The sequence below is a fragment of the Rana temporaria genome, chromosome 4 (genome assembly GCF_905171775.1).
Source record: "Rana temporaria chromosome 4, aRanTem1.1, whole genome shotgun sequence".
In the NCBI taxonomy this organism is placed as follows: Eukaryota; Metazoa; Chordata; class Amphibia; order Anura; family Ranidae; genus Rana; species Rana temporaria.
Window position 1 is genome coordinate 406,696,598 of NC_053492.1, and position 288,358 is coordinate 406,984,955.

The window sequence follows — 288,358 nt, forward strand, 5'->3', positions numbered from 1 at the left end:
ACATCCATCCAAATATACATATACCCCTGTATTTATATATATCATTTCTATGTAGCTATGTATGGGGGTCCCTATAAGGAATATTACACAGCAGACGATTAATCCATTATTGATGTATTATTTATTGGATTGGCAGAGTGCTGAGTCGGCGTTGCCCGGGTTAACCCTTCGCTGTGCGGCGCTCTGCTGACCTCTAGCTGACTCGTGAACCGGACCAGGCGCCTTTTGTTTCCTGCGGCAGAATCCGGTAAACAATCCCCCCAGCACTGAGTCCAGGCCAGCCACAGTCCATGAGGACTCCTAATTCCCCTTCTCCCAGTCTGCCGCTGATCTGTCGCAGTGTCTCTACAGACACAAAACACACAACAACAAAAAAAAGTCAACTTCCTCCTGGTGTACAATGGAGCCCCTGAGTGTCCTCCCAGCTCTCCTTATCACACACATTCCTACTTTATCTGTCAATTACACTCCACGTATCTGCTTTTATTTTCACTATCTTCTTTTTTCTTTTCTTCCCCTTTCCACTTACCTTCCTTTTTTCTTGTACTTTCCCATAGAGGATATTTAGATAAGTACTTCCCAACTCACTAATGGCAGTTGAAGTCATATTCAGGATCGCTGATAAACTGTGGGCACGGTGGTGTTTATAGAGTTTTATAGGGACACTATATACGTCTGATAGAAGGAAGTTGTAACAATTTGCTGTTTTTTTTTTTACATCATTTATTATTCTTATATATATTTTTATTTATCTTAACTGACTGTGCCTTATACTTAATGAAGTAGAACAGAAAAGAAAATGAAATTGCATGCAAGGTTTAAGAACTTTTCAAAGTTTTTTATTTTAATTTTGTGTAGTTTGTGGTTTTCTTTGCTTGTCACGCTCAGCAGATGATGAATGGCTGCCTAGTTAGCTTCTTTTATGGTCCATATATTAGAGCTGAGTGTCAGGACTGCGAGGCTAGCTAAGCCTGAGACTAAACTGTTTGCCAGTTGTAAAACTCTTTATCCCACATTAGCTTTGGACAAATAGCGATCGCTACTGTTCTGCCCATCGCTGACCGGTCTGAGGCCCATCCCATGAAGTCTCTGGATAGTTTGGTCTTCCTACAAATCCTACAAGTGCCCCGCCATGTAGAGCAGGCTGCCTACAGCTCAGAAATGTCATGACCTCTTAAGTCCCATTGTTAGAAATATACACTGATTGTGCCCTGAATGGGCCGCCTGTTGATGTTTGCATCAGCCAGATGCCATAGAGGGGGAGATTTACTAAAACTGGAGAGTGCAAACTCTGGTGCATAGAAACCAATCAGCTTCCAGGTATTATTGTCAAAACTTTATTGAACAAGCTGAAGTTAGAAGCTGATTGGCTACCATGCACTGCTGCACTAGATTTTGCACCCTCTAGTATTAGCAAATCAACCCCCCCTAGGCAGGACCTGACCACTTCTGGCATTTGCCTTTGGCATGGTCATAGGGACTGACCCATTGGGGCTCCTGGATTAGAATTCTCTATTGTGATCTACTACCTACTCCATATTTTAAGAGGAATTCGCAGCTTTCGCTACCTGGTCATCTAAGACTATTAGGGTTCTGCTTATTCACCCAAGATTCACTTATTTTTCACATAACATTTCATTATAAATAGACCCCTTAAAGCATATCTAAAACGTTGTATGGAGTAGAAAGGGTTAACCCCTATGTCATTTATAGTCATGTGACCATTTAAATCACCCCTACATCCATACACACATCCTATTATTTCCTATTATCACTATATATTACTATATACTATCTTCCTATTATCACTATATATTACTATATACTATATTCCCATTATTACTATATGCTATCTTCCTATTATCACTATATATTACTATATACTATCTTCCTATTATTACTATATACTATTATCATGATAATAGTATATAGTAATAATAGGAAGATAGTATATAGTAATATATAGTGCACTATATATTACTATATACTATCTTCCTATTGTTACTATATACTATTATTACTATATACTATCTTCCTATTATTACTATATACTATCTTCCTATTATTACTATATACTATCTTCCTATTATTACTATATATTACTACATACTATCTTCCTATTATCACTATATATTACTATATACTATCTTCCTATTATTACTATATACTATCTTCCTATTATTACTTTATACTATCTTCCTATTAATACTATATATTACTATATACTATCTACCTATTATCACTATATATTACTATATACTATCTTCCTATTATTACTATATACTATTATCACTATATATTACTATATACTATCTTCCCATTATTACTATATGCTATCTTCCTATTATCACTATATATTACTATATACTATCTTCCTATTATTACTATATGCTATCTTCCTATTATCACTATATATTACTATATACTATCTTCCTATTATTACTATATGCTATCTTCCTATTATTACTATATATTACTATATACTATCTTCCTATTATCACTATATATTACTATATACTATCTTCCTATTAATACTATATATTACTATATACTATCTTCCTATTAATACTATATATTACTATATACTATCTTCCTATCATTACTATATACTATTATCACTATATATTACTATATGCTATCTTCCTATTATTACTATATACTATTTTCCTATTATCACTATATATTACTATATACTATCTTCCTATTATTACTATATACTATCTTCCTATTATTACTATTGACAACTGGGGAGATTTCCTCTCAATCCCTGTTTACATAAAATAAATCAATATTTAGAGAAAATCTCCCCAGTTTTCAATAGAATAAGTGACACCATATGAAGATTTCTCCCTATCCCTGTTCTAGTGACAACAATTTTGGAGACAGTAATTAAAGCCTAACTGCCTACTACTGAGAGCAAACCGTATTGTGTTCTACTTGGTGACCTAAGACCATGGCTTCTATTTATTCATTCAAGATTCACACATCTTTCATGCCTGATTTACACACGTTTCAGCTTAGATACAAAATGTTTGAATTTTGAAAACATTTAATAGTGGATCTTTTAATGTATATATATAAAACAAGTAGAAAGGGTTAAAAAAAAAGTCATTTCTGTGCCCTGTGTCCTATTGGGGACAAATACCATTCACATCACTCAACAGGGATATGTCTCCAAAGGGAAATGCCCTCCAGCTGTCAATGATACAAGTGACCCCATTGGAAGCTTCCCCCCCTTGTTCCTGTTCTAGTGACAACTTCTTTTGAGACAGAGCATTACAAATATGACTGCCTACTTCATACATCTTGGGTGGAAACATTTATTAACAGGCCCCTTTAAAATATATTTAAAGCCCAAACTTTTTGTTAGAGGGTTACAAACGATGTCATTTTTTTTTTGCCTCTTTAGGACAATTGTCACTTTTACACTCATAGGGATGGATTTACTAAAGGAAAACATACTGTAGTTGCAAAACTTTCAACATTTCCCCTTTAAATATATCTAAAGCCAAAACTTTTTTTTTTTTTTTAAGTAGGGAAGGGTTAAAACCTATGCTGTTTGCCCTGTGACCTCTTCAGGACAATTGCCACTTCTATACCCACAGAGGTGGATTTACTAAAGGCAAACAGGCTGTTTACTAGTTGCACAACTTTCACATTTTAATTTGAAAATGTGTGAATCTTGGGTGAAAACATTTCTTTACAGACCCCCTTTGAAATATTTCTAAAGTCAAAACTTTATTGTATAGAGTAGGCAAGGGTTAAAAGCTACTTTTTGCCCTGTGTCCTCTTCGGGGCCATTGTCACTTCTACACCAATAGAGGTGGATTTACTAAAGGCAAGTTCACTTTGCAGTGGGATTTTCCCTTACCTTGAGGCATGTGGTGAAATGTCACTTTGCAAAGAACATTCACTGAGCAAATCAAAGAAACAAAAACAGCAGGGTGGATTTACTAATGACAAGGTCTGTTCACTTTTGCAAAACAAGTTGCACTTTGCAAGGGAATTTTCCCAGCTTAGGGAATATGGTAACATTTCACTTTGTAAAGAGAACCTAACTACACACAAGGGGGGGGGGGGGGACAACTGCAGCAGTCAGCAGAGCTTCAACTCAGCTCTGGGGAAAATTCTCTTGAAAGGAAGATCTTCCCTTGCAAAGTGAACAGCCTATTTGTCTTTAGTAAATCAACCCCAGTATTTTTGCCATCACATGATTGGGTGATGGAAGTCAGTAGAATTCACTTAATTTACTAATCCAAGGGAAATGTTTCTTGCAAGCTAGTGACACCCAATTTGCCCTTAGTGAACCAGCCCCATAGACACAACAGGGAGTGCCCTTGGTGAATCAACCCCACACTTTGCACAAGAAGTTGCACTTTGCAAGGGAATTTCCCCAGAGCTTAGTGAATATGGTAAAATTTCACTTTGTGAAGAGAACCTAATTACACACAAGAAGGAAAAACAGCTGTAGACAGCAAAGCTTCAAACCAGCTTCTAAGCTCTGGGAAAATGCTCTTGAAAAGAGGATCTTCCCTGGCAAAGTGACCAGCCTATTTGCCCTTAGTGAATCAACATCACACTTTGCAAGGGAAGTTGCACTTTGCAAGGGAACTTCCCCAGAGCTCAGTGAATATGGTAAAATGTCCACTTTGTAAAGGGAACCTAAATACACAGAAGAAGAAAAAAAACAACTGCAGCAGTCAGTAGAGTTTCAGCTCAGTTATTAAGCTCTGGGGAACATTCTCTTGAAAAAAGGATCTTCCCTTGCAAAGTGAACAGCCTATTTGCCTTTAGTAAATCAACCCCAGTATTGCCACCCCATGATTGGATGATGGAAGTCAGCAGAAGTCACCTCATTTATTAACACAAGGGAAATGTCCATTGCAAAGTGACCAGCATTGTTTCCCGCACTTGTATAGAGAAGTTGCACTTTGCAAGGGAATTTTACCAGAGCTCAGTGAATATGGTAAAATTTCCACTTTGTAAAGGGAACCTAAATACACAGAAGAAGGAAAACAAAACAACTGCAGCTGTCAGCAGAGTTTCAACTCAGTTACTAAGATCTAGCAAAAATTCTCTTGAAAAGAGGATCATCGCCTTGCAAAGTAAACAGCCTATTTGCCTTTAGTAAATCCACCCCAGTATTTTTGCCATCACATGATTAGATAATGGAAGTCACCTTATTTACTAATCCAATGGAAATTTCTCTTGCAAAGTGACCAGCCTATTTTCCCCTTAGTGAATTAACCCCACACTTTGCAAGAGAAGTTGCACTTTGCAAGGGAACTTCCCCAGAGCTCAGAGAATATTGTATAATTTCACTTGGTAAAGGGAACCTAATTACACAGAAGAAGTAAAACAAAACAACTGCAGCTGTCAGCAGAGTTTCTGGGAAAATTCTCTTAAAAAGAGGACCTTCCCTTGCAAAGTAAACAGCCTATTTGCCTTTAGTAAATCCACCCCAGTATTTTTGCCATCACATGATTAGATAATGGAAGTCACCTAATTTACTAATCCAATGGAAATGTCCCTTGCAAAGTGGCCAGACTATTAGCCTTTAGTAAACTCTGTCCAGTATTTTTGCCATCACATGATTGGATAATGGAAGTCACCTAATTTACTAATCCAAGGGAAATTTCCCTTGCAAAGTGGCCAGACTATTTGCCTTTAGTAAATCTTCTCAAGTATTTTTGAGACCACATGATTGGATAATGGAAGTCTCCTCATTTACTAATTCAAGTGAAATTTCCCTTGCAAAGTGGCCAGAATGTTTGCCTTTAGTAATTCTTCTCCAGTATTTTTGCCATCATATGATTGGATGATGGAAGTCAGCAGCAGTCACCTAATCCAAGGGAAATGTCCCTTGCAAAGTGAGCAGCCTTAGTGAATTAATCCCACAGACACAACAGGGAGCGAAAGGAAGTCTCTCCAGTTGTCAGAGGGACGAGTGACCCCCATTGGAAGATTTATCTCTCGTTCCTGTTTTGGTGACAACAATTTCAGAGACAGTAATATATATATAAAATCTAACAGGGCATGTAACTCATCTCTACACCATCCAAAACTTAAAAAAAAATCTAGAAAACAGAAAAGTGTCTCCCATAGGTTTTCCTCGCCTCCCTGCTGGAAGGGCTCGTTGCTTCCTCCGGCAGGGAGCAGCCTGGATGTGACACGTCGGTATGTCCCACCTCGATGACAGCTCCTTCCTCTATGGGAGTGCCCCCCCCCCCCCTATGAGAAGGACCGGGCACCCCTGATTGGTGGAGGGGACCCCTGATTGGAAGAGGGGGAACCCCTGATTGGTGGAAGGGGACCCCCTGATTGCTGTGATTCCAGCCTGGGCTCTGCAGAGGGGACGGTGACCCTTCTCCTCGCTGTACCGGCGATGCTGAGAGGAAGAAGAAGAAAACTCTCTCTTCTCCTCCGCTGAAGTCTCGCCAACTCCCCGCAGAGCCCCCCGCGCGCCCCGCTCATCGATTATTTGATAATTGATTCTCCCTCCGACCAATGCGAGGCCGCCTCCGCCACGCCGGCCTCTGATTGGTCGGGAGCTTTTCTATCGCTGCCTACTGAGATTTGGGCCAGCTCACTGTGCGCCAGGCGGAGGGGGGTTCTCTTGTGCAGCAGCTGAATGAACTTCTTCCTCGTCAGAAATGAATGGAGTAGTGTCAGTCCATGAGGAGTGGGTGTCCATGGGCTGCATACATTGATGACATTGTATCAAGTGGTAATAAAGTAAAGGTGAAGGGATTTAAAGTGGCATGGATGGGGTGTGCAGCCAGGGAGAAGCCATAGCCGGCTGCAGGCTGGGGAGAGTTGCTCTTTTCTGTGTGTGTGTGTGAGATGGAGTAATGTAGTACTTCTTCTATCTGGGATGTCCTCCTCCACCTCCCCCCCCCCCTCCCTCTCCACATGAGCCAGTCGATGCAGCCCATTGCATTGTGTAAGACGCGACCTGTTATGGCCACCACTACTTCCGGGTTCCAGCATTCTGGTCCAAACCCAGCTCTCCGCCTGTGCAGCACACACAGCAGACGCGCGGCGGGGCTGGGAGCGAGCGGCATCGATCGGGGCTTCTTTAAGGCGAACTCAGACGTTTCCTCTCTCTCCCCCTCTCTCCATCTCCACATCTACACAGAGGGAGAGAGAGAAGAGCAAAGAAGAGAGGAGAGGAGGAGAGGAGGCTGATCCTACAACAAGAAGGAGAAGGGAGCTGCTGCTGCTGAGCCTCCTGCATCTGGACACTATTTCCAGGGCTGGTGACCGGTGCACATCGCCCGCTGGATCATCATCATTCATTCAGCACCTTTGACAAGCTTCGCCCATGATTGACAGCTGAAGTGGCACACAGCCATGAGACTTTCCATAGCTGCCTTCCAGGGCTACTTTTAAAAACTTATTTTGAAAAAAAAAAGGAAGAGGGGGGTAAAAAAATAAAAGGAACATTTCTTCCTTTTCTCTACCACCCTGGGTCTTTGCAAAGAGTTCCATGCTGAATTATTTGGCTCTTTCAAGGAGCTCCAAGAAGCTGAAGATTTGGTTGAAATTCTCAAGACACTGGAAACTTTAAAGAGGGATTTATTTTCGAGTTTTTCCTTTTTTTTTCTTTCTTTTTTTTTTTTTTTTTACTTTTTTTTATTATTATTATTTTTTTTCTCTGGAGTGGCGTCATTGATTCTCATCCACACTGGCCTTAAATAGGATATATTTCAAATTGAAGTAGGAAGGAGTTAGGAAGGCCGATGGCTCAAAGGGTAGGTGCTGTGCCTGAAACATTTTCTACAACTTTTCATCTGTGTGATTGAAACGTGGCTTGAGGGGGTAGAGGCTGAACAACATAGCCATTTAGGCTCTTTTCACTTTTTTTTTATTTTCAGGAGTGTATGGGCCATTGTATACACACACATATACACTCACATATACACATACATATTTTAAACTTTAAACTGAAAATAAATCACTTGTGTGCCTGTACATACTTAAACAACACAGCTGATATATATATATATATATATATATATATATATATATATATATATATATATATATATATATGTATATATATATGTATATATATATATGTTTATATATTTATAATTAGCCAAGTATATACAAACTTAAAGGGTGATTGTCTTCAGTTGAAAATAGCTCTTAGTGTGTAAATATATATATATATATATATATATATATATATATATATATATATATATATATATATATATATATATATATACATATTTACACACTAAGCTATTTTAAACTAAACACAATCACCATTTATGTTTGTGTATACTTGACGAATAAAGCTGATTGTGCTAAATATACACACATATATGGGGGTTGTTTATTTTTTTTATTTTTTATTTTTTTTACAAAATTTATTTATTTTTGAAGTTGAGGGCAAACATACAACATAACAACTAGATATGGATACAGTAGGCTGCTATATGTCTTTGGGTAACAGAAGGGCTTAAGGGTCATATGGCAATTCATGTTTAATGCATGGGGGTATGGAACCAGGGCAGAGTAGTTGTATTCTATATATATATATATATATATATATATATATATATATATATATACATACACACACATAGAGTCATTTTAAACTAAAGATAAGATACATTTTGTGTACATACTTGGCCAAAAAAAGTTTAGTAATATATATATATATATATATATATATATATATATATATATATATATATATATATATATATATATGCAGGATCCATCATTTATTGCATGCATACAGAGTCATTATATATGCATGCAATATATGATATGTATAGAAATATATATTGCAGGGTTTATCATACACTACATGCATACACAGCCCCCCTATATACTGTATATACTGCATGATTTATCATACATTGTATGCATTGACAACCCCCTTTATACTGTATATATATATATATATATATATATATATATATATATATATATATATATATATATTGCAGGATGTATCATACATTGCATGCATACACAGCTCCCTATATACTGTATATATATTGCAGGATCTATCACACATTGTATGCATACACAGTCCTCCTATATACTATATATATATATATATATATATCAGGATCTATCACACATTGCATGCACACACAGTCTTCCTATATACACTTCCTAGACATCAAGAACTTTTTTTTCCCAGTTGACAAGTTGGGAGACACATTTCTAGTGCTGGCTTATCCCTGAAAGCCCAGGGCTCTCCATACACACACATTGAAATGTATGTGTTGTTCAAACAGCATTGTTAAAGTGTTTACTGTTGACAACGAGCAGCCAGCAAACAATCCGACTTGTCTGTGTGTTTGTGGATCCAGCCTGTGTGTTAATGGGAAGTCAGATCTAATCTCTCTCCGATCTGTCATTTCAAAGAAGCTCTATTCCACCTAGACAAGTAATCTTAATTACTGCCATTATTGTTAATATGTGCATATTATCAGCAGCGTTCCATTGATTAAAAGCCATTAAACTTTGCATAATATGGGAGCTCAACCACTGAGCTGTCTGGAATAGAAAGCTGAGGTCTCGCTGACACTTCACTTCCAACCAGGTGTCACCTCCATACATTACTATTTACTAATATCCTCATCCACTGATCGTTCATTTCATTTGTACTTATCACCACTAATGTATATGGGTGATCACAAGTAATGACAACTGTAGTGTACACAGGTTGTGTCAGGGTGCCCATATTATAATTTTAATAAAAATATATTTATTTAATACACTTAAAGTGGCAGTGCTGTATAATGATTGAGCTAATAGCAGGAACGTTTTAAAAGTTTAGGCTGTCATGTACACACACACACACACACACACACACACACACGTGTACAAATAGTATATATATATATATATATATATATATATATATATATATATATATATATATATATATATATATATATATATATATATATATAGTGTGTTTGAGAGAGAGAGACATATATTTTTTTATAACACAACAAACACTTATATACAAGTATGTTCACTTATTCAATTCACTCTCAAATATTTATTTATGTATATACACAAATATAATGTAGGCATGTGTTGTCCATCATTACAACTTTTTTTTTCTTCAATGTATACCCCTATACACGTGTAATGTATGTGTGTGTGTATAAGTTATGTGTGTGTGTGTAGTATATGTATATATATAATTAGATAGAGAGAAACACATGCAATACACATTTGTACACAGATATAGGTATTTATGTGTATGGGATGCATGCAATATATACACAACTATCTCTATAGGGTACATATGCATATAAACAATTTTTAATCACATGTGCCAAGTTCTGCAGTTTGTGTAATTCCATGCTCATACACATATAGGTATAATTGTATGGTTTATATGCAGTATATAGAAAGCCTATAGGGTGCACATGCATACTATTTTTTCAAAAAATTTGCTGGAGTTTGTATAATTTATTTATACACACACACACACACACACACACACACACACAAATGTTGGTATATATATATATATTTATTATATGGGGTACATGAGATGTATACAAACCTCTCTCTATGGGGTATATATGCATACTAACATTTTTTAATCACATTTCCTAAGTTTTGTAGTTTGCATAGTTTAGTTACACACACATATATAAATGTATACAATTGTATGGAGTCCATGGGATGTGTACAAACCTCTCCCTATGGGGTACATATGCATACTAAAAAAACTGTATCACATTTGGTAAGTTTAGTAGTTTGCATAGTTTAGTTACACACACATATAAATAAATGTATAAAATTGTATCGAGTCCATGGGATGTGTACAAACCTATGGGTACCCAGACATGTTGCAGTGTGCCCACTTTCTCCCCAGGCTCACACACATCCTGGTCACTCCAATCCTACACTTGGCACAGTTGGCCTAATGTGAACATTTTGGCATAGGGGTGTTGAATGGAGCAAGCCCCTTGTAAGCCTCATTTTCTGCTTGCTTTGCCAACTGTTACCTCTCAGATAGTGTCAGTTGTTGTGATTTTCATTGGTCTTCCCTGTGAAACAGTCTAGGGGGATCTCTAATGAAATCAAATGCTAATCCTCCAGAATGGGGCCGGAGAAAGTGAAAAGATCCTGAGAGCCACCATAATGGAAGGCGCTCCTTGGAGGGGATGAAGTCAGCTGGAGGCCTCGCCATTTGCCCTGCCTTGCTCCTTCCCCAGTTGTCTCCTGGCTTGCTGATCGTGTTTTTTCTGTCTACCATACAGTACGACGACTTACCCCATTACGGGGGGATGGATGGAGTAGGGATACCTAGTGCCATGTATGGGGATCCCCATGCTGCTAGGTCCATGCAGCCCGTTCACCATCTGAACCACGGTCCACCTCTGCACTCCCACCAATACCCGCACACGGCCCACACCAACGCTATGCCCCCCAGCATGGGCTCTTCAGTCAATGACGCTCTGAAGAGAGATAAAGATTCCATTTATGGGTAGGTACAGCTGGCATCACTTTCTACAACCAGGGCACACCACCCTAACAATGCTGCACCTCTGTCTACTTACTGTACTGTCTATAAACTTTACCAAACTTCTACTTTCTGTACTGCCAAGCATCACAGCTACATCTCAATGTCATTGCTCTGATGAGAAATTATTATTATTATTTTTTAATGAGTTTAATGTAAGTGCAAATTAAATATAATAAACTTACTGCATGCCTGCGTATTTTAGTAGATGTCTCTAAAATGATTGTGTTTTTTTATTTCTAATCTTAGTAGTAACTGAACGTTAAGTAAATATAAAAATAATAATGATAATTATTATTTTTAACAACAGTAGATATAATGATGGGGGTAGTCAACAGTTTGGCAGTACTGTATATGGGCTATATTGGCAAGAAAAGTGTATTTATGGATGGGTTCTACATGATAGGCGTGTGTGTGTGTGTGCACGTGTGTATTTATGTATTATTATATATAAAGAAGGAGAAATAGATCGATAGATAGACAGAAACAAAGGAAAAGAAAATATATATATATATATATAGTCAGAAAAAAATACACACCTACATATAACATACTATACACAAATTAAAATAATACAAATAATAATAATAATATATATATATATATATATATATATATATATATATATATATATATATATATATATATATATATATATATATATATATATATATATATTACATAATGGAAAAATATATATATATAGATAAATTTGTATGCACATATTATACATAAATTATAAATAAAAAATGAATATGTTACATAAATGAATAAAAATATATATACACACACACACATATATATATATATATATATATATATATATATGTGTGTGTGTGTGTGTGTAGATATATGTGTATGCACATATTATACATAAATTAAAATAATAATAATAATAATAATAAATATACATATATATATATATATATATATATATATATATATATATATATATATATATATATATATATATTTATAGATATATCTATCTATCTATCTATCTATCTATCTATATATATATATATATATATATTATACATAAATAAAAATAATAAAAATGTATATATTGCATACATGAATATAGATAGATAGATATATAGATAGATAGATAGATAGATAGATATGTATGCACATAGTATACATAAATGAATATATATATATATATATATATATATATATATATATTTATTTACACATATGTTATACATAAATGAAAATAATTAAAATATGTATATTACACACACACACACACATACATATATATTTATGTATATATATATATATTTATGTATATATATATATATATATATATATATATATATATATATATATATATATATATATATTAACCATTATTTAAAATGATAAAAATGACATCAGCACACAGCTTGCCTAGTGTGTGTTTGAACAGCCTATATATATTCACATGCGTGTCTGCCTATGACAAGGGCTTTGCTCATCTAATTTTTTTGTATTTTTTAAATCGTTCTTGTCTCTTAAATAGACACGGCATTGTTGTGCTAGAGTAGCTCTATTTTTTTTGCTATAGATGTCTTGAAAGGGCTTAAATAAATTAAAACAACACGCTCTGGTTAATGTGAAAACACGTGTAATCTCCCTAATTTGTCGCTTACGACTCCTAATCTTTTGTAGCCATGGAGTTTATTTAAACGCATAGTTTGCAGGGCAATGCTAGCCCATCTCAGTCCCCCCACTTGCCCAAAAGCTCTCTTGCTCTCCCACCCTTTAGCTCCATAGAGGCAGCCTGCAGTTTACGCAGGAAATGGAATAAATTACTTTAAACACTTTTAATTGAGTTAGAAGGTTAATGGAATTCCCTGTCCTCCTTCTCAAAGTACCTGATTTAGCCGCATTAAAATATTAAAAGACTTAGCCCCGTTTTCATAGAAAAAGGCATTATGGCGTGTGCTAAATGAGGTGACATAAAATTCAGTAGTTTGACTTTTTTTTTATATATATATATATATATAAAAAAACGTAATATTGCAATCCAAATTCATGTCTGCCCTTTAGGTAAAGATTTATTAACTGATTGCCTACCTACTGATTACTGGAAGGATTCTAAAATCATTAGGCTGCTCCTCTCTCTCTATATATTTAAGGAGTAGATTTAGCTGCTTTATCGTACCATTTAAAATACCCATCCGTGCATTTGAGACAGGGATCTCCCAGTCTTTTTTTTCTATTATGGTTTATTTATGCCTTGAATAGTGAAAGAGAGCGAAGGCTAATTGCATTGGAGTGCTAGGCTGGTCTGTGTCTTGTGTGTGCTGATTGTCTTTGCCCAGGGCCTCTGGTGTTTTGCCCTGGTGAGAGCAGCATTGAGCTGGGAGGGGCAGGGGGCATCTGTCCTCTTGATCATGTGGCTTTTTTTTTACTTCTTTTATTTATTTTTTTCACTGACAGCCCTTTAGCTTGTTGTAGTTCTTGCTTTATGTTTTTTTGTTGTTGTTTGTTTTTTAATGTTTATTATTTTTGTTGATTGCTGTGTTTCTTTTGCAGACACCCCCTGTTCCCTCTATTAGCACTGATTTTTGAAAAATGTGAACTAGCTACTTGTACCCCCCGAGAACCTGGAGTAGCAGGCGGTGATGTGTGCTCCTCTGAGTCTTTCAATGAAGACATTGCAGTGTTCGCCAAACAGGTCAGCCAAACAATGCAAGATGCAAGCAACACTACCACCAAGCATTATAATAAAGATCACACACACACATAAACTTTGTCCTGACCCGTCAGAACCCAGGATGCTATTATTGATCCCCTACACTGTTATTGAACAACGCTTTGTAGATGATCTGGGATTATTATTAATGACCTACCTAATCGGAGGGGAAAATAGACACCCTGACAGATGGAATGTTAGTCTATTAGATACACTAGTATTACACATTTTTCATAGACTATGCTGGTTATTTCTGCTGCTGCTTTGTTCAATGGGACTTAAACTCTTTTTTTTTTACCCCCCCCCCCCCTTTTTCCATTTATGTGGCTGCAGATTCGTGCAGAAAAACCCCTGTTTTCCTCAAATCCGGAATTGGACAATTTGGTAAGAAGTGACTAAATCCTTTATTTTCCCTCTCTTCTATGTCGTGTTACTTGCTTGTTTAGTTGGCAAAGAGCTCTTAATTACAAGTAATACAGTGTAACAATTTGGTCTAAGTAAATTACACAGTGATCAGAAGGGAGCTCTGCGCTTCTTAGTAAATGAGATGGCCTTTTTTTTATGACACCCACTAAGTGACTGCAGTAATCAGCTTCTTGGTTTATTTAGGGTTGTCAAATCCTTTAGTGTTTCTCTCTCTCTGCTATCACCCCCCCCCCCCCAAGAGTTGTAGACAAACAGATTGAAAACACATCAAAAGCCCCCCACTATTTGGGGATTTCAATGGAAAGGCATAAAAAAGATAGCCAGAAATCCAACACCATTTGCTGCACTGGATTTATATTTGAACTCGATATTCAAAGAGTCTGGTTTGTGTTCTGCTTATTTTGTATCAGTCACATTATCAGAGCCAAATACATTGTTAGGGAAAGTTGTGCAGAAAAGTTTTTCTTTCTTTCTTTCCTTCTTCTGTTGTTTGTACCTTTATTAGTACTTAATTTATGTTTCCCCCTAGATGAGCTAAACTCGTTCTATCTTTCTTCTGTTGTTTGTACCTTTATTAGTACTTTATTTATGCCCCCCCCCCCCCCCAGATGATCCAAGCTTTTTCTTTCTTTCTTTCTTTCTTTCTTTCTTTCTTTCTTTCTTTCTTTCTTTCTTTCTTTCCTTCCTTCTTCTGTTGTTTGTACCTTTATTAGTACTTTATTTATGTTTCACCCTAGATGATCCAAGCTCTTTCTTTCTTTCTTTCTTTCCTTCTTATGTTGTTTGTACCTTTTTTTAGTATTTTATTTATGTTTCCCCCTAGATGATCTAACTCGTTCTATCTTTCTTCTGTTGTTTGTAGCTTTATTAGTAGTTTATTTATGTCCCCCCCCCCCCCCCCTAGATGATCCAAGCTCTTTCTTCTTTCTTTCCTTCTCCTGTTGTTTGTACCTTTATTAGTACTTTATTTATGTTTCCCCCTAGATGATCCAAGCTCTTTCTTTCTTTCTATATTTCCTTCTTCTGTTGTTTGTACCTTTATTAGTACTTTATTTATGTCCCCCCCCCCCCAGATGATCCAAGCTCTTTTTCTCTTTTACTTTCATGCTTCTGTTGTTTGTGCCTTTTATTCGTACTTTATTTTGCCCCCCCCCCCCCCCCCCAAGATGATCCCAGCTTTTCTTTCTTTTTCTCTTTCTCCCTTTTTTTCGGGGCATTTCTACTGCAATGTACCTTGTTTTATTGTCTGCACCTTTATTAGTATTTTATTTTTGCTTTTTTATATTTCTCCCCTCCTAGATGATCCAAGCTATCCAAGTATTACGGTTTCATCTGCTGGAGTTAGAAAAGGTAATGCAAGCTGTATAGAGTAACAAGCTCCAGCTAATAGTGAATTTGCATAAATGTCTTTATTTCTGGTTCTGTGTAATTAGTGTCAAGACCAATCACGGAATCCATTGCTCTTCTCAGTTTAATTGCGATTGCAGCTACTAGAACCAGGATCACAAACAGCCCAGGCCTCGTGTTCCTTTTTAATACCTTCCTTTGGCTTTTTGCGCATTCTGTGCAGTCTCCAGCCATTTATTCGCATTTTAAGGCATCCAAACATCTCGGAGCGCTAGATGGGGTTTTAGAGATATAAAAAAATAAAATAAAGCTTAAAAAGTGGAGGGGTGAGATTCAGGATGTTGCTGCGAGTTTTTTTTTTTTTTTTTCAGAGACAAAGCAAAGCTGGTTTTATCAGCTTCTCCACTCTGGGACTATTCCTGAATGCTGAAGGGAGAAGGATGATAATGTGATTTTACTAGCTGTTTTGCATTTGAGCAATAAAGGGTATTGCAGTTTGATGCCAGCCATAAAAGTTGCATGCGAGGCTTGGAGACTTTTTTTTTTTTCGTTTTATTTATTCAGTTTCTGTTAGGGTTTAAATATTAAAGTGCTGTAAAGCTCCTGAATCCAGTGCTTTAGTTTTCTTTTTTTTCAAAGCTTCTCTTTTGCTTGTTTACTTCTGCTGTTAGGTTTAGGATGCATCCTTGTAGTATCATTTTAGGGCTTAAAGAGCCCATTCCTGTCAGCATTGCCGAGTATGTGCCAATGTGCTTTTTTTTTTTACATATTTATTTAGGCTGCATTCTAGTATTATTTTTAGTCTTCCATCTTAAAGAGCCCATCACTGTCAACATAGTTGAGTATTTGGAAATGTGCTATATATATATATATATATATATATATATATATATATATATATATATATATATATATATATATATATATATATATATATATATATATAGTATCCTTGCAGAATCATTTAGGCTTTTCTCTTAAAGAGCCAATCACTGTTAGCATAGCCAAGCACAGTCATTAATGTGTGTGTTTTAATATATATGTGTATATATATATATATATATATATATATATATATATATATATATATATATATTACTGCACATCCTAGCAGAAACATCTTAAGGCTTCCTTTTTGAAGAGCTCATCCCTGTTAGCATAGCCAAGCATTTGGAAATGTGTGTGTATATATATATATATATATATATATATATATATATCATCCTTGTATAATTATAATTGTATCTATATTTAGGATGCATAGCCTAGCATTTGCCAATGTGAATGTGTGTGTGTATATATATATATATATATATATATATATACACTCTGCAGAATCATTTAAGGCTTCTGCCTTAAAGAGCCAATTACTGTTACTATAGCCAAGCTTTTCTCAATATATATATATATATATATATATATATATATATATATATATATATATATATATATATATATATTAAAATTTTATGGCTTCCCTTTTAATGAACTCATTATTGTGGGTTAAGATAGATAGCCAAACCAATATGTATCTATATATATCTATATGTATATATATATATATATATATATATATATATATATATATATATATATATATATATATATATATAAAATATATGTTGAGTAAAGCTTGGCTATATAAACAGTATATATCGATCTATCTATCTATCTATCTATCTATCTATCTATCTATCTATCTATCTATCTATCTATTTATCTATCTATCTATCTATCTATCTATCTATATGTATATACATATATATCTATATAAATTATTATTATTATTAATCAGGCTTTATATAGTGGCAACACTTTACACAGCAATATAAAGGGTGACAGTACAATTACAATACACAGGCAACAGGAGGGCCCTGGGCATGGAGCATACAATCTATAGGGATGATATGTATATATATATATATATACACACATAAGTATAATTATTTTTTTATTATATATTATACATGTAGGATGCACCCTAATAGTAAGGCTTCTCTCTAAAGAGCCCATCACTGTAAGCTAACCTTACATATCTAATGTTGTTTGCCAATGTATTTAGTATATCTATCTATCTATCTATCTATCTATCTATCTATCTATCTATCTATCTATCTATCTATCTATCTATCTATCTATCTATCTATCTATAGATATATTATCCTTGTACAATTTGAAGGCTTCAGGTGATAAGTTTGACCTCTGATTATTAAATGTAGGGTGCACCCCGAACCCCTTCTAGTATAATTTTAAGTCTTGGATCTTAAAGAGCCAGTCACTGTCATCTTAGCCAAGTATTTTCCAATATGTTTTCTTTTTCTCTGCCCCCCCCCCCTCCCCCTCCATTGCCTTGAGCTGCCCTTGCTCGGCCCTGTGATGATATAACTAGATGAAATTAAATAGTTTACATTAAATGTCACCCATACAGGTCACGTCTCTGTGGTCCCAGCCCCGGGAGCAGATGAATATAAGAGGGTGTTGTATTAGTTGTAGATGCGAATCATGTTGTCAGTGTCAATTTCCCCGGATATCTCTATCTTGGTGGAGGGGGAGGGGGGGTCCTGGGGATGGTCGCCGGGCCCCGGACACCCCCAATCACCGCTCCCCCCTTCTCTTGATCTCTCTATACTCTCATCTCTCCGATATTGCTATTTATTTATTTTCTCTCTTTTTTTGTCCCGTCTCTGCCGGCTGGAACAGGTACACGAACTCTGCGACAATTTCTGCCATCGGTATATTAGCTGCTTGAAAGGGAAGATGCCCATAGACCTGGTGATAGAGGACCGGGACGGGGGGTCCAAGTCGGACAGCGAAGACGTGACCAGATCGGCCACCCTCACAGACCAGGTAAGCCGACCGGAAGATCTTTATCGATTTATGAATTGATTGGATGAGTTATTGGCAAATTGCGGCTTCCTATAGGCCGGCTCAGGGACTTGAACTTTAAATAAAGTGACGCTGATTGGTTTTGGGTGTCCGCGGAGTTTGCCTGATTTGTCATTAGAGTAGAGGTGGGCCCGGCAGCCAATCAGAGGCGGTGTGTATGTGCGCGCGGTGTGCTGTGCGGAGCGGGCTCGTTGCTCAGGCTGTGTGAACGGAGCCGCCATAGGCTGTGTGTAAGGAGCTCGGAGAAGAGCCGCCACGGAGTCCGGGCTTTGTGTACGGAGCCGCCATAGAACTTAGGCTGTTAGTAAGGAGCAGGAGCTCGGAGAAGAGCCGCCATGGAGCCCGGGCTGTGCTCTAGCTGTCTATACGCTTCATTAGGCCGCCTTATCAGTCTCCCTTGGCTGGGCGCATTCACAGCTCACAGCACATTGTGCACAAAGCGCGCCCCCTCCCCTCCCCTCCCGTACAGGGGACGAGGGGGAGTCGAGTGCGCGCCGCCGCTGGAGGTTCTGTGTGAGGAGAGGGGCGGCCCCAGAGGACAATATGGCGGGAGAAGTGCCCCTCAGGGGAGGGTAGGGAGCGGGATCTCACACACACCTTCCTATCCTGCTCTCTGGGTGTTTGTGGCTCTTCATTTACATTACATTGTATCCAATCCCAACAACTTGCCCTAATGGGGGCGACTTACCCTTCACTTCTGAAGAGAATTTTCCCTTTGGGACTCATTCACAGCACGTTTTAGCTGCAATAACACTAAGGGGTTAAAACATTAAAGGCAAAGCCACTGTGTACTTTACAAGTGCAGTTGCTCCAGAGCTCAGTAAATGAGGGGAAGCTTCACTTTGCAAAGAATAACCAATCATGCAAGGGGAAAATCAAACAAAAAAAACAGCGTTTTTGTTTGCACATGATTGGATGATGGAAGTCAGCAGAGCTTCCCCTCATTTACTAAGTTCTCGATTATTCGAGAATTATTTGAACAGGCTTCCTTCTGTTCCAAAAACGCACCAAAGAAGTTCCCTTTGTCGCAATTTTAGCGCGTTTTATAACTCGACAATCACACCCTGTTTGAGGCGCCGTTAAAAAATAATGGCATCACAAAACGCATCCCATGTTTTGCTACAATTCAGAAATTGGGGGCAGAATCACACGATTCCAGTACGCTCAGGTGGGAATGGAGCCTAAGGGGTTAATTTACTAAAGGCAAATAGGGTGTAACACTTTGCTGGGGGGAAGTTGCTCCAGAGCTCAGTTAGGCTACTTTCACACTGAAAGAGCCCGGCGTTGGCGGTAAAGCGCTGTTAGTTTTAGCGGCACTTTACCGTAGTTTTAGCGGCAATTTTCAGCTGCTAGCGGGGTGATTTTTAACCCCCGCTAGCGGCTGAAGAAAGGGTTAAAATCGCCCGCGTTGAGGCGCTGGCAAATCACTTTGCAGGCGCTTCCGAAGCACTGCCCATTCATTTCAATGGACAAGGGTGGTGGAGGAGCGCTGTATACACCACTCCCAAAACGCCACAAAGATGCTGCTTGCAGGACATTTTTTCCCATCCTGCAAGCGCATCCTCCCAGCGTGAAAGCACTCAGACTTTTACACTGGGGAGGCTTGAGAAGAGATTTACAGGCGCTAAAAAGTGTGAAAGGGAGCTCTGCTGACTTCCATCATCCAATCATGTGCAAGCAAAAATGTTTTCATTTGTTTATTTTCCTTGCATGTGATTGGGTATTGTTTTCAAAGTGAAGATTTACCTTATTTACTAAGCTCTGGCGCAATTGCACTTGCAAAGTACACAGTCTATCGATTGACAATCAGGGCAAAATCGCACCACGTTTGGGGTGCCTTTAAGAAACAATGGCATCATAAACGTGTCCCGTGTTTTGCCAAGATTCTGCAAACGTGGGCAGGATTGCGTGATTCCAGTACGTGAATGGAGCCTAGGGGGTTAATATACTAAAGGAAAATAGACTGTACATTTTGCCAGTGCAGTTGCTCCGGAGTTCAGTAAACAAGTGGGAGTTCTGCTGACTTCCATCAGCCAATCATGTGCAAGCAAATGTGTTGTTTTTATTTTCCTTGCATGTGATTGGGTATTGTTTGTAAAGTGAAGCTTCACCTACTAAGCTCAGGAGCAATTGCACTTACAAATTCACAGTCTGTTTGCCTTTAGTAAATCAATCCCAAAGAAAATAGTTTTCTGTGTCGTGTTCGCCCCAGATTGCAGGTTTTCTCTGCGATCCAGAGCTGTGCGATATTAGGGTTGTTTCACCCCACGTGTAGTTCAGTGCCTTTTCCTCTAAATGTATTGTTGTGGATGGGAGGAGTGTTGCGGTGCAGTGCGTTTTGAGACGTTTGCACACGTTTCTTTGTATTGCAAATATGTTGCATAAAATTGATCAGCTATGGAACGCAGAGAAACAATATTTTCAGGTGAACATGAAACCTTTTACCTTTATCAGACTTCTACGTTGTTTATTCTGGTGTAGCCGTGCATTGTAGCCAACCAGCTTCTAACGTCAGCTTGTTCAATTAAGTTTTGACAAAAAAAATGGAAGCTGATTGGTTTCTTTGCAGAGTTGCATCAGATTTTGCACTCTCCAGTTTTAGTAGATCTGTATCTTATTCCTAAAAAGTATCTTTTGTTACACTGGAAATTGTTTTAGTTCCCCAGACTAATGAATGCCTGTTGATTCCAAGCAACCAATCAGGTTAAGGGAATATTTGAAAATGTTGGATTTCCCACGCACTTGATTGGCTGTTTGAAATAAGCACACGTTTGGTGGTCTGGTAACTGTCTGGTAAGTGAACCAGTAAATTGTATAGTGGTTCTCCAAACAAGGAGAAGATGCTTGGTGATGATGTTGTGCATACCATGGCTGATTTACTAAGAAGTGAAACAATCATGTGAATATTCCATTTAATTATCCAGTCATATGAAAAACTTCTGAACTTGATTGGGTATATACAGTCATACGAAATTAGTTTTTTTTTTTACATAATTGGATAAATCAAGTTAATACTTACATTTTTTTTCCAATGAGGATTCTCAACTTTTTTAGTGAATCAGCCTGATTGTGTTATCTTTTGGCTTTACTGTTTGATAATTTACAGCAGGGGTAGGTGACCTCGGCTTTCCAGCTGTTGTCAAACTACAAGTCCCCTGAGGAGCTGCAGGACTGACAAACACAGGCATGGCTCCTAGAGGCAGATGCATGATGGGATTTGTAGTTTCACCACAACAGAAGTGCTGAAGTTAGCTACCCCTGCTTTAAAACATTCTAGATAAAAGATTCCGTAGGCTTTATTTTAGTGTCTGCTTTAAATAATAATACACATGCTGAGTTTCTTGGTTACCGTTTGCTGTGATAATGGAGAGTATGATAAAGATGGAAAACATGTTAAATGTCTGGAGCCTTTTGAAGAAATATGAGTTAATACGGTGGGGTTTACTTACTAAATCTGGAGAGTGCAAAATCTGGCGCAGCTTTGCATAGAAACCAATCAGCTTCCAGTTTTTTTGTCAAAGCTTAATTGAACAAGCTGAAGTTAGAAGCTGATTGGCTACCATCCACAGCTTCACTAGAGTTTGCACTGTCTACTTTTAGTAAATTAACCCCATTGTGTTACTGAGTCATTATTATTATTATTCAGAATTTATATAGCGCCAAAAGTTTGTGCAGTGCTTTTTGGCAGTTGATTTCATAATGCTGTTGTCATAAATCAGCTTGTATTGAAGGATAACGTATTTGCCCAGATTTAGGTAAAGTTCTGTCCTGCATTGATATCAGTTGTGTGACATTTGTTGATTTCAAGCGTTATAGTACTGGCAATGTAATCGGCCATAAAAACACTGAAGTGGTCTCTTTATTAAAGAAGCCTAACCTGATTTGAAAGGGTAAAATGTGTATCTTTTATTGATAACTGGTGATCATAAATAGCTTTGCTTGCATTGTTTTGAACTTTTAAGAATACATTTCTCATGAATTGTTTCTACCTGAACTTTTTTATATGTATGTTGGTCAGTTACTGACTTTTGCTGAAACAATTGTTACAAAGTTATTGCAGATTTGCCACAAATGTTCAGAGATGTTACTCCTTTAGATTTACAAAATCTGGTGCCATGTCAGTCATAGTTTAAAAATAGGCATGATTAATGTGTTGCAGATAGCATTTAGGGTGTAATCAGAAAAGCTCCTGGGAATTCCATGTTGGCTACACAATGCACAGCCAGACACAACGCTTTACACCGTCTTCATCCCTTTTAGGCAAATTGTGCTGAAGCAACTTAAATCCCAGGACTCCAGGCTAGCCTAGGTAGTATAGGGTTAACTGGTTTATGTAGACTTTGATTTGTGGTGTGATCAGATGCTTTTCACAGATCACAAGGTTGTTTTATCAAGACACAGATTCACAGCCATGCTATGGAAATACTTTAAAAACTTTTGAAGACGTATGTCTTGTAAAAAATAGAAAAGCAAGTAAGCCCTTTCATTATGTTTTGTATGCCCATCACAAAAATTACATAAATATGAATAAATAATATTGATCAGAGACGTATGTTTTCAATTATAGTTCCTTAGATAAGTTCAGGTCTTGTTTGTCCCCGGCATATGTAAAGAGGTGATGCGTAGCATTGATCAGGCCTTGTTCACGTCACACTCACACACACAGCTTTGTATCCTAGGGAACCCATAGTGAAACACAGGTCATGGCTGCCGAGTTCAAAATTGCAATCCAACAAGTCTAGCTAGAAATTGAGTTTCTTAAAGCTCTGGAGTGCTGGGCACATAAAGCTATTTGAGCAAATTACAAGAATAGCTCAGGGGCACAAATGAAATCAACGCTTTAATTGCCTCCAAAATGAAGATTTATACCCCATTTCCCCAAGAAATCATTATTTTCTTTGAGAAAGCGACCCACCAAGCATGAGCATAACATATTTTAAAGATCAATTAGAAAATCTATCTGATTTAGAAAATGTGCAGTTTAAATAATTTGCTATATTTAAAAAAAAAAAAACTTTTGGCCTAAGAATATTTGACTTTAAGTACATAGGTTAGTTAGCTTTACCCTTTACTATCTCATGGCTTTAGCTTATCAACATTGCATTAAATGTGTTTGTTGCATGCATTTGCTGCCTTACTATACGGCTTTGTAATGGGCCAGCCAGCCTAATGCTTAAATGTGCATCACTGTAATCTAATACATTGCATTATGTAAAGCAGATTGTAACAATGTAGCTTTAAATGAATTGTTCCATTAGTAATAATCCCACTGCTATATGCTTACATTCTAGTGTTTATGTTATGGAGGTTTCTGAGAATTTATTACGTTTAGTCATTAAGGCAAAAAGTATTAGCGACATACAAATTGCAGTAACCCAAAGCAACCAATCAGAATGAATTTTTGATATAAGTGCAGTAAATAGAAACAGATTGGGTATTATGGTTTACTGTATCTTACAAATACCTTTTTCACCACCCTTTCTGAATACTCTAGTTGTTGGCTTATTTAAGCAACCTCTTCTGAACAAGCCAGTTAGTGGCTTATTTAATAAGGCAGTGGAAGGAGCAGTGATGGGCCTTTACCTGTACTAACAAAGCTAATTTTAAGACTTTTATTTGTTGAGAGTAGTCAGAAAAATGCGAGATGAGAGTTTATTGGTTGCCACAGATTGATGCATTTTGCCTATAGGTATTCTTGTATTAAAGTTATTCTGATTTATTTTAATTTCACAATTCTACAAAGGTCATCACTGACTCTAGCTTTTTTTTTTGTAGTTTGGAGAACTCAGGAAGTTTATTGTTTCATTATCCTACAATTCTTTGAAAATATATAGTGTACAGAAACAGGGACATGTTGAAGTGAATAGAAACAAGATAACCACAGTAATAGCCCTACCCATGAAAAAGTTGCTGTAGACTTAAGAGCAAAAAAAATTAAAGTCAGAATTTTCTTGTGAATGTTGCAGATCCAGTTCTAACTTTTCTGTTGTCTGCTTGCTGAAAAACACAGATACCCTTTAGGTGTTTTGTGACCTGGAGTGGTTAGTTGCCTGTTTAACTTGTTATGTTGCAAAGCATGGTGAGGAGGTGAAGGGCTTTTACCAGAGTCTGTTCTTCATCGCAATAATCTAGTGTTTCCTGTCCAGCAGCTGACCTCACAGTTCAGATCCCTTACCTCAGGAGGAGCTCTAGCACTATGTTTTATAATTATTTTGCATAGGTTTTGTTTTGTTCGGTATGTTGTAATATGTTGCAGCTAAGTTAGTTGACATTTCGTCAATATTTGTAGGCAAATTAGTGGTCAGTAGACATTTGCCAGCCAAAGAGAAAACTGCCATTTTGTTTACTGACTCAACAATTTTAAGAATATTGCTTATTGATGCACATACAAGTGGGTCTAAGCATATGATGAAAAGTTGGCTGAGTAGCAAAAGCGCATTACAAATGTTTCTGAATACAGAAGGTTACTAGGAATCTGTTGGATGGACACTATTGAGTGTCTTCATTTGGAGGGGCAAACTCCAGGTCTGTGAACGGATCCTTCCTTTTATGACTTTGTGAGTCAGTGACCCAGAATGAGCATGGTAACAGTATGTGACTTAACACATGGTGTGCACATGCTTGTTCTAGGTCTATGACTCACCAAGTAGGGAAGCCAGCTTCGGGGTGATAGCTTTGGAGCATGTACCTTCAAAAAACAAGTCATCAATGGCAGCTCCATATTTCTGTCCTGACAGACAGACTTTTTTTTTTTGATGGGAACCTTTGAGTTGTGCAATCTCTGGGCTGCTCTGTTTGTAGTTTAAAAAATGAAGCAAGTTTTGAGCACAAGAGTGTCACGTTGTCACAGTTAAAGCAGAAAGTTTGGACTTTATTTGCATTCAATTGAAAAGCCAGGCGTTTTTTATCCTCATTTTTTTGCTTTAACCTCCCTGGCGGTATGATTCTTTCAGAAAAAACATGCTAAAAGCGGTACCATTATTTGCAAGGAAATTTGGCGTTTTATATTGTAGGTCTGTAATTTTTAGAAATAACTCACTTAAATCTGACCAAACAAGATTCTAATAGGCATCCCGTGTATTACATTTTTTTAAAAACAAAATTATAAATTATAATATAATAAATAATTATAAATAATTATAACAAATAATAATATAATTATAATAAAAATTATTCAATAATGTAATCAAATCAAAATCACTGAAATTTGCTCAGTTGCAGAATTGTCGCTGTCATTACTTTTATTTTTTTATGACGAATTTCCCCACAAATCGCTATCGCACAATTCTGCAAGTGATTATAATTTATTATCGCTGTTTTTTAGCTGATCTAAAACTATTTTTGACATAAAGGGACACTTTTGGTTGCTATGGACAATCTACAGTTTGCAGGGAGAAAAAAAGGTTTTTATTATATAAAATGACATGCAGGACACTGGGCAGACCACTAGGGACAGGGGGGGTGTGTTTTTTTTACATACAGTACTGTAATCTATAAGATTACAGTATACTGTGTGTATAGTGTTTGTTTACGTTTTTGAATTTGGCGCCGTTCTCCGTCCCCGTGCGTCGTAACGTCGCAGGGAACGGAGATCGGCGTCACACGGAGGCACTATGTGAATCGAGCGAGGTCCCGCTCGCTCACACAGCGCGGTGGCATCGCTGGATCCAGGGACAAGGTAAGTAAAAAGTGCCTGTGGATTCAGCGAGGCAAGCCCGTGACTGACACGGGGTTACCGATAGTAGCAAGAAAATCTAACCCCGTGTCAGTCTCGGGAAGACCGCCAGGGAGGTTAACTGATAAATGATCTTACTTAAATGCTACAGCAAGGGTATAAAAAAAGGAAAACTTAAAGTGAGCAGTGAATTCACCCACAACCTTTTTGCCTTTTTTTTCTCATTGCCTGTTTTTGTGTGTTGACTGTCTTTCAAAGGAACATCTCATTTATGGTAATAGATTTTTATAGATGAGGGCTTTGGCAACCAGCTGTCTATTCCAAAGAAGTCCAGACTTTGCAGGAGTGTAGCTGGATTATTAGAAACACTAAGGAATCAGAGTAACAAATAGTACCACATTTCAGACCCTTTTAAGCATTATTTTACTTGAAGCTGATTTACAGGATTTAACAAAAAAGCAGTGGGGCCCTCTGCACTGCAAGGGTTAACTGCTTGTTAAATCTAGGGCTAGAAGAATAAGATGTAATGCCATTTTCCTCCCTCTGGCAAGCTTCCTTCTCTCCATCACTCTGGGCTGTGAGCAAACCCATGACATCCCCATGTACAATGCAGGAAAACTGGTCCTGCATCGTATGTGATGACATCAGCATACCTTCTGAAGCAGCAAAGAGAAGGGTTTTGGGGGACCAGTCATACTGTGTGGTGGAAGCCTTCTGGATTGAAGGATAAGAAAATTATTCTCCACCTAGACCTAAAAAGCATTGAACTTTTTCAGTGCAGCACACCCCACTGAAAGTTTTTATTCATAAATCCCAGAATTTAGCTTTAAATTAGGGCCCTTTCACACATGCGGACAGTATGTCCATATTTCATCCATCCGTTTTTGGATGAAATACGGACATACTTATATCCCTATGGGATAACGGGTGTCAGTGGATGAACAACCGCTGACACCCGATCTCATCGGTCCCCGCTATGGTCCGATTCTGCAGACGGAGGAAAATCCTATTTTTCCATCCATCTGCGAGATCCCCCTGATCTCCCCATAGAGGAAATCTGACAGGGTTGTCCCTGCAAAGTGTGTGGGGACTGCCCTGTCATCTGCCGGCTCAGCAGGGATCAACGGAGCGATCCCCGCTGAGCAAGCGGATATTTAAGGAACGGATTCCTCACGGGATCTGTAAGTGTGAAAGGGCCCTTACACTCTGTTTTGCATTTCCATCTTTCATAGATATATTGGGGTCCATTTACTAAAACTGAAAGTGCAAAATCTGGTGCAGCTGTGCATGGTAGCCAATCAGCTTCTAACGTCAGCTTGTTCAGTTAAGCTTTGACAAATTGTCAAATGTAAACTGGATTGGTTTCTATTCAGAGCTGCACCAGATTTTGCTCTCTTCAGGTTTAGTAAATCAACCCCATAGTCTTACATTTAGAATCTGCTTCATCATTGATTTTATTAGCCCTAATAATATGACTAATGTATGTATTAATTAGTATAACTAGATCTGTAAAACCTAAATAGCTGTTAGCACTATATGATATGTATCAGCTTGTGGTGTTATAGCATTGATTTAAGTCAAATCTGTCACACTGGAAGCAAGATTGCAGTGCTGACTTCTGAAATGACTTCTCCTTTCTGAATTCATGTTGTTATTGCTGAGCAATCAGCAGTGAACAATCAGCACTGTGAGGTTTATTTACTAAAACTGGAGAGTGCAAAATCTGGTGTAGCCGTGCATGGTAGCCAATCAGCTTCTAACTTCGGCTTATTCAATTAGGATTTGACAATAAAATCTGGAAACTGATTGGTTATTTTGCAGATTTGCATCAGATTTAGGACTCTTAAGTTTTAGTAAATCAACCCCTGTGTCTTTAGTGCATTTCGTATTACATGCTACTTTAAAATAACACTAAAAAACCTAGACAAAACAGTTGCTTTATCTAATTAGTAATCTACTGCTTGTTAATTGGTGGTAGATTTTCTTTATTTGTGGCAATTTATGTATTTGTAGAGGTTTTCACATCAGAGTGAAGTATGTATTTGTTTTTTTGCTCTAATTTATTAAATGTTACATAGTTGACTTTTATGAATTTATAAAATATTACGCCTGCTTGTTCTAAAATTGTGGATTGACCCCATTGCTGTGTTGCTGTGTGACAGAATACAAACAGACTAGGAACAGCGGGAAAAATACACGCAGTGAATTTTTTTGAAGAGGCCGTGTGTCAAATATGCAGTAAATAATTTACTGCTAAGGCCCACACAATGAAGTTCAAAGCAAAAAAGTTTGCTACACCATCACACTTTTACTCATGTATCCCGATCATTAAGTGATAATGAAAAATAAAACCATAGATCTCTGCTCTATAGGGCAGTTTGATTAGTTTTCCCACTTTCAAGCTTTTTCATATGTTTCTGTGCAAATTCCAAAACAGATCAAGTTTCTTTAGCCCTCCGGCTACAGAGGAGTTAATTTGCCCTATTCTTGGGTTACAGATCTATTTGCACATTTAAAATACTAAAGATACACCACAGTAACATAAATATTCTGGCAAAGTATGGCAGTGATAGGTAGGATAGTGTTAATTTGGCTGAATTTATAAAAAAAAAAAAAAAAAATTGGGGAAACTTTTGTGATTTTATCATTTTTGGAGCTGCAGGGAAAAAATACATATCAGCAAAATAAATAAATAAACAAAATACAAGTGCATGTCTTCCATACTTTTGTGGTAGCATATTTTGCCTAGAGAACAATAATTCTCTATTGTGTCCCATTCTGCTCTGCAGCTCTCTCTCATTTCTTAGCCCTTTCAGTGTACTCAGCACTTTATAAAATTAATATACAAACTCAGGAAAAAGCATAACTACACAAATGTAAAATGGTTGAGGAAGATGAGGACAGCCGCACTCCAAAAATGTAGATGTCATTACATACATTAGGAATTCTAATCTCAAGTATCATTTTTTTTCAATAATTTTTTTATGTTTACAAACTTTTATTGAGTAGAAAAGTGGAACAGGTAGAAATTCCAGCATACAGCAAATATATCCAAAACATTTGGTTAAAGAAACAACCAGACTTTGATCCTATCACTGTTCAGTCTACTTACACCTTTAAAGATTTAATAAATCTATTGTACTTTACCTTTTATATATTGGAAGCTTTGTATAGAATGTGCCTTTGTTAACTTTAATGAACACCGATCGTTTAATATTTACAATATTAAAAGTCCATGTAATTATGATTAAGAAAATAATAAATATTACACAAAAGATTTATTTTAATGTATTTTATAAAATTAGATTTCTTTTAGCTTCAAGACTATAAAGAAACTGTAACTGTTTCAGTCCTTATCATCAATATACCCTATTCTTTTAGAGCCATAGGTTCCCACAGTGAAAGAGCAGTAAAGTTAGTTACAGTTTATAGATGACAGTGAAAGATAGAAGATGAGAGATACTGTGTAAACACAGCAACTGCAGCAAATACATAAAACTCAAAAATAAACTTTCAGTTGCATAAAGAAGCATGTTTTCTGAACATAAAATTTGATATTACTATAGAATTCTGTAATTTATAGTTTGTATAGTCAAGGAAGTAGTAGGTAAATAGAGCAATTCCCTAATACATTATTAACAGCTTCGTACTGGTGTTTTGTAGGAACAAGGAGGTCATTTAAAGGGAATCTGTCACATGTGTCTGTACAGTGTTATCCAACAGATTAAAATATTGCAGGGTTTGATTTGTTTTTAAAGCCATGCCCCCATTGCTAAGTAATCAACTTTCAAAAATCAGCAGTTTTGCCATTTTCTGTTTACTTCTCTAATGCTAAGTGCAATAGAGAAGCAAAGTAACGAAACTGCTCTGTGCTTGGACACTGCAGGTAATTATTCAAAATGTCTGCCTCCAGAATGACAGGCTCCCTTTGATTAAATAGATTGCTTTTACACTCTTAGCAATTTGCACCTTAGATTTGTTGATGGAAAATTGTACAGCCTTTAGTAAATGATTTCTTAACTTGTGAATAATCAATTTTACAGTTCAATATTTCTAAACACCTAAATATTAAAAATAACCTTGTCTGACAAATGTGAATATTCACAAAGTCTGCGCAAATCATCATATAATTATCAGACCTGCGCCAAGGCTAAATACGGAAGCATTTCTAGAGAAAAAAATAAATAAAGCAGGCAGCCAGCCAAATTCCTAAAGGAAAATGCTTAAAATGAACAAGCGATTACGATTTCCATAAAAATAAATGATTATTAACATTATTTGACTCGAGTGTCGGGGAAACGGATGATAGACAGAAAACTGATCATAGATTTTAGTAACGTCGACTGTGTATTTATAAGTACTTCCTAGCAGCTTTCTTGACTCTGAAAGCCATAAATGACAGTACTGAAACTATTATAGAGAATCATAATCATTTCAGAGTAGGTTTAAGTGCTGACAGTAAGTAATATTGTTGTTTTTTTAAATAAAGAATATGCCATAGTTTACAGGTCTCGAGGTATTACACAGGTATGTGTTTTTGGAAGGCGTGCGTTTTAACACAGGCATTTTTCCAGTCCATTTTCATGTATATCCTGTGCATTTTAAATGCGGTTTCTTTGCGTTTGTCACATAAGAAAACACCCTTTGGCAGCAAGCTTAATTTTCCACAGTGCATTCGTCACCTATTTCCACAGACTTCTTTTAAGCATATCTCCCACCTACACTGACTCAGGCCTAGTCCCTTGGGAAAGATATTCACAGCAAACCAATATATATTTAAAATGTGCATTTTCATGTGTGCTCTATCACATAAAACAACATTGGACTTTTTTTAGTAGCACTACTGTACAGTCACATACATAAAAAGACACTGGTACTCTAGCATTATGTATGCATCCTTCATCTGTCTAGTTTGAAAACTACATTTCATAACTTCTTAAAGTGAAAAGCAGATCTTCAACAGGGAAAAAAAAAAAAAAAACGAATGAAAACATATGCTGTGAACAGCTATCACCGGATTGCAAAATATGTCCAGAATGTAGACCGAGGGAGTCTAGCTAACTTTGGTCTTATCTTTTTAAATTGGGTATGTTACCTCCTTTTGTTTTCTTAAGATAAAGATAATCAGATTCCCTGTTTAATTTCCCAATAATATGAAGAAGAAATCCCCTTGGTGACTATGAGCAGCTGCTATTCTTTTCTCTAGATTTCATCGCCCCATTTTTAAAATATTAGCCGCTATGATCTCTACAAAATAAGGCAGAGATTTGAGTGTTATTTGCAGTAATTGGACAGTACATGGGCTACTATCACAAGAAAAAAAAAAGGAAATATCATTTGGGCTGGTGACATAGATTGCAACATGCTGGCAAATCTCTGATGTATTTACATCAGATTGTTGTAAAAAGTAGTACAGTACTTGAAAAAAAAAAGGCTTGCTCAAGAAAAAAGTAGAGCTTTTTGGCAATAAGGTTGGCCATACGCGCTACACTTTTAGATGGATAATAATGGATGGATGGATTTGATGGATAATTTTGATGGATGGACTGGGTCATTTAGGTAGGCTCTGGGCTGCTGATAGAAATCATGGGGCCCCTTACAGCCTACCTGACGTGGCCCCTCCTCCAAAAATAGCAAATTATATTTTTGCTAAAATACAACGCACGTGATGCTATGCTTTGCAGCCATGACAGAAATATGAAGAAGACCCATCCAAGTGAACAGCGGCACAGAGACATTGTTATTATCTGGCAGATGGGTAAAGGGGTCGCAGATACTATAACCTATCCCCCTGCATTGCAGCCAGAGGAAGAAAAGAAAAGTAGAAACCGGCAGCACTGCACAAGTGTCAGCAATAAAGTAGTACTGCTGGCCCTCCTGCTCAGCATGTCTCCGGACCCCCCTTTTGAATTGACGAGGCCTTGGCCCAGTACAGGGGGGCCAGCTGTACTGCCTTATCAGCGGCCCTGTAAAAGGTTATTGGTAAATTTGGGCCATTTTGCATAGATTGCACAGTTTGAAATTTTTATGACCAAGTAATTTTCCATTTTTTAAGAGTGGACATATATGGCATGTTCCCACCACTGTACTTGAAAAACAAAAACAAATGCAACTTTAATAGCCATGTAACCCTAACCCTAACCCATCCACAGATTTAAATACTAATTCAGAAGGGGGAAAAAGGTACCTCTTGTAATGTGTGGTAAATGCTCAGCTGAGTCCTCTTTATAGAAGAATTCATACATTTTTCACCCTGCTAAGTAATACAGTCAGCGATGCACTTCCAGTGCTAGAACTATGAAAGCTGTAGCCCTCATACAGTGAAGTGATTCTGCTATTTACCCTCTTTTTCCTATCCTCTTGTTAATTCCCAGAATGCATATACATAAAGTTCTATGAATGGACAAGAGAAGAGGAATACCAAATTAATGACAGGATACTTTCACTGTATGGGAGCTGCAGCTCTTGTTCATTCACCTTAGCAAATGTATTTGGTCCATGTAGTCTATGAACCCAATGTAAGGTGTTCTGTGAATGGACAAGGGCAGAGGAAAGGGAAGGCAAATGACAGGATTGCTTCACTGTGCAAGGTCCACTGCTCTCATAGCTCTCATAGTTGCAACCATGGAAATACAGCGCTGGTCCTATTTGGTGGGTCCAAATCAATGAATTCCAAAGTAAACAAGACAGAGCTGACTATTTAACACACCTCACAATAGGTACATTTCTTCTCTTTATGAATTTATATAAATGCCTGTGGCTGTAGTTGTGCAGTGGCTACTTTATTTAATTCATTACAGTGTTATCATCACATTTTACATGCATTTTATGCATGTGATTGCCAGAGGGAAGGGTATTTTTATTGGGGCTACATGCACATGTGTAGTGCATTTACATGAGTTCTACAGACAGGACAATATAGGGTGCCACCTTACCTAGGACAAATTACTGGCGACATTATCTTTTTTCTTATTAAGTTCCTATCTTCAAGGGGGCAACCCTAGGTGCCATCCTTCCCTATGTGCCAAAGATGCAGCAAATAATATTAAAGCGGAGTTCCATCCAAAAGTGGAACTTCTGCTTAAACCACTCCTTGCCCATGCTCATTTGGCATGTCATTTTTTGGGGGGGGAGTGGGGGCTTCAGTAGGAGTGAGACTTCCAGTCCCACTTCCTCCTTCCGCCCAGGGACCGCTTAGGCAATACGTCATATCGCCTACGGCGGCCCCTCCCTGTAGGCGATCATGACAGGTCCCAGGCGATCGCCTGACCACTCATAGAGCGCAGCGCCGCTCGCGCATGTGCAGTGAGTGCCGGGCCGTGAAGCCGAAAGCTGTCATGGCCGGGTGCCCACACTAGGAATGGAGGTGCCGGCCGTAGAGGGGGGAGAGGACCGGAGCTCTGGGCATCTCGTCGCTGGAATGTGGAGCAGGTCAGTGTCTGTTTATTAAAAGCCAGCAGCTACACATTTGGTAGCTGTTGACTTTTAATAAACATAAAAAAAGCCTGGAACTCCGCTTTAAGAAAGATGCACTACATGCAAACATTGAGACGAGCCAATATTAGTAAGTGCATCAAACTCTGCCTAAAGTGCTGAGAAGTGGAGGGGCCTCTTTTATTTTTTCAATATAAACAATGTAAACTCTTTAGAACGGTCCATGCTATTTATGTAACTAGTAAAATATGTTGCATGTGAATTATTAAGGTTCTCCAGGCCAGCAAGCTGGTGTTTGCTACAAACACTCTGCAAGACTTGGAGGAAATTAAAGAAAACAGAATATTCTCCTCAATCTGTATTGGGTTTTGAAGTGAACACATGTTTGTTTTAGTTGTTGGAAGCCATAATTATAGGAAATTCTATAAGTAACAGAAGGTTGTTGCTAAACCTGCTTGTGAAGCCTTACACAGAGCATTCACAACTGCAAAAATGTGGCTGGGCCACAGTCATTTGACCCTGGGGTATGAATCAGGGTCAGCATTTCAGAGGCAGTGACATTACCACTGAGCTACTCCTGTAGCTCTTCAGGGCAATAACATCAGTGTTTCTTGTGCTCAGTGAATGATCACTGGCATTAAAGCTGTGAATATTACACAACCTGTAGAAAGAAGTGTGTTACCTTACTAAACATAATGAAAAATGTCATTACAGATTACGCATAACTTGTTTCATAGAAAGGAAATGAACATAAAAAGATGCTTGTGTGTTTTATTTTTTTAAGGAATTCAAGTGGGAAAAATTCTTGGTGACGTGTAGATGAATTCTGATAAATTCCCCACCATGGTGTCTATGAAAAAGGAATTTCTAATGCATGATCTAATTCCTGAATGTCAATAGGTGTTGTTTTTCCAGAAAGTGCCCCATAAGAAATAGAGGCAACCATCATAAATGGCAGTTAACCTACCCTTACACAGACTCAATTATTGTCCAAAACTGGCGACTTTGTTGTAACCTTGCAAATTGCTGACACTGTGTATAGTAAATATATTTGCATGATTTGAGCTTCAGATCTCTAACTGAGAAGGTAGGAAAATTTTGGACAGTTACTTATTGTCTATTGTTTTCTAATAATAGTATGGGCATAACACGTTGCAGTTTACAGGATGTTGGAGTATTCCCAATGTGACCTGAATAATGCACAAGTATTTCAGGTGTCCAGAAATCTTTTGAAGGTATAATTGCATAGTGTTCCTTGGCACTAGGTTTTGGCATTCTTTTGTTCTCTGTGCCAGGATTCCTGACTAAAGCCCTGTACACACCAGTAGTTTTTTTTCGTTCAACCCAGCAGGGCTGAACGAAAAAAACCTGACAGCTCAGTTGGAGCCGCTGTACTAACTATCCAACATTAGTACATTGATCTATCCTGCTGTTCTATAGTGTTCTGACAGGGGGATGGCCCCCCCGCCAGAACACTCCAGTCAGCACTCACATCCATTGGCTGAGAGTGCTAACCGGGAACCAGTCAGCAGACCTTTTTCCGCCATGCCCCTTCGACAGAAGCCGGCCTGCTGGAGTAGGACCGACTCCAGTACACAAGGGCCAAATGTCGACTGGTTTCTATTGAAACTGCTGATGCCGCCTGACATTTGGCCCATGTATACTAGACTTTAAAGCAGAACTATACTGCATGTGAGCACTACAAACCCAAAATGCAATTAAACTATCCCATCCACCCATGTCTCCATGCTTTATTTTGTTGAGAAATCACTTTGAAAAACACCTCCCTAGCATTTGTGGCCTTGGCCAACTTGAATAAGGACAGATGATTCCTGTAGCATATAATTCCTGGAATTCACCTGCCCTAAGTTAAGGCATACAGGCAGGGGGGGTGCTTAGCTGAGAAAATTCCTCCTACCCTCCTGATGACTTCTGGGATGTATAACATCATTTGTCTAGGCCTGGAAGCCAGTAAGAAACCGGAAATAAAAAAAAAAAGCAAATATAATATACCTTTCTATCTATTTACTAATGCTAGCAGCATAAGGATTATAAACAGTCAATGTTGTTTGACTGTTATATAAAATCATTTTCCTAACACTTAACCCTCCCCTAACCTAACAGTTAAAATGTAATCCTCCTGATCTGAGAATGACAGAACGATTGGATCTACACCTATTTGTTTAGACTGCTTTTTACTGACTGAGCACTGGAGATGGCCATAGACATGGAGTTATTTCACCAGATCCAGTTTATTGTGGAATTAGGCAGTGCCAGCAGGTTGTACTAGATAAATACTTTACAGTACCTTGAAAAGGTATTCACACCCCTTGAAATTTTCCACATTTTGTCATGTTACAACCAAAAATGTAAATGTATTTTATTGGGAATTTATGTGATAGACCAATACAAAGTGGCACATAACTGTGAAGTGGAAGGAAAATTAAATGTTTTTTTTTTTTTTTTTTTTACAAATAAATATATGAAAAGTGTGGCATGCATATGTATTCAACCCCTTTACTCTGATATCCCAAACTAAAATCTAGTGGAACCAATTGCCTTCATAAGTCACCTAGTTAGTAAATAGAGTCCACTTGTGTGTAATTTAATCTCAGTAAAAATACAGCTGTTCTTTGAAGCCCTCATAGGATTTTTAGAGAACCTTAGTGAACAAATAGCATCATGAAAGAGATGTTTGAAGCAGGGTTAGGTATAAAAAATATCCCAAGCTTTGAACACCTCGGCGAGCCAAGTTTCCCCGTTGACTAATAAGGGAAATGTTCTCTATTTGGCCCGATGAGATCCTCGTCGGTTTCCTCGGCCGAAAGTGTACACACAGCCGGGTTTCTCGGCAGAATACGGCTCCGATCGAGTTTCTGGCTGAATTCTGCCGAGAAACTCGGTCGTGTGTACAGGGCCTTAGAGTTTGCAAAAGACTTAAGACTGTGGCGGAGGTTTGCCTTCCAGCAGGGCAGCGACTCTGAACATACAGCCAAAGCTTCATTGGAATGGTTTAGATCAAAGCATATTCATGTGTTAGAATGGCCCAGTCAAAGTCCAGACCTAAATCCAATTAAGAATCTGTGGCAAGACTTGAAAATTGCTGTTCACAGATGCTATCCATTCAATCTGAAAGAGCTTGACTTATTTTTCAAAGAAGAATGGGCAAAAATGTCACTCTCTAGATGTGCAAAACTGGTAGAGATATCCCCAAAAAGACTTGCAGCTGTAATTGGAGCAAAAGGTTGTTCTACAAAGTATTGACTCAGGGGGGTTGAATACAAATGCACACCACACTTTTCACATATTTATTTGTAAAAAATGTTGAAAGCCATTTATCATTTTCCTTCCACTTCATAATAATGTGCCACTTTGTGTTGGTCTATCATATAAAATCCCAATAAAATACATTTACGTTTTTGGCTGTAACGTGAGAAAATGTGGAAAATGTCAAGGTGTATGAATACTTTTTCAAGGCACTGTAGGTGGTTACATCATGGATCATGTCAGTGTAACTAGCTGCCCTCTAGTATGTCAGTCTATTGAGTGTTAAAGGTGTTGTGATACCAGTTTTCTTGCATTGGGAATGCAAGTGGAAGGTCAGTAACTGGTTTTCAAAGTGTTCATAGAGATACTTCTGTCAATTTCTGGATCCAAAAAGTGGAGCAGAGTGGTACGGGTACTGCATTTACATAAAATGTGATTAGAGCCTGCAGTCTCGATAGGTATTGAAGGTTACACATCACACGCTCATCCTCTATATTTTTAATCATTTGTCCATACTAACAAAGTAAGTTGTAAAATATTTAAGTCCTGTACATACAGTCTTGAAAATGGTGTACCCAGCGTGTTCCTGGTATTGATGCTCGCACTTTCAAACTCAGTAATGCCCTTCTGAGTATGTCTCCATTGGTAAAATTGATGTACCATGAACCAGTGAGGTACAGTTAAACACCTCCACTTACAAGCGCGTAAAAGAATATTGATTAGTATCCCAGAATTAGACCCTATCACTTTGCTTCCTGCGCCTATGGGCACAGAAAACTGAACCGAAAGATTTTTTTGATAAATGACTTGTGATTGTGTGTAGTGCCTAGTGCCATCTATATTCTTATAAAGGATGAACAATTCTCTCATATTAATATTTCCCAGTGTAGGTTTGAATAATTTTGGTCATTGTGAGGCAACACAGACAGTTCACATCAAGGCATGTTAGAGCTCAGGGTTTGTTGTAGAACACACTAATTATATTAACCATTCTTTTTTTTTCCTGTCCTCTCCTTCATTCACATAGTCATAATGGAATTTTGTTCGGAACAAATGCAAACCTTGTTATGATACAGCTGGATGTTTTTAGCAAAGTGCCATGTTCTCATCCACAATGCCCATCAGTTGGTGAGATACAACAGCTGGCCATAGACAAAAAGATGTCTCACTGAGGATGAAGGATGCTGAGGCACTTCTCTGTCATTGATTACCTTACTGCATTGATGGAAAAGCTGCTGTGATCTCACCAGCTCAGTCTACATATGGATGTAGTGCATGCACAGTGTATATTTTTCTTTTTTTACATAGAGAAAAGATATGTAACCCCTAACTTTGATGTATACAATAAAAAACAAATGCTCAGAAAGTCTAGGGAATTGCTACATTTCCTTATTTTCTGGCCAAACTGGACCTAATGCTTGCAAAGATGGGAGAAGGTATGGCTACTGTATTGTGTTTTACATAACGTACATCTTACAGTCTTTATAATAATACAGACTCGACCTAGTTTTATTTTCCATCAGCTATTGAGAAAATCTAACTGCTCTTCAAGTGGGGCTTATTAGCATATTGGTTTCTAAACATTCACTTTTAAAGAAACATTGGGCTGGTTTGTTTTTATACCCATGATGACTTGGCTCAATTACTGTATAATGTCTGACACCATCACTGCTATATTTAAATAATTTGTTTACTTGTTAAATAATGCATAGCCCTGTATAAAGGCAATTGACAAAGAAAAAGTGAACAAAAACATTCAATAAATAAGGGGCGGGCTAGCTACATGGCATTTAAGAACTAGCTGGTTGTTAAAGAGCCGACACCTGCCGGCTCCTTACCAACTATCAACTCTGAGTTGAACTATGACACTTAGCAGTGATTGGAATACCAATGCTAAATGTTTCAGTTCCTGCTGCAGCCCATCTGCGGTAAAATAATATGCAAAAAACACACGTTAAATACAGCAAAAAAATTAATAAAAACTCATGCAGTATTTACTGTGTTTTTATGGGAATTGCACGTCCAAAAGTAAAATAAAGCATGAGTTATTTTAAATCAAATAATCATGAGATATTTAACTCTCAAGCCTCATACACACAACCGTGTTTCTCAGCAAAAACCAGCAAGAAAACTTCTTCTTGCCGAGATTCACATTCGTGTGTACGAGGCATTCAGGTTTCTCATCTGGAAATCTGGCCAGAATCTCAACGAGAAAAAAAGAGAACCTGGTCTCTTTTTTCTCGTCGAGATTCTTGTCGGCCTGTTTCCCGACGAGATACCCGAGAGTGTGTATACTTACCTGTCGCCATGGAAACCTGCGCATGCTCGAAATTACTTTGACGCATGCGCGGTAGCTTCCACGGCATAGGTAGGGTGAAGCAAGATGGCGGCGACAGCATCGAATGTGACGAGTGCATGCTCGTCGTACGCGATGACATCACCGCGTTCTTTCCTTTCAAGAGAACCGCGGTTCTTTTGAAGCGAAAGTCTGTACACTCCGGCGGCAAGAGTTTCTTGCCAAGAATCTCGTCAGGGAAACCGAGTTTTTCCTGACGAGATTCTCGGTCGTGTGTACGAGGCCTCAGTGGATTGACCTGATAATGTGATACAACAAAATTGTAATACTTTTGCACTTTTAGAAAAAGCTGGTATGAAGTAGTTATCTATATGGGAGCTGCTATTTAATTGTTCTATATGTTTCATGTTGCTATATGTGTGTTGACAAGAATTTTCACAAATTAGTGACTCTTTCTTAGCTGCATTTCACATGTGAACGTGGCTAGAAACTAAGATCCAATTTGTTGTTGGTATTGTCATTATTATTTTTTTAAAGCATATATTTATTTTGCTTGTATCTAGACTTTTCTTTAGACACACATTAAAACATTGCAGAAGGCCTGTAATTTGATTGCTTTGATTGAGGTTAGTACAAAAATCAAAATTCAGAACAGGGCTTGGGAAGGAAAGCTGTTTTACTGTTTTCAGTCATCATAACTCATATCTCCCTCAGACTCCTTCTACAATGGAGCTTTTCATCTTAAAATACAGAGCAACTGGAGACGGCACTAAAAATATTTATCCCATTATCCAACTTGCTTAGATATGGTAACTAGAATGGCACGTTATCATTCTCTTGTTGCTGTGCTTTATTGGTGCTTTAAACTGCAGTTACTGAAAGGCATATGTCAAAAAATGGGCTAGGGGCCCCTCATGCATAGCAAGCAAACACTGATTACTGCCCAAATATCCAATCCCACTAGACTAATTCATCCTAAAGGAAATTCTTGACTGAATTTAACATATTTTTTAAAACATCCAGCTAGCTGCTTGATAGTCTGAGTAATACACTGGAGCTGTGATTTGCTGATCGGTCAAGCTGTGAAAATTGTTTATAAATTTTACAGTTGATTGCTTCCTTACTGTTTATGCTTCAAAATCTTGGATGAGAAGGAGTTTGCCAAAACCTTTATATCACATAGACACCGTTGCCCAGGAACTGAGCAAACCTCTTTGGATACAAAGTTGGCAGAAGAACCATTGGTTGGCTTTTACATTTTTATCCAGTTTCCTATTTTTTCCCACAGATAAGTCCCGTGCACTATTGGATGGGTCATTGACACTGTCATGTGATGTTTGGTGGCTATTCGCAAATTTTACACAAATAAAACATAAGAGCTCAATTTACTGATTTCTAATACCCTAGAGCAGTGTTTCTCAATTCCAGTCCTCAGGCCCCCCCAACAGGTCAGGTTTTCAGGATTTCCATTATTTTGCACAGGTGATTTGATCAGTTTCACTGCCTTAGTAATCACCACAGCCTTTTCATCTGAGGGAAATCCTGAAAACCTGACCTGTTGGGGGGGCCTGAGGACTGGAATTGAGAAACACTGCCCTAGAGTAATCAAAATATTAAATGTTGCTTATAATTATTTACATTAAAATGTGCGGATAGCTCCTATTCACATACAGTATGTATATCTGTCAGCCTGTTGAGAAAAGCCTTTGTTTACAGGCTTAATAGCTCAAACTGTACTTTACTCACAGAAGTGAATGACTCGTTTCAGTCTGAGTTGTATGGCTCAGTCAGAAATTTTGAACAAAGGGAGCCACAATTCAAGCAGCCCCTGATATGATGTGTCTTTGGTAGACTCATAGGAGTTGATTTACTAAAACTGGAGAGTTCAAAATTTGGTGCAACGTTATTATTATTTTTTTTTTTATAGGCTCCATGAACACTAGCATTTTTTATAAGCTAAAAAAAAAAACACTAGAAAAACATGCTAGATGAAAAATGCTGACAATAAGGGTATTTGTGTCGGCTTGTAGCAGCATCTTAGTAGCTTGTATTAGTGTTTTTATAGTACATGTAGCATTTAGGAGCATTTAGCATTTTTTTTTCTGCCGGTAAAATGCTCTCAAAAACTTTACAAAAACATTTTTTTCTGCTCCTAACCTGAACAAATAAAGCTTGAAAAATGCATCTAGCATAACATAGTGTGCATGGACACATAGGATAACACTATAAGCTTCTAGGAGCAGAAACAAAAAAAATCATAAAAGCTTAATTGAACAATGTGTCAAGTGAAATACTTGCGCTGTAAAATATGTGGGGGACAAATAATGAAATAGGGTAGAGTACTACACAGTGACTAGTGAAGATAATACTGTGTAACATAAAAATAACAATGAATCACAAAACAACGGTTCTCAATAAAAGTCCAGTGCTCTGAAAAAAGTCCAAATCCGGCACAGTTCTGCCGTGTATGGGTGTGTTTCATCAAAAGTCAGTCTCCAACAGTGCAAGTGTTGTATAAATAATAATACACAAAATACACACTTTTAAGGAAAAACACACGGAAGGTAGTTCTAGAGAAAGTATATATAAGACCCTTGAATCCGGAGTGTGAGTGGGATAGAGTAGTTGAGCCAACACCAAGATTACATATATACACCTCTGGTGTGCCCAGCTGCTCACCTCAAGTTGATCGCAATATCTCCAGATCAACCTGGTCTGGATGTTTATGGTCCACAAGTAGAGAAATCTCCGTCCAATGTGTCATATGAAAAAGCAAAAATAAAAAGACAACAAAAAGCTGATGGTGAAATAACGTCACAACGGGGGCTGTTAATTGGGGTCTTGACGGGTGGGAGTGCACTCACATGTAGGTGAGAGATCTCAGGCTCATCTCCACGAGTACCGAACTCGTAGGTCCCTCTATATTCCCTCTATTTTCTCCCCCACTAGGTCTTGGAGGTCGTGGGCTAACTGTTTGGTCTCTCCAAGGGTTCAGCGTGTGTGGAGATGTCTCAGCTGTTATGGGCTAAAGGTGACTCCTATTCCTTTTTCAATGCCTAAGATGCAGCGCTCGCATGGCATGATGATGGAGAAGAGGTGAAAAAGAAATATCCATAGTGTAACCCAGTCAGCGGTACAAACAGTTTTATTAAAAACAGATTAAAAACTCACATAAAAAGTTCAGGAACTCAGCAACAATCCCACGAGTGGCGAACTCGTATGCCTGTTCGTCGGATGCTGGGGTGTATCCTGCCTGCCAATCCCGACGCGTATCGTCACGGTCACGTGACTTCATCAGGGGATGAAGTCACGTGACCGTGACGATACGCGTCGGGATTGGCAGGCAGGATACACCCCAGCATCCGACGAACAGGCATACGAGTTCGCCACTCGTGGGATTGTTGCTGAGTTCCTGAACTTTTTATGTGAGTTTTTAATCTGTTTTTAATAAAACTGTTTGTACCGCTGACTGGGTTACACTATGGATATTTCTTTTTCACCTCTTCTCCATCATCATGCCATGCGAGCGCTGCATCTTAGGCATTGAAAAAGGAATAGGAGTCACCTTTAGCCCATAACAGCTGAGACATCTCCACACACGCTGAACCCTTGGAGAGACCAAACAGTTAGCCCACGACCTCCAAGACCTAGTGGGGGAGAAAATAGAGGGAATATAGAGGGACCTACGAGTTCGGTACTCGTGGAGATGAGCCTGAGATCTCTCACCTACATGTGAGTGCACTCCCACCCGTCAAGACCCCAATTAACAGCCCCCGTTGTGACGTTATTTCACCATCAGCTTTTTGTTGTCTTTTTATTTTTGCTTTTTCATATGACACATTGGACGGAGATTTCTCTACTTGTGGACCATAAACATCCAGACCAGGTTGATCTGGAGATATTGCGATCAACTTGAGGTGAGCAGCTGGGCACACCAGAGGTGTATATATGTAATCTTGGTGTTGGCTCAACTACTCTATCCCACTCACACTCCGGATTCAAGGGTCTTATATATACTTTCTCTAGAACTACCTTCCGTGTGTTTTTCCTTAAAAGTGTGTATTTTGTGTATTATTATTTATACAACACTTGCACTGTTGGAGACTGACTTTTGATGAAACACACCCATACACGGCAGAACTGTGCCGGATTTGGACTTTTTTCAGAGCACTGGACTTTTATTGAGAACCGTTGTTTTGTGATTCATTGTTATTTTTATGTTACACAGTATTATCTTCACTAGTCACTGTGTAGTACTCTACCCTATTTCATTATTTGTCCCCCACATATTTTACAGCGCAAGTATTTCACTTGACACATTTACTTCACTTTAGTCTATTGAGGTAGACTTTTATATATTTGCAGCAGTATTTTTTAGTTTCCAGTTCGCCCCTCCCCCTCCCCCACCTTTCAGACAGCGCAGGAGTTCACGCTTAACTTAATTGAACAAGATGAAGTTAGAAGCTGATTGGTTACCACGCAGAGCTCCACCAGATTTTGCACTCTCCAGTCCTAGTAAATCAACTCCTGTGTGCTCTGGGCACACATTGTCATGTATTGTGTAAGTGTATACACACATTATCTATCTACTATCTATCTATCTATCTATCTATCTATCTATCTATCTATCTATCTATCTATCTACAGTATGTATGTATAAATGTTTATTAACCTCCCTGGCAGTATTCCTGAGTCTGGCTCGGGGTGAAATTTCAGTACTAATAGGGGTAACACCGAGCCAGACTCGCGATTGCATCGCAGAATCCAGGCAGAGTTACTTACCTTGTCCCCTGGATCCTGCGATGTCTCCCCGCTGTGTGAGCGGGCTGACTCCTCGCTCGATTCACACAGTGCCCGAGGGCTGCCGAGCTCCGTTGTGACGTTACGATGCACAGGGGGCGGAGACTGGTGACAAATTCAAAAAAGCAAAAAACACAGTACACATACAGTATACTGTAATATTAAAGATTACAGTACTGTATGTATAAAATAATTACACATCCCCTTTGTCCCTAGTGGTCTGTCCAGTGTCCTGCATGGACTTTTATATTATAAATACAGTTTATTCTGCCTGGAAACTGTAGATTGTCCATAGCAACCAAAAGGTGTCCCTTTATGTCAAAGTGGTTTTAGACCAGCTAGAAAACAGCGATAATAAATTAAAATCACTTGAAGAATAGTGATTTGTGGGGAAATTCGTCATCAAACACTGAAAGTAATGACAGAGACAATTCTTCAACTGAGCAAATTTCATTGTTTTTGATTTGATTACATTATTGAATAATTTTTATTATTATTATATTATTATTTGTTATAATTATTTATAGTTATTTATTATATTATGATTTTGTGTTTCAAACTTTATCATACCCGGGATGTCTACTAGACTCTTGTTTGGACAGATTTGAATGAGTTATTCCTAAGAATTGCAGGCCTACAATATAAAAGCCATGCAAAAGAATTGTACCGCTTTCAGCACCAAAAAATCTGAAAGAATCATACCGCCAGGGAGGTTAAACAGTTTAAAACCGTATATTAAAGAATTGTACCGCTTTCAGCACCAAAAAATCTGAAAGAATCATACCGCCAGGGAGGTTAAACAGTTTAAAACCGTATATTAAAAAGGCAACTAAAAAAATTCCTAAACTCATTATAGTTTCCCTTTAAGCATACCAGCATACCATATACCGGTATCTTTTTTTTTGTGATTCATATATTTGTCAGCTCAGGTCTACTAAGCAGATCATGTTCATTGCAGTATGGTTATGGGAGAAGCAAGGAGCCAGAGAAAGGACTTAATGGGCAAAGAATAACAGTTGGGAAAGATGCTGTATACTAATTTGTTTGATCTTCCATTCTTCCCAACAATGGCCAGAGGAGACCCACAGATGCAAAATCATTGCATGATCTAGCAACTGCCATCCTTCATGTAGAGCAGGGATATGCAATTAACGGACCTCCAGATGTTGCAAAACTACAAGTCCCATCATGCCTCTGCCTTTGGGTGTCATGCTTGTGGCTGTCAGAGTCTTGCTATGCCTCATGGGACTTATAGTTCTTCAACAGCTGGAGGTTCGCTAATTGCATATATCTGTGTAAAGGTACATTCATACCACCCACAGATAAGGCGATACTGATGATTTTGGGGTAAATATTTGTTAATCCAAGAAAGACTGCCAATCCTAAATATCTTTCTTAGATGAATGTTACCAGAATCTCAATCTATAGGATTGAATTTTTCTGGTACACACATCCAGTGGATTGTTGGATAAGAAGGCTACCATAACTCTTTTTAGATGCAAACACATGCTTTGTGTTGGGGGGTAGAACAAGATCCCAGTTGTGGTTTATAAAACTTCTTATGTGTATTTTATAGATTGATGTACACCTTAAAGGTTGGTACACACATACCAAATATCAGCCAGTATCGGCTAGTTTATCAGAAACCGTCCGAAATTCGGCCAGTGTCTACAGCTGCCTGTCCAACAGAAACTGGCCTAATGTCTAGCTTGAACGGACATGCTGAAAAGCCAGCAGCCAATCGGCATCCGATCAGCACTTGCAGCCAATGACTGCGAGTGGTGACCAGTGTATTCTGGCGGGGGGCGTCCCCCTGTCAGCAATACACAATAACTCAGCGGGAGATTGCGGTACCAACATTGTAAAGTTAGTACAGCAAGCTTTAACTTTAACTTCCCATGTGTATCAGGTATTACAGTGTAGTATTAATCTGATTTATTTTACCTAGTGCTTGTCGAATGTGGATTTTATCTGAGATCTTCGTAGCAGGCAAATCATGATAGTAAGAGATATGTGTGAAACTTGTGGGTTCCATTACCCATCATCTACCTATAATTTTTGTGGAGCACAGAAGGGATATGTCAAATTAAAATGGACCTCTCCTCTTCCGGCTGCTGCCTGTCTCTGACGGCATGCTAAGCAACATAGGCTAAGCTTGTCAGTTTTTCCCATGGAGAATGCTGCAAGGGATGTCTGAAAATGCTACCAGGCATGCAGTGTAAGCAAGGCTGCAGCAGAAGGCTAAAATTCCAGACTGGATCTTGAATAAGAGGACAGTATTATTATTTTAAGTGGCTTATAATTTAAGGGTGGCTGTAGTCGTACTGCAGCCCTGCTGTTATTTTGCCGTTTATGGGGATTGCCTATGGTGTTAATTCAGCTCTACACATGCTCTCATTTAGGAGCTAATTTACCAAGAGTCATTTTTGTACTAGCCTGTGTTCACTTCCAAGATCAAACTGAGTAAGGGGGATTAAAAAAAATATAGTTTCTTCTTAAAACTTACTGAATATTTGAAGTGAACTTTGGCTATGGTAAATATTTACTACTTTAGCAGATCAGCCCCCTATAAATTAAAATGTATGTCTTCACTTAGTGTTTGGCTGAAATCTCAGAGGAAAAACCTGGAGTGCTGCATCCAAGTTTATTGGTTTAGCACCTAAGAGAGTAGATATCATTGTTAAGTAGATTTTATGAAAGCAGAGCCGTAGCATGCTTCTTTATTTAACATACACTTTCATCTTTTCAATTGCTATTATTTGTTTTGTTTACAGAGAAGTAGCTTTAAATACTTCCTTTGTTAGGATCATTTCTGAGAGGTGCTCTATGCAACGTGAAAGATTGCAGAGGATAAACAGTTTGCTGATTGGACTGTACAAAGTGATATATCTTTACAGCAACCACGTGGTGCTCTTAAATACATAAAATCTGTTCCATTCTTGTGTCTTCCAACATTCTGTGGCATTTGGGAGTTTTAAATCGGTGGAAGAATATGATGACAGATTTTGTTTTTCTACCATAAGGTTGAGTACAAATATGGAGCATGCGTGACTTATTCCCATTATAATCCTTGAATATAAAGTATACATTTGTTTGCACCTTATGGTGTGACCATTAATATGCAGCTGCCTCAATCTTGATTCCCAGGGCTCCTGTTGTATATGGTTCTACCCAATGGCAGTCATGGAAAAAGAAGCAGGAAGCTGCCTTCTTTTACTCGCTTAGTTACATAAACATTGGACATAGTGTTGTGGCCTAAAGATTTTATCATTCAGCTCAGGATCAGGGGGATCTCCCTGCTTAAGTCCCTTGTGTGGATGCATGTCATATGCCACTGTAGAATACTGCACATTGTAAACTAAATAATTTAGCACCACACTCCACTGTGTTGTACACAATTGTATATGTTGTTTGTAAATGACTGATGAGCAAATCCCCAAAAGAAGCAATTGGAAAGTTTGTCAGATTTAAAGGAGATTACCAAGAAAACTAGATACCCCCTCTTTGCTTAAGCCTGGTACACATTTTAAGTTTTTTTTTTTCAACCCAGCTGTACGAAAAAACCCTGGAGAGGTTGATGTACTAACTATACGATGTTAGTGCGGCGATCTCCCCTAGTGAGCTATTGTGTTCTGACAGGGGAACTAACCCCCACCAGAACACACCAGTCATCCCTCACAGCCATTGGCTGCCAGCGTTGATTGGATGCTAAAAAGTGCAGAGCGACAGAGGAGGGCCACTTAGGGAATGGTCCCAATCAAAAAGAAATGTTTTATTTTCCTGGAATTCTATTTTAATTTAGTGTAAAATCATACTTTAGACTATTGGGCTTACTAAAGAAGGAAAAAATAAATTTGCATATTGCAGTAACTTGTGGCAAGCAATGTGACTTTATATTTCACTGATTGCAAAATAGTCTATTGAAATCTGTTTGGTTGCCATTTGGTTGCCATGGCAATGGGAAAATGTTATCCTCCAGTTGATGTTTTTATAATCCATACAATGGCCATAGGCTCAAATGTACTAGACAGTGCATGTCAAAGAAAGCTCATTGTAGTAGGAGTTTTCTATATGCATATACAGTATGTACACCATAATCAGAGAACTTTATATATGTCCAAACTCACTAACTAGAGGTGGCAGTAGATCAGTAACACCAGGATGGTTTAAGTGACCATATCCTTACCTACATTGTATAATTCTATATTGTACAGTTGTTGAGTATAAAGCATCTTTTCATGAATACGCTCATGCTGTTAGTGTTTTTAAAACAGTTCCCAGGGTGCTGTGATGCAGAAGCTATTAGATGCAATTAATTTTATGATCTCTGTATGTCAATCCTGTTACAATGGATATTCAGTCAAATTGCTAAGGAGTTGTAAGATCTTGAATTGAGTCGTTGGGCTAAATGGCAGCTACATGGATGCTAGGGGAATGAGAATTCTATGTTAATGGTTTATGTGTAGAAAAGTCCTGTACAATGGTGATGATTTCTACTGTTTCATAAAACTGTAATGAAGATCTAAAAAACACATATTATATGAAGTTTTTGTATTTTGGTTTATGAAATTATGTAATACATGTTTTATGACAGCAATTGTTTACTGTTGAAAAACTTGTGCAGCAACTTATGCTGTGTGTGAATGGGAATTTGCCGCTCCAATAACACCAGAGTGTGCCACCTGCCAATTTTTTCTTTTGCTGGGTGCAACCTGAACTTCATTAGATTTAGCCATCTATAGTAAAGGCTAAATAGTGGCAGTGAATACCCTTGTTTATTCTGAGATATCTCCTGTGTGATTTAAAGTTGTCCTAAGCTCATAAGTTTTTTTACCTTAAAGTATTCTATCCTTTAAGATAGTGCCTGTTTCTCCCCCTCATTCCCCTTTATAGTTACCTGAGTCTTGTATTGATTCAGCACTGTACCCAGGCTTGGCTGAGAGCAGTGGGAGCCATTGGGCTCATGTCGCTGTTAGTCAAATCCAGTGAGGATAGAATGGGGATGGGGCAATATGTCAATGGACACACAGAGACTGGCTAGGAAAAAAGCACATTGTGTGCCACCAATGGTAGCAGCTTCCTATGGAGGAGGAGCCCAGAGTGCTGGTGGGGGACCCCAGAAAAAGGTTCAGGGCTGCTCTGTGCAATACTATGGACTAATGGAGAGAGCAGATAAATATAATTTTATTATTATTTTAGAAAATTGCACTTTACAATCACTTTAAATAAACTATCACTTTATAGTTAGGAGGACTGAAGAGTACATTGGGTAGTATCCCAAAATATAAAAAAAAAAAAAACGTATTGTCATTATATTCAGTTATTTCAAGACTACTGGAGTGGGGGATCTTAAAAAAATAAAAATAAAAATAGTATTGGGAAGTGTACAGGGAAAAGCATGGGCTTGTGTACTGCAAAACCAGGATGTGATATCATTCAAAGTGAACACGTCCTGTATTTGAGGCTGCAGCCATCATTATGCAGGAAGAACTCAGGTTTCTGAGTTATTCTCCATGGCTTATCAAGATGTAACACTCAGGCCCGGTACACAAGAATTCAGCCAGAAACTTGATCGGAGCTGTATTCTGCCGAGAAACCCGGCCGTGTGTACACTTTCGGCCGAGGAAACCGACGAGGATCTCGTCGGGCCAAATAGAGAACATGTTCTCTATTTCCTCGTTCCTCAATGGAAAAAGTTGGCCCGCCGAGATCCTTGGCGGCTTCACAAGAAACTCAACGAGCAAAACGATGTGTTTTGCTCGTCGAGTTTCTCGGCCGTGTGTACGGGGCCTCATCCTTCAAGGAGCTGCTGGATCTTATAGTCCATCCTAGCCTTTCAACTGGTGATCTGGCCTACTCAAAACATCTACTGACCCACCCGCCTTCTAGAAAAAAAAATCCCAAATATACATCCACTTGGCCGACTTACATTCCTGGCTAGTGATTGGCCAGGGTGAACCAAATATTCATACCTACAACACTGTATATTCTTTCTCTGTCCCATTGAGAACACCCCCCCCCCCAGGTTCAGGCAGAAGAAATATCCTGGGCTTAGCAAAAACTAAACAAGCCCAGATAGCAATAACAAAAAGAGCTCAGGCTGGCTACAGTCTAGCTGCCAACATTACATTTAGACTAGGGATATTCCAGCTTATGGCAGTGTCCCTACAAAGACATACAACAGACTATATTATTTGCAGTTTTCATTCAGAAAGACAGAAAATACATACTTGTTAAAACAGGGATGGACAAAACCCTTTGTTCTATACCTGTAATAGCGTATTGACAATATTCAATATGTATTCTGTAGTTTACATTTTTATTTTCTAAACTAGTGCAAAAAAAAAAAAGAAACATAAAGGCATAAGAAATATTATTTTACAGCAATCTACAATATGTCTGATTTTCTTTCTCACATGAGAACTAAAATTAAGCATATGGGTTAAGCGCCTGTTACACACAATTTTGATAAACTGAGGTGGAATTCAACATTTCTTGCATGAATGGCTGTATAATGTGGCAATAGCTGTGAGAAAAGAGGAGCCCAGCATCTAAGACCCAACACAATGGGAATGCAATGAATCGGAATGCCTCACAGATCATAGCAGCATCAGAATTTCCAGCAAGGAAAATCTTTTCATGGTGAATTAAGTGGTGGAGGAAGAAAAATGGTGATGAAAAAAGGTAGGCACAGATCACAAACGGTCGACTTAGGGCTCACTGCTAAAGATTTAAGAACCTTAGCTAACGCCAGGCAGAATAGAATGTGGAAAATTGAATTTACTCAACAATTAAGCATTGAATTAATCTACATCCCAGCTCAGTAGAAACGTGTGTGACGGGAGGGGTGGAGTGATATGGAACAAAACAGAATAAATCAGCCCAGCTCATTAAAAGATAGTGAATATATCATATTTGTTGTTGCATAAAGAGGAGCATGGTCTCCTGCAGAACAAGGTAAACTTCTGTATACAAAAGTATATTTCTTACTACTTACTCTTGACTTGCACTTGTAATCAGATTAATCAACACATTTTTGCTGAGGTTAGTTGACTATTCTATATTTTAGCATGTTATCTGCAGATATTCTATTAATTACAAGTCAGATCACCAGCCGACAGTAGTAGTAATGCGGGACAACACAAATAGAATGAGTATGCCCTGGAGATGTCACTCCTAAGATCTGATGCATGGTAGAACTCCCATGGGTTCAGGCAGCCTCCCACATGCCTTGCCGGTCTTTTGTTCAATTACAGTTAATGCAATAGTTTGCCATTTTCTTCGTTTAATTATATTTTCAAGTGGGATTTGTAGCACATAGAAAAACATCCTTTTACATGTTGAGGCACCAGGGCTTTGTGCCTGGCATTGTCTGTCCCCTGGGTGCTGTACCATTCTCTCAGCAGTGCTCTGAATAAACAAGTCTAAAAGCTGCAGTTGTAGAAACTGAAAATTTATGCATTAACTGTTTGCATTCTTAGCATGTGTTCCACATTACCCACTTACAGCATTCTTCTGGCATGCTGTAGACTGCATATTTGTTTAAAAAAAAAAAGGCCTTTCTCCCACAGTTCACACATCTTTCCACCAGTCACTGAATCACCAATACAACTGACAGTGTTTAGAATACCCCTGATGGCTGCTTATGGGTTAGTGTAAGTTCATTATCTTTCTTTTGGCTTGGAATTCAAATAAAAATATCACAATGCTGTTTCGTTGTGGTACATTGAAATGGAATGCATTAAAAAGCAAACAAAAGTAAAATAAAAAGAACAGTTGTCGGAAAATGTTCTGTAGCTGTCCATTGAGATAACACAAACTAGTGTTGGATTTTGTAGTCTTGGTAAGTGGTTTGACTGTTGTCATTTGAATCAATGGGACCATATTCACTTTCGTATGGCTGCATTTTTATTAAGACTCTGAATCAGCCCTTTTTAACCAGGGTTTTGTGGACCCTAGGGTTCCTTTATAGGTTGCTAGGGGTTCCTTAAGTACAGGCATACCCCGGTTTTAAGTACACAATTGGGTTTATTTACTAAAGCTGGAAAGTGCAAAATCAGGCTCACTTCTGCATAGAAACCAATGAGCTTCTATCCCCAGCTTGTTCAATTAAGACTGGTAATAAAACCTGGAAGCTCATTGGTTTTTATGCAGAAGTGAGCCTGATTTTTTGCTTTTCAGCTTTAGTAAATAAACCCAATTGTGTACTTAAAACCGGGGTATGCCTGTAATTAACAACTTCTACCTCTTAGGCAAATAACCACTGACAGCAATGATCATTTTAACTATCTGTAATGGGGGAATTCTTCCCAACGATCAAAAATGTAAGGAGTATTTTTCCCACTGACCTTCACACAAATATATTGTGAACTGTAGATAGAGAATTATAAGCAGGAGATCGGTAAACTGGAAAGGTTATTCCAAGGGTTCCTCCGGGTTAAAAAGATTGAGAAAGACTGCTCTAGATTAACTACGTAGTGAGGCAACTTTTCGTGCCACAGTTGCATTAGTACACCAAAGCCTGTATCCCAGAGCCCAGACCTCCGCAGAGAGACATTTACAGGCAAACCTCGTTTCTTCCTTACACAAGGCCCGGGGACCACCAATCTTAGGTTTTTGATATCGGCCCGAGGTATGGATCCAGTTATAGCTCCTAGGCCCCCGCAGAAGACCATCAAAAAAGCTTTTTCTTCTTAGCACATGTTCAACATGACCAACCATCTTAGACACTGGCAAAAAAACAGAGATACTCTCCATTTGGGAGGGGTTATATAGGGGAGGAACTCAATTCTAATTGGGTTTGCCAGTGTCCAATCACCTGTGGTGACTACATAACCTATTAAGTAATTAAGGCTATGTGTCCAGTGATGTATGAGCAAGAAATTTGTGTGGTGATTTCCATCTGTACAGAAACTGTGGATAGAAGGTGTGTCTTGTATTTTAGCTATTCTTCCAGTTTGGGTGGAAGACAGCGCTGGACTGGTGCTGGTGAAGGCTGCCCAGTGGCAGATTCATTTGTGGAGGGAATCGCTTCCAATGGCTTATATCGCATTTGTAGGTGGTAGGTGATAGCCTTCATTGGGGCCTCGAGCTGCTACCTTTCTGATAATGACAATGGGAGGATTACCACAGAAAATACTTACCAATAGACATTGGTCACTCCTCACCAAAGCCATTCCTCCAGGAATATGATCTTCCAACATTGTGTTGTTTTTCGTGCTTTCAAACAGGGCAACACAAACAAATGTATGATATCTAGTTTGAATTCCTAATACCCATTGCTGCACAGTGATTATATAAAGAGGAGCGAGTTACTACATGACTACATTTTGTATGTAGTCCACACCTACCCACTTTCATTTAGATGTTTGAGTGGCATCCTAGGTGTTTCATGTAGTGTAGATATTTATGTACAGGATTATAATGTTAAGGTTATTTACAAGTATGTTTTGTGAATTTAGTCATCGTTTAAAAAAAAACTATTTTACTTTAAAAGGGTGTTATACTGTATTTTCAATTAACACGCATTTTGAGTTACTATCTGAATATTCCTGTAGTTGTAAACCTTTAAAATGCAAAATGAACAAAGCACATTCTTATATCAAGTGTATTTGCCTCAATTCATAAGACTTAGTGTGGATCTTGGCCTCTCACTCTGTGTATCCTGGCCACTTTCTCCTTCCGCTGTAATCCGCATGTGTAACTTCTGACAGTTTTCTCTGACACCAGGCAATCCATAATGATGGACCACCCCCCAGCATACAGGAAGTGTTTGACAGCCATACTGAGCTAAAGATGTGCATGTTTTCCAGAGGGGCTGTTTAGAGGGTGGAGGGGGGGGGGGTGTCCATTGCCTTCACTTAGGTGTTAGATTACACTCAGCTCTGTGCTATGCAGTGTGTGACATCAGATCACTGCCCCCTGCCTCCTGAAATACAAAATTCTTTATGTACTTTAGAGGGCTCTGGAGGAGAGTGGGCTGTAGATAAATAGGCATAGCTTATGTGGGAGGATTTGATTTATTATTGTTTATCACCAGAGGCTTGTCATTTCAGTGGGCACATGTAAAGGTTTATAACCACTGTAATGTCACTTTTTAAATTTTATGCATCATATTATTTATACACATTTGTATATTCTCCCTCTAGCAGCCATGTACTGTATATATTAGGCAAACAGACAGCAACAACTGCTGAGATAGTGAGGCTGATTTAATTATCAAATCTTGTGAAAAGCACATTCCCTTTATATTTTATCTGCACATGAATGGATATTCAAAGTGAACACATTTACAATTTATTGAGTGAAGTTTCTCAACTCCTTTAGTAAATCAAATGCACTGCCTCAGCCACACAGAGAGTACATTGGGGTTGATTTACTAAAGGCAAATAGACTATGCACTTTGCAAAGTGCAGTTGCACTCCGAAAGAGCAGTTGCTCCAGAGCTTAGTAACTAATGCAGAAGCTTTGCTGACTTCTACCATCCAATCATGTGCAAGCAAAATTGCTGTTTACTTATATTTTCCTTGCATGCGGCTATTTTTTGCAAAGTGAAGCTTTACCTTGTTTACTAAGCTCTGGGGCAACTGCTCTTGCAGAGTGTAACTGCACTTTGCAAAGTGCACAGTCTATTTGCCTTTAGTAAATTAATCTCATTGTTTTTAGTCAGTCACATCTGACTGTTAGTCTGGCCATAAATGGATCTGAATTTGATCCATCTATGGGCAGGCTGATTGTACCCAAGAGATTCTATCGATCGACTTGGGTACAACCAGCCTGTCTGATATTTCTACATGCGGTTACTACAAGCAGCTATAGCCGCTAGAAGTAACCATTGTGTTCTGTTGACCGGAAATGCTCCACACGCCCCCTGCTGGCGGAATACAATAGCACATCGCAAGGAATTTTGACTGTGTTGATGGGGAAAGCAAGCAATTTTCTTTCCAACCGCGATGGAAGGAAAGAAAATCGTATCATCTATGGCCAGCTTTAGGGCCTGATTTACTATACTCCAGTGATATGAAATGATGCTGGGCCAGATTTACTAAAGTGGAAAGTTCAGTTATGTGCAAGGGAATTCGAAAAAGGAAAAAGAGCATTTGCTTTTGTGATTGGATGTTTGCGGTTCATACAGTTCACTCGCTGCCCTAGTAAATCTGCCCTTCATGGCACGTCACACTTTAATAATTAACCCCCTAGACCAGAGGTGTCAAACTCAATTTCATCGAGGGCCGCATCAGCATTATGATTTCCCACAAAGGGCCCATTTGTATCTGTAAGATTAGATGTCCAGCGCATCCCCTCCCTTTACATTAGATGTTAGGAGCCAACTCACCATCAGAAGTTGAGTCCCCTACACACCCTTACATCACAGTGCACCCCCTTTCCTTATGCTGCTGCTGGGAAGAAGCTGGATGCATTGCTTAAAAGCATAAAGTTAGGGTCTTCAGGAAGACCAGAGGAGGGCTGCAGCTGCAGGAGAGGTGTGAGGGCCACATGAAATGGCCTGAAGGGCCGGATTCGGCCCTCGGGCCATGTGTTTGACACCTATGCCCTAGACTAAATACTGTGTAGCAACAATGAGCAAGAAGTATGTATATGTAATGAGCAAATATGACTGACCTATATATTTATATGTGAGATAAAGTATACATACAAAACAACGTTTTTAAAAGATTAATGCACATGTGAATTATGTTGTTCAAATTCACGTTTCTAAAACATTGTGAAGACAACTGTTTGTGACTATAAAGTTAATTACTGGAATTATCCAGTGTGCCAGTACAAGAGCAGTGAGTGCTCTCTATGAACTCATTGCCGGCTATGCTGACTAATAGCGCAGAGTGTAAAGAGAGGTGTGAAAATAGTAGGGATACTAAAACCTCTGTAGTACATGCAAAAATGCAAATCAGTTTTGGATGACCAGGTGAGGCCTGTATAGATTTTGAAAAGCTTTCACTAAAAGCTAATTAAAATCCTTTCTAACGATAAGAAAGATTGGGGAGGAGAGTTGTTGTGATTGTGTTTTTCTAAGAATTTAATTTACAGCCAATTTTTTTTATCTGAATGTTATTTTCAAATTCACCCAGTGATAAGGACTAACATCTGTTTTCTGTTCAATAGTACAAGGAGGCTCTGCATGGGGCTGAGTGTACATAGACCATGTGAAGCCATTGTTATCCTTCTTTTTTTGTCCCCTTGCCTAGTCCATTTGCCACATACCATCCGGCAAACAGCTGACACATATCGGCTATTATGGAGCCCGGCCTAATTGTGTCCCAATCTTTAAAAGCTTCTCTGTGCTTGTCTTGTGTGATGTATCAGAGGCTAAGACTATATAAACAGCAGTATCAAAGACCACTCTCATTTTTGCATTTGCAGAGTAACAGACTGTTATGCCAGAGGGTTTGTTGCTGCTAAATATATAATCAGAATCTAGAAGCCGTTATTTGCCTTTTCTCCGGAATGTTTGTGTTTTCGATGGTAATTCAGCATGCAATTATGAAAGATTTCCACAGCAGTTTAGTTCAGTGAAAGAAACTAATGCAGATCCATTTGGCAGCTTTCCTTTAAATTTGCACATTAAATTGGTTCTTGTTAAATATATGCAAAAGACAAAATAACAGCGCTTGGGCTTTTTTATTTATTTATTTATTTTGCTGATCAAATTTCATTGTGTATTCACAGCCTTCCTGGAGCAGAGACCACGACGACACAGCGTCAACGCGCTCAGGGGGAACTCCTGGACCATCCAGTGGGGGGCACACGTCGCATAGTGGGGACAACAGCAGTGAACAAGGTAGGAATTTTATTATTGGTAGTGCATATTACTGTGTATTAACAAATAACTGAATGTATATCTACAGGTAGTCAATGCACATTATAAATGTTACTGATGCCATAACTTTGGTACTATTGCTTGGATCCCTAAAATACACTATGGCGTCATAGATATGGCCATGCGGCACTTGTGTTTGTGATTATTTCTCATTTCATGAAAATTATAAAAAAAAAATGTATGTTCCCATAAACATTGTAAATTAAGAGGGTGTACTGATTTTTGGTAAGGATGAATTGTATTGTTGTGTTTTATTGATTTGATGTTTTCTGTTATATAATATGATTGATATATTGGTCCTGATAGCAGTACATTCTGCAAAAAATGGTTATTGCTTGTTAGTGTAGGGCTCTGAACGAGACCTACAAAGAACTGTAGCACACTTAAAACTCTAGACCAGGGGTCTGCAAACTATGGCCCTCCAGTTGTTCAGGAACTACAATTCCCATCATACCTAGTTATATCTGTAAATGTCAGAGTTTTACAATGCCTTATGGGACGTTTAGTTTCGCAACAGCTGGAGAACCGTAGTTTGGCGATCCCTGCTGTAGACCAATGCCTCAAAAAAATCTACTTTATTTTTATGAGGCATTGGTCTAGAGTTATAAGTGTACAGGCAAACCCTATTTTTAAGTACACAATGGGGTTTATTTACTAAAGCTGGAAAGCGCAAAATCAGGCTCACTTCTGCATAGAAACCAATGAGCTTCTAACCCCACCTTGTTTAATTAAGCTTTGGTAATAAAACCAGGAAGCTCATTGGTTTCTATACAGAAGTGAGCCTGATTTTGCGCTTTCCAGCTTTAGTAAATAAACCCCATTGTGTACTTAAAAGTGGGGTATGCCAGTACTTTTAAAGACCAAGTTCTATGCAGGTTTGGTTTAGAGCCCTAAACTAACTTTTACTATTTGTTTTTTTTCATTAACTATTTCCTTTAATATATGTAAGAGCTCACTTTTGATGGAGCCAAATGACTTTGAGGACCTAGAAGGAATCTTGTTGGTTATAGAGAATTATAATGACACCACTGTTTTTTCTTGTCTTTAAAGCCCCACTCTGGGCAATACCCAAACATAACCCTTGCATTTTAAGGGTTAAATGATCTTCAAATCTAGGGGTAGAGGAATAAGCTGCAGTACTCATATTATCCCTCGTACCTGCCAGCTTTCACCACAATGTGTGACTGGTCCCCTGAAGCCACTACCTTTCACTACATCATCAGTTGTCAGCTTTCTGTCATCATCATGTACAGCGGAAGACCAGGTATATTGCTTGTCAGGTTAGCGATGGTTGGCCCATAACTTGGAAATAAGAAGAACTCTGACTTCCAGGGGAGTGAGGATTACATCTTATTTCTCTACCCTGGGGATCAGGTGCATTTTTTTTCAATGTGCAGCAACACATGCTACACCTGTGATGTGGTGCCATTCATGCTAAATGATTTGCAGTGAGAGAAATAATACATGCAGCATTTTTGCCTTGTTTTAGTACTTTAGGCAACCCATTTAAATAAATGTTCTGCTTTAATGCAACACATTGATGCACATAATAAAGCACTGCAATGGCGTGAATGGGCCCATAGTAAATCACCCCCAGTGTGTATTTACAATTTAACTTTATGGTGATACATTTCCTTTAAACAAAACTTTTATTCTGTATTTTGTTGAGACAGACGTGGCTAACATCTAAGCGGTGTTCTTTATAGGCATTTAAGGCCTGCTTGGAGGATTATTGTTTTATAAAGTAGAGAAATTGATTAGCTATTTAGTGAAGGCTGTGACTTGAAATATGCATTCTGCAACCTGGGTACTAACAGAGAATGGATAATGTAGACAGCTGGAGTGTTTTCAGTGTTATTGGCTGCAGATTTATATAGATTAATGTGAACAATTATCAGAGCATCTTATAATGAGCATGTATGAGATATCCTTATAAAGACAAATCACCTATCAGCACCTGTATTTGACTGCTCATCCTAAACATGCAGGATTAGGCAACAGTTAGCATTTAAAACGTACTTACTAAAATGTCACTTATCTTTCCCACCGATCAACTAAAAGTAGGCGGAAAATACTTATATTTCAGTTTTTTTTCTCTAATTAAAGATAAATTAATATTTCTATCAGTTTAGAAGTAACCAATCAGGTTAAAAAAGAATTGACTCAAAATTTTAGATTTAAGGCAAGTATGCATTGTAGCCTGTGTACACTTGCAGCTGCTTGGACAAACTTGACAAGTAGTTGTGTTCAGGTATGTAATCTACTGTGGGTGAACAGATAAACCAGAATTAAACTTATTGCTTTAACAGTTTTAAAAAACAGTTATATTCCCAGGATGCCGGGATTGCTAACTTTCACATTTGCTTGTGCTCTCAACCAAACTGCCAAACCTTCAAATGGCTGGTGTCATAACTGATCACATGTGTGCAGCACCATGACAGTTGCAGATCCAACAGAGGCTAAGCTGGCATCTTACTCGGCTGAAAAGGATAGGAGGGTTTAGTTCCGCTTTAAGATCTGGGTTATCAGACTTTATTTCAAGCCATATTTTTTTATAGTAGGGGAAGGCTAGAACCCTGTCTTTGGCCCATTAAGGAGATTTTCACTCATTTCCTGTTCTAGTGACAATGTTGTCCCAAGTACAGGAAGGGGTAAATCTGTTTAACAGGAACACACAAGCAAAAAAAAGCACACTGGCAAGAACATCTGTTAAATTTGTATTGCTGTCTCTGTTCCCAGTGACCCACATTGCAGGAAGTGGGGGGAAACTTTCCCAACAGGACACAGACAGTATAAGTGTTTCTTTGTTTAAAAAAAAAAAAAAAAAAGATAGGTTTTTGCTAGCGATACAGATACCGGTATATTTCAAAGGAGTGTCATTTGTAGCTTTTTTTTTTACAAAGCAAAAAAGTTGGAATATTGTAAATAAAAAAAAAAGTAAATAAGTCCCAAATAAATGCTTGGAATTAAAAAAAATTCAATTGCTATCTGTTTACCCAGATTTACCCTTTCTTAACGGTCCTGGCAGCACTATTTATTCAGCCCTAATCTGCTGCATGTTCCCCTATGAGTGGGCAGTTGGGGGACAGTGAAACTGCAGCTTACAGTCAGCACTATTTTTTCCACCCCCTTAGTGCCTGTGTGAACAAGGTCCTAAACCTCCTTTTAATGTTGTTTATTTGAATGTCTGCTGCAGGTGCTTATTTACACCCTTTCACCACCACTCACATACTACAACAGCAAGCTATTGCACAGCTTTATTAAAGAGATTCCAGTGATGGCCCTCGAGCAAGTCTCCAGTGTGCATGCATGCATGAGCGTTATAAACTAAAGATGGATGCTTGCAAGTGCACTGGTTATGATGTGGGATGTAGAAAATGTTTATGTTAGCTGGCTGCATGCTCCTTCAAGCACAACATAATGCATTTGTGTGCAGGCAGAGTATTCTTTGTTTTAGCGTATAGCTAAAGAAAAATATATTTGTTAGATTCAAAGCAAAATACATTGGTCCCAATCACATAGGTAAGTTTATAAGGCTGGCCATACATAAATATATTTTTTTTCTTTCAACCAGAGGGTTGAACACCAAAAAAAATGACTTAATTCCCCTGTATACACATTTAGGCCCAGATCCACGTACCTCGGCACATCTGTAAGTCCGGCGTAGCGTAGCTCAGATACACTACGCCGCCGTAACTTACAGCGTATTTTCCGTATCCACAAAGAATTTGCGCCGTAAGTTACGGCGGCGTAGTGTAACTGTGTCGGCGTAAGGGCGCGCAATTCAAATGGATGAGATGGGGGCGTGTTTTATGGTAATTCCTATTGACCCCACGTAATTGATGTTTTTTTTTTAACGGCACATGCGCTGTCCGTGGGGGTATCCCAGTGCGCATGCTCGAAATTAACCCGCAACAAGCCAATGCTTTTGACGTGAACGTAATTCTACGCAAAGCCCTATTCGAGAATGTTTTACGCAAACGACGTACACGACGGAAAATTCTACGCTGGCCCGATGTCCATACTTAACATTGCGTACGCCTCATAGACCCAGGGGTAACGTTACGCCGAAAAAAACCTTACGGAAACGACGTAAAAAAATGCTCCGGCCGGACGTACGTTTTTGTATCGCCGTATCTAGCTCATTTGCATACTCTACACGGAAATTAACGGAAGCGCCACCTAGCGGCCAGCGTAAATATGCACCTAAGATCCGAAGGCGTGCTAAGACGTACACCAGTCGGATCGAGCCCACCTTCAGTCTTATCTTGCTTTGTGGATACAAAAAAAAGATACGACGGGGCATCGTAGAAATTACGCGGCGTATCAATAGATACGCCGGCGTAATTTCTTTGTGGATCTGGGCCTTAATGTGGATGGGAGAATCACCCCCACTGTGCTATAGCATTCTCTTGTTGGAGAGACTTCTCCACCATCAGAATACCTTAGTCAGTGTAACCTGGTACTTTACTAATACACTGTCTGTCATATTGCCCTGAATGTCTCTTTTAACAGTCAAATACAGAAGGACTAATTAGAGCTGGCTTTGCACTGCATGCTGTAATTAAATACGCTATGTATTAGTTTATACATATTAATTTGATGATTTTGTATTCGTTTTTTTAGTCTGCTATTGTCTTCTCTAGTATGTACAGCACATGGTTAAGTTTCCTTGGATGGGTCTAGTTCTCCTGTAAGGTTTTTTTGGAAGTCAGCAGGAGTCAGTGTATGAACAATAGTTGGCTATATATTTCAACCATGAGTTCAGCTTCTCTGGCACAACAAGGCTTAACAGTCATTATGACTGAACAACATGGGGAGCTTGTGGTGCTAGACTTATGGGCCTCGGGGTGGCTTCAGGTAGATTCTTTTTGCACTTTAAGATGATTCTTGCACAATTTGCATGCTCTGCTAGTTTTGTAAATGTTATTTTAGTGCTATTGTGTTACAGTTTCTAAATTTACCATGGCTATTATTGACATGTGCAAAGGGCTAGTTTTACTAAAGGAGTAGCACTTCACTTATTTCGGTGAATCTGTATATTGTTAATTATCTGCACAGGATATTGCTATTTTTTTTTTTCATTTCCCTGCACATGATAGGGTATTTGAGATTAACACTTGTATTAAAAATGACTGCTTATTGTGTAGTGTGAAACGTGGTTGTAAAAAGAAGATTGCTACAACATGCATAAAAACATGTGCACTGAACTGATGCTGAAATAATACATTTTAAACAATGCTTATGTGTCTGTTTTTTGCACATGAATGCTTATGCGTTTAAAGCCTTGTTAAGGACCCTACTCATTTAAAAATAAAGGGTAGTCAAAATCAGAGGTCAGTCTGGAGGAGTAGGTGCACCATGTCAGCCTGTATTTGCATGCAGACTGCCTTAGGTAACACCCATATGCAACTGAGCCTCCATAAATGAGAGAACTGAAATCCAGTGAATGAAAGAGATGGGTCAGGGACAGTAAGAGGGGGAGAAAGGACCGGATAATCAGAACTGGGCCGAGAGGTAGGCAGAAGTGGCAACCACATTGGGTGCTTCAGCAGGGGGTGGGGGGAGCAAAATGGGCAAGACCTGGAACCTATGCTGCTGAAGTACTTCGCAGCACATGGGAGGGTGGCACAGCTGTTTCTTCTAATACATATTAATGGACTGCCATATGTAGCAACAGCAAGCCCCAGGAAAGTGATTACTTTAGCTCTGGCCACTGTACTGCCCTGTATGGATGTGTGCATGAAGCCTTAAGCTTAGTACACATGGGTCAACAGAAATGGTTCAATAGAAACCGTCCAACATTCAGCTCTGTTCTGTCAGGCGAGCATGCTGGAAAACTAGCAGTCAGCTGACTCCTGATCAGCACCCCTAGCCAATGGCTGAGAGCGCTGACCAGAGTGTTCTGGCTGGGGGGTTGTGCCCCTGTCAGAACACAATAGAACAGCAGGGGAGATCGCTGTACCAACATCGAATTGTTAGTACAGTGGCTCCCACCAAAGCTGTCTTTTTTTCTGTTCAACCTAGCTTTTCTAGGCTTTAAATTGATAGTACGTAAGAGTTTAACTTTGCTCTTGTGAATTTAGCTCAAGACAATGGACATTTACGAATACATACTCTGCTTGAAGAAGTTTTGGTGTGGTCTCCTTTAAGCTCTGTAAAAAATGCCCCTTAAAGAAAACTCTGCAACCTGAAGCTTGCAGTAGACTTGTGTCAAATGGTACTTCTGTAGACTCTACGATGCTAGAAAAAAATGTGTTATGATTGGCTGATACTGCTTTTTCAAATGCTTTTCTCTGTAACATTTTTAAAATATTTGTTTTTTTTTTTAAGGTAAAATGCAAAAATGTACTCTTATTTGCCCCTACCCATTCTTTTTTAAACATACCTTTTTCCTATGTATAAATGTTTCTGCTGCCTTTGGGGAAATCAATATGGCTGTTATCCAAGCTTTACAACCACAAGGCCATTGGAGCATGGCATTGCAGTTTCCTAATGGAGATCCCTGGCAGCAATCTGTAATGTACTTTTAATATGAGGAGGAAATGAGAGGTCTCTGGAAATATAACTAATGTTTCTCCATTCCATGAAACCTTTGGTCAGGGCAAGAGTTAAAAGAAGAAACAAATCAGGCAATAGAAGGGTAGAAAAAGTAAAAATATAAAATACAGTAAAATGGTGCTTAAAAAAGCCTGGAAGTAATGCTTTGTAAACTGTTTGTCAGAGAGCAAATCTATAGCCCAGTACAAGTGAGGAAGCTAGCAGCCTGACCAAAGCATTGAGTCTTTTAGTTCCTAGTCAATGAAAGCATGTTTTTTAGTGATGATGTGCAGAAACCTGAGAGATTTGGGGTTGGTTTAGACCTGCATTTGAAGAGCCGTTAAAAGTTTGATCCAGATTAAGCTCTACTCTCCAGGGAATCAAGGCAAAACCTAGCAGATAGGTCAAATGCACACTTTGTTTAGACTCACAGACTCTGCCCTTGTGTGTACATTGTACCTTGAAACTAGATACTAATATACATGCTCCTGTTTAACAAGCAGAATAATACAGGGTTGCCTTTTGGTTAAAAAAAAAAGACAAGCTTGTAATAACAAGCTTCGGGATGCTTTTGTTTTTCATATACATCAGAGCAGTGAACCGCCCCCTTATCGATAGAATCATTGTGAAGTATTTTTAGATTAATGATCATAGCAGGTTTCAGTCTGGATTCTTACACTTGATGTATCCATGTTAGAGTGCATAATGTTCTGCTTCTCTACCGAATTCTTTCAGGCTCAGACAAAATTGTACATTCTAGTGCAGGGAATCTCAAGGTAGCTGTTTTCAGCTAGCACACAGAGCTGGACTAAGAGGGGGAGGTGAAGGGCCATGGTATGTTCCAGATGACTGAGCAACGATTTATATACCAGCTCTCCTTCTTTTTTTTTTTACATGAACAAGAGGAGTAATAACTACGCAGAGCAGGGCATTTTGGAGCAGCTTGCTGTCTGATGACTAATGTGATAGAGTATAAGGGAGCTTGCTGATTGGACATCTTAATGAGCACATTTCGAGCTGAGTTTGGGCTGCAGTTCCCCTTGACCTTTGCCCTTTATTGACCAAACTGACACTTCATTTTTCACATACTTCCAATTATGGCTTGTCTTAAGTGTTGCCCGGCCTCCTTTATTTCTTTTCTATGGATGACTTTAGAGTGATTGAGGCCACAGAAGATATTTTAATTTGAGAAACTGGCATTTCAGGTTTAGAGAGTAATATGAAACTGCTGTCAGTTAGCTGAACCTGTGCTAGAGAACAGATATCTTAAATATGAATATATATATATATATATATATATATATATATATATATATATATATTCTAGAACCAATGTGGAAGCAAATGTAAAAAAAAATACACACGTCTATGATACAAATATTGGCTGTAACCTGTGGTGCACTGCACATTAAGAGTTATGAAAAATGGAGGATCGGTCAAAAGTTTTTCGAATGTATTGTCATCAGAACCATGAATTAGGAGTCAGGACTATATGTCGGTTTACATTTAAGTTCACATTTTTATTTTGCTGCTTCTATCCTTGTGAGAACAGTTTGTTGTTGCCTTGCATATTGTAAATAAACATATTCTTCATGTGATTAAATGTAAATTTCTTAACGATGTCTGCCTTAAAATAATCCTGCTATAAACTTAAGTAATTTAGCAGGTGCATACAAATTAATAATTAAGGTGTTACAATAATTACAAACTGCACATCAAAATGATTAGTAGATCAAAAAATAAAGCCTCCTAAAATTGTATTAAAATGTTGACTTTTTCCCTGTAAAGTTTCAGCTTGGATCCATCCACCTCCTACACCTCCATATTAATTAGTGAGGTTGCCCATTACAGGGCAGGGCCAAGCTTAACATTTAGATTAAAGCCGTCTTAACTGCTCACATTTTTTGATCTATTGATCATATTTCAGGTTTATAATTGGTTTATTTTAAAACGTATATGTTAAAGGATAAATTCACATTTTGTAACATATTTAGGGTGTAACATGCAACATGTTTGGAATAGACCGACCCCTGCACCTCCCCAATTCCTACTGTGACAGCTAGCTGCATTCTTCTACCTCCCTGCTAGCTGTTACAATTAAAAAAAAACGTGGATGAGCAGGGCTTCACCTGCTCGGCCGCTTCACTGATTGACATGGCGCTGGGCATGGAATACCACAAGGTCTGGCAGCCTTTGCAGGTGTCAGCTTGTAGTTTTCAATGAACTACCACGGCGCTGTGGAGTGCCGTGGTAGTTCATTCATGCTTCCTGTCGGATTGTATTTGCCTACCCGTATGGGATGTATGGGCAAGAAGATACACTGGAGACCTGCATGGGTGCACTGCTGATATCTCGTGCAATGCTTTACAGCAGGGGTCTCTAAACTTTCTAAACAAAGGGACAGTTTAATATCCTCCAGACTTTAGGAAGGTTGAACTGTGGTTATTTGGTTTAAAAATGATCCTGGCATCAGTGGGCGTAAACAATGCATCTTTGGTATTATGGGGTGGAATAGCACCCTATTGCTGGTGTCAGTGGGCAGAATAGTGCCCCATCATTGGTGTCAATGGAAGGAATAGTACACCATCACTGTTGTCAGTGGGATTAGTAGTGCCCCATTATTGGTTTCAGTTTGAGGAATAGAGCCCCATCTTTAGCGTCAATGGGAGGAATAGTGTCCCATCGTTGGGGTTAGTGGGATTAATAGTGTATCATCGTTGGTGTTAATGGGAGAAATAATGCCCCATCATTGGTATTAGAGGGAGGAATAGTTTCTTGTATCAGTGGAAGGAAAAGTTCCCCAAGGGCCGGATAAAGAAAAGCAAAGGGCTGCAGTTTGGAGACCCTTGTTTTACAGGCTAAAAAAATAGAATAATACAAAATTTTTTCCTGCAAAAAAAACTGCATTTTTTTTTTGCAAAAGTGAACTTATCCTTTAAAGCGGGGGTTCACCCCAAATATTTTTTTTAACATTACATTCAGCCGAGTTGTCAGAATGACAATCGGCTGTTTTATTTTATCCCTGTACATACCGTATTTTCACCGCCGCTTCCGGGTATGTCTTTTGCGGGACTGGGCTTTCCTAATTGATTGACAGGCTTCCGACCGTCGCATACTGCGCAGCACGAGTTGCCGAAAGAAGCCGAACGTCGGTGCGCAGGCGCCGTATAGAGCCGACTCGCAGTCCGGCTTCTTTCGGCAACTCGTGACGCGCTGTATGCGACGGTCGGAAGCCTGTCAATCAATTAGAAACGCCCAGTCCCGCAGAAGACATACCCGGAAGCGGCGGTGAAAATACGGTATGTACGAGGATAAAATAAAAAAAAAACAGCCGATTGTCATTCTGACAACTCGGCTGAATGTAATGTTAAATGTTTTTTGGGTGAACCCCCACTTTAAGTTTTTGTGATAAGGTAACAAAACAGAGCAAAAAGGCACCCAAAAGTCATACCCGCCTCATCTCAGAAAAATTTGGGCCTGGTTAGAGTCAAACATTCGGCCTCTGATATTTATGAGGACAGACACTTACAGATTAATAATGTATAATGTATGTGACTTATTCTCACTGCAGTATATGACACGTCCTATAGCCTATTTAAACATTTGTCTTGAGCCAATCTAATGTGCGGTCTGCTTTATCATATCATCCTTCATTAGCATACTAAATAACATGACTTTTTTTTTTACTATAATATGGAAATGAAATAATATGTAAAATGGCAGACGGGGGTTTTGTCTTTTCTGTAAGGTGACCCCGGTTTCCCAGTAACTGCTTTACTTATGAGCTTATTAAAAAGTTAGAAAAAAAATGAGCTTTTCATACTTCACAGGCATTGATGTGAAAATGAGCTGTCCTGCGAGTAGTTTTCTTGATCATTTTTAGAACAATTGATTAACTAAAGAGCTCCTGTCATTAGCTGACATTGAATGATAGCAATTTGTCACAAGCTAGGAAGGTCATCCAGACAGCGCAGACTGTGGCTTGTCTTTGACTGACCTTTACTGATTTCACTGATGCCATTATCATGTGCTTGTTTTTGACTTGATATGACCCTCGACTGGGGGAGACAGGGCAATATTTAACATAACTATTGTTTCATTGTTATGTTAAATACATTTGATGTCAGCCTTCCTTATGGGGGCTAACTGACCACAAAGCCAAACATATTTGTGAAGCACGCTATCTTTATTGCCTTGCTTTTATTAATTGTTAGATCCTATTAAATAAGGGCCTGTGAAAAAAAAAATGTTTTTTACTTGTTTTAATACATTCCGTATTTTTTATTGTCACACAAAGCTATTGAATTCTTGCATTTAAACACATTCCACTTCTAATATCCCAGATGAACCATTCATTTTACCGTATTTACATGGAATGCTCCAAGTTCCAGGAATACAATAACTTTTTGTTGTTGTTTTGTTTGATTAATACAATGTATACACAACAAAGCGCTGCCATATTGATAATGCCTGTATTGCAACACAGGATCAAAAATATAAAGTGAGTTGGAGGAAGGGCTAAAATTAAGCTACACAAAAAAAGTAAAATTCTGGTATTAATAATAAAAATGATATATATATAGTAGTCTCTAAATATGAAAGAGTGAAGCACTTCAAACAAGCAAGAAAACTGTTGTGAAGTAAATACATTTTTAGGTAAAAGCCTCTACATACTCTACAATAGATTTGGAGTCTTAATCCCAAAGTGCAAGGATGCTTCAGATGGAACACCACCAATCAGCAAAGTTGAAACCTAGAACTGAACACTTTGTTTGACACAAATTGAGCTTTCTTTTGGTGGTATTTGATCACTGCTGTTTTTTTTATTACATAAAAGAAAAAAGACAGAAAATTAAAAAAATATATACGGTATATATTTTCTGCTTTCTGTTATAAAACATATCCAATAAAAAACAAACAAAAAAAAAACAATGGGCTAGATTCACATAGATCAGCGGATCTTTAGATCCGCGTGATCTATGTGATTTAAGATCCGCTGGCGCAAGTTTGAGAGGCAAGTGGCTAATTCACTAAACACTTACCTCCAAACTTGCGGTGGCGGATCGTAAATCCCCCGGCGGAATTCAAATTCCGCGGCTAGGTGGAGTGTACTATTTAAATCAGGCACGTTCCCGCGCCGATTTAAATGCGCATGCGCCATCCGCGAATTTTCCCGGCGTGCATTGCTCCCAATGACGTCGCTAGGACGTCAGTGGTTTTGACGCTTACGTAAATGACGTCCATCCGTATTCGAGAACAACTTACGCAAACGACGTAAAAAAAACAAAAATCGACGTGGGAACGACGGCTATACTTAACATTGGCTCCGCCTCATAGAAGCAGGGGTAAGTATACGCCAGGAAAACCGCTACGGAAACCGCTACGGTAACAACACTGCGTCGGGTCCGCATACGTTCGTGAATTGCCGTATCTCGCTGATTTACATATTTCTCAATGTAAATCAGCGAGAACGCCCCTCGCGGCCATTTTTAAATTGCAGTTAAGATCCGACGATGTAACACAGTTACACCTGTCGGATCTTAGGCATATCTATGCGTAACTGATTCTATGAATCAGTCGCATAGATACGACGGAGTATCAGGAGATACACCGTCGTATCTCTCTGTGAATCTAGCCCAATAAGTGTATATTAATTGGTTTGTGTGAACGTTATAGCATCTACAAACTATTGTATGTATACTGGAAATTATGTAGTTATGACGCTATACTGGTAATGACAGTGATCAGTGACTTATAGTGGGACTGTGATAGTGTGGCAGGCAATCTGGCTCTAAAAGAAGCTTACTGGGTGGATCACTAAGTGACACTGGCATCAAATAATGACACTTATACAGTGATCATGTATAATACTGTACACTATCACTGTACTAATGACACTGGCTGGGAAGGGGTTAACAGCAAGGGGCACTCAGGGGGTTAATTCTGTGCTGGACAAGTGTAATGTGTGTAATATTTGCTGCTTTTACTAGGAGATCTGGTTGCTTTTTCTCTCTGCTTTGCATGGAGAAGAAACAGACAGATTTCTGCTCTGTGTTTTTAAACACAGGACTATGTGCTGTGATTGGACAAAGTCAATCAGTAGGTTTCAGCCATAAATCATTGGCTGACACAATAGTGCTGTGTCCAACCACAGCAAGGGGCGCGCGCATGCGTTTATTCATGTTGCTGAGCCTGCAGATGCCACGAAATCACAGTAAATCTACTGTGACCAAGTGGCAAGTAGTTAATAAAACAATAAAAAATGTTTACACTCACAAACATACCATCATATTAGTCTAGCTACAAAACAATGTTGCCCCAAAGCTTTTATAAGGATGCCATGAAAGTCATATCTTAGGCAAAGGGATTGAGTTAATTTAACCTGTTTGGACACTGTATGCAGCTCTCTTACACTTATTTCTATTGTTCCCTGAACGATATGTTCTGGAGCAACTTCAAGAACCCCTTACATCTCTTAGATACACTTAGACCCCTTTCACACTGGGGCATTTTTCTGGCGCTTTGGCGTTAAAAATGACCCAGTGTGAAAGGGGTCTTATATATGTTGAAGGTTGGGCCACCCACAACTGCACACTTTGGGTTCTCTGGTCTGCATGATTTTGGCCAGTAACCTTTTTTGAATCCACTTACATCCATTAGTTAGGAGTCTAATCTAGCCACTGAAAAAATATTTTGCCCAGCAGATGCATATTTACCTCCAAGTTATGAGTGTGTAACATGTGTAACATGCAATAAGGACAATAATACATCAGATGAACTTTACAACCATGACAAATGAATGACATATTCACTGGAATCCTTTCAAGGGTGTCTGTAGACCTCATACTCATACATAGTTTTTTGTTATGTATACTTGCCAAGATTGAAAATATCAGAAAACTACTGTCTAAAGTTTGAAAGTACCCTAAAATTCTAGGCAAATATGTAAAGCTTGGTACCTCACATTTAAAGCTGGAACAATTTAATGTGTATCATATAAAGCCCCTGCGGACTGCATCCGTTTCTTGGGTACCGGATGCAGAGTCCTTAAATAGTTTGCAATATATTTCTTATCTCCTTTTGACTTTAAAGCAGGTTTCCTTAGAAGAAATGGCGGACGTGGTACATTTTTTGCTCTCTGCCAGAGAGTATTATCACATGATGCCTTGTGATACAAGCTGATTGCTGAACCAAGAAAATCATCTGGATTGAGCAGATATGTGTTGGTGTTAGAAGGTCTTGTGTGAAAGCTCTGTTTCCCCTTTTGTAAGGAAGAGATACAGTATTGATGTGTACACTCTCTAATGCATCATATTGCTGTTTGATTTACAGCCATAGCAAGCCTCCTACGAGAAGTGTTTGGCACATCTGACTGAGGATTATTAACTATATGACGATGCTGATCGTGAAAATAGGAACTAAATAAAATAGAGAACAAGATAACCGGCAGTTTAAAATAAATGAGTCTGGGAATTTCAAACAAATGAGATTGAGTATACAGTATGTGATGTCTTTATACGTTAAAAGTTCCATTGCTGATCGGCTTCTTTTTTGTGGAGTTAACACTTTGTGTTTGTTTACGAATAGAAAGCCAGCCAGTATGAACAGAGTGTGGAATGGCAAGAACACCTGTCTGTTTCTATTGCAGTCTGTGTTCCACTTCGGTAGATTTACCTTGATTTCCTGTTGTGTAACCAGGGCAGACTGTGCCCTCTCTAGTGGGATTTTCACTTCTTTTCTCAATAGGAGTTGAAGAGAAATCTCAAACGGGGAGACATGTGAACTTAATAGAGGTTCTAAGTCTTCACCACTCTGCCTAAAGTGGAGTCTACCTAACCTCTTTGTGACCACAAAAGTTCAACTGTAAAATGCTTACATTGGGAACATTGATTAACCTTGCAGGAGAGGAATATGCAATGGTATGTGTTCCTATCAATTGTACCAGTAGCTGTAATACCACAGAACAAGATGAGCGGTATGCCTGTTGTTTCAGTGGAAACTAGCTGAGCCAGCATCTGAGATGTGATCGTGGAGTGTGGAGCCTGATCTTGCCTGGAGCAGCATGTGAAATATTTGACACGTGTTCCTAGTTCTCAGACCCACTGTCAATCAGAAAATCTAGTCGTAGAGTTATTGTCAAGTTAACTGATGCATGCCAACATTGCTAAACTTGGTCTACGTGTCTAAGCTTGAAAAAACTCTGGTCACAAAAGGGTTACAGGGTCAGTCTATTCTGAAATCTTATCTTTTGACAGGTGATAGTGAGTTTTGCCACCCAGCTACTACTTTTATACAACTAATCGAATAATGAGAGCTCATATCTTGATTTTCTAGATCTGATCTATTACAAGGAGGGCTCACTGGCCCTGTTCAAATTTTCATTTTTTTTAATGGGAGGAATGAGACCACAGAGATCAAGTCATCACCCTTCAGGATATATTTGAATCAGATTAAATAACCACAATTCCCATGCATGGGGGTGTTTCATGGAAATATGTTATTCACACTGCACCTATGCTGGTTAAAAGCTTGCTAAAAAAAAAACATAACAGACCCCAAATATCCTTATGGCAAATATACATATCCTCCTGTTCATATGCATAGTATATGCATATACAGTTACCTATAGAGATTGGAAGATCTGGCTTCTTCATAGGAGGTGGTTTAATTGTACCCGTTTTCACTAAGCATTAGTTGGGAATATGTTTACTTAACCCCTTCCTGCTGCTGTATCGTGGTCTTTTAAGAGGTTCTAAACGTTGGGAGGAGGAGGTGTGCATTCCGTTCATGTGACCGCAGTAATTTGCAGTCACAGCAGTCACATGATCACAAGTATGCATCAGGAGCTTTCCAATACCTGTGTGTATGCAGGGAGCGAGCACTCAGCACAGTCAGCTTCCTGACGTTAAAGCCCATGCGTCGAAAAGCCACATATTTACAAACACCAGCAGAGGTTAACATATACTTCATGTGATCACTCAGAGCCAATTTACTAAAATCACGGGATATTCCTAAAGGGAACCTGATAGAATAGAAATGTAGGATCTGTCATTGTATTTATCCTTATCCTTGATTTACTACTTAGCGAATATTTGAACTGTATGAAGTATGTGGACAGTGAAGTATCTGACAGACAGTAACTGAAGTATATACACATGAGTCACTGTCTGTGTTACGATCTCGCCAGGCAGGAGTTTCCATTTTCAAAATCAATTCAGCAGTGCAGCTCCCATTTTATGGGTTCCTTTTCAAGATGATCATCTGTGTAAATAAGAAAGTAATTGCCCTGTTGATGTAGCACTGACCAGTCTTCATTAAACACTGTTGTGTCTAATCCTTTTTAACAGTGCTTCACATAGATTTTTTAACTATTCACATTAGTTATTAGTTCACAAAGGAACTCTCAACCTAATATCACAGAAGGGCTGGTTTTGACTCAAATACAATAAAACTATCAGTATACTGTATCTTTGATGTTATTATTAGTATACAGGATTTATATAGAGCCAACAGTTTGCGCAGCACTTTACGGTATAAATAGAGGAAATAAAGCTACAATACAAGAGGGTTATGAGGGCACTGCTCCTGCAAGCTTACAATTTAATAGGGAGGGGCTGGTGGAACAAAAGGTAATAACTGAGAGGGATAAACCGATGGGAGAAGTTGAAGATCCAGAGATCCAGTTATTAACTGAAGGCAGGATAGGCTTTCCTGAAGAGATGTGTCTTCAGAGATCGCCTAAAAGTGGACAGATTAGGAAATAGCCAGACAGATTGGGGCAGTGAGTTCCAGAGAATGAGAGATGCACTGGAGAAGTCCTGGAGACGAGCATGAGGGGAGAAAAAAAAAGGGAGCTAGAGAGCACGAGGTCAGGAGGTGTGGAGAGGATGGTTTGGGTGATATTTGGAGATAAGATTGGTGATGTAGCTTGGAGCAGAGTTGTAAATGTCTTTGTATGTATTGGATGGTTATGTGCATATGTGTGTGTGAAAATCAAAAATTGGCTATAACTAAGCACTAGTTTCAGTGCGAAACGCGTCAGTAGTCAGGTTTTTATTTCATTTTGCTGTGACTTGTAGTGCTATCCTTCTTTTAATAAAGGCTACAATTTGTTCAGAGTACGGCTGTCCGGAGACAATTCTTGTTCCTGCTTTGGGTGAAAATCAGAGCAGACACAGAAAAACATAGGAACTTTATACTGACGGTATCTTTTGAGGGAATCAAACTTAAGATCCCTACAAGTTTCCCACTCATAAAGATTTATTTATATGTGTCAAAATAAGCTTAAAGCGGAGGTCCGCCTAAAAAAAATATATGAAAAGACAGCAGCTACAAAAACTGCAGCTGCTGACTTTTAACATAGGGACACTTACCTGTGCAGGGGAGCCTGCAATGTCGGCAGCTGAAGCCGATCAGTCGCTTGGCTCTCGGCTGCTGCCGCCGCCATACTCGGTGAGGGAATCAGGAAGTGAAGCCTTTTGGCTTCACTTCCATATTCCCTACTGCGCACGTCCTCACTGGTCCCTGTTTTTTTTCCTGGACCTGTGTGTCTCCCAGAAGACAGTGGGGAATGACAGTGTAGGCGCAGGAAGTGGCGTAGGTGACCACAATCACATGCCAGGAAGTGGGAGCAAATACTTACACAGGTATCTGCTCCCTCCCCTCCCCTGAAAGGTGCCAAATTGACACCGGAGGGGGCAAGGATTCCAAAAAGTGGAAGTTCTATTTTTGGGTGGAATTCCACTTTAAAGTACATGTAAACCCTTACTGAATAACATTGTATTTACTATAGCATATGTAGCATAAACAGCTGCAATTACAATTGTTTAATGAAATACTAGTTTAACTTTTTTCACCTTTTGTTGGATATCTGTTGATTTTCTGTGGACACTTCCTGTCTGCATGTATGCATTCCAGCAACTGGTGCATATTATGGTGACACTAATAGGACAAGCCTGTCTCATCAGGAGAGTGTATGGCAAAGTAGGTGATCAATTGTAAGACAGGGAGAAAGTGTTGTCACTGGGCCCCCGTTCAAACCGATGCAATTTGACAGTTCCAGAGGTATGACAAGTCGCACACTATTGTCGGCAATGGAACCATTGCGGCTTGCATAGACTTCTGTTAAATAAACAAAATCAGTGCAAATCACAATTATGTGCGGCTTTGAAATCATTCTAAGGTAGCGAGATTTCAAAGCTGCACCGGTTCAAACCAGGGCTAAAACATGAAGGGCCTTTGTGGCAAGGTCATTATTTTAATAAAAGCTGCAGAATTAAAAATATTGAAAATTACTTTTGGAAATTATCATGTTATCATGTTAATGCTAATACATATACATACATTTGATAAGTTCAATTTGAATAGAAAAGTAGACAAATATATACTGTACCTACAACATCAAGACACATGAATAGAATAATTATGTATTTGTTCTTATATATTTTTGGTTTAGTTATCTGTTTAGTGATTGTGATGTCAAAGAAAAGAGTAGTGTAGTGAAATGCTAGTATCTGTTTAAAATCTCAGAACCTACAGACAACTTTTCTTTTTCTGCAGTGTAAATAAAAAGTGTTATCCTCTACATACTCAGACCTTGATCTCAGTCTGGTCACTTGGACCAGCAGCCAAAGCTTTCTTGTTAAGTCTAAGACACAGAAGGCAGTTACACTGTCACTGTTGTTTTTCTCACTTGCCTTGACAGACATCTGTGGCAGGCAAGCATATTTAGCGTGTATCTTCTCACCTCCCGTGCTGTGGCAGTGGGAATGGCTCTGAAGCTTCCATTCAAAATTGACAGGTGATTGCTTCCATAAAATGAGCACGCTCACATTTCTAACTGGACTGTTTGATTACCTTGCAATTGCATTCCCTTCGTGTGATAACAAGTCACCTGTTCCCAGGGAACAGTTGACAGTCTTCATGTTTATTACCCAATTGAATGTCAGTCGCAATTGCGGCTAAAGATAAACAAAAATGCAAGTATGTATTGACCTTGACTGCTTCCTTTTTTTCCCCCTGCATGATATTGTACTGGATTGCTTCACTGCTATTAAGCTGATAAGAGTATAAACAGGAGTTTAAGGAAAGTTTGATTCCCAGAGGAAAATGCCATATTGCTGTGGGAAATGGCAGCAGAGTAATGCCCTTTGCCAGACTCACTTAGTTCACCTTCATTTCAGCTGTGGGAAAGTGAATGAACGTCCCATTTATGACTTAAATTTCAAGAGCATTGAGATACACACAGACATCTTATGAACTGTGAATTGCAGCGCTCGTTCAATGACTGACATAGACATATACAACATGAAATGATTTATGGCCTTTAAGTGGTCGATGGAAACATTTTTCTCTTTAAGGGAAGTTCTATGAGAAGCCTCAAAATTAAGCTACTGCTCTCTGAAGCCTCAAAATGAAGCTACTGCTCATAGGCCCCATAGTTCCACAGCAAGTCATTACCCCAGAACTAGTGTTTGGCCCATAAGATAGAGAATGTCGGCTTCCACCATAGGTTTTTTTTTTTTTTTTGCAACTGATTACTTTTAAGATATCTATGCTCCCCTATGGATACGTCTGCTTTCTGCATTAAATGCCTAAAGACTTGCCAGATATCCAGATTTAACTCATGGGGGGGCTCATGCACATGGTCGTAATTAACTCACTGATATCTGCAGAGGATCTTACTGGCAGAGACAGGCAGCACAATGTTGTGTGAAAAATGCATCTAATGGTCAGTAAAGTTCTGCCATAAATGCATGCTTAGACGCAAAAAAGTACACAGGACATATATTTCTCTGTTTTGATTTTATGGATCTTTACATAGGGCAATGTTACTGATGTTCCACAGTTATACCTCTATCTCAGGGTATAGTATAGTGCTTGACCATGCCAGACTAGCCGTCTTTGTCTGCTTCTCAGTAGATACTCATGAACAAACACTGGCAACAAGGTGAAGGAAGAAAAAACATCTTCTTTATTGAATACTGTACAAGGAGTATAATGTTCCATAGCAGGACCCACACTAATGTGTTTCAGTCCAGAAAAAATGCCTTATTTATATCCATGTTACTGATGCCAATTTAACTGATTTAATAACAGATGTGTGTATAGGTCCATAGCATACAATACTGTTGCTTCAGATCTGTAAAAAAATATATACAATTTACAGATCATTTTTACGTCTATTGCATAAGCCCTTTTATGAATCAACTTTCAGTTACCAGGTATGGTGCCATTGCTAGTATACAAAGATGATGCTTTCACGTTGCACCTATGAAGTTGCATGATTTTGTTAATGGTCTTTACCTATATTGGTCTGTAGGGAAGAAGATGGACAGCCGCACTCCAAATAGTCTTGAAAAAAGACGTGCTCTTTATTAATGGAAAAATTCACAGCATACAGTCAGCATACAGCAGGGAAAATGGCTGACGCGTTTCGCATTGATCTCAATGCTTAATCATAGCTATGATTAAGCATTGAGATCAATGCGAAACGCGTCAGAAATTTTCCCTGCTGTATGCTGACTGTATGCTGTGAATTTTTCCATTAATAAAGAGCACGTCTTTTTTCAAGACTATTTGGAGTGCGGCTGTCCATCTTCTTCCCTATCCGCATGTTCTGTGCATTGCCAGCACCCATTTGGTTCCTGAGCAGACAGTGATTGCCTGGAGGTGCTCACCTGGAGCGGCGGTTTCCTCACCTATATTGGTCTGTACCTACCTCTTGGTGGTGCATTATTAAATTTAAAATGAACTGTAATATCTATTTGCACTATATTGGTACATTTGCTAATAGTGTATCTACAATATATTGTAAAGGACACAGGTATATATTGCCCCATTCTAAAGTTAAAAGGTGTGTAGAGTGTATGCAGTTTACATGCTTTACATGTCTGCGAAGTTTATATAACACAAAAAGACTGACGAGAGCCCATATTTTGGTATGGATTCCAAATCTAGAACAAAACACAAAATATATTTCACAAATACCCAAAACAAAGCATAATTTTTTAATAAAAAGGCAGCATTTTTGTTGTGACAAGTTAATCATAAAAATATAGTGCTGACAGCATGCAGCCAATCAAGAATACCAAGGCATCCTGGGAGGTGCCATTGATCAGCAGCTGGAGTGCAGAGGACTGACTATTACTAGAGTAATAAACGCACTGACAGTATGTAAATGGATTTAGCTCTAAAGTGATGCTTTCTGTTTGTGGGTCAGTGTGAATTGCTTTTGGAATTGTTGTGGCTCTTTTAGTGTCTCCCTAATTTACCAATTAGCCCAACTGAATAAACAAGCATGTGACTTTGGAGCTCCCATGCAGTTTGTTATGAGTGCTGGCTTGTTAGAAGTCTATTTATCATCGTGCTACGGGAAAGGAGTCTGTCTCCCTCTCTCTGTGAACATGATGTCAACATTTTCCTATTGCATCAGCATTTGTACCGTACACAAGAAAGATATTGTTTAGTTTTCTTCGCTTTGGCAGTGGTTTGTGCATGATAGCTTTTAAACTAACCTCAGGGGTTTGCAGTTTAACCCTGGTCCAATACCTTCAACAACATAAAGATCCAGTAATACACACCAATTTACCTTTAATTTATACATTTATCTACCTTAATATTTCTGACAAATTACATATTGTGAAACAGGGCAATAAGACATTCAGCTTTGCAAATGGTGTTAATGCAGGGCAAATATAGCTTTACAAATTTACAAGTTATACATTAAAAACATTTACAAAGACTATTGTTTTCCTGTAAAAGTTCAATATACTAGAAACCATTATTTCACTTTTGAAAGAACCACCTCCTAATTTCTGGTGTTTCTCAGTGGGCAAGAAGCTATGCACACTGTCTACAACAAATTTCAAATGCCTGCTGGAATTTGAATTTATTTTTCATTTGTAAAAAGTGAGACATGAGAGGTGAGAAACTCCGACAGCAACAGAAGGAGTGAGATTTCTAGGTGGGTGGGAACAGTGCTTAGGGGGCCTGCATCAACAGGAGAAGTGACAATCCAAAGTAAGTGGGAATAATGCCAGGGAGAGCTGCAGCAATAGGAGTAGTAAAACTACATGGTGGGTGGAAACAATGCCTGAGAGAACTGCAGTAATTGGAGGAGTAAAACTACAAGGTGGGTGGAGACAGCGGCCTTGGAGAACTGAAGCAATAGGGGGAGCAAAACTACAAGGTTGGTGGAGAAAATGCCGGTGAGAACTGCAGCAATAGGGGGAGAAAAACTACAAGGTGGGTGGAGAAAATGCCGGTGAGAACTGCAGCAATAGGAGGAGCAAAACTACAAGGTGGGTGGGGACAATGCCTGGGAGAACTGCAGCAATAAGCGGAGTGAAACTACAAGGTGGGTGGGGACAATACTTGGGAGAACTGTAGCAATAGGAGGAGTAAAACTACTAGGTGGGTGTGGACAACACCTGGGAGTTCTGATTAGCAAAGGTAGGAGTCAAGCTCCAAGATGGGTGGAGACAATACCTGAGAGATCCCATTGATGCTGTTCCAAGAAACCAGCATGTGATTAGGTCACAATCCTCCAGCTATAACGCTAATATCACATTGGATTGGTTGACCCTTTAATAGGACATATCCAGATTTTTTCTCTATTTTGGTCAGCTTTAATAGGCAAAAAAACTCTTATTCTCAACCAGTTAATGGGTTTCAGGAGAGGCGATTGCCAACATGTGGTGGCCAAATCACTCAGAAGCATGAAATCAAACTATCCATGTAGTTAAACCTTAAAAGTTGAAGCTCAATGTAGCACATTCCTCTTTGTGATTTTTAAGCTGCATCTTAATTAATTTTGGCTTATACGGCTGCAGTAGAACTAACAAGTTCACTTATATGGTCATTTATCTTGATCCAGTAATGAACTGGTACATCTCAAGTGGTCTGCCTGCCAGCTTTGAAAACTCCTCTAAATCTTCTCTTCATTAGACAGTATTGTGAGTTTTTGACACATATGTTAGAAACATGCAGAAAATATAGACAAAACTTGTGTGTTTTATTGTATCGTCTTAGGCCAATAAAAGCCTGGTGTTTTTGCACTCCGACTGTAATGCAAAAAGTATGGGACGAATGATTCATTTATTAACATTATAACTGGAGTCATGTGGAGAACTGCAAAGCCGTTTGAACTAATTTTAGCTTACAAGAAGATGAAGATAAGCTTCCCACTATGGTTATGCCATATGCTCTCCTGGTGATAATATTCAAGTGTAAAATACTCAACAGAGATACATTGTTTGAGCAGCTAACAGCTAAAGAAGGAAATTTCTGCAGAGTAAGATTATATAAAGTAATATAGTTGCCGAAAGTCTCAAATAACATCAAATTAAATTAAGCAGAGATATTTTGACCCTGATGCTTTTTATGAGAGCTAACATAATTTATTTTGCTACATATTTTATTCAATTAAATTCATTTCTCACATGCATATAGGAAAATCAATTTTTATAACAATTGATTACTTTTTGTCAAGAGAGAGAGAAAAAAAGAAAAACAGTTCTTAACATTTGAAGCGGTATTAACTGCCTACATTGTATAAAGAACTGAATAACGCCCAACCGAGTTAAATGCTGCTCCTAAAAGCCTCTTTAAGCACATAAAATCCATTATGTTTCCATATTTGGAGAATTTAGCTTCTTTGGTTTCAGTTAAGAGTGTTTGACCTATTTATTTGTCACCGAGACCACTTCACAGGGAGGGGATTTGTTAGTTCTTGCTAAACTGAGAAAAAGAAAAAAACTGGCATGGATAGAAAGTATATTTGCAGATGAAACACTGTGTTGGAGACTGTGCAGAGCCCAGTGGAAGCTTTGTGTTAACAACTGCTGAAATGCTTGACCTATGGGTAACCTTGGCCAAACAAACCTGCAAGTGAAGAGTCCTCTTTTGACACAGATACCTGGTGTTGTGAGAGGGAGGGAAGAAAAACATAGGAGGGATAAAGTAATGGAATGATAATGGTGGCAGTGTTGACCCAGAAATCGAAGGATAACATTGCAGGAACAGATGAAGATAAAACTAAATTATACTTTTTTTTTTATTAGAAAAATCCCAATTTGCATTAAAAACATAATTTTACACTGAGAGAACCAAGGGAAAACAAAACAAAAAAATCTGCGCTGTTAAGTTGTTGATTAGATGCAAAGACTCAAAATGTGAATAATGCAGTTATGCATTACATGTTTCTTATCAATTTTTTGTGGTCGTCTTTATCAACTACTGAATGAAATTGACAGCAACCTGACCTGAAATGTGTTCTTTGAGGTAATGGAGCATTTGGAAAATCAAGACCCTCCAAAAAAAAATGAAAGAGTTAAAATATCGGGAGTTCTCTGGCTATCATATATTTCATATTTCATATTTTGTATTTAAAATATATATACACAACCATTCCTGCATGCAATTTTTTTAAAGTTTGTTGTTTTTAATATGACAGTTTACCCTTAATTAGTATTTTTTCCCAGACACACTTTTAGGGTGGTAGAGGGTTAAGCCTGGTACACACTATAGGTTTTTTCTGTTGAACCCAGTGGGTTGAACGAAAAAATACTGTCAGTCGGAGCCACTGTACTCATTATGCAAAGTGAGTACAGCGATCTCCCCCTCTTAGGCCCCATACACACGGGAGGATTTATCCGCGGATACGGTCCAGCGGACCGTTTCCGCGGATAAATCCTCTTGAGGATTTCAGCAGATTTTAAAGCGATGGAGTGTACTCACCATCGCATTGAAATCCGCGCCGAAATCCTCTGGCGATGACGTGTCGCGCCGTCGCCGCGATTATGACGCGGCGACGTGCGCGACGCTGTCATATAAGGAATTCCAAGCATGCGTCGAATCATTGCGACGCATGCGGGGGATCCCTTCGGACGGATGGATCCGGTGAGTCTATACAGACCAGCGGATCCATCCGTTGGGATGGATTCCAGCAGATGGATTTGTTTGGCATGTCAGCAAATATTCGATCTGCTGGAATCCATCCCAGGGGATAAATATCCGCGGAAACAGATCCGCTGGAGTGTACACACCATAGGATCTATCCGCTGAAACCCATTTGCTGGGATTTTTCAGCGGATGGATTCTATCGTGTGTACGGGGCCTTAGATTTTGAAAGGGGGATGGCCCCTGACAAAACACTCCAATCAGCGCTTTATGACATTGGCTGAGAGCGCTGATCGGGAATCGGTTGGCTGCTGGTTTTCCAGCATGCTCATCCAACAGCAGCTAACAAAACAGCCGGCTTCTGTCGGACAGACCGACATGCACACAGGCCGAATGTTGGCTGTTTTTTTTGTTGGCAAATACCTCCAGACATTCGATCCGTGTGTACCTGGCTTTAGGGGTAAATCCACTGTTGCAAGAAAGTCTAAAGCCCCGTAAACACAATCAGAATATCGTACAAAAAAATACCACTTTCGATGCGATCATACGATAATCTGATTGTTAGTACACAGCTTTCGTTCAAAGTTTTCCGAAGGGACAAACGCAAAAAAAATTCTTGTATGATACCAGATTGTACAATTTTTGTTTATTTAGTAAAGTTTTCCCCAGAAAATACAATACAAATAAATTACATCACTTCAGAAATTTTTATTCTGTCATTCGATAATTTTTTTACTTTAGTAACCTATTAATTTTCGATATGGAGACTAAAATGCAAACAAAAAAACAGATGATCATCCGTCCAATAATCTCATTGTGTGTACTAGGCTTTATTCCCAGGCTAATAAGAAAACAGTCATCATCTGGGTACTGGCTGTTACCCTAAACCCCTCAGTTGTGAGTATCCCAAAAATTTCCCACTCAGGTGTAAATGGAAAACTGCTTTTTTTTCATGTTTGCAAAAGGCAGTGAAACTTGTTGAACCATTTCTTCGATAGGCATCAGCAAAGGTGTTTTTTCAAAGACAAGCAAGACCAGAGCATGCATTGTAAAGTGAAACCTAATCCTAGCTACAACTTAACAATATGAACAAATAGAACGTTTCCATGATGAAATATGTGATACATGCTAAGCCTGGAGACCTGGCAACACGAGATGGCAAAGCTTGCTTATCCCCCGCTCTTTGTTTTTATAGGGTTTGCACAGGAACAAATACCTCAAGTAAATACAAGCAAAATAGCTATGCTGGTCCATATCATGGCCGCACACATGCTCACAAGTCAGCTTTGGCAGGAAGTTTCTAAGGTCTGTTCCGTACCATTTCCATTGCATCTTTATCTCTCCTGCTCATTGTTTGTTGCTGAGTACTTTAAACCTCAACTTCCCAACTAAAAGCTTCCTGTTGCCTGCTTTTACATTTAGGCCTTTCAATCAGAAATTTGCTGTTGTTCCTTAACTCATTTCGCTCACTTGCAGTTTAATAAGACAACTTGGTTGCTTCAACGTACATTTATTAATGAAAAAGTACAATTGATTCATTATACTTTTAGAGTTTGTGGGCAATCATAGGTTCAGCACTGATTGTTCAATGGTGGGTTCAAAAGAAAACTGATGGCTATCAAAAATGTTTACCACAAATTTTCTGCTTATCATTCCCATATTATTCATTTGCAGGAATGTTGTAAATCTTTTATTTATTTTTCCTAAATATCACTAAACTTAAATAGATGTTGTCTCACATTAAGGTCCTGGTTTATATTTCACAACAGTCCATGTGTCCAAGTCAGATTTCAGGCATCTCCTGCAACAAAAATGTAATTTTTGGTGAGATACTCCCATTAAGAAATCATGTCTAATTAGTACCCTGAAGCTGCTGCAGCTGATTGATAATTATGAAACCACTCCCATTAGACTCCCTTTCCCACATGGACAAGGGATTTCTTCAGAATAAGAAAATGTAGGAATCCGCAACAAAGTTTGTCAAAATTCTTGCAATGTACATAGATCACCCAGGGGGGGAATGTTTTTTTTTCTCAAGAAAAGTGAGGTTACTCTTTAAAGTAAACCTATCAAAAACCTGGGTAATGTCAAATGAGCATATGATGAAAAAAATGCATAAGCAGAGGTTACTTTAGGTATAATCGCTGGTACTAATGATCAGTAAACCTGGAGCTATAAGTAGGCTATGAAAGCTGAGCTGTATTGTAAGCTGCTAGAAACCTTTTAACATACAGTATATCAGTAAATATACTTAATATATGCACATCAGCTTTTGTGAATGACTGTAAGTTTTTTTTTTATAAACCCACAGCACCACCTTGGGTCTGACCTTGTTTTACTGAGTGGCTTGCTATTTATGGCCAGGTATCCAAATGCAGTTTGACACAAGTAAACAACATTATTTTAATAACTATAAATTATGACATATAACAGTCAGACTTTATTTGTCCAGTTTTGTAGGGAAATTCCTTTTTATATTCCCCTGCACATGATTGGTTGGTCAATATGAGCACACTCCACTTGTTTTTCTAAATTAACCCTGATATCTCCATACTTTTTTATGTCTGGTAATAGTTACATGAAAGGCTAGGTAGCAGAACATACTCAATGTTGTTAATGGCAAAAGTATATATTATTGAGGAAGTAATCTTAATATTTCGTAATTTGTAAATGTGTCTTTATCATTCAATGTAATACACATTGTGACAGTGTGACACAAGGTGTTGAGATAATATGTAGTTAATTATAGTGTATTTATGCTTAACAAATCAATTTAAGTTGTCCTATATCAATTTATTAGTAGACATTGAAAGGTAAAGCAGTGAAATCAATATTGAGACTTGTATACCCAATGTGAGTTTGACAGTGTAAGTTTTTGAGCAGTAGAACAACACCCCAAATGCTCAGCAGGGTTTATTAATTAAGAGTGTACAAACAATGTTATTGTCATAACATGCAACCAAAATTCACTTTACCATATTACAGTAACATTGGTGACAGATAAACTCATATCGCTGTAGGTCACCATGATTTGTACATGGGTCTTTGCCTTTATTAAAACATAGAATCACAAGTCAGATGTGGCAGTTACAGTATGCATTCTACTCTTCTCTATTGCACAGTGTCGCCCCCTGATGACACCATCAATTTTATCTAGTTATCAGAAGCAGAACTGAATGACCATCAAACACCTGATAGGCTCCCATGAGGCTAGATGTACAGAGTGGGGGAGATTGAGCCTTGGTTCACATTGGAGCGATTTGGCATGTGATTTGACGCAAAATTGTCGGTAAAGCGCCGCTAAAAATAGCAGTGCTTTACCGCCGACGCTGCCCCCATCCCAGTGTGAAAGGGGCCTTACAGTTAATTTCACAACTAGATCCAGCCTTCTTGTTAGGCTCATCAGGATTGGTCTACAGTGTAGTGTGTTTTGTGTTCTAGAAATAAATACATTTTCTAACTAGGCAAATTTTTAGTGGACTTGTTAGAAAATCCAGTTGGCCAATGACAGCCATCTGCATGTCTGTATGGTGATCCGATGAGGTAAATGATTAGCCAACTGCTCCGCTTGGGTCAGGTCCCACATGATTTGGTCATTGGATATGATTGCCAAACAACACAAGCTGTGCAGTCTGGCTAACCACATTCTGGTTTTATTGTGACTTGACAGTTTCTCCCAATCTGTTTTGATGCTGGTATGCAAATAAATTAAAATGTGCTTCAAATCCAAGGGCAAGGCTTAAGCATCTAATCACTGCTCATTTTAATGCTGTGAATCCTTCTCCCAACTCTAGAAAGCACACAATCATATTAACCCTATAGAAAACTCCTATTATGAAGTCATCAAATAATTATCGGTGTAATGAAGGATTTGTCACTGACTAGGCTATAGCAATTAAACAAAGGCTGCACAATTGTAGATCACACCATTGTACAATCTCTAAGCTTGTTTAAAATATATAAAGATGTATCATTGTTATTTTTATTCAGGATTTCTATAGTGACAACAATTTATGCAGCGCTTTATTATTATTATTATTATTATACAGGATTTATATAGCGCCAACAGTTTGCGCAGCGCTTAACAAAATGAAGGCAGACATTACAGTTACATTACAATTTGGTACAAGAAAACTCAGAGGGCTTGCTAGACATCATAAGGGCAGACAGTACAATTACAATACAATTTAATACAGTAGGAATCTTAAGCTTAAACATATACTATATTACTTGCAGGTAATTTGTGTATGAAAACAATTAATTGATTCAAATATATTAAATATGAACACAGCTTAAGTCATATGTAAGGCCTGGTTCACACCTATGCATTTTTTTTAGTGCATACTGTTTTACAGAAACACACTAAAGTCCATTTAAAATGGTGTCCTATGGGTCACGTTCACATCTGTGCATTTTATGGAAAGGGCCAGGGACCATCAGGTTGAATTTTTGGTATCATAAACTTCAATGGATCAAAAACGTGTATTGAAAAATGCATAATGCACCTGGAATATGCATCAACTGCAACCTGCATAGGTGTGAACCAGGCCTGAATCTTGACTTCTCCTGTAAAAGTCAAGCACAGCCCTGCTTTTTCTGCCTCCATAGCTTACCTGTTGGTTCTTAAAGAAGATGGGCCAATGACTAATAAGGAAGCTACAGAGGCAAGAGTCTTAGGTATTTACTGGAAAAGTTATGTAGCTTCATTTGCTTTTTTCTCTGGATCAACTGATTGCTTTGAAATTAATGGCAGTATCTGGTGTGTGTGCATTTAAGGACTCTTTTTTCTTTCTATGGCAGTTTCCTGTGGAAATTGGCAAAAAAATAGAACATGCTGCTCTGGCTGTGACAGGCTGGGCAAGAGACAGTTTATCCTTGTTTAATGTTCATCCACCCATTTAAAATGTGTTGGGTGTGGGAAGGGTCTCATGTTTAAAAATATAGAAGTAGATGTAGTTTATGCAATGATTGAAGTGAACATATCAGATATTAGGCAAATTTCACATAGCTTTATTACACAGGTAAATCCCCCATAGACAGATCAAATTTCCAGCTAAAATTCAAGCCATGAACTTGGCTCACCAAAAGTTTATTTAAAAATCAGGTCCACCTGTCAGTTTTTCAGGGCGGACCTGACCGTACCCTCCAGTCTCCCCTATGAAGTGACAGATGTCAGCGGTGACATGTCCGCTGACATCCGCCGCTATCCGATCCTGTCCGCAAAATCCAGACAGATGGTGGTCCTATTTTAAATCCATCTGGCGGATCTAATCAGATATGATCGGATAAAAACAGGCGTTCTGTTTTCACTGGATTTCCCCATAGATGAGATCAGGATTGTGTCCATCTCCACTCTGCACAGTGAGCCAAGATGGACCTTTTAATCGATTCCCTGCTGAGCTAACAGGTTCCCCAAACGTAGGCGCCCTTGTGAAAGGGGCCTAAGCCAGGTGGAAAGTTATCAGGCAAACAGTGAGTTCAGCCTATCAGATGCAGTCTCTGTTTGGCAGTGTGATTGTATTAAGGCAGATGTGGGTGCTGCAGCTACCTGAATTGGATACCCGGCAGTGGAGATTCTTTCATCCATGCTTTTTAGAGTAGATGGGGAAATCAACTGAATAAATTAAGCCATGTATGGCTGTCTTAAGGCTCTCTAATTTAATCACATAACTGTATTTTCAAATTTTATTGGACTTTCAAACATTTTAATCTTGCTGTGTTAGCTTTGTAAACTGAGCTTATTATGTTGTGTTCTACTAATAAAAAAAATGTGTAGTGTTGACTGCATGCTACATTTAATAGAACCTCAAGAATAAAGCTGGGTACACACTGTTTTAATTTCACTATGCAGATGGCCCCGTTGGACACCTCCTGCACCTCCTGCCTGACATCCTTCAATTGAAAAATCGAAGAAGCTGAAAATTGTCAGATGAACAGCAGCTGTATCCAGTTATATGTATCCGCTGTGTGGGTATTCTGACAGGTACTGGCTGTGGCTGTCAGAATACAATAGCTGCAGAGGGAGATTCTTCCATCCACAATGTATAGTGTGGATGGGGAAATCTATTAGATTGCAGGTTGAATGCCAATATTTATGTGTACCCAGCTTAAAGTATGTTGTCTTTGTGATTTGATTGTTCGCAGTTTAGCAGACAAATCTTCATCCAAAAATTATACCAATATACTGATCTCATTTTATTTCCTATTGTACAATATCATGTAGACACTAGGAGGCACTGTTCTTTTGGTGTCTGTTTACTTTTACAGATAAGGGAATATAGCAACGCTAATAAAATCATATAAAACTAGAGTCTGTATATGTGTGATAGATATGTGAAGTTCTTTAAATTTTAAATCTACATGCATGTGGGGGGAAGCAGCAGTATCGGGAAGCCTGATTGGAATATGTCAGTGGGGTCCCCTACATTTTCTCAACTTTATAAATAAAATAACTTCTTCAGATCATTATGTACAGTATACTGTATTTGTTGTTCTTTGAGTTTGTTTAAAAGGAGCTTTCTATGCAAAATGGACCTTTCAGGTTTAGATCACTAACTGGCTTTTTGTGTCTGTGGGATTGAATTTGTTGTCCTTGGATTCCCAGGTCCACTTGCCCAATGCTGCTAATAAATAAAGGTGCTGGCACCCTCTTTGTGATTATTTGCTAATTACAGCACTAGCACCGAGACTCTAATCTAGCCACCAGGGCTCATGCACACTGCAGTTAAAAAAAAAAAATCTGCTTTTACAGGCATATGAGCTTTTATTTCTCTGCCTAAAAGCGTGACAAAGCTTGTGCTTTTTTGTGTTCTTTGTGTGTTTTTATTGAGCTTTTTTGAGTTTTTGGACACTTAGGCATCTTTTCTGCTCAAAAGCTCCTCTCTAAAATGCGAGTTTGGTGGGGGGTATCTTTTTCTGCCTGTAGGAGCATATGCACGTAAACTCCTGAAAAAGCCATAATGCGCATGGACACATTGGCTAACACAGAGGGGAGTTTCCAGGCAGAGAAAAATGAGAGCTCAAAAAAGCTCAAAAGCCTCTAGGAGCTGCTTCTGTGAGATTCTTTGAGATGCAGTGTGCATGAGCCCTAATAGCTATAGGCATTCACTCGAAATCATTAGATACAATGACTGAAATAGTAGTTTTGGGCTAAAAGACTTGAAGAATTACTTTGGAGAAATAAGGTATGAAAAGGGCCTTGATATGTGTCAAGGTAAAGTGACTCAACTTGAAACAGTCCCCTTACAAATATTAATATAAAAAATTAATCTCTCCTATACTATGCACTATTTATTATTATTATTATTATTATTATACAGGATTTATATAGCGCCAACAGTTTACTCAGCACTTTACAATATAAAAGGTAGACAATACAGTTACAATACAATAAAATACAAGAGGATTAAGAGGGCCCTGCTCAGAAGAGCTTACAATTTAGACTGGATGTATGAGTTTTAGCAATGGTAAAAACCACTTGACAATAAATATGTTTGCAAACACATAATCGCACTAAGAAAAGTAGTGATGATATAGTCAGAAGGTTTTTTTTTTATCTGTATTTAAATCCGACTGGCAGAGAATCACAGAATGGCAGAATCCTGGCATTCATGTTTAAGAATTGTATGAGTAGAAATATCTGCAGGCAAATACAGTAAAACCTTGGATAGCAAGCATAATTTGTTTTGGTAACATGCTTGTAATCCAAAGTACTTGTATCTCAAAGCAAATTTCCTCATAAGAAATAATGGAAGCTCAGGTGATTCATTCCACAACCATTTATTCATAGGTCTTTCAGTTTATAGTCCATATAAAAATATTACAGCAATGTGATAACCAGAAGGCCCCACAAGGGGGTTAGAAGCAAAATCCAGCAGGAGCTACAGTGTATAAAAGAGAAGAGAGGCGCCTCTAAGTGTAGCAATACAATTACATTTAATGAAGATACAACAATTAGCAACTCACATGGTTGATGAATAAAACAGGCACATGCAGGGATCCGGGGTAAAGCTGTCCACATAGACCATGCTCCGCAGCGCCAGCTCTCATTGCTGTCAGTCTGCAATCGTGACCGGGAAGACTACCCTGAAAGCGAGGCTTGAAGCGCTCATGGAGCGCAGCATGGAAGGGATGACGTCGATTGCGGTGCTGAGGACGGTCTATGTGGACAGCTTTACCCCGGATCCCTGCATACTTAGATGTGCCTCTTTTAATCATCAACCATGTGAGTCGCCACATGTTGTACCTTCATTAAATGTAACTATATTGCTACACTTAGAGGCGCCTCTCTTCTCTTTTATACTCAGTTGTGACATGACACTACTTGTATATCAAGACATCGCTTGTATATCAAGTCAAAATGTATTTAGAAATGTTGCTTGTCTTGCAAAACGCTCTCAAACCAAGTTACTCTCAAACCAAGGTTTTACTGTATTCAGGGAAGTGTAGAAATGTTCAGTATGCTGATTTTCCTAATAGAAGAATTGATTTGTTCATAACTGATGGAAATGTATGGAAAAATATATTTTTTAAGTACAGTATATCAGGTTAGTGCACTATCATTGTCTTCATATTCTTATATTAATATGATGAAGTAGAAAAAAAAGAAACTTTTTTTCAGATATATTTCAGTATATTTCCATTCTCCTTGTCTGCGAGTTTGCCTGTTTCCTTTAATTAAAATAACTTGGCTTCTGTTATGCTAAAAGGCTTCTCTATAAGGAAAAGATTTTTGTAAACAGGTAGAGACCTATGTGACCTATTGTGTAAAGTTTACTCATCTAGAGTTAGCATCTGAGAGGAAGGGAATTTACCAGGAGATACTGCTAGAATGGTCCCAATCACCACAATTATGTTGGCTGTTTTCTTAGCCATTGTTCCTTATCAGCCACTGATTAAATGTTTAATGTGCAAGAGACATGGAGAAAACATTTTGTGATGTCTTTCCCCTGCTATGTTTACATTTTTAAACAGTCTGCATGCCCTGTTTCTCATTACACAAAACAAAATAATCTACTGCCACACAGGTCACTTTATACAAAGCCACATATTTCTCAGAATACATATATATATATATATATATACAAAAAAAGAAGGAATAAATAAAAATATATATAAGAAAAGGGGGGTAGCCACCCGGGGCCCTGGGGACCTCTTGGCCCTTTAATAAAAAATAAATAAATATATAAATAAATATATATATATATATATATATATATATATATATATATATATATATATATATATAGATAGATAGATAGATAGATAGATAGATAGATGGATACAAATATATATATATATATATATATATATATATATATATATATATATATATATGTATATATATATATATATATATATATAAATTATTATTATTTTTTACAAAAAAGGGGGGTTGCCATCCGGGACCTCTGGGCCCTTTAATAATAATAAAAAAAAGAAACCTCTGGGCCCTTTAATTAAAAAAATATAAAAAAAATAAAATAAACATTTATAAAAAAAAACAAAAGGGGGGAGGGGTTGCCATCCAGGGCCCTGGGGACCTCTGGGCCCTTTAATAAAAAAAATATATATATATAAAAAAAATAAACATTTATAAAAAATAAAAAAAAGTGGGTTTGCCACATGGGGCCCTGGAGACCTCTGAGCCCTTTAATAAAAAAAAAATATATATATATATATAAAAAGAAATAAAATAATATAAAAAAATATATATTTTTTTATAAAAAAAGGGGGGGTTGCCATCCAGGGCTCTGGGGACCTCTGGGCCCTTTAATAATAATAATAATAATAATAATAATAATAATAATAATAATAAATATATATACACACATATATATATATATATATATATATAATTTAAAAAAAATATATAAAAAAAGGGGGGATGTTATCCGGGGCTCTGGGGATCTCCGGGCCCCCCGTACCCCTGAAAAAAAATTGGCCCTTTAATAAAAAATTAATTAAAAATATATTAGAAAAAAAATATTTTTTATAAAAAAATGTTTTATTTTTTTATACATTTTTTTTAAAAAAAGGGGAGTTGCCATCTGGGGCCCTGTGAACCTCTGGGCCCTTTAATAATAATAATAATAATAATAATAATAATAATAATAAAAAATATATATATATAAACAAAAATAAAAAAATAAACATTTATAAAACATAAAAAAAGGGGGTTTGCCACATGGGGCCCTGGGATATCTGAGCCCTTTAATAAAACAAAATATATATATATATATATATATATATATATAAAACAGGTTTTTTTTATATAAAAAAGGGGGGTTGCCATCTGGGGGCCTGGGGATCTCCGGGCCCCCGTATCCCTAAAAAAAAAAAAAATTGGTCCTTTAATAAAAAGTAAAATAAAAATATATTAGAAAAAACATGTTTTTATAATTTTTTTTTTATAAAAAATAAATAAAAAAAGAGGAGTTGCCATCTGGGGCCCTGTGGGCCTCCGTGCCCCTGGAGACCTCTGGACCACTTTTTAAAGGGGGTTGCCATCTGGGCCCCTAGGGACCTCCCGGGCCCCTTACAGGTGTACTGCCTGTACCCCCCCGATGGCAGCCCTGCCTGGAAGAATGCAGCTCGGAAAAGTTCTAAAAAAAGTCAGAAGTCCTTGCTTACTTGTACTGTGCAAGTGATCTAAACTTTTGAAGCCAGAGAATCAGCATGATAGCCAGATAACTAGCTTTTCAAAAGGAGAGGTCAGAAATTAGTAAACTGGGCTATGTGCACCACACTCATTTGGTAAATAAGACAAATATTGCTTATCATGGGTAATAAAGAAAAAAAATCCCAAAAATATTTAAATTGTTCCCATTATAATTATTTTAAAATGCATCATGCACTGGCAAAACATCAGGAAATCAGTGAAATGACATGCACAGTATATAGATGATTATTTATTTATTTTACTTATTTATAAAGAATGTGTTTCATGGTGTTATAGGGGAATAAATTAATCTGCTCCTAGTCCAGTCCATTATGCTTTGCTGTGACTATTAAGCCTGGGTTTATGTAGTCATATGTGCTTTATTGTGCCTCTGCAGCTGTGCATGTCCTAAAGCAAGGGGCCCCCTAACAAAGTGACCCGTTTTTTTTTTCCATGGTGAAAATGACTGTGCACCACTTAACTCTTTAACACATTACTCTTTACAAGTTTTAAGCTCCTTTTACAATGCCTTATAAAAATGCCCTCAGTATGTTAATGGTCCTCCAAGGAATTGCTCCTGCCTGGCACTTTCCTTACAAGTTTTAAAACTCCTTCTTATCGTATCTGCATAAACCAACCTCTCTTTCTTGTTTGCTTTTTCCCCCTATGATTTGCTATATTAGTTTAGCTATTATTATTTTAGTGGTATCATGTGCAATGTTTTGCCCTATGATAATTATTTTGGTTTCAAAAGTTTTTTTCTTTTTTTTAAATCACAACTTTTATTTGATCTTGGCTTAGAAATATTGACATACCTCTATAATTTTAAATTGTCTGTATATGTTGCCAGTATGCTTAGAAAACTACGAATGGTGCAAACGGTTTTTAGATCTGATGTAAAGCACTGCACAAACTGTCAGCGCTATATAAATCCTGTATAATAATAATCATAATAATAATAATAATATATCTCTTGAGAAGAATCTTGCAATGTAGTGTCATCTTGGTGCATGTACACAAACATGCATGGCAATGGAACTTTCAACATTTAGTAATAGCTAAGAAATAGAAGCACATTTTGGGCCTAATCCACAAAAACCCGGCGCAACGTAATTTTTCCCATTTAAGTTACACCGCCACAAAATCTCTACCTAAGTGCCCGATCCACAAAGCACTTACCTAGAAATTTTGAGCAGTGTAACTTAAATCCGTCCGGCGCAAGGCGTTCCTAATCTAATGGGGCGAGTCCCATTTAAATTAGGCGCGCTCCCGCGCCGGACGTACTGCGCATGCTCCCAAAGCGATCTTCCCGACGTGCTTTGCGCGGTTTTACGTTACGCCGAGTTTTGTGAATCGCGCCGGGTAAAAAAAGTTGCGTCGGGAAATTTTTTTTTTAAAAAGAAATTTGACAGCGTCGCGGGAAAGAAGGGTCTACTTTTACATGGTGTACTAACTTTACACTTTGTAAAAGCAGCCCTAATTTTGCGACAGAAAAAATAATACGGAGAAAAAACGAAGCGTAAAAGCTTTGTGGATCTCCGTAAGTGCTAATTTGCATACCCGAAGCGGGATTTCAACGAGAAATGCCCCCAGCGGCGGCTGCGGTACTGCATCCTAAGATCCGACAGTGAAAGTCCCTTACACATGTCGGATCTTCGGCCTATCTATGTGAAACTGATTCTGTGGATCAGTTCCATAGATAGAAACAGGGATACGACGGCGTATCAGTAGATACGCCGGCGTATCCCTTTTGTGGATTAGGCTCTTTGTCTCTGTCCATGATTTGGGGACTCACGTGAGCTTCCAGAGTTGCAGTAGGTCCAGTGTGAACGTGACAGCAATAGGCATCTCTTTCCTCTTCTTTGACAATCAATAAGTGATCTGTCTATTTGTGTCAACACCCATAGACATTGAATTGGGGTTGATTGTCCAGACAGGATCTGAACACCAAACGATCTTTTCTTATAACTATGGTGGCTTATCATGCAAGTTTATGCCTGTGTACTGTGATGAGGGCATATTAGGGAATAAAGATATCTCCATTACCAGATTTTTTTCTGACTGCTCCATTAAGCCAACAGAAAGTCAAACTTAAAGGGGTTGTAAAGGATTTTTTCCCCCCTAAATAGCTTTCTTTACCTTAGTGCAGTCCTCCTTCACTTACCTCATCCTTCGATTTTGCTTTTAAATGCCCTTATTTCTTCTGAAAAATCCTCACTTCCTGTTCTTCTGTCTGTAACTACACACCGTAATGCCAGGGTTTCTTCCTGGTGTGGAGAAAGCCTCTTGAGGGGGGAGGGGGCGAGCAGGAGTGTCAGGACGCCCACTAACACACAGCTCTTTTCTCTATCTGCAAAGTAGAGAGTGTCCTGACTTGCCTGCTCGCCCCCTCCCCCTCAAGAGGCTTTCTCCACACCAGGGAGAAAGCCTCGCATTACTGTGTGGAGTAATGGCTGGACATTAAAAATATGCCACTGGGTATAGGAGGAAAAAAGCGAACCTGTTTGCTTTGTCCTACTTGGGTAGAAGCACAAATCTCTGACTGCCCAAACACAGAAATGTATGACTTTTCGTGATTCCATGACATTTTTCACATCAGTAAACAATATTGTTCCTTATATGTTTAGCCTATGTCTGCTTGCTTGTGCACTTACATATTTATATATGCTTACACAATTATAAACACATATGTAACTTATCTTCCTGGTTGTGCTTTTTAAATAATTTGGCATTGCTCAAATTCAAGAATTTCATTTTTTCAAGTGTGGCGTAAACTTTTGCATTCAAGGTGGGCTAAGCAGATTTAATATATTGTGACTTAAATAATCTTGTTAGAACACACTGTTCTGAGATCTGATAAGAAAATACTGAAAACGTTTGTCATGACCTGGATATTTTTGTTAGAAGTTTATTCTGCCCTCCTCTAAATACCAATGGACTGTGGGAAGAAAGGTTGCTGGAGGAGGGAGAAGCTTTGACCTGCATGAGAAGGACCCCTGCTGACATGGCCAGTTTGACCCATTGAATGGCCTGAATACTATAAATGCTGCTTTATCCCTTCTTGAAAGGAACAAGATAGCATGGTCTAAATGCCTGGGTGTGCTTAAATAGGCAACTATGGGACATTTGATTTGAGCTTGTTTGAAATCCGAGCCCCCTGACAGCAAGAGAGGTGGCACAGGTCACCTCCATTACTCTGTGGATATAGACCGGGGTCTCTTAAGAAATTGTCTACCTACAAACTTGCAGAAGTAAATTCCTTTCTTTGTGACTCGGCCTCTCGCTCTAGATCACGGCCTGTAAAATTCTGCGAAATAATTCCTAAATATCATTTGAAAGAGCAAATGGTCCCGCTGAAAGGTTTGACAGTTTGACACACTGAGGATGGTTTTGATAGCTTGGGAGCTGAAACGAGGAAGGCCAGCTCTTCTCCTGCTTGTTATAGGCTCAATGTTTTTTAAATAGTGTCTAGTTGCTGTGCAGAGTTCTAGTGCTTCGAGCAATTTGACAGGCAATGAGTCTGCTTCAGTGATCCTAAATCCTTTTAGACTAATTTGCGAAAGCAGAAAAATAGCTAGCACCTTTCGGAGGCGGCGTTCAAAAACAGAAAATCAGGTATTGCCAATTAAAGGGCTATTTAAAACAATCATATCAAGACAGATTACTTTTAACTTCACTGATAATGCCATGCAGTGCCTTAAGTGACTGCTACTGAGACTTCTCTCTGCAGAAGCGAGATCTGAATACACCCAGCTCATCAGGGATTCAGACAAAAGGTAGAGCCAGCCGGATCTGTGCATTGTAATGTTGCATATGGGCAAGGAAAATGCAGAAGATGAGCTTACTGTGTCCAGAATTGCCACAGGCCATTTTTAAGAGCCTCTGGCCTCTCAGTCACTGGCCTGCTAGTTAATTGCCACACAGACTCCATGACACATGGGCAGATAATATGACATTTTCAGTTTCTGTCACTAGCAAACGCCACACCGTGGCTAGCACTAGTTGCTAAGAAGCTGTCAGAATCCATTAGCAGCTGGCCAAAGTTGCCCTGTGGCACTTCCTCATGGCATCAGCAAATCGAGTAGAAATCACCCAGTGGAGCCTACTGTTATACTAATGAGGCTGTACGCCTGTTTATGGACTAGCATCATTTTTGTGATTATTTCCACCTTTTCAGTTTGCCTTCATAATTTGCCTTCATTTGGCAGCAGGGGAAGTCAAATCCAGGAATGAAGCCTCTGACATTTCCCCCCTTTCTCTCTCTCTTTCTCTCACTCTATCTCGCTTTGCAAATTTGGTTCCTGGCTGCTACAGTGTGGTTGTTATTTCACTACACCTCCAGGTTACAATGAGGATAACAGCATGCAAAAATTCATTGTGCTTGAGCATAACAAATATTGTCCTGTACAAGCTGTACAGAGAAGCAGGATAGTTCTTAAGTCTGATGTATTATGCTGCCCCTGCTCTATCCAGTTGTATGCAAATCAAAAGTTTCAGGCATTGCATATAATCACTTGCACTGCTTAATCATTAGTGGCTGACAGTATGCATGATATGGCTGATTTAACTGCAGTCTAATGAAAGTGTCTTACTGTATGGAGTGTGATAATTGCATCAGATCACCTTCCCCTCCATTTGTGGTGTTTGGAAGATATCTGCCAATTCTCTGGTAATGGAACTTACATAAGCCAATACATACCTGCATATGGAGAGTTTGCCTGGCTTGTTCTTAACATTGTAAGCTCTCACAAGCAGGGCCTTGTTACTATCTTGTATTAAATGTATTGTAACTGTACTTTCTTTTTTTCTCTCTTATATTTTATAATGCTGTGCAAACTGTTGGCACTATATAAATACGGTATAGTAACAATAATAATACCAGTGCATTCACATCATGAGTAAGAAAATAATCTTTTGACCTCTTTTACTCTGTGATAAATATTTTCATGATAAATAGCACATTGAAGCAACAAAAATTGTTCTTACATCAAAGTGGAAAAGTTTTGTGGCTGCAACATATGATCCATGCAGAATAATACTTTTTGAAAATATTTGCTATTGGATTAAAACTATAACATATATCGCTTATCCATAACTATATGACCCCTGACTGAGTTACACTGTTTATCTAATTTCAATGGCATCTGAATGTCAGTGGGATATATTAGGCAGCAAGTAAACATATCCATGAAGTTGATGTGTTAAAAGCAAAACAAATTGGCATCACAGTTTATTGTGTATGGAGGTGCAGACCAGTCATGGTCTTTTCTCATGCTGACTCCACAGCCAACAGCCCTTACAATGGGCACATTAGAATCAGTACTCGTCTAAGTACAAATGGAAGAAGATTGCCTGGTCTGAAGAATCACGTTTTCTTTTACATCATGTGGATGGCCAGGTGCGTGTGCATCACGTACCAGGGGAATAGATGACACTATGGGAAGAACAAAGGTGTGTAATAGGGTTGATATCCCTGGAGGTGTCTGTAACATGGGGCATGATTTGGCATTGCTGGAAGATTGGTCAAAACAATGGAAACTGCAGTTCAATGTTTCTAAATGTAAAATAATGCACCTAGGGAAAAATCCCCTGAGAGAGTACAACAATTGAGGTACAGTGTTACACTACAGAAGACAAATATTTGGGGGTGTTTATTTCAGATGATTGAAAAATGAGCAAAAAAAATCAAATAGAATACTAGGATGCATCACTAGAGGGATCACCAGCAGGAGGAAGGAGGTCCTAATTCCCCCATGTAGATATTTAGTGAGACCTCATTAAGAATACTTTGTCCTGTTCTGGAGACCGTATTTACTGAAAGATATTGCAATATAAGGTAGATTGAATCCAGAGACTGGTAACAACAATGGTGAAATGTGTGGGGGATAAATCGAGCGCGAGTTCAGGAACTTAATACGTACAGTCTGGAGGGAAGAAGGGAAAGGGGAGACATGAGTAAAACCTTTAAATACATCAAGGGGGTGAATTAGGTTTAGGAAGGCAGTCTTTTCAATATGAAACCAAAATCAAGAAACCAATAGGCATGACCTCCAACTAACTGAAGAAAAGTTCAAAACGAATATTAGAAAGTATTATTTTATTGAGGTAGTGAAACAGTCATCAGTAAATGGCTTCAAACATGCTTGGGATAAATATAGATCTATAGTCAGACAACAAGGTTAATAAAATTAACAAAAATAAATGGGCAGACTCGATAGACTACTCAGTATTTTTCTGCCGTCAATTTTCTATGTTTCTAAGAAGGCAAGCCAGCCTAGGCAGTATAATGCTTTGGGCATTGTACCTGCTGTGAGACGATGGGTTCTGCCATTCATGTGGATGTTACTTGACGCGCACCACCTATTTATACATTGTTGCTGACCAAGTGCACCCCTTCATGGAAACAGTATTCCCTGATGTCAATGGCCACTTTCAGCAGGATAATTCGCACTACCACACTGCTAAAATGATTCAAGAATGGTTTAAGGTACACAATGTGTTAGAATTGTTGACTTGGCCTACAAATTCTCTAGTTCTCAATCCAATAGAGCATCTGTGGGATGTGCTGGAAAAACAAGTCCAATTCATGGAGACCCCATCTCGCAATTTACAGTACTTTAATGACCTGCACCTGACAGCTTGGTGTCAAATAACACAGCATACTTTCAGAGGTCTAGTGGCTTCCTTGCCTCTATGGGTCAGGGTTGTTTTTGTGGCAAAAGAAGGACCTACTCAAAAGTAGGTGGGTGGTCATTAAATTATGACTGATATGTGTAGATTCTAAACAAATGCTTTAAAAATAGGCAGTGCATGTCATAAACTAGGAAATGTTTTCTTGCTTATAGGATGGATAGACCGTTTTTATTTTCATGCGGGTGTTCCTTGCATGTCACGATAGGTTGTCTTGCCAGTAATTAATAATCCCACTACCCAAAGCGAGGAGCCTCCATCAGCTTGGCCTCAAGTGTAGACCAAGCACGGGGCCAGTCTATAGTAGGTGAAAACAATCTATGGGATACAGTACTTGACCAGTATTATTGCTGCACTGGGTAAGCAATAGTAGTATTGCACACTTACGGATATCTGCAAAGCCTGATTTAAGCATTAGCAGGCTGTGGCTGAGAGAAGGAGTGGTGATGCCTCAAGCCCCTAATCTAACAATCTCAAATTATCAAAACATTTCCTGACAAAATATGCCTCCTCGCTGTTTGCTTTTTCTTCGCTGTGTTTCTCTAAGTCGCGTTGGACAAGAGCAAGGTTTATTGTTTTAGGCTTTTCTGAACACGCATCAGTATTTACACTGGATTCTGAGCATTTGCTTCCAATGAAAATCTTGTCTTAGATTACGACTCAGCAGTGTAATTTCCCTCCCAGATGGGAGCAAAGTAGCTGTATTTGCCTAAAAACAGTAGGAAGAACAAACTATGTATTAAGCCTGGGCTGTTTTTGGCTTGACCTAATGATGTAACAGAAACCTTTTATTTGGGATAGGTCATTGCCAGAGATGGAAGGAGGGGATCTGGCTGCAGCTTGAAAGGTTTTCTTCATTGTATTTACATAAGTCTTCACTTACAAAATTCTGTGCTTAATGCTTCTGCTTTCATAAAGCAGAAATAAACAGGAAAGCTTCTGGTGAGTGTTCTACATGGAATGCAGAAAGGCTTCCCTCTCCTAATGGAGTATATAATTCAGGTGCCCTTAAGGCATGCTTTCAGGAATTCTTTTGCCTGAGGTAATGGGAAGCTCAGGCTGTTTTAAGGCCTTGATTATCTATTGATGCACAAAGCTTAATAAAAAGTCATCGCTTTCAGTTGGTAGTGGATATTTTCATAAATAATCAATTGCCCTTTTTATTATTACTATATTTAAAGTGTGGAATTTATACATTCTGTTTCTGAAACTGTGTTGGATTTTGAAACGTACACTGTAGGATTTCAGGTAGAAAAAAAATGAAGAAAGTAAATTAAACAAAAAAATATATTTTGGTGTTTAATCAACAAATGTGTGTTTCTTTTCAAATAGCTCCTCTTAGCATATAAAGTAGATTGGCTCATTGAAATGTTAAATGCAGATGATTTGCTTCTACGGCTCTTTGCCTCTCTGATGCAGTTTTAGATTTTCATGGTTTTAGAGGACAGAATAGGAAAAGTCCAACACAAACAGCTCAGGTTGGAGAAACTAGTCACTTTATGAATGTCATTGTTATGGTTTCACTAAACTACCAGAGCGTCCAACCACATTGTTCTTCTTAGATCTTATAGGAACTTCAACCTATTTTTCTTTTTTTGTTAAGTATTTGCCTAAAGTAAATATTAGATGATGAATGCATACTGCATAAACACTTTTAGTTTCTATAACTTTCTGTGGCTTAAAAAAAGAAAACAAAAAAACTTTATATAGATTGCTTTGAGAACCCATTATTACATGTATGTCATTTGTGTCTTTATGTAATGTATCCATAAATCCTGTATCCCCTCCTGAAGATTTGCATTTTATGAGGGCACACAGTACATTACAATTGTTACCAACTAGAGAAGCATACTAGTAACATTTAAAGTGGTTGTAAACCCCTCAAATGAAAAATGAACAAAGCATATCCTTATATGGTGTACTTGCCTCAACCCATGCACCTTGTGTGATTTCTGTCATTCTTGGCTATCTGCATAAGTCACTTCTAACAACCTATGCTGACACCATGCAATACTGGGACATGGCTTTGCCCCCCTCCCCCCAGCATGCAACAGGGGATTGACAGGCTCAGCTGTGCATGTTTCTATAGAAACTGTGTGGGATAGGAGTGTCCTTTCCATCCACTCCAGTCTCAGATTACACTCGGCTCACTGCGCTATGCTGTGCAGCATATGACATCAGATCCTGGCCCTCTGCCTACTGGAGCTGAGAAAGGCTGTGTAAATTCTGTACTTTGAACAGCTTTAGAGAGAGGGCTACAGGTAAAATTACAGTAGTTTCATCACTGTGTATCACCTGAGGCTTGTGAATTCAGTTGATATATGTAATTGGTTTCAACCACTGTAAGTTAATGCTAAGGCAAAATTATAAAAAAACAAACCAAACAGATCTGGAATAGATGCACATTTTCCCAGGTTTTATCCCTTTAAAAATAGCTGTTGGTATGCCAGAAATATAATGTACTCCTCCATATCTTTTTGACATGGCAGCTTTGAATTCTTAAAGTGGCGCTCCACCCAAAAGTGGAACCCCACTTGTTCGCACCCTTCCCTCTCCACTTCCACATTTGGCACTTTTTGAGGGGAGGGATAAGCGAGTACCTGGTTTTGACAGGTATATTTGCTCCCACTGCTGGGTAAGAGATCTACAAGCATTTGCGGCCCCTCCTTTCTACCCCCTCTGCCTTCTGGGACACACACAGGTCTCATAATACAGTGGGACTATTCAGAAAGCACAGACTTGTGCATACGCTGTAAGCCGATTTCCCTTAACTTCAATGCCGGCTCCTGCACACAAAGCCGATTGATGAATCCCTGGACAGGTAAGTGTCCTTATATTAAAAGTCATCAGCTACAGTATTTGTAGCTGCTAACTTTAAATATTTTTTTTTTCAGACTGGAGCTCCTATTTAAGCACATAGGGGGTTATTTGCGAAAAGCAAATCCACTTTGCATTACAAGTGCACTGCAAGTGTACTTGGAAGTGCAGTCACTGTAGATCTGAGGGGGACATGCAAGGAAAATAAAAAAACAGCATTTTAGCTTACACATGATTGGATGATAAAATCAGCAGAGCTTCCCCTCAGATCTACAGTGATCGCACTTTCAAGTGTACTTGCAGTGCACTTGTAGTGCAAAGTGGATTTGTCTTTTGTAAATAAACCTCAATGTGCGCCAGCATGTACGTTATACAGAGCATAATGCATATCCATGTTGGTGGTCCTTAATCCATACATTTTTATTGTATGGCCCTTAATCCATACATTTTTATTGGATGGCCCTTAATCCATAAATTTTTATTGGATGGCCCTTAATCCATACATTTTTATTGTATGGCCCTTAATCCATACATTTTTATTGGATGGCCCTTAATCCATACATTTTTATTGGAGGGCCCTTAATCCAATTTTTTTTATCGTAGATGTAAAATGTTGCAAATGTTTTTTACATTGCATACTATAAAGATTAGACACATGATGCAAATTAATTAGGTCTATATGAAAATCTGAGCAGCAACATCAGTACATAGCAAAAGCTGTTTGGCATTGGTGTTCTCAAATTTCTCCAATGTATTTAATATTTTAATAGGTTTTGGATGGGCATGAGTTCCTGTGTGGTGATTGGGTGTTTGTTTTGCTGTGTACTGAATCCAAGCATTTGTTTTTTGACAGAGCAATTTTGATAAAACAAAGTGGGAATTCATTCTATGGATTAATTGTAGATTTACATTGTGTTTCGGCACATAGTTTATTTTGTTATTATTTAATAAATTATGCAAGATGTGCATACATTTATATGACAATCTATTCTATGATGTTTTGCTCACTAACACTGGAACCATCTGATCATGTGCGGCCTACGGTATATTTAGATCATGTCTGAGGCTGTCTATACATAGCCCAATAAATGAAAGAGATTCACATAAAGATTGGTTTTAATAACTTGGACCTTGTATGGGTTAACAGCAATTTTATTGCATGCACAGCATTCTAATATGTTTCATACTTTCTTTGTGAGCAATGTTCATTCCCTTTTTTATGGGGAAAAGAGATTTAACCATTCACCATGTGAGTTGGGGAAAACCTTGTGTAGGGTGCAGGCGTACCCTGATTCTTGTAAGAAAAGTGAACTTTTATACCAGCTGTCATTCACTGTAAGAGATCTCCAACTCCATGGCTATCCTTAATTCATAGAAGTAAAATGAAGTCAATGGCTCATGTTTTATAGTGATGAACTCACTCTTGAGATTTTTATTGGGTGTGGATAATACTTGGTGGCAATGTTTCAGAGGAGCACAACCTTCTTCATCAAACCATTCTTGAAACGTTGCCACCATGTATTAACCACACCAAATAAAAATCTCAGAGCGAGTTCATCACCGTATTGCATGTGCCATTGAATTCTTTTTTTTTCTTTTCTATTTGATATTGTTAGAAAAGAGGGAAGTCTTCTTTCATTTGATTTTGCATCATGTTCCTGTTTCCATTTTCATTTGCAGTGCTGCCAATGTTTGTCACACTATATAATGGAAATATTCCAAATGATAATTACAGCATTATGTTTTGGTCAGTGTTTTATAAAATGAATTATGTAATTAAACTCATCTTGTGGTGTTTTCAGAGAAATTAAGAGATAAAAAATGTTTTTCAAGTATGATAGCAGCCTACTGAGATCTTCACCTAGAAGCTCCACATGTGTTCCACACACAAATTATAGTAGCATCTGTGCAATTCAGGTTAAATGTTTTATTTTTAGAGGTAGAGGATTTGAAGTTGCAATACTCCTGAAACTGACTCATTTTCACATTTCTAATTTTTTACAGGTGATGGGTTGGACAATAGTGTAGCCTCACCGAGTACGGGGGATGATGATGACCCAGACAAAGACAAAAAACGTCATAAAAAGCGAGGTATCTTTCCCAAAGTGGCCACAAACATCATGAGGGCGTGGCTTTTCCAACACCTAACGGTAAGTCACTCATTCACTGCTGTTTACTTATCAGTATATGTATTGTGCTGTACAAGCTAGTCCGATGCATTATAAAGGAATCATTGATCAAGAATACACCTGATGATAGATGGGCATTCTTTTTACTGTGGGCATTTAAAAAAAAACAGCATGCTGGTGGCTGTATTTATAAAATATATTCTTCAGTGGTGTAGTTCATAATTGGAAGGGATACTTACACTGCACATATACAGTATATATATATGTTCTCCCCTACCATACCTGCTAAGTATGGCACATGGGGAGGAAGACCTTTCCTGTACTTCTGTACTTCCTTCTGTACTTCCTTCCCTTATAACATGGACTTCAGCAGATGGTGGTTGCCATGACTGACAGGTAACCAGCTTTTTAGCATTTCTATTTATGCTTCCCATTATATCATGTTCCCAGTCCCAGAGCAGTGGGCCGATCTCTACATCGTGTACGCTTTTTCAATTACAGCACAGAATGTCACAATTCATGCCAAGGGGGCTATTAAGCTTAGGCTTTCTTGAGATATATGAGGACAGGAGCTATGGCTCCAAATTATGAACAGTATACCAAAACACACCAAAATTCTGAGATTGTTTGAGGTGGTGTTCTAACTGCATATTCATCCTTACCAATAAGCCCCTGATAACATGCTTTCTCCAGGAGTCCTAGTTTATCCCCTCATCCATGCTGCCCTGCATAAAAAGTACACCATGCCCCCACGTCATGTCTCACAAAACAATAAGGGTCACTCTACCACAATTAGGCAAAACAATGTAGTTCGACTAACATAAGCAAGACAATAGCACTGTAGATTACTAGAGTTGCAACAGAAACTAGTAAAACTGTTTAAGATAAAGTATATAAACCCTCACCTTGTAAAACAACCCAATCAGCTTAAAAAAGAAATGGAGAGTGAAACATTTGTGTATACATATAAAAAGCATTATAAATACCCTTTGTCCCCCTTTTCTATACGTAATCACATAACCTATGTTTTCAGCTGCATAAGGATCTTAGAGAGCTAGGGAATGGCTGGCAATGGGATGAGGGAGGGGGGGCAGGCATGTTAGCACAAGAATGATCAGTGGAGTAGAGCAGAGTTCTCTCTGTGCTCTCCTGCCTAGTATGGTCAGTTTTTAATAGGAAAGCAGAGGCATTGCCAGAAACACCAGGGATTTCACACAAAGAAAGCAATACAAAGAGAAGTCACAGCAGGCACATATCCTGAATATGAAATTCTGGGTTGACATATTCTTTAAAAAATAAAATAGAAAAAGTGCAGCGCAAAACTCAAATATATAAATGATACTGGTATACTCAAACACCAATACCATAAGTGTGAATATGAATATGCAGAAAAAATGGAAAAAAAAAAAAAATATTAAAAATTAAATACAATTCAAACAAACAGTCCAAAAGTCCATAAGTGTCAGAAGATGAGTGAATTAAACGAAAATAAATCTCCACCACGTGACAATCCACCAAAATTTTGAAGTGATCCCTCCACCGTTGTAGATGGCTACTCTCACCTTCATATATGGACCACTGAGTTAACAGATGGTCAATAAAGCAAATCAAATAGGCAGGTCATGAACAGGAACCAGGCTGATGTATTAGATCCTCATAAGACAACCAAACCGCAAAGGACAGGTGCATGTAAAGAGATAATCACAGACTAAGTGCTCACTGTTGCAATGTGTGGATTTATTCTTTAAAAGAAGCAAAAGTCAGGCTACTCACATTTGGCCAGACAAAAAACGGCATGAAGTAACAATCTTTAGGAATGAACAGCAGATGAGCGACGTGATGTTTCAGGCTCCTAAACCACCGGACGCGTTACGTTATATCAACTTCCTCAGCGGGGCGGGGGCTTTAAAAAGGAGCTTCAGCCAGCTTTCCAAAAATGAAAAGTCAGCAGCTACAAAAACTGTAACTGCTGACAATTAATAAAAATAGGCAGTCAACTGTTCAGAGATCCAGCTCTGTCCTCACCAGTGGCATGTTTTCAGGTCCCCGGTGGCAGCATGTTAACTGTGAGAAGCCGGCTGTGACTTCTTGCGGCTTCACAGTCGGCTTCGCACTTCACATGTTGAGCCGCAATGTGAATGGTCCCACAGCCTTCTGAGACCCGTGACATGTCCCAGAAGGTCCTGCTAGGCCATCCAAGCAATCCAAGTGGAAGATGGGTCGGATACCAGTCAAAACTTGGTACCCACTCCCTCGCAAAAAATACATTTAAAATATGTCAGGGAAGGAACAGCAGAACTTCCTTTTTTGGGTGAAGTTCTGTTTTAAGTGCATGAACACATTTTTTTTTTCATGTATAGAAAATGTAAGATAAAACCCAAAAAGGATACTTATCTGTCTAAGGGATGTCGACATAAATTAGATCTCTTGGTTAAGGGTAAGATTAAAGGTAGTAATGTAAGTGGTGATGACTCCGAAGGTGCAACTGGAGTAAATGAGTTAGTGAATTGTAGAATGTAACAAAAACAGAGACAAAATTTGTAGACAAAGTAATATATTTTCGGTGTCTTGCAAGTCTCTCCAGTTGGAATCAAGATAAAAAGTCATGAACATTATCAGGGCAACATTGATAAACATTGGTGGTGGCCCAGAATGTTTTTGCATGGGCCTCTGTGTATTCTATGTCTAAAACTTTAAAAGAGAACTAGGATTTAAACTAATGTATTCAGTTTAGTGTCATATAATTAATGCACAGTGCCATCATCTAATTACATCCATACCAGAGACAACCAACATTCAATCGCATCAGCGTGTGACATCAGCATTTAGTACACAGGGGACCAGTGACATCAGTGATTTATGCAGTATATTGGTAAAACTTGGAAATGGAATGAACATTGTAAGATACAACTTACTTATAAAGAAAATATTCTATTCCTGAAAGCTTGAATGGCATCCATTATTAGATGAACAAATCTAGGCACTGTTTGCTTTGTAATGCATCTCCTAGACAGATAAAGATCCATGATAAAATTTGCTGTATGATAATAATAAATCTGAAGTTAAACACATGTAATAAAAATCCCTACACTTATTTGCATTACTATCACTAGATAAATGTTTACTTAAGTTCATAGTGAGAGTTATGTCGCTCATTTCCTACATCCAAAGGAAATCAACAATGTGTAATAATTTCTTCCTGTGTGCTCTCCAGAGGCTAGTAAAGCTTAGTTCATTGTCTGAATAGGTTCGGAGTGGTTCATTCTATTTTTACTGGTTCATTCTATGTACAGGTATTCACACGTAGATCGTAGTCTCTGTGCTTTAAATTGCTGAAGTATACAAATGAAGTATATACATTTGTATATGTATCTTTTCTAATCTTTCTGTTTGTTAACTTCGACAAAATCTAACTTAGTAATTGCATATTGTGATAATTATAGGAGTTATATGCAAACAGACTAGCGTTTCATGTCACTGCATCCCATACATAGGGGTTGCCTGGATAATACTCATCATTTATGTTGTCTGTTCATTGCTCAGGATTAGTGATATCATAATTTGAACATTGCTAAAGATAGTTGAATAGTATAGTTTTTCCCATGTTGGAAACTATACTATGAAATATTCAGACATTTCATTTGCCTGGAGAAGGAAATCATCCTGAAATTGAATATAATCAGGTCAGTCCGGTGGTTTCCAGTTCTAGACCTCAAGATTCTTTAACAGTGCATGTATGTCCACTCTCTTTACACATTTAGCCTCCGGTCACACTGGTGCAACCTGTCATGTGAATTGACAGGTCCAAATTGCATGACAAGTCGCACAATATTGTCTGCAATGGAACCGGTCAAACCGGCATAATGCCAACTTTGCGGTGCCGCACCGATTTCAGGTGCGACTTGCATAGATATCTGTGCATGAAATCACACAGATATCAGCCAAGTTGCACCTGAAGTCACGCTGACATGCGGCTTTGAAATCATACGATTTCAACTGAAGTCGCACACTTTCAAAGTCGGATTTGGTGTGGCCAAGGGCTTACATGTGAGTTAATTAAGTTTTTCCAAATGAATACAACTGTGCCCCTCTAGGGTAGTGGGGAAAACCTGCACTGTTAGTAAGCCTTTTGCATTGTAAGGACCTGCGTTGACTGGCTTTTGTTCACTTCAGGACTGCTTCTCCTCACATACAAGTCTATGGAAATGCAAAGCAGCTTAAAGTGGGTGAAATGCAAGTCAGAAGGAGGTCAACTGCAGGTTGAATGCACTTGTAATAAATTCTAAATCAGCAGAAGCATCTCAAACACATATTAAAAACGCATTGTATTTGACCATGGAAGCCTGGACATTGATCCTAACAGAGCCCATGGTTCAGTTCCCATGATTTTTTATTTTTGAGGCACTTATATATGTTCTCTAGTTTGTATGGGTTTCATCTCCCCAACCAGCACTACTCTGTGTCCCTGACAATAGCAGAGACATTAGGTAATAAGCTACCTCAGGGAAACTGACTATAAATGGTCTGTAAAGCGATGTTGTTGGAGCTATACCTATGAATAGAATATGTTTAGAGAGATGTGGCTGCTGTTAAACTGGACTTAGGTATTTGTTCAGTTATCATTAGTGCCTTTTGATGCACTTTTCTTGATTTTGTAGCAGAGTTTACTGTAAATGCTCAGGCTAACAAGGTCTGATGAATTAGATGCTGCTAACTAGTGAGGGTGCAGGCTGGGGAAAGGTTAGTCTATGATTGAGCCTTGGGGACAAGTTGGGGGAATGGCTTGGATGAATCGAGCTAAGGCTTATTTTACCTGCTTACTACCCGGGCCGGGTGAGGTGTGCAGTGGAAAGGCTCTCTTCCTACTTCTACAATGTTTACAGTAGTTTTAATTTGAGTAAAATATCCTGAAAACATAGTTTCTCAATGAGCAGATCAAGCTGTTTAATCTTAGCATTTGACCATACCCATGGATGTTTAGAGGGACAATAGGATTGTTAGTAATTTGACCACTTGCATTGGCAGAGATGATCATTGTACATTGGTTTGCCACAGGAGATGTTTTCATTGTTATTAACAGATTAGTACTGATTTGGTACTAATTTGGTATCAATCTGTGTCTGTTAAGCTACATCCAGATTTTGTGCTGCCTAGGCATAAGCAATGGAGACATTTAGTGCAAACACCTTTTGTTACTAGCCCTGTTATATCGTTATACCAGTAAGTACAATGCATTAATAAAAAACAATATATAATACCATAGGTAGCTTGCTCTTTCCTTTTTTTTTGAATAACCAATGCACCAATTACAACAGAGAAGTAGGAGAGCTAAACTATTTTTAAAGCTAAAGAAAGTATTGTGACTGCTATTAGTAGCCTTCTGCTACACCCCCCCCCCCCTATAATTTCAACTGCATTATACAATCACATGTGTAGTTAAATTCTTGTACCGTCCTGTACTAGGCACAAGTGCATTGTAGAGTGCTATGACCAATGCCATGAGCACTTTGTGTTCTATCAAAAAGTAAATGCATTACATGTGCACTCAGATCATTTATTTTGTAACTAGTCTAGGCAAGATTTACTCATTTTACCACAGTATTAAAACAAGATAAGTTAGATTGTAACAAGGGCCTGTGCAAAAACGTTATACTCAAATGTTACATAAAGCTTAATGGTCTTCCTAAAGAAAAATAATAAAATACCTTTACTGGATAAAGTGTGGCTCACATGTCCAACAGTCTGATGGCCTCCACATAAGGCCGCATGATTTCTGCTAATGGGGAAGCTCAGCCAAACTGACTGTGATCCCTACCAAGAGCTTCCTTTTCCCTGGGAATCCCTGGGATTTATCCATCCCAGCAAGACTGTTACCATAGTTTTTTTTAAACATTTACAAATTAATTTGTAAATGGTTTAAGAAAAGAGAAATGTGAAGTCTACTGTAAGCACAGAATAATTCTTTAAAATCCCTCTGAAAATGTTCTGATCGCAATAGCGACCTTCAGGTTGCTCATTTCCTGCTAGTTAATGCCCTGAGAGGTTAACTTCAGGTCTTCTTAGAAGCACTAACTGCCATGAAATTCTCTCCCCATTTGTCACTATTAGTTAGTCGATCAGGGGAGAGTTTCAAATAACTATACATTATGCAGAGCCCTTAATTGACACTACCTGATTTTCAACTTAGTATGATAAAACCATGCAAAATGCAAATCGGGGCACTTTCATGTCATGCCACATTATGTTTTATTATTTTCAGGATCCTTTTTCCAAAGCCATAAGGAAACCCTTTGATAATTTTCTGCAGATTATTTCAGGAGAAATGGTTCCCAGTACAGACGCATTCTGCGGTGACTCGCCATAGTAACTAAAGCTTTCATGTACACTTTAAACTGTTGCAGGGACCTGAGAATATTATAGACTTTTCATATATTTACATTGTTAGGCTCCTTGGCTGACATTCCCCTTTAGCATTCAGTCTGTATAATCATTTCCACACATTCAGAAAAACAAATTCATATTTATATAGAAAGCATCTATCATCAGGCTCAAATATTGTCTGATAAAGGTGAGTAAAAATACCATTATTAAAACCAATTTAACCAATATTAAAGTTTATTGGGGGGTGTGAAAGAATTTCTCTACAATTTGTGCAGATTTATTTAGTTGACCTTTATTTTTTTTAAATAGTTTGAATACACAAGCACAGCATAGGGAGTTCTACTAAAGATGTTTCTGATTGTTTGCTCCAGGAGAGGTTCAGTCTCTCTTCATGGGGGAAGTTGGTTCTTCACTGAACCAAGAGCCAAGAGCCACAACATCAAATCCATTATGATGCTGTAGGTCTTGGTTCTCTGAAGTATCAATTCATGCATATGCCATGTTCTCTCACATTATTGTTGATTTTCATTTCCATGGCTGTGGGACATACATTTGATTATTCAATAGCTAAAGTTTTATACAATTTCCAATATGGTCTGTGTATGAAAGCTATGACTATACTGTTATGACTACTTTTGTAGCCCCAACATTGACCATACTTATCAACCCGAAATATTGGCTTGGGTGTGAAAGGTCCATATTGGTCAGTTTTGTCCATTTATTTGAGTTGCCAAATCTGCAAAATATTAGGACACCTGTGCTTCAACCGGTGCTTGGACTTAGGCCATAGACTAATCCAATTGTAATTACTCATTTTTTTGTAATATGTAGTTAATGCATAGCCTATGGTCTGCAGTTATATTGCAGCTGAGTGATATCATTTTTTTTCTAAAATATATTAACCACTAGCCAACCACACACCGCGTTTTTACTGCAGCAGGGTGACCCTGCTGCTCTGGATTCCATACATGTACCTGATCCAGAATTTCTAGGTAGGGGGCTCACACGTACACCCGCCCATCCATGGTGTCATTTGCTACAGCACAATTCAGTAAGCAGGTCCAGGCAATGATTTTTGGCTGAGACCTGCTGATTGGCTTAGAGAGTCACAGTACAGAGCCTTGTGTTTACAAAAACACAAGGCTCTGTACATGGAGCAGTGATGTGGCTGTGTTTTGGTAAACGCAGCTACATCTATTAGTAAAAGAAGCACACATTACACATTATTAGGAATACAGTTGCCCCTAGATGTTAAAACCTCCTCAGCCAGTGTCATTTGCTACAGCACAATTCAGTATGCAGGTCCAGGCCAATGATTTTTGGCCGAGACCTGCTGATTGGCTTAGAGAATCACAGTACAGAGCCCTGGGTTTACAAAAACACAAGGCTCTGTACATGGAGCAGCGATGTGGTTGTGTTTTGGAAAACGCAGCTACATCTATTAGTAAAAGAAGCACACATTACACACATTACACATTATTAGGAATACAGTTGCCCCTAGATGTTAAAACCTCCTCCAGTGTCATTAGTACAGTGACAGTGTATAGCATTATTTACTGATCATGTATTAGTGTCACTGGTGATGTCAGTGTCAGTTACTCAGTTCCTACCCAGTGTGAGTTTGGCCGCCACACTATCACAGTTCCACTGTAAGTCGCTGATAACCACCATTACTAGTATAAAATAAAATTATAGTCGTTTGTAGATGCTTTAACTTTTACGCCAACCAATCAATATAGATTTTGTTTTAATTGTTTACCAAAGACATGTAGCAGAATACATTTTGGACTAAATGTATGAAGAAATCTTTTTTTTGTGTCATCATTTCCCAGGATGCAGTGTGCTGTCCAATTATCACTCCCCATCCAAGACTTCCAGGAAGTAAGGGCCAGATTCACAGAGGAGATACGACGGCGTATCTCCTGATACACCGTTGTATCTCCTGTCGTATCTATGCAGCTAAATCATAGAATCAGTTCCGCATAGATAGCCCTAAGGCCGAGTACTCACGGCAGGACATGTCCGATGAAAACGGTCTGCAGACCGTTTCCATCGGACATGTCTGGCCGGGGACTGCCCGGGGACTTCTGTTCGATGGCTATACACACCATCGAACAGAAGACCGCGCGTAAACAATACGCGGGGCGTGTCCGCGGTGTCGACGCGTCGATGACGCGGTGTCGCCGCGACAATGACGCGCCGGCGTGGGCGGCCTGCCTTGAAAATGCTTCCACGCATGCGTCGAAGTCATTCGACGCATGCGAGGGATGCGGGCGGCAGGACATGTACGGTAGGTCTGTACAGACGACCGTACATGTCCGGGCGGACAGGTTTCCAGCGGACTGTTTTAAAGCAAGTCCGGGAAACAGTTGTCTGCTCAGAAACGGTCTGTCAGACAATTGTTTGCTGGAATCCTGTCCGCGCGGCTGTACACACGACGGAACATGTCTGCTGAAATTGGTCTGCCGACCAGTTTCAGCAGACATGTTTGGTCGTGAGTACGGGGCCTGAGATCCAACAGGTGTAATTGACTTACACTGTCGGATCTTAGGATGCAATACTTCGGCCGCCGCTGGGGGGAGTTTGCGTCGTATTCCAGCGTCGGGTATGCAAATTAGCAGTTACTGCGATCCACAAAGGTTTTTCCCGTCGTTACGTCGGCGCAAGTTTTTTTTTCCCGTCGCAAAGTTAGGTGTGCTTTAACATGGTGTAAAATTACTCCACCATGTTAAAGTATGCCCGTCGTTCCCGCGTCGCTTTTGACTTTTAATTTTTCCCGGCATAAGTACGTTACGCACGTCGCGAGTCACAAACACGTCGGGCCGCCGTAAGTTTGCGCAAAGCACGTCTGGAAAATTGCGAACGGAGCATGCACAGAACGTCCGGCGCGGGAGCACGCCTAATTTAAATGGTACCCGCCCCATTTGAATTGGGCGTACTTGCGCCGGACGACTTTACGTTACACCGCCGCAAGTTTCCAGGTAAGTGCTTTGAGGATCAGGCACTTACACTGAAAACTTGCGGCGGTGTAACGTAAACGGGTTACGTTACACGGCCGCACATTTTCGTGAATCTGGCCCTAAGTGTCTGTAGGCTTCACAATGCCCACAAGCAAAATGACAACGGTGTAGCCATAAATTTATAAACTATCTTTTTTGAATATCTATGCAGATCGGCGGCGGATTGTAAAATAGTAAGTGACCAGATTTATATTATAAAAACGCAGGATGAACGGACATACATTTAAAAAATGCTAATTGTGGTTGGAACTCCACTTTAAATAGTTATTTTTAATAGTTAAATAGTTTTGTCAAATCATTAAGCATTATACGGTGTCGCCTTTAGATATTTCCAGACAGCATATGATAATGCTGGCCGACTAATAATATAGATAGATAGATAGATAGATATATGACCAGCAGGAAAACTCCCCATTTCTAAATATAGAATGCAGTTCACAAATCACTGTTAAAATCAATCTAGCTAAACAGGAACAACATCATGATAATACCATAAGGCTTTGTGTAATTACAAACACATTTGGACTAACATTCTTCTCACACTGAAGTTTGTGCCATTTAGTCCAGGAATAAAGCAAGGGCCAGAGTTTAAAATGTGTTAAAGCAATCTGATATAACGTTTTATGAGCATCAGTTTTATAACAGTTTAAGCTGATTCATTTTTTATATCTTGCAATACAAAAGTTTAAATGTTTGTTAGCCTCAGGCAATCTCAGTTACCAGCAGATAAGGGTCATTTACTAATTCCAACATAGATTCCTTAGAGCAAAAAGAATTATGCACAAAACTGTTTATCTGTCTTTTACATAACATAACATTACATAACATGTTCATATCTACAATGGTTTTGGGCATTGCCAAGTCAAATTCATTACAGGTGTGTTGTAGCAGTTTGTGTTCTTTGTATAAATGTGTTCACACAACTTTAACCAAAGATTCACTAATTTGTCTAATTGTATTCAGTTAGGAAAATGTGTGAATCCTCAGTGAAATCTTCTTAAATCTTGTTTTTAAAAGTTTATAAATGGACCCCTAAATAGAAATGTACATTATGCAAAAAGAGAAATTGTACCAGCTTATTTAAATCCCTATAAATAATGCTTATTTGAGGCCTATCTGTTTGATTGCCACTCTGTAGAGAGCGGAAATGCCGGAAAGTGCTGAACTGCTGAACCATCTGAATTTCGATCCATGTATAGGCTGACTAGTTATACTGAATCCAATTCATTGATCGACTTCAGCACAATCAGCCTGTCAGATTTTTTTCATGCAATCACTGTTTGGTGGCTATAGCCACCAGCAGTGATCACTGTATTCTGACAGCTGGGAAACCTCCGGTAGTCAGAATACTATAGCTCAACAGGAGGGATTCCCCCATCAACACTGAACTAGTTGATGGGGGAATCATAAAGCAATTTTATTTTCTTCAACCTGATTGATGTATGGCCTGCCCTAAGCCTCGTACACACTACTAGTTTTTTTGGTTCAACCCAATGGGTTGAACCAAACAAAACTGGCAGCTCAGGTTGGAGCCACTGTGCTAACAATTTAATGTTAGTTTAGCGATCTCCTCTGCTGGGCTATTGTGTACTGACAGGGGGTCAGCCCTCCCACTCTAGAATACTCTGGACGGGAGCTGGTCGGCAGACCTTTTAGGGACCCTTCAACAGAAGATAGCAGAATGGATCGGCTGCCGTACACACAGGCCGAATGTCAGCCGGTTTTTTATTGAACCAATCAATGTCGCCCGATATTTAGCCTGTGTGTACTAGGCTTTAGTGTCAAGTTTGCAGGTTAATCTTAATGAAGTTAGTGGGAAAAGGGAAAGAAGGGGGAAAGGGGAACAAAAGTGGGTGGTGGAGTCTGTAGGTGCTCACAAACATGAGATTGCCACCCAATCAGCTGAAAACGGCTGGGTCAGTCAAATGCCATGTCTATGAATAATTAAAGGCATAGGAAATTCTGCTTAACTACAGCAAATACAATTTAATGGGGGATGGGATGTTTGTATAAAAGACATGCATCACTGTGCCTTGGTTCCTGCAAACTGCTGTTTGAAGATTATTGTATGAGCTACTGTTGGTACTAGCCATTTTGTGCCTCCATCTACTTCTTCTTAATACTGGACCCAGAGATACCTCTGACATACCAGTACCTGAGTTCTTTGCATTGGGACTTTATGGTATGCTTTTACACACTGTTATAAATATGATGCTGGGGTACTAGGTGTAGGAGTGCTTAGATGGTCTGGGTGAACTGACATTTTGATTGTGAGCATGACCCCTTACCAGATTCCTTAACATCTAGATATGTATAGGGCTGATGCAAAATCCAGTGATGTCCTCCCATAAGACCTGGCCTTAGGTATTATTTATTCTCGAACACCCTGGAATATTCCATCAGCATGTTAGCAGTAAAGCAACCAAGCTATTTTTTTTTCTTTTCCTTTTTCCTTTTCAAGAAATTCACTTAAGCACTTCAACGGTTATTTTAGCCCTTGAGTCTGAACAACATTCAGAGAAAGTGCATGTTTTTCTCACCTTACTCACAAAAGCCTCCAAGAGTTGGGCTATTCCAGACAACCTTTAAGATACACAGTGTCGCAGAGTCCTTTGTCTGAACGGTATGATTATGATCTACAATTGCCCGCCTCATTTGCAAGCCTTCTTTTTTTTCTCCACTTCTTTCTTGTTTAATTTAACAAGAAATGAGTAGTAAATGAAAGCTGCTGTCTGAAATCCCACTGTGAGCCTGTTTTGCACTTGGCTCCCCTGTGAAAAGGCAATTTGTGAAATTATGTGATAGAGTAATTAGTTGAAACCGGGCCTCCTGATTGTTGCTGCCTCACTTGTGTGGCAAGGGTCTGTTAAAAAAAAACGAGAAAAAAAAAAACTGGGAGAGATAAAATAACGGATTATTACCCAGGCAAGTTGGCTCAAAGCTTCTCAGTTTATTTGTAAACAGAATATTTAGTGACCACATAGGAAGTTACTATAATCATTCGCTCGTAAAGAAACCACAGCAGTGCCTTTGGATTTATATTGAGAGCTCATGTAAAATTTAAGCTGGGAAGCCAGCCTCCCTGTTAATGTAATTAGGGCCTAATTTACCACCCTTTGCACACAGATGTAATAAGGCCTTCATATGTATTCAATCTTTAAGTACATTATAGAATACCTCAGTGCACCAGTTAGCAAGCAAGAACAGGTGTGAAGCCTTTTATAATTCATTTGTACACGGAAAACAAATTGTATTTCTTGGGAAATATTAACTGGAATCGGAAGAAAAACAGTGCTTGCGTACAAGGTGGTAATGGACAGTTACCCTTTATGTTCTCATGTATTTCTCAATGGTTAAGTAAATTAAAATAAATGCAAGGGAAATCAATAGGCTCACACAGTCTTGGTTGTGCCTCATAGACTCTGGGACAGAATGACAGATGTGGCACATACGAACCGTTTAAGTATTAATGCTTGTGAACTGGTTCAGCGTGCAGGCCAAGAATTATTCTGCAATATTGCAACTCAGAAAATAATTAACTGTGGTAGTGTGTTGTGATTAAAACCTGGGATAAAAAAATACTGTCTAAATAAAAGAGGCATGTGCATTTGTGCTGGAATATTGGGCTCCACTGTGTGTTTCTACCAGATCTGTGCAATAATACAGCATAAAACAGCTCCTGCATTTTGTCTTTGTGCAGGAGTTACTGGTAATAAAGACTAGTCACTGCTGCTCTCTCATCTCGTGTAGGGAGACTAGTCGTGTATCTATTCCTTGTAGTTCACCAAAAAGGGGAAGCTCCTCTTGTTTACCCCCTCCCCCCTCAGCTGACACATTTGGCACCTTTCGGGGGGTACCTGGTTTTGAAAGGTACCCGCTCCCACTTCCAAGCCGCACCTACTCAGCCGAAATTTTTGACCCCCTCCTCCTTTACCCACTGCCAGGCTATTCACAAAGCGCAGCTCAGTAGGGAACCAACTGTGAAGCAGCAAGGCTTCACTGTGGGTTCCCTTAGCCGAGATGGCGGCAGCAGTACTCGAGAGCCCATTGAAAAACCGGCTCAGGTGAAGACACCGCTGGATTTGTGGACAGGTAAGCGTCCTAATATTAAAAGTCAGCATCTACAGTATTTGTAGCTGCTGACGTTTATTTTTTTCTAAAGGAGCCTGGAGCTCCGCTTTAATATCTGGGGGTTTTGGAGTCACTTGGTGATTGAGAAATAAACGTATTTGGGCCTAGAGTTTAGCTTTAACACTGTCCAGTCTGATTTATGAAAATACAAGCAAAACAGAGTTTAATAGTTGCACTGATCAATTTAACAGATTTCACCCTTCAAATTAAACTGGGAATCTGATTATCCTGAGTCAGTAGTCTCACTTTTGCACCAATCATAAAACAACCCCAGGAAAAAGTTGCCAAAAATGGAGGCAATTTTTTTCTACTGATTATGCTTACAGGAATGCAGATAACAACCCTAGGCGTTAACAACAGCCTAGTTATGGGATCCCCATCGTTCCTTAGCTCAGTGACCATATTTAAATATCATAATTGCTTGGGAGCAATTCTAAATATGAAGTGTAAATCCTAAAGCCAGTGTTTCACAAGTGAAGCAAGATTCCTTTGTTGGAGGCTGATTTAAACAATACAGTCATGATACTATTGCAAAGTAGACTGCGCTGCAAAATAAATGGTGTTAAGGCATTGGGGTTGATTTATTAAAACTGGAGAGTGCAAAATCTGGTGCAGTTCTGCATAGAAACCAATCAGCTTCTGTGTTTTTTTGTCAAAGTTTTATTGAAAAAGATGAAGTTAGAAGCTGATTGGCTACAATGCACAGCTGCACCAGATTTTGCAGCATTTCAGTTTTAGTAAATCAACCCCACTGTATTTAAAACTCTAATGCTGCGTACACACGCACAAAATTTCCGACAACAAATGTTCGATGGGACCATGTGTAGGCTCCATCGGACATTTGCTGTCGGAATTTCCAACAACGAAAATTTGGGAGCTGGTTCTCAAATTTTCCGACAACAAAATCCATTCTCGTAAATTCCGATCGTGTGTAGACAATTCCGACGCACAAAATTCCACGCATGCTCTGAATCAAGTACGAGACGAAAGCGCTCGGTCTGGTAAAACTAGCGCTCGTAATGGAGATAGCACATTTGTCGCGCTGTAGCGGACTGAAAAGCATGGGGCTGAAAGCGCAAATCATCTCTCATCAAACTTCTACTAACACGACTGGTATTGAATTTCCCTTTAATAGTGCCGTCGTACGTGTTGTTTGTGACGGCATTCTTGGCGTTCGGAATTTCCGTCAACATTTGTGTGATCGTGTGTTTGCAAGACAAGTTTGAGCCACCATCCGTCGGAAAAAAATCCACGTTTTTGTTCTTGGAATGTCCGATCTATGGGGGGATCGGATGAACACGGACCGTATGTCCGTGTTCATCCGATCCGTCAGATGGAAGGAAAAGTAGGTTTTTCCTCCGTCACACTTTGGCGGATCGGAGCGGGTCGGACTGACAGACGGACCTGTATGAGCGCTCAGTGTGAAAGAGCCCTAAGGAAGGGTTAGACCCCTGACAGATGTTGCTACATTTTCCCCAGTTGTCAAAATCACCCTCTGAATTGTCTTTCTGACAAGTGAAGAAAACGCATAATTCTCCAGTTGTATCTCAAACAAGAGATGGAGGAAAATCCTTGAATAAATGCAACTGTTCAGGTGACAGCTGTCGAAAACAGTTTCCCCCTAATTTTAGAGAGATTTCCTTCTACTGTGTGTTGCGTATATGGGGCAGGAAGTGAAGTAAAACTTCCCCAATGGGACGTGAAGAAAAAAAAGTTTGAAGTTCTAACCATTCTCTTCCGTATCCAGAACAAAGAAAAACATATTTTCTAGAGTAAAGCTTTGTTAGTGAACTGGTGCATTTACAATTATTCCTGGTTAAATAGGCATATTCTCTTAAAACAAATAAAATATCTGAAAATTGTAATAATAAAAGATAGAAAGCTGCTTTCTTTATTGTTAAAGAGAATGTTAGCTGTAGCTTGTATACAGACAGCTGCCTGTAGGGAGACTACTCCAAGCAATATCAAAGGTAATCATTATCCACTTATAAAGCACTGTCCCTAAAAGTTGAAATGTTGTCCAAACCTCCATAATGATGTTGCAGAAATTATGGTCGAGGCAACAAAATTACCTTTCTGCATCCTTTGTACAAAGGTTGCAGTTAGGGATGGATTCCTGTGCTGATGGTGGACCAATGTGAGGACAATTCACTGACATCACATTGCTGAAATCCTCAAGGCTCTTGTTGTGTACACAAATTACAGTAAATCACTATTTTATCCAGCTTCTGAACAGAAGGCGTCCCATGTGTGTCAGTTGGCAGTTGCTATTTTCATTTTGTATAATTTGTTCCTTAAATAAAAAAAAAAGATAAACCACTGAGAAATTTTAAAGAGACACACCACCAAAACAATATTAAAGAAAACCTGTACAAAGGAAATATAGAAGCTGTTACCAACGATCTCTCTTTCCGATAAAATGCTAGTTTCCTGGCTCGCATGCTGATCCATTGTCCTAAATACTTTATGAATTGCTGAACTGGAACAAGTATGTACATCAAGAAATCTGACTTTACTTTGGCTTTCTAATCTGCATACTTGGTCAGTGACCCAGCAAGCATGTTTAGAAGGTGAGACATGGCAGTCTACATATTTCACCCGGTTTCCTAAAAAAGTAAAGTATATTTGTATGAATAAAATACCCATTTTATTCACATGTTTAGGTGTGCAGAGACCTGGTTTCCAAAAGGTCAAAATATAACACACACCAGTCCTGTACTGGACTATATTCGTTTTTTTTTCATAGTGAGTGTTGTAAATATAAATGTAAGTGATGATTATTAAGTCACTTCCTCCATGTTACTTTCCATTGTTACAATTATATTCATTAGTGGAAATGCCACATACTCCTCCAGGTGTTAACATTACTCTAGTGGAACCATTAGAGAATTTAATGGAGTTTCCTTGCTAGTGGAGTGGCAAAAGATTTGTTGATTTTTTTATTTTACCCAAGACTGAACTGTTAGTGCTGGATGAAATTGTTATATATATATATATATATATATATATATATATATATATATATATATATATATATATATATATATATATAATGTGTGTGTGTTATCAGCATTATAGCTACTTCTTATAACAATATAATGATAACAAGCAAGGGAAATGTTTTAGGGCTTGTGCAGACCAAATGCAGTCCATCCACATCCTATATCAGAAACATCTTAAGAGCATTAGCCAGGTTAGATGCCCTAACAGACCATATTTTTAGCTACACAAGAAATTAGATTAAATAATCAAAATAGCGCCAGCATGCTAAATTAAGCTACCTTAGGCTTAGGCCTGGGGGACCAATAACACATAAGAGATTGGGCTACCTACCTGACTTGACTTCAGCTCCAACAATACTTGTCTGATTGCTACGTAGATGTACAATTACAACTATCTTGGCCTATTAGTGGTCTATGGGTAGCAAGCTGACATTGGGAAGCACAGATGCCTTGAACAGCTGAGTTATAACTTGTGGTTCTACTGAAATTCCAAGTTTTGCAGCTGTCCAAATGCAGCAATTGCTTTACAGATGTTGTTATAGAATGCAAATGGTCTCAAACTGCCCTATTGTTCATTAAATGTATATATTTTTTGTGCCATTAGCTTTCTGAGCATGTGTATACTGTATTTATTGCATTGAAGTAGATTTGAGGAAATTATCACTTGGATTACAGAAATCACCCAATACAAATTTATCAAGAAAAATTATAAACCTAATACCTAGGGCAACCATAATGCGTTTTTAACCTAAACACTTAAGCTGGCCATAGATAGAATTTAGAATGAAAAGTCTTTGTAAAATTATCAGAACATTTGAAAGATTTTGTTTACTTTTAAAAAAACATTTGATTTTGGAATGAATGAACTTTACTGTGTACTTTTTTAAATCCGGCGCCATTGGCAGCCAAGAAACCCAGAAGTGACGTCATGACGTCGCTTCCGTGTTAACATTGCGGAGACTGAATCAAAGCCGTTTACGGCTTAGTTTCAGTCTCCGCCTGGACACAGAAGGCGCCGGATGGAGGATCGGGTCTCCCGGGGGTGTAGTAGTCGGTTGTTATACCAGCTTCTGTTAAACAGAGAGGGGACACACACATCAAAATGTGTGAGGTTACTGCTGAAATGGCTGAATTCTCATTGTGTGTACAAGGCCTTGTACACACAATGAGAATATCGGATGAGTGTTTTTAACGGGGGGGTTTTGCATGTTAGTCTCATATTGAAAACCAATAGGTTACTAAAATTTCTCATACAGCAGAATACAACTTCGGAAGTGATGTCATGTGTTGCATTGTATTGTAATGTATTCTTTAAGTTCCGAACATGCGTGGTCTTGGTTGTATGATTTTTTTCAGGTAAATACTGTACTGATTAAACAAAAATTGTACATTCTGGTATCATGCAGGATTATTTTTCATGTTTGTCACTTTGGATAATTTTGCATGATCTGTCCTGATCGGCTCTCGAAAGCTGTGTACTAATGTTCAGATTATTGCACGATCGTTTCGAAAGCGCTATTTTTTTATCGGATTTTGTCATCATGTGCACTAAGCATTAAAATGTTACAGGTGGAGCACTGTGTGGTTACTTGTTACCATGACATGAGTAGGCCATTTAGGAAACCACTGAACAATCTCTGTGTAAACAGCTCCCCCACGGAGCTTGGTCTGATATGTTGTGATAACAATAGAAATGCTTTTCATTATGTTTCTTTGTAGAAATAGCTGTTTGATTTTCAAAATCCTCTGTCATGTGAACTGAATCCAGATTATCAACAGGCCCGAAAACTAATAGACAAATCGGGTGGTCACATGCTCTTATTATAATTCAGTGATTTTTTTTCTTCTCTCTTCTCATACTTGCTGGAATTTCATTATTTTGTAAAGCTGTTCTCGTGATCAGAGGGAGCCTTAGTCACGAACACTGGAGTATAATTCTGGCAGGGTCTGTGATGCAGCAAGACAGATTATAATTTATCATGACCGGATTTCTGTATATGTGCAGGGTGCTTGAGAAGACTCAGCCAAGGAGGCCTGGCAGGAGTGAGTGACCTGAGTGATGACAGAACTTTGTCAATTGCCAATGTCCAACTTCATCACTATGTTGATAATATTCAGTGAAGAAGGTTTTTATTGCCATGCAGACAGCCCACCCTGGGGTGCCCACCATGTCAGCTTTCCTTCTGTCCAGCCTTTCTTTTTAAAATGGTTCAAGATATCCAATATCAGAAATGGCACACAATTCTGAATAGTTGGAAAGAGTTCATACTGAGTGGCTGCCAATGTGGACAGCTGCAGTTTTCAGCACAAGAAAATACCACTTTACACTAGCAGTCACCCTAAAACCATCGTCACATGTCATCTTTTAGAGTAGCTTGACTTTTATTCAACCTAGTGAAAGGTCAGTCAGCGACATCAACTAATTAGATTCCAGCTTTCATCATTTTAGTGCAGTCTGATTGGTTGCTGTGGGATAGTATACTTTATGCTCATTATACTTCCTAATTATATAATAACTTGTATAATAATACAGGCCAATGTGCCTTGGAACCAGAGCATATACATTCCTTAAAGCAGTGTTATGTCAAAACCAAAGAATGTAATATGTTGCAGATTACAAGACATTAGATGTGGTGGCTGCATCAGCTTTCTTTTTTTTTTAGGCTTTTTTCCCTCTGTTTTCACCTGGTGATCTGGCCAGTAACACACCTTCTGAATTACAGTGACCCTCTTCTTGATGACAGAGCACGAGGGGCACCTTTGGCCAGTAGATTTAGATTCCATATGCCCTTGCATTGAGCCTGCACTGATCATTGCAGATCAACACAGCACAATGGACATAGTGGTTGATTTACTAAAGGCACACTGTGCACTCTGCAAGTACAGTTGGTCAGTAAATGAGCAAAGGCTCTGCTTACTTCCATCATCCAATCGTGTGCAAGCAAAAATGCAGCTTTTTTTTATTGTCCTTGCACGTGATTAGGTACTTTTAGCAAGTGAAGTTTTATCTCATTTACTAAACTCTGGAGCAACTGCATTTGCAGTGGGAAACTGCATTTTGCAAAGCACACAGTCTTTTTGCCTTTAGTGAATCAACCCCATAGTGTGAACATGTCCTAAAGTTCCACTAAATGTAAAACAAATAGAATACAGTGGTACCTTGGATTACGAGCATAAGTTGTTCCAAAAGAATGCTTTTAATCCAAAGCACTTGTATATCAAAGCGAGTTTCCCCATAGGAGTTAATGGAAACTCAGATAATTAGTTCCACAGTAACTGCTATTGTATGCAGTACCACATATGGCCAGAGGTGGGGGGTGCTGGAGACACTTGGAGACCACTCAGAGCCCCTCGGATGTATTCAGAGCCACTCGGATGCAATCGGAGACACTCAGAGAGGCTTTGGAAGGTGGTGTTTCTGAGTGGCTCAGAGTGCATCCGAGCGGCTCCAAGTGTTACGGCGCCCCCGCATCTCTGGTCAAATACGGTACTGCAAACGCCATTGGCTTGAATCCTGCTCGTCTTGCAAGACAGCACTCGCAAATTGATTCAGAATAAAAAAAAAAATAGCCCGTATTGTGAAACGCTCGTAAACCACATTACTCTTAATCCGAGGTATTACTGTAGCTATTATTATCCCAAAATGTTGAAATTCCAATATATTAGAAGAACAGGAAGTGAGAGAAAATTTGAAACAAGGACATAGGCAGCAATAAAAAGTCAACAGAGGCTCTCAGTTTCCCTTATGCTACTTAAAAAAGCACTTCCTGTCTGATGAGACTGTTGTCCCAGTAACAGTAGATAAGAAGAAACCTCTCAACGGAGACCTGAATAGCAGTAAAAGCCCCCCTTTTAAAAAAATATTTTCACATAACTCCTGTTAATGTACTGCTTCTTTGGCTGTGTCAGCCTTTAATTCCAATTGTGACAAAACGGACCTTCTACATTATGGTAACTATTATGTTGTCTAGGGTAAAAGACATTAAACATTTGGCATTCTCTATAAGTCTTGCCAGTTTTATTTGTTATGTTAACTATAATCTTGCAGGACCATGGTGCCTTTTTTAACTAGGTCATCTGTTTTGTCTGGACCATTAAGGATCAAAGGTCATTTGGAATCTAGAAGTCATTAGTCAGTGGCTGTTCTGTGCTGGATCCCCAGGATGCCAGCTCACTAGTCACCCATGGCAACCTGGGTAAGACATGCTGTGCTGTCGCAGACTTGGCAGGGAGCCGACTCTTTTTTTTTTTTTTCTTATTCAAGTTTGCATTGATAACTAATGCTGCAACTGCTGTCAGAATTACAATATAAATATGTACATATCAGTCACCATCACATTTATACATAAAAAAGGAGAAGAAGCTGGCAACTAGAAAAGCATGTCATCAAAAAAACTAAAAAGGAGAAGGTCCATAGCTGTAAAATAAAAATAAAATATATATATATATATATATTTAGTCTGGTTTAAAGCAGAGGAATACTCACTTTATTCTTTCTGCTGGCTTCCTCCCAGCCATACAACCCATCCCATAAAGCCTCTCCTCTTTGACAATTGTGTGGTTGCCCCCTCTCTGACGTTATTATTTACAATGCAGGACTAATTTTATGCAATGCAGGACTAATTTTTATGGCTGCCTGGAGTTTCATTTTACATTGCCTCTTATAGATCTTCAGTCTTTCTTAGTCTTTCCCATGCTATCAAGTCTGGACTAGAGGTGGGTCATGTAGGTGGTCCCGATAGTTCTAATGGTCCCTTATATGAAGCTCCTGTCTCTAGGTTATACTGGGTTTTCCCTTCTCTCCATCCGGGAGGACTTCTGCCTCAGAGCTGTCCTCATGCCTAAGTATTAACTCCAATTCCCTAAAGCAGTCAGTGCCTGCTTCCCCAGAGGATTCTGATGTGACTAGATCCCTTGATCTGGATGCTGTTGGTCATCACTTTGTTGCTGTCACCCCTGTGAAGGATGAGTGACCTAATCCCTGCACCACATGGTTCACTTTAGAGGTGCCGTTTTGCCCTGTGAGCCTCTCCATCCTGTAGCATCCATTCTGGGGAAAGACATTTATGTTTGGGTATCCCTTATCTCTTGGTGGACTTGGTGTTCCATTGGATTGTCAGCAGATCATGCACACTGCAACCCTGCTTGTGGAATAAGATTGTTGGAGTCAGGCCCCTCTTATGTGGCTGATTTGCAGCCTTTAGGGGAAGATCCTCAAAATATATTCCCTGTTCCAGTCCTCAATCAGAAGATAGATTTTAGCTATTTGGCTAATGTTCCTGCATATCACTCTGCAACTGTAGATGCTTCCATGGATATAGTGTTGTCCTATATACTTGATTAGGTAGGCAGGCACTGTAGGGTTATTATTCCGTCAAGTTCTAGCGTCAACACCAGTTGTCCTTGGGAACATATCTACTCACCCTACTGTTTTCTGGTGTTATTGCATTAATCTTGAGTGGTTTTCTACTTTGGTGAGGGGACTCTGACTACTAAGGTCCTTTACGATTCCATTTTGAGGTATATTGCTAGATAGTTCTTCTTGATTATCACAAGTGAGATTTAATGTCTGTTCTAGACACCCCTGCTACTTTTCAGATTTTCCTCCCTGGTGCCTAGGGTCGTAAGTTTAAGGCTTAGGGCTTTTGTCATCTTTAGACTGGCTGCTTTTTCCTTGTAGACTTATTGTCCAGTTTTCTTTTAGGGATCTGTAATTGCTTTAGGCATAGTAAACCTAGGTCCGGTGCTCCCTTTGTTGACTATTTTCTTGGTGGTCTTATCTTCCTGGGTAGTTACATTTCTCCACCTATTAGTGGTTGCTTTGCTCTCAACTTTTTTTTAAATGTCCACACCTTCTGGAGGCAGCAGTATAACCCAAATGTCTAAGAATGACTATGTTCCTGTGGGTTTCAATGGACTTAAGAAAAAGATTTTACAATAAGTACTAAAATATTACTATAATCCAGTTTGGGTTGTTGTGTGCTCAAGTCCTCCTGCTGTAATTTTCCTTTGCTCTTTAGTAATAGCGTCCTGGGAAAATATTTGTAAGTGTCAGCAGCTAGCCATATCTCTGTCCTCAGTTTTTTAATTTAGGAATACTATCCTTATTTCAATCTGTAAGGCAGCAGAGATGTGTTAAAACCTTCTGTTTTGAGAACACAGTATCTGCTCTCTTGGAGTAGTGGAACTCATGGATAAAAGCATAGCCAAGTCACATCACTCATTCTAAGCTTTATTGAGACCTAATGTCCCCCCCAAACTTCCACCTAGTCTTGAAAACATCATCAATTACACGAATGACAGCCCCCTGGGATCCAGGGCAAGAAGTTTAACTTTGGAAGTCATCTTGATGGGGGAAAGGAGTTCTGGAATGTAATGACATCCACAGGAAGTATTCCTGAAATGTTTTATGTCTCTAAAACAGGCATAATGAACTCTAGTGACACAATGGGACAATTTTAGCCTCTTTAGCCCCATTTCATTGAAAACAAAGAAGATTGTCGCTGGTAAATTATTTGTTACATTGCTATTTTACCACTATTTTAAAGTTGTTATATGATATTGCAATATACAACACTGGAATCTGGAACACCACAGGAGTACTAAATAAACATTTGAAATACATGCACATATGTAGTCAGAGCTAGCAAATTTTATGTAGCTCAGTAAGTCATGTGATTTACACACCTCCTCCAGACTGCACAGCCAGGCATTTGATACATCTGTAACCTAGTTCAGAAGTGCACTTTCCACTCACCTACTGTATTAACCTCCCTCCAGACTGCTCATTGGACATAATTTTTTTTTTATCATCTTTGTCTATTGTGTATTTTAGATTTCAAAGTACACAAAAAAATTGAAAGAATAAGTGATCCTGGCTTTAGATTATTCTCTGTAGAAACATGGGACGATACTGTATCTAACAGTCTTCTTTAAAATAATAATAGTGCATAGAAGGATCTTTCCTTTAGTAGTCTTCCTGTATATAATATTAGTATCCTTCGGCACAGATAATGTTGGAATCTAGGGGGAAAAAAACTAGGGGACTAAAAAATGTATCCTTCCAAATTGTACTGCATATGCTAGGAACATCAAATTGTGGGAGTTTTAGTGAGGTAAGAGCTACTGTATGTACCCAGTCAAGTGCTATTTAATGTTGGCATTACATATACACTGAAAATTAATGCATTATGTTTGTATTATGCAGCATACACACGATTGGGCTTTTGCCCCGACCAAAAGCATGTTCTATATTTAAACTCTGATGGAATTCATCTGAATTTTCGATGGGGCATACACACGGTTGGAATTTCCTATGGAAAAAGTCCATCTGACTTTTTCCATCGGAAATTCCGATCGTGTGTACGGGGCTTTAGTGATTTTATATCTTGATGGTGGAAGGGTATTGTATTCCACATGGTCCTGATCTCATCATAGTGTTTACCGCTTTTTTTTATTAACCTGGACTTGGTTACATATTATGGCCCAGATTATAGCCAGCTCACCCTGGCATCCAGGCAAAACCAGTTCTATAGCTCAGGTAGTATCGGGAAGTTTTACGCTAGCTCTCCCAAGCCATCTATGTGACCTTCAATAGGGCAGCTTCATAGAAGCACTTTAAAGAGCAAAAAATATTATTACAATTTAAGTCCTTTATATGTTTTACTTATAAAAGTTTATTATCAAATATTATAAAAGGCCACAGCCATTGTAAATATGTATAGATTATCATTGCACAAAAGAGAAACCTTAGAGGCATGTTTTTTTATTCTGATGAGTATTGTATTGTTCTTAAAATGTATGTATAGCCAAACCTTATTTTAGTTTTGGGTATTGTGGGAAAGGACAAAAACTCCTGTTAAGGATTTACTGCTGTCCCAGGGACAACCTTTTCATTGAACAGGAAGTGAAGGAAACTCTCCAAAAGCAACACAGACAAAAATTAAAAATGCCTTTGTAGTTAAAGCAGAATGTAACTGCATCTTGCATCACAAGCTAAAACACCATTAAATTAATTCTTAATATTCAAAACAAATGCACCAATCCATCTGTGTCTCCATGCTTTATTCTGTTGAAAAATTATTTTGAAAAATAACCCACCCCCACCTCTTCTCGGGGCATGTGTAACCGTGGCCATCTTGAGTAAGGGCATATAATTCATGTAGCGCTTACTTCCTGCAATCCATTTGTCCATAGGCCTGGCATACAGGCTGACAAGCATGTTTAGCTAAGAAAACCCCCTCTTCCCATGCTTCAAATGAAAAAATAAATGTCCATTAAAACTCATGGGATGCATGGCATCATTTTTGCCTAGGACAGAAACCAGGAAGCAACTGAAGATTAAAACAAATGTTTAAAACAAATAAATATAATTTACACCCCTTACTAAGACTAGCAACATAAAGATTAAAATAGTTACTGTTGATTGAAAGCGTAAAGTTCCTATCTAAGTAGGGGAAGGCTAGAATTCAAGCCCTTTTACTGTTGCCTGTTTTCCTGCTGGTTTTTCTTAATTTTCTGTCTGGTAAAACACTTACCCCAAAATAAGAAGTGAAGGGATATCTTTCTAACAGAGCCCTCAATAGATGTAAAGGGGGTTCTAACCCTTTCCCACTTTATCCAAAACTAAGAAAGTGTTTTTGGCTACAAATACACTTTAAATTCTAATAAAAAAGCTAGAAAAAAAATATAGAAAAATAAAGAAATTAACTACATTTGGTAGTAAAGCCTACCTTGTTTACTTGTACCTATGGGTAAGCCTAAAATAAGGCTTACCTGTAGATACAGTAAATATCATCTAAATGCAATATTTAGGAGATATTTAATCTAGTAACAGCAGGTGACATCACCGACGCATGCACTCCCAATGGTTGGCGTGCCGTTGAGAGAGTCATGCCGTGGTCGTGACCCCCGCGCTTGCACAGGAGTAATGTCAGCTCTGCCAGTCAAACTGCTCAAGTCCGCAAACCCGGAATGAAGACCGGGTAAAGATGGAAGCCCTGTCAGTAGTGACAGCTCACCACTGGAGAGTTTAGTTCCAAGTTAAGTCTTTAATAATGTGCTTGTATGCATACTAGCACATTATGCTATTATCTTGCAAGGGACATTTTTTTTTTTTTTTGCGGTTTACTACAGCTTTAAGCTTTAGATGTATTGCTAAATAGGTCAGTTTCTTCAGTTGAAACTTTGTTATGGCATGGTTAAAGTCACTTTTATTCAGTTTTTTTTCAGAGTATAATACTAGGAGTGCAGTCTGCCATATTGATCCATTGATTATTTTAATTTCCTTATGTGACATGTATATAATAGAGTAAGATAAAGTGATAATTAGCAGCAAACATCCTTCAGGAATCTACACTTGTGGGTTTATTTATCTAGAAAATAGATTGATGATGTTTGGTTTCACTTCTAAACAAACAGCAGAAGACAAAAGGATAAATGAATGGCCTTTCGGTTATTTAAACCCAAGGGACCAATGCTGTGAAAAGGTTACCAAAACAAGCAAAGATTGTGTACTATCCTGTTATCTCTAGAGTTGATACCTATTCTGCTTTTTTCCTAACTGTCTGCAGTGACAGTTAGACAGTAATCAATCACAGTTTAAAAGGGCCCTGGCAGGAATTAATTTTCAATGATTACTGTAGATTAGAACAAGGAAAACACATTTACAGGCTTATTTTGTAGGGTCAAATGCAAAGAGCAATGATATGCAGTAACTTTTAGCTGTTTAAGCCATTAGAGTACTAAGGTTATATTCACACCTGATGCAGTGTGATTGCATTATTTAGTGGCGCAGCCCCACCACATGACAAGGCAAAATATCTTGTCTCTGGTGTGCCAGGTTCACACCACTGTGTTGCGGTGGGGTGTGGGCTGGAGAAAAGTATGGCATGCTGTGGATTTCCTCACACTGCGTGACTCATAATTGAACCTAATGATACACTATATTACCAAAAGTATTAAGACACCTGCCTTTACACTCACATGAACTTTAATGGCATCCCAGTCTTAGTCTGTAGGGTACAATATTGAGTTGGCCCACCCTTTGCAGCTTTACAGTTTCAACTCTTCTGGGAAGGCTGTCCACAAGATTTAGGAGTGTGTCTATGGGAATGTTTGACCATTCTTGCAGAAGAGCATTTGTGAGAAGGCCTGGCTCGCAGTCTCCACGCTAATTCATCCCAAAAGGTGTTATATCGGGTTGAGGTCAGGACTCTGTGCAGGTCAGTCAAGTTCCTCCACCCCAAACTTGATTATCCATGTCTTTTTGAACCTTGCTTTGTGCACTGGTTTAAATCATTTGGTGAATGGGGATTATGGTGTTGTTTTTCAGGGGTTGGGCTTGGCCCCTTTAAGGCGTCACCATACAAAGTTTATGTAAAAAAAAAGTAGACCATTGTGATCCGCCAAGATCATGGGCACTGCAGTGATCCCCCCGGACTACACTGCAGTGGCTGGTGTGAATTAGCCCTAAAATATCATTGCTAAATATTGGCTAAAGAACTGATATTTCACTTTTTTGGGTGGATATAAGCTGAATTAATTCACTGTTTGCAGTGCTGCCATTTTTTTGAGGTTTGCCAACATGTCATGGTCGTTATAAGGGAATTTTATTTTACATTGTAGTGAATGCAACAAGAATGAGATTCCAATACAAATGGGAAGAGCTAGAAACTATAGTGGGGTAATGAATTCAACAGACTTCCTGAGTGATATTGAAAGGCAGTGGGTAATTCTACCCTCTAGTGTATGGCAATCTGAATACATTTTAGTTGTCTGGCCTCTAAAAACAAAATACTAGCTAGATTGCATTACTGAAACTTTTTTTATATATATTTCCACTCCCTGTATTCTTATAAGTTATTGTTAATGCTTTAACTGGCGTAGTAAATAAGTTGGCTGCAACTGCAGAGCTTGTCACTAATTGTATACATAGTTGTAAATGAACATGCTCAGTATAGTTATTCCTTGCCCCAAAGGCAATACATTTTAATAATGGCTGCTGATATAGAAAATAGCATCCTGCAGGGAGACGGAGTGTAAAAGATATTGACATGTAAACACACGAGGGGGAGATTGGAGGGTGTCCATGGAAGTCTCCAGGGCGACCCTAACATGTCCCTCCAAATAAAAATGCAATAAATAACAAAATAAAGATAAATAAAAGTCCTCAATTCAGGACCGGAAGGCAATGTCATCCCAATGTTGAAAAGTCAGCTCAGAGCTACTTGGTTATTGCGGGCATTTTTGCCCTTGTCGTTTGGATTACCACTGTGCCACGCGTGCAGTTACACAATGAATAAAGGCGAGGGTTATTTCTAGGACACATAATTGAACATTAATACTCGCTGACACTGTCGCAGAAATGATATGTCAACCTGACAGGCCCTATGTGCTTACATCTGCTGATTGGCTGTAGACGAAGGGGATGTTTGTCAGATCAGACCTGGGGCCTCAGTACTGTAAAGCCAAGGAAGACCCAACCATTAATCATGAGCTGCCATTTTTGCTAGACAAACCTTTAACTAATTTATTGCTTAAATACAGTTTTTTGCCATGGCAAAAGCCAAATACTCAAGACAGCACTTTTTACTGCTTTTTTTTTCTCCTGTACACACATACACATAATAGTATAATAAACTTCAATATATACAGTATTATGTTAAATAAAAGCTATTTTTAGAAGCCTGTTTAATCAAAACATAAATATTTATCTATATACCTGTATAAGGCCAGGTAATACATCAATTAATATACACACTGATATGAGTTTTTTTAGCTAATGATAATAGTATTAAACGTAACATTTTATTTCAATGTCACCTATAGGTGTACTGCTTTGACATAAACAACCTAAAGCTGGCCATACTCATTAGGACATAAAGATATCTCTTGTTTGTCTTGCAGAAAATTGCTCAGTTTCCCCATTTACACTTATGCTAGGTACACACTATAAGATTTTTTTGTTTAACCCAGCAGGCTAAACTAAAAAAACTGAGAAGTCACCATACTAACTAAGCAATGTTAGTGTGGCAATCCCCCCCGCTGTGCCTTTGTGTACTGACAGGGGAACTGGTCCCCTGCCAGAACACACTGCTCAGTGCAGGCAGCCAATGGCTGCCTGCGCTGATCAGATGCTGGTTCTCCAGGATGCCCGTTGGACAGAAGCCGGGCTGTTGTACACACTGGCCAAATGTTGGTCGGCTTCTGTTGAACTGGACGATTTTAACCTGTGTGTTCCAGCCTTTAACAGAATGTATAGACATATCCACAATGACTGCCATTGTATTCTGACAGCTGGCACTCATAGTTGTCAGAATACCTGAACAGTGCCTGCATCTGCATATGTTCGGCTGTGGAGTTTCCGCCTCGCTCCATCAACTAAAGTTGTACTCTTCCCCTCAGGAGGGATAGAAGGTTTCAAGCAGGGACAGGCCAAATTTCAAATCAGTATGCGGCCATCCCTGTTTGGTAGTCCCTAAAAACTTTTGTTGATCAGCAGCTGCAGCCAATAAGTTGAGGTCAATTGGCTGCTGCTGATCAGTGTTTCCTGCTGACAGAATGCAAGTTCCCCATGGTGGAAATCTTATTTGTGTGGATGGGGGTTCTCGGTGCGTTTTCCCCATTCAGCCTGACGACTAAAAAAAAAAAAAGAACAGTATATGGTCAGTCTAAAATTAAAGAGCTTTTCAGATAATCTTTACATCCATAATCTGATACACACTTTATGGCCCTTGCTTAGTGCAGTGGTCCAAATAATTTGGTGGAGGGGGATTATGGTGTGGGTTTGTTTTTCAAGGGTTGGGCTTGGTCCCTTAGTTCCAGTAAAGGGAAGTCTTAAGTCAACCTTACTTTAACCCACTAGAACACCTTTTGGGATGAGTGGAGACTGCGAGCCAGGCCTTCTCACAAATGCTCTTATGGAAGAATGGTCAAACATTTCCATAGACACACTCCTACACCTAAAAGAATTGGAGCTGTTATAGCTGCAAAGGGTGGGCCAACTCAATATTGAACCCTACGGACTAAGACTGGGATGCCATTAAAGTTCTGTGCGTGTAAAGACAGGTCTCCCAATACTTTTGGTAGTGTACATTTTTAACCCCTTGCACATCAAATAAGTGGTCAGGAGCATGTTTTATATCGACACTGGACTACTATTTTGTGAACCAAGCAGCAATTTACTAAATTCATCTTATGTGTCCTTCTGCTCTTGCTTTGCGTTGCCTTACTGTGTGTTTGGATTGATAAATCTCATCCCCTCTATGTTTGTTTGTAGTTCTGGCATAGATTGTGTATATTACAGAGTTTTGTCTTTTCCATTTCTTGTAAATTTACATAGTAAAATTCAGCAAACATGATACGTGCAAATTAAAATGCCAGAGGAGTGACAAAACTATTGATTCAGCTGAACTTGGTCTGTTTCTATTGTTGCAGTAAAGTATCTCTGCAACAGTTCCAAGACCTTCAGTGTGTCTTTTCTGTTGTCCATGGTGAGCAGGCAAGAATTTTCTGTTTGTTTGTTTATTTCAATGAACAATTTAATTACATTTAATGACTGTTGTCCTCTTGCAGTGACCTGCCTCAGAGAATTTAAAGGGAGTTGCTATGGATACAGACACAGAATCTAGTAAGATAATGGACTTTAAAAAGAATGTATAGACCAAACTAATATTACGAGCCTCCTTTGCAAGTCTGCGTTAGCTATATACTGTATAATAGCGGTGAACAATTTAATGATTTATCATTTTTAATTTACATATATTGAGCCAGCATATCCCACAGCATTTTCCAGAGTTGCATCAGTTGCTGCTTCAGTGGAGCTTACGATCTAATGTTCAATAGATTCTTTAAGCCTAGTACACACCACTTTTTTTTTTTCTGACAGTTTAGGTCGGAGCCACTGTACTAACAATCAGATGTTAGTACACCGACCTCCCCTGCTGTGCTATTTTAGGAGACTGCTCCCCTTGACAGAACTCCGGTTATTGGCTGAGATCGCTGATTGGGAACCGGTTGGCAGACCGGCCATGAGCCTTTGAATGGCTGACTTCTGTCGGACTGGCTGCCATACACACGGGCTGAATGTACAAGGATAAAAAAAAGAAAAAAAAAGAAGTTATTAGATAAGAGGACAATCACTCTTGTAATTCATGACCCACACGCACTGGATCTACAATTTGTTTTTTATTGTTTTTATTTTCACTGTTTTATGAATTTTACTTTCAAAAGATTCCCCGCTTTTGGAGACATAAACTTGACCAAACATACACAAGGAGGGAGATTTACTAAAACTGGTGCACACAGAACCTGGTGCAGCTCTGAACAGTAGCCAGCCAGCTTCTATATTTTTATTGTCAAAGCTTAAAATGGTCGTAAAGGTAGAAGTTTTTTTTTTTTTTACTTAATGCATTCTATGCATTAGGATAAAAAGCCTTCTGTGTGCAGCCCCCCTAATCCCCACTAACACTTACCTGAGCCCCATCTTGATCCAGCAATGTTGCATAAGAGACTCAGACACTCCATCCTCATTGGCTGAGACAACAGCAATGCTCTATTGGCTCCCGCTGCTGTCAATCAAAGTCAGTGAGCTAAAGAGGAGAGGGGTGGGGTCCTGGCCGTGGCTCAGTCTCTGAATGGAGGCTCAGCAAGGGTGCCCCCATAGCAAGCTGCTTGCGCTGAGGACTCAAGAAGAGGAGGATCTGGGCTGCTCTGTGCAAAACCACTGCACAGAGCAGGTAAGTATAACATGTTTGTTATTTAAAAATAGATAAAAAAACAAGACTGTAGTATCACTTTAATTGAACAAGCTGAAGTTAGGAGCTGATTGGTTACTATGCACAGCTGCACCAAAATCGGTGTTCACCAGTTTTAGTAAATCTCCCCCAAAAGGTTTTATATTATTTGTTTCTTTAATAACTTGGATCTCCGAACAATAGGCATGCACACATATAATGATATCCAGGCGTTCCCCATCTGTGTTAAAGCCCAACTCTGGGCAGTTAAAACATTCTAAAATTTGTGTATCTCCCTCCTACCCATCTAATAAAAGATGCATGGCTTGTGTGGTCAAGGGGATGATTTAATAGAGAAGTTATTATTATTATACTGGATTTATATAGCGCCAACAGTTTGCGCAGTGCTTTACAACATGAGGGCACACAGTACGGTTACAATACAATTCAGTACAGGAGGAATCAGAGGGCCCTGCTCATTAGAGCTTAGTTTGAGTCCTTCTTTGCTGTCTCTGATTGGGCATGTGACTTCCCCCGTTGTGGAGGTCATCAGAATGCAGGACCAGTGGCCACTGCTGCTCATGCATTGTACAGTATGTGTTTACTTATATTTAGGCACTAGAAAGAAATAGACAGGAGGGCCTGCTGCCTTGGGATCAAGGAGAAGGCAAAGCTTCATCTTGACAAAAAGAGCATTAAATCCTTAATCTGCTGCAGGGAGGGGGGAATGACCACACAATTTATATGATTTATTAAATGCCCAGAGCTCTGTTTAAGGATTTTCCTTATTAACACTATACCAGTTATAGAAAGAAAAATAATCACTAGCCATATTCTAAAAATGTAATAATCATGCGTTGTGCATGATAACCTGCATGAAAAGAATGTAACAATGTACTTCAACAGTATAAATATTAAAACAAAAAGCTATACCCATTTATCATTAATGAGCAGTCCTTGATTTCCAATCAAGTGAATTTGCCTAGACTGAGATGATGTCATCATTCTGCTGCAGGCAGGAGTATTCATTTCCTCAGTCTCCTCTCCCCCACGAGGTAGGTGCTGCAGCAGGAACTGGTCTGTGTCAGGCATTTGTGAACTGCAAGTACACTAGGACTGTGTCAAATCTAAACCAGCATCGCAGTCCGAGAAGCAGATTCTGTTTTTGGATGATACCTTAACAAAGGCAGCTCTGTCCTTTTGGAGAGAAAAGCAGCAGAAGGCATTGCCAGGGGGAGAACTGTGATCTATGTGAGTGGAAATAAATATCTGTAAGTGTCACACTTGCATATTACTTAGTATGCATGCACGGAAAAAAATATATATTTGATACCAGATTCACTTCAGGGTTTGTGTACATGGGCATTTGTTTGTTTCAAAACTGCTTTTCTCCCCATGCAAGTTGATTGGAATACAAAAGCAGCAAAGCTGTCCCTCGGGGTATAAAGAGGTGACTTACATATTTCTGCCCGATATCTTAAAATAAAGAATAAACCCCTTGTTTTATTAATTTGCGGTGATATTTGAATACCTTCATTTTCACGAAGGCAATGCTGTACTCACAGCAGTAACCCAGTGGCATCCATTGGGTTAAGCTTTTTTCCCGAAATCATGCCTGAAGCGAACAGCCTCTTAGAACTAAATCAGAAGGTACTAACCATATTGGTAATTATTCAAGCACGGTTTCCTCCAGCTCAACTTGTTTATAAAATGAGACCCCGGAGATGATCCATTTTCATATATTTTTCAACATTGGTTTTTGAAAACTCCCAATTGCACTTTACCCATGAAGAAAAAGCTTTCATCTGTAAAGATCCAGTTTCTCTTTGTTATTACAGCAAATGAAGCTATTAAGTACCAGTTTATGCCCGTGCTTGTCAAGCTCATCACTTTCCATCGTTAGATTTACATTTTTATTTAATTGGAGAAGTCACATCCAAAAGGTTTATGTGTGAAAAATATCAAAACGTACTTCCTCCGACTATTATTTGTATGACTCGTTGCGTATACTGTACTTCACATTCTTACTGGAATTTCTAGAGGAAGGAGATTAATTCTGACCAGTTTCTGTGGAATGATGTTGTTAAACACCTGACTCGGCAAGATTTTTTTTTTTTTTAAGTGTTCATGATAATAACAGGCTGATGTTTTTTTTTTTACTGTCAATTGGTAAACTAAAAAACAATGGGGGTGATTTACTAAAGCTGGAGTACACAGAACCTGGTGCATGGTAACCAATCAGCTTGTTCAATTAAGCTTTAACAATAAAACTTAGAAGCTGATTGGTTACTGTGCACAGGTGCATTACATTTTGTGTGCTTCAGTTTTAGTAATTCTCCCCCAATGACACCAAAAGTAAGATTAAAGAGCCCCTCCCATTTTTGTGTTCCAAATTTAAAAAAAGCAAATTACAAGTTCAAATTGAGCAATACATCAAAATGCTTACATAGCACACTATATTGAATAAAACGGATTTAAGTACATTTACTTGGATCAATTTAATAAAAGAGTATAGAATTTTTTGTTGAATTTTCATTATTCATTAGTGCATATTGAGTTAGCTTAGTGAATATTGTTTAGAATTCTTAAGTCACCCAGTCATGTGCAAATTCCCTTGCACATGATTGGGTATTCAAAGTAAACTTAATTTTAACTTAGCTTCACCCTATAAGGTATGTCAAAATTTCATTTTTCACCTTCTCTTTAGCATACCAGCTCCAGTATATTAACCAATAGGTAAGCTTATAAAAAAGTTTACCTATGGTTAAAGGGGTTGTAAAGGTTTGTTTTTTATTTTCTAAATAGGTTCCTTTTCCTTTGATTTCCCTTCTAAATGTTTTTTTCTTCTTTGTCTGAATTTCTCACTTCCTGTTCCTCATTGGTAAGCTGTTCTGGCTGACTAACCCCCAGCCAGAACAGCTCGGATGATGGTGGTAGGCTTCCTGAGGAGAAACAGGAAGTGACAAATTCAGACAAAGAAAAAAAACATTTAGAAGGGATATCGAAGGAAAAGGTAAGTGAACCAAAAATGCACTAGCATAAAGGAACCTATTTAGAAAATAAAAAACAAACCTTTACAACCCCTTTAAATGAACATCTCCTTGCACCGTTTAGGAGAGATTCTAGGGAGCAGCAGCCGGTGACGTCAACAGTGACTCCTGCATGCATGGGCTGGAGTAACGTCATCACAGCAATTCACAGTGCTTTGTTTCAATGTAAATCTTTCATAATGTGCTAGTATGCAATGTATACTAGCATTTTTCTGGTGAACTTTATCACCACTTTAAGACTTTGTATAAAAAGTTTGTATTATTTATATATTTTCATTCTTAGTCTTTTGCCTGTGAAGTGGAATTTAGTATCTACTCAGTGTTTATTCTGCTATATGCCATAGCAGTACTATTTATGTATCAGAATTCATATTGATGACACTTTTGACGGAATCACACTGAAGCACTTGTATAGCCACACCATGCCTTAGAACCCATGGAATTCATAGGCCTGCAGTGCACCTTCTTAAATTATTGCACACCCAAAAAAACAAAACAAAAAAACAACTTTTTAATGCATGCACACATTCATAAAAACACCTAAATAAACTAGAAAATGCAAAGACTCGACAATAACTTCTTTATCCTTCTGATTGAAAACTGGTTTATAGCAAAACTAGATCCAGGACGTGCTATGCACCTTGGACTAGCTAAATAAATATTTAACATTATGTCATGTCTACCGTAGTAATGTGATGCCGTGGAAAAACTGGTAGACAACTTTTTCAAAACTATGATTTACAAATATATCATACGGTATATTGTATTATTATTGTATATTTTTTATCGTCAGCTGGTCAGCTTGTGGTCTTACTTCGACTGAAATCAGTAGTTCTATTTTTTCGAACTTTTTAAAGGTTATACGTTAACCTTTTGCTGTTAAACTGACTCACTGGACGCATCTTTTAAATGCCTCCAAATCCCTGTACACACGATCGGTTTGTCTGATGAAAACAGACCGATGGACAAACCGATCGTGTGTGGGCCCCATCAGTCAAAAATTCACACATGCTCAGAATTAAGTCGATGCATGCTCGGAAGCATTGAACTTAATTTTTCTCAGCACGTCAGCTTCATCGGATATCCGACGAAAAAATCCATCGGATTAGATTCCATCAGATATCCGATCGTGTGTATGAGGCTTACATTTTACCCTGGGAATTATCTTATATAGCTGACTGTCCTGTTAGATGAATTTTTATTTTTGCCCATTTTGTTCTTCGCCTCGCCCAAACATGCAAAAACTTAGAGGCCAGTAAAAATGTTCACATTATATGTTGTAAATCTTTTCAAAGTGCATAAAAACATTAGTGTGCAAATTCTTACTGATTGATTTGCTTGTAAAGGAGCTCCAGGTCACCTAAAGCAGCCTATCTCCTTCCAGCTACAACTCCTATTATCTGTGTATAAGCAGTGGCCTCTCTAGACTGACACAACCTCCTCCCTGCTGATTACAGAGCTTTAGGACTTCCTCAGGAGGAGGGTATGTGTTTGGAGGGCAAAGCAAATTGTAAAAAGAAAATTGCAGTCACATCCTGTGGAAATGCTGGTTACAGGATCTATGATCTTGAGTTCCCAATCCTGTTGTTGTAGGCACAATGAAAGGGCTCTGCTTTTTTTTGTTGGATTTTACATTATGTTATACTAAGGAGAGTGAAACAAAAAGAAAGCAAAAAGAAAGCAAACATTCCAAATTAGAAGGAGTGTGGAAACAGGGTCAGGAAAGTTGGAAGAGAGATTTTTTTTGCTATAATTTCCAAACGATATAAACATTTGAACTAAGGAATGATCAAAAGTGTCTAATCTTAGCACAGTTGGATTGGTTCCTGGATAGAAATGGCTGTTCACTTGTTGCCTGGAGTTACTTTTTATCCTCCCTGCACTTTATGGCATGGGGTAAACATTGAGCACGTTTGTCCGGCTTTTGCAGCAACCATGCCCTTCTGTTTGAAATTGTCAAGGGGTTAACCGTGTACTTGATGGTGAAAGGTGAGAAGGAATGTGAAAACACTTGGCAGCTGATGTTAATACCTGCTAGCTGTGCTTGAATCCTTGGTCCCTGTAGATTTGAATGTCCCCTCTGAATGCTGGCAGGCAGCTTCCAGCTGTGGCAGGCACGATACAAGCGAATTGCTTTTGAATGTTCTTTACTCAAATAGGCAGTAATTACAAGCTTAAAGAGGTTTAGTGGTCCAGTAAACTACATAATCACCTCTGAATTAGCCTAGGCTCATCAGTTGCAGTCCAGCAAGCTCAAATCTGCTGTTTGTATTCAGCCATCATCACATAGCAACCTGAGCAGCAGGTGTGGAACAGTCCGCGTCCTCCTTAAATTCAACCGTCTACTGGGGACAATGAGCTATAATGAGATGAAGCTACACTATAACTGTATTTAAGTGGGAGAATTAACACTGGAAATTATGTACCACTTATTTTGTTGAGAAGTGTGCGCTGTTTAATAAATGTAATTGTGATTCCCTATCTCATTCCTGAAGGGAATTTTTTTGGGGGGTAAAGATAGCTGATGTACTTAAGAGTTAACAGCATACTAGATGATCATTGCTGGTTGACTTGCTGGAAAGTTAAATATGCTGACTTGTGTGTTAAAGAAACACTATGGGGTTGATTTACTAAGGGCAAATAGACTGTGCACCTTGCAAAGGGCAGTTGTACTCTGCAAGTGCAGTTGCACCTGAGCTTAGTAAATGAGGTAAAGCTTCACTTATAAAGAATACCCAATCACAAGGAAAAATATAAAACAACAGCATTTTTTGCTTTAGCTTGATTGGATGATGTAAGTCAGCAGAGCTTCTGCTCATTTAATAAGCTCTGGAACAACGGCTCTTGCAGAGGACAACTGCACTTTGCAAAGTGCACAGTATATTTGCCTTTAGTAAATCAACCCCATCGTACCTGCATACTAACGCTGGAAATACCATACATACCACTTCATGAACAAGTTGTATGAAAGGCAGGAAGCTGAAGGTGCCTTTTTTCGAAGGAGTTGGGTGGACAATTGCTGGCTGAACAGTAAATCCATCCAATCAGATGCAGTCACTGTTTGGTTGTTTAGTAGCTGCAGGTCCCTCTGGCAAGGTAGATTCCTTCATCCATGCTGCAAGGTGTGGATGGAGGAATCTATTGGGTTTTATCAATCAGCCCAGACACCGCACGAAAGGGTTCTTTGTGTTCATAGCTAGCATTGGAGTGATTACACCAGGGGTGTCCTACCAAGATAGCAATGAATGCAACCCAACGCAGAATTGTAAACTTACTTAAAAATGTTAATTTTCTTTGTAATTTTTTTGTAACAATGCATTTACACTTAGCGAGCCAATGCAGCCAAAGAAAAAATTGTCAGTGTGTCTTTACTGGACTTTTATACATTTTATCTTCCCAAAGACAACTATCCCACTCTTCACAATCAAGTCTTAATAATGTCATCAGTTTTCGGCAGCACCTATATGTGTGAGCAACTATTTTCAAGGATGAAGCACATGAAGGGCAAAATTAGAACCTAAATATCTGATGAGTACTTTGAGAATTCATTGGGAAATGCTAACAAGATATGAATGTGTTAGTTTATCCAAAACAGTGTCAAATATCACACTAGTTTTATGTTGCCCTCTTTTACTTTTATAATAAAAGAAAATTAAATTAAATAATAATAACAAATAATAGTAATACCATCTTGCAAACTTTGGCTGTACAGGTATGTCCAACAACTACCTGAAAGACAAAATTAACTGGCCTTTGGATGGAAATGGTTCCTTATACATTATCTTAAATCGCACCCCAAAGTCTATGGGTCCAGAGACCTACTCAGCTAAAAGCCTATCTTTTTCTATCTAGAAATACCTACTATCAGACAATCCTACCTTTTCCTACTCTGTCTGACAATGTTTATGATCATACTACACACCTCTCATTAGATTATAATGTAGTTATTAATTTTTTTTACCCTGATCTGATGTACCATCAGATGCTTTCTGCATATATACGTTTACACTGTTTAAGACAATGTATGTGGTACGTTATCGCTATCAATGATTGTTAACGTGTGATCTGCCCAACTTTTGCTTATCGGCTATCCTTATTTTTTGTGTATTTTACGTGTGGCCCAAGACTCAGGAAGTGGCCAAGTAAGATCAAAAGTTTGGACACCCCTGGATTACATTATCTGCCTAGGTCACAGCATGATTGGATGGACATGTGAGCCCGCTATAACTTTAGATTGGAAAGCTGAGGAACCATGTCACCAATCATTACCTCTCTCAACAGCTCATGTTAAAATCTCTTTCATTAACAAATGATTAAAGTGTATGTATATAACCTATATTTTGGTCTTGGATAAAGCAGGGAAGAGTTAAAACCCCTGTCAGTTTATTTTTTCTGTCTGTGTCCACTTGGGAAGTTTACCTTCATTTCCTACCCAGGAGACACAGCAGGAAGTGAGAGTAGATCTCTACAAAGCAAAGGGAGTAGCCTCTTGGCCTTTTGTTACTAGAACAGGTATCTCCTTTGGAAGAGTTACCCTTTATACCAGTCTGGGTGACAACTGTAACATTTTGTTTTTCCTATCCCTTTTTTCTGAACTTGAGTTTTAGAACCAACATGAATTTATAATTCAGGCATTACATGTTCTACATCTGGTTCACAATGATTTAACATATAGGTAGAAAAACGAGATATCAATTTTTGCGTACTCTTCTTTGCAGCAGTCAGCATAAATGAGCTTTGACATGACCTGCTTATGAAGTCATCAGTTTTCTATGATATTCTAGTTATTCCTTCATGCTTGCTGTTTTTACAAGTAGCTTTAGGGTAACATAAAATAAAACAAGGCCATACTAGTTTGAATAAAGCGTCAGCTTGTGGCTGTGTTCTGGATGTCTAAGTGTTACACAGTAGAATTTTTTTTTTCTTTTGAAAATAGTTTCACCTATAAACCATTGTGGGAAGAAACAAACTGCCCTACATGAAAGACTAAATATGTAAGGCCATTCATAATGCAGCATTCCGGATATAATCAGATTGCTGTATCTAGAAAATCAAGCAAGGTTAGCACATCAAGCACACTTAAAGTGATGCTAAAGTCTTGTTTTTTTCTAGTTAAAAATAACAAATATGTTATACTTACCTCCCCTGTGTAGTGGATTTGCACAGAGCAGCCCCGATCCTCCACTTCTCCGGTCCCACTTCGGCGCTCCTGGCCTCTCCCTCCTGTTGAGTGCCCCCACAGCAAGCAGCTTGCTATGGTGGAACTGAGCTGAGCCACAGCTCTGTGTGTCCATTCAGACATGGAGCCACGGTTTGTCCCTTCCCCCTCTCTCTCCTTATTGGTTGACTGACCTTTATTGACAGCAGTGGGAGCCAATGGCGCTGTGTTGCTGTCTCAGCCAATGAGGAGGGGAGTCTATGGGCAGCCGAGACACTCCTGCAACATTGCTGGATCTAGATGGGGTCAGGTAATTATTAGTTTGGGCTGATGGGGGCTGCTGCACACAGAAGTTTTTTTTATCTCAAAGTATACAATGCATTAAGATACAAAACCTTCTGCCTTTACAACCACTTTAAAGACCAATTCCAGGCACAGATGTTTTTATGATTTTAAAATTTGAATCTGTAATACTCACATTAACACTGTTTATATTTTTACTACAGACGATCTCTAAGCTGAGATGAGCAATTCTGATATGTAGAGCATGGAGCCACACTTTATTCTGCCAGCTGCATTAGAACGGCTTCCATGAACATCACCGATTCCATTGTTGTTGTGCTTCTACCTCCCTCACTTTCTGTGCCAATCACGAAGCATAACACAAGTGTCATCACTTTGTGAATGCTACAGCAGTGTGGGGTAGGGGGTGATTGGGGGGAAAGGGGGAGCAGAGACACAACACCGAACAACACTGGTGCCATTTTAAGACAACGCTCAGATGCAACGGGGAGCCGGAAGTGCAGCTCTCTGTTGTACATATTAAACTTGCTCAGTGGAGATTAGCAACCTTCTAAAGTAGAAAGATAACTGAGAGTGTTAAAGTGAGTATCAAATATTAAAAGTAGTTCTGAACAACAATGAGAGATGAAGTTTCTGTTCATGTGACCACTGTAACTGGCTGTTAAAAGGATCAGGAGCCCCTCCCACTGATTTCTGACTGTAAACTGTGAGCGGGAGGTTCTGGTGTCAGTGTGTTGGGAGCGCACAGTGAGCACACTGTCAGAATAACCGCAAAACATAGAAATGCAATAGTTTTAATAAATATAAAGTGCTAAATACCTCTTCTCCTCAACAGTATATAGCAGTCTTGTGACTTCTATCAGTGTCTGGTTAAAGCTTGTAGAAGGAGTTCTCATTCTGCTCTGACTTTCCTATAAGGCTTCAGGACCCCTGACCTGGATAGTGCTGATTGGCCCTATGATGATCACATGCAACTTCCCAAGAAACTGCAGAATAGCAATGCACACCAAACTGAGCCTGTGCAGCTTGTCCCCTAGCCTCTGTTCTATCCAGAGATGGTTTGGGTCAGTAGAAGAAGGGGAGGAACAGACAAGACAGCCTTTCAACACAATGCAGAGGATTAACCCCTTAGGTTCCACAGTGAGTGTAACAAGCATGCTTTACTGCACATACAGACTGATTTTACTGCTTTGGGTTTAGTAAAGGCCCACCTACCCTGCTGCCACACATATGTCTTGGCAGGAGGTTAAAAATATATTGCATTGTTTTCAATGTGTCTGTTTGCATGCAGAACACCTGCCTTTCATTGTTAAAGTGAAGCTGCAGCCAAAGCTTTTTTTCCAGTAAAGAAAGGTTAGAACCTCTTTTAGTTCTGAGAGTGAGTCTCCCCAACGAGAACACACGCAGCAGTAAAATCTTGCACGGGGCTTTAACCCTTCCCCACCCTGAAAAAAAGGGCAATTTCATTCCTTCCATGATTTGCAGCTGTTGCAGTTTTTCACCTGAACCGATTCAACTTTTGTGCATTTTATGAGGATGTGGTACACTACAGTGTCAATGTTCCTGTATTCTTCACATTACCATCCAAATTATTTTATTTATCATTTAAAATTGAATTGTTAAATGGTTATTTATAAATGATTTCCTGTAGCAGGAGCCTTGATGAATGTATGCATTTCTTATGGTGTAAACACACAGAGCAAGGTCTCAGTAACTGTGTAGACATTTGAAAATGCAATGCTCCACTGAGTGATTTCACAGCTAAGAAAAGCCTAGTTTACATTCAAGTATTTATAAAGATACAGGACTGAGCTACTATAAATTCAGGCTATGTTCTAAGACTACGCGATGCCCTGCTTTTGTAATGCAAATGACTAGCACAAAGTGCATCTTTGATAATATTCACTCAGGGACAAAAAAGCATTCACTGAAGCAGCAAGTCTAATTCAGGAAATTGAAATAAAATAATGAATAATATTTATGTTTTATTTTTAATAGATATGAGAACTATAGACTATTGTGATAAGGACAGATTTTGTTGAGACAGGTGAATGAAATTTACTTGATTCCACTGCCTTGATTGTATATATAATAGAACAGTAACTTACATCTGAAGGATTTTACGTATCTTTTAATAAAGGACAAGCCTGCTGAAACATTTTAGTGATTTGTTGAGTCTCCCTTGGCTTTTTATTTCTTAAACAGACCCTATTTTCATAAGGGCTGTAATTTAATGCTAGAATCTCTGGCCACTCAACTGTATAACTTAAAAGTGGACATTGGGATTAAATTTCCCTGCTTCCTCTCTTCATACTGCATGCTGCCTAAAAAAATAGACCATAGAGCCCTCAAATACTCGCCAGCCTTTAGACCTTAGAGCCTTCAGATACTTACCTGACCTTAGATCTTGAAAACCCTTAGATACTTACCTGACTTTAGAGCTGAGATTCAAACCGGCCGAGATTCAAACCATGTATGGGTAGGCTGAATGTACCCAAGTTGATTGATCGAACAACTTGGGTACAACCAGCCTGTCTGCTAGGGGAACACAAAGGGGTTGATTTACTAAAACTGGATAGTGCAAAAATTGGTGCAGCTGTGCATAGAAACCAAACACCTTCTAACGTAAGCTTGTTCAATTAAGCTTTGACAATAAAACCTGGAAGCTGATTGGTTTCTATGCAGAGCTGCACCAGATTTTGCACTCTCCAGTTTTAGTAAATCTACCCTAATGTCTCCGCGGGAGGGGTTCCCCCCTCAACAGTGCCCGCAGTTGCAGGAATGAAAATCTCTTATGTCTATGGTCGGCTTTAGAGTAGTCTCTCCAGGCTCCGCCAGACTAGCTGATTCTTAAACTTACTGGTATGGCTACTACTTGGAATGGTGATCCTGGTACACCAGTTGGCTGTTTAGGCAAAGGCAACCATCAATGCGTCTGTCTTATGTAGAACTTGTGAAAGAAAAATTTAGAAGCCAGAGGATGCAGAAAAAACAACAAACCAATTCATTTTGAGTGGACATAACTATATAAATATTTTTAGTGCCGCAAAGTTTCTAGTTGATACACTTAAACACTATTACTGTTACCAGTGAACAGTTCAGCTTTTTTTGAGGTAAGATTAACTAAGTACATTTTAGTTTGATAACCTGCTATCATTTATCCTTTTGAGGCATGTACACAGTAATTAGCAGCTGTTCTGGCCTCTGGAATTCTAAGAAAATATTGGAATGGTGTTAGCCTTAGACTTTTGTTGACAGATGTTTCCTACATTAAGGCATATCTCAAAACCCTAATGGAGTTCCAATGTAACCATGCAGTGTTTGTAAAAAGTGTGACCATATTGTCCACAGATTTGGCTGCAGCTGAGCTTGGCAATAACCAAATTACATATATTTGGTGCATATATATCCATAATAGCAAGGAGATGGCTAGAATGAATAATTCCATGTTCACACGACCGTTATTCATGTCATTGAAAAAAAACAATGTTTTTCTCGACGTGATTCCTCTCATGCCTGCCTTGCATACACACAATCGTGAAAAAAATGCTCCAGCAAAGCGCGGTGACGTACAACACATTTGACAACACGTACGACGGCAATATAAAGGGGAAGTTCCATTCTAATGGTGCCACCCTTTGGGCTGCTTTTGCTGATTTTGTGTTAGTAAAAGTTTGGTGAGAGATGATTCACGCTTTTCAGTCTTCGTGCTTTTCAGTCTGTTACAGCTTGACGAATGTGCTATCTCCATTCCGAACGCTAGTTTTACCAGAACGAGCGCTCCCATCTCATAACTTGCTTCTGAGCATGCACGTTTTTTTCCCCCTCGTTAAAGCCTACACACGATCGTTTTTCATGACCTGAAATAGAACGACGTGAAAAACGAAGAGAAAAAACAAAGCAAGTTCTAAATTTTTAACGCCCATTTTTCTCGTCGAGAAAAATGCACTGGAGCCTACACACGATCGTTTCTCAAGACCAATTTAAAAAATTGCATTTTTCTCGTCATGAAAAACAGTTGTGTGTATGCAGCATAAGGGGAACAGTCATGAAACAATGGCACTTTTACACAGGTTATATGCATATGGCTATGCTTTTTGTAAAAATTTTCTTTTGAATACCAAAGTAACAAAGAAAACAAGACAGTTGGTTTCCTTGTTTATAACTGCATACTTAGATTTTTTTCCTTCAGTCCTTTCTTCTTTTTAACCATTCATTAAAATATACACTTTTAAAGATATCGTGCAACACAAACATTACATCAGCCACAGCAGAATGGTTATCTAGCAATGCTTTGCTCACTCCCCACAACTTCCTTTCCTTTCCAGCACCTCCACACCCATTCATGAGACATAACAATGTCCATTTTTTCCCAGGCCTCCAACAGCTGATACTGTGTAAAACAGAATGGACAATTTTCAGAAAAGAACAGGTGTTCTTCACAGTAACAGAAGTACCATAATCTAAGTGTGAAAATATACTAGGAGCAAAAACACTTTAAAAACTAGCCTTATGATATCAAAGCAATGAAAAAGACAAACACAACATGAAGCCACTTCATATGAGGTCATTCCTCCTCTTCTAGATGTGTTGGTGGAACAGGTGTGACTAGTAAAAAAGGTGTTCTTGTTATAATGTAGTAGCGTATATTCTGATCTGTGATGGCAACCAACATTATATTGAGGAGAGGTTGAAAAAATGGACAGAACTGTATAATCTAGTTCTTGACTACATATTCACTTCCCTATGATTATAAGAAAAGATAGATAATAGGATGTAATTGGCTACATTTAGTGACCTCATTAGCCTCTGTTTCATTTACAGAATAACAAGTGTAGAAGTTACCATGGTGTTCACACAGTAAAGTCCTTACACTCTTGCCCATTGATTCTTGAAGTGTTAATTTAAGGCCATGCCACACAGTTTAAAAAAAAAGTTCACTTTACCATGTTGGTATTATAATAATAAGATGAATTACCCTTTTATCGCATTATTGTTCTAGGATCAGTACCACTGGAGTGGCATTGTTGACCTCTTCTTATATTAAATTACCCAGTGTGCAGTTAGCACATTATTAATTAAATATTAGAAGAAACCTCTGTATAGCTGTCATGTTCTATACCCATGGTCACAATTCTTGTTGCATGAATTGGCTGTGGACAAATGAAGGCAGCTGTGTCTACAGACTCCTCATGAAAAGAAGCTACATTGGAACTAATGCAAACTACCTAAGCCTATAAGGGTAACACAGTACAAGCATGGGTGTGCGCAGCCTATTGCAGTAAGGTGTGCACCCCAAAGCTCACACACACATGTATGTGTGTTAATATAGAGCAGTAGGGCAATGTACAGTGTTGGTAGAGCAGTGGACGATGTCAGTAGAGCAGTGGACGATGTCAGAAGGGCAGAGATTGGTGTCAGTAGATTATTTTTTTATATTGCTTTTATTATTAATTTTTTTACTTTTGTTTTTTTTTTTTAATTTTTTTAGGAGCCCCATTGGGGGGCTTTGGTGAAATATCAATGTCTAAACAGACTCCTGATGTTTCACTTTTGAGACAGAGAAAGGGACGGAGGACAGAGATTCCCCAGTCCTTTCCTCTGCAACCAGGCAACAGAGGGAATCTGCCAAGCACAGGGTGATTACAGTGTGCCCAGGCACACCTGGCACCCCCTGTGCGCACGTCTATGAGTACAAGCCAGTGAATATCACTTAAAAAGTTGGTATGTTAGCACTTCTTAGGCCTCGTACACACGACCGGGGAACTCGTCGTGAATGAAACATGGTTTTCCTCAACGGGTTCCTTGTTAGGCTTGTCGAGAATCTTGCGTACACACTGTCAAGACAAAATCTCGTTGTTCTCAAACGTGGTGACGTAAAACTATAAAGGGGAAGTTTGATTCCACTGGCGCCACACTTCTGAGCATGTGCGGGTTTCTAAGCATACACACGAACGTGTTTCTCTTTTTTTCTCATCGAGTTCCACAACAGTTTTCTCGATGAAAAACATACACATGACCCTATTCCTCGACAAAGAAAGCTCTGCCACCAAGTTTCTTGATGGATTCTGTCGAGGAAAACAGTTGTGTGTATGAGGCCTGATGGATAGAAATGTCCTATGTGCCTGTAAATGCAGACTGTGTAAATACCTGTATGTGTCTCAATATCAGTCCCTGTACAGCAATACTATCTCTATTAGAGGCAGGGTCAATACTAGCAGACAGTCATGCTCTTCTACAGTGAACATGCTGACAGTAGGACAGAGCAGAAGCAGAGTCAGAGTTGATGACTTATCACCCTCCTGCTGTCCCTCCATTGTTCAGTCAGAAGGATGTGGGTGTGCACATCAAAAAGCTTTACAGTTGAGGCAGTGGAGGTTGAGTGCCGAACTTTTCTAGATGTCTAGCAATATAGAATAACAACTTCTTTGACAGACAAAACAGTTCTCAACCATGAATTAAAAATTTGTGTTTACCTGCCAGGAGTTCAGCTTTAAGCGCTTTTTAAAAGAGAGACAATTTAATGTCAAATTATGGAGGATGAGGTCTGAGACAGAACTTGTTTACACTTTTGTTATCTTCTTAGTAAGCTCTGTGTAAGATTATTTTCAAATTTCCTTCGTCCATTACAAAACGCTGTCACGGGGGCATGTCAATGAGGGAGAGAATGTTTTTGATACGTGGTTACCAGAGCAGATAAGATAACGCCTGTATCACTGTCCTGGCATCCGTATAGGCTGCCAGTGGTGGAAAATCTGATGAAAGGAGAACATTTGGACAAGGCAGTTTATTAAGATATAAAAAGCTGGACATTTTCCATCTGCCTCTACTGTGGCCTTGTTTTATTTTGTTATTGTCATTACTTGTACTACTGTCTAACCTTATAGAAGGGAGGAGTAGTTGGCTAATAAAACATTTTTCTAGAAGGAAAATAAAAAAATATGTGCCCTTAATAAATAGTGAATAATTTGTTTATTTTTATTCTATTGACGACTACAAGGCAAAATAGGCCTGTGTGCTATTTACTAAAAACCCCTTTCTCTTGTTGTTTAAATGGTTCTATATTAATTCTATATTACACATATTGTCCAGAATATAGTTACCCACAAGAAAGTTTTTACTCCTTTGAAAGGTGGTTATGAAGTAGTCACCTCTATGTTGATTTTAGGAGGTACAATTAAAAACAATACCAAAGGTCTTTATGGAACCAAATTCACCAGCATAATAAAGTTTACGGCATGCAGGTTCATTATCATATCCATTTCTTCCAAAAATAAAAGTTAAAATTATGAGAAAATATAACTCTGGGTGAAAAAGGCTGCTTACTCATCCAAAATGTTGGCAGGATGGTGTGATGGCGACTGGTAATTAAAAGAACAAGCTCATCTTTTTCACTTATTTTCCACCTGTGAGATATTTGGCATATGTCCTGTATGTTTTCAAGTATACTTAAAGAGGAGGTCCAGCCCCCCCCCCCCCCACAAAAAATTAAAGTCAGCAACTACAAATACTGCAGCTGCTGACTTTTAATATTAGGACACTTACCTGTCCAGGGAGCCCATGATGTCAGCACCCCAGCCGATCTTCGGATTTTCTGTCGTGTGCAGCCGCCGCCATTCCCAGTAAGAGAACCCGGCAGTAAAGCCTTTTGGCTTCACAGACGGTTTTCTACTGCGCATGAGCAAAGCACGCTGCGCTTTCTAATTGGTCTAGCGGCAGAGGAAGGAGGAGGGGGCCGCACTTCCAAGAGACAGAGCCGCGGCCCCGTCTGCCAGAAGTGGGGAACGGTACCTGTCAAAAACAGGTACCGGTTACCCCCTCCACCCAGAAAGATGCCAAATGTGGCACCGGAAGGGGGGGAGACTGATAAACGGAAGTTCCACTTTTGAATGAAACTCCGCTTTAACTGACATTTTCACCTTATTTCACAATCCTGGTGTTTGCCGATGCTACCCATTACTTTACAAATGTTGCTAGTTGCCACTGGTGGTCTGTTCACACAGGGGTCATGTGCTAACAGATAAAGTGGTTGCTAAAATCACCCCTACCTAATTGTCAGTCATACATAATATACCAAAGCCCATGGCCAACTTTAGGTAGCACCTAAAGAGACGCTATTTAAAAAGATAAGAATGATAAGATAAGTTTAAAATTATATCTAAATTAAATGTATCAGTATGGTTAATTTTCTAAGCTCAAAGTTGAAGTAATATTATGACAGTGCATGGTACAAGGTAAAATATGGTGCATCTTATATAAGTTATTTCAATATTATTCATACATTGTGGTAGCCATGATTTTTGTGGACTTGTTCTTTTCCAAATGCATATGCTTTTCTGCTTTTAAGATTTTACTTTCTCTGTAGAAATTTTGTAATAATGTTAACTTTAAAGCTTCACATTTTCAAGTTTTGTACTATTTATTTATTTTTATTTATAACAGGTGCTTATATAGCTTGGCTAATTTACACTTTACACGTACAGTATTTTGCACGTTCACATCAGTCCCTGCCCTCAAGGAGCTTACAAACTAAGGTCCCTGACTCTCATTTTTATTTATATATATATATATATATATATATATATATATATATATATATATATATATATATATATATATTAGGGACAATGTAAACAGGAGCCAGTTAACCTACCAGCATGTCTTTAGAGTGTGGGAGGAAACCAAGGTAAACAGAGGAAACTCACAGGCACAGGGAAGACACGCACACTATAGGCAGGTAATACTGTGCCGTGATTTCAATCCAAGGCTACACACAGGACCCCATGCATGGGGAACATCCCTTAAAGACTGTAAAGGGGGTGCCCAGGGGTGGTCCAAACTTGCACCAGGACCATCTTTAGCTATGCCACTGGATAAAACTATACCAATGTAAATCATTCTCTACCAACAAGCAAACATGTTATACATGCTTAACTGTAAATGTGTAAAAATAATATGAAAATACTTGTTTTGATTCTTTCTTAACTGTATATTTTCATATGATAGCAAAATATATTAGTCCAATTGTATGGTGCTTAAAGCAAAATTTTCAAGATTTTCTAGGCTCTCTTGTGCTTTACAGCATCTTTGCTATTATTAACAACCTTGGGGTTTATTCCTTTCAGCTGCAAAAAATAGCCCAAAAAACATACATTGGATTTAAGCCAAATATAGCATTTGATATAATCATATTACCTATGGTTTTGAATTTATATATGCCTGACTGTGCTTTGTACTCATTTGCCATGTTGTTAAACCTGAACATAATTTGCAAGGCCAAGAAATAAAACAAATATATTTATTCTTATTTTTTTGTAACTAGCAGTTTTAAGTAAGCCATGTTTACAGTAAGAGCTCCCTTGTGATCTCGGACAAGTCACTGCTGCTCTGGCACTAAAATTAGATTGTAAGGTTCTAAGGGCAGGTGTCCAGTGAGCCTGAAGAAATGGATGGTTCTGTGCTGTGTACCTTCTGTTTATAGAGAGATGGCTATTTTTAACCATAGAGAAATGCCTGCTAATTCCAGTGTTAAGTCGCAGCTCTTTCGCTACAAGTGAAGAATCTTTTTCTTTGGTTTAAGGAATATTTTAAAAAAGAAATCGTTTTTACACTTTACTAAAATCTTCATAACTCACCTATTATAATTGATATTGTGATTCACAACTGTGTGCTGTGTCTGCCATTCTGGAGTTTCCACATTTGGTGAACTATGGGACATTCCACTATTATGGTTTCAAGGGAAGCTATTGTCTTTTTAATGGTCCAAAAGGCATGGATGATATACTATAGTTATAGCTATATGAACAAACTGTCATAGCTACGCATAAACAATTGTAGTTAAAAATTTACAACATACTGTATTTATTGGCGTATAACACTCACTTTTTTACCCTGAAAATAGAGGGTAAACTGTGCCTGCGTGTTATACACAGGGGGCTGTGGAACGTGTACTTAATACCAGGGAGAAAGGAACCACATACTCATTATTTTTTTGAACCACAGAGTGTTACTTACAGTATCTCACAAAAGTGAGTACACCCCTCACATTTTTGTAAATATTTTATTATATATTTTTATGTGACAACACTGAAGAAATTACACTTTGCTACATTGTAAAGTAGTGAGTATACAGCTTGTGTAACAGTGTACATTTTCTGTCCCCTCAAAATAACTCAACACACAGCCAATAATGTTTAATCCGCTGGCAACAAAAGTGAGTACACCCCTAAGAGAAAATGTCCAAATTGGACCCAATTAGCCATTTTCCCTCCCTGGTGTAATGTGACTCATTAGTGTTACAAGGTCTCGGGTGTAAATTGGGAGCAGGTATATTAAATTTGGTGTTATCACTCTCACTCTCTCATTCTGGTCACTGAAAGTTCAACATGGCACCTCATGGCAAAGAACTCTCTGAGGATCTGAAAAGAATTGTTGTTCTACATAAAGATGGCCTAGGCCAGGGATCCTCAAACTACAGCCCACCAGCTGTTGTAGAACTACACATCCCATAAGGCATTGTAACACACTGACATTCACAGACATGACTAGGCATGATGGGAATTGTAGTTCCTGAACAACTGGAGGGCCGTAGTTTGAAGACCCATGGCCTAGGCTATAAGAAGATTGTCAAGACCCTGAAACTGAGCTGCAGCACAGTGTTCTCACATAAAAAGGTATAATAACATTTTTACAAAATGTGAGGAGTGTACTCACTTTTGTGAGATACTGAAAGTGTGTGGGATTGTCAGCACTTTGTTCATAATATCCATAGTGAAAAAATCCTCTAAGATACAGCCAAAGGTGTAATAATAAGGTAAAAAGTAATATAGATAAATGGATACTTCAGTTATGCTGCATTGATTTCTAAAAACATGCAAAGAGGAGAAAGGAGCCAATGGGGTTTTGAAAAATACAGAAAATTGCCTACATAGTAAGACAACAGACAGGAAGCCAACCATTTATTCTTTTAAATCCAAGGCATGTGCAGCATTGATTCTGGGAAAGGGGGTCAGCTTTCTCATACATAATCTCTGTTTTATGGCTTTCACTCATTCTTTAGGTGTTAGCAGAGATCAAATAGAGAGCACTCCTGAGGAACCATTACAACTACTGCTCTGCCTTATACACAGTCCCAATCATTAATTTCTTTTGTGAGAACTAAAGGTAATTTTGTTTGCTCTGCTAATGCATTGTAGTTCTCCCTAGGTCCCACAATATCCTTTCTCATATTCCTTTCTTGATCAATTGTTTGCAAATAATTAAGCTTTTAAGAGATAATGGTACAAGGCTAATGGAGACAACCAGGCAGAAGTCTCAACTTGTTGTTTGCAAAGGATAGACAGATTTCCTCACTTTAGAAGTGATTTTATCAATAGGTTTATTTCATTTGTTTTGTGAAATGGAGCAGTTGTATATCTGTAGGTATGAGGCCTCACAAGAAGTGTTTATAAGATAGATGTGCTCAGGGTTGTATTTACATGTTATGCCTTAAAGCAGAAATCAAACCAAAAATTGCTGTGTTCAGTTTTGGATACAGTGGGGAAAGGTTAGAGTTCTCATTGCTGTTTTGCCCCCATTGGAAAGATTCATCCAAATGAGGACATTTCCCCTTACCCCTTATTCCAGCCACTGGAACAGGAGGTGAGGGGAAATGCTTGTAGTGGGGACACCTGTGAAAAGTCAGATTTTCTCCCACATTGGTAGATTTCCATTCACTTCATTGTCACATATCTGGGATTTGAAAGAGGAGGCAGTGGAATCTTCAAAATGGAACAAGTACTTTCTGTTATTTGTTTTATTACCTATACACTTTAAATGAGAACTTCACACATGAGTTTTGGTCAGAGCAATAGAATTTAGTAATATTAAAATTTTTATCCAAATTTCCTTCCATCCAGAATAAAAAACAAAAACATAGGTTTGCATTTTGTCTAGATCCATCCAAGCAGGCTGCATTTACTTAAAACCTTTCCCGTAGAGCAGGGATATGCAATTAGCGGACCTCCAGCTGTTGCAAAACTACAAGTCCTATCATGCCTCTGCCTCTGGGTGTCATGCTTGTGGTTGTCAGAGTCTTGCTATACCTCATGTGAATTGTAGTTCTGCAACAGCTGGAGGTCCGCTAATTGCATATCCCTGCTGTAGAGTAACCAAGACCTCTAGAGTCAGAAGACCTTTCTTTGTTAGGGTAGCCACTGTCCAAGTTAGAAAAGTTTGATCCTCAACCTGTTGTGTCCCACAGATAAAGTTGGCTATATATTAGTAGAATTTTGTTCCACAATAATTATTTGTAGAATGTTTATTTGATTATCTAATGGTTAGTGGGGTCAAATCAGCATTCATTTTTGACCGCAGTGCCAAAATAATTCAAAATAGCTGGATGGAAAAAAAATCTTAAATACATTTCTAACAGTGAATGTGGTTTTTATTCAAAAAAGTCCATTCACTCCATAACCAAATGTTAAATGCAAACTTTTTAAGTACTTTTGAACGATATTTATCAATTGAGTAACTAAATGCACTGATGAGAATTTGTGTATGAATCTTTGTATAAATGTTAGTTTGAAAATTTACTAGGGTATGGAAAGTCACAAAAATAGATCACAAAAAGCATACACCTTCCAGGTTATATGTGTACTTAGCCGTGCCTTTGAAGAAATAACATTTTTCAATGGTATGATGGTTAATGTTGTGTCCCAGTTTAGTGATTTTGTTTAGCTAGTTAAGAATCTTAAAGAATCAAACCACCAAAAAAATGCTTTTGATTTTTTTTAGGTATATAACAGCATGTAGAAGCATCTACCAGCTTTTTTTTTTTTTTTTTATCTCTCTGAGTGTCTGGTGGCAAGATCTCACTTTAGATTGCAGCTAATCCCGGCCATGGACTGAGCCATTTTCTTTCATGTAACCACAGGTAAACACAGTGATTGTGTTATAACAGCCGCTAGCAATAATCGCATGTAAAACCGGAAGGCTGATTGTGCCCAAGTTGATTGATCGATCAACTTGGGCACATTCAGCCTGCCCATACATGGTTCTAATCTCTGCCGGGTCCTGCTGAACTGACCGAGATTCGAACTGTCTATAGCCGGCTTAAGTTCCCTGTTCTTTCTATCCCATTCGTAACACGGGGATATCACTCTCATTTACTGGTTTCTCTATTCATTCTTTTATTTTACTTAATGGAATGTGCAGCAGGAGAGGTAAGGTCCATATCATATTTTTGGGTTTATTGTGGACTAGATCTTGACAGAAATTCCAATATGACTATCTCATCACTAAATTCCCAGGAAAGCTTAAGTAGACAGCGTCTACATGAAAACAAACCATATGTAAACTATATATTTACTATTTTACAGCTAGCTTGTATACTACACTGGCTTAGCTGCATTGTAGAGTATTAACTGGCAGCTCTGTCATATGATACTAATCAGGACAAATGATCTTTTTGTCAGTTATTTTCATTATACTTTTCTCCTCTGTCCTTACCCCTTTAACACTAGTAATTGAACTTGAATTTTCTTTCAAGTTAGCCTATGGTATGGTGGTGCTATCTTGTCCCATCATGTCTTAGCCATACGTGGAGATAACATCTTAATCACCCCACTTTTTTCTCCTCAGACCACCTTTCTCCCCCTCCTTAAAAAAAAAAAAAAAGAACACATAACTCCCAAAACTCTCTTTTTTAAGAGGGATGGAAAGTATTTAAGTATTTTAAACATATTAAGTTTCAGTTAAAAGGTCTGTGTCATTATGGACCATTGGCTGAGGAGGATTATCTGCATGAAGTCATGGCTTTCATGTGATTATGGCAATTATAGATTTTTCATGAAATTGAAAGTTTCTGCTGCAGTAAGCCAGTAAATATGCTAAAAAAAGAAAAGATCAGATGACTTGAATATGCCATTGTATAGTTTGGGAAAATGTTTAATACAACAGAGTACTGTGTGCAATTTTTTTTTTTAAACGGTTTTGGTGTTTTGTTATTTTTTTATCATTATATAGTGGTTAAATTAATGTGATACCTAATTTGTCAGGCCTGGTATCTTGGAAAGAATGCTGAACAATTGAATATAGCATAAAAAACATTAAGTCCTCATTTTCAAAGGCTCGAGGCAGACTAGCAATTATTGCCTTTTTATGACATTCAACACAGTTTGCTCCAATTACTTAAAGCAAGATCACAGTCTCTCTCTCTTTTTTTTACTTCATATGCTCATGATACAGTGTAAAGAGTTTAGAAATTAAATACTACTTTTTTCTTTAAACATGTTTTGTTTCCATACGACCCTCTTTGCACGTGTAAAGTCTGATGCAGTGCTTCATTGTCACATGTTGTGGTACATGGCCCAATGTGTATTGTGGTGTGCTGCAATACAGGTGCATTTAAGGTATGTTGCGTAAAGCAGAGCTACACCCAAATGGGGAAGTTCCGCTTGTTTGCACCCCATTGCACTGCCATATTTGGCACTTTTTTGGGGGGGGGGAGTGGGTACCTGGTGATGACAGGTACCCGCTTCCACTTCTGGCTCAGATCAATGCGGCTAACCCCTGCAGTCTTCTGGGACATATCACAGGTACTATTGCATGTGCAGTAGGAAACTGTCTGTGAAGCCACAAGGCTTCCTGTTTCCCTTACTTCAGATGACGGCGCCTGCACCCAAAGCTGATTGAAGAACTTGTTCGGATGAGGACATCACTGGATCTCTGGACAGGTAAGTGTCCATATACTAGAAGTCAGCAGCTGCAGTATTTGTAGCTGCTGCCTTTTATTTTTTTGGGGGGAGCCTGGAGCTCCTCTTTAAAGTGTTACTAAACCCAGGACCATGCATTCACTATATCCGGTCTCACACAGTACACAGAACATGGGAATGCAATTATTTTCTTAAATCTAAACTTCTAAATTCTTTTTCTCATCAGCAGTATATAGCAGTCTTTTGGCTTAAATCATTCCTGAACACTGGTTAAAGCTTGTAGGAGTTTTCATTCACCTCTGACTGCCCTATGAGGCAGCATGACCCCTTACCCTCTGTCAGAACAGTGATGATTGGCCCTATGCTGATCACATGCACCCTCCCAAAAAAAAATTCTATCAGCAGATAGATTGGGGACAGTAAAAGAAGTGAAGGATCAGATAAGACAGTAACAAACAGCCTTTTTGCACAATGTAGTTAATTAACTCCTTAGGTTCCACAGTGAGTATACCAAGCATGCTTTACTTCATTAACCGGCTGATTTTACTGTTGTTGGTTTAGTAACACTTTAAGTACGTAAGGGTACAATACAAAATTATTTACACTGCAACATGGTATATGCCTTGTTGTAGTAACACGATTTGCTGCAATGCATAGGTGTAAAGCCAGTTTTAAAACCCATCCACTGCTGTACTTCTTGCCCCATCAACACCAGAGCTGATGTTGAATCTTTGCCCCTGTCTACAATGGCCATTCACAAAAGTACTGCTGCCAATAAGCATTTTGTGGTAGATCTAAAAATTCTTTTTGCAGTTGCTTTGTGGGGAAATTTAAGAAACCTAAAGTGCAAGCTACAGATTTACATAGTTGCATAGTTAGTAATGTTGAAAAAGGAAACCAGTTTAACCTGAGTGTGTGTGTTTATGTTACTACCATTTTCCATATCCTTGTACACTAAGAATCATAGCTAAAAGTTTTTGAATTTATCTACACTGTTTGTTGACACCACCAATTGTGGAAGATAGTTCTACATCCTTACTGCTCTAACAGTAAATAACCCCTTTAAGATTTAACCACTTCTCATCCAACAATTTTTTTTGGCCACCATTCAAAGTTTTATATATTGTGATCATATCACTCCCCTCTTAAGCGCCTTTTTTTGGGGGAGAATAGGTTTAATGTTTGTATGCTAAGTGCAAGATTTTGCATACGGATAATTGTGTAGTGGTAAATAAAGATTATAGTGGACGATTTTCAAACTACTCTGGCTACATTTGGCTAGATAGAAGATTATTCCCTGTCCAGTCAGCTAATAAGGGGATGGTTAGTCTGTTTACACCATAACACCAAACCTGCCTTGTTTGGTAACACGTTTTTTCTCCTCCACAGTCTAGTGCTGGTGATAGTGCAGAATCTGATCTTTTAGTCATACTGTATGTAGTTTTAGGGAAGTCTTGCAAGAAACATCTACCTACTCAGTTTGGTTGATGCAGTCAAGTTGCTATATCTGTGGTCAGTATCAAAGAGAATCTGCTAGGATATTATCAATGAGCATTTAACCTACTACATTGTTCGCTAAACATGTCAGCTGTGGATGGTTGATTAAAGGCGGACAAATCTTTTAGTACTTATATGTTCTATTTTACTTTTAAAACAAAGCAAGCACTGCACTCCTTTGGAGAGGGTAGTTACTGAATCTGTCATCATGATAAGTGAAAGGGCAGTTATGCATTAATACAGTTTAAATGACCATACACAATGTGGTCTATATTGGGAATGAAAAGATGGGACCATTGGACAACCCTGTAATCCCTGATGTGTACATTCAGATTTACAGTGTTTTTCAGTGATTGGGATATGAACTACTGGTAATACACAACTCAACAAAGGTGGCTCATAGTACAATTTAGCATCGTGATTATCACTTGTCCCAGGCAAGGAAGGCATGCTGCCCCTATCTTTTGTCTTGTGACCTGAGTACAGGATTATTTGCTCAATGACTATATCTACAGTGCCATGCTTTGTACACTGATCCCCACCACTATCATGTACAATAAGTCACCATTTAGCTTTCTTTCACCACCCAGATGATTGCACAGATATAAAGCCACACAGCCATAGGAAAGGGAGAGGTGAAGGGGCCTGCTTTGGAATATGGGGTGGGAACACCAGAAAAAGAGGGTTGCTGCATGGGTGAGAATAAATATTTAAGATGTCAGGCTTTGTAACGAGTGGTGCTTGCTGTGAAATAAGGACATAGGTCTTTTATGCTGTGGAATATATGTCATTGTGTTTGTTTTGGTGTGTGTGTCTATGCGTGTATGTGTATATATATATATTTATATGTATATATTCTGTTATTAGAAAAAAGGATATGTTTACTAATGGCTACGGGAGTGACATCATGATAGATGGGAATTCCATTGTGCTAAGAAACCTATTGTGTTGTGGGATCCTGACCCTACAGGGGGGGGGGGGGGGGGGGCAAATGATATGATGCTGGTGTGGTTAATTTTTGACTGAACGTTGGCTCTTTAGATGGATGGTACAAGCAGTAGCTTTTAATAGAACTCATGGTACAGTTGACACAGAAAAGTTTTAAAAAGTTTATGATGGTAGATTATGACTGATTGAGTTTCTGAAAACACTGTACTTTATATCTTTGAAGACTTTGTTATTATTGCCTAGAAAGCAGTAATGGTGAACTCAGGGGTTGTCCCTGTCCACCTTTGCTTTATGAGAAGGAAAATGTAGAAAATCATGAAGCACTTTTTAATCTGCAGTATTAAGATATTGACATATATGCTCCTAGGTCAACCAGTGTGGCCAGTAGTGTTGGATGCACAAGGAGAAGGCATGAAGTAGCATTATCCTGTTTGTAGCCATTCATATACTGTTCTTACTTTTATATTCCCTACATATTTATACTCTAGTTGTGTGTTTATGTATATGTGTGTCTCTGAGTGTGCATGGTGTGCACATAGCATTCCCAAGTTAAAGAATGATTTTATAGTGGAATGAAACCAGTGAATACTCACAATTCACGACTCATGCAGCGACGCTTGCCTTGTGTGTGGAAAATAAATAAGCACTCACCGAAATGCAGCTATGCTTACATAGAGATTGTGATTGTGTTCTTGTAAAAATAAGCAAATCAGGCTGGCTTTTCCTTGGCTGAGGTATTCTTTACACCTCTTAAAGGCCGCATTGTACAATAAGTCAGAAGAATAGTGAAATGCTTTTAAACACAACAGAACTGTATACAGTGAAACATGGATCAGAGTATAGCAGGCAGGCATGCAAGAAATGTTAGGGCATGTCTAATCCGACTTAGCAAATAATGCTAATGGTATTAAAAGCTAGCCTAACCAGCATGTTCTTCTACAGAAATGGCCTATTCACAGGTGCTGGCTTTTAGCAGTACTGCAAACTCTCAAATATATATCAATATCCTGAATAGCTCTGTATTATTGTTGGCAGATCTTACACATAGTTCTATGCACGGTAATGTCCCTTTGTTAAAATCTGTTTATACATTCAATATTGACTCTTGAGTGTATCCATAGTAGAGCACATAATTTTTTCTCTAAAAAACGACAGAAGCAAAATAAATGAACTATTGTCTTTTGGGTGCTGGCTAGAAAGGGTATAGGTTCACATGCTAAAATGCTTCCAGATAAAATTTCTTATTTCTCATTTCCTTTTGGCGTTTGCCCATCAGGAGATGTTTCTTAACAAGATCCTTTCAACCACTTACGATGCTTTCATTATTATTTTTATTAGTTTTCCTGCCCTTTCCACTGCCCTGGTTCCATTGTAAACGTTTTTGTTTGTTTTGCTGTTACACTCCTCAAAGATTAAAAAGTTAGCTTATGTAAATGCCATACAATCATAATGTCTTTATTTTTCATCATGGTCTGTATCATGGACATTTTTAACAAATTTGTGTTTCATATGCAATGGAAGTTAAGTATCAGGAGTTGGCCTGGACAAATCCCAGGAAGCCAACTAGCCAAGGGGCCTAAAAAACTATTGTTGATATCTTCATTTTTTATTTTTTTTCTCTTTGCTGTTAATGGAAGATTTTTTTTCCTGATGCTGTAGAATTCTCTGCTGGTTCCAGTTTTGATATGACCATTCAGTTTTAAATTATTTGCTTAAAAATAATCTGATCATTCTGACAAAGTTGTTGTTGCTTTTTTTTAATTCAATGATATTTGAGACGGCTTTGACTGAGGCCTTGTACACAGGACCGTTTTCCTCGACAGAATCCATCAAGAAACTTGGTGGCAGAGCTGTTTTGCTGAAGAAAACGGTTGTGTGTATGTTTTTCATCGAAAAAAATGTTGTGGAACTCGATGAGAAAAAACAAGAACAAGATCTATTTTTCCTCGTCGGGAGTCTCAATTTCCTAGTCGTGTTCCTCGCTGGGCTGGTTTTCGACGAGAAACACGTTCGTGTGTATGCTTAAAAACCCGCACATGCTCAAAATAAAGTATGAGATGGGAGCGTGCCTTTGGTAAAAGTAGGGTTTGTAATGGAGATAGCACATTCGTCACGCTGGAACAGACTGAAAAGCGCGAATCGTCTCTCACCAAACTTTTACTTAACGCGCAATAACATGAGATTAGCAAAAGCAGCCCCAAGGGTGGCGCCAGTGGAATCAAACTTCCCCTTTATAGTGCCGTCGTACGTGTTGTACGTCACCGCATTTGAGAACGACGAGATTTTGTCTTGACAGTGTGTACGCAAAGAAAGCTTGACAAGTTTCTTGACAAGCCTAACAAGGAACTCGTCGAGGAAAACAACGTTTCATTTACGACGAGTTCCTCTGTCGTGTGTACGAGGCCTCAGTTTATTTAACCAAAGTTCGATGGTCAATACAATGCAAGAGCTGAAGATTGCTTGGTCTTTGGCAATTACTTTTGATCATATTTGCGATTCCTAATGATTAAAAGTGTTTGTAGTTGACTGCAAATTAGGATATGTGGCTAGCTTTACAGTGCAATTGCAAAATCAGAAAATTATGTCACACCACTGAAACTAATGCAGTCTGCTAGTATGGGGAAGCCGATAGATATAAAGATTGGTTGCACAGAAAATAATCAACGATATAGGAATTTAAAAATAGTATTTCTTGTTTGACGTCAGTTACTACATGAAATTAGCAGGAAGGACCATTGAAAATATATTTATTGACCACATAAAGTAACCTGTGCAGTTATATAAACACTGTTTTATAAAAAATGTCAGCTTCCTGTGTTGAATTAGGAGATAAGTGTGCCATTCACATGGCTGTGGAGTAAGGAAGGGTTTGTGATACACAGGCTTGGCTGTACAGAATAACACATTTTGTTATAGACCATGAGGGCATCACTCCCATGTATCTAGAGCCACAAGGTGCATTAGTTATAAATAAGGGTGTCTATACAAAAATAGCAAGATGTCTGTCCTTGATTGCTGAGATTGTAGCAGTGCTTGGGGCAACCTTGATACCTCTGCCTTTTGCAGTGCATATGCGGTAGGCTCCCTTCCTTTTCTACTGATAACTTTTGTGTGTAATTCTAAGCAATTTTAATGTCATAGATGCCCTTTAGCATGTAGTAATTAGCCCATATGGCAAAATTATAGCAATTCCCAAAATGATCTTGAAAATTGGAAATATCTGACTATCTGGATTCTGTAGGGTCAACATTTTGCACACACAGATTACATTTCTATGTGTATTGTGATTTGGGCTCCTTGTTCCACATCAACCATATTATACTGAAGAAGGCCTGCAAAGAAAACGCTTTGCGGCTTTGGGGCTGTGATGTAAATGGAATTGTGTTTTTGCTTTATTATCTGATTGGGTTCATTTCAGAACACTGTATCTGTAAAAAATTCCTTGCAAGCCCTGTCACTGAAAGTGCTGTGATCTCTAGGAATATTGAAAATGCTTCCTCAAAACGGTTAATTATCATCTTTTAATAAGTCGTTTAGCGTGATGTAATTCTTCTTAGTAAAGAACATTTAGGTTCTCATAGGAAATCTTAAACCTCAATTAACCATAACATTAATTAAAAAAAACCTTTTGAATAAGAGCATTTGGCCTCTTGTCTCATGATTAGACTTAGACAGTTATGTTAATGTCAAGCAAAATACGCAGTTAAATGACCTTAAGTTGGCATGTGTTCAAAATCCCAGCATTTCGTTGATGAGTCAATGTGGAGAATCCAGTTCACCACTCCAAAAGGGACTTTTTATATCTCCGGCTCTCTTATTTTGAACATTGCAAATTAAATTTAGAGCTATTGCGAGCAGCGGCTTATCTGATTGTCTGTTGGCATGATACTTCCTTGATTTTTTTCTCTCCTACTGTGTGCCAGTGGAAGATAAAACTAAATATCAGTGAACAGGCAGGATTTCTAATAGCTGTTTCTTCACTTGGTTAATTCTTATAATTAGTAAGTCTGTGCGGCCTAATAATTAGATGATGTAGTATACAACTAATAAAAGAATGACACACCTCAAGTATTTTGTGCTTTTAATTATTGACTGCATGCTGGCATTTTTATTTGCAACAAAAGAGATGTAATCACGGACTGAAAATATGTTCCTTTATTATCTTGCAGCACCCCTACCCTTCAGAAGAACAGAAAAAACAGTTGGCACAAGACACAGGTCTCACCATACTTCAAGTGAACAATTGGTGAGTAATTTGACTCAGTGTTTATGTACAATCAGCGCTCCAGCCTCTGGCAACCTGCAGCTAATCATTTGTGCTACTCTGGCACGCCCTGTAATTGCCTACTTTCCCTCGTAGTTTACTGATGCAAAAGTAATACCGCCTAGAGAATGTTTCCAGTGATGTGAATTTTAATACTTTTGCTCCAATATGACTGCATTCTACTGTGGTTTAAAGGAGAACTCTAAGCAAACACAAAATCTTATCTTTAAAATACAAAGTAAAAATATATTTACCTGCGTCACCTTTCTGTTTTGGATACTTTGGAAATAAAATCACATTCCAAGCTGTTTTTGACCTGCAGCAGTAAAACCCCTTTCACACTGGGGTGGTTTTCAGGAGCTTTAGCGCTGGAAATAGCCTCTGCTAAACGTTCCGAAAAGTCTCACAAGCAGCATTTTTGGGGTTGTTTGGGAGTGCTGTATTTAGCGCGCCCCAAATGCCCTACCTATTGGAATGAATATGGAGCACCTCTGAAGCACCTAAAAAGCGTTTCCGAAGTGCCACAAGATGGGAGTCTTTAACCCCTTTAGGCCAAAAAGCACTGCTTAAACTGCTAAAATGAGCAGCACTTTAGCACTAACACTGCCACAGCCCTAGTGTGAAAGGGGTCTTAATATAGCCTGTCTCAGACAATGGCCTGCTTCTGTATGTTTAGTCCACCAACTGCCCATTACTAACAATGTAATTTTGCATAGCGGTAAACCAAGCTCAATCCGTAGTTAGACATTTTTTCACACCTGAGGGAGGCTATGTTGTGAACTGACATTTTTATCATTATCATTTATCATTATCTGAAGATGGTTTAACCTTTTGCAACCTATATAATGCATATGTGCAGCAGTGAAGAGAGTGGGCGTTAATGCCCACATGCTGGACATATGCGTCCATTGACAGCCAAGGTTTCTATGATCTTGGTCTCTAGTTATGATAAAGAACTGGCAGGGTGGATTCTCTATTCTGTGACCTCTATGACAGTCAATCACAGTGGTCACATGATAAGGATAACTTTTCTACCTGGCCCCCCCCCCCCCCCCCCCCCCCTGTTAAGCAAAGCAGTGATACAGTTACATTTGTAAAGTGAGCGACTATGGCATACCTTTTCCTACTGTGTATAAAGTCTGCTGGGTCCTATAAAAGTTGTTGTTTCATAGTTCCTTTTGTTTGTTGCTTGAGCATGCGTCCATAGTTCCATACTGGTGTTTTACATAAGCGCAGCATCCCTTGTGTCTATAGCAGCCATTCTCAACCATGTTTTATAGATCCCTAGGGTTCCTTCAGATGTTACCAGGGGTTCCTTGAGCTGGATTAGTTAACCTACCAATTGATAGCACCTACATCGTGTCAGGATCGATGCTGCAGAGCCAGCTACATGACACCAAAGATCTTTTTAGCTGTCCATGATGATGGAATTCTGGCCAACCTTGGTTCCCACTGACCATCAGTGTAAGGGGTATTTTTCCAATGACCCCCAATGAGTTGGATTAAGCAGGGGTTCCACAAGACCTGAAAAATATTTTAAGGTTGAGAAAGTCTAAAGTGACCACATCATAGCAAGCAAAATTTAAACTTTTTACGCTTGGCACAATAACATTTTTAAGAGCTTCTTTGATATACATTATATTACCAAAAGCATTGGCACTCCTCCCTTTACACGCACATGAACTTTAATGGCATCTCATTCTTAGTCTGTAGGTTTCAATATTGAGTTGGCCCACCCTTTTCAGCTATAACAGCTTCAACTATTCTGGGAAGGCTGTCCACAAGGTATAGGAGTGTGTCTATGGGAATGTTTAACCATTCTTCCAGAAGCGCATTTGTGAGGTAAGGCAGTGTTGTGATCAAGAAGGCCTGGCTCTCAGTCTCCGCTGTAATTCACCCCAAAGGTGTTTTATCTTGTTGAGGTCAGGACTCCGTGCAGGTCAGTCAAGTACCTCCACTCCAAACTCGCTCATCCATGTCTTTATGGACCTTTCTTTATGCACTGGTCCAAATCATTTGATGGAGAGGGGATTATGATGTACGGTTGTTTTTCAAGGGTTGGGCTTTGCCCCTTAGTTCCAGTGAAGGAAACTCTTAAGGGGATGGCCCTTTCCTGTTCCAATTTGATGCGCACCAGTGCATAAACAAGGTCTACAAAGACATGGATGAGCGAGTTTAGGATGGAGGAACTTGGCTGGCCTGCACAGAGTCCAGACCTCAACCTGATAGAACACCTTTGGGATGAATAAGAGCGAGCCAGGCCTTCTCATCCACATCGGTTTCTGACCTTACAAATACTTCTGGAAGAATGGTCAAACATTCTCATAGACACACTTCTAAACTTTGTGGACAGCCTTCCCAGAAGAGTTGAACTAATTATAGCTGCAAAGGGTGGGCCAACTCCATATTGAACCCTACGGACTAAGACTGGGATGCCATTAAAGTTCATGTGTATGTAAAGGCAAGCGTCACAATACTTTTGGTAATATAGTGTATGTAAAAGACGGGTCTTATTAATGATTTTAAATTTACCATAGAGGCAGAGCTAATTTCGTGAACAATCTCCTGTATTTGTTCCACTGTACACAACATACATCAGTCACTCTACTGCACTAAAGATTGGCTGTGAGACCGGACAGGTCCCCTAACCACCCCTCCATTGATGCACCTCCCTGACATCATCACTGCTTTATATAGTAACACGCAGTATGATTTTCCTTACACACAGAAATTATGAAATTTGAATAATCAGAAAAGGCGTACTTGGTAGAAACAATTCACTGTCTATAAAAAAAATCTTCAGCACACAGGCCTGCTAGCCAATAAGGGGTGATTAATAAACCCTGTTTCCATTTGAGATCTCAGTTACCTAAGTTTGCAAACATATCTTTAAGGCACACATGAATTTTGAAAGGCTTAATTTAAAAAATACGGAGTGGAGTCTACAATAGCCATCAAACCATGCAAAATGCATGAATTATTTGGTATATTTACAATGCCTGTTTTGCTAATGAACATTATAATGAATGATACAGTTTTGTTCACTTTTTCTCCCTTCGTACCACCCTGACATTTCCATGCCATATTTTCCTATCTGTGTTTGAAAAGCATGTGAGCAATGACGAGCATAAAGTAGGATTTTAGCAATAAGTAACAGGATAAGTAAACCAGTCTCTACATTACACACTTGATTCTCCGCATGTCATGTGGATTTCCAGCTTGTCATGTGGGTATCAGAAGGATGGCTAATATGCCATAATGTTTGCTTAAGATCGCTGTCTGTCCGGCAATATTTAGCTACTCGTGTTATCATAACTTGGAACGGATACATTTGGTGTTTGATGTTGGTGGGACATACATGTTACTGTAGGACTAGAGTATGGAATTCTGCTGGATGTCTGAACTTCATTACATGAGGTGTCAGTCTAATGCTGTGTAATCTTCAATGTAACACCTTAGTGATAACCAGCTACTTATGTTATAGCTGCCATTATAGGATTAATATCCAAAGTGTATTATCTGCGAACAGCAGGCAGACACACAGCCATAGCTCATAAAGGTTATCAATCCCTGTGACCTGAATTGCCTTGGGAGATCAATTTTCTGCTGCCCTAATAAACAGCTGGTTGGCACATACAGAATTCTGTATGAATGCAAATATGTTTCTACAAGCACTTTCATTTTTTCTACATTTCTTAGCCAACATCATGCTTTTAAAATGCTAACTTTCTTTATTTAAACCCTGCAAAAAAGGAGAAAAACATGGGTTTCATTTAATCTTTTTTTAATTTAATGTTTGATAGCCTTTTTTCCTTTGTTTTTATGCATAATTTTTGTCACATTGCTGTATTAGCCAGTTCATTTTAAAGTAAAACCATTTAGTCCATTCAAAATTTGTAAGGCTGTTTTAAGTTCATTAGTATGACAGCCATGATTAAGATACACACTGCCTGATAGATGAAATCAGACTTGCTCTGTAAGTATAAGTGCTAAGTACGTAGGTGGTCTTTCAATATAGACATTGCCAATTTGGTGGCATTCACCAGTAGTCCGTAAAGGTGGCTAGAGGTGGAGAAGTAGCATGAGTATGCATTGCAAGCTCTAGAAATAGTGGGGGCCTGATAGAGTTGTTCCAGTTTACAACGTAAGTGCAAATTTTTTTTGTGCACTAGGAATTTTATAGAATACTTACTGTTTTTAATGACACCCTTATTGTTATTATGCCATGTCTGTTAGACTCTAGCAATCATTTACATTTTTTGGGCCTCAAAACGTATAAAATTAGAGCAATATGTATTAAAATGGGCACTCACTTATGATTGTGCCATGTGTATCTTTGAATCCTTTCAGGGCAAATGACAGGGCCACTAATAGCCCACACCCTCTGCAAGGTGTACTGACCAGTCCACACTCCCTTACTGGATCTGATTATTATCGTCAGTGATCACAGAATACATGATGGGCTTGGAGATGTGGATACGATAATAAATATGCCTTGATGCAATTAATAATCATTATCTATTTATTATTACAAATACAACTGTTGGTCATGGGTTGGATGCTCTGGAGGTTGTCCCATGTGGGTGGAGGTGACTAACCCACCCCTCCCTTTTGAAGAAGTAATTTTAGAAAGGTCTATTATTTATGAAAGGAAGTGATGATATAGACTACCTTGCTCTGATGAAGTGGGCATGTTCCTCAAAATGCTTCTGTGGTAGTTGATACACATGAGACCCCTGAGTGTAAAGCTGGATACACACTATACAATTTTCTTTAGATGTTTTCCGTTTACCAAAACCATATAATATGACGTCAAACCTAAACACTTAAAAGTTGTATGTAACTTTAAATGTGTATGCAATCAGGCAGGCCCTTGCACTACATAGTTGAAGGTAAATCTAAAGGAAATCGAAGAACAAAAGTTGTATAGTGTGTATCCAGCTTTACACTTTTGCACTCACTTGTTTTTATCTAATAAATGAAGATGGCAATGTACTAGGCCTTTGCACCCTTTGTTTGTTTTGTCCAAGTGGCAGGGCCCCTAATAGCCCACTCCCTTAGCAATGTGTACTCACTAATCTGCACTCCCTTACTCTCTACTGCCAAAGTCCACTCTGGAAAAGCTTCAATATCATTAACACAACCCCCCCCCCCCCCCCCAGATTATCGTGTTCGGACCTGGTGTTTTGCTGCTCAGGCCTAGGAACGGTAACATGGGTTCACAAGTTCACATGCTCTTCCATATCCAGAAACCCACTTCATTAGAGTAATGGAGCAAGGGCTCCAAGGAAGGGGTTGACAGTGAAGTAAGGGGGGTGTCAAAAATATCTTAATAACGGTTACTCAGTGAGTAAAGTGAGAAAGTTTTTTTAAACAAATCTTTGAAGCTTTTGAAATTGGGAACCAAGTGTCAGCTTTGCCATTTTCCTCAAAACATGTAGTTCCCAGTACCATGCATATTTTTAGATTATTATCTAGTGCTCAGCTTCATGCAGTGGTTTTTCCCTGGTGTTGACTGGAATCAACTATCTAGGTAAAAACGTGACACACTTTTGTGTAGTTACAGCAACACAGAGAAATAAGGCGATGTTTATTTCATGTGCATTTGTCTTTAGAATGTGTCTGGCAATCTAAGATTTTAATAGATTTCAAAATAAATACCTTGGACAATGTAATTCGCTCCAGGGAACAGTAAACAAATGACTTTATGATTTATCTCACTTTTCATTTATGCAGTCAAGGATTTTCCCAAATTTTTGCTTTTCAGTCAAAGGCTCAGCCTAACTTGTTAACACACATGTACATTTTTGTATTATTAATGACAAGCTACTGTAAATCACTGTTGCAGAGATTAAATAAAATGCTGAAGGGCAGCCTGGGTGCAGATCAGTCATAAATTATTGGCAGCAACACAGCATGTGGGAATACATGAAATGTGTATAAAAACATAAACTCATGTCTAGCAGGATGGTATTTAATTGTGACTTGGAATTTTGCATTACTTTTATGATTTTCTTTTTTTAAAAAAGTCATAGGATTCCCAAATGAAGTTTTTCTCAGTTACATATGTTTCCAGCCTTTGGATTGATAATACACATCTTTGACATAGCTAGAATGCTGTTCATCATTAATAATAATCTTATAATATATAGAATAACTCTTAAACTGGCCATACACTTAGGGCCAGATCCACAAAAGGGATACGACGGCGTATCTACTGATACGCCGTCGTATCCCTTTTTCTATCTTTGGAACTGATCCACAGAATCAGTTTCCAATAGATAGACAGAAGATCCGACATGTGTAAGGGACTTACACTGCCGGATCTTAGGATGCAGTACCGCATCCGCCGCTGGGGGCATTTCGAGTCGAAATGCCGCGTCGGGTATGCAAATTAGCACTTACGGAGATCCACGAAGCTTTTCAGCTTCGTTTTTTCTCCGTAAGTATTAGTTTGCAATCGTAAAATTAGGGCTGCTTTTATAAGGCCTAAACTGTTTAGGCCTTATAAAAGTAGACCCTTCTATCCCGCGTCGCCGTCTTTTTTTTTCCCGCCGCAACTCGTATTTTTTTTTTACGCCCGTCACGATTCTCAAAACCCGGCGCAACGTAAAACCGCGCTAAGCACGTCGGGAAAATGACGTCGCGAGCATGCGCAGTACGGCCGGCGCGGGAGCGCGCCTAATTTAAATGGGACTCGCCCCATTTGAATAGGAACGCCTTGCGCCGGCCGGATTTAAGTTACACAGCCGAAAATTTCTAGGTAAGTGCTTTGTGGATCGGGCACTTAGGTAGAAATTTTCCGGCCGTTTAACTTAAATTGAAAAAGTTACATTGCGCCGGGTTTTTGTGGATCTGGCCCTTAGTTTTTTCATTCAGCCTGTGGGCTGAACAAAAGAATTGTACAGGTTTCTCTATCCATACTATACAGCACTGAAAGATAGATCTCCAGCTTTATCTCAAAATACTCAAACAGCAGTTGCATCTGATTGGGCAAATGTTTTACCTCTGCCTCATTCATTTTAATTTTCAATATATTTTGTTACGTTTTTCACAAAAGATACAAGAAGAGATAATAATAATGCAAAAGTTACATCAATGAATACACCTTACAACACTAGTGTTTCCTTCAATTGTTTAAACAAAGGTGTTGGGTGGTAGGTTACCGACAGGGACACCTATGTAGTGAAATGTGACCAGTTCATCAGGAACCAGCTGAAATTCGCATAGTATATGGCCAACTTAAAATAGAACTAAAGGTATAACTTTTGTTTTCATTTAGGATAGAGTAATGGAGGGTTTTAACACCTATGAGTATTTTTTTGCCATCTATGCCTCATTGGGGAGATTTCCCTTTTCTTCCTGTTCCTTAGTCAAAACAGGAAGTAAAAGGAAATCCCTACAAAGTGAGGCAATTCATGATTTTCTCTATAACTAGGGTCCCCATTGGATGATTTCTAATCTATTCCTGTTCTTTTGACAACCTAACATTTGGGATTTTCTTTTAGTTTCGCAATGTGATAATGGTAAACAGGCGAAATAGAGAAGGTGACACTCCTAATGGGGGCACAGACAGCAATAAAAACACGATAAGTGTTCAAATCCCTGTCTCCTCTAAAACTGTTATGATGCCTACTGACCAAAATAGACATATTACAAAGAGTAATAACCCAAAGGGCTTGGGCACGCTGATGTTTTTATTTCAGAAATCAAATATGCACTGTAGTGCTCAGAGGATAATGTCTTTTATGTAGAGATGGATCCCCTGTCCCCCATTACTCTAAAGCCTGGTACACACTATTATTATTTTTTTATTTAACCCAGCAGGCTGAAAAAAACTGAAAGCTCAGGAGGAGATGCTGCACTAACTATGCAATGTTAGTACAGCTATCTCCCCCGCTGAGCTATTGTGTTCTGACAGGTGGCGCCCCTGCCAGAATATTCTGGTCAGCCCTCTCAGACATTTTTGGTCATCCTCTTCAACAGAAGCTGCCCGACCAGCTTCTGTCGGACTGGCTGTCGTACATACATGAGTCGAATGATGCCGTCCAATGTTCGTCCCATGTGTACAACCCTTTAGAATGAGTGAAGCCTGAGTATCCAACATAAAGTGCAGCAGGCTGTCCTTTTCAACGATAGTAATCTTATTCTGTGCGAAATCGGTAAGAACATGGGATCCATCTGTTTAGGAAAGAAACCTCATGACAAAGAGGTGAGGTAAAAGGTGCCTATGTACCCTTAATTGTTTAACTCACCCAAAGCTGATACATCGTTTTTTGGTAGATAGAGAGGTAGAATGACAGTTTCCTTTGAAGACTCTGTTGATATATCTCTGCTCTTGAGTTCCAGAGTCAGCACACCTGCTGTGACCATAGTAAGGGGATGTTGTATCATGGAGAAGTCAACAACATATGCTGGAAAATAGAAAGGTGTCTGGAAATGCCCAAAAGTCCCAAATGGAAAGGAGCAGATTCAGCAATTATAGAGATATCTCACTCTAGAATATCCAAGACATTTAAGATAAGGGTTGACTGAGCCAGGTGCTACCCTTAATGAAAATATTGTTTTTGACCACACAGTTTTTGTGCACCTGGAAATGTTTTCCATAGCAGTCAAATCCTTGGCTTCATTTACTTATATCATCCTTCAGAATTATAACTACATGATCATGAATGCCAATTTGGGCAGCTCCACTTTTTTTTAATACAATTTTTTCTTATTAATCAGTTCCAATTGTTTTTAATACAAATGGTTAGCTTTTATTGGAAACCTTGTCTTTTTTTTTTTGTTTTTTGCTACTTTTAAAGGGATTTTGTTCAGGGCTCAGTCTCTTGTCTTGGTGCCCATCTGAATGAATAATATAGGTATGGCTCTAGAGACAGCCAGACATTCGGAATCAAAAGATCAAAACGTTACAAATATAAAATAAACATTAACTGCAGTTTTATTTCAAGAACGGTGAATCTTAAGACCAACCCCTCTTACTGAGTCAGAGGGAGTTTTTTTACATCTATAATATATATATTTTAATAGTTTACTTGCCAGTTAAGTGCCTCTAAAAATTAAATCACTCTGCGTGTCATTTACATGCAAGACAAGTGCCAGACTCAGACATGAATCTTCCTATGGGAGTCCATTGCCCTCGCTATAAGTTTAAGAAGATTGTTCATTTGACTAACCGGAATGAACCTTTTTCCCTTTTTCTGCAAAGCATTCTTAACCAGCTATTATTCATAATGAACTGTGTAACTGTTTTAATTATAGTATTACACTGAGTGCACATTTAAGGTACCCAAATTACATCAATCAGTGATGATCACTATATAAATTGCCATATAGTTACTCCTAGGAAAGAATGTATTAATTGTAATCAGTCAAAAATGTTTAGCTTGCATATTGTCCCAGACAGACTTGGAGAGTTGCCAGTCAGTAGATATAAATTTAGAAAAGATGAAAAAAAAAATATCTCCTAGGCCTAGGAACTATTGAACGAACAACAAGTCTGCTATTGTCATTTTGGGAATTGTGCTTTTCAAATATTTTATTTTACTTAAAAAATAAATATATATAATCATGCTTTAGAACCACATTATACATCTCCTGACAGACAAAAATAGCAGATAGATGACCTTATCATCCTGCTGCTACTTCTCCAATGTCCAAGGCAGGGGGACCTAGCTGTGTTGCTCAACTGCAGCAGATAAAATGCAGGCAACCAAGCTGCTTGAGTTTGTATCAAGGCTGTATAACGCTCATTACTTGAAAGAAAGAAACAGATACAAATCAATTAGCAGGTATGTACATCAACTGTGTATTTATATTTCCTTTGCTTTGAATCCAGCTTTAGTATAAACCACTGAATAACTTGTTTACAGATGAAAAAAAAAAATTCCAACAACACCTTATCTAATTCCATTTGGCATCAAACTATACAAACTGGAAAACAGAACCAATTCATGAATTGGTTGTTACAAGCAACACAAATCTTACATTTTTAAACATAGCCCCTTGTTTTTTCTTTTAAACATTCTTTTGAACATTGTTTAGTTGGTAGAAATGAAGAATATTTTAGATACGGTAAAAACATAAAAGAATGATTTAAATATTGTTCCTGATTTTTTCTTTACATATTCTTTAAAATATTTCCAGAAACATATAGGACCCCAAAAGGATTTTTTTCTGTTGAGTCTATGTACTAGCAGAAAATGGCCTTCCAATCGTTCTTCAGCCTGTCAGTCATTGCATTAGCTGCAGATCCAATGGCAGATGTAGGTTATTTTTTGAATGACATCATAGTCTTTACAAACAGCCTCATGCCTAATTTTTGGCAAGAATACATTGATGATGCATGGGCTAGTACAGAGGTATTGAATAAGGAGACCAAACAACAATTTGATACAACATTTTTATTTAACTTTGGTAAAATTGGCCACGGTGTCATCCATAAAATGTGGGGGCGGGGTTACAAAAATGTTCTCAATAAATAAATTAAATTACAAAAGGCCAAATTGGCTAAACTTAAAACTTTAAAATCAAATTAATTTCTGTCCATCCAGCAAAAGCTGGACGACTACTCCCCCCATACAGACGACCCCATGACTTATTATGACAAACTGACAGGTAAGGGTGGGCGGGCGGGCGATGCTGCTTGTCAGGAGATGTGACTGAGCAAATCGCCTCAGCCTCTCCCTTATATAGGCTCGTCCAGTGCGGGTTTTACCTCACGCGAACGGACCTATCAGAGAAGGGGGCTGCCGCAGCTGACCAATCAGAGGCTGTTACTACCCCAGAGCGCGGCAGCCCACTTCTCCCTCTGCTCTATCCCATGCAGGCTCAGCATACTGCCGTAGCCTCACATGGGCTAGTACAGAGGTATTGAATAAGGAGACCAAACAACAATTTGATACAACATTTTTATTTAACTTTGGTAAAATTGGCCACGGTGTCATCCATAAAATGTGGGGGCGGGGTTACAAAAATGTTCTCAATAAATAAATTAAATTACAAAAGGCCAAATTGGCTAAACTTAAAACTTTAAAATCAAATTAATTTCTGTCCATCCAGCAAAAGCTGGACGACTACTCCCCACCGGCCGGGGCCAACCGCGAAGCTGTTGGCCGAGGCCCCCCCACCACCGTGGCTGATTCGATCATGGACTGGATACCCATATTAAAAATGTCCAGGCCAATGCCTGACAGATGAATTTGGTCAACCCGAAACAACCCAGGCAAAAAACCCTCTAACTCGGAATGACGAAAGGAAGAGCCACCAATTGAAGGCATAAAACTATGAATCGTCCTATTTAGCCGCCTGCGGATTCTATCCACGTAGAAAAGGGTGCCGTGCGGCGACCATAACAGCCTGGGAACCATCTCAGAATATACTAACACTGAACCTGGGAACATTTGAGTTATGGAATAGAGATCCCTTTTCATTTCACATAACAAGTCCCATGTGTTGAATTTACCCAAGTCATTAGCCCCCACGTGGATAACTATCACTTGGGGTTGAGGCCAGACAGAAGACAAATAAGCTAGGTGGTCTTTTAAATTGCGCCACCGCATACCTCTAACACCTGACCATAAAATTAAAAAAAAAAAAAAAAAAAAATCAGGATCAAGCCCCAGGTTAGCAGAGTATGATCTGGATCCGGAGTGCTTGTAAGCCCAGAACACGTAGGAGTGACCTATGACCCAAGCGATATTCCTGGATAAATCTGAAAGAGAATCATAAAGTTAGAAGACTGGGACGAACATATAACTTATATCTATTGCTGCCCCACCTGCCCACTTTTTTAACCTTACTCTCTGAAAAACCTATAGAATCAGCTGTGGTGGCAGCGCCAATTCGGAAAGAATGGGAAGAAAATTGGTACCCAGATAAATTCAAGCGCTTCAAACAGGAGGCCAAAACAGCTGAGAACTGGTACCTAGTTAGAGAGGACAAGTCTTCATGAATAAAAAAGGAATCGTTACTCAATGGTCTGACCAAAAGATAATTACGAACATGAAACACGGGACAGATAGCCTCATTAGGAGAACTGGATAAAGAAAACCACTGGCCAACCTGAGAGGACTTTGATCTGGACAAAAACAGACGGACAGAACCGACGTCAAACTGAACATGAGAAAAACGGAGAAATGAAAAAGCGTTTCTATTTGCTGCAGTAAACTCACCTAACCGAAGGGCTCCAAAGAATGCTATAGAGAAAGCAGCCTTAAAAAGCAAAGATTCGAAATTGGATGAGCAGACATCTTGAAGGATCTGAAGAAGATCGATCAAAATGGGGATAGATATGGGACGCCTATTATCTAAAGAGGGCCTAGACTTTTTGAGGCCCTTCAAAACCTGAGTGACCTGAAAGAAAGAGGTAAGAGCAGGAAGGCCTGCAAACTTAAGGAAAAAAGAAACTCCAGCCAATATTTTACCTATGGAAGCCGGGGACAGATTAGACTGAATGAGAAAGGACAAAAAAGACAAAGCCACGTAAGAAGACACATCTAGTGGATCCAAACCCAATGGTTGACAGAAAGAGCACCATTTGTGCCATGAAAGCCTATAATCCCTCCAGGTGTTTTCCGCTACTGAAGCCTTGAGATTCCGGAATATTATTCCCAAATTAAGCCCCAGAGGAAGTCTGGGCAAGGGGTGCCATGTTGATCCGCTGATGGCGCCAACTCTCGGAATCTCTTGAACTGTGAACGAGATAAAGAATCTGCTATGTTATTTTCTTTACCTGCAATATGCTCCGCTCTCAACCATATATTACAGTTCATACAATGAAGTACAAGGAAACGCAATAACCTCAGAACGGGATCAGACTTAGAGGACAGAGTATTGATGGCAAAAAAGACACCTTTATTATCCGCATGAACTAAGATTCTACGATTCCTAAAGATGTCTTCCCACACAACCACCGACACAATCACTGGAAAGAGCTCCAACAGAACTAGATTTTGAAGTATCTCCTTCTGGAGCCAATCAGGGTGCCAGGACTGGGCGCACCAGCGCCCATCCAAGAAAGCCCCGAACCCAGCAGAGCCAGCTGCATCGGTGAAGAATTCCAACTGAGAACTATTAATAAAGTCCATTTGCCAGGCCGAGGAACCATTAAACTCATTTAAAAAAGCATCCCAAATTCTTAGATCATCCTTGATGCTTTTTGAAATTCGGAAATGAGCGTAAGGGTTCACCATACCTTTTATGGCTAACGAGAACCTGCGCGAAAATACCCTCGCCATAGGGATGACTCTGGCTGCAAAAGCAAAAAGACCCAGCAAAGATTGTGCCTCCTTTAAGCACACCTTCTTACTGACAAGAAAGGTTGCAATCATAGACTTCATTTTATGTATCTTCTGTTGTGGCAATCTGAATTCCATTCGTTCGGAGTCAACCGTGATCCCCAAAAATTCAATAACTGTCGTGGGAAAAACTGTTTTCTCCTGGGCCAGAGGCACGCCAAAGTCATGACAAACGTCAAAGAAAACCTGTAAAGCTTCCATACACACTGATGACCCCCGGGGACCTAAAAACAAGAAGTCATCTAGATAATGTAGGATAAGGCCATGAGGGATAACGACTGACACGACCCAATGTAAGAAGGAGGAAAAAGCCTCGAAATAAAAGCATGACATAGAAAACCCCATTGGCATGCATTTATCAAAATAATATTTATTCAAAAATTGAAAACCCAAAGAATTGAAGCCTTGTGGATGCACGGGAAGAAGGCGGAAAGCCGACTTAATATCAGCCTTTGCTAGCACAGCCCCTTGCCCTGCTTGCCTCAAAAGACACAAAGCCTCATCAAATGAGGCGTAGCAGACTGGAGCCTCCACAGAGGCAACTTCGTCATTGAGTGACGAATGCGGTGGGTAAGATAGGTGGTGGATCAGTCTGAACGCACCCAGCTCTTTCTTGGGTACGATGCCCAAAGGGGACAACCGGAAATTAGAGAATGGCGGGTCATTAAAGGGGCCAGCCACCCTACCCTCAGACAATTCTTTGCAAATTTTCTCAAGCACTAAGTTAGAGTGCATGGATACCGATAGTAAATTTTTAACTGGTGTACACCCTGAACCAGTAAAGGATGGCACTAAGAAACCATTGGCAAAACCTTCAGTTAGCAGAGCCGCCATCCTGTGGTCTGGATAGCGCTCGAGCCATGGGCGCATTCTTGCCAGGCTCACCGGAGTCGGGGCCTTTCCCATGTGTGTCCTTGGGTCCTGAATGAGAGGAACTAGCGGCAGCTTTACGAAAACATCTGCTCGCCGCGTGAGTACCGCCACAATAAGAACACTCATGTTTGTATCTACAATTCAATAAGAATTTACATTGACCCTCATTGAATGCAAAGCATACACCCTTCCTGACTGGACTCTGACCATTTGAAGCGGGGCGAGGGGTGAACTGGGGCCTAGGTGGCAGCATAAGGTTTAACCATAAACCAACGTCCTTAGCCCCCCAATGCAGCGATGGGTGCACAGCTAGTTTTTGACGGAAATTCTCGTCATATGAGAACCATGCGGAGCCGCCAAAGTGGCGAAAGGCCTCCGCAATAATATCCAGGTGTTGGAATAAACCTGAGCACTTCCCCGGGAAGCGTTCTCCCATAACTGCTGAATAGATACAGAACGCTTGCAGCCAGTTTTGAAATGTCTTAGGAACCGCTCTCCTCCTATCTTCCTCTGTTCTTTCGCTGGACTGCCTGTCAGATTTAGCCAAAAACTCCTTAGAAGCAGGGAGAAGTGATAATATATCGAGATATTCACCCCTCCAAATTTTTTCTTTGACTGACTTAGACAGATGAAAACCCAGCGGGGATAAACTGCAAGGGAGGGGTTCCTTAAAGGAAGACTCGCTGACCATAGCAGCCGAGGATCTGAGGGGTAAAGTATTATTAACAGCAGGACACCTCACACTCGATCTGACAGTAACATCCTTATTTAGCAGAGAGGGATGACCAGCCTCATGCCACACCACACCAACCTCCTCCATATCAATAGCATTATCGCTATTTCCAGCACCAGTCTCCTGTGCACTCTGACTTACTGTGCATGCCTGAGTACTCAGACTCTCACCTGGTTGCACATACATATTTACATTTTGTGAGGTAAAATCCGCATCATGTATACCTTTGAACTGCTGCACAATGACAGACAAAGATTCAATTAGACTAGAAAATGCAGATAACTGGTTAACATTACTGAAAACAACTTCAGGTAAAACATGCTCACCCAAGTCCCCAGGAGGGGGGGAAGAGGCAGCGCTGCTCCCTTGCTGGCAAGAAGCACCTCTTGTTGCAGCTCCCTCAGCTTGAGGAGCTAAATTATTGGTCTTACATTTCTTTTTCCTTCCAGGCTGTTTCCTGGGGGCGCCCACGCTCATCTCTGGTACTGCAGCTGGGCTGACAGATAAAACAGAGCCACTCTCCTCAGACAGGCAACGCTTCAGCCACTCTTCACCTCCCCTGCTCTCCGCCTTCTCTAGGAGTCTACATAAGAGCTCCTCACGGCTGTCCTGCACAGCGCGCTTCATCCTGAGAGAGAGGGAGAGGCGGGCGATGCTGCTTGTCAGGAGATGTGACTGAGCAAATCGCCTCAGCCTCTCCCTTATATAGGCTCGTCCAGTGCGGGTTTTACCTCACGCGAACGGACCTACCAGAGAAGGGGGCTGCCGCAGCTGACCAATCAGAGGCTGTTACTACCCCAGAGCGCGGCAGCCCACTTCTCCCTCTGCTCTATCCCATGCAGGCTCAGCATACTGCCGTAGCCTCACATAATGATCTATGCTACATTACTATGTTTGCTTGCCTCAGTTTTTCCACTTTATGTTGTTTAAATGCTAATACGAAATGTCACAAGTCTAAATTCTTTAATATTACTAAGTTAGTATATGCTTTTATTTATAGGATGGTATGATGACCACTTTGCAGATTACTTGTTTTGCTTTTTGAATAGCAGTTACAAAGTAAGCAACATCTACTTGTGAGTGAAGCAGTTTGCATGTTCCATGAAACATTGTACCTCATGGTTCACTTGCTTTGATAAAAAAAAAAAAAAAAATACACAATTTATTCTTATAAATATTGGGTCTTGAAGGAGAGCAGTCTGTGTTACCTAACAGTAACCCATCAGATTTTGACTGTAATATTCCCTGCACATGTTAGGAATTTCAATAAGAATGTGATTAGCTAAAATAGATAACACAGAAAACGCATCCTTCAAAAATGTTGTTCAGTGAGGCTGAGCTAACTGTACAAAATTAGCTATTTTATGTTGACTTCAAATGTGGCTTGAGTCGCAGAGCATCTTATGATGATGGAAATCACATTGTTTTCATTGGTGCCTATTCAACTCAATGAGACTCAGCATGAAACAAGTTTGTAAAAGGTTCCTGTACTACCTTGGTGCAATTCCAATGTGATTTTTGCACCATAGAATATGCAAACCACATCCAAGGAGCATCAAAGTAGCGTCCAAGTAGCACTGAAGTAGCGCTACATAATCACACTGAAGGTCAGATCAAAATCACATCACAGCAGTGTGAACCTAGCCTAAAATGCTTTTCTATGAACTTAGGAAGGATCCCAGATGATGTTGATCCCTCAGTGATATGAACAGGTCCCTAACATGCACAGCTCTTATGTACACAGGAGTAGAACTGGCAGGCTAGACTAGAAATATGTCCACACAGAAATAGAGGACCTGAATATTTGCAAGGAACAGCTCAGATTCACCTGCAGATAATACTAAAGATACATATTAGAACTCATTGCTCCTGGTGTGATGAAAAACAGGAGACCTACTAGAGATGCTCCTGCATAAAAGGGTCTCTATAAGTTTTTCTTACTTTTTAATAAAAGCAATAAAAATTGTGCTTCTTTACAGTATTATATAAGCTATAATTCTGTTTCTCTGCCAGTCAATAGTAAAGTTATATTAAAAAATTCTATAGTCAAAAGCATTTTAAGAAACACTGGAAAATGAAGCAAAGTTGAGAGCTTCTGTGCAAGTTAGGTTTTGGTCTGTTCTTGTTAAATCTCTCCAAGTGTGTTTACACAAAGTTTGACTTTCTGGTATTTCATTGCTTGCACAGACCTGATCCACACCTATTTTGAGTCAACAGTGGCCAAGAATGGTGCAGAGTAATTAAGCAGTGCAGAACGCAGCAGCGGCAAACTGAGAAGTATGCCCTCAGAGACCTCTTCTCCCTTACATCACATTACAGCCCCAGGCCATGCCTCCATAAAACAAACTGAGTTTTTAAACCTCAAAAAGCCAGTCTGAAATATTGAAAATGGGGCAAATGTTGCCTCCTTGTTGGATAAAACAATTTTCTCTTCTTAAAAATGAAGGAGAGCCAGAGGCATGAGGGAAAGAAGTGCAACTGAAGGCATACATTGTACAGAATGCAGTGTGTGTGTGTGTGTGTGTGTGTGTGTGTGTAAATGATGCATTGCTTTCTCTGTCAGCATAGAAGAATTAGGTGACAGTACACTTAAAATGAAATCTGGGTCATTTAACAGTTTCACTAATATTTTATAAGGCATGTGGGTATTTGTCTATAGTAATCTGATAGGGCTTCTGCTGTGTGTTGCCAGACTATACTGTTTTTTTTTTTCATATCTATCCATTCTGTGTTGTTAGGTAGAGGGCAAATAAATCTACATATAAAACATACAGGTGTAAATTTAGAAGGTATTTAGGAAACATGACTTTTTAGGGTAAAGATACTACATTGAAGATCTCCTATTCTTTTAAGACTGCTTTAGAATAAAACAAGGTGATGACGTAGAGAAATGGTCAACATACTAAGCATTAAAGTGTTACTAAACCCAGTAATATTAAAATAGTTCATCCACCTCCCCCCACAGTACCCACATCCTATAAATCTTTTTTAACAATAAAATACTTCCACTATATACCTTTTGGATGATCTGTATACCACAATTACATAAACTGCACAGTTTCTCCAGTGCTGATAGTTCAGGTAGGAGGAGATTTCTACTGCAGCCTGTATACACGCCCACATGTGTAATGTCATTATCATGTGACCTGGCTAGCTCATAGAACAAGTAAATGTTCTCTCCAGCATAAAAGACAACTGAACATGTGCAGGTTGGCTACCCTGTCTGTGTTAGCTGGCCTTCCACAGATAGTCAGTGCAGGACGGAAGGATCTATGCATACAGGATAAAACACATGTTTTACACAATGCAGAGGATTAATCCCTTAAGTTCCAAAGTGAGTATAACAAGCATACTATGCTGCATATACAGACTGATTTCACTATTGTGGTTTTAGAAACACTTTAATGCAATGTCAATGCAATGCAATGTAAAACAACGTTTTTATTAGATTTCCCATTGTCAATGATACTCACAGCTCTCTTGCATAAGGAACATATGCATTGTGAGCTATTGTGTTAAAGGAGAAATCCAGTAAACATTGCAAAGTTGAATTACTGGTAAAAATCAAGTATCCTGAAACAATGAAAGACATGCATCAGTTTACTTGCAGCATTTGTCTTTAAAAGATAAGTATGGGAGACAGTTTTCTTTTTAATTATACTTACCTAGCTGTGAGCATTAGCATCTGTCCACCGCTGGCTCTAACACTGAGAACCTAATGAGCAAACACTGCTGATCGCTAAGTTCTCAAAGCTTTCTGAGCAGAGAGCTGTTGGCTGAGCCCCCTGCTCCAGTGAGTGCTGGGCTGTGGTGGGGATGGGAGCTGATGGCTCAGGCTCTCAGGGGCTTGCTGAGAGCCTGAACCAGGTGCTGGTCCTATCATGTGAGCAGATCCTAACCATATGATCGTGATCTTTCCAGAGCCTGGAACGGTTCTGTGACATCAGCCGACAGTGGCTTCACATTGCTATCTGCTGAAAATGGGTCAGAGGCATGCAGAACGGACTGCACTCCTGTTATCCACAGGGGAAGTACAGCCAAATGATCTTTGGCTGTACTTCTCCTTTTAGAAAGCCCAAAACATAGTGTTTGAACTTCCCAGTTTTCCTTGGGCAGCTGGTCCAGATTGTGCCTTGCTATCGCTACATTTATTTTCCTGGCTCATAACCCTCCCTCCTGGCTGTCTGTGTAAAGCTTTGCCATGCTGTAGGTGTGTTGTGTTCTTTTTCACCCATTAACAACTTAGCCCACTAATTTACACAAGGAGTTAGGGCAAATACATGGGCAGTAGTGCTATTGTTCATGAGATTCTACCTAAACACCACCAACAAGAGAAAACCCATGCATGCCAACGTGATTAGTTAGCTTGAAGGATCACAGGGGAAGTGGTGCAAGAAATTGTAGCAATATCACAAGCAAGAGACATTTGTTAGCTTGCAGTGCATTTCCACAAATTAAATTTTTTTGGTGGAATTTAGAAGTTGTTGCACTGCATCAAGTGACCCAAACGTGAAAAGTAGTTTAGCCAACACTTTATATAATTTGTTTAAACACTTTATCTATTAATTCAGCTTGAAGATATCTCTTAAAAAAAACATGAAATATGTTTTCAGTTTAGTGAATTGAATTATCTGGTAAATGTCCTGGCCCCTGCTGTCTATGCCAGTGTAATAATATTACACACAGTTAGATCTTAATAATTGGTTGCAGTAAACATGATTTTAAGACAAGCCAATGTCAATCAGTGTGCACATTCAGTTGCAGACTTTTATGCCGCGTAAACACACGATCGGTTCGTCTGATGAAAACGGTCCGATGGAACGTTTTCATCGGACGAACCGATCGTGTGTGGGCCCCATCGTTTTTTTCCCCATCGGTGAAAAAACTTAGAACCTGTTTTAAAATTATCTGATCTGGTTAAAAAAACGATAGAAAAAAACGATCGTCTGTGGGCAAGTCCGTCGGTTACAAATCCACGCATGCTCAGAATCAAGTCGACGCATGCTCGGAAGCATTGAACTTCATTTTTCTCAGCACGTCGTAGTGTTTTACGTCACCGCGTTCTGACACGAACAGATTTTTAACTGATGGTGTGTAGGCAAGACTGATGAAAGTCAGCTTCATTGGATATCTGATGAAAAAATCAATCGGTCCGTTTTCATCGGATGAACCGATCATGTGTACGTGGCATTTCAAAGCTGAAGCGATGTGTTCAGGTGAAGCCATTGTTTCAGCTTGATGTTTTATTAGGTTACATGTGTGCCTGAAAACAGCTTTTTCTGCAGAAAGTAGTACTAATAAATTATTGTGTTTTATGCTAAAATATGTATGAATATCACAAAGTCAAATGTGTAACCCACATTCTGTAAACTTTAAAGAGTAAGTGAAGTCTCAGCTTGGTATAAATATTTATCAAATGCTTTGTAGTGGAAGAATGCACATGAAATAACTCCAGGGTTATGTAGGCTTGCATATTATGAGCTTAGTAAGCCACTGTCTAACATAGCAGACAGTGACTGATGTTCAGCAGTCTTGTCTTGTGTACATTGGTGGATTCCAATGCAAGGGAGGAGCACAGCGACATGAGGCTATCGCAGCATCTCATGATATCGTTTTTAATACAGAGGCAATTATGAGTTATAATAATACAATATATACTAATAGCAGTGCTGTGTAAAATAGGTTATTATTTTGCAATGGAAGTCTATCACATGCAAGGTAACATTATTAGGAAAAGTTAGGTCAAATGTAAAGCCCCGTACACACTGGATAAATGTCAGGAGACATTCGGCCCATGTATAAATCAGCCGCCCATTTGGCCGGGTTCTGTCAGATGAGCATGCTGGAAAACCAGCAGCTGACCTGCTACCAATGGTACACATTGGCTGTTCTCCTGGCGGGGTGCACAGGGTCCAATCCCTGCTAGGAGAACACAGTGATTAATACTAGCGGCTATAGTTGCTGGCAATAATCTTATATAAAACTCCAGCATGCTTGTTTTCTCCAAGTCAATCTATGGATCAACTTGGGTACAATCAGTCAGCCTATAGATGCTTGAATCTTGGCTGGTCCCTGCTTTGGGTAACATGACGAGAAAGGAAACTCTCTTCTCTGTGCCTGGACCCTGCAGAAAACTGTTCAATGTAATTAAGTAAAGGTAGTCCAGAAACTTACAGACTCTGCACAAATCTGTTCATAATTATTGAACTGCTGCATGTCCAAACTCTCTTTTTGGTGTCAGGTTGCATTTAAATGTTAATTTAGATCAGTGTTTCTCGAACAGGGGTTCCTTGAGCAATGAAGAGTTTCTAACTCCCACTAACCATTGATATCAAATATCTTTTTAGCTGTGTGTGAGAGTAGTAGTTTTCCCACTGGTTAACAATGTCAGGGTGTTCTTCTCCCACTTACCACCAATGCATGGGACCACTACACTGACTGCCAATATAAGAAGGCAATTTTCAACTGACTACCAATGTGAAAGGGTGCAAAGGCATTAGTGTTTCTTTCGTGCCATTATTATTATTTGTTCCATTTCATGATTGTTACGGAAAAAAATGTTTTCTTATAGAGCAAGACTAGCTGTGCTGGGTATCAAATATACATATTATATGCATATATATGTTGTGAGATACACTACTGTATATGTATTATTATATTTAAAAAGAAAAAACAGACCATCATTCGTTTGATAATCTCAGGCCCCGTACACACGACCAGTTTCCTCGGCAGAATTCAGCTTCCGACCGAGTTTCTGGCTGAATTCTGCCGAGGAAACTGGTCGTGTGTACACTTTCGGCCGAGGAAGCCGACGAGGAGCTCGACGAGGAAATAGAGAACATGTTCTCTATTTCCTCGTTGTTCTATGGGAGCTCTCGTCCCACCGAGCTCCTCGGCGGCTTCAGTGCTGAACTGGCCGAGGAACTCGATGTGTTTGGCACGTCGAGTTCCTCGGCCGTGTGTACGAGGCTTCATTGTGTACCAAACATTAGTCTTCTTTTAGTCTGACTCTGCCCAATATTGATCTTGTAGACAACACTGAATGCAGAGATGTTGTTTTCTAGGAGCTAAGTTGCACAGATTGTCAGGAGGCTGAAAAGTGACCCAAAGGCAACATGAAAGCCCTCTTCATTCTGATTGCAAGTTATCATGGGAAATGTACGTAAAACTCAAATTAGGGTGAACTTTCTTGCTTTAACAGAATTGCAGTGCTTCTAGTATTACATTACAAGGCTCACTGATTTTTTTGGCCTGGAGCTCTATAAATATATTTGCCTAAAAATAATAGCAAAAATGCCTTTTTTATACACTCAAAAAGGTTTGGTAAAAATTATGCAAATTGTGACATTTCTTGCTTATATGCTTCTTGTTGTCAAACCTGCAGCCATCTTAAAATACATGTTACACGTAAAAGCTTAAAAAGTCCAAAAACATAAACACGTATATGTCTTAAGCATTGTCTTCGCATCATTTCATTTGTCAGCTAATTGATCATCTTTACCCTGGGTGTTTTATCATACTCTTACAGTGGAAAAGCTTTGACATAGTGCTCTGTGTTTTCTGCATGGTACAAATTTTTCATTACTGCCTGAGGAGGAGAGCTGGGCTTGAAGGAAAATCTACTGATTCGTATGATTGATGGTCTTGCTGTGATTTGAGTAAATTCCAATATTATGATTCTGAAGTAGGTGGTTAGTGAAGCATGCATACAGTCCATGCTTTTTTTACATTGTGAATAATGTTATGCAGTTTGAGGTTCCAAATTCAGCAGTACAAGGGATAGACAAAGGCTAATTCAGACAGTCAAAGTGTGACTTTGTGTGTGAAGTTGTTGCTAGTTTGTTTGGTTTTCCTGGCAGGCTGCAAATTTAAGAAGTATTAGAAGTTGGGAAATGGAGATTGTTAATTATGGTGATCTAATATCAATAAACCACTTCTTTGTCACAGTGATTTCAATTTAAAGAGCGGAAGGGCTCTATAAAGAGAGTTTTTTACCATGACAGGAAAATATTGCAAGCTTATTAAGACATTAATCCTTTGTCTTTATTATGTAGTAACACTGAAACATCCCTCATGCAGGCAAAACTAAAAGATCAGGGCCATGATCCAACCTTAATGATATTTAAAAAATTAGCTTATAAGATGTAAATTTATAAAGCAGTTGGGTTAACAGTTTTCATTTGCAGATGGAGATAAAAGCAAAATCTAAAACAGCAGACCCATATGTGATTATCATATAAAGGGGAAATAAGCTAAAGCTAGGTCTAAGTATCCTGGATGCTGTAGGCAATGCTTTTCCAAAATAGGGTGTTAGATGTGTATATAATATATTATATGGCTGAGCTTGAGGTGTTAGGCCTCTTTCACACAAAAAGCCTGCACGGATTTACCTGTCTGTTTTTCAGGTGGATCAGAGGGGCCACCCATTGACTCCGGATGTCAGCGGAGATGTGTCCGCTGACACCCGTCTGCCATCTGATCCACTCAAGACAGACATATGGCGATACATTCGCCATCTGTCTTAGCGGATCGGATGAGCAGATCCGCCTCATGTGGAAGGGGCCTTACTCCTTAGTGCCACCACTGATCTTAAGGCATCTGGGAACCATCCGACCTGTACTGTCATCTACTTACAGGAGTAAGAAATTCTCCATGCAAAGATCACAGCTGCATTTACCAAGACTTCCTAGTGAGAGATTGTATGATCGTGGACAATGACTAAAGTCAGGGTCGATTATATACTTCCTGTTCCCCTAGACCAGTGATGGTGAACCTTGGCACACCAGATGTTTTGGAACTACATTTCCCATGATGCTCAACTACACTGAAGAGTGAATGAACATCATGAGAAATGCAGTTCCAAAACATCTGGGGTGCCAAGGTTCTCCATCACTGCCCTAGACCAATTATTTTGCTCCACTCCTCATTTCCCTCCTTCTAATCTAATAGTTTAGTCAACTGTCACCCTATTCTGCTAGCAATTTAGTTCTAGGTCTACAAACATAGTACACAGAAAACAGTATAACCCAACATTTTTGTAAATATGATATTATGTTTTTATGTGACAACACTGAAGAAATTACACTTTGCTACAATGTAAAGTAGTGAGAGTACAGCTTTTATAACAGTGTACATTTGCTGTCCCCTCAAAATAACTAAACACACAGCCATTTATGTCTAAACTGCTGGCAACAAAAGTGAGTAAACCCCTAAGTGAAAATGTCCAAATTGGGGAAAATTTTGCCATTTTCCCTACCCGGTGTCACGTGACTCTTTAGTGTTACAAGGTCTCAGGTGTGAATGGGGAGCAGGTGTGTTAAATTTGGTGTTATCACTCTCTCATACTGGTCACTGGAAATTCAACATGACACCTCATGGTAAAGAACTCTCTGAGGATCTGAAAAAATAAATTGTTAATCTACATAAAGATGGCCTAGGCTATAAGAAGATTGCCAAGACTCTGAAACTGTAGCACGGTTCACTTGGGAGTGTACTCACTTTTGTTGCCAGCGGTTTAGACATTAATAGTGATGAGTTATTTTGAGGGGACAGCAAATTTTCATTGTTATGCAAGCTGTACATTTACTACTTTACATTGTAGCAAACTGTAATTTCTTCAGTGTTGTCACATGAAAAGATATAATGAAATATTTACAAAAATGTGAGGGATGCACTCACTTTTGTGAGATACTGTACTTACACATAGCAATTTGTTAATGACAGCCACTAGTTTGATTTGTAGATGGCTGTGTGTAGCTATTGAAAGTCCTGCCATTCTAGGCCATGGCTATTAAGCACTATGTCAATCTGAGTAAAGTGTGATTTACACACTATACTTACATTCTAAGGGCTAGAATTGTGCCTTTCCTTATAGATAAAAGTGGAATAAAGTTTAAATGCACCTAGGGTATAATTTTATTTCAGAAATTTGCAAAATATGTGCAATTTGCTTCCAACATAGTATCTAACAGCTTAAAAAACACCATGAAATGATTGTTTCTTTACATACAGTAAATGTTCCCAACTGTATTTATGATTTCAATCTAATACATGGTGTGCTGTAAATATGTAATGTTTTCAAAGGCTGTATTAATCTGGCAAATTCACCATTGCATATAATTGAGGCACTGTAAGAGAATAAAGTATGATGATCATAAAGATAATTAGTTGTTTCAATGCAATAAAAGCTAAAACATTTTTATGTTATGACATTTAATTAAGGGAAAGCTGTGGTAGCAGTTTTAAAGAAATTTTAAGGCAAATGACACTTGTTTGAAAGTGCTCTGCACATTAACTAATTAACATTAGAGCGTAATTTACACAGTGTTACTGTACTGGAAAAGTTCTTGAACAGATAGAATGTTAGAAATCCTCAAAGTCTTAGGTAAATTTGTAGCTGGTATTTTTTGATTAAAAAAAATGCAGCACTGTGTTTTCAAACACTTATAATTACCTTTATAAACATTGGCTATAAACAGACACCTTAATCACTATATTTTCATGTTTTAGCTACCTTTATAAAGTTAATGTATGGAAAATATATGGTGTGGAAAACACATCTGAATTGTTCTGCATATTTAAAAAATTAGAACTTTAACCACTTAAGCCTTGGACCATTTTGTTGCTAAATGACCGGGCTGACAATTGCGCCGTCATGCAACGTGGCTCCAAAACAAAATTGACGTCCTTTTTTTTCCCCACAAATAGAGCTTTCTTTTGGTGGTATTTGATCACCTCTGCGGTTTTTATTTTTTGTGCCATAAAAAATAAAATAGAGCGATAATTTTGAAAAAAAATCAATATTTTTTACTTTTTGCGATAATAAATATCCCCCAAAAAGATATAATTGTTTTTTTTCCCTCAGTTTAGGCCGATACGTATTCTTCTACATATTTTTGGTAAAAAATAAATCGTGATAAGCTTTTATTGATTGGTTTGCGATAAAGTTATAGCGTCTACAAAATAGGGGATAGTTTTATAGCGTTTTTATTAATATTTTTTTTTTCTAGTAATGGCGGCGATCTGCGGTTTTTATCGTAACTGCGACATTATGGTGGACACATGGAACACTTTTGACACATTTTTGGGGACCTTTACTGTTTTTCTCACCCGGCGATTCCCTATCAGGTAAAAGTGATCCAAACAGCTATACAGCTGCTGAGTCACTTTTACAGGCAGCAGAATGTGGTCCCCTTCACCTACTGCCACTGCCTGTTTTAGGCTGTCCTATCCCATCAGGAAGCCCGAGATGGATCTTTGAGCGGCATCTGGTGGACTGAGAAGAATGGAAGGAAGGAAGTTCCTTTCCCCGTGATGTTACGACAGAAACCGAAAGTAACTAGGATTTTGTCACTTCCAATTTTGGTTTGTTTATTTACAATCCGTTACCCACTTATATATCATCTGATCAAACTGATCTTGATTTGATCAGATGCATTGGAGGCCAGGGGAAAGATCTGGGGTCTACAATTTCCCAGATTTCAGCATAAAGAGGACTTGTCATGGCCCATGCTTTCACAAGGTATGTTGTTCATCCCTTGGGATAGCAATAAAGTTGATTTAAAAAAATAATGTACGGTGCAGAAAAAAAAGTGGTTAAAATAATTCCTGCCCTCCATAGAGAGTTAAAGCCTTCCAAACCGTATTTATGTAATGATGTAGTAGAAATTAAAGCGTTTGTTAACCCAAAAAACAAACAAAAAAATAGTTCCTGTTCCCTTAACCTCCCTGGCAGTATGATTATGTCTGATTTTTGATGCTGAAAGCGATACAATTATTTTACATGGAAATTTGACATTTTATATTGTAGGCCTGTAATTCTCAGAAATAACTCACTTAAATCTGTCCAAACAAGAGTCTAGTAGACATCCCGAGTATGATAAAGTTTGAAACACTAAATGAAAATATAATAAATAACTATAAATGATTATAACAAATAATAACAATTATTCAATAATGTAATCAAATCAAAAACACTAAAATATGCTCAGTTACAGAATTGTCACTGTCATTACTTTCAGTGTTTGATTTGGAATTTCCCCAAAAATCACTATCGCTCAATTCTACAAGTGATTGTAATTTATTATCGCTGTTTTCTAGCTGTCTAAAACCACATAGATGTAAAGGGACACTTTTTGGTATGGACAATCTCCAGTTTTCAGGCAGAAAGAACAGTATTTATAATATAAAACTGCATGCAGGACACTGGACAAACCACTAGTAACAAAGGGGCTGTGTAATTATTTGATACAGTACTGTAATCTGCAAGATTACAGTATACTGTATCTATACTGTGTTTTTTACTTTTTGAATTTGGCGCTGAACTCCATCCCTGTGCGTCTTAATGCTCACAGGGAATGGAGCTTGGCACTCAGGCACTGTGTAAATTGAGCGAGACACGGCGGCTCGCAGATCACAGCGGGGAGACATTGCAGGATCCAGGGGACAAGGTAAGTAACCTCTACATGGATCCTGTAATGCAATCCCGAGTGTGGCTCGGGGTTACTGCTCTTGGTATTGAAATTTCACCCTGAGCCACACTCGGGAATACCGCTAGCAAGGTTAAAGCATGTTATACAGCATAGTGCTTGTGCTGTGTCATTTGGCCCCTGTATCACCTAAAAAAAATGTCTGATCCTGCCTGGTTATACCCTCCCCTCTGCAAACTGACCAAGATAATCAGCACTGCTGATTTCTTTCATCTATGTCTTCTCCTCCTCCACCCTCCCCTCCCTGCCTGTCTCTGCTCATACAAGCACCCCCCCCTGCTCCTGCTGCTCTCATTACTGCAGCTAAATCATCTTATCCCCTTTGTACCATAATAACAAGTGTTCCTGTGTAATATAAAAAAAAATTTGATCTGTACCTATATGAGCGCGACTCCCGGTGCTCAGCTTACTGTCGGCTCTGTCTCTCCCCTCTTCCTCCACTTCCCGGCTGATATCAGCGGGAGTGCTTTGCCCCGCCCACTGCAGCTGTGAGCTGGAGAGTGAAGACATGTGAGAAATCAGCTGAGCGCCAGGAGCGGCGCTCATATAGGTACAGATCAGCAGATTTTCTACATAACACAGGCACAAGGACACTTGTTATTATGGTACAGAGGAGATAAGGTGATTTTATTGCAGTGGAGTAACAACCACTTTAAGTTGCAATTTTTCAGAACTATACAACAACTGCAGAGGTATGTATCTTGGTCAAATTTGAGACTTTGAAAACGCAATATAATTGGGATAGAACTTTCACAACTTTGAGGTTGATTTACTAAAAACAAATAAACTCACTTTTCAAGGCAGCTCTACTGACTCCGATCAACCAATGTGCAAGCAAACATTTTGTTTTTTTACCTCGCACATAATTAGGTATTTTTTGTAAAATGACCACATTCACTAAGATCTGAAGAGAGTTCCATTGCAAATTGCAACTTTCCTTGCTAAGTGAACAGCCTATTTGCCTTTAGTAAATCAACCCCTGTATGTCTACTTCATATTTCCAGTTTCTGTCTCCATGGGTTTGTACTTTAAATGCTTAGTAGTTAAACCTGGACCTCAAGCTAAAATAGCAGACATATAAGGGTTGATTGACTAAAGGCTGATCACTTTGCAAGGGTATTTCCCACAGAGCTTTTTTTTACTTGATTGGATGATAGACGCCAGCAGAGTATTACCTTATTTACTAAGCTCTGGGGGAAAAAATCCTTGTAAAGTGCATCATTCCTTGCAAAGTGTCATTTTTGTTTCCTAGAGTAATTTAACACCATAATATTTATCCAGAGAATTTAAACCTTTAGCAAGGTTTTCCTTTAGCAGTGTATTCACTAGATGACTTTTATTAGATGGACTTCTTGCAATAACTCATTAGCAATAAGAACAGCACCACATTTGTAGATTTTTCAAACTATTTATTGTTATAAACCACAACTGGTGTGCACGGCAAAAGCTTTCTGAAGGGATGAGAGACAAGGTCAAAGGCCGTCTTGGAAACAAACAGTTTGACCAGTTTATTTAAACAGATATGAGGATAGGATGCTGACCTCAATTTGACTTCTTTTTGGGAGGAGCAAGAATGCCATTTTATTACTACCCAGAAGGAAAAGTCTCTTGCATGTGAATGCACCCTTAAGGCACACAAAGAAATTACTGTTTTGAAGAAAGAAAAAAAATAAATGTGTTCACAAGACTAGCAGGCAGAAGGGGGATCCTTAAAACTTTGAATAGCTGCCAAAATTCTTTAAAATATTATAACATTTATAATATTTCTGTATTTTTTTGCTATTTATTTTTATACAAATTGAAATATGCCCACTTTTGCATACACATTCAGTGAAATATAGAGTTTTTTCCACACCCTTGGAACCTACAGCCTATCTTTAATTTGCCATTTCTAATGAATGAGAGTTAAACAGGCAGACAGTTGCACCACATACCGATCCCTGTAGAACTGCGGCTAAGAAACAATGGCAAGTGGACCTTAGTCTGAGGAGGCCACGGGAAAGTGTTTATGCAGAGACCTCCTGCCAGGGCAAGCATTCAGAAATTTGTGTGTGTCACAAAGGGTGGGATACATGCACTCTAAACTGAAGGTCAAAGAGGCTGTTCATGACAATAGGTTTGTTTATTTCTTTTTTTGTAATAACTTTTATAGCATATTATATTTTTTTTAAATATTTTTGATTGTGTAGTCTTCCTTGATTACACAATTAAATTTAATTTAATGATTTTTGGTAGACAGTTGACGATGGGAGGGGGGATTTTATTCCCCATGTTCGCATGGCATTCTTGCCTTGTGAAGATTGTTAAAATGTAGCAATGAGGTAATCTATATCTGCATACTCTTTGTGTACTTACATTTTCATGTATACACTCACTTTTAATGTTTGTATTTTACAAATGTGATTATCCAACTTTAAAAATCAGTATATATCACCAATAATATTACATCATTTGTTGCTGCCATAAATAAGTGCAAAGAGTTTCACCATGCACTTGAAAACTTTATTTTCCCGAGTATATAACCATAATGATATTAAAATTGCCATTCCTACTGGAAAGGAACAATATATATATTTTGTTTGTTTTTGCACAGTAAATAAAATTGCAACATTTATAATTTGATATATTGCTGTAATTTTAGCTGGTCAGCGAGTTAATAATTAATTTTTTGACCTTTCATTATTTCTATAGAAAATAGGATTATATGAGCAAATGCTCTGTGGCTTTGACCTTGTCTTGACCCCACTCTTTGAATAAGCCAAAAAGAAAAAAAACTATAAGTGTAATGCCTTGTTCTGAACTCCCCAGCAGTGTGAGCAAGTGGTGATAAAAATCCAGACGTTCCCTCATTTGACGGTATACTGCCATCACAGTTCATTATCTTAATAGTGGGCATTAAAATAGAATTAAACTCCAAAGGAAAAGGGAGGATTTTATTAAAAGTTGTGAAGAAACCACAAAACAAAAGCTAGCCTTGCTAGACTTATTGTATTAGACTTCACCCTTCAAGGCGCTTTGCGATTACTTTCCCCCATAGAATTGGAAGTAGAGTGGCACACATATTGTTTTTCAGCAAACTTGACTAATTCCCTCATGTAGAGCTTAAATGGAAAAGTCCAACTGTGGTAAAAGCAGGCAAACATAAATCAGTTCAGGATGCACTTGTACTGTGCAAGGTCATCAGGGGTTAGGTGGGTTTCAAAGAAAATGTATCTCCATGTAGAACATTTGACTAAACTACAGTAGTCCTGTTTTCTGCTGAAACCTCAGTTCTATTATCTTTATTTACATTTACAACACCGTAGTAAGAAAAACGTAGTGGAGCAACCCAGAGTAACTGACCAGTTTTACGTTTCCAGCAGTTTAACGTATAGTAATCAGACTAAAACGTTTCACAATTGGTTGCAATGTGTTGTTCTCAGTACTTTGTATAAAATGTATCCAGAAATTTGTCATTGATCCAATTTATTTTGTGTGTGTTTTCCAGGTTTATAAATGCTAGAAGAAGAATAGTCCAGCCTATGATAGACCAGTCCAATCGAGCAGGCAAGTCCCCCATAGTAACTGTATTCAAGTCACGCAGGCGAAAACCATCATCAAGCCATTCACCGGGATGTCCAATACCTGGTAAATAAAAGTAATACCGGGAGTAAAACAAAGCAAGGCATCAGTCCTCTACTTTTTTTGTAGTGGTGCAACAATTGGTTTAAGTCACATTTTTTTCTACACATTTTAACTTTTGGAATGAGTTTTTCTTCTCAGCTATACTTTCTGCTACTTTGACCACTCCCTGGTGCATGGCTTGGTGTTGAAATGCTGTAAACTTTATTACCTGTCAAAAGGGTAAAAGGGTTAGTATCACTTATTGGACTCAACAAAGTTCAAAGACTCTCACAGAGGTAGATCTTTTTTTTATCTTTACCTTAAGGCATTTTACTTGAAATCCCGCTTGCTATGTGTTCAACTAAAACCTACAATATAATGTAGAAGTCTTATTTTAAATGTCTTTGGGAACTCTGAATCTGTACTCCTTGTTTTAACAAAATTGTGTTGTATACTCTTGATACGCAGCAAGAGATATCAATCTAATTTACAACAATGGCATGCCAGTCAGAAAAAATGGTGTTGGGCTTCTTTTAGTTACTAATTTGTCTAAGTTCTATCAGTTTTGGCTTTTCAACATACAAACATTCTCGTTGTATGTGAACTGCAAAAGTGGGAGTTTTATTATAACATTTCATTAGTTTCTTATTTTTTAAAAATTTAATAAAATGTGGGGGGAAGAAGAAATTTGAAGATGGGGCCCAAAGCAGCCGAACACAACTGCTGTAATTTCAAAACCTATAATAAACACAAAACATCTAATCGGTTGTCATAGTCAACTAGTCTTATTTATTCTAGTATTTTTATCGCATCTCTGTCTACATTATTGTGTCCTTTGGAGATGAGACCATAACAGTGTTTTTATGCTTTTAGTAAGTCAAGGAACACCTTACAATTCTGAAGGACAACCAATGGGAGGTTTTGTAATGGACGGCCAGCAACACATGGGAATTAGAGCACCAGGTAAGAGTGGATGTTTATCTTATTAATTTAAATAGTATTGCTTATTTGCACGTGTTAACCACAGAGTTAAATGTTTATTTGAGCCTTGATATCTTGCGCTATATCTTGATCTGTCTGCTAATCATTATATGGCTGGGTCAATCTGGGTGCTTTATCTTTGTCTTGATTTCCTTGCAAATGGTGTGGGACTGTGGGGTCTTTTGGTGCTTTCTGTTCACTTCTCTGATCTGCTGGCCTCTTCTTGGATTTTTATCTCCCTTATAGGACCTATGAGTGGAATGGGCATGAATATGGGCATGGAGGGGCAATGGCACTACATGTAACCATCATCTAGTTAACCAATGGCAAAGCAAGGGGGAAGTAAGTACAACGGGGGATGCTGTTTCTATTTTGTCTAGGATTTTATTTCATTTTTATGTGTTTTATTTCTTAATGTGTATTCTCCCTGCCCATAGCTCCATGCTTGTTCATTCCTTTTCCATAAAAATACAGATATCCTTTATTTTCCTACAGATTTTTTTAATGTTTATCTGTTACATAGAGCACTTTGCACATTGTACATTTACTGTTGTGTTGATATTATACAATACTGACCACATGACAAAACAAGAAACAGGCAGGGGGTGAGGGGGAGCAGGTTGCCATGGCAACAGACTGATTTGCAAAATGTAAGCAGTCTGCAGCAGTGCAAGGAGAGGAAAGAGCATGTCCCTGTAGTGTCATAAATCTGCCTAACCACAGTTGATGCATGAGTTACACTTCTTCACTAACCTGCAAGACACCAGATTGCAAACAGGGACTTTTATAAGCAAAGTAAGTGCAGACTTAGGCAAAAAAAAGATACACAGCTTCATACAAAATTCCATCCGAGAAAAACTTTGAAATTCCACTTTGCTTCTCTTTGTCTGTCCTTTATAATAGGATTATGTGTGGCAAAAGGAAAGTAAAAGAATACAAAATAGAGGTGTGCACAGCAGGTTGTGCAGCTTTGCCTGGGCTAATTGACTATATCCAAATTAAGTATGCCATCACTTGCAGTGTGACAAATGGATTTGACTCATTCAGTATACAAAAATAGAGATCATTAATGCAATCTTCAGCGGCAGCCCCAGTGAAGTCTAGAGAGAACGAAATAGAGATTGAAAATAGTGGGCCACAATCTTGCTTTGTATTATTTAGCAACGAAAATATTATTCTTCCCTAAAGGAATGCAGAACTGTGCAGGCGCAATCTGATTTTCTGTTATTGTTCTGCCGTCAAAAAAAAGGCTGCTGCGGTTTGTTGTTTTTCTCCCTCTTGCTCTTAATCTATTCCTAATTGCAAGGCCAACGTTGTGTGTACCCTGAATTTGAATCAAACATCAAGCTCTGGGAAGCCATCAGCCTCTGTCTCACACATCATGAACATTCCCAGCTTAGTTAATCTAAATATTGTTTCTTAATTTCTGGGTCAATTAAATTTAAATGATGTATGCTATGCTTCATAACCAATTAAATTAATAGGATATTATGAAAAATATCATTACTTTTGATTAAAGACCAGTGGATATGGTATATTTTCTAAGTAATTTTCGTTAGTAAGTGAAAAAAGAAAAAAAAAGAAAAACGTTCCTTTAGGCTAGATTAAGCAGCCTTTCATTGCTGGAGCCCTGAGACCTGAATCCAAGGTGTTCATGCTGCAACATTACTTAGAACTAAAGCCAATTGAACCTACTTAGGAATAGCGTTATGCCGTTCACCCTTGATGATTATGGAGCTTATAGCTCTCTGAGACAATACACCTGTCAGTTTTCATCAACTAGAGCAAACCATGCAGAAGACAGAGGCCCACAGAAAGCAGGGGGGCTATTGTTTTACGTTCCGTTTCCCCATTGTTCTCAAATTTAGTGAAAGCTTGACTGAGTTTGTAGTCTGATTTATTTTAAACGTTCATGATCACAAGGAAGGAATTAATTGCTAACAGTTATTGATTTCTTGCATGTATAAAGGGAACAGAAATGTTTCCATTTGTCAGCTCTACATAATGCATTTTATTTTATGATAGTATTTTCGTAAACTATTTTTATTCAATAGTTTTAAAGTGTGTAATGAGAGCTCCAAAGTAGTGTGATTTGTGTTATAATACTAGGCGTAGGTTTTAAATAGAGAACAGTATGAATATAGACAATTAAGAACTGTCCCACTCACCTCAAACTGACCAGTCTGAATCTAAGGCAGGTCACAGAAAAAACAGCAAGCAACACAACAGATTTGAGCATTACTTAAAACAATCAAACTATGTAGGGGTTAAAGTGGTTGTATAATTACCAAATCAATCATTATTTTAAATAAAAAAGTACATCTTTCTTGAACATAAAACACGCTCAGGTGACCTAAAACCCCAGCAACCTAGATCACATAGACTTTGATTACTTATAGAATTTTGGATGGTGTATTTCTTAAGAGACTACTTTTTTTTATCAAAGCCTGTCTGGTATACTTGCAGTGATATAAAAGCATGGCACAATAAGGAAACAATTAATTAAGTGAATAGTGACAATTCTGTAAACATATTTAATCAAAAACTATACAAATAAACTATATTTATTTTAAAGTGTTACTAAACCAACAACAGTAAAATCAGTCTGTATATGCAGTAAAGCATGCTTGTTATACTCACTGTGGAACCTAAGGGCTTAATGCTCTGCATTGTGCAAAAATGCTGTTTGATTCTGTCTTCTCTGTTCCTCCCCTTCTTCCACTGTCTCCAAACCATCTCCTGATAGAACATAGCCTTGGAGATAAGCTGAACATGCTAATTTTGTTTCTTGGGAGAGTGCATGTAATCAGCGAAGGGCCAATCAGCACTGTCCAGACAGAGGGTTGGGGGTCATGCAGCCCTATAGGACTGTCAGAATAGAATGAAAACTCCTCCTACAAACTTTAACTAGACACTGATAGAAGTCACAAGACTGCTCTGACTGCTGATGAAAAAAGGGATTTAGCAGTTTATATGTACTTGTTTCCTTATTCTGTGTACTGTGGGAAACCAGATATAGTGAATGCAGAGTCCTGGGTTTAGTAACACTTTTAATTTAAAAACTGCGTACTCACATAGTGCAGTTTTTCCACACTTCATGAATGATAGTCACCGCTAGAGCACATAAAAATTATTGTCCGGTTTGTCCCTTGCTCCTACTGCAATGCAGCCTCTGGGCAGAGTAGTGAGCTGATATAAAAAGAAAACAAGCTGAATTTTATTGCAGTGCACAGAAAGGTACCACATGTCACTACATAGTAGCACAATGCACCATGCTGCTGTGTGGCAACATGAAAGAAATGACACTTTATGCAAATAAAGTTGACAAAAAAAAGAGGAAACTGTATGATGACCCCCCCCCCCCCCCTCGCCGTGGCTCATTACAGCCAAAACTGGCACCTGCCCACACGCTAAACCACTTTGGGCAGAGTGAATGGGCCCTAAACCTAACTCCTGTCACATTTTAATATCTCCCATTAGATTGTAAGTTCCATGAGCAGGGTCCCCCTATTCCTTATGTATTGAACAGTATTGTAAATATACTGTTCCCTCTCTACATTTTAAAGTGATGTAAACTGTTGGCTCTATATAAATCCTGTATGATAATAGTAATAATTGGCTTGGGGTGGGGTTTAAAATGTCTGTCAGGTTCTAATTTCTGTCTTTGGCCCCATTGAGAAGATTTTCCATAACTGCCTCTGCTTGTGGAGATGTGCGGTTGTCACCAGGACAGGAAGGCATATACAGCAATAAAACTTTGTTAGAAGTTCTAACCCTTACCTTCTAAAATAGTTTTGATTTTAGCTAGTGTCCCTGGTCCCCAAAAACATAAAAAATACTACACTGATTAGCACCCGTTAAATTGTAGTTAACCAGTTCAAACCCTTACAGCCACCTCCTGGTTAATCAACATAGAAACAAAATGAATAGCAGAAATGTAACTCCCATAATATATAAGGACTTTAAAGGATATAAGGTTGTCACTGAGGTAAGCACACATTCACATACAGTGTATAGCACCCATTTTCCTATCAATAGATTTTGTGATTTGTTGGTGAATATCTGAGACTGATAGTCAGTTGTTCTATTTTAGCCATAGTACTTAAAACAAACTATCATCAGTGCACTATGTTGTAGCCTTATGTGATGAGCACTGGCTGTTCTTATCAGGTGGTGATTTAGGAAAAGATAAGCAGATTTTGAACGACTTTGTACTTAGGGTGAGATGTATCCATGTATGGCCACCCAAACATTAATTATTTGACAGTCACTATTCCAGTGATTGTTTATTTATTACATACAGTTTGGTAGGTGAGTTTGATAGTTACCAGTTTTCCCAGGATATTATTTTGAAGATTTGACTCCTTGTCCTTTGTAGCTGTGAACCCTCGTACACACGATCCGATTTCCCGATGGGAATTGTGTGATGACAGGCTGTTGGTGGAAAATCCGACCATTTTTACGCTCTATCGGACAATTGTTGTCTGGTTTTCCGCAGACAAATGTTGGATGGCAGGCTTTACAATTTTCCGTGCACAGCGCACAGTTGTCGGATTTTCCGATCGCGTGTACACAAGTTTATTGGACAAAAGTCCAAAGTACAAACACGCATGCTCGGAAGCAATGCTCACCAAACACAACATTAGCAGAAGGTGCCCAAAGGGTGGTGCTAAAGAGCTGAAAAACTGCCTAGTACGTAACTATGTTTGTGTGTGTTGGCTGACAATTGTGTACCGTTTGTATGCAAGACAAGTTCCTGGCCAATGCCCTTCAGTGAAAAGTCCAGCGCTATGTCTGCGGAAAATCCGATAGTGTGTACAAAGCTTTAGAATAGACCATACCTTAACATACTTTTTGCACCCATTGTTTTTAAAAAAAAAATTGTATCTTATTTAACATCAAATTAACGTAAAGCTTGCCAGTAGCACAGACATTGTGAACAATACTAGCTATGCCATTACTTGTGGATTAAAATTTGACCTAGAAATTATTATACTTTGAAGCTATTAAATGTCTAAATCAGTACAGGTGCTAGGAACTTTTTTTAAGTCATGATACTGTTCTTCTGGAGTTCACATTAGAACAAGTAAATTACATTTGCCCCAGCTGAAGTTTTCTCTTAATATTGAAAGTAATTCTTACATATATTATTTTATATGCATGTTTATTCTGTTTGGTTAATTTTGAATACAGATGAACACAATACCAGTCTTTTGTTATTTTGCTTATTCTTTGCCCTCTCTTTCTTAGGACTGCAAGGTATGCCAGGAAATTACATATCTCCAAGTGGGCCAATGGGCATGAGTATGGGACAGCCAGGTTATCCTCCATCACAGATGCCCTTGCATCACACTCAGCTGCGCCATGGGCCGTCTATGCATACCTACATTCCTGGACACCATCACCACCCAGCGATGATGATGCACGGGGGACCCTCTCACCCTTCAATGCCAATGTCAGCCTCTAGTCCCTCAGTACTCAACACAGGAGACCCCACCATGAGTGGGCATGTCATGGACATACATGCCCAATAATTTAAGGGAATAATGTCTGAAATTCCGAAATGGCAAATTTCATGTGTTGTCTTTCTGCCACAACACCAGAGTTCCAATCCTGGCATTACATAGGAACAAGAACATACTTTGACATAGGGAACGCTGACAAAAAAAAAGCAGATACTGAAAATCAACTTTTTGGGGACACGATAAATACATATATAAGACATTAAGAGAACAAAGAGTGAAATATTGTAAATGATATTATACTGTTAACCATATTATGTTGTTTCTTATAGATTTTTTTAAAAAAAATGTGAAATTTTTCCACACTATGTGTGTTGTTTCCATAGCTCTTCACTTCCTCCAGAAGCCTCCTTACTTAAAGCCTTACAGTTATCCTGCAGACGACTGAAAGTCCTCATTTGCAGGTCATTTTAGAACATTATGATAAGTATGTCAGGCAGAAGATCTTTTTTTATTTCAATCCAAGGATTTCAGCCATGCGCTCTTTCTCTGCAGCTTTGTCTATTTTTTTTTTCTTTCTTTCTTTCTCTGTCTCCGTCTTTCTCTCTAGCCTGGGGCTTGAATTTGCATGTCTAATTCATTTACTCACCATATTTGAATTGGCCTGAACAGATGTAAATCGGGAAGGATGGGAAAAACTGCAGTCATCAACAATGATTAATCAGCTGTTGCAGGCCAGGCAGTGTCTTAAGGAGGCTGGTAGGAGGAGGCATGGAAACCAAAAGGCAATGTGTTTGGAGCATAATTGTCACAATGGAGCATCAGTGTCCCCATTCAGCGACAACCAATCTGTGCATCACTTCCTGTTTTCATGCAGCTCAAAAAAAGGAAAGCAAGAACTGTAGAAGATTTATTTTTTAAACATTGACTTTATTTCTCAGCAAGGCATCAGTCGTGCATACATTTTTTTTCCATAGTCCCATCATGGAACATTTATGTAAACATTGTAAATAAATTTTGTGCAAAAAGGACTGGAAAAGGATAACTGTATTGTTGCAATTTTTTGTATAAATAGAAGTTTGGTATGAATCGGCATGCATACAAATTGATTTACAAAGTGGGATAAGCTAATTATACTTTCTTTTTTGTTGTGCTAAAGCAAATGCTTGTTAGTAAAGTAACTAATTTTTTTATAAAGGAACAAAAAGCAAAAAAAAAGTCCTAGTTAATAAACATTGCACATCAACAATGACAAATCTGGCTCAAACACATCAGTTAATGGCATGTCACAATTTAGTAGCTCTACATTCAGATAGAGTGAAGCTCATTATTGGTCAGGGAAGCTTTTTTTTTCAACGTGATTGGTTATTTAAAGTAAACATAGCTTTTCTGGTCTGTCATACCTTTAGAAAATAATAATTTTATGGGTTTATTCAAAAGACATTACAAAGAGTAAAGTGTCATAACTCATAACAACCAATCTGAAAAGAATAGTACAATAAGATGGATACTGATTGGTTGCAATGGGTAAATTGCTCCTTGCAATGTATAATTGAATATAACCACATGTGTAGTAAGTAAACCTAATAAAAAGCAATTATATGTTGTTGAAAAAGTGATTTACTAAATGGTATAATTTATTCTAGCTCCACAAATTTGTGTTTGTTTCAGCAATCAGGACACCAGGGTTCTGTTTAAGTAATCTGTTTTTTCCACATTATTATTAAATTTTTTTACACCCGACATGCAAATATTTTATATACAGTATATAATTACATACAAGCAAACGTCAGACTGTGAACCTGACCTCTCTCTTGGTTCATAACTGATAATCAAATCAATATGTCCTACCTGTCTGAATTATTTTATTTTATTTTACCCTGAGGCCATCTGTTGTAATGTTTTGCAGCTCATACCCATTGAATTTCTATTTAAAAACACCAAAATTAATTCCAGTGAAAGACAGTCTTTATCTATGTATGGGTACTTTTGTACACTTAGCAAACCATTCCCTTAATGAAGTAAAAAGACAAGCCCAAAAACTAGAGAGGCACTTAATATATGTAATATCCATAAAAAAAATTATAACGTGATTTATTATAAATTAGTCAGTAAAGTTAATATTTGCAGTGTCTAGTAAACCCTCATCGTTATTTAAAAACAAAGTAATTTGAGTCGCCAGCCTTATAACTTTTAGACTCGTACAATATTTCCGATTTATTGTTTTAAAGTTGTGAAATAAGGTTACAATTTTATAAAAGGAAGTTTTGAAATACAGTATGGAATATCTGGAATGTATATTTCAGATTTTTTTCATAAACAGGAAATATTGGTTGTGAAATAAGTAACAAAGATCTTGTCAAATTGGAGTTTACAATATGCATGAATATACATTTCCATGCTAAAAATAGAAGCAAGGGGCAGATACAAAATGATTAACAAGTTGATTACACCGATTATTTAATTCTGTTCAACTACTGAACTCATTAACATTAAAATCTTACATCAAGAGGATTTAATTTCCTACTAAAAGTAGTTATTGAAAATGTATAATCCAGTGATGTAACTCAGCATTACGAGCCATTATGAATCATAAATCCATTGACATGTGTGAGAAAAATTGGATATTTTTATGTTTAGTAAAGAGTGATGCTGTATGTAAAATGGTAAGTATGCAAAACTGTGCCTGAAATAAAACACAGATATACAATGAATAACTATGAAAAAAAAATTCTCTGGGGAAAACTGAAAAGCAGAAGGTGTTATAATTCAGTTTTGTATTTCAAATCAGCTTTATTGGGGTGTTTATACTCTGAAATAAAGTTTACATTATGAATGTATTAAATTTCTGTATATACATCATACATTTATGGGAATATGGAAATAATACATGATTATTGATTGAGGAATGATGGTGCATATATATGGATACAAGGATCATTACTCATCTGTCCATTGAGACCCATTATCTCACCCTCAGGTCAAAAATGTACCAAGAACAACGTGGCCATGTGTAAGCTGTTACCTACATCACTTGTTATGATAAGATTCTTGCACATCAAGCATTCTTCCTTGACCAACCAACCTCTGCCCTTCTGACATAAGTCACATGGCTTTGGGACAATGTATTGGGAAGGGGAGCTGTCATTACCAATTGAGCGGACTAATACAGATAATCAAATCAGCTAAATTTCCTTAAAACACTTCAGAACATCTAAAGTAGGTTTTGTCATTGCTCTTGATTTTGTAAATTTGTGAGCCAGTATAACGATGCAAATCTAAAACTTTGAATATTACGAAATAGAGTAAATTTAGGATGCTTCCTAACCTACAAGTGGAATATCTCTGGCCTGGTTGTTGCTTGAATCTTTTTCACACTCATAGAAATATAGAAGTTAATTAAAGACAAATACTTTAAATTGTTTTTAATATTGCCATTAGTTAACTGGCTATATTTTTGCCCACTTAATTACCTTCCATATCCTATAGCAACCTGATCATCTACATACAGTATGGCTTTAAAACTCTTTGGAATCACCAAGGGTTGGTGGTTGTAGGTACCCATCACCAGTAACCACGATGGAACACAGAAAATGCAAGGAATCTTTAACATTTTGTGGGAACCTGTAGCTACAATACACAATGAATTTCATAATTTAGAACTTGTTTCACTGATATACTTCACTGTTATACTTTACCATAGTCTATTTTTTGTATCTACATTTTTTTTTGTGACAACCAGCAACTGTATATAGAAAACCAAAATGAACTAAGATGTGCCGAAATAAAGCTAGATTTTCATGCTGTGAAAACTAAACACTTATAGCTGTGGCTTGGTGTAAGGTAGCAGAATCAGATTCACCCTTAGCAGCATAGCTGTGAGATAGTGTGTCCTTCACAGGAGGGATAATGGCCTTGGGGAAGGACTAATGGTAGGGTCCAATAGGTAGCTGAATAGGACTGAAGAGGTCTCTGGAGACAGAACCACAGCCAGGGATGGAGGGAGCCATTAAAAAGGGCAATGACTGTGGCTGGATGGGTCCCTGAAAGAAGAGTCCTGAGTTGAGTGTGAGGGATTATTGAGATTAGAGCAATGGTCATAATCCAGAAGTTCTGGATTTAAGATGGCCAGAACATATATCCCTGTGTCTGCTCCTAGTTCTTTTCTCTCTGCCTCATCTGTTCATCATTCTGGCTTCAATGGGGAATGGTAACTACATCAAAAGTCAAAGATGAAAAATCACTCTACAGGAACATGCTCTCTTTATTTTTTAATACTACTATTTGTGTTCTTTCTGCTGTTTGAACTTTTGACCATGGGAAATGTTCCTGTGCAAACAGTATTGTGTCATCTTTGTAAAGGCAAACATTTTAATAAATTTGAAAAGGGGTTTTCTTTACTCTTAGCTCATTGGTTCCTTTTCCCCTCTACTTGGTAATGTTTGTTTCACTACCTGGAGTCCCTACTACTCAGCACAGCGATGAAATAATCCTCCCTAACCTTTAGCCCTCAGACTCAGTTTTGAGTTTTGCTGCATCTTTACCTGTCCTTCAACAGCTGTGGATATCCAATACACCCATCTCCAACCCGAAACTCGACTATCCTGCCTTTCCCTCTTATGGCCTTGATCTTACTTCTGAGTGACATGTTTACCAACTCTTATTGGTAAAGGTTATCATACCCCTGTTCCCTAGGCCTCCTTGCTCCCCACCTGCACCCAGAAGCTATGGCACTGGCCTACCTTACTCACATCTCCTCTGCAGCACTAGTATTGCTGAAGGTTATCTTTTTCTTTTCCAGATATGTGAACCCCAACCTTTTCAGTGGGATGTCCCATCCCAATTTTCACCCTTGCAGGTACATTTTCCATTTGACATTTTGATTGTTAGATGTCTTGTGATAGTTCATAGGCAATCTCATATGTATTTTCCTGCTGACATAAACCCCCCACCAGTGCTGCAGCAGCATATTACTGGGTTTATGTTAGGTCTACACACGATCAGGCTTTTGCCCGGCCAAATCACATCGGAATTCCGACAGAATTCCATCTGAGAAAAATAGAACATGTCCTATATCTAAACTCCGATGGAATTCATCGGAATTTCCGATGAAAAAACTCAGATGGGGTTACACATGATCGGAATATCCGATGGAAAAAGTCTGTCTGACTTTTTCCATCGGAAATTCCGATCGTGTGTGCGTGGCATTAGTTACCCAGTACTTTTCTTATATCCTTTATATCTTGTACCTATGGTGCATTTAATACTGAAGACAGTCTTTCTTTTTTGTCTTCTGGGGCTCTTTGAGAATCTCTTAGCATCCTGAAGCATCCTCTTTTTATCTAAAAGGGTTTTTCTCTCATTTCTGAAGTTCCCTATAATAGTGAACCTCCCCCCTTCCTTTTCTACTACTTAGGAACAGAGTAGCCTTGAAGATGCTCTTCTCTTGTTTTTTCAGAATTTTTTTTCTTATTGCCTTTCAGGGAATTCAATTCCCTACTAAGTTCTGCTGGAGAGAATGACTATTTTTTATTTTTTTGCCCCCATTATGAGATTAAGTTCAGCCATCTTATCTGTGGCCACACAATACTCCCTCTCTGGGACCACCACTATTTTCTTTCCCTTTTTCACAGGAAGTTTCTCCATCTACTTTCAGGCATCTGGGCTGTTATTTGCCTCTTATGGGGCTTTCCCCTTAGGGAGTCTTTCCTTCCCTACATAAGCCCTTTTGCCCATTTAGGTTTGGATCTTGGGCTTATCCAGCACATATAATTGCATTCTCCCTTGTATGGAGCCACCATCCACATTTGGTTAATTTTTAACCAATGCCAGTTGTTGCTAGATGGTTGTTCAGCCTCATTTGTCAGTTGCCCTGGTCTTGAGGTGCTTCTACTGTTGATAGTTTGTAGGATCAGTTGGCCCTTTTTGTTTTTACCTGTAGGAATGTTGCTATTTAGCCACTTGTTGCCCACCCCTTGATTATTGCTTGGAGGTGTACCATGGTCTATGAGCCAATCCTGTACTGTACGATTAATATAAGAAGAATGTTGACGTACCTGTAAATCTCATATCTATGTGTACAGTACAGGACACAAGTCCTTACCCTCCCTCCTCTGTGATTTCTTTATTGCTTGTTGGCAAATGTAATCCTCACAGAATGGGTGCTGGTATATAGATGTACTAGGGAGCAGACTCAGCAAAGACTTTTGCCAGGGTCCTGAAGGTGACATTCTGAATCATTTCCTGTTCCTGTACTGTACTCCAAGATATGGAATCTACAAGTATGTCAAAATTAAAATTGTTGGGTCTTACAAACAGTCATATTCTTAACTTAGATGGTTTAAAAGGTGCATTCTAGCAGTTCTCTTAGTATTTCATAGTATATATGGCATTTTGTGGAAAACCTTAATTGCAATACAGCTGAAACATGTGACTGGCTCATAGAAGGGCACATACTGCAACTAGCTGCTATTGGTGGAAATTTGGAATTTTGACTATATAGCAAAACCTTCAGGTGACTGGACACTGGCAAAAATCCTCTAATGGAATATACCAGATCCATTCAGAGTGAGGTCTTTGCAGAACCAAAGGTACCAAATCTAGATCCCTGGGCAACATGTTGACTTTTGAGAGGTCAAAATCAGGGATTAGCAAGAGTGCGTGAAGCCAAATGTCTTTCTAACAAAATGGATAGGGAAGAAACCTGTCCCTTTTAAAGTAAGAAGAGCCAGATACTGGTCTAGACCAGACTGGAGGAAGACCAGGATGTAAGTAATAGAATAAATCTGAGGTTTGAGGTGTCTGTTTTTGCACCAGCCAAAATAGGCCTTCCAAGTGCAACATTAGATATTGAAATCTCAGTAAATAAAAAGTTGATTTTCTCACTTTGAGCAAGGTAGACATGACAGAATCAGTAATGTCCCTGTCCTTCAGAATCTGGTTTCAACAGCCATACTAAAGTTGGGACTGAGAAGTAGGGTGGAATAGAGAGTCTTGTGACAGGAGGTCTGGCCTGCTTGGAAGAGGTCAAGGCTTGTCCTTTAAGGCCTCGTACAAACGACCGAACATGTCTGCTGAAACTGGTCCGCGGACCAGTTTCCGTGGACATGTTCGGTCGTGTGTACGGCCGACCAGACAATTTTCCGGCAGATCGGACAGGTTTCCAGCGGACAAATGTTTCTTAGCATGCTAAGAAACATGTCCGCTGGAAGCCTGTCCATCGGACATGTTCGGTCGTCTGTACGACTCATGCGTGGAAGCATTGACCTTCCAGGGTCGCACACGTCGCTGGCCACGTTACTGCGTTCGCTGTCCGCGGGAAATTTGGTCTGATGGTGTGTACAGCCATCAGACCAAAATCCGGCAGCGGACATGTCCAATCAAAACGGTCCACGGACCGTTTTCATCGGACATGTCCCGTCGTGTGTACGAGGCCTAAGAGTCTGAGTATGTCTGTATACAAAGCTTTCATGGGCCAGTTTTATATGATTAGGATCACTGGAATCTGTTTCCCATCTATCTTGTGGAGCAGTCGAAGGAGAAACTTCACTAGAGGGAATGCATACACCAAACAGAACAGGGTCCAAAAACTCATCAGGGCATCCACCACGAAAGCCAAGGGATCCCTGAATCTGGTCACAAACCTACCTAGTTTCTTGTTAAATCTGGAGGCTATGATGTCCACATCTGGTGTTCCCCATTTCTGGCAAGATCTCTGATTGAAGGGACCTTTCCACTGAGTCCAGGCATTGGTGATTTATGAAGTCCGCCTGACAATTTTCCACTCCTGGTAGGTAAATGGCCAAAAGTGTTGGATCATGGTTCCCCACCCAAGAGAGGATCAGGCTTGAATTCATCAGAGCTGCTTTACCTTTTTGATGGGTGGGGTGACAGGTACTTCTGATGGGGGTGACAGGTACTCTTTATTCGAGGGGGGGCAATCTGGGCACAGTATTGACAATTATTAACACTCTAACTCACTGTTCCGATTTCTCCTTCTCACATGGATCGTGTTTGAGGAGGAGAACCCAGCAACAGCAGTTACAGTCTGCTTTGTTTACACTTGTGACCGGCTGTGATTGGCATGCACGCCGGAGCTATGCAAAGTGACCGGCTGTTATTTTATACAGCCGATCACTTGGTAAAGAGCCAATTTCATTGGCTCTTTACCCTGATCGGGGATGGGCTGTTTCCGAGGGACATGCCTCATCCCCGATTGTGAGCTTCAAACCCCCAGGGGCCCGCAGTAGCTGCGAGAAGCAGTGGACGTCATATGAAGGGAAGGGAGAGAAGGTTCCTGCTGGCGTCATTTTACTATGGCTCGGTAAGGAACTGATTAAAGGGAATTTTTGGTCCGACTCACAGGAAATTCGGCACAGCTACCAGTAGTATTGGATAGTGTTGTTTTACTTGCATCACCATTAAGCCATATTGGAAGAAATCAGGCTCTGCAGAGAAAATATTTCCTGTTTTTTTTCTGACAGTAGTAAGTGTAATATCCAGTATTTCATTTTTAACATACAAATATTTGTTGTTCAAAAGCAACAAGTAGTTTATATAAAAAAAAGGACAATTTAAATATTACTGAATACGTAAAATGAAATAGCATATTACACATTGTCTGAAATTCAAGCACTTTCTAACTGTTCAACATAATTAAAATTCTCCACATTCCTTGTTAATTGTGTTGCCCACTGCACTCTTTCAAGCACTCTGTTTTCTCTTTTATTTACTGTAGTCAATGCTCTATAACAGTCTAAATATGAAATTTATCAGAGATCATGTTATAATCTCCTTTTTACAAAACAAGGATGTTTTAATAGTAGTTTAATTATTTTATGGCTGGTACAAAAGTTTCCTGGGTTCTAAAAGTGGCTGGGTTATTTTCGTCACTAGATTTTTCAGCAGTCAAGCAGGAGATTAAAGTTAAGGTTTCGTTTTGGTGGAAGGGAAGGTTATAACCTCTGTAATTTGTATTTCCATCTGTGTCCCATTGGAGAGATTTACCTTCACTTTGTGTCCCATAGTCAAAACAGGAAGTGAGAAGGAATCCCTCCAAATTAAGGAAGTCACCTTGAGCCCCAGATAATCAGGACTAATGTCCCCATTAGAAGAGTTCCCCTCAATTACTTTTCTGGGGACAACCCCAAATTTGAGATTTTGTTTTATTTAAATTTTCAATGACAATAGTAAATGGGACAAGCAAAGAGGGTGAAACTCCATAATGGGGCAAGGATAGCAATAAAAAACTGTGTTCTAATTTATCTCCTCTCTATCCAAAACAAAAAAAAAATAAAAGAATATAAACACAGCTGCTAGCACCACCCCAAAGTCTGAGGCCCCATACACACGGGAGGATTTATCCGCGGATACGGTCCAGCGGACCGTTTCCGCGGATAAATCCTCTCGAGGATTTCAGCAGATTTTAATGCGATGGAGTGTACTCACCATCGCATTGAAATCCGCGCCGAAATCCTCTGGCGATGACGTGTCACGCCGTCGCCACGATTATGACGCGGCGACGTGCGCGACGCTGTCATATAAGGAATTCCACGCATGCGTCGAATCATTACGACGCATGCGGGGGATCCCTTCGGACGGATGGATCCGGTGAGTCTATACAGACCAGCGGATCCATCTGTTGGGATGGACTCCAGCAGATGGATATGTTCTGCATGTCAGCGAATATTCGATCTGCTGGAATCCATCCCAGGGGAGATATATCCGCGGAAACAGATCCGCTGGCGTGTACACACCATAGGATCTATCCGCTGAAACCCATTTGCTGGGATTTATCTGCGGATGGATTCTATGGTGTGTACGGGACCTAATACAAACTCAACAGATATAAAATACAAAATTGGTGCAGCGCTAATGATATTGAAAATTTGCAAGTGAAAAAAGACTTAGAATAAAAGACTAAAGAAGAGTCCCAAATATACAGTCCATAGGTAAAAATAAAACAAATATCCATGCTTCGTATAGATGAAAAGGCTGTAGGTGAGGAGAGTCAAACAGTTGACTCTTGAGCTAACTTTGAAAGCAGTTGTTTGAAATCCATGCCACTCATATGTCTCGTACACACAACCGTTTTTTCTGGCAGGAAAACTGCCATGAGAGCTTTTGGCCGGGAATCCCGGCCGAGTGTACGCTCAATCGCAGTTTTCCCGACAGGAATACCGCCGAGAATCTCGGCGGGGAAAAAGAGAACATGTTTTCTTTTTTCCCGCCGGGATTTCCGGCGGTTTCTAAGTCGGCAGTTTTCCTATGGGGAAAAGCTGCGGTGGAGCATACACACAGCCGGGTTTTCCGACCAAAGATCATTTGGCAATCTTTTTGATATATTTTTTTAATTAAAAAAATTGCTAAAAAATCAAAAAGTTTGCCAAATTAATTGAATCAATCATTCCAATGTACAGAAAATAGTCTATGAATGGCATAGATTTCGAACAACTGCTTGTCCAGGGCTGTGAAAGTTAGCTCAAGAGTCAACTGTTTGATGCTATAAGAAGTCTTCATGAACCCCAACATTTAACATCAGGATATGCAGAGTTCCATCTGTAAAGCAGTGATTCCAGTTATTATTAAGATTCCTGGGGAGACCCATTTCCCTATGCTTAGTGAGACCATTATTCTAGTGGTCACGGAGAACTGGTAAGCAGGCCACTTACTCTCACATGGGTATGGAGCTGGATATTTCTAAAGTGAAGGATTACCACTTTCTCCTCACCTACAGCCCTTTCATCTACACGAAGCACAGATATTTGTTTTATTTTCACCTGCACCTGGACTGCATATTTGGGACTCTTCTTAAGTCTTTTAATTATACTTTACCTCAAACTAACTTCTAACCTTTTACCCTTACCCCTTTGATATTAGATATCAGACATAATTCACATAAATCTGTTAAAAAAAATCAAGCACAAATACTATTGAGATAAAAAATTTCTTAATAAAAGTTTGACACATACAGTATGTCACAAAAGTGAGTACACCCCTCGCATTTTTGTAAATATTGTATTATTCCTTTCCATTTGACAACACTTTGCTACAATGTAAAGTAGTTAGTGTACAGCTTGTATAACAGTGTAAATTTGCTGTCCCCTCAAAATAACTCAACACACAGCCATTAATGTCTAAACCACTGGCAACAAAAGTGGAAATTTCCAAATTGGGCCCAATTAGCCATTTTTCCTCTCCGGTGTCATGTGACTCATTAGAGTTACAAGGTCTCAGGTGTGAATGGGGAGTAGGTGTGTTAAATTTGGTGTTATCTCTCTCACTCTCTCATACTGGTCAATGGAAGTTCAACATGGCACCCCATGGCAGACTCTCTCAGGATCTGAAAAAAAGAATTGTTGCTCTACATAAAGATGGCCTAGGCTAAAAGAAGATTGACAAGACCCTGAAACTGAGCTGCAGCACAGCGGTTTAACGGGACAGGTTCCACTCAGAACAGGCCTCGCCATTGTCGACTGAAGTAGTTGAGTGCACATGCTCAGTGTCAGATGCAGAGGTTGTCTTTGGGAAATAGATGTATGAGTGCTGCCGGAATTGCTGCAGAGGTTGAAGGGGTGGGGATCAGCTTGTCAGTGCTCAGACCATATGCCATACACTGCATAAAATTGGTCTGCATTGCTGTCGTCCCAGATTAAAGCCTCTTCTAAAGATGATGCACAAGAAACCTCGCAAACAGTTTGCTGAAGACAAGCAGACTAAGGACATGGATTACTGAAACCATGTCCTGTGGTCTGATGAGACCAAGATAAACTTATTTGGTTCAGATGGTGTCAAGCGTGTGCGGCGGCAACTAGGTGAGGAGTACAGGCAAGTGTGTCTTGTCTACAGCAAAGCATGGTGGTGGGAGTATCAGGGTCTGGGGCTACATGAGTGCTGCCAGCACTAAGGAGCTACAGTTCATTGAGGGAACCATAAATACCAACATGTACTGTGACATACTAAAGCAGAGCATGATCCCCTCGCTTCGGAGACTGGGCTGCAGGGCAGTATTCCAACATGATAATGACCCCAAACGCACCTACAAGACGACCACTACCTTGCTAAAGAAGCTGAGGGTAAAGGTAATGGACTGGCCAAGCATGTCTCCAGACCTAAACCCTATTGAGCATCTGTGGGGCATACTCAAACGGAAGGTGGAAGGCGCAAAGTCTCTAACATCCACCAGCTCAGTGATGTTGTCATAAAAGAGTGGAAAAGGACTCCAGTGCCAAGCTGTGAAGCTCTGGTGAACTTCATACCCAAGAGGGTTAAGGCAGTGCTGGAAAATAATGGTGGCCGCACAAAATATTGGCACTTTGGACCCAATTTGGACATTTTCACTTAGGGGTGTACTCACTTTTGTTGCCAGCAGCTTAGACATTAATCTGTGCACCAAAATGAAACAATATGTTTTATGGTGGCCTCATCATAAACCAACAAATTCATATTCATTTAAAATATCCAATTAAGTTTATGAGATTTAACAAAAAATACTGATTGGGTGCTTAAACTAAATGTAGATTAACCAAGCTGCTTAAAAAAACAGAAATGTCCACTGAAGCCTTCTATTCCTATAGTTAGATGGTGGCTGGTCACCATCAGTATTTCCAAGGCCAATATTTTCCTATTGGTGTTTCCACATACACTCCTAAGTTGAAAATACAGGTGCAGAGATATTTCCCTGTTATGGAATGACTAGGAGTATTTTTGCCTCCCAGTGGGATTGATCCATGTTAGAATGAAAATGTTTAGATATTGTACTTTTTTTCAGCTAAGAGCCTGTGTGTAGTGTAGAAGTGCAGACTGAGACATGACTAGGGATCAGCAAACCCTCCCAGGTTTGATTCATGAAGTTTCTGCAAATCCTTCTGGAAATCTGCAGACCCCAATGAAGTCTATTGGGGGTAAATCTACAGGAGAGTCAGGACACTCTCTATGTTGCAGATAGAAAAAAGAAGCTGTGTGTTCGTGGGTGTCCTGACTCTCCTGTTGTCCAAGGGAGGGGGCGAGCACAACACTCCACACCAGGGAGAACGCCTTGCATTACTGTGTGGAGTTACAGACAAAAGAACAGGAAGTGAGGATTTCTCAGAAGAAATAAGGACATTTAAAAGCAAAATCCAAGGATGAGGTAAGTGAAGGAGGACTGCAATAAGGAAAAGGAAGCTATTTAGGGAAAAAAATTGTACCTTTACAACCCCAAAGCAAAAAAAATGTAAACACAGTATTGTACAGCAGAGAGAGTGGCATTTCAATGCCTCTTTAAGAGTGACATGGAAAAACACCAATCCTTTAAATTACATGCTTGAGAGATGCCTATGTGGTGTGTGTGCTTTTAAAGAACATTATGATTTTCACATACAGCGTCAGCTATATCATTATCTGGCATCACATATTTTGGATGTGTAATTCATTTTAAATTTCTACAATTAGCTTTGATTAAATACAACAGCATAGCCTCAGTCTAATCCATTTTATCCTTCTAGTTAGTTTTGGCTGCGACATATACATTTTTATCAAGTGGTAATAGGCTTGAATTGAAAAGTGGAAGAAGCAGCCACAGCTGATCTACCATCTACAGGAAAGTTTAAATAATGATAAAAAAAATGCTAAAGTTCATGCAACTTGGCCAATGGCAAAACTGTTTAATAGCATAGTTTGTGAACTTCTTTTGTTGCATTACCAAACTATGTTGTTTTGCAGTTTAATACAATTTCAAAACAGAAGGCAAAAAATGATAAAACCACAATCCCATTGTCACATACCTGGTTGAGGCTAAGCTGACAGCCTTACACCTCCTGTTCTGTTTCTCCTGAAGATGGTGACAGGATATAACAAGGCACGGAGTGGCACGGGTGCCTGGTTGGAGATCGTGGATAGAAGGTACTTGCAGCAGGCAGGTTTGTGGACTGGCAGATACGGATATACGCCAACAGGTTCAGAACAGCAGGCAGACTGGTAGACTGGCAGGTGCAGGTACACAGCAGCAGGTGCAGAACAGCACACAGCAACCAAGCTGGTGAGCAGGCAGATGCAGGGTCTCAAGTGGTCAGGCAGGCAGAAGTCGGTAACGGCCAAGCAGCAGAGGTACAGAATCGGATCCAGAGAAGAGTCAGGGATAAACCAGGGTGGATTTTAGGTGAGCAGAGAAGGCACCAGAATGGTAGGCAAAAGGCAGAGTCGGGTCACAAGTGAACAAGCAGAGTCAAACAGACTGGGTATACACAGAAACAAGCGCAGAATCAGGTCACAGATGCGAGAAACTGACGACCACTCAGCAATCTTCTGGTCTATTGAGCCAGTTTAAATAGGCAAGAGGGCTCCAAGTATTCACGCACACTCGTGCTAATGCACGCAGATACGTTAGCGAGTCAGGAATGTCCAATTATCACTCACAAATTCTTATGCACATGAGTATGAGTTACAGAACCTCTAGTTGTCACTCGAAAATTCCTATTTGTAGCTGTTAAACAAGCCTACAAGAGTTCTGGAGCATGCACATTGGACTCTTAGGAACTTTCTTCTGGGCCCAAACCTTTCCACCTAATTAAATACTGTACAATCCCTTTCTAATGTCCAAGATAGTTTCTACTTCATATTCCTCTGACTCATCAATTAAAATTGGTGCTGGAGGTCCTGAATCCCAATCTTGTAAAGGGTCAGGTACAGTAGGTTTTAGCAATGACACGTTAGAATTCTTATTAGCAAGTGCACATCTTTGTGCACGACTATGCATACGATTTCCCTGACACTCACATTCTCATAATTCCCTTCAATCCCTGTATCCACTATGATCCCCAAAATATTCCAAATATATACTTCAAGTTGTGTGTGTGGCAAAAATTGCAGTGTACAACAATAGTGTTGTTCAAAATAATGTCAGGGCAGTGTACAAGCACATAAATGGGCAGCAAATAGAAAGAGAAAAGGCAGGTTTCATCTTGCAATAAAAAGTGTATTGTTTGAGAAACAATAGCCACAAATAATGTAAGCATGTTGCTTATGACACAATATAAGAGAGAGAGAGAGACAAGGCAATTTTTTTCTTGAAATACACATTAAACTATTTCAGAGATAATGGCTAAAAAAATGTACAGTGGATGGACAGTATGTAAACAGCTTGGTTAGGCTGCAATATGAGGGGGCGAGAGCAAACCTCAGACATAAAAAATTACCAAAGAACATCTTTCTATAGTGTGTACTAGCCTGAATACAAACCACTGAGTGTGGTAGCTCCATAATTTCTCTTCACTCAGCCATCTGCATGATTAACTTCTGACAGGTAATCCCAACACAGCATCCTCCCAGATGATGACCCGCCCTCCTCCAGCACACAGGAAAAGATTTAAAGCCTTAGCTGTGTATGTTTTTCTATGAGCCTGTAAGAGGGGGTAAAACCCTTCCATCCAAGTCGTTCAAAATACGCAAGTGGTTCAAAATATGGCCGCCCAATTAGTGACCGGAAAAAAAACATGGGAATCAATCTCACCTTCGCTGAGATCCCTTCATTGGCTGCCAGTAAAAGACAGAATCACTTTCAAGGCACTCTGCCTAATGCATAAGTGCATTCATGGAAACGCCCCCCAATATCTATGCGAAAAAATAAAAGCCCACAACCCCAATCGTATTCTGCGATCCACCAATCAAAACCTTGTCCATATACCCAAAGCCAGATACAAGTCCAAAGGAGATTGAAGGTTTGCAGTCCAGGGACCTCGACTGTGGAATGCTCTTCCAACCACCACTCGATTGGAGCTGGACCACTTGGCCTTCAGGAGAAGGAATAAAACCCACCTCTTCTGAGGTCAAAGTGGTTTCACTCGCGGAATGGATACAGCGCCCAGAGGCGATTCAGTTTGCATGTGTTGCGCTATATAAGTTTTACACTCATTCAGCTCTCTAATTACACTGTTATCTATGCTCTAGCTCTGCAGCATGTGTGACATCAAATCCCTGCCCTCTTTCTGCTAGAGCTGAGAAAAATCTTTTGATCTTAATGTTTTAAAATTATCTACAGGTACAACTAAAGCAAGCAGGATTTATTTAATCTCTGTGTATCCACTGGGGCTAGTCACTTCACTGTGTATGTGTGAGGGTTTGCAACCACATTAACATGTATTACTTGAGGGACAAAAGCCACAAATACTGTACAGTGGCTGGACACTGTAACTCTAAAGCAGCGGATGCCTGCTGCCATTTTGAACAGCAAAAAAAAGCTACACTATAAACTCTGCAAAGTCTGGTAGTCTGAGCCCCACACTTTGTCCAAGCCCTTTGTGCTACAACCCCCCCCCCCATATAATGTAGTGGATACTTCCTAGTCTGGGTTGTCCCAGAGTGACAGATTCCTATTAACAATTTCAGGCAGCAGCAACATTGAAAAGAATACTTCAACCATAGGCTGCCTACCCTTCCCAAAATCTGAGTTTATGTTTTTTAGTGAGGTGTTTTTGTTTGCTAGTGCCATGGTGTACTCTTGTTGCTGGCACAGGAAAAACTGCCCTTTGCTTACAGTCACTTTATATTTGGACCACATATACATTCTTACTATTTCCACAGATGCCATTACATTTAGGCATTCCCCATTTCAAAAAATGTCTGGTGGGCCTAAAGTGAGAGGCAAGGGTTTTGTGTAGAGGCAGTGGATGGCAAGCAATATTTCTACCTGCTATCTGTTTAATGTGTGTTTTTTTCTTTAATCTTTACTTTCAGATACTATACTGTATATACTATATAACAATGTTGTTTAAGTGATACTGATATAAAGGTACTTGCTTAGGCACTTTGTGATGATCTGTCCCTGTATCTTACAATCTCCTGCCTGTAAATCATCCTGTCATATGCTCCCCCAAAAGAAACTATAAGCTTCGGTGCTAATGAACGTTTCCCAGACATATTTCATTATTGCCACCATTTAAAAAAGGCTTGTAAAAAGAACAAGCCCGAAAAAAATTGCAATATGTCAAAAATGTGCAATATGTCAAAAAAGACATGAAACCTATTATCACTGTAGTGCATATGTAAAAGGTTAAACTTTAAAGAGGCTGCAGGACATCAACATCATTAACATTCTGTATAACAAAAGAATGAACATTATTAAAATGTTTCCCTCCCCCAAGCCCCAAATTCCCTAAGATACACTAAACTATCCCAATGTATGTCAGCAGCACTTCCTCTGCTTCCTCGATCAAAGCTAAAGAAGATTATTAATGTGGCTGATAGGAACTTCCCCTTATGTAGCACCCTGAAGTTTAGGCACGGTTGCTCCTCAAAAATGTACTTGCCATGAGTAGTTATCCTGGTTAATTGGTAGAGATCTATTGATTTCTGCCTAAGTTCACTAGGTGGCTGGGTACTTGGTGGTACTAGATACGAGAAGGGCAACACAAGGTCAGGTTATGAGTATATGGGGTATCTCAGCCAATGGGCAGGGGTTTTCTTAAATCCCTTGGCCTGCTGAGAGAGTGTCAGGGATCGGATGGGAGACTGAATTGATGAGGTCGGCCTCTCTTATATCTCCTGTCCTGGCTCCGCTGAAGGTGAAACAGAGGAAGCCGAAGGACAGGAGGGACACGAGTGCCTGGAGCCGGGGGTCCCGGGAGAACAGCTTGGCAGGGTTCAGCGGCTTGGAGTAGTCCGTGATGAGTTGCGCATGAACAGGTGAAAGCCAGGCAGGTAACCGAGGGTTAACAGTGACCAGGGGCATAGACAGGAGCAAGGTCTCAGGGATAGCCAGGTTTGTCAGCAAGCGGGCAGTGAGGTACCGAATCGTAGACAGAGCCAGAGTCAGGAACGGAGCCGGGTCAGAATACTGGGAAAACATACAGGATCAAGCAGGATTACAGAAACAAGCTGAATATCAGTGAGCAAGGGCACAAGAGCCCAGACACCCTTTAAATAGGCTGTCTGGCGCCAAACTGAATTAGGCTCGTACATGTGTGCGCGTGCCCGTATCTGTGCGCATGCGTGCCCGCAATTTCGAGCTCTGGCGCGCATACGCGCATCTGTGAGCCATTCTATGGCAAAGACTATGCGCTTGCGCACGTCTATGTGCAAAGCGTCTTATGGGAATTCCCTGACAGAGAGCCTATATATTTGGGTGAAGTCAGGTGATTGGTGTTCTGTGCCACTTGGCCAGCTGTCTGATCGATGTGTGTCGTATTGCCCAGGATGCTAATACGGACATGGGGCCTATCCTGGGCACATCTGGCTGCTAGGCTGTCTGAGGGCCTATCCAGAAGCAAGGGAGCAGCACAGGGTTGGGACTGTGGCTTGGAGTCCAACCAAAAGTGCCGGTTCTGCCGGCCGGAGAACCTGTCATGGTCGGAGGTAGAGGGGAAGCTGTCGCCAGTAAGGAACTATCCCCTAATTACCAGGGACCACAGAGAGTAATTAAAGCCAGCATTCTCACCAGTGAAGAATCGGGAGACTTCAGTGGGTATCAAGCCAGGGACCCAGCCAGGTGGTGCTTGCAGAGCAGCCTTGTGTGTCTAGCCAGGGACTGAGCAGGCCATTGAGGGTGAAGCTTGAGAGGTATCTAGAGTGCCAAGCATGGGACCCAGCAGAGAAGCGGTGATGCTTGAGCAAGATACCACCGTGAAGATTGGAGGAGCTCAAGGGATTCAGTGGAAATTAGTTGCAATTAATCTTGCAACTACCAAAGGGTGTCCTGGTCCTGACCCTTTCTCCCCCAAAGAAAAAGTCTGTTATGAGAAATATACTTTCTTTTGCATTCAAGAAGGTTTGGGTGCCCAATAACTTTAGCTTTAATTCTGCACCCACCATGCCTCAAAACCCACTAGATACAGAAGCATGTCAGCAATCCCTGGCCCTGGAAGTTTTTATTAGATCAAAGGAGGCCTGGGACCTTGCTACACTTATATAGTTAGGGACTGGTTTAGCACCTTGTGTGCCTCTTTAAGCCAGCTGACCTAAGGACCAGGCAATACATTATGGCCCGGATTCACAAAGCACTTGCGCCAATGTATCTCGAGATACGCCGCGTAAGTGCAAATATGCGCCATCGTATCTGTGAGCCGTGCCCACAAAACTATGATACACCTAAAAACAGGCTTCATTCCACTGACGTAACTTGCCTATGCCGGCGTAGAGTGGGCGCATATTTACGCTGGACGCATGTGGCGCTCCCATTGATTTTCTATTCAAATATGCAAATGAGGGAGATACGTCGATTCACGATCGTACTTGCGCCCGACGCAGGCTACGACTGGTGAGCGTAAGTTGTAGGTACGGCGTAAAGTTATGCCCCATAAAGGAGGTGTAACTCAGCAGCATCCATGCAAAGGGCTGCACCAGGGAACACAAGCCCGCGTATTTTACGTAGTTTACGTTGGACGTGAATATGACTAGGCGTAGGTTACGTTCACGCCATAGGCAGTGATCCGGCGTATCTTAGGCAGTTGTTCCGACGTGATTGTGAGCATGCGCAGTGAGATGCGTCCACGGGACGGCGCTTGCGCCGTTCGTTATACGTATCTGTCTGGCGCTCGGCACATCATTTGCATGGGGTCACGCCTCATTTGCATGGCTCACGCCCACTTCCACCTACGCCGGCTTACGCCTAGGAAACCCAGCGCAGTTTTGGGAGGAAGTGCTTTGTGAATTCCATGCTTGCCTCTCTGCGCTGCGTCGGCGTAGCGTAAAGGAGATACGCTGCAGCGGCATAAATGTGCGCCGCTGTCTGTGAATCCGGGCCTATGGCTACTAGGAAAAATTGCTGCATTAGTTTGTCAGGAGCATGAACCATGAGCACGCAGGATTCCCCTCAAACCCATGGTAATGCCAAACCCGAAACACAAACTTCATCCCTGCTTAAGACACAGCGACATTTAGGCAACACTGCATTGTCAGGTGACCACCTGCAAATGGCAACATTTACGAACTGATGCCTGAAACTTCCAGAGTAGCTCAGAGCTATAGTGAAACTACGAATCCCATCACACCTCCTGCTCTGGAAGTTATGTTTGTAGCTGTCAAAGTCTAGCAGTGCTGGATGCCTCGTGTCATTTAGTTCCGTGTGCCATAAAGTACCTAAGTAAAAGAAAATTTCCACTTTAGCAGATTCTAACCATGAGCTTTACTTGGGAGCTAGATGTCATCAACTGGAATTCGGTTTTAATTTACTGGCCACTTATCAGTTACTCTACCTTGATTATGTCTTTTGCTTAGATCCAATGCCTCTGCAATCTGCTCCTTTAGTGTTACACATGCAAAATCTACTGTGGGCCTTGAGCCATCAAGGAGGGTCATTCTCTCCTTGTATTCTATAGTTAGAATGAAGTTGTTAAGTTTTTTCAGTAATTATTTATTTATTTTTTACTAATTAATATTTCTATAGCATTTCTTTTTCTCTGGGAACTCAATGTGCTTTATCTGCTGTTGGGGCAGATGGTGAGGTAGCCATCTTGCGCACATAGAATATCATACTATGACCACCTTTAGACAGGAGCCAATTAACCAACCAGCATGTCTTTGGAGTGTAGGAAGAAAACTATGCAAAGAAAGGAAAACATGCACACTCCATGCAGATAGTGTTCTACCTAGGAATCAAATGAAAGCCCATTCACTTTTCTGCATGGCAGCAGTGGGCAGTTTTATGTTTATATTACAAGCCAACTGTCGGCTTTCAGATGGAAGTGATCCCCAGAACCCTAGAATATGTGATACAACATTACCCCTCTGCCATGTTTCCTGGGCTTTGCTATCCCACTTGTAGGTCTGGGACCCACATAATGGGTGTCCCTGGGTAGAGGGGAGGGAGACCAATGAGTACCGATCTCCCCTAACTAAAAATAACCCAGAAATTACATGTATCACTGTCACTTTTCCTAACTGCCATGGATTGGGTAGAAGATAAGGGAGCATGATCTGTGTGATCTGTGCTTCATTAGCTTAAGTAGAGGGCAGGGGAAACGTCAGGGGTCTGTTAAACTCCTGATGTCCCATTCAGTAGAACCTGGCAGCCCCCTATGTGATAGCAATAAAGTTAAGTTAAAAAGTGGAACAAATTACATCCAGGCACTTAAAATCCTCTAAAAAAATGTAATACCCCCAATTTTAGAATCTGAGAATGAGGGACACTTCAGGAAAAAAAGTGGGAGATGGCTTAAGGGGCATGGTTAAACAAAGCCTGGGCTTCCCTGTACCTATAAAAATATGCTTTGGTTGCTGTGTTACAAGAAAGAGTCTCACAGACACATATAAACCCCAGCATATTTGTTAAAAAAGGAGTGGGGGGGAGGCGCCAACTGAGATAGTCCCACTATTTGTGGAATATTAGTGTAATATATACACTTACAGGTTCACAGTGTGAAGATGCTCATCGGGGATGGGGATGTCCTGGAGTATGCTGATGCCGCTCTGCGGGCTTTGGTAACGTTCCCTCGGCCGTGGGGGTGTAGAATCCGGTCACAGGCTTCTCTGCAGTATCCACTAGACAGGAAGTTCCACGCTGACCAGTCTGGAAAGCGGAAGTGACCACGGCAGGGCGTGCATCCAAGCGCAGGGTAAGGAATGCGCTCGGGGCTCACAGCTCCTTCTACTGCCCTGTTTGCTCTCGAGAAGAGAGCAGTTTAAATACATGGGCAGGATGTCCCCGGCTGAGGAACCATAACCACCAGCAGACCCACATAATTGTAAAAAGCTTTATAAAAATATTAAAAACCAATTGTTTCATAAAAAGACAATTATTAAACAATTGGTTTTTAATATTTTTATAAAGCTTTTTACAATTATTTGGGTCCGCCTCCAACCCAAATCCCTCTCATGCTAGATTCCCAAAATATGAACAAAATCCTGGCATCTGAACCCAAGAGCCCAGTGCCAGAAAAAGTTCTAGCACTTGGTTCCACTATCTCATCTGGCAGGGGGCACCTTAGACGCTTGCCCTGCATCTCTTGTGGAGTGCCTGGATTGTCAGAAGCCATGATGGTCCTTGTGTGAAAGCCGGCATCTTCTTGATTTAAATGGGGGTAAGAGGATATGTGCTGGTGTCAGGGAAATGGGCGTAGAAGAACAATGTTGCCAATATCCAACACGCATTGCGAACCAGTGCACGCAGATGCACAATGGCACGTGCACAGTGCCGCACACATGGCATGACAGATACTGGAGCCCTCTGGCCTACTTAAACCTGCTGCTGTAAGCATGATGTTGCTGGATTATCTTCAGCTCTCCTGTGCCTCTGTATTCCTGATACTTGGACTTCCTGTTACCGACCCTGCTTGCCTTGACCCTGCTTCCCAATATCCTGGTTTGACCTCTGGCTTGTACTTCTGACTCTGCTCTGGCTTGGCTCACTGACTCCATTTCTCCTGTTTCTTGCATAAGACCCTGGCTTGTTACAGTTTCACTACCTGACTGATCCACTGTGTATGACCTTTGGCCTGGCTCTCGGTTTTCTTTCCACCAAGCACCTCAGCATATCTGCTCATCAAATGCTTCCAGTCTGCTAAAGCCATCTCCTGGTGATCAGCTCTTCTGACTACAGCAGCATCTGGCAAACCATGCTTCTTTTGGCACTGCACTCCCTGTACCATCTACAGGGGTGTGTTTCACTTAGCCAATAGCCACAAGAGGAGCCCTTCTAGCACCTCAGCCTCCAATAGGTACTTGACAGCTGGGGGTGAAATCCAATCCCCTCTTCTAGCACAAGTCATATCCCTTCCAAAGCATCCCCAGCACATATCCTCTTACCCTCTCCTTCCCCAAATCACTACTTCTATTCATTGCAAATCATTGTTACCATCCCCCTCCCCCTTTCTGGTCACTGTGTCCCCCCCTTTGCAAGTCTCCCTAGCTCCTCCTCCTGGTCTGTGTCCATGAGAATGTCAGAACTGAAAAGGAGGCTTTAGTTGGCTCTGCAGTAAGTTGTACACCCAGCTGGTGGGCAGAGGTGACATGGTGTGTAGAACCCCAGGCATCCCACAAGTGATGTGGGGTAGTTGGCCCCTTTGGTGTGCCCCTGCTAGCCAAGTTAGTAAAGGCAAGTGCCCTATCTTCTATATATACAATGTACAGTGCTATAATATCATGCAGATGTTTCGTTAAAGAATCACACTTTATTCATTCATATAATATAAAGTGCTAAGTGCTTCATAATAAAGTGCCTCCAAAGATAAAGATTTTTCCAAGAAAAGCATCCCGTGCATCAATAAAAATTTCCCTGCTCATATAATCAATCAAAAGTGCTTAGTGTCCTTCAAATGCATTAAACCCACTGTCAGTATTTTACATACAGTACAGACCAAAAGTTTGGACACACTTTCTCATTCAAAGAGTTTTCTTTATTTTCATGAAATTGTAGATTCACACTGAAGGCATCAAAACTATGAATTAACACATGTGGAATTATACATAACAAAAAAGTGTGAAACAACTGAAAATATATTTCATATTATAGGTTCTTCAAGTAGCCACCTTTTGCAGCAGACACATCTCTAGAACTGTTAGGCCTTGTACACATGGCCAGACTATGAATTAACACAAACACAAATTGTACACACGGCCAGACATGTCCGCGGACCGTTTTCATCGGACATGTCTGCTGGCAGAATTTGGTCTGATGTGTGTACACACCATCAGACCAAATTCCCCGCGGACAGAGAACGCGGTGACGTATACGACACCGACGTTCTCTGACGCGGAAGTTCAATGCTTCCACGCATGCGTCGAATCAATTCGACGCATGCACGGGATTTCGGGCCGCTGGTTATACGTCATAACCAGCGGACATGTCCGATGAATCATACTGACCATCGGACATGTCCGACGGACATGGTTCCAGCGGACAAGTTTCTTAGCATGCTAAGAAACTTTTGTCCGCTGGAAACCTGTCTGCTCGGCCAGGAATCCGGTCCGCTAGGCCCTACACACGGTCGGACATGTCCGCGGAAACTGGTCCGCGGACCAGTTTCAGCAGACATGTTCGGTCGTGTGTACGATGCCTCAAGAGGAGACTGTGTGAATCAGGCCTTCATGGTAGAATATCTGCTAGGAAACCACTGCTAAAGAAAGGCAACAAGCAGAAGAGACTTGTTTGGGCTAAAGAACACAAGGAATGGACATTAGACCAGTGGAAATCTGTGCTTTGGTCTGATGAGTCCAAACTTGATATCTTTGGTTCCAACCCCCGTGTCTTTGTGCGACGCAGAAAAGGTGAACGGATGGACTCTACATGCTTGGTTCCCATCGTGAAGCATGGAGGAGGAGGTGTGATGGTGTGGGGGTGCTTTGCTGGTGACACTGTTGGGGATTTATTCAAAATTGAAGGCATACTGAACCAGCATGGCTACCACAGCATCTTGCAGCGGCATGCTATTCCATCCGGTTTGCGTTTAGTTGGACCATCATTTATTTTTCAACAGGACAATGACCCCAAACACACCTCCAGGCTGTGTAAGGGCTATTTGACCAAGAAGGAGAGAGATGGGGTGCTGCGCCAGGTGACTACCTCTTGAAGCTCATCAAGAGAATGCCAAGAGTGTGCCAAGCAGTAATCAAAGCAAAAGGTGGCTACTTTGAAGAACCTAGAATATGAAATATATTTTCAGTTGTTTCACACTTTTTTGTTATGTGAGTGAGTGAGTGAGTAACTTGTATAGCGCAACAAATGCGAACTAAATCGCCTCAAGGCGCTTCCCGTCCAGAGTCATTCCGGTCCTTCAGAAGAGGTGGGTCTTTAGTTTTTTCCTAAAGGCCTGATGGTTTTCTTCCAAGCGGATTGTAGAGGGTAGAGCATTCCAGAGCCGTGGTCCTTGGACCGAAAATCTACGTTCTCCCTTCGATTTGTAGCGGGATTTAGGAATTTGGAGAAGGTTTTGGTCGGTTGACCGGAGAACACGCTTGGTGACGTAGGGTTTTATTTTCTCGCTTAAGTATTGGGGAGCGTTCCCCTGTATACATTTGTGGGTGAGGCAGAGTGTCTTGAATGTCACCCGGTCCTGTACGGGCAGCCAGTAGAGGGATCTCAAGGCCGGGGAGACTGATTCCCACGGCTTTTTACCTGTTACCAGTCTGGCTGCCGTGTTCTGGACGACTTGTAGACGTGAAATCTGGTATTTTGGTAGTCCTAATGTATAATTCCATATGTGTTAATTCATAGTTTTGATGCCTTCAGTGTGAATCTACAATTTTCATAGTCATGAAAATAAAGAAAACGCTTTGAATGAGAAGGTGTGTCCAAACTTTTGGTCTGGACTGTAGGTGCTCGACAACACTCAATGCATCTTTTCCACCGGTGTTCTCATTACTCTGTGTAATTACCACCACACCAGCAAGAATGCACCAGAACATTTGACCCCTTTTTTTATAAAAAAAAGTAGGTCAAAAAGGGATTCACTCCTTTCAGATCTTCCAATGCAGTTCCTCAATATGCTCCCTATAGACACATTACCAGCCAGCCACAGGGGAAGGCACGAATGCCCTCATAGCATCAAATACTTTTTTTATTAATACTCACATCACATAAAACATATTGCACTTACAATAGTCTGTGCTATCTTGCAGCTTTCGGATCAATAAGCTAAATCGTGTATGGTAGCCAACTCCACTATTCCTCCATGCGAGTGTGGCACGGGATGATGGCCCTGGCCTCGGTGATTGAGCCCAGATTCCTAGGATGCCAGGATTTATGTAAATAATATCTTGGGCTATAATTTTTAGTTAGCACTAAACTGATGGTCTGTATGACTTTTAAAGTGTCATCTAAGGTCAGTTTTGTGTACCTAAGTTTGACACTTTTTCATGTGCCTAATTTAAAGGCTTAACGTGTTGGATTCCTTATTACTCAGCACAACCTCATCAAATTGTTAGTGTGTTCATGTGACATAAATTAAAACTACCATTCTCAAGGGTCTCTGCTTTTAGAAAATATATAATGTTATGATATTTTAACAAATCTTCAGCTAGGTCCATTTTAACATGCGCATTTGAGCACAGAAACAGCTCTGGCAGTGAAAAGGTTAAAGAGCTTATGAATGACCCCCCCATTACCATGTCTCATTTTATCACATTTCCCAAAAATAAGGAGATTATTCCTCATTACAGGATTGTGGCCTTGTGGCCAACTGTTTATCCAGAACAGCTGGTGTACAGCATAAATACTGCCTAATATAGAGCCATTTATTCTGAACTGCATACATCTGGTCAGGCATGTTGGCCATCATCAGTACAGTAGGAGGGAAGAATTTTTTTTATTTTTTATGGAGTAGAGCTTGGGAACTTACAAACACAGAAGGTTATGGTGAGAAGATGGTGAGAAGCGATTAAAGAAACCAAAAGCCGTTCACTGAACCAATTAGGTGCACAGTGAAGGAAAGTAAAGGGCTTTTTGATCCCTTTAGTCCATTCTAACCAAAACCTTGGGTTATACTTTCTCAGAAATCTATATGCAAACCCAGGAAGAATATACAAACTCAATGCAAATAGGGTCTTGGTATGAATCCGACATTTCACTATAATACAGTACTGGGATCCTTTTGTAATGACTGTCTATATTTGACATGATTTTCCAACAAGCCTGTTCACATCACAATGCAGGTTTAGAAATAAGTCATTATTAATTTATAGTAATTAGAGTTAGATAACAGGCTCTAAAACAGTGTGCTCTTTTTAAAAGAGCCAACAATGTGCATTTCAATGGCGTTTATGTAGTCATTAATCAATAGTGGTGTTAAAAATCCATGTTTTGTACCCACAATCAACCTCTACCATTGTTTTATGTAACTACTAGATTGGAAGAATTATTACAAAGCTAATTTATTTAATCTAAAGCTAAAAAATAGCAGCATTGGATCATATGTTTTATAATACACACAGAGACCTACAAAACTATGAGAAGACATTTTCACAGGAAAGGGCCTATTTAATGGTGGAGAAGAAGACAACCTTTTATATAGTAGATGCTATACCTATACTTTGTCTCATTTGTGTAGCTCTATAGCTTTTTTATTATTTAGTAATTAAATCTAAAGCCCTGTTTTATCTAAAGCCCTGTTGTGTAATGTGACTGATAATTTTACCTCAGGAAAGTAATCAATGTTGGGCTTTGGAAAGAAACCCCTTCTTTATCAAGCCTAACCCCCCCCCCCCAATTTTACCTGACGCAGAGTCCATCTAGAAGATCATATGGAATCGGAGAACACTGCTGCTGGTGAGAGCGGGTTCTTGCCGGCTGTCTGTGAGGTCTCTCTCTCCTTTACTAACAATATAGCTGGAGTGAAAGTGAGTGTGCTATTTTTTATATCTTTTGTCTCCAAACGGCGGCCCAGGAACCAATTGTGGCCCTTGGCTTGCTTTTATCCAGCCCTTGGGGCACTATTATATCCACTGATACCAACAGTGGGGCATCATTTTTCCCTCCAGCAACACCAGTGAGGGGGGGACAATTCCTCCTGATGACACTGACAATGGGGCACAATTCTTCCCAATGACCTAATGACCCAATGACACCAACATTTGGGCTTAATGAAACCAATAATGGGGCACAAATGCTCCCACTGACATCAAATATGGGTGAGAATTCCTTCCACTGACACCAACGGTGGGGCCTAATTCTTCCCAATGACCTAATGACCCAAGGCCACCAACAACTGGGCCCAATGACACCAATTATGGGGCAAAATTCCACCTACTGACGCAAACGATGAGGCACAATTCCTCCCAAAGACATCAATCAGGCCCATTGACATCAATGATGGGCATGATTCCTACCAATGACACCAACAATTGGGCCCTTATACACCAATGATGGGGCACAATTCCTTCTACTGATAGTATAGATGGGGCCTTGTTTTTTCTCACTGACGTTGGGACCTTTTCTGATTGAAATGGCTACAGTCCGGCCTCCCTAAGGTCTGATGGACAATAAACTGGCCCCATGTTTAGAAAGTTTTGAGACCCCAGGGGCCAGATTCAGAAAGAATGGCTTAAGTTTAGGCGGGCGTAGCGTATCTTATATACGCTATGCCGCCGTAACTTAGAGAGGCGAGTACCGTATTCACAAAGAACTTGCGCCCTAAGTTACGGCGGCGTAACGTAAATGGGCCAGCGTAAGCCCGCGTAATTCAAAGTAGGCTGGTAGGGGGCGTGTTGTATGGAAATGAATCGTGACCCCACGTAAATCACGTGCCTAACGAACGGCGCATGCGCGCGCATGCTCAGTATCACATCGAATTATCTCCCTAAGTTACGCCGGCTCAATGCTTAGTCGACGTGAACGTAACCTACGCCCATCCCCATTCACTTACGACTTACGCGAACAACGTAAAATACGACGCTGTTCCGGCGTTTCCGACGTCCATACCTTAACATGACTTACCCCTGCTTTATGAGGGGTAAAGTTACGCCGGTCCTACGCCTTACGGAAACAGCGTATTTAAATACGCCGGGCGTAAGTACCTTCGTGAATCGGCGTATCTAGCTCATTTGCATATTCGACGCGGAAATATACGGAAGCGCCCCTAGCGGCCAGCGGAAATATGCACCCCAAAATACGACGGCGTAGGAGATTACGCCGCTCGTATCTTGGCCGAATTCAAGCGCACGTACGTCCGGCCAGCGCATTTTTTTACGTCGTTTGCGTTCGCCTTTTTCCGGCGTATAGTTAAAGCTGCTGTTATGAGGCGTACTCAATGTTAAGTATGGCCGTCGTTCCCGCGTACAATTTTGAATTTTTAACGTCGTTTTGGTAAGTCGTTCGCGAATTGGAATTTGCGTAAAATGACGTCACCGTCGTAAGCATTGGCTGGTTCCGGTTTAATTTCGAGCATGCGCACTGGGACACCCCCACGGACGGCGCATGCACAGTTAAAAAAAATGTTGTTTACGTTGGGTCACAACGTATTTACATAAAACACGCCCCCATTACATCCATTTGAATTCTGCGCCCTTACGCCGCCAGAGATACACTACGCCGCCGTAACTTACGGCGCAAATTCTTTCAGGATTCGAAATAAAATAAGTAAGTTATGGTGGCGTAGTGTATCTTAGGCCCCATACACACGACCGAACATGTCTGCTGAAACTGGTCCGCGGACCAGTTTCAGCAGACATGTTCGGTCGTCTGTACAGCCGAGCGGACAGGATTCCAGCGGACATTTGCCCGCCGGGCCTTTTTCGAGCGGGCAAATATTTCCAAACATGTTTAGAAACAGCCCGCTGAAATCCTGTCCGTCGGACATGTTCGGTCGTCTGTACAGACCTACCGTACATGTCCGAGCGGCCGCCATCCCTCGCATGCATCGAATGACTTTGACGCATGCGTGGAAGCATTGAACTGGCAGGGCCGCGCACGTCGCCGCGTCATCGTCGCGGCGATGGCGCGGCCTCGTCGCCGCGTATCGAGTACGCATGGATTTCTGTATGATGGTGTGTACAGCCATCATACAGAAATCCCCGGGCAGACATGTACGCTGAAAACAATCCGGCGGACCGTTTGCATCGTACATGTTTGCCTGTGTGTACAAGGCCTTAGTGTATCATAAATACTTGTGTGCTTTTGGTTCTTGATTGATGTTTGACATTTGAAAAAACTTATCTCATGCAGTTTTTGAGGTTAAAGAACATAAAAAGTGTTTATGTAATATATATTAAGTGCATACACAATATAGAAAATCTCTCTTTTAGTCCACATTTTTACAAATATATTTATGCAGGCCAAAAATCTCAATTTAAAAGATATACATCAGCTGATAATAGACTATTGCCTGCTATCAGTTGATATGGCAGAGCCACTCTAGGCTCTGGAAGGATCCCAACAATAATGTTGGGATCCACCCAGCTGCTCGGCTGATAGCTGACCCCACCTCTTAGCATGCATCTGAGAGCTGAACTCATCTGCTCCCACCCCCACCCTTGTCAGGTGCTCCAGTTAGCATTGCAGGAGCAGTGCAGGGAGCAATGACTGACAGCCACTGCTCTCAGATCTGAGCAGACCAAGCGCTGAGTGAAATGGGCGAACAGCAGTAATGTGATTGCTCAGTTCTCTGGCTTAGAGCTAGCATGAGAAAGCTGCAGCATCACACCAATGCTACAGCACAGAAGTGAGTGTGTACATTTATTTTTATACAAACCCCAAACCTGTCCTTTAAGTGTATCAATTTCAAATGCAAAAGAAATACATAATTTGATAACTCCATAGACAGTATTGAAAGTGATTGTAAAGTCTCATTTTTTTTCCAATAAAAATAACAAACATGTTGTACTTACCTGCTCTGTGAAGTGGATTTGCACAGAGCAGTCTGGATCCTCCTCTTCTTGGGTCCCTACTCTGTGCTCCTGGCCCCTCCCTCCTGTTGAGTGCCCCCACAGCAAATAGCCTGCTCTGGGGGCACCCAAACTGAGTCACATTGAAACATGGAGCCCTGACCCGGCCCGTCCCCTCTCTCTCTCTCCTGATTGGCTAGTCAACTTTGATTGACAGCAATGGCAGCCAATGGCGCTGCTGCTGTGTCTCAGCCAATCAGGGAAGGAGAATCTCGGACGACTGAGACACTGGTGGACATTTCTGGACAGAGAGGGACCTCAGGTAAGTATTAGGGGGGCTGAGGGGGGCTGCTGCACACAGAAGGCTTTTTATCTTAATGCATAGAATGCATTAAGATAGAAAAACCTTCTGCATTTACAACTCCTTTAGGCTAGGTAGTATTTTGAACAGGAGGGACCACAAGTCAGCTTTCAATGGTCAATGGTCCCTCTCCTGTATGCCCCAAATTATGGGGTCCTTGCATTGGCACTTCAGCATGAATAAGCCCATCCACCACAAATTATCAGTGGCAGAGGAACTCTCTTGCCTCACCTACATACAACTCCCAGTGTTTGGGAGTGGGGAAACATACCGCTGGAAGCTTCCCCCATGTTCTCCTCCTCCTCACTGCTGGCAACCCAATCCTACTTCTCCTCCTTCTGCTCATCTAGTGACTGGTGCTTCCTCAAAAGGACGAACACAGTATAGCAGACCCTGAGACAGCAGAGAGCCATGCTCTTATGTCCCTACTACTGTGTCTCCAGTGTCTGGTCAATTACACCACACAGCGTTTGTCCCAGCAGAAACACCAGATGGATCGGGTCACTGATCCCTGACCCATCACGGCTTATCATTCTGGTCACCTCTTTAAATGGTGACAACACAATACACACAACCCTACAAGAAACATATGAATAGGGGATTTAATATAGAAAAAAACTCCCTCCAAAAAAAATTAAAACTCTAAACACTAAAGCCCTGTACACACGATCGGATATCTGAAGGAATCTAATCCGATGGATTTTTTCGTCGGATATCCGATGAAGCTGACTTTCATCAGTCTTGCCTACACACCATCGGTCAAAAATTCAACCGTGTCCAAACGTCGTTCGCGAATAGGCCTGGGCGTCATTTACGTTCACGTCGAAAGCATTGGCTTTTTGCGGGTTAATTTGGAGCATGCGCACTGGGATACTTTCACGGACGGCGCATGCGCCGTTCGTAAAAAGCGTAATTTACTTGGGGTCACAATAAATTTACATAACACACGCCCACACCTTCCACATTTAAATTAGGCAGGCTTACGCCGGCCTATTTACGCTACGCCGCCGCAACTTTGCTTTGTGAATACTGCACCTGCCTGTCAAAGTTCTGGAGGCGTAACGTAAATAGGATACGTTACGCCCGCACAAAGATGCGCTCTCCTACGTGAATCTGGCCCTTAATTTTCTGTAGCCCACCACACTGCAATTCATTGTTATGTAATAGTGGCAATATACAGCATTGAATATACAGTAGCACTATTTAGTTTTGTACATAGCACACTAGAAGTGTACAGTAACAATAAAAACGTTCTCTCCCCCACAAAGCTATCAACTCACCCTCAGTACTCCAACACACTCTGGCAAATGGCTTATGGGAGAACTGTTTTTTTTTAAAGGGAGGCAGCTGGCAAATTTTCACAGCACCATTATTGGCCATACTTTCCTACTGGACCACAGTTCATAGGTTATGCAAAGCATTATGGGGGTTCATTATTTGTGTTGGACAAATGCGTGTGTGGCAGTACCCCCCACAAGAGCTGCTTGGTAATTTGGGTTCTCTGGTGACACACCTGGTCGAATTAAAGGGGTTGTAAAGGTACAATTTTTTTCCCCTATTTACCTTAGTGCAGTCCTCCTTCACTTACATCATCCTTCGATGTTGCTTTTAAATGTCCTTAGTTCTTCTGAGAAATCCTCACTTCCTGTTCTTCTGTCTGTAACTCCACACAGTAATGCAAGGCTTTCTCCCTGGTGTGGAGTGTCGTGCTTGCCCCCTCCCTTGGACTACAGGAGAGTCAGGACGCTCTCTACGTTGCAGATAGAGAAAGGAGCTGTGTGTTATTGGGCGTCAGTGAGGAGGGAGGGGATGATGAGGTCACTGACTCTATGTGGGTGCCTGATAGGAGAGAGGAGGAGGAGGAGGAGGCACAGGCACATCTCCAACGAGGCAGTATGCCCTCTAGGGGCCAGCTTAAGGGCAGCACACCAACTGCATCACAAGGCAGAGCTACGCATGTGCAGGGCACTGCTGTCTCTCAGCGTTATTCCAAAAGTTCTTTGGTGTGGGCCTTTTTTGAGACGAGTGCAACAGATCGCACCGCAACATATGTCTCAAGCGTATCTTGCGTGGCCAAATCATCACCTGCTTGGGCACCACATGCTTGACCAGACATATGTCGACCTGCCATGCAGTTCATTGGCAAGCGTACCTCAAAGACCCACACCAAAGAACAAAGCGCACCTCTTCTTGCTCCTCATTAGCTGGGATCTCCAACCCCACTATACCCTCAGTCCTCTCTGAAGCCTGCACTGATAGGACTGAAGGTGTAGAATTAGGTGTGTCACAGCCAAGTACTTGCGGGCAATCTACTATCGGTACACCGATGGCAGATTGTACCAGGCAAATTTCCCTGCCCCAGCTGCTGCAGCGCCAAAATAAGTTCTCTCCCAGCCATCCACATGCCCAGCGGTTGAATGCTAACTTAGCTAAATTGCTAGCACTTCAACTTCTGCCTTTTCAGTTGGTAGATTCTGCCCCCTTCTGTGAGTTTGTGGAATGTGCAGTACCTTAGTGGCAAGTTCCTAAATGCCACTTTTTCTCACAGAAGGCGATTCCGGCTCTCTACCGGCATGTGGAAGGCAATGTCCATGCCTCGCTGGACAGGGCGGTCAGTGGTAAGGTGCATATTACCGCTGACTCATGGTCCAGCAGGCATGGACAGGGACGTTACCTAACTTTCACGGCTCATTGGGTGACTCTGCGGGCAGCTGGGAAGGACGCAGGACAAGGTACAGTAGTGTTGGAGGTTGTTCCGCCACCACACCTCCAAAATGCTACTACTGGTTGTAACACACCTCTCTCCTCCACCCCCTCCTCTTCTTCCTCTGTGGCCTCTTCCTGTGCTGATGTGTCCTCGGAACCAGCGGTGCTCCGTAGGCTTTCAAGGGGCTACGCAGGTACGCAGGCAAAGAGATGCCATGCGGTGCTTGAGCTGGTGTGCTTGGGGGACAGGAACCACACTGGGCCAGAGGTTCTGTCAGCTCTGCAGGGGCAGGCTCAGAGGTGGTTGATGCAACACCAGCTTAAGCCAGGAATCGTGGTTTGCGACAATGGCACCAACCTCCTCTCCGCCCTGCGACAGGGACAACTGACCCATGTGCCCTGTTTTGCTCATGTCCTTATCTTGGTGGTGCAGCGGTTCTTGGGCAGGTACCCGGGCTTACAGCATGTCCTAAAGCAGGCCAGGAAAGTCTGTGTGCATTTCCGACGGTCATATAATGAAAGTGCTCGGCTGGCAGACCTCCAAAAGGAATACAACCTGCCCAAGAACCGCCTAATCTGTGACATGCCCACCAGGTGGAACTCTACGTTGGCCCTGCTGCAGTGGCTGCACACGCAGCAGAGGACCATCAATGAGTATCTGTGCCAATATGGCAGCAGGACAGGGTCAGGGGAGCTTGGTTTTTTTTCCCCACACCAGTGGGCCATGATCAGGGATGCATGCACTGTCCTGTCACCATTTGAGGAGGCCACGAGGATGGTGAGCAGTGAGAGTGCATGGATCAGTGAGACTGTACCTCTTATTCACCTGTTGGAGCACACGCTGCATGGAATAATGGACATGGCCCTTGAGGCAGAACAAAGGGAGGAAGAGGAGGACTTCCTTACCTCTCAAGGCCCCCTTTATCCAGACAGTGTTCCTGCTTGCCCGCCTATCACACAGGAAGAGAACGAGGAGGAGGAGGAGGAGGATTATGTCAGCATGGAGGTGGAGCCTAGCACTCAGCATCAGCAGCAGTCTTCAAGGGATCAATTACAGTCCCAATAAACCCATGGACGTGTACGTGGCTGGGATGAGGTGGCTGCAGATCCTGTCGTCCTCAGTGACCCAGAGGACTCCGCAACGAATGCCTCAGCAAACCTACGTTGTATGGCCTCCCTGATCCTACAAAGCCTGCGGAAGGATCCCTGTATTCGAGCTATCAAGGAGAGGGATCATTACTGGCTGGCAACCCTCCTTGATCCACGTTACAAGAGTAAGGTTGCAGACCTCATCTTGCTGGCGCAGAGGGAGCAGAAGTTGAAACATCTTCGGGAGGTCTGTGCAACGCGTTCTCAGAGACTGGGAGGTTACAAAATCCTGGTCCTGGACAACGTGTTGCTGAGGCTTTGGTCAGTCACAGAAGTAGCGGTGGAGAAGGTGGCCGTTTGACCGATGCGTACAGACAGTTTTTTAGTCCCAAGGTATGACCGGTTCCAGCAACCATCGCCAGCGTCTGTTTTACATGGTGCGGGAATACCTAGGGGCAAGATCAGACTTGGACACCTTTCCCACCGAAAATCCTCTGGCTTACTGGGTCTTGAGGATGGATCACTGGCCAGAGCTTGCACAGTACGCAATTGAGCTACTGGCTTGTACTGCATCCAGCGTTCTTTCAGAACGCACATTCAGTGCTGCTGGAGGCTTTGTAACCGATCACAGGGTGCGCCTCTCCACCGACTCCGTCGAGCGACTGACCTTCATAAAAATGAATCAAGCTTGGATCACCACCAGCTACCAAGCACCTGATGCTGATGTAACTGAATATTTTTTTTGAAATGTCAGATCCCTTCAAGACTGCCTATGCTGATGCTGAGTGACTATCCTTTTATTCTGAGTGACTATCCTTTTCCTCCTCAATGATCATGCTGATAGCTTGTAAGAACATTTTTGGTTCTGGGCACCGCCACCAGTGCCTAAGGCCCAATTTTTCTGCCCCTGTTTAACAGGGGCGTGTAATTATAATTTTTGATGCAATATTTTGCAGCAGACTCATTCCTGCACTCCAACTAGAGTGTCGGTGAGGGGTTGCAGTGTGGAGGCACCAGCGCCTAAGGCCCAATTTTTATGCCCCTGTTTGAGTATCTGTGAGGGGTTGCAGTGTTGTGGCACCAGCACCACCACCACCACAGGCCCAATTTTTCTGCCCATGTCCAACAGGGGCATGTAATTCCAATTTTTGATATAATATTTCACAGCAGGGTCCATTCCTGTGCCCACCAAGAATAACATCTCTTTTGGCCCATCCTGCGTGTTCCCCTGATCTAAATCCAATTGAGAACCTTTGGGGATGGATGGCAAGGGAAGTTTACAAAAATGGACAACAGTTCCAGACAGTAGATGGCCTTCGTGCGGCTGTCTTCACCACTTGGAGAAATGTTCCCACTCACCTCATGGAAACGATTGCATCAAGCATGCCGAAACAAATTTTTGAAGTGATCAACAATAACGGCGGAGCTACTCATTACTGGGTTCATGTTTGGAAGTTGGATTTCTGTTTTGAGGGGGTTTAGGTTTTTTTTGGAGGTGTGGTCCTAAACTTTTGATCAGCTGAAAAACAGCCTGTTTCAGTTTATTTGTTGTTTTCATTAAATTGAATGCTCAAAAAATGTTTTGTCTCACTCTAATTTCTTCTTGTTGCATGTTGAAGCTCTACTTGGAACCTTGTTAAGATCCAACAGTGTAAAATATGATTGTTTGCCATTTTTCAAGTGGTCTTAAACTTTTGATCAGGACTATATAATAGTTCACACAGCAGGGCGTTCCAGCACCCACCAAGACTAACTGTGAGGACTTACAGTGTTGTGGCACCAGCGCCAGCACCAAAGGCCCAATTTTTCTACCACTGTTCAACAATGACATGTAAATACAATTATTGATATAATAGTTACAGTGTTGTGGCAACACCAACACCTAGGGCCCAAATTTATGCAGAGTAATTACGGCAGGCCCCTACATTCAAACATCCAACTTACAAACGACTCCTACTTGCAAAGGGAAGGAGACAACAGGAAGTGAGAGGAAATCTACCCATAGGAAGGGAAATTCTCTTCTGTAAGAGGTGTCTCTTGTCCACTGGTGCTTTATCACCAATCCTTGTTTCACAAAAAAAAAAAAGAATTTTCAAAAAGTCATTTGTCATTGGGACAGAAAGTGAATTGCAATCTTCTGAACAGATGCACACAGAAAGCAAAACAAATGTTACAGTGGTGATAACCCTTCTCTATGTTTTCAGAAAAGCTTAAAAATAGATTTTATGGCTGGAGCTACATTTAAAAAAAGTACCAGTTCAAAATTACAAACAGATTCTACTTAACAACAAACCTACAGTCCCTGTCTTGTTTGCACCGTCTGTATACTGCTGTTCAAAGTATATAGGGCCAAAGGGGCTTGTAATGACCTGGGGGGAGGGGGGTAAACCCATGCTATTTTTCTCAATGATTTTCATCCATATTGCAGATACCAGACATTGTATTAAAGCCGCAAGCAGTTTTAAATTACTTTTTTCTTATAGTAATCTCATTTTGTGCAGTGACAGTTCTAAACACGTTCCACTTCACAGGCATACTATAGACACCCAGCAGGCAAGATATTTAAAGGAATTTTTCATTTTTTTTGCACTTTAAGCATTATTAAAATCACTTCAGAAAAAAATACTGTTTTTAAAACTTTTTTTACATTGATACATGTTCCCTGGGGCAAGACCCAGGTTCTCAAACCCATTTTTTACGACAATAACTTGCATATTAGGCTTTAAAATTAGCACTTTTGAATTCGAACGTTCGAGTCCCATAGACTTCAATGGGTTCAATGGGGTTCTAAATGTTTGCGCAAATGTTTGGTCCGTTCGAAGGTTCTGGTACAAACCGAACGGGGGGTTGTTCGGCTCATCCCTATTGGTGTGGTAAAATTACATTTGCCCCACACAGGCAAAGTAGTGCTTGGCAGCAGATCAATTTGTGACAATGGCAAATGACTGAAAAGAATGTCACCCCATTGGGCAACATCTTATAATTATATATGGTCCTTGTACCTGGAGAACAACTAGAGCACCCAGGAATAAAAGTCAACTTAGTGTTTTAGAGGGGAAGATGTGCCGCACATTAAAAAGTACACATCTCTAGTCCATGGGCCATTATCATCCATCACTGTGAAAGCACCTAATGATTAAAAGTTATAGTGGGTTGGTTTAAACTGCCTTTGGACCAATGGGAAATAAAATGATAGTGTGAGTGATGAAAATAAAAGATTAATTTGAAGAGATAGTCTGTCTGTTAATGCTTTGCAACAAATTATGTCTCCCTTGTTCCACACTTTCCCTTTCCATTTGTTCCAGAACTCATCCAAGGTCTACATGCTCACCTCTGTATCACAAAGTCCAGGCATTTTTTTTATCATCTCCAGCTTTTGACAGGTGCGGCTTTCTCACTGCTTAGCACACGTGTGATTAATCAGAAAGGTCATACAAAATATATGACCTGTTGCTCGATCTTTAGGCTTTGATTTGTGCAGAAGGAGCTGTCTACCTGCCGACAGATGTCTTCTGAGTGTAGGATTTTGAGTATAATTGTGTAAAATAAGGGATTTTCCATTTTTTGTAAGTTTATGCCTAAAAGCAAGTTATTTGATACACCATGTTAAAGAAATGGGAGATTCTGTAGGGGTTTTACAATGTGAAGGAAGAAATACTGCAGGGATGGAACCCAGGAATGATATCAGGCCTCATATATAACTAAAGGAAAGGAATACAAAGTGACCTGACCAGTCAGATTTAGCTAAAGCTTTATGGCTGGAAATCAACAGCTGGAATATAGCTATTAACAATACATTAACTTTCATTTAAGTACTGTATCTGTAGAGCCAAAACCTGTCTAGTTTAGATAGAGTAGTGGAGGATTAAAACCCTTGTCAGTTTTTTTTTTAATCTGCAATTCACTATGGAGATTTCTCTTCACTTTCTATCCTGTGGACTCAACAGGAAGTGAGAGCCTAGCTTTCGAAATTTGGGGAAATCCCCTCTTAAGCCACGTACACACGATCAGAATTTCTGATGGAATAAAATCCAATTAAATTTTCCGTCGGAATTCCAATGAAGCTGACTTCCATCAGTCTTGCATACACACTGTCAGACTAAATTCCGATCGTCCAAAACGTGGTGACGTAAAACACTACGACGAGCAGAGAAAAATGAATTTCAATGCTTCCGAGCATGCGTCGACTTGATTCTGAGCATTATAAAGAGACAGAGATTGCCGCTCCAGGCAGGTCTTGTTGGGTGCAATCTTCTTCTCAGGAACTGAGGGTGCTAGCAATGCACGTGGCAAATAAGAACAAAAGATGATCAGGACAGCGTTTCACACTAACTTCAGTGTTTACCGATGAGTAAACACTGAAGTTAGTGTGAAACGCGTCAGCTGTCCTAGGTTCTGTTGCTGTGACTTGTAGTGCCTGTTTCCAGTTTTTTACATTAAAGTTACATTGGATTGGAGTGCGGCTGTCCTGATCATCTTTTGTTCTTATTTGGTTCTGAGCATGCGTGGGTTTTTTCTCCGTCTGAGTTGCACACAGATGATAGGAATTTCCTATCGTTTTTTTTTCATTGGAAAAAAATAAAACATGGTCTATTTCTAAACACTGAGGCCCCGTACTCACGACCAAACATGTCTGCTGAAACTGGTCCACGGACCAGTTTCAGCAGACATGTTTGGCCGTGTGTAGGCCCGAGCGGACCATTTTCGGGCGGATCGGACAGGTTTCCAGCGGACAACTGTTTCCTGGACTTGCTTTAAAACAGTCCGCTGGAAACCTGTCCGCCCGGACATGTACGGTCGTCTGTACAGACCTACCGTACATGTCCTGCCGCCCGCCATCCGCCCGCATGCGTGGAAGCATTTTAAAGGCAGGCCGCCCACGTCGCCGCGTCATTGTCGCGGCGACACCGTGTCATCAACACGGCGACACCGCGGACCCCCCCCCTGCGTATTGTTTACGCGCGGACCTCTGTTCGATGGTGTGTACGGCCATCGAACAAAAGTCCCCAGGCAGTCCCCGGGCAGACATGTCCGATGAAAACGGTCCGCGGACCGGTTTCATCGGACATGTCTGCTCGTGAGTACTCGGCCTGAAGGAAAAAAGTCTGATGGGGCCCACACACAACCGGAATTTCCGATGAAAAAGGTCCATCTGACTTTTTTCATCGGAAATTCCGACCGTGTGTACGCGGCATTAAAGGGGAGTTCCACCCACAATTTCACTTTTTAAATATAAATACCCCTGTAATACACAAGCTTAATGTATTCTAGTAAAGTTAGTCTGTAAACTAAGGTCCGTTTTGTTAGGTTGTTACAGCATTTAAATAGTTTATAATCTAGAAATAGACCGTGGCCATCTTAAGTGTGGGCATCATGAAGCCAGACTGTATGACTTCCTGGATTTCAGCTTTGCATATCTCACACATGCTCAGTGCACAAGCAATGTAATAGGTTTCAGTCAGGTTTGCAAGGACTACTGGGAAAACATGATGCCTATCCCAGAAACCCTTACAAATAGCCTAGGCAAATAAGGAGGAGGAAGTAATGAAGGACTACAAAATAAAGGTATTTACAAGCAACAAATTAAATAAAAATTGTCCATTCTGAACACTATGAGATTAGAGCATGCAGCACAGACAAACATAAAAAAATGGGTGGAACTCCACTTTAAGCTAGCCATACACTGATCTTGTTTTTTTGTTCACACAGGATGGATGGAAAAATCTCTCACTACGGCTATTGTGTTTTGACAGCCAAAATTCAAATATGATAATACGTGAACAGTGGTTGCATTTAATTAGATGCAACAGCTTTTCAGCCACTGTTTTTTTTACTCAGCTCCTTTGGTTTTTCAATCAAAGGATATTGGGTGGGAGAAGGTGGCCAACATGATCATTCACAGAGAGAATTCGATCAGTGTATTGCCAGGTTTAGACAGTTGTCATGGGAATAAGTGTCCACATCAGAAGCTTTCCTTTCTATTCCTGTTCTGGTACCACCTCAAAACTTTGGATTTTTTCCCCTTACTTTCATTCTCCATTGTATTAGTAACCAGAACAGAGAGGGTCTTTAACCCTGTAGCTTCCACAATGCAGTGCCTCTCTAGGACTACATATCCTAAGATCCATTGCAACTGCGTCCCCTGTTCTTCTCGCTGCTGCTGCTCTGAGGGAGGGGGAGGAAGTAAAAGGAATGGATGGGGGATCACAGCCCACAGCACAGCCACGCTGCCTCTGTATAATGGCGGTGGTGAAGCCCAAGCACTCTGATCCGAGGACCCGGAGAAGTAGCTAAAAATTCTCACCAGGTGGTACATGATGCCTTCTAAATTATGCTTAATCTACCCCTCACACTCTGATGTTTGTTGACATTGCCACCCAGTCACATGGTCCTAGTTACACATCTGGTGGGAATGTCTACCAAAGAATGCTTCCTGGGGTAGGATTATTGGATTGTACAACTATGTCTACTGAGATAAAATTGTTAACTCACACAAACTAGTTTTTTTAACGTTTCCCCACCAAGCTAGTTTTGAACCCAAGAAGACTGTCCTGAGATACTTCCTCTTCGCTGCTTGACACTCCATAGTTAGACATTGGAAGTTTACTAAAATCCCTTTGAAGATAGAAAAACTGGACATTCTGGACAACAAGTATGGAACAATGCTGTTACTTATTTTTCAGATTTTGTGGATTACCAGGTGTATGCAAATTTAACTTCATAGACCTCCTTTCTATGCTGCTATAATTCTTTACTTACTCATTTATGTGTGTACTGCTATTTACTGTAACCTGTGGCAATATACAGTAATGGGTTCATATACCACTAACCAGTATGATGTTTGCTTTTTGATACTGAACCTTAGTTGTGTGCAGGGTATCTATATTTGTTCTCCAAGTAGCAGTGCAGTATCCATTTGTTTATCCTGGTGTGTCAGTGGGGCTGAGGTTGTTCTTAGGGCCGTCGTAAATTTAAGCGTATTCTGGAAACCAGATACGCTTAAATTAGGCTAAGATACAAGCGGCGTAAGTCTCCTACGCCGTCGTATCTTAAGGTGCATATTTACGCTGGCCGCTAGGTGGCGCTTCCGTTGATTTTGGCGTAGAATATGCAAATGAGCTAGATACGCCGATTCAGAAACGTACGTGCGCCCAGCGCATTTTTTAAAGTCGTTTACGTAAGGCTTTTTCCGGCGTAAAGTTAGTCGAACAAAAAGCTGGCCTAGCCAATGTTAAGTATGGACGTCATTCCCGCGTCAAATTTTGAAATTTTTACATCGTTTGCGTAAGTCATCCGTGAATGAGGCTGGACGTAATTTACGTTCACGTCGAAACCAATACGTCCTTGCGGCGTACTTTGGAGCAATGCACACAGGGATATGTCCACGGACGGCGCATGCGCCATTCGTTAAAAACGTCAATCACGTCGGGTCACGAGTCATTAACATAAAACACGCCCCCCTGTTCCTCATTTGAATTAGGCGCGCTTACGCCGGCCCATTTATGCTACGCCGCCGTAACTTCGGAGGCAAGTGCTTTGTGAATACAGCACTTGCCTCTCTGACTTACGGCGGTGTAGCGTATATTCGATACGCTACGCCGCCTCAAAGTTATGCCAGTGTTTCTGAATCTGGCTATTAGTGACTAAGGTGAGCCATTAAGTGGTGTAAAGTACTCTTTTATTCGTTTTTTTTTTAATGTGGTTAGGAGGGAGAAAATTGATTTATATGGCAGAGCAGGCAAGATTTGTGAGCTGGATTCAATTTTGAACACACTAATTCACTTTGCACTTTCACTTTGCTCCTTGCACTGTTTGTTGTCATACCTGCGAACCTGCTGGAATTGACCAAGCAATCTTGGAATTTGGATTCTGTTGCCAAGTCATTACTAGATTTGTCACATCTCCAGTCTGACAATTGTTGTTCCATCACTGCCTGGTGCGCCTACAGTAATGCCTAGTACACATGGGCCGAATTTCGGGAGATGTCGGCTGTATTCAATAAAAAACTGTCGAAATTCGGCCTGTGTGCATGTCAGCTGGTCTGACAGAAGCTGACCATTTGGCCGGCCTCTGTTTGAAGAGCATGCTGGAAAACCAGCATCCGACTGGCTCCTGATCAGTACTTTCAGCCAATGGCTGAGAGAGCTGATCTGAGTGTTCTGGCGAGGGCGGGGCATCTCTCTGTCAGAACACAACAGCTAAGCGGAGGAAATTTCTGTACTAACGTTGGATCGTTAGTACATCGGCACCGACCGGAGCTGTCAGTTTTTTTTATCGTTCAACCCGCTGGGTTGAACAAAAAAAAGCTATTAGTGTGTACCAGGCTTTCTAAGCGTAGCAAGCTCGTTTAATAGAAATGGAATGTTCAAAAGCTATAAAAAGCCTACTTACAAACATCAATGAATACAGGCAAAAAGGTGTAGAGATCATCCGCATTTGTGTCCCGGGGTCCGTACGATGTCCTGGTGCAGGCAGTGTGGGGATGTCGTTCTCTGTGTAGCAGCGGCGGCAGGAACCGAGACGCTCTCGGAACCTACAGGCTGGAGTCAGATGGCTGCTCAGAGCCCAGCCTGAGGAAGAGACTCGAAAGTCTTGAACGCGTGCACCTCCCGCATCCGGAAGTGACGTCATTTGCAGTCCGCAGTGGATACCTGACTCCAGCCTGTAGGTTCCGAGAGCGTCTCGGTTCCTGCCGCCGCTGCTACACAGAGAACGACATCCCCACGCTGCCTGCACCAGGACATCGTACGGACCCCGGGACACAAATGCGGATGATCTCTACACCTTTTTGCCTGTATTCATTGATGTTTGTAAGTAGGCTTTTTATAGCTTTTGAACATTCCATTTCTATTAAACGAGCTTGCTACGCTTAGAAGGCGCTGCATTTTGTCTTCTTTTGCTTTCATACAGATCACTTCATATGTCAGCTGGCAGCCATCTAAAGCAAGGCTATAGTGATATAGTAATATAGTGCTATGGACATTTGATGGACTATGACATCCACTTTATAGCACTGTCTTTTTTGGACAATACTCATATTTATTTTTATTTTTATTTTTATTTTTTATTTCTATTTTCATTTTTTATTTTTATTTTTATTTACTTTTTATTTTATTCTTTCAGTCATTATCCTTAACCCCCATCCCTATCCCAACTAAAACTAACTAACTAAAACAGGGAGTGCGCTTGAATATCATGTTTTGTTTTATGGTGTGTACCAGGCTTAACAATGGCCCAGGCGCTCTTCCCCACCCTTATTCAGGCTACTCAGTCAGTAAATTACTAAATTAGCTGCTGAAAGTGGCTAAAAGAATGGAGGGTTAAATATCACTGTAAGTCACAACAGTTGCTTTCACTGTATAGTTTATTTTCCCAATCATGATGTATTTACTTTCCACACTAATATCAAAGCGACCTCTCCGTATGTACCCAGCATTAGCCTCTTCATTACTTTAGTTATTTAACAGCACATAATGAAAGTGTCATTTAACATATTTAGAAACAATCCTTTAAGCCTCTCCCAGTGCAATTTGGCCACAAACATCATTAAGTGTGACATGCATGCTTGTGTAAGCCTGAAGTAAAATTGTTGCATGATTCACAATCATTATGATGGAGTTGACTGCCCATGTAGATGTTCTAGTGAAAATAATTGCAGCTAACCAGCGGTGCTGTGCTCCAGCAGTATGGGTAAGTACTTGTCTGCTGCCAGGCATTAGGAGAGTCAGGATTACTACTTCTCTGCCATTTAGGAAAGGTCTTGGTATTCTTATCAAGCAATACAAAGCTTTTGAGGTAGAGAGGCGAAGAGATGACATCACAATCTCCACCTCTGAAAATCAGAGGACATCTTGTATTCATTGATAACATGCAAGGCTCCTCCTGAGTGGTGGAGAAGAGATCAGTCTCATTTTACATCCAGTAGCAGACAGGAAGTGTCTGGTGCCAGGGTCTCTTTAAGGTGAGAGGCTTTTGGAAATTATTTCATTATTTTTTATGTTGCTCTTAAAGTGATTGTAAAGGATCTTCAAAAAAAGAAGTAACAAACATTGTATACTTACCTTCTCCATGCAATGGTTTTGCACAAAGTGGCCCCGATCCTCCTCTTATGGAATCCCCTGACGCTACTCCTGGCTCCTCCTGCCTTTGAGTAACACCTCTAGCAAGCCACTTGCTAGGGATGGTACTCATGCGTGCTTGATCCCGAGCTTGAAATGTGTGCATCCATTGACACACACAGTTTGGCTTGGCCCTGACCCCTGCTCTCCACATCACTGGATTAGATTGACAGAAGCAGGAGCCAATGGTTCCCACTGCTCTCACTGCTCTACAGCCACTTTCATTTAAAATGGACACTATAATATAATATCATCCATGACAAGTGACCTTACCTTTGTATCTGTGCCATCTTAGGAAAAAAGTAATACAATTATAGAAAAGAGTTTAAGAAGAGTTGTCACTTCATTTTTAATGGTCTGTTGCAGGACACTTTTGAATTTTTTAAAACTGTTATGCCTGGGGTGAGGACAATTGCATGTTACAAGTCATCACATTATAGTCTTCAAAGTTTAATTACAGAAATGAAAACATCTGATGTTAATTGTTTAATTGGGAATACTTGATGAGCGGCAACATTGGTTAATATAGGCACTCAGACACCCCAGGCAGCTTTGCTGTTGGCCAAATGACAAATAGTAATTTCAAAGTCCTTGAAGTTTTGATGATATTGGTTGGGGTAATTTATTTTTATTTTTTATTTATAACAAAGAGGCCGGCCCCCAGGGGCCATAATAAACAGTAAAGCATTACATCCACAACAATACAGCTGATAACATCACAAAACAGGTACTCCACTAGTGCAGGCACAGCCAGGACAGGAAACAGGGGTCCTTAGGTGACATGTCTACGGGGAGATATTCCCCCTTTAAATCTGCAATAGACTCGACCCTGTCCCCCTCCTGGCGCGGAGCGCCTGGGAAGGTGTGAGAATTGGCGCCCCAGAGCTCTGCGGGCCCAGCCCCTCATCTCATTTTCCTGTATACCGTAAGAAAGTGGTTGGGGTAATTTATTAATGTTATTTGTGAAACAAAAAACACAGGTACGACAAACTGTGCAAAATTAACATACATAACAATGTACGGTTTGTATTTACTAAAAGAAAGGTATGAATGGGTAAAGTCAATAAAACTCAAACCCCCACTCTGGAAACTTGAAAATGATAAGTTGCAGTGGGGTTGTGCCCTTGTTGCAGGAGTTAGGCTTAGTGCACACTAGTATATTTTTTTCATTCAACCCAGCAGTGCTGAACAAAAAAAAAAACTGGCAGCTCAGGAGGAGCCACTGTACTAACTAGCCAACGTTAGTATAGTGATCTCTCCTGCTGTTCTATTGTGTTCTGACAGGGGGACGGCCCCCTGCCTGAACACTCCAGTCAGCAATTTCAGCCATTGGCTGAGAGCGCTGATTGGGAACCAATCGGCAGACCTTTTTCGGTCATGCCCCTTCTGTCGGACCGACTGCAGTACACACGGGCCACGAGTTTCTATTGACCAATGCCACCCAACAATCGGCCCATGTGTACTTGGCTTTAGTTGCTCATTTAATCTAGGGGAGAGTATAAGCTCTTTTACAGTACTTACCTGATCCTCTGCTCCATTGGAAGGTGGCGCTCAGCATCATCACACCCAAATCAGCACATTGGTCTCTACTCTGCATCAGTCTTGATGGTGTGAGGACCTAAAGCTGGCTATACATTGTACAGTTTTCTTATTCAATTTCCTTTAGATTTACCTTCAACTATGAAGTACAAGGGCCTGTCCGATTACATACAACTTTGAAGTGTTTAGGTTTGACCTCATATGTTATGGTCTTGGTAAATCTAAAGGAAAATTGTACAATAAAATATTATAATACATGGCCAACCTTAGACCATTGGACCACAAGGGAGAAGACGCTTTGGGGGGGGGGGGGGTGGTTCAGAAGTACAGAGGAATGGAGGATCAGGTAAGTAAATCTATTTTAAGAAGTTCCCTAGACCTAGCAATTTACTCATGCAGTGTGGGAGCAGCCCCACTGCAATTTTTTATTTCATTTTGTCACGTTTCCCAGAGTTGGGCATTGAAGCCCCAAAAAACAAAGAGACCCAAAAAACAAAATGCAATATATTGCAGATTACAAGTATTTAGGTAGAGTGACTACATTATATTTTCAGGATTAATTTCCTTTATCCTTTCCTGCAAATCTTACGCTTACTTTTCTAAGTAAGCCACACTCACTCACTGTATCTATGGAGGGAGCCATGGTTGTCATGCTAGGACAGCACCATACCTGCCAACTTTCTGGGATGGAAAGGAGGGACACCCTTTAGCACAAAGTGTGTAGGCAAAGAACACACCCCCTGACACACCCACTCAGTTATGTGACCGATGAGGAATTAATAAACAAAAAATGATTGGCTATTTTTCATCACAATGTTTCCTCTATACAGTTTTTTTTATGACTCGTTCTTCTCAAGACCTCCTCCTCTCTAGCTCTCTCATCACCTCCTCCCATGCTTGTCTCCAGGATTTTTCCAGAGCCTCTCCAAGCCTATGGAACTCCTTACCCTAATCTATCCATCAATCTCCTTCTCTATTATCTTTTAGAGGATCCCTGAAAACCCTCCTCTTCAGAAAAGCCTATCCTACCCACACCTAACAACTGTATTTTCATTTTGTCCATCTGATCACCCCCCACATCTACTACCCTTTGTTCCACTTGACCCTCCCTTCTAGACTGTAAGCTCTAACGAGCAGGGCCCTCTGATCCTTCCTGTATTGAATTGTATTGTAACTGTACTGTCTTCCCTAATGTTGTAAAGCGCTGCGCAAACTGTTGGCGCTATATAAATCCTATATTATAATAATAATAATAATAATAATAACAATAATATGATAATAAGGTTTGTGTAAAAGGTCTAGTGTACTGTAACACTTTTGTTAGTTAAAGTGGTATTAAACCCAAAACCTAAAATGTAGTATATTGCAGCTCACCAAACATTAGATGTGGTGGCCCCATTATTTAAAACATTTTGGGCTTTTTTCCTTTTTTGTTTTTTTTTCACCTGGTGATCTGCTCAGTAGCACACCTCCTGTATTAGAGTATCTGCACTCTGGATGAAGGAACACAGGGGGCACCTTTGGAAAGCATCATTATCAGTCTGGGAGGAGGGGAGTGTTAGATGGATTAGTAAATTTAATTACTAATTAAATAAATTCTCCCGCTCCAACACTTTATAAGCAGTTACAGCAATATAGTCATTTACGTGGGATAAAGGTTTTACATAACTAAATAAAAGTTGACCAATGAAAGCATGCCTGTTAGTAGTAAATGGTTTGTCTCAACCCTCTAATCCCCCACAAGACAGCCTGTTCTGTTAAAAAAAAGCAAACTTATGCCCTGTACACACGATCGGAATTTCCGACGGAATAAATTCCGATGGAATTTTTCGTCGGAATTCCGTTCAAGCTGTCTTGCATACACACTGTCAGACCAAATTCTGACCGTCCAAAACGCGGTGACGTAAAACACTACGACGAGCCGAGAAAAATTAAGTTCAATGCTTTCGAGCATGCATCGACTTGATTCTAAGCATGCATGTTTTTTTCTCCCTCAGAGTTCCTCACAGACGATCGAAATTTCCGATAGGAGTTTTTTTCATTGAAAAAAAATAAAACATGTTCTATTTCTAAACCCTGACGGAAAAAAGTCAGATGGGGCCCATTTCCGATGAAAAACTTCCGTCTGACTTTTTTCATCGAAAATTCCGATCGTGTGTACGAGGCATTACTAGCAGGATCACCAGAAGAAAGTCTAAAAAAGAAAACATAAGCAGCCATCACATCTAATGCCGCGTACACACGGTCGTTTTTTGTGATGAAATAAAACAACGTTTTAAAAATGATCGTGTGTGGGCTTCACATTGTTTTTTGTCTTCTAAAAAACGACCAAAAAAAATTTCGAACATGCTTCAATTTTTTATGTCGTTTTTCAAAATGTCGTTTTTCGTGTCATAAAAAATGATCGTTTGTGGGCTAAAACGACGTTTTAAACGACCTTTTAAACCCGCGCATGCTCAGAAGCAAGTTATGAGACGGGAGCTTGAATGGAACAGAGTGCCGTCGTACGCGTTGTACGTAACCGCGCTTTGCTAGAGCATTTTCAGAAAACGATGGTGTGTGGGCAACGTCGTTTTTTATGATGAAGTTAGAAAAACTTTATTTTTTTTCATGATGTAAAACGTCGTTTTATTTCATCACAAAAATCGACAGTGTGTAAGCGGCATTAGAATTGCATTAGAATTGGTGAGCTGCAATATAACAAATAATTGCTTCTTTGCTCCATTAATGTATGTTTTTGTGTTTATTTAAATGCAAAATTTGTATGCATTATGGAAATGAGGAACAGTCATTCAGAAGAGAGATTTAAAACTGCACAAAAATTATATTATTAAATTTTTTTTGTACGTTCACAATTCAATTCCATGTGCCTTTCACACTTGTCTGGCTTCCTGCAGTAACACGCATGAATTTTACTGCTTGAAAAATGCATTGTTCTATGAGGCCCAGTGTGCTCTTGTGTTGGTTACAGTTGTAAAAGTCTTTTCTATCTCTGGAGAGAGACTGTTGGTCTCTATTGCACACTATGTACACCCATGAAGCTCTGCATGACAATGTCACAACCAGAGGACTCAAGAAATTATCTTTATAAGTAAAACAGGTTTTTGTTTTGTTTTGTGAATAATGCATTAAATCCAGTTCTTTGGTTCCTAATAGTCTGGTATGCCTGTAGCTCGAGGGCTTAGGTCACATTGCATAGTAAAAACAACTGGATCAACCAGTTCTAGTCGATATCCCTGGTGTCCAAAGAAACCCACAACATCAGAAGTATTGGGATACCTGCCTTTAAACGCACATGAACTTTAATGGCATCCTACAAAGTTGGGAGCATGAAATTATCCAAAATGTCTTGGTATGCTGACACCTTAATGCCTAGTACACACAATTGTTTTTCCCGTTGGGAAAACTGCCGTATTTTCCTTTGGCCGTGTGTATGCTCCTTAGCAGTTTTCTCGACAGGAAAACGGCAGTTTAAAAAATTAGAACATATTCTCTCTTTTCTCTCCCTTTGGGAAACACTACAAGGGAGCAAACACACGACCGGTTTTCCCAACCAAAGTTCTCCTGGCAGTTTTCCTGTCAAGAAAATCAGCCGTGTGTACAGGGGAAAAGGGGTCGAGCCGGTTCTTGGTTTTCCCCTCGGTTTTCCCGGTGGTCTTTTGACCGTCGGGAAAACCGATCGTGTGTACTAGGCATTAGGGTTCCCTTCACTGGAACTAAGAGGCCAAGCCCAACCCCTGAAAAACAACCCCACACCCTAATCCCCCCATCACTAAATGATTTGGATTAGTGCACAAAACAAGGTTCATAAAGACATGGCTTATTGAGTTTGGGGTGGAGGAGCTTGACTGGCCTGCACAGGGGCCTGACCTTAACCTGATAGAACACCTTTGGGATGAATTAGCAGAGCAGACCTTCTCGTCTAACATCTCGACTGACCTTACAAATGCGCTTCTGGTAGAATGGTCAAACATTCCCATAGACACACCCCTAAACCTTGTGGACAACCTTCCCAGAAAAATTGAAGCTGTTATAACTGCAAAGGGTGGGCCAGCTCAATATTGAACCCTACGGACTAAGACTGGGATGCCAATACTTTTGACAATATAGTGTATATGAAAGTGTTGGCTATAATACTACAGATGAAAGAGGTGATTCTTGTATTACTACGTCCTCATAGCCAGGACTCACCAGGGTCTAAAGAGGATGGATGAATGGGATGAAACTATGACAGCTAGCTAGAAAAAATATAGATATAAAGATAGATATAAAGATAGATAGATTTCAATAAAGTTCTAAAAAAAAAAAAAATGTGATGCACTGGGATTGGCACATCACCACTATGTTAACCAACGCACAGTGTGAAAGCTAGTGTCAATCATCTTTGACTTTTGTGCCTTTAATGGATAAAAAATACACGTTGGATGTTCAATAAAGATTCAATAAAGATTTTTTGGGAGCTGTAAAACAGTATTTTGATATTTATAATCTAATTTGACTTGCTCTTCTAAAAAAATTTTTTTTAGTCATGTGACCAGTACAGCACCAATCAGGGCTGTGCAGACACAGATTCGCGTTGTAGAGAGCATAAAGCAGTAATAGAAGCTCCTCCCAAAGATCTTTCCCTGCAAATGCCATAGAACAGGGAAAGATCATTTGACCACAAAAAAAGCTCTGCAAGAATAAGGTACTTGGAGGATAAAAAAAAAAAATATACACTGACTTGCATATATTTATGTGAATGAATTATGGTAATTAAGACTGCTCTGTTTAGTATTTTTAAGACTAAAATCTGTGACAAACAAAAATTGTGTAAATTCAATATCCATTTGTATTCCTGAATCTTTGTGTATTTTTCCCTGATCAATGCAATAACCCAGCAAGAAACTGTTCCTGCACTTGTCCGAGCATCCTGTAATACAGACCAATCACTGCTGCTCTCTCTGTAGGGTGATTGGTCTAGTCTCCGCCCTCTCCTGTAGTTTTCTGCGGGGAGCCTGTTCAGCAGGGGTGCCCAACCTTTTGAAGAGCGAGAGCCACTGAAGCTACATGGTGACCGGTTGCGGGCCAAAACAAGTTGAATGTGTGGATGACAGGTCTGTGTCCACACTGCATATGCTAAACGGACACAGACACAGCCCACACTACTCTATGGGCCCTCCAATTCAATCCGCTCAGACGAAAAGGGGGCATATCCCCTTCTGTTTTTTTTTTTTTTTTTTGCGGATTGGAGGTAATTGGGGGTAAATGGATATAGAGGTGAATGTGAACGGAGGGTCCGATTGGGTCCTAATGCCCGGTACACACGATCCGATTATCGGACGAATGATCGTCCGTTTTTTTGTATGCTAATCTCACGTCGAGTTTACTAAAGTCATGAAAATTCTCGTATAGCAGAATAAAAAATCGGAAGTGATGTTATGTGTTGTAATGCATTTGTATGGCATTTTCAAACGACAGTGATGAAAATCGTACGATCTGGCATCGTACGAAAAAAAATTCCGTGCATGTCCTCGAAAGCTCTATATTAACGATCCGATTATCATACGATCGTTTCGAAAGCGTAATTTTTCGTACGATTTTTGGATTGTGTGTAAGGGGCTCAAGGCTGCTTTCACACTGCTTACACCTGTGGCTTTCCTGCAGGTTAGCTGCACTTTGCCATAGAATTTTATTATTTCCTGCAGGTGTGGCGCAATTTCTGAAAGCGCACCAAACCCACACGTAATAACTGCACTGATTTCAGTAATAGACTTACCTTTTAATAACAATCTTCCATTCAGTTTTTCCCGGCTGTTGCTGTCCCAGGCGGAGTGCATTTGGTATTGATTGTTACAGGAGATGGCGCTATACAGGAAACATCAGCTTATGTGGCTCTGCTCTGCAGCAGCTTGCTTTCTCTACCGCCGGCTTCATTCACAACACTGATGCTCTGGGATGACGGGTCAACAACCTGCGATCTGGGCCTGCCAAACCACTATCCCAGTGCAGGAGGTTGTGGGCCACATCAGAGGGCTCCGTGGGCCACATGCAGGCCCGTTGCTACAGGACAGGCAAAACAAACAATTGCTTGGGCCCCTTCCCAGGCTGTAGCGTGGCCGAGCTCCTCTTCCTTCCTTCTGGAGTCCTGTCAGTGCGGCCGGGTACCACGCGTGGTACAGGAGTTTCAGTTTCCTGTTCCCAGCCGGACTGATAGGAAGTGCACACTGCGTGCTCACTTACTTCCTTTCAGTCTGGCCGGGAACACTAAATCTCCTGTACCGCGCGGTACGCGGCCCGGCCCAAGCACTATCTGATAGGGGACTGGGGACCCATAATGATAGAACACCGGACTGACAGGAGGAAGAGGAGCTCGGTCACGCTACAGGGACAGCCTACAGGGAAGAAGGGGAGGTAATAATATAAAAACATAGGAACTAGGGAGGGGGAAGTAAAAAATTAGTGTAGCTCTAACGTAGGCTTTGCATGCGGGGGGGTTTCTTGGGGGCCTCCATTTTGCTTGTGGGCCCCCAAATTCCTTCAAGGGGCTCTGACCACATGTGGCCCCCAAGGCCACTGGTTAGGCACACCTGCTGTAGAGGATGGACCATCTGGGTCCCTCCCACAGCTCTGCACTCTTCACAGTGTATGTGCAGCACAGTAATAATATCCCCACTACTAATAGCTGTTTTTTGCAGAGGCATTTGGTGCACACAAAGTAGATTTATATTTTGTGTGCCTTCTAAGGAATAAGTGTCAATGAAAGCTTTTGTTCCAGGAGTTTAGCTTTAGTTCATTTTAAGGAGTTAAATAACCTTTAGGGGGACTTTTATCTCGTATTATGGCTACTTGCAATGTCTGATTTGCCAGGCAATATGCACATCCACAGAGATGCTCCTTGCCAAACTCTATTTAGCTGACTTTCAGAGCGACTTAAAAGAACAAAAACAGACCGCCCTCCATAACAAAGAGGCACATGCAATTCTAGTTGGCGATGTAGATCAAATACATACTTTTTTTTAAACCAATGCTGTCTCTTACACCTCTTCCATCCTCTCCAAAGCAATTGTTAATCAACTATTAATGCTTTTAAAATGAATCAGATATTGAGAGTATTGCTATTGTTCAGTGCAAGATGTTAGAAGGCATCGGGGGCAAGTAAACTGGTTACAATTAGGGAATTATCCCTCGTTTAGCATTAAAATTCATTTAGATAAAATTGCCACAAACATTTAAATGGGGAGATTAGTTCCCCCTCACGCCTTATTGCACTCTTTCAATGGCTCCGTTAAGGACATTTTACACGTTGGAAATTCCGTCTTCTCTGGTTGCTTGCTGTTTCCTAGCTACTCCTCATTCAAAGCAAAGACACAGAAAAGTTTTGGCAGCTAGTCTGCGATTCATGCCCTGCTATCTGCCCAGGAGAGGCAAACGAACAGCCAGAGATGATCTGAATTTTGCCCCTTCTCAGCAACGCTATAGAAGAAATTCAGCACTAAAGGAGAGATTTACTAAAGGAATTAAAGTTGTGTTTATTTTAGTCATCCAAACATAAGCAGGGGACTGCCATGAAAAAAAAGGGGAATTTATTTTGCACAGGACTTGAAACTAAAAGCAAAAATATTATTTTTCATTTTGGATAGAGTAAGGAGGGTCATAACCCCCTGTCAGTTTTGTTTTAGCAATTCCCATTGGGGAGATTTTCCTGTCACATAGCCACACTGGGCAGTGAGGAAATCCCAGATTCTCACATCACAGACATGGAAGGAAATCTCCCTAGAGTGAAAGTAAAATAAAATCAAATTTGGATTGTTACCAGAACAGGAACTCTTTCAGGGAGGACACTAGCTTTGGGGAAATTTCCCTTCACTTCCTGTGCAATAGCAACACCGGGAAGTGAGTAAATCAAAAGATTTCCTGTTCTGGAAACAACCTGAAATTTGGGACTTTCTTTAACTTTAACTCTAGGTGACAGGACAAATACAAAGAGTGAATATACTTAACCACTTCTATACAGAGCATTTTCACCCCCTTACTGCCCAGACCAATTTTTAGTTTTCACCCTGTTGTACTTTGAATGATAATTGCGTGGTCATGCACCACTGTATCCAAATGTTTTTTTCCCCACAAATAGAGCTTTCATTTGGTGGTATTTGATCATCTCTGCGCTTTTTATTTTTTGCGCTATAACCAAAAGAAGAGCGAGAATTTTGAAAAAAAAAAGCAATATTTTTTACTTTTTGATTTAATAAATATCACAATTTAAAAAAAAAAAATTATTTTCCTCAGTTTAGGCCAATATTTATTCTTCTACATGTTTTTGGTAAAAAAATCGCAATAAGCGTATATTGATTGCTTTGTGCAAAAGTTATAGCGTCTACAAAATAGGGGATAGAGTTAAAGGAGTTGTAAAGGAAATGACTGTTTACAGGGTATAGAGACATAATAGTTAACTGATTCCTTTTAAAAACGATTAAAAATAGATACAAATCAATCATATAATGTACCTGTAGTTTTTTAGTTTAGTTTTTGCATCTAGTTTCGTTTTTGCATGTTATCCTGCCTCTGTGCTATACAGAGCCATAGAGCAGTGATGGTTTGGAACATGAAACTAGCTCCCAGTACTGTGGTCATCAGGAAACAGACAACCAGGAAGTGTCCAGAACAGAGAAGAATTACAGCAACATCAGAGCAAAAACGAACAATGACGACTTGAAACCAGGACTGCAGTAAGGTAAAGGAAGCTATTTAGCTAAAAAAAAAATTTCCTTTAGTGACCCTTTAATGCATTTTTATTTACTCTTACTTTCTATTAGTAATAGCGTCGTTCTGAGATTTTTATTGTGACCGTGACATTGCGACGGACATATCGGACACTTTTGACAAATTTTTGGGACCATTCACATTAATACAGCGATTAGTGCTATAAAACTGCACTGATTACTGTGTAAATATGACTGAAAGAGAAGGGGTTAACACTAGGAGGCGCTGAAGGGGTATAATATCTTCCCTAGGGAGTGATTCTAACTGTAGGGGGCAGGGACTCACAAGGGGAGGAGACTGATCTGTGTTTCTCTGTACTGGGAACACACATCGGTCTCCTCACCTCTGACAGGACGTGGATCTGTGTGGCAGGCATGCGTGCGCGCCCTCTAGATGGCTGCGAAGCCCAGGACGACATATGACGTCCACCCAGGATGGGAGATCCCTCCTGTGGACGTCATTTGACTATGGGCGGGAAATTAAGTGGTTAACAAAGCAACAGACAGCAAAAAAAGTATATATATATATATATATATATATATATATATATATATAAAACTGAAAGGTGTTCTAATCCATTTCTACTCCATCTAAAAAAAAATTTTTTCCTTTACATATGCTTTGAGTGAACACTCTACTAATGTGACCTCTAATGCTGCATACACACGATTGGAAATTCCGACAAGAAAAGTCCGATGTGAGCTTTTGGTCGGAAATTCCGACCGTATGTATGCTCCATCGGACTTTTGCTGTCGGAATTTCCGCCAACAAAAGATTGAGAGCAGGTTCTCTATCCTTCCGACGTAAAAAGTTCCTTTGGGAAAATCCGCTCGTCTGTATGCAATTCCGACACACAAAAAAAACATGCATGCTCAGAATCAAGCAGAAGAACTGAACTGCCTATTGAACTTCATTGATCTCATCCTACGTCTTATATATCACCGCGTTCTTGACGGTCGGAATTTCCAACAAGATTTGTGTGACCGTGTGTATGCAACACAAGTTTGAAACAACATTCCATCAGAAAAAATCCACAGTTTTCTTGTCGGAAATTTACGATTGTGTGGACGCGGCATAAGTCTTAAAGCTCCAATTAACAAAAAAGAAAAATGAAAATATAATAAAATGCATGATAAAAGCATAAAAAAGCTTTTCCTTTAATACTTATCTTGTCATATGTGCTGTGCTCTGTAGAGTCAGGTCCAGGTTTTTTGGGTTGAATGATGCTTCCACTGAGCTCAGGTTAAAATGGACACCTCCCACGGTGAAAAATATATAAAGTGTGGCGCTATTACTGTCGCTTAGGCCCCGTACACACAAGAGGATATATCCGCTGGTATTTATCCGCGGATCAGTTCCAGCGGATAGATCCTGTGGTGTGTATGGCCCAGCGGATATTTTTCCGCGGATATTTTTCGGGCCGATGGATTTCCAGCGGATAAAAATTTCTTAGCATGCTAAGAAATCTATCCGCTGGAATCCTGTCCAGCGGATTGATCCGGTGGTCTGTACAGACTCACCGGATCAATCCGTCCGATCCCCTCCCTCGCATGCGTCGTAATGATTCGACGCATGCGTGGGAAGTCTTTACCTTCCAGCGTCGCGCACGTCGCCACGTCATCATCGCGGCGACGGCGTGACACGTCACCGCGGATGGATTCTGCGTGGATTTCGATCTGATGGTTAGTACAACCATCAGATCAAAATCCGCCAGAAGATTTATCCGCGGGAACGGTCCGGAGGACTGTTTCCAGCGGATAATCCTCTCGTGTGTACTAGGCCTTAGAGATATGTATATAAACCTTCTCTAGGACAGTATTCTAGAACCTCGTGAGGAGTGACCCTTCAGAGAAAATAGTGTGAAATTAGAATACAAATAAATATAAGTAGTGAACAAAAGCACCAGTGCATACAAAGCTTCCGTGATAATAACCACTATTCAAAAATAAATATGAATAAGTGTAAACCGCATAGATTGGTTATGTTTCCATAGATCCTGCAAAGGAAAAGATGTAACCTCAAAAAAGAAACATCCGAAAGTGAATGAATATCCACCAATATAGATGAAACATATGGTGAAAAAAAATATATAAATCAATCCAATCCTAAACACCAAAAATATGGATGGTATAACAACTGATCTAAATGGGAAGTCCACCGTTTTAAAATTTTGTTGAAAAGTATGTCATCATAACTTCATCAAAAGATTCATAAGGGAGCATAGATGATCCAATTATCATGTAAAACGTATAAAATGACCACAAAACACCCAGGAGTGCCTTCACCATCGATATGGGGGGTAAGGATAGGTACTCTTACCAGACTGTGTGGATCCTACTCACTTTACGGTGGTGGATCTTATAAGCATCAAACAAACTGGATCGATCCCCCGAACTTCTTATGCGCACTTTCGATACCTCCTTGGTATATCGTGTAATATGGTATATACACTATCCAATGTATGCGACTCTTTTCCAGAGTAGGAAGAAGTGAGGGCAATCCTTACTCAACTCACCCAAACATGATATGTAGTGAAGACAAAAAAAGGGGGTGGCTTCTAATAGCGTAAAAAATATTTAAAAATGTTATTCTAATAAAAAACAGCCACATGCAGTCACATACAACTCAATGCAGAAAATGTTCACAAAAGGTGACCCAAAATACACACACAAAAAAATTCCAAAGGAAAAAACATATAATACTTGCTAAAAAAAATCCAGAAGGATCAAATCTGTAATTTTGTAAAAGCGCAGTTGTGGGGTGGCTGGAGCCAATGTATTATACCCTGCGCGTTTCGTCTCAAAACGGACTTCAACTTCAACCATGGTGCATAACCACATAGGCTTACAGTACAGTACTGAAGAGAGCCGTGCTGAGGCCAGTCTAGATTACTGAAGCTTAGCCACCAGGGAGGAGGACCTTGAGACCATGTGACACTTCAGAAACCTCTGGATTTCAGGTATGTATTAGGGGAATTTTTGAAATATTATTTCCCATAATATAGCATATACAGCATATACAGTGGTAGATTTTCTTTAAAGTGACTGTGTCTTTTATCCCGTTGAATGGTTAAGGAAAGTGAAAAGATAGTGCTTGACCTGCAAGGCCATCCTATTGGTATTGAAATCTTAAAGTGACACTAAACCCTTGTTCTATTCACAATTCAAACTTTTTTTTTAAGGTAAGTATCTATTTTTACCTAAAATAGTACCTTCTATTTCGCTCTATTGCTCTCAGCCTCTCCCCAGTTTCCTTTTTTGTTTTTGCTGCTGTGATCCAACTTTCTGCTAGAGGGTGACTCATTCATTCTCCATGGTCCTACTGTTTGTAGATATACAAAAACAAATCTCCTGCGCTCTGATATTTTCAGGAAGTACTATGAAGTGGTGCAGTTCAATTAAAAGTTATCATCTAGAGTCTTGCAGCCCTCCTCAGAATCGTGGGAATTCATAAAACTATAAAAGAGAAGAAAAAGAGCGGAGGGCGCACCGACCTCGTATGATACTGATAAAATATATTTATTCAAATATTAAAATCAATGGTTATACTCACAAAATTGGAGTTAAAATCAGGCTTTAAAAATGAGTACAGCAGATGTCCAGCATCATCAGTGGAACACGAATAATCGTTTGAACCAATCAGTCAATTCGTGTTCCACTGATGATGCTGGACATCTGCTGTACTCATTTTTAAAGCCTGATTTTAACTCCAATTTTGTGAGTATAACCATTGATTTTAATATTTGAATAAATATATTTTATCAGTATCACACAAGGTCAGTGCGCCCTCCGCTCTTTTTCTTCCCTACTGTTTGTAGAAACATAGCCACCCTCTCTTGCTCACTGGGAAGGTTTCCCGATTCCCCCATCAACACAGTCAGTGTTCCTCCCACAGGAGGGATCTCTGCTGGCAGCTATAGTCACCGCCAGTGATTACATGAAAAAAATCCAGAGAGGCAGGTTGTACTGAAGTCACTCAATGGATCAACTTCAGTACAACCAGCCTGCCCATAGATGGATTGAATCTCGCCTGGTCCCTACTAAACTGGCTGAGATTTAATCCATCCATGGCCCGCTTTAGGGATCCAAAATACCTCCTCCACCAGTACTTGAGATAGAAATCAATGTATATTTACAAAATTTTAACTGGACCTTTAATGGCACTTCTTCCAATGTCAGCAGTTGGTCCAGTGGCGGTGCGTCCATAGTGGGTGCATAGTGGGTGCAGGAGCACCGCCCCCTCTCCCCTGCACCCATCAATCAACAATACATAGATTCATGCATGGCATGAATCTATGTATTGGTGGCGCTGTCACCCACTATTCAGATGTCCGGTCCCCTGTTGTACGCCGGCCATCCGAATAACAGCAGTGGGTGTGTTTTTGAAAGTGCCTAATTATTGTGAGATGCGGGCTCTAATCAGCTTCCAAATGGTTAACCAGAGGGCACGCAGGCTGTGCGTTCCCTGGTTAATCAGTACTGTGTTAGGGAATCCCTCCCCTAACACTGACCTGCCTCTCAGCCAATCAGGTGCACCGGGTCTGGTTACCGGTCACCTGAAACGACATCAAGGGCAGGAGCATACATTGAGGGAGTGTGGAGAGGACGGCGCTGACCCAAGGAAGTTAAGTCCCCGGCTGGGGGGAAACTGGCTGCATTTAGGGGCACAAACTGGCTGCAATTGAGAGACAAACTGGCAGGTTGGGGCCCAACCTGGCCGCATTTGGGGGCACAAACTGGAGGCAATTGGGGGCACAAACTGGCAGCAATTGGGGGCACAACCTGGCTGCATTTGAGAGCACAAACTGGCGGCAATTGGGGGCACAAACTGGCTGCATTTGGGGGCACAAACTGGCTGCAATTGGGAGGACAAACTGGCTGCATTTGAGGATACAAGCTGGCTGCATTTGAGGGGACACACTGGCTGCATTTGATGTGCAAATTGTCTGGGTTTTATGGGCACAGTGGCAGCAATTGATGTTTTTTTTTTTTTCAGTTTGTTTGCGTCCCCCCAAAAATTTGGAGCACCAGCCGCCACTGAGTTGGTCTGTTGGATGGCTGCTGAGATCAATTGAGTTACTATATGATCCAACTGAGAAATATATTGTTTATTGGAAATGTTTGGACAAAGCATAGATGTGCACTGAGACAGAACTGTAATTTGTGCTAGACTACTAAGAAAGCACAGCATGTATGTCTAGTGTACAAATATGGCTTCTCTCATATCCACATGTCACATAAAAACTGTACTTCTTCTACTGCTGAGTAGTCAGGTCCAGTCAGGGCTCGAGGCAAGTGGCAAGTGAGAGATTAGTCAGGTTCAGGTAAGGGTTGAGATAGGTGGTAGGCAACAGATTATTCAGGTTAAAACAGGGGTCAAGGCAAGCAACAGTCGAGAGGGTAGTCAGGTTAATCTGAGTCGGAAACAAATAGGCAAATGGCAGGTAAGCATTATAGTGCTTTTACTTCTCAACTGGAGATAACACACAGCATCAGACCCTTAAAAGGCTGGAACTAGAATACTCTTCTGCCATACCCAACATCATTACTGGGAACTGTGGAAGTTCTGGAGGTAGTGGAGGACCTAGGACTTCTGAAAATCCCAGCAAGGATCCTGCAAGAAAACCTGGGGGGGGGGGGACAGCAGGAATCCAGCGAGTACAGTAAAAGTAAATAAGCATAAATCCATATAGATAGATAACATGGACCCTGATGGCAAAAAATGTCTGGAGTTGGACTTTATAATCATAAGATTACATAACCTAAACATATAATTTCAACAACGTATATCTGAAAAAAATATTTGTCGAATATTCCTTTTAAACAATTTTACATAACTTTCGCTGCTAAATATTTAAAAATATGAAGCTAAATGAAATAAGGATGGAGGAAGACATTTTCCAAAGAACAACTGACTTCCTTTCCAAAGTTCCCACAGATGAACACTACCAGCTGTTGTTGGTAAGCTCCATTTAGCATAGTATAACAAAGAACAACAGGCTGCACAGCACAGTTAACTGCAATGCCAACTGATCAAAGACAAACCAACTGGAAGAAATGGATCGGGATGCAATGTTTCCTGGCACAAAGTCTTTGTAATTAATAATGAGATCTGAGGTCCAGTTGACCTGCAAAAGGCCACTACTGTACTGTGGGTTCAATCTCTAACACTAGTGCCCTACTTTATTTGTGCCAGATCCTGTAATATAACAGTTAAAATGTGGAATGTGGAGCATTTATACAGTAGTTTCTTTTTGAATGCCAGAAGTTAAAATCAATATGTGTTAGGTGATATACTCTTTTAATAAATCCCTTTCCTCCTCTCGGTGAAGGTAAGGCCTCGTACACACAACCGATTTCCTCGACAGAATCCATCAAGAAACTTGGTGGCAGAGCTTTTTTGCCGAGGAAAACGGTCGTGTGTATGTTTTTCATCGAGGAAACTGTTGAGGAACGCAACGAGAAAAAAAGTTCTCTTTTTTCTCGACGGGAGTCTCAATTTCCTCATCGTGTTCCTCGTCGGGCTGGTTTTCGATGAGAAACACGTTCGTGTGTATGCTAAGAAACCCGCGCATGCTCAGAATAAAGTATGAGACAGGAGCGCACCTTCGGTAAAAGTAGCGTTTGTAATGGCGATAGCACATTTGTCACGCTGTAACAGTCTGAAAAGTGCAAATTGTCTCTTACCAAACTTTTACTTAACACGCAGTAACATGAGATTAGCAAAAGCAGCCCCAAGGGTTGTGCCAGTGGAATCGAACTTCTCCTGCCATTGTATGTGTTGTACGTCACCGCGTTTGAGAATGAGGAAATTTGGTCTTGACAGTGTGTACGCAAAGAAAGCTTGTCAAGTTTCTCCACAAGCCTAACAAGGAACTCGTCGAGGAAAACGATGTTTCATTTACGACGAGTTCCTCGGTCGTGTGTACGAGGCCTCAGGTATTAGAAATTCTTGCATCCCCAACTAATGGGTGCTTTTTTTTTTGGTGCATTCAAATCCTTACCCTTAATCCCATGCCAGAGTTCTTCATTGTATGGCCCTGCCCATCAGTGCAAAACCTTGCAACAAAAACTTGGCCCAATCATTCCTCAAGGCAGCCCCCAGCCACCTAGATGAGTATAGGCCAGCTTTAGGAAGTGCTGGTTACAGCTAGGGGTTTTGCTGCAAAGGCTCTTTGGCACCAGACTGGGCCGCACAGTAAATTTGGGGAAATTGGGGTAAAGGTAAGTACTTTACTACTGGGGCTTAACTAGGAAGGTTGGGAAAACAGTGAATAAAAGTGAAGTTGCCGTTAAAAGTGAAACTAAAGGCAGGAATACCAACTCTGCTCCAATGGTCTGATGGAGATGAGGTCCCTCACTGGCACCAGCATCTTTTTCCTGGCTTCTTCTAGGTGGCAGTCTTTGGCCATCTTGGTTGGCCAGCATGAGATGGTGTCACTCCCACACATTCGAAGAAGTTCAGTCATCCTGGCACACAGCCACCATGGTATAAATGTAAATTGATCTATGCGTGTGTTTGTACATTTTGCAGAAGATTGTGAACAGGCAGGAAATTTGGTTTTAGACCCCTTTCACACTCAAGCGTTTTTACAGTGTTTTAGCGTTAAAAATAGCGCTATTAAAACGCTCATAAAACGCTCTCCATGCATCTCAATGGACCCCTTCACACTGAGTTCTGCAAGCAGCATATTTGGAGCAGCTTTTGGGCACTGAAAAAAAAAAACGCTCCAAAAACGCCCCTCTCCATTGAAATGAATTGAAATCGCTGTAAAAACGCCTTACCCTTTCACACTGAGGCACTGCAAAAACGCCCTAAAATGTTAGGGTCTTAGCAGTGCTTTACCAGCACATTGGGATTGCAGATGAGGCTTCGCTTGAATAATGCTCGAATAACGCTCGAAAAATGCTCGAATAACGCTCGAATAACGCTCGAATAACGCTCGAAAAACGCCCCAGTGTGAAAGAAGCCTTAAAATAGAAGAGACATTACATGTCTTATTTGAAATAAAGAGCTTGCCTGTTTGTAACTTTTTTTTGCTTTAGTTCAGCTTTGGGATGCACTCAAGGAACAGTCTTTCAGTGCTCACAAATTCAGTACGCAGCTATTGTTGTACTGCACCATCCCACTGTAATTGCTTGTAATCTGGTGGTCCTGGAACACACCTGCTTGCAATGCTTGAATACCATCCTTGCTGCCTTTCAGATTAATCAATCAAGCCATCAATCACATTCAAACCTGCCCTGGAAGTCTGAATTTCATTAGTGATGCAGGAATCGCTAAAAAAGATGACGTTACACTGCACAAGCTTCAGGAAGTACACTCCTAATACCCTCTTGCTGAACCTGTGAGGTGGTCTATGTGCGCTGAATGCACATCTGCAGTGCAGCTCACTGATTAGTAGCTCATATGTTTCCTGGCATTGTACTTTATCGTTTTAAAACATTGTGCCTCGTGCCATGATTCTGAAAGACCAAAATGTGGACGGTAAACTGACAACCAACTGTTCATACTTTATGATATTTCTATGATATGGCCATCTTTGAAACAGACCTCTAATACTGTCAGTAAAATGCGTAGAAAAGGTTAGGATTTTTTAAAAGTTGGATGAAGAATAATTTTACTAAATCTTATTTAAATATGGCATGTTCTATATGCATAGGTACTAATGAGATTCAAACTTGGACTAGAAGAAAAGTGCTAAGGGGTTTAGTGGCTGCAGGCATACATGTTCCTTTGACAGCCTTATACCGCGTACACACGACTGGTGGGTATGACGGATGCTGGGGTGTGCTGGAGAGTCTATTGATGCTGGCTGCTGGGAGATCTATTGTTTCTGTAGGGGATTTATTTTGCCTAACGGTCTATTGCTTCTGGTGGCAGATCTATTGTTGCTGGTTGGGTCAATTGTTGCTGGATGGGATCTACTGTTGAGGGAAAGAATCTATTGATGCTGGCTCCTGGGAGATCCGTTATTGCTGCCGGGGGTCTATTACTGCTGTGGTGACATATGTTGTTTCAGGAGTTTAATGTTGCTAGGGGGACTATTGTTTTTGTGGTGATTTTTTGTTGCAGGGGTTTATTGTTGCAGGGGGAATCTATTGTTGCTGGGGGGGGGGGGTGATATATTGCAGGGATCTATTTTACTGCTTTTCTTGTAATTAACAAATTCCATACAAATGACTTAGCACAACAACAACAACAAAATACTTGGTTCTGTATTCTTTAACCACTTTCCGACGGCCGTACGACTTTCTACGGCCGCAGGGTGGCTCTAAATCTCCGGGAGGCCGTGTTTTACGGCCTCCGCTCCTCCTGGCCACTGGGGCGCCGCATCAATGGGATGCCGATGCGCGTGCCTGGCGGCCGCGATGTCCGCCAGGCTCCCGCGATCGGCGGTTACAGAGAGAAGGACATGGATCTGTGTGTGTAAACACACAGATCCATGTCCTGTCAGGGAGAGAGGAGACCGATCTGTGTCTCTTGTACATAGGGACACAGATCGGTCACCTCCCCCAGTCAGTCCCCTTCCCCCACAGTTAGTAACACTATATAGGGTACACATTTAACCCCTTCCTCACCCCCTAGTGTTAACCCCTTCAATGCCACTCACATTTATACTCACATTTATACAGTAATTAGTGCATATTTATAGCACTGATCACAGTATAAATGTGAATGGTGCCAAAAATCTGTCAAAAGTGTCCGATGTGTCCGCCATAATGTCGCAGTACCGATATAAAAATCGCAGATCGCCGCCATTACTAGTAAAAAATAATAATAATTCTGTCCCCTATTTTGTAGGCGCTATAACTTTTGCGCAAACCAGTCGCTTATTGCGATTTTTTTTTTTTTTTACCAAAAATATGTAGAATACGTATTGGCCTAGACTGAGAAAAAATAAAAAATAAAAAAGAAATTGAGCTACAAGCAACAAGTAAAAAATATTTTTTTTTTTCAAAATTGTCGCTCTATTTTTGTTTATAGCGCAAAAAATAAAAACCGCAGAGGTGATCAAATACCACCAAAAGAAAGCTCTATTTGTGGGAAAAAAAGGACGTTAATTTTGTTGGGGAGCCACGTCGCAGGACTGCGCAATTGTCAGGTAAAGCAACGCAGTGCCGAATCGCAAAAAGTCCTCTGGTCAGGAAGGGGGTATATGTGCCCAGTAAGCAAGTGGTTAACTTAGGTGGTGCTAAGAGGTGGGTAGGGCTGGAGACAAAGGGTGAATCAGATGTGGGAGTTCCAGCACCTATTCTCTAATGCCCTGTACACACGGTCGCTTTATGTGATGTAAAAAAATTACGTTTTTAAAAACGTCATTATAAATGACCGTGTGTGGGGAAACGTTGTTTTATGTCTTCTGAGAAACGACAAAAAAAATAAAATTTTGTGTCATAAAAAATGACCGGGTGTAGGCTAAAACGACGTTTAAAACAACGTTTTTAAACCCGCGCATGCTCAGAAGCAGGACGAGAGATTGAATGGAACAGAGTGCCGTTGTACGTGCTGAATGCAACCGCGCTTTGCTAGAGCTTTTGGAAAAAACGATGGTGTATATGCTACGTCATTTTTGAAAATGAAGTTTGAAAAACTTCGTTTTTTTTCATCACATAAAACATCGTTTTTTTCTATCACAAAAAACGACCGTCTGTACGCGGCATAAGAAAAAAAAGCCCTGCCCATATATAATATGTAGTATAAAGTAATATTTACAGTTTCCCCCCATATCAATTATATTTATGTTGTTTTTGTCCCCCAACACAAACCTTATTACAGTATCTCACAAAAGTGAGTACACCCCTCACATTTCTGTAAATGTTTTATTATATCTTTTCATGTGACAACACTGAAGAAATGACACTTTGCTACAATGTACTGTAAAGTAGTGAGTGTACAGCTTGTATAGCAGTGTAAATTGGCTGTCCTCTCAAAACAACCCAACACACCATTATTGTCTAAACCACTGGCAACAACAGTGAGTACACCCCTAAATAAACATTTTTAAATTGGGCTCCAATGTCAATATTTTGTGTGGCCACCATTATTTTCCATCACTGCCCTAACCCTCTTGGGCATGGAGTTTACCAGAGTTTTACAGGTTGCCACTGGAGTCCTCTTCCACTCCTCCATGATGACATCACAGAGCTGGTGGATGTTGGAGACCTTGCGCTCCTCCACCTTCAATTTGAGGATGCCGCACGGATGCTCAATAGGGTTTAGGTCTGGAGACATGCTTGGCCAGTCCATCACCTTTACCCTCAGCTTCTTTAACAAGGCAGTGGTCATCTTGGAGGTGTGTTTGGGGTCGTTATGTTGGAATACTGTCCTGCGGCCCAGTCTCTGAAGGGAGGGGATCATGCTCTGCTTCACTATGTCACAGTACATGTTGGCATTCATGGTTCCCTCAATGTACTGTAGCTCCCCAGTGGCGGCAGCACTCATACAGCCCCAGACCATGACACTCCCACCACCATGCTTGACTGTAGGCAAGACACACTTGTCTTTGTACTCCTCACCTGGAATGCCGCCACACACGCTTGACACCATTTGAACCAAGTAAGTTTATCTTGGTCTCATAAGACCACAGAACATGGTTCCAGTAATCCATGTCCTTAGTCTGCTTGTCTTCAGCAAACTTTTTGCAGGATTTCTTGTGCATCATCTTTAGAAGAGGGAAGGGAGAGAAGGCAATAGAGACAATAGAGGTAGACATCCACATTAAAACACAAAATAGTAAAACATTTATAATTTATAAAAAAAAAAAGATTCTGAAGATCTGTTTACAAAGAAAACAGCTTATACATAAACATGATATACATAATATATGTGGGTGCGACGAGCAAAAAAAGGGGAGGGTGAGGGGAAACAAAAGATAAAAGATTGTTTCCCATTTTCTTTTCCCATCATTTTCCTACAAATAAATTATAAATGTTTTTCTATTTTGTGTTTTAATGTGGATGTCTGGAGTTGTCATCTCTCCCTTCCCTAATTCATTACCAGGGTTGGCACTCCATGACAACAACAATTTTTTGTCTATATATACATCACCTTACTCTACCTTATACCTTTAGAAGAGTCTTCCTTTTGGGACGAAAGCCATGCAGACCAATTTGATGCAGTGTGCAGCGTATGGTCTGAGCACTGATGGGCTGATTCCCCACCCCTTCAAACCGTGAAGCAATGCTGGCAACACTCATACATCTATTTCCCAATGACAACCTCTGGATATGACGCTGAGTATGTGAACTCAACTTCTTTGGTCGACCATTGCAAGGCCTGTTCTGAGTGGAACCTGTTAAAACGCTGTATGGTCTTTGCCACCATGTTGCAGCTCAGTTTCAGGGTCTTGGCAATGTTCTTATAGCCTAGGCCATCTTTATGTAGAGCAACTATTCTTTTTTTGCCATGAGGTGCCATATTGAACTTCCATTGACCCGTATGAGAGAGTGAGAGCGATAACACCAATTTTGACACACCTGCTTCCCATTCACACCTGACACCCTGTAACCCTAATGAGTCACATGACACCGGGGAGGGAAAATGGCTGATTGGGCCTAATTTGGAAATTTACACTTAGGGGTGTATTTACTTTTGTTGCTAGGTTTAGACACTAATGGATGTGTATAAGTTATTTTGAGGGGACAGCAAATTTACACTGTTATACAAGCTGTACACTCACTACTTTACAGTACATTGTAGCAAAGTGTCATTTCTTCAGTGTTGTCACATGAAAAGATATAATAAAATATTTTCAAAAATGTGAGGGGTGTACCCACTTTTGTGAGATACTGTATATACAGTTCGTCCTTCCCCTCCACAGCAGCCATATACACAGCTCCCCACCACAAGAGAAGCCATATTTATAGTGCTTCCTCTCCCTCCACAGCAGATACCTGTATATATACAGTTCTTCCCCCACAGCAGCCATATGTACAGATATTCCTCATATACCACAGCAGGCATATGTACAGATATTCCTCATCTACCACAGCAGCCATATGTACAGATATTCCTCATATACCACAGCAGCCATATGTACAGATATTCCTCATCTACCACAGCAGCCATATGTACAGTCTTTCATTCATTAATGGCAGTGGCAGTGTTGCAAGCCTGGGGCACTTCAGAAGAGACCCAAACCATGTGCCTTCTTTTCCCTGTGCTAGCTATGTCTATGTTTCTTTGTCTAATGTGTAATTATATATGCACATGCAGCCATATTTGTTTATTCTTTTTTCTTCTTTGCAGTGCTATACAATGGCTGTGCTATACTGATTCTGCTCCCTGGTGATCAGCAAACTGGGTTAAAGTTCAGCTCTCTGGACATTCATCGAACCAGGAGGAAATTCACAAACACCAAACATAGCACATAACCCTTATAAAGTTTATGATAGTCAAATCTTGTTATTTTTATGGTAATTTTCAAGGTCAATCTGCAGGCTTTGTTAAAAAAGGACATGGCTGTAAAGGCTGAATGTTTTTTACTTTAAAGCCTCGTACACACGCACGTTTTTTTTAGCAAGAAAACTGCTGGCAGAATCTAGAATGAGAAAAATAGAGAATCTGCTCTCTATTTTCTCGTTGTGATTCTCAGCAGTGTTTTCCTGCCGAGAAACCCGATCGTCTGTATACTTACCTGCCTCCATGGAAACCAGCGTATGCTTGAAATGACTTTGACGCATGCAAGATGGTGGTGACGGCATCGAATGTGACAAGCTCATGCTCATCGTAGTCCATGATGTCACCGTGTTCGTGCCATTCAAAAGAACGGCGGTTCTTTTGAATCGTACGTCTGTACACTCGGCCAGCAAGAAAATCTTGCCAGGAATCTCATCAAGAAAAACAACAGTTTTTTTCTGACGAGAATCCCGGCCGTGTGTACAGGGCTTGAGGGCACTTTCACACCGAGGTGCGGGGGCATCGGCGGTAAAGCGCCGCTAGTTTTATTGGTTTTACCGTCCTTTTAAAGGCAATTTACGGCCGCTAGTAGGGAACTTTTAACCCCGCTAGCGGGCGAATAAAGGATTAAAATCGCCCACAGAGCGCCTCTCCCACAGCGCTTTGCAGGTGCTTAGGCAGCGCTGCTCATTGATTTCAATGGGCAGAGGCGCTTTAGAAGTGGTGCATACACCACTCCTAAAGCGCTGCAGGACTTTTTTTAATGTACCGCAAGTGTACTGCTCCAGTGTGATAACCCTTGGGCTTCCACACTGGAGTGAAAGGAGAGGCGCTGTACAGGCACTATTTTTAGTGCTCTAGTGCCTGTAAAGCGCCTCAGTGTGAAAGTAGCCTAAGGTAAAAAGCCGCCTGTGCCAGAGGATCCCCCAGCCCTTACATGAGATCGATCTTGAATCAGTGATGTGCACGAGAGCAATGGCTCTCTCCACTCTCTCCATTCTCACTGGGCAGATTGATAGCATTGGGATCCACTGCTGGCCAACAGTTTTTTCATCATTCACTGGCCAGCGTATCAATGTTATAACAAGTTTGGATTGTCTTTATATACTGTTCCTAGGTAAATGCAGTATACATAGTTGTTAATGACTGTTATTCAGATTGCTTTAGGTGTTTAACTATATCTCTCAAAGTAATGTTGTTGTCTTAGTACACTAGCTAGATCTCTCTCCTTTTAGGCTATACTTGGCTTAATAAATTCTTTGAAATATCTTAAGGTGTGTCAGTAAGTGCTGGGTGAGTGAGGTGTGTCATCTTCAGGTATGCAGAGAAATCACAAAACAATTCAGCGGCTCCTCTGAGGGTAGTGCTAAATACACATTGGAAGATGGTTTATGTTATAGAGCAAGGAAGGGGGGTTCTCTGGGAAAACAATAGCTTGGTTGACTGAGGCCTTGTACTCACGACCGGATCTGTGCGCTGGAAACTGTCTGCCCGACAGTTTCCGGCGTACAAGGCTGATTTGTGTTTTGTTCCGCTGGCGTGTACACACCAGCGGACCAAATTCCCGTCGTACCGGAACGCGTGCACGTAAACTACGTACGACGTCACTATAAAGGGGAAGACCAAACTTAATGGCGCCGCCCTCTGTTCCTCTTTTGCTAGTTACGGGTTTGCTCGTGTTAGTGAAGGTTTGGTTAGAGCTGATTCGCGCTTCTCGGTCTCCAGGCTTTGACAGCGTGTATTCACGGGTTCAGTGCGTGTGCTTGCGGTAACGTAGTTGTCATTCGGCTATAGGCAAGCAGGTTGTTTCTGCTTTAGCAGTTGCATCCTGTGCGCTCGTATCTGTTTGTCACGCGTTTGTCGCAGGTAGTGCTGGATTTGCGAGTGCTTTCTGTTTCAGTGTGTTCTTGACTGACCAGCCGGCCGGTTTGAAGCCATGATGGAGCAGCAGCGTCAATTTTCGCGAGTTGGTGCTGTTTATGGGATGGCTGCTGGATATGTTCATTTGTCCAGTACTTTGGCCAGAAACAGGGGGCGGAGGCGTTTCTGGACCAAGAATTGGTTGCTCCAGCGTGACCAGTTCTCACATATGCCTCTGCTTAGGGAACTCCAGGAGAATAATCCTAATGACTTTAGGAATTTTCTCCGCATGACAGACCCCGTATTCAACAGTCTGCTGGAACTTCTGTCCCCCTATATCACGAGGCAGGACACTGTGATGCGCCAAGCCATCACGGCCGAGCAGAGGCTTATTGCCACGTTGCGGTACCTGGCGACTGGGAGGAGCCTGCAGGACCTCAAGTTCTCGACAGGCATCTCTCCGCAGGCGCTTGGGGTCATCATACCGGACACGTGTGCTGCCATCATCAAAGTTATGCATGAGGAGTATATTAAGGTAAGTTTCCTGGCTCTAATAATGTGGCCAACTAACTTTATTTTTATTTTCCCAGATATGCTGTGTGTTTAACTAACGTTACCTTTTCTCCCTATGCATGTTGATATAAGCTTTACATGTTTTATTCTTGGCCTACCTGCATATTTGTCCCTTACCCAATATTAACCTGTCCAGCATGCTATCCTAGGGACAAACCCACCTTGCCATTTTTTAAAACAGGACTTTTTGTTTTTTGTGTCCCCCCCCCCCCCCCCCCTTCAAACTTTTATTGTCCCCATCAGAGGGCTGTGGAGTCTCTTAATGAAGTGGCCCTATATATTTCATTTCCCAAATTCTCCATGCACATTTTTCTAATGCAATTTTAATACTGTGAACTGTCACAAGGATGCTTGTAGGATGTTTTTGTTACAAAGTACTAAATCTCTATTTTTGTTTGTCCCCACAGCTACCCTCCACACCACAGGAATGGCAGTCTGTGGCTTCCCAATTTGCCCAGCGGTGGGATTTTCCAAACTGCGGTGGAGCAATAGATGGGAAACACGTCCGCATTGTGCCCCCACCCCGCTCGGGGTCCTACTATTATAATTACAAGGGTTATCATAGTATTGTGTTGATGGCGGTGGTATCGGCACAGTATGAGTTTCTATATGTGGACGTGGGGAAGAACGGCCGGATGTCTGATGGGGGAGTGTTCGCACGGACTGATTTCTATGATCGTCTCCAAGCTGGTGGTCTGGCATTGCCACCAGATGAAGATAATGTGGAAGGACTTCCGTTTGTGTTCCTAGCGGACGAGGCTTTCGGGCTTGGTCCTCACCTCATGCGGCCTTTTCCCCAGAGGACCCTCACCTCAGAGAGGAGTGTGTTTAATTTTCGGTTGGGCAGGGCTCGGAGGGTAGTCGAGAATGCCTTTGGGATACTCACCAACCGGTTCCACCTGTTCAGGACATCGATACATCTGGCGGAATATAAATTGGACACCGTTGTATTTGCCTGCTGCATTTTACACAACTTTTTACGCAGGCACTCCCAGACGTACCTACCCGACATCGGTTCTGAGGCAAGACTACCCTCAGATACCCTTCCTGGGCTGGACACTGGTCGCGCTGGCTTGGCCCCCCAATCAGCTCGTGAGGTACGCGACAAATATGTTGAGTACTTCATGGGTCGGGGGGCCATTGCTATGCCAGATCATATTTCTTTCTAATTCGGCCCCCAAAGAAAGGAATATTCTAAAAAATAATAAATAATTAGACCATTGGACTTTATACAGTTGTTTGTCATTAATGCTTTTTCTCTTTTTCTGTCTTCCTGGTTCTCTAACTAACTTCTTCAATTGTAATGCATAATTGATTTCTCCACTTTTAGTAACTAACCACATTTTGCACAGTATTCACTCATCTACAAACAGGGTATTGAGTCTAGAAATAAGAAGCAACTCCATTTGTAAATTTTGAGGTCAAGTATTTTAATTTTTGCTTGTTCATGACCCCAAAAATTATTTTATAGTTTTTTCATTACTCCCTGCTTTTGTACTTAGGAGTCTACAAAATTTTTTTATAATATTTTTTTTTTTCAGGTAATTCAACCAAAAATATTATGCAGATTATACATTTATTAACAAGTTCACTTTTTTTTTATCAAATATAGTTAGATTTATTGTTTACATATATATATATATATATATAGATTATTTTTGGTGGGGTGTTTACCGCCTTAATTTTGTTTTTGGGCATATTTTTTATGCACAAAAAAAAATAATTTTTTAACCATTTTTTTTGTTTTTGGTGTGTTTTTCTAAAAGTAAATTTGTAGGTGAGATTTTGGAGTCAAATCTCTACTTCACTAAATTCAGTGATTAGAGAGATTTATAATTCTATATATATAAATTTTAAATTTTTTGGCGTTGTTTATTCTTTATGGTCTAAACTTTATAGTATCCCAAAATGTTCAACATGGTCAAAAAGTAACAAAATCCAATTCCAAAAATAAAAAAACTCACAACAGCAGTCAGTCATGGTGTGCTTTCACACTGGAACACGCCAAAATTGGAAGATACACACATTCAGTGCAAACTCGCCAAATGTCATTGGTTCAACAGACAAATGGCCACATGTGCTATCTGACATCATGGGTGATCAATGTCTGTGTTCTGTGGGAGCAAACCCTTCCTCTCAACTACTTGAGGATGGAGGAGGGGGTTGGACCCACAAAGCACAGACATTAGATATTCTGTGATGGCAGATAGCACATGTTGGCACACTGTGTGTGTATCTTCAAATTTTGGCGTATTCATTATTCAAACTGTAAAAATGTTTGTGGGTGCGGGGGATGGGCGGGGGGTGTTTCAGTCTTTGACACGGCCCATCATGTCAATAATGTTTTTAAAATTAGATTCGATGACCATCATTCTTTGCCGCATATTGTCCATTTCCGTGCTGCATTCCAAAAGGACATTTGTTACATTCTGTTCCATGAGAAACATCCTTTCACGCATATTGTGCATTTCAGTGCTGCACTCCATTACCTGCTGAATAATTATAGCAGCACTTGCACGTGAAAATATTGGCACACCATCCTCCTCCCCTAAAAAAAAAATTAAAAATGGCATTTACAACATTATTTTTCGATGAGGCCTATCTACATATGTTTTTTTGAATCAAGCTAGGGTGACACTGACCTGATGGGCTTCTCCTTTCCACCTCTTCGACATCTTCTATCACTCCTCCTTCTTCCACCACCTCCCCATCATCTTCTATCACTCCTCCTTCTTCCACCACTTCCCCATCATCTTGGACTCCTCCTTCATCCATCAATCCACCTTCTTTCAATTCGCCAAATTGTTCTTCCGCCACTTGCCCTTCATCTGCTATAACTTCTAAGTCCAAAATTACTTCTTCCTCCTCTCTTCCTTCCTCCTTTCTTCCTTCCTCCTCTCCTTCCACATCCTCCTCTCCTTCCACATCCTCCTCTCCTTCCACATCCTCTTCTCCTTCCACATCCTCTTCTCCTTCCACATCCTCTTCTCCTTCCACATCCTCCTCCTCCTCCACATGTTGAGATGGCAGATTTTGGCCTTGTCTGGCCCTCTCTGCCTCTTCCAAATGCTGGCGACTTCTTTCCCCTGAAATAAACCAAAAAAAAATGTAGACTCATCAGCACACAGATATTGGAGAGCATAAATCGCACACATTGCTTAGAAGATGCTTTCATTTAGTTACTTTTATCTTTCACCAAACCTACATTTTGCAATTACTTCTATATGGCAAGCTCTGATCCTGCCCCTTTTTAGCAAAGTGACACACATGGATGTCCCCCCTAAACTGTATTTCTGGGAGACCCTACCAAAACACATTTTTGATTTGGGGAGACACAGGTGCTCTGCATTGCAGATGTGAAAACATCTGCTTTATTACCACTGTTTTTAGAATGAATCCTGTTTGCCTTTCCCATTCTCATACTTTTTTTTTCTAGAACTAGCTTTTACACAATGTTTACAAACAAAGTTTTTGGCCAGTGAGCCATGTCCAGGTGTGTTGTTCCTGGAATAACCGAGCCTTTCTGAGAAACTATGTGATGTTACGTTGTTTACTAAGAACACTATTTGTAAATATGTAGTTATTTATGTCCTAAAAAATAAATGACAACATGTCTTTAAAATTACAAGCAGGCCAAGGAGGCAGATGGTGAAATATACATGGCAACACATTATTGCAGACAATCACCCCCCCCCCCCCCAACCCCAATATATATTTACTTACTTTTACGCAGAATTTTAAGTATTTTCTTCATCTGATGTGGCTCCCTCAATTTTAAGTCTGACCATCGTTTCCTCAGCTGTTCCTTGGACCTGGTGATCCCAAACATCCTCTGCATTCTCCTCGCCACCTTGTCCATAATATGTGCCTTTCGGCGGTTAGGGGTCTTGTATGGCCCTAATTCACCATCATAGTCCTTCTTTCGCATGATGTAAACTAACTCCACCATTTCCTGGAACCGCATATTAGTGGCTTTATATCTTCTTTTCCTTGATCGGGACGTCCCTGCCTCTGTCCCTTCACTTGTGGCATGAGAGCATCGTGCCCGCTCGTGTGACATCGCCATCTTTCCTTTCCCACAGAGATTATGGGCGTGGAAAAGATGAATTCTTACGCCATGGGCGGAGAAGAGGGCGGCGTTTAATACATACGCGGAGTGTAGAGAATGCAAACAACGTGTTTACGTCGGTTACGCGGAGAATCTTCGAGCGCATCCAGAACATACACAGTTAACGCCATATTTCCTAAACTCATTGATTAGGGGCCTCGCAAAGGTGACGAGGGCGGGGTTTAATAAATACGCGGAGTGTTTAAAAGGTTTACGCCGTGATTACGCATCTTACGCGGTAATTAGGCGAGCGTGAGAAACGAGGAGCGAGAGACAGGAAGGTAAGGAAATTAAAAATGTGATCAGCAGAGGCCTTGAAAATGTAGACACATGGGATGGGGGTTTGGGCTGTTGGTTGCACCCTTTTTAAGCTATTCTGTCTATGGGGTACCACAATGTTATTTTGGTTTCCAAATGCTTTTGGACACCTCACAAAATAGAGATGTGAACAATGCTGTACCTCATTGACAAGTTTTTGAATGGTGTATTCAGATCAGGCAAAGTATTGTTCAAGTGTTGGTTGTACAGAGGTCATTAGGAAGTGTCTTTTATGTCATCCATTGTCAGGGGCATGAGATTTACACATGAAAGAGTGCCTAGATGAAAACTGTCATTTGTAAGCATTGTTTATTTTTCTATATTTAAAATATTTACTGCAATGTGAACAATGGCTCTGCATCTAGCAAATCAATGTTTGGTACAAGCAATGCGGCCGAGCTGCCAATCATTGTTTAAACAAGAGAGACTGTGTTTGTAATTAGATATAGGTAATAAATTTGAAGACACATATTAGATCAAGGTCAACGCTGATCCTTTGGAATATTTATTTTTCTGTGGTTTATGTTTTTGTAATCTAGACTCAAAAAGAAATATAATTTTGGAAAAATTAGAATGGACCTCCTACAAAGCAAGGAATCTATAGAGGCCTTACTCCAAAAATATCAGGAGACGCCCATCCTGTGGAATTCCAAGCACTCTTTATATTGCAATAAAGAGGTACGAGCGGCAGCACTAGAAGAGCTAGCAAATTATATGCAAACTTGGGTGCCAGGATGCACTGCCAACATGGTGAAGGATAAACTTGCCAACCTCAGAAGCACATACAGGAGAGCATACAAAGCTAATAAAAGCCAAAAATCGGGAGCAGCAGCAAGACAAGCAAAGGAACCCAAACTGTGGTATTATAAACAGATGGCTTTTTTGCGGGACGAAATGGAAGGCAGGAAAACGATGTCCAGTCTTTCTTCCAACCTTTCCTCCATGCTACCTTCCAGCGGACCTTCCCCAGATGACCACAGCCCTGCAGAGTCGGAGGAAGAGGGCCTGGCTGACAGAGATGCAGATCTGCCACCCTTCGATGAGGAGGTATAGTAGTTTCCTCTATATTTCTGGCGTAAATAATTCTTGGTGGATTAATGATTAGATATTGTAAAAAAATAACCAAGCTGGGAAAAAGCAAAAAAAAAGGTGTTCAGACAAATAGGTGTCAGAGATGACAACTGCAGGGGTCAGAAGTAGAGTGTATTCAAGTAATAATGAACAGAAAATACTAAACGAAAAACATGAAAATGAGTGTGGTTTTATTTAGCGAAATTGTAAAAAATGTCCTTTTTTTTCCACACAGGAAGAAGAGATCAGCCAGGAGGTGGCAGATCCTCAGGTGTCTGTCAGCCAGGAGGAGGCCGGGGTCAGTGGCAGCCAGGAGGAGGCCGGGGTCAGTGGCAGCCAGGAGGAGGCTGGGCCCAGTGGCCTGCAGCAGGTCCACCCGGCCAGGAGAACCACCACCAGCCAGTCTTCTCCCCCCCAGGTGAGGCCATCAGGCCGAAGGAGGCAGTTGAGGCCTGTGGAGGAGGCAAGCCTCCGCATGATCCAGGAGGCAAGCGCCATCATGAGGGCCCCCCTCAACCCCACAGAGGCCTTCAGTGCCTCATTGGCCCATGATTTAAATGAAGGGGAGGAGGACCAGAGAAGACTGGCAAAGGCCCTGATGAACCAGGTCCTTTGGTGGATGCAGAGGGGCCTGCTGACCCCAGAGACTGGGCTATGTGACCCGGCCCGGCTTGCGGAACACCATCCTCCTGCTGCCACATCAACCCCACCTGCAAGACCCCGTGTTCGATCCGCTGGAAGGCTGCCTGGAGGGAAGGCTGGAAAGAGGAGGAAACGTTGATTTTCTGCCTTCCATTTCCTTCCACATAAAGGACATCTTGTTTGTACTACCACAGTTTGGGTTCCTTTGTTTGTGTGCTGCTGCTTCATATTTTTGTGTTTGGCTCCTGAGGCTTGGAAGTTTATCCTTCACCATGTTGGAAATGCAAGTTTGCATATAGTTTGCTATCTATTCTAGTGCTGCCGTTCTTTTTATTTTTGTGATGACATTTGCCTGAATAAAAGGCTTTTTGCTTTCATTTGAAAACATGTCTATTGTTTGTTATACTGTGGGGATTATTAGGCAGCAAACCTTTAATAAATATACAATGGGTAATTTACAAAGGACACACTCCTTGGGGGGGGGGACATTTGGTGTGCCAACATGGTTTAATATTCTCTAATGAAACACCAAAAAAAAAAAAAAAAAAAAAATGAAAAAAACATGTAAAAAAAAAATATTTTAAATGGTGACATAACTAGAAACAACAAAAAAAAATAAAAAAATGCACATTCCTTTACAAAAATGACTACTATAAATTATGGAGGACCACCAACCAAAACACACGTCTGGCATAGAAAACATTATTAAAGGATTACATCACAAGCAAGAAATGTGACATTTCAGTATGGGACAACTCTATTGAAATTGCATCAGCAAGAGAACGGGGTTATTCTAGCAAGAGAAGAATTAATAAAACGAGGCTTGAAAATGTGGTTTAGTGCGCCTTTTTAAGACATTGTTCTCTTGCTAGAATAAAAGGTTTCTAATGACGAATGTGCCATATCCCAAACAAACGCGAGTTTTACCTGAACGAGCGCTCCCGTCTCCTCATTTGGACTGAGCATGCGCGGGGTTTTTGTACGCTGCTTTTGTGTACAGACGACCGAACATGTCTGACGGACACGATTCCAGCAGACTGTTTTAAAGCAAGACCAGGAAACAGTTGTTCGTTGGAAAACGGTCTGGCCGATGATTGTTTGCTGGAATTCTGTACGTTACTGCCTACACACGAACGAACATGTCCGCTGAAACTGGTCCGCGGACCAGTTTCAGCAGACATGTTTGGTCGTGAGTACGGGGCCTGAGGCTTCTCAACTGCACACTTGGACAGGAGATAAGAAAGACCCACAGAAAAACCTTTAAAGGTCTCTCTATGTGTCCTGTTTACTATTATTATTAAAAATCAAGTTGTCCCCAGAAAAGTTATAGAGGGGGCAGAGTAAATTGTAGACATGTGCACACTGAAATATTTTGTTTCGTAATTTTGTTTTCGTCTGAAAAATTCATTTATTTAGTTACTCCCGAAATTAGTTTTTATTTATTTAGTTTTTCATTAAAAAAAATGCATTCGTCCGAAAATCTAAATTGAGGTTGAATCTGTCATTGAAGGCTTATGGTGTCTGTCGAATGTTCTAAGAAAGAAAAAAAAAAAAGATTTGACAGAATCTTAAAAAAAAAAAAAATTTGACTCTTCATGTCTCTCTATGTCGAATCTTCATGTCTCTCTATGTCGAATCTGTCATTGAAGGCTTATGGTGTCTGTTGAATGTTCTAAGAAAAAAAAAAAAAAAAAAGAAGATTCAACAGAATCTTAAAAAAAATAAAAAAAATTTTTTGACTCTTCATGTCTCTCTATGTTGAATCTTCATGTCTCTCTATGTCGACTCTTCTTCATGTCTCTATAATGTGGAATCTTTTCTCTCTATGTCGAATCTTTTCTCTTTATGTAGAATAATATTGGACTAATAGAGGCACATTCGACCGCAACGAAAATGAAAATAAAGCATTTGTTTATGTCGGATCTTTCGGTTTTCGTTTTCTGTGCTTTCGTTATCGTTTGTTAAAACGAAAATACCTGAAATTCGGACGAAAATGCATTCAGACGAAAACGAATGCACATGTCTAGTAAATAGAACCTTCAGGGTCCCAGTGCAAGAGGCCATGAAGGGCCCCCCTGATCCTGGGGTCCTTTAACTGCTGCAAAGGGCTTCACATGTATAAAAAGGGGTGCTCTGTGGACTTTGTTAAAGGGGGGCAGGCTTTGGTGAGCAGAGACCCCCTTTAAACCATAGTCCACAGCATGCACCTTTAAATCAAGTTTCCCAGAACACCCCTTACATAAGTTGCCAGCCTTAAATCAGGGCCTCTGTGCAGACTCTGATGTAAGGGGAGGCTCTGTGCGGACTCTGATGTAAGGGGAGGCTCTGTGCGGACTCTGATGTAACGGGAGGCTCTGTGCGGACTCTGATGTAAGGGGAGGCTCTGTGCGAACTCTGATGTAAGGGGAGGCTCTGTGCGGACTCTGATGTAAGGGGAGGCTCTGTGCAGACTCTGATGTAAGGGGAGGCTCTGTGTGGACTATGATGTAAGGGGGCCTCTGTGCAGACTCTGATGTAAGGGGGGCCTCTGTGCAGACTCTGATGTATGGGGGGCCTCTGTGCGGACTCTGATGTAAGGGGAGGCTCTGTGCGGACTCTGATGTAAGGGGAGGCTCTGTGCGGACTCTGATGCTTACATAATAATGTACATAACATAGTGTTTAGGGTGCAGGGGTCAAGAGTGTGTAATGTACAGGGGTGAGAGTCATGGCACAAGAGGGGGTCCCATGAGGACCAGGTGTTCACTGTACACTCTGTTAGAAAGAGGCCCCCTCCTTGTACCATGACATTATTCTACTTTGTAGTCTCCAATGGAGCCTGAAGCTTTCTAACAGACTCTCTGTTGTACTTTGTACGAAATGTGAGGGCGAGGCCAGGGGCGGGTCATGGACAGGGCAGGGGTGGGTCATGGTTGGGGCCTGACAGGGGGCCCTTGCTTTATTTGGTCGGGGGGCCCTGAGTGTTGTTAGTCCACCCCAGCCGGCAAGTGTACCATAATGCTCTCCCTGTCAGGGATCTCCGCACGACAGGAGCTTCCTAGTTCCTGCCCATCATGATGTCATTCAGAGGCTGGGATAGAAAAGTGCTGTTGTGTTTGCGTTTACTACAGTGGGTGAGTGAGCGGCTGCACTGCTTTCATTTTACTGAAGTGGTTTATAAAAAAATTGGGGTAGGGGGTTAATTAATCTACAATGCTATTTGGAATATGCAGCATGGAGGAGGTTAATGTATTGCTATTGGTCACTGATGCATTTGTGACCAGTGGCAGTTAATTACCCTCTTTGTGCTCCATTAGCAGCAGTGGTGTCAGCGTTAATTAACCCCTTCGTGCTGCAGCATAAAGGAGTTAATTAGCACTAACACTGGTGCCACTGCCACTAATGCAGCATTAAGGGGTTAATTAACGGCCACTGGTCACAAATGCATCAGTGACCAATAGCAATACATTAACCTCCGCCATGCTGCATATTCCAAATAACAGTGTAGATTAAAGTGGTTGTAAATGTTGTTGTTTTTTTCATATAAAAATAACAAACTTGTCATTCTTACCTGCTCTGGCAAAGGGTTTTGCACAGAACAGCCCAGACTCTTCTTCTGGGGTCCCCCGCCGGCACTCCAGGCCTCTTCTTTTCATCTCTCCTCCTGTCACCTTAGAATCATCACATAGGGGACTTTTTGTCCCCTATGTGATGAAAAAAATTACATAAGGAAAAAAGTTACACCTAAGTACATAGGGCCAGATTCACAGAAGAGATACGCCGGAGTATCTACTGATACTCCGGCGTATTTTCAAATTTGCCGCGTCGTATCTTAATTTGTGATTCACAAACAAGATACGACGGCTTTTGGCTAAGATCCGACAGGCTTACGGCTTTGTACGCCTTCGGATCTTAGGCTGCTATACTTCGGCCGCCGCTGGGTGGAGTTTGCGTCGTTTTCCAGCGTTGGGTATGCAAATGAGCTTTTATGGCGATCCACAAAGGTTTTCGCGTTCGTTACGTCGTCGCTAGTCATTTTTTCCCGTTGCAAAGTTAAGCATGCTTTTACATGGCTTAACTTTAGATGAGCCATGTTAAAGTATGGCCGTCGTTCCCGCGTCGAATTTCAAAAAACATTTTTTTTGCATAAGACGTCCAGGAATACGAAAGTACGTTGCGCACATTGCCGTTCAAAAAAATTACGTCACTTCGCACAAAGCACGGCGGGAATTTCAAAACGGAGCATGCGCAGTACGTCCGGCGCGGGAGCGCGCCTAATTTAAATGGTACACGCCCCATTTGAATTAGGCGGGCTTGCGCCGGACGCCTTTACGTTACACCGTCGTAAGTTTACAGGCAAGTGCTTTGTGAATCAAGCACTTACGCTGAAAACTTGCGGCGGTGTAACGTAAACGGGATACGTTACGCCGCGGCGCAGGTACCTGAATCTGGCCCATAAACCCCACATATACACATGAACGAATGTAAACACATGTCTCAGGGGAGCCTAAATGTAAAAACGTTGATTGCGATGCACGTTACATATTACCATGCATGCCGTAATGAGAGCAACACAAGACCTCCTCCGTAACACTAAACTGATACCTATAGGGGGATTTTGAAGCTTTGCCTATAGAAAATATAAGGTACTGACTTTTCAAATTTGAGTAATTTAATGTGTTTGCTTGCTCTAATATTCACTTTAGTGTGTTTTTTTACAGAAATTTTACATTTCCTAGACCTTTGCGGTAATATCGTGTGACATAAAAAAAAACGACCACTATTTTATTGTTATTTTTTAAACATGTGTGCAAAAATGGCTCTGTCTAAGAAAAGGTAAATTAACATGGATGACAAAAGTGGGAGTTGGGAGGAGGCAGGGAAGAAAGAGAGTGGGGCAAAGTTGCTCCACCATGGGCCTCTGGGTTATACTTGTCCCTGGACCAAAAGGATCATGAAAAATCTTAGACTGTTTTCCTCGATCCATCACTTTTCCACGCTCTATGGGCCACTTGACTGGACTTGCCAGCCTAAGGCTGCCAGCCCTTCCCTGTGTACCCTGTACCCTGTCCCTGAGTCTTGTCCCCTGATTCCTGCTTCCAGCTTCCCTTTGCTACTGCTCCCTCCATCTGGCTGCCTGTTCCCCCCTATCTCTTATCCCTGCCTTGTTTATGTATATGTGCTCCTTAGTTAGATAGTTAGATTAGGTGTTTTTGGGGTTTGCTGTGTTTTCTTGTGTTCATTTCTTGTATGCATTGCTTGTTTTTGGTTTGCTGTTGTTTGGTTTGCACGTGTGCCTTTATCTTTAATAAGTATATATTTTTCACCTACTTTTGTGCCTGATTCCTTAAATGCAGCCCACTGATCTGTTTACCCTGTGCTGGATGCCTGTGTTAGGCATCTCTGACATGGTGTCAGTAGTTGTTTAATTTTTGCTTAATTTTTTTAAATAATTTTTTACCATTTTTTTTTTACAATTTCATTGTTTATTATTTTTTAGGAGCACCGTTGGAGGTCTTTGGTGAAATATCAGAGGTCTAAACAGACTTTTAAAGCGGAGTTCCAGACTTTTAATAAACAGACACTTACCTGTTCCACGGTCCAGAGATGCGGCCTCCTGGAGTGTCGCTCCTCTCTCTCTCCTCTCCGCTGGCACCTCCATTGCCACTCTGGGCACCCGGCCATGACAGCTTTCGGCTTCACGGCCGGGCACACACTGTGCATGCGCGAGTCACGCTGTGCTCTCGAAGTGGACAGGTGATCTTCTGGGACCTGTCACGTGTCCCAGGAGATCGCCTAGAGGGAGGGGCCGCCTAGGTGGAGAGGAGGAGTCACCTAGGCGGCCCATAGGCGGAAGGAGGAAGTGAGACAGGAAGTCCCACTCCTAACGAAGCCCCCACTCCCCTCCCAAAACATTACATACCACTTTTGGGTGGAACTCTGCTTTAACCACTTGCCCACGGAACACTTAAACCCCCTTCCCCTTCCGTCATGCAACACTTTACTCATATGACATTTTTGTCATTATTTTCACACAAATAGAGCTTTCTTTTGGTGGTATTTAATCACCACTGGGTTTTTTATTTTTTACTCTATAAATGAAAAAAAAGACAGGAAATTTGTACACAAAACTATTTTCTTTGTTTCTGTTATAAACAAAAACAAATTAGTAAATTTTCTTCATAAATTTTCACCAAAATGTATACTGCTACATATCTTTGGTAAACATAACCAAAATCAGTGTATATTATTTGGTCTGTGTAAAAGTTATAGGGGCAGATCCACAGAGCGAGTACGCCGGCGTACTTTCAAATTTCCCGCGTTGTATCTTTGGTTTGAATCCTCAAACCAAGATACGACGGCATCTGGGTTAGATCCGACAGGCGTATGGCTTCCTGAGGACGAATCTAAGTATTCGAAACGCGTCGACCACACATCTTTTTCACGCCACACGATCCTTGACCCCTGGAACGATACCGCACAGGCATTTTCGTCCGCTGGAACGCACCGCGGTTAAGGCTTGGAACACATGCCGGGAAGGTAGCAGTGACGCTGGACAGGCTAGTGCCGGCTTGGGCACAGGAACATGTGAGTGTAAAATTCGTTTTTAATGTTTCATGAATAAAACTTGTTAAAACGTACTACACCATATGGGCCTTTTTTCTTCTTGGGAGTATAAGAGAATCCATAGAGAGTTGGAGTGCAGAGATTCGGGAACCAGAAGAGGAAACCGCACACCATATGATTATATGCAGTTTACCTTTTTGAATCTGGTGAGAGCATAGCGCAATAGGAGGTGGTGGTGACACTATAAGGTGGCAAAGTCACGAAAATCTTTTTGCAGCAAGGCACAAATTCCTGCACTTACTGGAGGCACGCTTTTTGAGGACATTGTATTAATGCACGATTGCACTGGACTATTTAGTGTATTTATAGTTCCGTATTTTCATTTTTTATTATTGATTAATAGCGCAGACGCGCTTAAGAGTTTGCAGGGGAGAAGGGGTTCATATATTTTGTGTTTTATATAATTTTTACATTTTGTTTCTATATATGTGAATGTATCACAGATTTAGAGATAACGATTCACAAGAGCTGGTGTATGAATGTCACGGATATATACATATTCATTTATATTTTAAGGTCAGCGCAGGAGTACAAACTGTACGAATACACTTTAATGTATGGCTTTGTACGCCTTCGGATCTTAGATGCAATACTTTGGCGTTCGCTGGGTGGAGTTCTCGTCGTTTTCCGCGTTGAGTATGCAAATTAGCTATTTCCGATGATCCACGAACGTACGCGCGGCCGTCGCATTCTCTTACGTCGTCTCTAGTCGGCTTTTTCCGGCGTATAGTTAAAGCTGCTGTTTTGCGGTGTATAGTTAGACTTGCCATGTTAAGTATGGCTGTCGTTTATTTTTAATTTTTTTAAGTTTTTGCGTAAGTCGTCCGTGAATCGGGATGGACGTAATTCACGTCTATGTTAAAAAAAATGACGTCCTTGCGACGTCATTTAGCGCAATGCACAGCGGGAAATTTTGGGACGGCGCATGCGCAGTTCATTTGGCGCGGGGACGCGCTTCATTTAAATTAAACACGCCCCCTAATCGCCAATTTGAATTCCGCATCGTTACGCCGCCAGAGATAGACTATGCCGCCGTAACTTACGGCGCAAAATCTTTAAGGATTCAAACTAAAGCTAGGTAATGTACGGCGGCGTAGCGTATCTCTGATACGCTGCGCGGGGGCAGATCTGTGGATCTGCCCCATAGAGTCTACAAACTATGGTGCCAATCTCTGAAATTAATCACACCTGATCACACCTGATGTAATGATAGCCTATCCCATTTTCTTCCCTTTTGAAGGTCCTGGAACACCAGGACAATGGAAACACCCCAATGTATAAAGGCATAATGAGTCTTTTGAACGTGTCATTTTTTTCCACAAGTTTTTGGAAAATGTGGAAAGAAAATGAAAATGCATCTTTTATACACAAATGTGTTCATGTATAAGATATTTCTAACACATAGCATGTGCATAGCAAAAATTACGCCTCAAAATACATTCTGCTACTCCTCCTCAGAATGCCGATACCACCTGTGTGAGACTTTTACATCCCCCTAGAAAGTCTGAAGGTGCTCCACTGTATGGCTAGGCCAGTGTTTCTCAGCTCCAGTCCTCAAGGCACACCAACAGGTCATGTTTTCAGGATTTCCCTCAGTTGAAACGGCTGTGGGAATTACTAAGGCAGTGAACCTGATCAAATCACCTGTGCAAAATAATGGAAAGCCTGAAAACATGACCTGTTGGGGCGCCTTGAGGACTGGAGTTGAGAAACACTGGGCTAGGCTATGAAAAGTCTCATGCATGCTCTCCACTCTGAGAAGTAGCAGAACGTGACATTTTCTTTCCTGCATTTTCTAAAATTTGTGGCAATAAAATTACATTTTCAAAAGACTCACTGGGGTTGATTTACTAAAACTGGAGAGTGCAAAAGCTGTTGCAGCTGTGCATGGTAGCCAATCAGCTTTTAACTTCAGCTTGTTCAATTAAACTTTGACAAATAAACCTGAAAGCTGATTTTGCACTCTCCGGTTTTCGTAAATCAACCCCACTATGCCTTTTAGAAAATACCTTGGAGTGTTTGCTTTCCAAAATGTGGTTTCCATTGTCCTGGGTAGCGATGGCCTGAAAGACCCCCAGTTTCAGTTCGCACCAGGACTTTCGAACACTGCAAAACTTCGGAACTGAATAACGAACCCCATTGAAGTCTATGGGACCCAAACATAAAAAATAATAAGTGCCCATTTTGAAGGCTGAGGCCTCATACACACGACCGAGGAACTCGTCGTAAATGAAACATCGTTTTCCTCGACCAGTTCCTTGTTAGGCTTGTCGAGAATCTTGACAAGCTTTCTTTGCGTACACACTGTCAAGACCAAATCTCGTCGTTCTTAAACGCGGTGACATTCAACACGTACGACGGCAGGGGAAGTTCGATTCCACTGGCACAACCCTTGGGGCTGCTTTTGCTAATCTCATGTTACTGCGTGTTAAGTAAAAGTTTGGTAAGAGAAGACTTGCACTTTTCAGTCTGT

The 288,358-nt window shown here is 40.1% G+C and overlaps 1 protein-coding gene across 2 annotated transcripts; it reads left to right on the top strand.

Annotated features, from left to right (window-relative positions):
* Nucleotides 1–6,945: 6,945 nt before the first annotated feature.
* MEIS1 (Meis homeobox 1) lies at nt 6,946–205,244 on the top strand. 2 transcript variants are annotated; one of them, XM_040351253.1, is made up of 13 exons: nt 6,946–7,754; nt 11,256–11,482; nt 14,042–14,183; nt 14,535–14,585; nt 15,927–15,977; nt 18,675–18,821; nt 57,020–57,131; nt 103,783–103,928; nt 164,995–165,071; nt 195,972–196,030; nt 196,961–197,050; nt 197,315–197,410; nt 202,319–202,408. In XM_040351253.1, the coding sequence occupies exons 1-12, from the start codon at nt 7,743–7,745 to the stop codon at nt 197,371–197,373; spliced, it is 1,173 nt and encodes a 390-aa protein (XP_040207187.1). In that variant the 5' UTR covers nt 6,946–7,742; the 3' UTR covers nt 197,374–197,410; nt 202,319–202,408. The 2 variants fall into 2 exon arrangements, with proteins under 2 accessions (XP_040207187.1, XP_040207186.1); XM_040351252.1 differs by lacking the exon at nt 197,315–197,410 and having other exon boundaries at nt 202,319–205,244.
* Nucleotides 205,245–288,358: the final 83,114 nt, after the last annotated feature.

Bases quoted from the DNA above. Each gene is read 5' to 3' on its own strand.
- MEIS1 (XM_040351252.1), top strand. The intron at 11,483-14,041 runs GTAGGTACAGCT...TTTCTTTTGCAG, and splicing joins GATAAAGATTCCATTTATGG to ACACCCCCTGTTCCCTCTAT. The intron at 15,978-18,674 runs GTAATGCAAGCT...CGGCTGGAACAG, and splicing joins ATCTGCTGGAGTTAGAAAAG to GTACACGAACTCTGCGACAA.